Here is a 243793-nt window from a genome sequence, read left to right as displayed (position 1 = left end):
CTTATGACTGTCCCATCAGAGCTGTAGTCACTTGTAAGTTCTGCAGTGATGATGGGGAAAACTGTGTCCAATCTGTGTCTCTTCAGCTGTTACAAAACTACAACTCCCATTGCCAGAGGCTCTTCAGACATGATGGGAGTTTTAGCTTTCCAACAGCTGGAGAACCACTTCAACTGAGGTGATCGGTGGGGGTCTCAGGCCTTGAGTTGTGTAAGGGGCCCCGGAATTTCTGATGGCAGCCATGCCAGTGCACATATGACAGGGAAACCAGTCTTGCCCAGTCACTAAACTGCTACTTACATCTGCCCATGGGGACTTCCTGGCTGAGGTGCGTGCGGTGAGTGACGTCATCGCAAGCACCTGGACGCTGACGTCCAGCGCAGAGCGTTTGATAACGTCACTTATAGCGCGCACCTCTGCCAGGAAGTCCTCTCAGGCAGATGTAAGTAGTGCAGGCAAGGTAAGAGTGTGTGGGTGAGTGTGTGGGTGAGTGAGAGAGTGTGTGTGTGTTTGTTTGTTGGGGTTATCCTACACTACCTTATGTGGGGAATCTATGCTACCTAATGTGGGGAATATATGCTATGCTACCTAATGTGGGGAATATATGCTACGCTACCTAATGTGGGGAAATTATGCAATGCTACCTAATGTGGGGAATATATGCTACATAATGTGAGGAAACTATGCTACCTAATGTGGGGGAACTGCTGCCTACCTAATGCAGATTAATGTGAGTTGCAGTGCAATTTTATGGCATATTACTTTTTTTTGGGGGGGGGGGGGGGGGGCAGGCACATTCTTTGCACAGGGGCCCTCTGTTGTCTGTGTCCGCCCCTGGGTATACCAGTCAGCAGGCACAGTGCAGGAAACCTGATGCCCCACCAGCCTTGTCCCTTATCGTCAGTCCCATCTGCCCTTGAGGCAATCTGTGTGTGCTGGAGATAAGACTATCTGCACGGATCTGTACAGTCGCCAGTCACAGCGCCTGGCAACCTGAGCCACAAGTCTCAACTGCATTCACTACTCCCTAACGGACTGAGCCCAGCCCCCTCCAGCTGTGAGCAAAGCGTCTCTCCCATTGGTCAGATCCAGTGCCTGCACCCGCCCCGCATCACTCCCCCCGTCCAATCACCTCACGGCTCCATTGACAACTATACGGTACTGACCGCTACGTAGTGCTCCTAATTTATCTGTTACGGAAGCGTCCATTACTTCTAATCAGGTCCACGTTTCCATTCCCACTGTCCCCTTTCCTAAACAATCAAGTGGTTTACTCCAGACAGGGGCGGGAATGCGGGGTAGTCTCCGCCATTCCCGTATAGCCACGCCCCACCGCGTGTGGGCGGGTCATCCATCGTTTTGGTGGGCGGGGCTCCGGGGACGAGCGCTGCCGCAGGGAGAGACGTGAGAGTACACGGAGGCTGGGGAAGCGCAGGAGTCGCAGACACTTCTCGGCTACAATAATGTGACTGACTGGAGGATCAGGGCGAGCGGGCACTAGCACTGGCAGCCGTCGCCTGGGAGGGACACAAGCAGCACCTCATGGACACTGGACGCCTGGTGTGAGAAACTTCGCTATGGCTGCCCAGTCCAGGTATGGGGCTAATGTTATGTGCGGGGTGTCAGAGTGGCTACGTCACTGCCAGCTGGAATAAGGAACGTTTCTTCCATGTATACCAGGGAGCTTCTAGTATGGTATATACCCTGCTAGGGGGCACATAGATTTAACCCCTCACCTCCTCTGTATGACATGACAACTATCTGGGTTTATATACTGGGGCGGGGGAGGCACTTAGAATTAACCCCTTACCTCCTCTGTATGACCTGACATGACAACTAGTTTGGAATATACTCTGGTGGGGGCACTTATGTTTAACCCCTTACCTCCTCTGTATGACATGACCTGGGGTTGTGGAGGCACTTATAATTAACCCCTTACCTCCTCTGTATGACATGACCTGGGGTTGTGGAGGCACTTATAATTAACCCCTTACCTCCTCTGTATGACATGACAACTATCTGGGTTTATATACTGTGGCAGGGGAGGCACTTATGTTTAACCCCTTACCTCCTCTGTATGACATGACAACTAGTTTGGAATATACTCTGGTGGGGGGCACTTATTTTTAACCCCTTACCTCCTCTGTATGACATGACCTGGGGTTGTGGAGGCACTTATAATTAACCCCTTACCTCCTCTGTATGACATGACCTGGGGTTGTGGAGGCACTTATAATTAACCCCTTACCTCCTCTGTATGACATGACAACTATCTGGGTTTATATACTGTGGCAGGGGAGGCACTTATGTTTAACCCCTTACCTCCTCTGTATGACATGACAACTAGTTTGGAATATACTCTGGTGGGGGCACTTATGTTTAACCCCTTACCTCCTCTGTATGACATGACACCTACTTCGCTTTATAACCTGGGGTGGGGGAGGCACTTATAATTAACCCCTTACCTCCTGCCTAGAACATGACAGCTAGTTAGGTATATACCCCAGGTTGCTGGGGGAGGCACTTTTAATTCACTCCTTATCTCCTGTGTATGAGACATGACAACTAGTTGGCTATATACCTTGATTGGGGGGGTACTTATAATTAACCATTTAACTCTTCTGTATATGACAACTAGTTAGGTTTATACACTGGGGTGGGGGAGGCACTTATCATTAACCCCTTTCCTCCCGTGTATGACACATGACTAGGTTGCTGGGGGAGGCACTTTAAATTCACTCCTTATCTCCTGTGTATGAGACGTGACAACTAGTTGGGTATATACCTTGGTGGGGGTAGACTTATTATTAACCCTTTACCCCCTCTGTATGAGACATGACTAGTCGGGTTTGTACCATGATGCGGGGAGGCATGTCTAATTTACCCCTGACCTCCTTTGTATGACATGACAACTAGTTAGGTATATACCCTGGTGAGGGCACTTCTAATTAACCCCTTACCTCTCTGTATGAGATATGATATAAACCCTGGTGGAGGGAGGCACTTCTAATTTACCCCTTACCTCCTGCGGATGACATGCTAGTTTGGTATATACCCTGTTGGGAGGTACTTCTAATTAACCCCTTACCTCATCTGTATGAAACATGACAGCTGATTGGGTATATACCCTGTTGGGGGAGCACTTATAAAATAACCCCCTACATCCTGTGTACATGACAGCTAGTCGGGTATGTAGCATGTTGGTGGGGGTAGGCACTAGTAATTAACCCCTTACCTTCTGTGTCTAAAACATGACAACTAACTAGTTTAGTTTGTGTGTGTGTGTGTATGTATGTATATGTGTATGTATATATATATATATATATATATATATATATATATATATATATATACCCTGTGGGGGGGGGGGGATGACTAGTACTTAACCCCTTATCTCCTGTGTGGTTTGCTCCAGCCACTGTAGTTAGCAGCCTTCTGTTTAGAAAACACTATATATTTCTTGTCTTATTGTGTTCTTTCCATACTCTCCTTCCTTTTCTCTTAGTACAGTGTTGCTGTAAATATTAGGACACTTACAGCACTTAATAGAGGAAACTTTCCTTGTGGCATTTGAAAGCTTCTTGTCAGACATTTTAAGTAATGGCGTGACGTTTAGAGGAAGAGCTCCCTATTTGCCATCTGACTCATGGAAGTGCCATATTGCCCTGTCCGGAGGAGCAGTGACTCCCAAAAAGGGGGAAGGGGTATATTTACTTACTTAAACTAAACAGAGTGAAATCGCTTGTGAAGAGTTGGTTTGTTAGGAAATAGCTACCATATGGATACAAAGTATTACGTAGAAATGTCACTTGTGCACAGTTGTATGATCATATAGCCCAGTGGTCTTCAATCTGCGGACCTCCAGATGTTGCAAAACTACAACTCCCAGCATGCCCGGACAGCCGTTGGCTGTCCGGGCATGCTGGGAGTTGTAGTTTTGCAACATCTGGAGGTCCGCAGGTTGTAGACCACTAATATAGCCTGTACAGTCACCCACATCTAAAGATTAGGGAGTTAGAGAAAGTTTGTAGGTTTTTACAGCATTTTATTTCTGAAATGCAGTAGACGTCACCAAAGAGCTGATATAGAGAACTTTATGGTATAGCTTCAATGTCTGTGAATTTAAAGGCCCCATGACAGCTGGGGAGTGGGGTAGTGGTTCCCTGTGATTCCAGGCTGTGGGGAGGGAGAGGTTTGCTGACCCAGCAGTTACCTGTTTGCTGCCTTTTATAGAGCTAGCAGCTCTCAGCCTTTTCTAATGTCACTTGTGACCTCCCCTCCCCCCATCCAATGACCTAGAAACTTTACTGGCCAGTTGAGGTTACCAGAAAAGTTAGACAGATGGCTTATTACCATGGACAGTCATGGGCCTATCCTTCAGTGCCAAAAACTGCTTGCGTACTGATAAGTGTGTGTGTGTGTAAAATATATCTATCTATCTATCTATATAGTTATATTTGAAGAAAAAATTATATACATATATTTATGTTCCAGCACAATTCAACTGTCAGATGGCTGTAGATATTTTGATGACACTTGGTAGACATGTTACTTTTATGTCAAATAAAAATATAGTAGAGTTAAATCCCCTCTAACCCACCCCCTTATACAAGGGTGTGGTTTTGCTCTGTAGTCCCATGCAAGTCTATGGTACTTTCTGTACATCTCCTGATGGCAGTACTCCTGGGCTGCAGAGATTGCCCGGGACTTTTAGGGTACGTTCCCACACGGCGTATTTTGCTGCGTATTTGGTGCTGCGTATTTTCCTACCCATTGACTTCAACAGAGAAAATAAAATACGCAGCAGCAAATACGCAGCAAATACGCCGTGGGGGAATGTACCCTTAAACATCCTGCCAACTGTCCAGCAGGCAAGTCAGAGAATAGTTAGTATGGGGCACAAGATGAGTGTCATTGTTGCTTTTCCTCTTCCAAAAGGTTTAGGTGGAAAGACAAGGTAATGCTGGATACTCAGCTAGTTGTTAATAGAAATATTCACGTTTCCATTTACGGTAAATCCACATTCTCAACCTGTGCATCTCCAGCTGTTTGCAAAACTACAACTCCCAGCTGGAGGATGGATTTGAATGATAGACTATTTGATCTTAGAAAAATTGTTTATTTTTTTCTTTAAAGGGGTACTTCACCCCTAGACATCTTATCCCCTATAAGGCCCCTTTCACACTACAAAAATCCTCCGTTTTTAAACATCCTCACGAAGTTCCGTCTGAAAACCAGCTGAAAACGGCAGTAACAAAATCCTATACGTCTGTTATTTTGTGATGGAAGATAGTACGGAAGAAAATAGTTCATGAACTGTTTTCTTCCGTACTATATTCCGTCACAAAATAACGGTTGTTATCTATAACGGGTTAAAGCGGCTATTAGAAAAATCCCATAGACTATAATGGGATTTTCTAACGGACGTATAGGATTTTGTTACTGCCGTTTTCAGCTGGTTTTCAGACGGAACTTCATACGGATGTTTAAAAACGGAGAATTTTTGTAGTGCGAAACAAGCCTAAGGGATAAGATGACCCCCCGCGATCTCCGGCCTGGCAAAGCATTGTTCGTAACACGAAACACGGATCTTCTGTGTTAGTGACTCCACACTCCCTCCATTCAGGTCTATGGGAGGTGGCATGATGGCATTTAAAATAGAACATTCCTCTCATAGACAGGAATTGAGGGGGTGTGACGGCTGTGGTCGCCCGTCATCCGTCACGGAGCAGAGTGTGCTCTGGGCACTGGATAACTGGGGTGCCGCGCCGGAGATCGCGCGGGTCCCAGCGGCCGGACCCCTGCAGTCAGACATCTTATCCCCTATCCTTTGGATAGGGGGATAAGATGTTTAGGGGCTTAGTACCCCTTTAAGAAGAATGGTAACTGAAAGGCCCTTTTGTCCTGATCCAATGTGTAAAATTGTTGTTTTCTTTTAACCAGTATCAGATAATGATGACTGTTTGCATACAGGGTTTGCTGTGTCTGAACACTCTGCTTACCATTCATGATTTAATCCAATAGAGAGTCAGAGCTTCAACTATTGCGTTTTCCAAATCTGTATAACATTTGTCAGACTACACTGTAGTTCTGGTATTCTATTTATAACCAGGAAGATCAGGCTGAACAGTTACAAACATTAGAATTTAAAATAAATATCTAATAAAAAGGAATTGGAGTAAAGTTCATACACACCGCCATTCATAACACTAAGACTACTAGGAGGTAAAATTACTATCACCCGCACAATACCCAACATACTGGGTTATAATGCGGGTGAACAGCATTAAAAAGTCTATACTTTAACTGCTGAAGTAGTTTCTGAGATATAGCCATTCACTGTTTTATTCCTATTGCGCTCCTGGGCTCCTCCTCGCTAAGCTTCCCTGCCTTGCCCGCTCAAGTCATGAATATGCTAATGTCAGTCTGCCAGGAGCCTCGCTACACCCGCGCGTGGGCTTTGTGTGGAAATGGAGCAGATGCGAGTTAGCAAATTCTTTTGGTCAACATGAGCGAGATGCAACTGGAGGACCCCTGGAGACCAAGCGGAGGAAGGTGCAGGAGCAAACACCTCGCACCCCCCACCCCTGCACGGTCACCTGCAGCCAGAAGTTGGAGAAGCTGTTGCGCTGTCCAGTACCCTGGAGCGACCTGCACATGCTGAGACACCCGCTTTCTCCCCCCTCCACAGTGCAGCAGAAAGTGGGTTCGGCAGGGCTCTGACCTAGAGGTGAAAGGCAAGAGATCTGCTCTGAAGAAAATTAAGCTGCCAGCCCCAGGTATCTGATTCTGAAGAGCAGAGAAAGAAGTGTTCACCCCCCCCAGCAGGATAACCCATTCCCGACCCATAACATACATGTATGTCATAGGTCGGGTGAGCAAACATGACACGGGCCAGGTCTGCATTATAACCTGCAGATGCCCACTGACATCTGCGTGTAATGATTGACATCGGAGATGGCTCTGATGTCCATCATTTAACTGGTTAAAGGGGTACTCCCGTGGAAAACGTTTTATTTTTTATTTTATTTTTTTTAAATCAACTGGTGCCAGAAAGGTAAACAGATTTGTAAATTACGTCTATTAAAAATTCTTAATCTTTCCAGTACTTATTAGCTGCTGAATACTACAGAGGAAATGGTTTTCTTTTTGGAGCACAGAGCTCTCTGCTGACATCATGACCACAGTGCTCTCTACTTACTTCTCTGTCCATTTTAGGAAATGTCCAGAGGAGGAGAAAATCCCCATAACAAACATATGCTGCTCTGGACAGTTCCTAAAATGGACAGAGATGTTAGCAGAGAGCACTGTGGTCATGATGTGAGCAGAGAGCACTGTGCTCCAAAAAGAAAATAATTTCCTCTGTAGTATTCAGCAGCTAATAAGTACTAGAAGGATTAAGATTTTTAAATAGAAGTAATTTACAAATCTACAATAAGAGAAGGATGAATGCACTCACCACTCCAAGGACGGTACAAAACAGAGCTTTATTCGGACATCAGTTTCAAAGACGCTGTGGAAAGCGTGCCGGGTAGGGGGTGCAGGACGCCGCCAGCAAACAGGTTACAGTCGTTTCACCCGCGCATGCAGGCTTCTTCAGACCGGTCTGAAGAAGCCCGCATGCACAGGTGAAACGGCTGTAACCAGTTTGCTGGCGGCGTCCTGCACCCCCTACCCGGCACGCTTTCCACAGCGTCTTTGAAACTGATGTCCGAATAAAGCTCTGTTTTGTACCGTCCTTGGAGAGGTGAGTGCATTCATCCTTCTTTTATTGTGGATATTGCAACGCGCATTGTGCTTTATTTTGGGTAGCACCGCCACATTATGGACATTTAGTCACTACTTATATTGCGGTTGCCCGTGGAGAGGACACTATTGGTGAACCCGGAGTATCCTGCGGTTGTGCCGAACGGACTCTGTTTCTATTGCTTGTAATTTACAAATCTGTTTAACTTTCTGGCACCAGTTGATTAAAACATTTTTTTTCCACCGGAGTACCCCTTTAAGGACACAGCCCATTTTAGCCTTGAGGACACATGGCCTTGAGGCATTTTCTTTTTCCATCTACAGAGCAATATAAGGGCTTGTTTTTTTTTTTTTTTTTTTTTTTTTTGTGTGACCAATTGTACTTTGTAATGACCCCTTTTAATTTTATCATAAAATGTACAGCAAAATAAAGTTGTTTTTTTGGGGGGGTGGGATTGAAGAAAGGAAAATGTAATTTAGCACCTATAACTTTTAAAGGAGTACTCCAGTCCTGAAAAACGTATCTGCTATCCTAAGGATAGGGAATAAGTTTCAGATCGCGGGGGATCCCAGCAGTCGGCCCCGGCTCGCTGGCCAGAGAGCACGCGTCGGCCACCGCACAAAGCGGTGGCCGACACGCCCCCTCAATATAGTGCTATGGCAGAGTCGGGGATTGCCAAAGGCAGCGCTCCGGCTCTGCTATAGAGTTGTATTGAGGGGGCGTGTCATATTTTTTTATATTTTTTTATTTACCATAAGGAGTGGAATAGCAAGGACTAGTTTTAATGAGTGCCCATTTAAGATAGGAGATAAGCTTTTCAAGACTGGAGATCTCCTTTAAGTGGTTTTGTTTTTATGCAGTGCAATTTAGGGTAAAAAAATTACATGTTCTCTTCTATTTGTCAATGCAATTAAAACAATACCTAAGTTATATAGTTTTTTCTATTATTGTACTACTTAAAAAAGTCAAAGTTAAACAAAAAATCAGCATGCTTAAAATTGTTCTCTTCTGAACCAAAAACCACTTTTATTTTTCCATATACAGGAAAGTATGATGGCTCATTTTTTGTCTTGTGATCTGTAGTTTACCTCTGGACCATTTTTGTTTTGATGGGACTTTAAGATCACTTTTTATTTATTTTGTTTCTGCTATTTATTTTGTTTCTGCTATATGAAGGGACCAAAAATTAGCAATTCTAGACTTTGGTATTTTTTTACGTTTATGCCATTGATCATGCGGTTTCATTAATATTATGTTTTAAAAGTTTGGTCACTTATCCATGTGGTGATACTAAATGGGTTTGTGTTTTTTTTTTTTTTTTTTTTGTTTACATCATTTTATTTGAAAAAAATTGGAAAAGGGGGAGATTCAAACTTTTATTGCATTTAACATTTTTATTTAACTTTTTATTCACTATTTTTTAGTTTATATAGGGGACTATTAATTGCAATCTTATGATTACATACAGTGAACAATTCTGTGCCATAGCATTGATCAGTGTTATCTGCGCTCCATTATTACAGGCTGTCTCCAGTGTTGGAGCACTGACCTGACAGAGAAAGATAAGTCACCTGACCGGCCTTTTGAGCATGAGCTACTGGCAAGCTAATTTCGGGACTTTTAGATGCTGCGATCAACTTTGATTGCATTGTTTAAATTGTCGCTCATAGCGACGGATGTCTACAGTGGGAAATCTGCCACTACGAGCGGACACACAGAGCTAACTGGCCGCAGCTGGGAGTTTGCTCTTCAGTTTCTCTGTGACTGCTGTCAGCACATCCGCAGCGTGAAATACTCTGTGGATGACCCCTGTGTGACCCTGTCTTTAAAATGTTAAAGGTGTCAGTACAAAGTGCAAAGGGTCCTGCACAAAACAAGTCCTTATATGGCTGTATGAATGGAAAAATCAGAGTTATGCTTTTTAAAAGGTCAGGAGAAAAAACAGAACACAAAAATGAAAATAGTCTGTGTCCTTAAAGGGGTTATCCACCATAAGGTGATACAAGTACATACCTGGCAGACAGTAATGGACATGCTTAGGAAGGATCCGCGCTTGTTTTGGTTGGAGCTAAATAACTGTTGTAAGATTTCCATAACGCTAAGGGCTATCTTTTTGTGAACTGGCTATTTCCTGTTTGGAGTTTGTTCCCTTAAACTACTAATCCCATCATTCCTTGTTTGTAAGTGTGAGGACGCTTTGCTCTCTCCCACACATCAGCCACCCCACCCATTGAAACACACCTGTGATCTTTTCAAGGCATTAGATCAGTGTTTTCTGACCAGAATGCCTCCAGCTGTTGCTGGAATGCTCTTCCTCCCACCCAGTGATCGCTCCACCCATTGAAGCAAAGACAGGCTCCCTCTGATCACCTGACTAGTGATGTAATGTCTCAAGCTGCATGGCAACCTCGGAAAACCTAAGACAGCACTAATTTTGTATGCTGTTAAAAATAAACCTTGGGGCAAAAATCACAGAAGAATTGCGAGACCACCATGAAACACAGGTAGAGACACTATATTATGAACTACACTAACTTTACAGCTCCTGTTACATTGTCAAATAAAATAAAAAAAATCCCAGAATACCCCTTCAAGGAGTTAATAGTAAAGCTGATTATTCACAGCTTTAACATAAGTATCCCCTATGCTAAGCCACAACAGGTGACAAACATGAATTGCATGGGAACATTGTAGGTAATGTCTCCTGGAAGATGTGGGATCCTAATAAAACTGAAATGGTTAACAAAGCCATGAAGCTTACTACTGTTTGTCAATACCAGCTGCATGGCAGAATTGTCTTTGCCTTACTCGGTTACACTGTATACAGGACCTTATATGCTGTTCAGTAACGGAGAGATGATATACCTCTCCTATATATAGGATGCAAGCTCATGAATGTTCCCTCAGCCTACCAAATGACTGCCTTCACCATAGAAATCTATCTTAAAGGGGAATCCCAGGATTTTTTTTATTTGACTATGCTACAGGGGCTGTAAAATTTGTGTAGTTCATAATATAGTGTCTGTACCTGTGTTTGATGGTTGGTCTCGCATTCTTTTGTGATTTTTGCCCAGATGTTTATTTTTAACAGCATACAATACATTACATCACTAGTCAGGTGTTCAGAGAGGGCCTGTCCTTGCTTCAATGGGCGGAGGGACCGCTGGGTGGAAAGGAGATCATTCTGCAGTGAATTGTAGATTTGCAACAGCTGGAGGCACCCTGATTAGAAAACACTGGTCTATTGCATGGAATGGCACACGTGTGTGTTTCAATGGGTGGGGTGGCTGATGTGTGGAAGGGAGAAAAGTGACCTACGGCAGAAACATCTGCTCCGGAAATTCCACCGTGTGAACAGTGCAGCAGAATCCTATTGAATTCAATGGGACTCTGCTGCAACAGAATGTCCATGTGGAATTCCACACAGCCACTCAGCCGTGTGAACATACCCTAAGAGCTCGTTCACACGAGCAGATTTATGTGAAGGTTTCTGGCAGGCACTCCTCATTCATTCATTCATTCTCTTCAGTTCATGGATTCATATTTCCCTCTGAGAGCTGTGATTGGCCGGATAGTGTTGGCCACTCACAGCGGCATATACGAATCTGTGATGTAAAGATAACCTCACATCACAGCGGAGTATAGTGCAGGCAGGGGACCAGACAAGTTCGGCCGGCCACCTACTTCTATAGCTTATACCAGAGGATCTCAGCGGGTGTCAGAAGTGACATCCGCTGTGATCTGACCTTAACTGCAGGTACTACTACTCCCAGCATGGAGCGCACTCTGCTCCATGCTGGGAGCTGTAGTACCTGCATTAATAGACAGATCGCAATGGGTGTCAGAAGTGACACCCGGGCCATCTGTCTATTAGTACAGATCTTACAGCTCCCAGCATGGAGCAGAGTGTGCTCCATGTTTGGAGCATTATTACCTGCAGTAAGGGACAGATCGCAGCGAGTGTCACCCTGACACCTGTTGTGATCGTCCTGATGTGAATTTCAGGACTCTACTGGGCTCACAGCTACAGAGCTGGAAGAACTGATGCTGAACAGTAGATATATGTGGTATATCTACTGCCCAGCAAGAACTTACAGTATACACATTGCTGGCTCATTTAACCCCTTGCTGAGCTGTGCGCTATGTGCCAGCCCACCAAAGAGAGTTAACTTACACTGCTGGACAGTGTAGGTTAACCCTTTGGGCGGTATACACTATATACAGCTGTTATATGTATATATATATATATCTATATATCTATATATATATATATATATATATATATCTCTATCTATCTATCTATATCTCTATTGTATACAGAAGATGAAGAAGTCCCCTTACCTCCCTCCAGTCCCTGCTGGGTCCGTGTAGCTCCACCCCTAGTGATAATGTAATTAGGGGTGGAGTTACAGACGAGAGCCAGACTGGTAAGGGTGTGAGGCTCTGTTCACATTGTACGTTTTGTATAATGTGAACAGACCCTTCTGCCAGTGTCCTCCCAGACAAGGAGACTCCAGCTGTTGCTAAACTGCAACTTCCAGTGGAGGGTGCCAAAAATGTCCTAACCAAATCTTTTTTTTCTCTCGTTTCAGATCCGTGTATGCAGAAGATTACGGCGGATTGGGAGGATTACTGTGGATGAACTGGATTTTTTTTCTTTTAATAAAATGGCTAACGAGGGCTGTGGGGGAGTGTTTTTTTTTTTTTAAATAAAATTTTTCCAGTGTGTCGTGTTTTTTTTTTTTTTTAATTAAATTTTCAGGCTTAGTAGTAGAAGCTGGAATCCATTACTAAGTCGAGGCTCACCGTTAGCCTCAAAAACAGCTAGCGCTATCCCCCAATTATTACCCCCAGTACCCACCGCCACAGGGGTGCCGGGAAGAGCCAGTACCAACAGGCCCGGAGCATCAAAAAAGGCGCTCCTGGGCCTAGGCGGTAACAGGCTGGCGTTATTTAGGCTGGGGAGGGCCAGTAACAATGGTCCTGACACACCCTGGTAACGTCAAGCTGTTGCTGCTTTTTTGGTATCTGGCTGTGAATAAAAATATGGGGAACCCTTTGAGTTTTTTTTTTGTTTTTTTTTAAATAAATAAAAACGCATAGGGTTCCTTATATTTTTATTCTGAGCCAGATACCAACCAAGCAACAACAGCCTGACGTTACCAGAGTGAGCGAGGACCATTGTTACTGACCCTCCCCAGCCTAAATAATGCCAGCCAGATCCCGCCTAGGCCCAAGAGCACCAGTTTTGACGCTTCGGGCCTGTTGGTATCGGCTCTTCCCGACAATCCCTGTGGTGGGTACCGGGGTAATAATTGGGTGTTAGCACTAGCTGTTTTTGGGGCTAACGCTAAGCCCGGCTTAGTGATGGATTCTGTCTATTAGACAGCTTCCACTACTAAGCCTGAAAATTCAATAAAAAAAACACGACACATTGGAAAAATTATTTTTATTTAAAAAAAAAAAAACACTCCCCCACAGCCCTCGTTAGCCATTTTATTAAAAGGAAAAAAATCCAGTTCATCCGCAGTAATCCTCCGAATCCGCTGTAATCCTCTGCATACACGAATCTGAAACGAGAAGAAAAGAGAAACACAAAAAATGGGTTAGGACATTTTTGGCGCTGTCCGCTGGGGAGATCACCCATAATGCAATGTCTTCCCAAACAGAAAGCCTCCAATTGTTGCAAAACTACAAAAATGCTCAGACAGCCTTTGGCTGTATGGGCATGCTGGGAGTTGTAGTTTAGCAACAGCTGGAGTCTCCCTGTCTGGGAAGACACTGGCCGAAGGGTCTGTTCACATTATACAAAACGTACAATGTGACAATGTGAACAGAGCATCATACTTACCACTCTGCCTCCTGTCTATAGCGCCGCCCCTAATGATGTCATCACTAGGGGCGGAGCTACACTGACCCGTTGGGGACAGGGAGGGAGTTAAGCGGACCTCGTCTTCTGTATACACTATATACAGCTATCTATAGATAGCTTTATATACTGTATACCACCCAAAGGGTTATAGGAGCAGGGAGTCCTGTGAGTATAGTGACAGGATTCCCGGCTCCTGTATAGTATACACGGGTACACTATGCACCCCTGTATACTATACGGCCGGGGGAGGTGAGTAGTGATGCTGTACATCACTCTTCATTTCCTTTACACTCTGTGGACCGCACACTCAGCATCCGACCCACAGAGTGGTACCTGAAGACAGTGAGAAAACTGCCACAGGGGACAAATTTGGCTGTTTCCACACACCAGGGAAAAGACCAAAAAAAAAACGCCCGAAAAATTGCTAAAATGCAGGAAAAAGCTGTGGCAGTTTTTCTGGCAGTTTTTCCTGGCATTTTTGCTGGTGGGAAAAAACCTCAGTGGAATCCTAGCCATATGTAAATGCCAGTGCCCAAAAATCTGAAGTATCCAGAAGAAACACTATGCAGCTGTTCTGGGTTGGATTTATACCCACGATGGATGTGACGGTGAATTGTATAACTCATGCTGGGAGTTGATCACAACTTTTTGCATTTACGCCTTTAAATAGACTCAACACAAAAAAAAAATAGACTCAACACAGGAAAAAAAAAAAAAAAAAAAGCTGATTTTTCAAGAGGAGCCTCTCTCTATTTTTTACTTCTGTCTGTGGTGAGAAATATGGCGTCCAAATCCGGTAATTTTGTACCGAAACTGTAAACCACATGGACTGAGCTTCCAGTTGCAAAGCCTTGGCAGACATCCTTGTATTTACAACTGTAATTTAAAGCTTGTGGTTTTAGTTTATTAAAGGGGTACTCCAGTGGGAAAACTTTTTTTTTTTTTTTTTTTTTAATCAACTGGTGCCAGAAAGTTAAACAGATTTGTAAATTACTTCTATTTAAAAATCTTAATTCTTCCAGTATTTAATAGCTGCTGTATGCTAAACCAGAATTTTTATTTCTTTCTGGAATTCTTTTCTCTCTGACCACAGTGCTCTTTGCTGACACCTCTGTCCGTGTCAGAAACTGTCCAGAGCAGGAGAGGTTTGCTGTGGGGATTTGCTCCTACTCTGGACAGTTCCTGACACAGACGGAACTGCCAGCAGAGAGCAATGTGGTCAGACTGAAAAGCATTCCAGAAAGAAATACCTGTGGAGCTATTCAGCAGCTGATAAGTACTGTAAGGATTAACATTTTTAAATAGAAGTAATATACAAATCTATTTAACTTTCTGGCACCAGTTGATTTAAAAAAAAAGTACCACTTTTGAAGGTTTTAATGTCTACCGTTTTGTGATTAAATGAAGAGTAGTCTACTTCCTAGATCCTATGAAGATTCATGCATCCAGCAATGTAAACGTTCTTCAGAAAATGATGTCCTTTCAGCTAAAAGAGTTGTCTGGGACGTTTCCAGTAAACTAGCATTGCATTGACTTTTGTCAGTGTTGTATATACAGTAACATTACAACATTTACTTACATATTATGGTGACATCCAGTGTTTAAACTGTATAGCTTTGTGTACTACCAAATAACAATAGTCATTATCCCAGTAGCTGGTTCTCAGGGTAGTGAGCCTCTGATCCCAGTAAACATTTAAATATTTGTAATAATAATAAAAATAAGAAAATTAAACACAAAAAGGTAACAATTTCAATTGCTCTGTGTGGAAATATCCATACTATTACAACATAATGTTATTGATCCGGCATAGTGAGTGGTGTGAACATAAAAAGAAAAAAAATCTAGTGCAAGGATTGCTTATTTATAGTGACACATTTAAAGGGTACCTCTCATCAAATAAACTTTTGATATATTTTGAGAATTCGGGTAGAAAAACAGACATGGTGCACATCTACAATCTTGTATAATGATCTGATTGCTTCTCAGCATAATATCAAAAACTAACAGGTTGTTAGTATACATTTTTGATCAAAAAGTACAAGCCCACTCGCCACGTCAAGGCCACCTATCCAGAGTGGGTCCCTAACGTCCCTAGCATAAAATGGCGCAGCACCGGGCGGCGACCACCACCATAAGCCATGATTTCTATAAAAAAAGGAAATACAATTTTCTTATGAAGTGTATTAGAAAGGTTAATGTTTTGCCAAGATGTACAACATATAAAAGTTTCCGTATCTGACAGTGCCCATTCACAGGAGTAGTCCAGTGTTAAAAAAAATAAATAAATAAATAAACTGTGTCATGTTGACGCCTGGCGTTCTGGCTCTATGCGTGAATGTAGTGTGTCAACCATGGCACAAAACAGCAAAGAAACAAAAAGATCCCTCTGTAGGCGCTACTTCTCCTGACGGAATCACACTTGTGGTGGAATGATGTAAAAGTAGATCTTTATTTACCAATGACACTTTTCGAGTAGAGACCTTTCTTCAGATTGGCATAACATAAGACAAATGCATTGGGTATTTATACACAAATAAAAAATGCCAAAAACTGGCAGGGAAAAAACGATCACGTGAGGTACATGAATCTTACAATTAGGGATGTCCCGATACCGATACTAGTATCGGTATCGGGCTGATACCAGGTATCTGCATGGTATCTGGGACTCTTCTAATGTCCCCGATACCAAATCCAATACCTGGTGGAGTGCTCCGCTGCCCTGTTCTCCGGTTCGCATCACTGCCGTTGCCCCATTCTGCCGTCCGCATGAGGTCGTCTTATGGAGGAACATGTGACATACACGTCACTCCACTGCGCCCCTGCGTAATGCTACAGAGGAAGCAGAGTGATGTGTATGTCACATGCTCCTCCATAAGACGCCATAATTCGTATGGCAGAACGGGGCAGAGGCAGTGATGAGAACGGGGCTGCTGAGCGGCGACACTGGATAAAGGGGGACTGCTGTCCACGGGGGGAGGGGGTCCTGCTGGCTACAAAGGGGGCTGCTGTCTACAGGGGGGTCCTGCTTGCTACAAAGGGGCATTCTGTCTCCAGGGGAGGGGTCCTGCTGGCTAAAAAAAAAGGTGGGCTGCTGTCTACAGGGGGGTCCTACTGGCTACAAAGGGGGGCTGCTGTCTACAAGGGGGGGGGTCCTGCTTGCTACACGGGGGGTCCTGCTGTCTAATGTCTGGACTGGACCACCAGGGAGCATTTACAGGGTGCTTTAGATACAGCGATCTAAAGGGTTAATAGCCGGCTGTGGTGATTGCCACGTGTCGGCTATTAACGCCAGCCCTCAGCTACAAGAATCAGCTGAGGGCCGGCCAGTATGGTTCGGGCTCGAGTCGGGAGCTCGCACCATACCCCGATAACGGCACAAGGACATGTATATACATCCTTGGTCGTTAACCAGGTAACCCCCTAGAGGACGCAGGCGTACAGGTATGCCCTGGGAGTCTGGGACTTAGCGCACCAGTACGTACATGCACGTCCTGCGTCCCCTTGCTGCTATGAAGCAAATGCAGGAGCAGAGCTCGCATAATAGATTAATCACACTGTCTGCTATTAACCCCTCAGATGCCATGATCAATATTGACCATGACATCTGGGGCCGCGCCACAAATCCTGTGGCTGATTTGATCACCTGTGGCACGACCGTGGGGATTAGATCAGCCAAGATGGTGGGCAGAGGTCTCCTTACCTGCCTCCTGCCATCATCTTGGGGTCTTCTTCTCTCGTCTACCTTCAAGCAGACTAAAGTAGATCGCAGATAATACTGATCAGTGATATTTCTATGCATAGCTCTTTTCAGTATTTGCAATCTGTAGATTGCAATAAATAGTCCCCGTGGGGAAAAAAGTGTTAATAAGAGTGACTAAGTCCCTCCCCCAATAAAAAAAACAAAAACACAGTCTTATAATTTTACAAAAAATTAAAACAATTCAACATATGGAACAATTTAATGTTTATTAAGGGGTCTGAATAAGGAAGTTTTAAACATACGGATATTTTTTTTAATTATCAGGGTATCATTTTAGTTGTATTGACCCACAGAATAAAGAGAACATATTAGTTTAACCCTAAAGTGCACTACGTAAAAACAAAAGCCCCAAAAAGTTGCAGAATTGCGGGTTTCTTATCAATTTCCCACCAGAAAAATTTTTCTGGTTGCATAGTAGATTTTATGGTACAATTGGTCCCGCAAAAAAACAAGCCTTTATTTGGGTATGTAAGGGGAAAGTAAGGGAGTTATGGCTCTTAGAAGGCGAGGAGGAAAAACCGAAAAGGCAAAAATTCCTGTGTCCTCAAGGCCAAAATGGGCTGTGCCCCTAAGGGGTTCAATAAAACTCATTGCAGAGTACTATAACTCTTTTCACGTCTCTTCTCTTGTGTCCGGACGCCATTTAAGTTGTTGTCATTTGGGTTTTTCTGCTGGAAGGAATTCCATAGATGAGGATCCAGAAAAAACAAAACATACAATCTGTTTATTTAGTTATATTTTTATACTATGGTAATATATGTATTGTAGCCATAATAGCTATCAGAGGTAGCCATCAAGGAATCCCCCAACATATATCCCCACCAGCCACAAAAACATGGGGTAAAACGAGCCTAGAAGATATTTCAACTGGGCAACTTTCAAGTAGCTTTACTAAAGAATATGGCGGCTATTGAAGGCAAATCTCTAGTGTATGCAGGGAGAATACTGTTGATCTGCATTAGCTACAAAATATATGTAATGTAACTAATGGCTTTCTTTTTCCCTCAATCTTCTCTCACCCAGTTCATCATACTATATAGTCAGACTTTGACAGATCCAGATTTTGTATACTTAAAGAGGTACTCCGGTGGAAAACTTTTTTTTTTTTTTTTTAATCATCTGGTGCCAGAAAGTTAAACAGATTTGTAAATTCTATAAAAAAAAATCTTAATCCTTCCAGGACTTATTAGCTGCTGAATACTGCAGAAGAAAATCTTTTCTTTTTGGAACACAATGCTCTCTCTGCTGACATCTCTGTCCATTTTAGGAACTGACCAGAGCAGCATATGTTTGCTATGGGGATTTTCTCCTCTGGACAGTTCTTAAAATGGACAGCGATGTCAGCAGAGAGAGAGCTCTGTGTTCCAAAAAGAAAATAATTTCTTCTGTAGTATTCAGCGGCTAATAAGTCCTGGAAGGATTAAGATTTTTTGAATAGAAGTAATTTACAAATCTGTTTAACTTTCTGGCACCAGTTGATTTAAAAAAAAAAAAAGTTTTCCACCGGTGTACCCCTTTAACTCAGCAACAACACTGTTAACTCCCAAAGAATCTAGCAGTGGCGTGGAAAATTACCAAGTGGGAAAACTTCTAAAGTGGACTGGCTATATCAGTAAAATGTGGGGCATAATAAAAATGTATTTATTTGGTAGTATCACGTGACCTCAGGGTAGAGTTGGGACGTCATCAGCGGCTGTACATCATTTATTACGATGGTCTCACAGGCACTGATGCCAAGCCCGGGTTTTATTAGTGACTGCCAAAATACTGGAGGTTGCTTGTTCAGCAGTTAACTCTCCATTGGACTAAATAAATAAACCAATAGCCCTACATAATAGTTCATTGTTTGCTGTAGGTTAGCTATTTCTGTACAAGATTAAGTATAAGCAAATATGTTTATCAAATCAGACATTGCAAAGCCTATAGTTTATTGCCTCATATAGATATTTAGTGGTCAATGTGTAACAAAATCTTTGTCTTGATCAGGACTTGATCAGCGATGACCATAACTGCACAGTGGGTGATCTGATCAGTCCTGCTGTTTGATTTAAGGGCACATTATAGCGCAACTGTCATGAGTTTTTAGCCCCCCCCCCCCCAGACTACTACAATGTTGTTACAGATGTCCATAACATGAGTGTAACCATACCTTTATCGCTTTTCCTCCCCCTTTTATAACTTATAAAATACATTTATCCAGCGGTCAGGCACAGTCAGATAGGCGTGACTTGGGGTTTGCAAAGCCCTGCTGCCGCCACGCCTATCCTCTCCTTTCAGCGCTGGGACCGCTGTGTAGTAAGATGCAGCGCATGTGCCCCTCCCTTCCTCTAGTACTGCACCTGCGCAATGAGCGCATAGGCAGCAGTAGCTGGTGCTCGCTCTGTCAATGCAGTGCAGTGGCACGCACGTCAGGAGGGGTGCATGCGCTGTGGATATGCTGTCTCTTACTACACATCGATCCCAGCGCTGAAAGGAGAGGATAGGCGTGGCGGCAGCAGGGCTTTGCAGACCCCAAGCCACGCTTATCTGACTGTGCCTGACTGCTGGATAAATGTATTTTATAAGTTATAAAAGGGGGAGGAAAAGCGATAAAGGTATGGTTATACTCATGTTATGGATATCTGTAATAACATTGTAGTAGTCTGGGGGGGCTAAAAATTTATGACAGTTGCGCTTTAAAGGGAATCTGTCATTTCTCTCTCTACCCTTGTGGCTTTGATCTATAGATCCCTTCCTTTACCTAAACAGAGAGATATCAATTAAAGAGTACCTGTCACCAAACTAAACTTTTAATATATTGTTCCTTATGTAATTATAAGACCCTTTGCTATATACTTGCTGTTAAAATTCTCAACCTTTTTTATGTGATTGAAAAAACAGCCACTAGCTGGCTCTGTTCTGTTCCCTGATGCAAGTCAGTTAGTTTGGTCTCCACCCGGACTTGCAGAAGTCCAAACTCAGGAAGTGTGTGCGGGGCATGGGGAGGCACAACTCTCACAGGCTTCAGTGACATTGTGCCTGCTGAGGAACGCCCACTTTCTTCTGACTAAGGGTATGTTCACACTACGGATTGTGAACGGAATCTCCGCTCGCGAGCGGAGATTGCATTCTGGTGGCCGCCGCCGAAATACTTCAGCGGTAGGACTGCGCGGCACTGCGCCGTCACCATTGATGGCTATATAGTGTTCGCGGACTTCCGCGCAAAGAATGAGCATGTTCTTTCTTTGCGCGGAACAATTTCAGCGGCATTGTCCGCTGCTGAAATTCCGCGGTGTGAACGGGTCTCGCAGAAACCCATTGACACTGTTTATGTTCTCAGCGCGTAATTCTGTTTGCGGAATTCCGCTCACTGAATTCCGCAGGAATTACGTTGTGTGAATATACCCTTAAGGAGAACTGTAGTGCTTTGAACTTTATCCCCTATCCGAAGGATAGGGGATAAGTTTTAGATCGTGGGGGGTCCGAGCCCTGGGGCCACATGCGATTTCCTGTACGGGGCTGCAGCAATGTACAGGAAAGGGGGCGTTCCGTCCCCTCATGACGCGGCAGCCGACGCATTCCTCCATGTATCTCATAAAGTTCCGAGCACTACAGATCTCCTTTAGTTTGACTTAGAATAGGGTGCCATTTTTGGCCAGAGTAGAGAATGGTTACAAAGAGTGTCCTTTTCTATTCTGCATTACACAGATGGTGAATATATGTCCGCACTGTTGCTTATGGTGGTGGTTATGCACAAAGAGAATTGAATTCTGCCACTCACCAGAGCTGTTGCAAAAGTGTTTATGTATTTGGCAAATAACAAGGTACAGGCTACATTTTGGTGTAAAACTTTCCTCAGCTTGACAAGCTGAAAAAATCTTTAGGCCCAAATGCACCCTGTTAGCTACCATGTGTATTAACACTTTGAAGTTTGCAACAGCATTGGTGAGTGTTGGGATTTGGTTCTCTTTCTGTGTTAAACAGCTGACCTATTAATTTCAATAGGCTTTCTGTAATGCTCAGTCTTCATTGGGATGGAGCTGCAGGGAAATGTAACACTTGTAGGCATATTTACAGCAGTTTGCTTTATAGAGCAGACTAATCTGGCCACCCCTGGAGGTGTGAATTAGGGTTACACCAATTAAAGGGTAACTCTCATTAAAATATTTGCTATTGCACTCCTTATGGTAAGTAAAAAATATTTCTAATATACTTTGTTTAAAAAAAATAAATGAAGTTTTCTATGTTTTATTTGTGCTTAAAAAACCTCAAGCACACATTTTCCCCCATCTTATACACAGACATAGGACCGAAGCCCAAACACAGGAAGTGCAGCCTGGAGTGCTGAGGGGGGTGTGTCCAGTCTCATCCAATCATAGCTCCTCTCACACTTAACTGCCATATGCTGTTGGTTGGACACACCCCCTCAGCACTCCAGGCTGCACTTCCTGTGTTTGGGCTTCGGTCCTATGTCTGTGTGTAAGATGGGGGAAAATGTGCTCTTGAGCTTTTTTAAACCAAAGTATATTAGAAATATTTTTTATTTACCATAAGGAATGCAATAGTAAAAATAAGTTTTAATTCGAGTTACCATTTAATCTTTTTCTCTTTTACTGTGAAATTGATCTGTCCGTTATAAAAGATTGAAAACTGGTTGTGCACATGAGTATTGGGTTTCTGCAGTTATCAGGTGTTTTTGCTGTTCTGTTGGTACTAATTGTATTATGTTTTAATAGCTGATTTTTCCCACTCTTGGGAATGTGTTTTGCAACATCTGCTGCTTACATAGCAGAACTGCTAAATTAAGACCTGTCCTTGAGGGAAAGGAAGCATATCCTTCTAAGTGCTTTTCTGTAGAATCCTGCAAAACCTGGAGCTTTGAGCTGATGTTTTGTGGTTTTCAGTTTGTTTAGGTAGATATACAGTTTGGTCACTATGTAGGTAGTGTCATTTCTCTTATATCAATATTTCATTAATGTTCAGTAATGTTTCTGTCGAAAGTTTGCCAAACATCTCAACTTTACAAAGCATAAAACCAAAAGAGATTTCTGCCTTTTCCTGCAATAAGTGGATCACAGGGACCTCCTGCAGCAAGTCTCCTGCTCCCCTTCAGCACTACATTTTGCTGATCCTTCCATGGTTTTAGCCTCACTATGTATCACCTATCCACTTGTAATCTTCTGCTGACACTTGATACACAAGATGCCTTGGCAGTGATAGTAGGGAAGTCGCACTTTACGGCTGAGATTTTCACTAAATGTCTCCATACTGGGAGCAAACAAACTTGTCTATCTGGTCCTTTTTCTTTTGGCAGTGGGATTTATTACAAGCGTCTGTGCCGTTTGACCAGTCTTTGTGATTAATGATGAGTCAGCTGTAGTCCATGCGGTTACCATGGCAGTATCAAGCTGCATGACTAAAGACTTCTATCCATGCACGTAAGCAAAACCCGTGTCTGACATGGGAGCAGTGCATGGTGTTCTGGGAAAATTAAAGGAGAAGCTAAAGAGAGATGGTATATGATTGTTAGAAACTAAACAGTGTATGGGTATGTTCGTATAACCTGCAGATTTTATGATGTGTTCTTTTATTTATAGTGATATAGTATAATTGAACACAGCATAAAAATAAATTAAATAAAGGGTATGTAGGTTTTTTAATATTTGGATAAAAAAATAAATAAAAGATTTTGTGCTTCATCAATATCTATTTTCTATTATCGATTATGTTTGTTAGAGTACAGAAAATATTTTAGACAGCAGAACCTTTTTGTTGGTGCTTTTTGAAAGTGCTCCAAACTGCAGTATCACATGCTCAGTGTACATGGATCACTGGAGTAGTGATGGTGCTGAAACAGCAGTGAACTAAGGGGGAGTGTAAGTTTTTTCTTTTTTTTTCTTTTTTTTTTTTAATACCCACATCAAGAGCGGTGAGTGCTGCCCATTTGTTCTCCTTTTTATGGACTTTTGCAAGCTGTTTACATTATTACATGGAGACAAGCACCTCCATTAAGTACAGTCGTCTAACCAGGAGTACTGCTTTACTAGTGAGATGGCGGTTAACCCCTGCAAGCACCCAATGAATGTTTTGAAATCTGTGTAATGCCACCCACTGTTTTCTCCGTAAACTGTATAAAATAGTGTAAATGTCCATTAATGGGGCTGAACAAAATTTAAAACTAATGGAATAACTTGTACAATGTTATTTTGGCAATTTAGGTAAACGGCAGAAAGGAAAAAAAAATCTACATTCTGCCATTATAAAACATTTAGACAACTTAAACGTTTAAAGGGTACCTCTCATCAAAAAAACTTTTGATATATTATAGATTAATGTATGCAGAATAACTTCCCAATTGCATGTTATTAAAAAAATATGCTTCTTTCTATTTAATTTTCCACTTTGAAGACATGACCACTAGGGGTCTCCCTATCAGTCCTGGCAGCAAGCATTTCAGACTCATGCTGGAGTCCTAAACACTACAAGCTGCCAGTCTGCTTTGTTCACAAAGGAGAACCACTCAGAGCTGCCAGCCTGCTTTGTTCACAGCCTGTTTGGCTGTGAACAAAGCAGGCTGGCAGCTCTGAGTGTTTAGGACTCCAGCATGAGTCAGAAATGCTTGCTGACAGGACTGATCGGGAAAAATACAATAGAAAGAAGCATATTTTTTATTAACATGCTATTGGAAAGTTATTCAACATTCATTAATCTAAAATATATCAAAAGTTTATTTGATGAGAGGTACCCTTTAAGGTATTGTATCATCAGAAAATTACCTATTGTTTAACCCCTTAAGGACTCTTTATTTTTGCATCTTCATACCCATATGAGGGCTTGATTTTTGCACGATCAATTATAATTTGTAATGACACCTTTCATTTTGCCATAAAATGTGTGACACAACCAATAAAATAATATTTTGTGGTGAAATTGAAAAGAAAAACACAATTTAGCAACTTTTGGAAGGTGTATTCTTTTACACAGTGCACATTACGGTAAAACTGATATGATTTCTTTCTTCTGTGAATCAATACAATTTAAATGATACCTATGCTTCACTATTAATGTACTACTTTAAGATGCTTGTAAGTGGAACTTCTGAGGCCATCTTAACTCATCCAGTCCCCTTGATTACGCTGCGGGTGTTCTAATGGGTCCCCCGAATGAGTCAGTATTAAACATGCCATATAAAGGGTTACTGGTGGGCGTAGGCGTGATCACCGTACATGAAGCGACCCCAATTCCTGCGGCTGCTTCAAGTACAGGATGCAAATGTATGTCCTGGTGCGTTAAGTGCCAGGGCACCAGGAGGCACATTTAACAACGGCTGGCCATGTAAGGAGCGCCCGTTGACAGGAGCGTCTGATTGACAGGCAGGGAGCTGCGCTGTGCTCTTCAGTGTCAGACTTTGCTGAGTTTTCAGACTCATGCTGCCAGGCGGGCATGAGTCCGAACTCTATGTGCCGGGACATGTAGGGAGACCCCTAGTGGTCGTTTTTTAAAAGTAAAAAAAAAAATAATATATAAAGATACATTTTTGTTGATCACATGTAATTAGAAAGTTGTTTCTAATACATTTGATTAACAAAATATAAAACTTTTTTTGGTGACGCTTTAAGAGGTTAAATCATGTTTTTAAGTTAGCCATATTTTTTAAAGTGATTGTTTTTCAAATTTTCCATGCTAATAAAAATATATATATATATATATATATATATATATATATATATATATATATATATATATTTATTTTATAATAATTCTGAAATCTTGCAGTTTTCATTCTGGACACCATGTCTAAATCTGATCTAAGACTTCCTGTTCTATACGGGTTATTTCCCAGTAGAGCTGCACAATTTGGGGGAAATGTGTGATTGCGAATTCGATATGGGATTGTGATATAATAACCAAATAGTGAAATCCCCCCATTTCATGTCCAATCCCCTCATTTCATATAGCCACCCTCCTCCCCCCGCCATTTCATGTTCATTGAACATAAAATGGGAAGATTGGATATAAAATGGGGAGAAATTGGCTTAATTCCTTCTCCGCATTTCATGTGTTTGGCCTGCTATAGTCTGCAGACACTCTGGCAGTGTGGCATTGCTCCCTCCCAAGCAGCTGCGCTGCATCATAAAGTGCTTGGAGGAAGTGACTTCCCTTAAAGGGGTGCTTCGCTGAAAACATCTTATCCCCTATCCAAAGGAGATAGTAATCGCGGTGGGTCTTGCTGCTGGGGGATGTCTAATCGCGGTGGGTCTTGCTGCTGGGGACCCCCGCGATCTCCGCTGCTCCACTCCGTGCCCGATGACTGGCGAACACAGCCGCCATACCCCATCCATTCATGTTTATGGGAGGAGTCGTGATGGCTACGTACTAGCAGTCATGCCCCCTCCCATAGACAGTAATGGAGGGGGCGTGGCGTGACGTCACAAACGTGGAAGCTCCAAGCTTGCAAGTTCCAGATACTGCCACTGCCGGCCCAGAGATCCTTTGTATAGGGGATCAGATGTTTTCACCCCTTCCCTGATAAAAGTTTGAATCACCCCCCTTTTCCCATAAAAAAAGTGTAAATAAAAATAAACATGTGGTATCACCGCGTGTGTAAATGTCCAAACTATAAAAATATATCGTTAATCCGCACGGTCAATGGCGTATGTGCCAAATAATTTAGAGTCCAAAATAGCGTATTTTTGGTCACTTTTTTTAACCTAAAAAAAAGAATAAAAAGCTATCAAAAAGTTCAAAACACGGTGAAAAAATGAGCTCTCATACCGGCCTGCACGCGGAAGAATAAAAAAGTTATAGGGGTCAGAAGATGACAATTTTAAATGTATACATTTTCCTGCATGTAGTTATGATTTTTTTCAGAAGTACGACAATATCCAACCTATATAAGTAGGGTATCATTTTAACCGTATGGACCTACAGAATAAAGATAAGGTGTTATTTTTACCGAAAAATGTACTACGTAGAAACGGAAGCCCCCAAAAGTTACAAAATGACACTTTTTCTTCAATTTTGTCGCACAATGAATTTTTTTTTTTTCCGTTTCGCCGTTGATTTTTTGGTAAAATGACTAATGTCACTGCAAAGTAGAATTGGTGGTGCAAAAAATAAGGTATCATATGGATTTTTATGTGCAAAATTGAAAGCGTTATGATTTTTACAAGGTGATGAGGAAAAAATTAAAATGCAAAAACGGAAAAACGCTGAGTCCTTAAACCTAAAAATTTGGGCTATAAAAAACCCAGTATGCTTAAAATGTCCTCTTCTGACCCCTATAACCTTCCGATTTTTCCATAAACAGGACTGTTGAGGGCTTATTTTTATTCGGTAAAATATTTATTTTGATGGGACTTTTTGATCACTTTTTATGAATTTTTATCTGTTATATGAAATGACCATAAACCAGAAATTCTGGACTTTGGTATATACCGTATATATATATATATATATATTTTTTTTTTTTTTACAGTTAAGTCATTGACCGTGCGGTTTCATTAAAGTTATAATTTAATAGTTTGGACATTTATACACAGAGTTTCCAAATGTTTGTTTTTTGTTTGCTTTATCTCATTAGAAAAATTGGGAAATTGGAAAAGGGGGGGGGGATTTAAACTTTAATTTAAGGAGAGGCTTTTTCACATTTATTGCCTTTTTTTATTTTTTCCCTTCTTTTTTTTCTCTTCCTTTTAGAGCAGTATTTTCCACACAGTGTGTCTCCAGTTGTTGTTGCAAAAATACAACTCCCAGCATGCCCAGACAGCCAAATGCTGTACGGGCATGGTGGAAGTTGTAGTCTTGCAACAGCTGGAGACACACAGATGCAATCTTGTGAATTGCAGACACTGATCAATGCTGTGCCATAGGAGCTTATAGCACAGCAATGATCAGTGTTATCGGCGCTCCATTACTACAGGCTGCTGAGGAAGGTAGGGACCCTCCACCATTCCTCTCAGTTAATCTGGACCCCGCGGGTTTTGCTGTGGGTGTCCACTGAGCTACCGGCACTTGAGTTTGGCAATTTTAGACACCGTGATCAGCTTTAATCCTGGCGTCTAAAAGGTTAATTCTGGACAGCACCTGCTGGGAGGAGAGACAGTGGCCTGCATAATGGAGAGGTCCGGCCACCGCTATATATACCGCCACTGGATCCCAGCTCCTGTGCTACAAGTAATAAATCGGTTTTTGTTTGCAGCATTTTTATAGGTGTTTTTACCTGTGAAAATAAAGTCCTGTGGCCAGATGTTTGCAGGAAGTAAATAGGGCAGTGTTTTCCGAAAAGGGTGCCTCCAGCTGTTGCAAAACTACAATTCCCAGCATGCCTGGACAGTCTAGCTTCTGGTAATAGAAGGGAGAGGGGCTCGATTAAGTGCCCAAAATTCCTGATCGTGGCCCTGAGGCAAGTACATAGTCTAACACAGACCCCTCAGAATTGGCCCAATCCTTGTGGAGTTGGTGTGGTAATGCTCTCACATGTGAAATGTTACTGTTAGTTTAACCTTTCCAAAATGCTATATAATGATATATTCTGCAGATTTTATGATCCACAGCATGCTTCAATATCTTGTTCACCAGTTGCCCATAGCAACCGGAGGCCTTTTTAAAAATTAAAGACGCAATCTGATTGGTTTCTATGGGCAACTGGCTAACTTTTTCTTAGCACATGTTTTATTAAACCTCCCCTAATGTGTATATGATATAGCACCAACAGATTCCACAACACTGTACAATTGGGAAGCTGAATTACCAACAATTGGAAACAAATAAACATTGGTAAATGAGACAAAAGAATAGAATGTACCAATAGTATAACATGCATTAGTGTATGCCACAAAACTCTCGGGTACATTTATCATCGCTGCTTTGGTAAGAGAGTTCTGGAGGCATTTTTTTTTTGCTTTAATTTTGCTTATGTATGGCACATTTATTATATTATCACAGGGGGTAGATAAATTTGTCTCACATAAGCAAAAACAAATCACTTTTGAATACCATTTTTTTTTTTTTTTTAGCCATCAAGCAAAAAACAATAAATTACTTCAGAACACCAATTTGCGGCTCTGAAAAAAATTGTGATAAGTGTGTGTGTGTGTTTACAGAGACCAGCGTTTTTTTGTTTCATGTTAATAAACTAGGGCTTTTGGGGAAGGGTTTTTTTGGAATTTTTTTTTTTTTAAATGTGGTGTTTTTTTCTCTCTTTACTTTACAGGCTTTACTTTACAAAACCAGCTGGGGCTTACCCCCAATTATTACTCCGGTACCCACCACCACAGGGGTGCCAGGAGGAGACAGTACCAACAGGCCCGAAGCGTCAAAAATGGCACTCCTGAGCCTAGGCAGTAACAGGCTGGCGTTACTTAGGCTGGGGAGGGTCAGTAACAATATTCCTCGCCCACCCTGGTAACGCTGTTGCTGCTTGGTTGGTATTTGGGTGAGAAGAAAAATAGTGGGAACCTTTTTATGCTTTTTATTTTATGCATAAATAATTATTAAAAAATTCAATAACGCATAGGGTTCCCCCTATTTTTATTTTCAGCCAAATACCAACCAAGCAGCAACAGCCTGATGTTACCAGGGTGGGCGAGGACCATTGTTACTTGCCCTCCCCAGCCTAAATAACGCCAGCCTGTTACCACCTAGGCTCAGAAACGCCATTTTTGACACTCCGGGCCTGTTGTTACCGGCTCCCTTGTTACCACCCTGGGGTGGTAATTGGGGGTTAGCGCTAGCTGTTTTTGGGGCTAGCGCTAAGCCCCGGCTTAGAAATGGATTCTTTCTATTAGACAGCTTCCACTACTAAGCCTGTCAAGTAAATAATTTTTTTTCATAAAAAACACGTTTTTTAAAAACATTCTTCCAAGAAACACTCCCCCACAAGCCCTTGTTAACCATTTTATTAACATTAAACAGAGTAAAAAAAAACAGTGGTCACCGAATCCGAAGTAGTCCACAGGATACACGGATCTGAAATTAGAAAAAAGAAAAATAGGTTGAAACATTTGTCACCCGCCTGTGCATGTCCCGTGCCACACGACTAAAACTCCCAGCATGCCCTTACAGTAAGGACATACTGGGAGTTGTAGTCATGTGGTGCGGGCGAGTGACCAGCTTGTCACCTATCCCCTGCCGCACGACTACAACTCCCAGCATGCCCTTATGGTAAGGACATGCTGGGAGTTGTAGTTGTGCGGCAGGGGGCAGGTGGCAAACTTGTCACCCGCCCCACAACTACAACTCCCAGCATGCCCTTACTGTAAGGGAATTATTGGAGTTTTAGTCGTTCAAGCCAGGGAAGCGAGCGGTAATGCGCTGCGCTTCCTGGCCGGGGGTGATCAAAAAATCACTGTAATTTCATATTTCTGAAATTTGAAATGACAGTAAAGTCTGCAGCGCTGTGGTAAGGAGCCCAGGCTGACATTACACTGCAGCCGCCTGGGACTCCTGCAGTCGGGCTGGGAGATGTGTAGGAGCCGTCCCTGCCATCTCTGTGTGTACCGCAGTGCTAAGGGATGGCAGGGACGACTCCTACACATCTCCACGCCCGGCTGCGGGGGTCCCGGGCAGCTGCAGAGTTATGTCATCCTGGGCTCCTTACCATGACGCCGCAGGGATAATATATGATGGAGTCCCGGGCAGCTGCAGTGAGGCCAGCCCAGGCTCCTTTTAACATATAATGGAACCGCAGAGTTTTTAGTCCCTACTGTAAGATCAAATTTCCCGCCGGTCCCGTGATTGGCTGCTCGAACCCGGCCAATCATGGGATGCAGTGGGAAATATGAAATTACAGTAGTGGATATAGAAACTCTGCGGCGCCGAGGAATGTTAAAAGGAGCAGAGGGATGGGGACACTGCTTTACATCCCCCCCCCCCCCTTGTCTCCCACCCGCCTGCACCGCACATCTTCAGCCTGCTACAAGACTACAACTCCCAGCATGCCCTCACTGTAAGTCTTGCGACAGGTAGCAAACAGATGGGAAATCTGCAGTGTTGGCAGGTGGGAGACAAGCGGGGGTGGGGGTGAAAAGCAGTGTCCCTATGCCCGTCATTATGTTAGGGTAGTGGGGTTAGAATCAGACAGAGCCCGGGCGGCTGCAGAGTGATCTTTGAACTGTTGTTATATCATATTTCCCGCTGGAGCTGTGATCACGGCTGCCAGCGGGAAATATAAAATCTGCTCTCCAAAGCAGTTCTGTAAGCCAGCTCCGGGCTGACTTACATTTACGCTGTTTTGGAGGGCTTGCAACTTTTTGTGCGACTTTCGCACTTGATAAATCCCCGACCACTGCAAAGTGAAAAATAAAATTAACTTTCGTAGGTTTTTGTAGCTTTTTGCTTACAGCCAAAAGTCGCACAAAAATTTGCTTAGGTGCTAATGCGATTATTTTTATTTTTTTATTTTTTTTTGTGTGCAACTTTTGTAAGCAAAAAAGAGTTCTAAATCCATTGATAAATCTCCCCCCTTGTCTTTATATAACATTGGAGACACTGAGCTGTATGGTATGGATGCTGTATTACACTTGGATCTTTAACAGGCCAGTGAACATAAGACTGGGTACATAGACCTGCATTTATTTTGCCCTGTCCTTGTATCTAAAGCAAGGAAAAGGGACAATTCTTCTGAAAACCAGATTGCCTTTGGGACTTTTCTAGAGGGTGTCCAGTGACGAGAACTTTAACCGCTTAAGAACTTAAATGGGCACTGTCAGATACAAAAACTTTTGATATGTTGTAAAGCATGTATAACCAATAGGTTTTGCAATTGCTTTCATTAGAAATTTTTCTGTATTTCATACTGAAAAAGCCAGTCAAACAACTGCCCCCCTGCCTGACACATACTAGTCCTGCTGTGTCCATGCATCATCGCTTATGTCATGGACACACTTCCTTGATTGACAGCTCTGAGTGCAGGGCTCATAGCTGGAGGAAAAATCCTCCCACTGTCAGCTTGTGTCCCGCTACTGTCAGTGAGGACAAGCTGGGAGTTGTAGTTTTGCTAATGCTAGGGGAGATGTGAGCAGACAGTAGACTGAGGGAGGGGGCGGAGACCTGCGCAGTGAGGCCACGCCCCCTCCCTTTGAGAGGAATTCAGACTAGTGAGCTAAATTAAAAGTGTAATAAAAAATAAAGGTGCTAGACACATAAAAATTAGATGTACATGGTCAGAATTAGGAACTGAGTGATATATTAAAAAAAAAAATAATTTTTGTTGGGTCTGACAGGTACGCTTTAAGGACTTAAGAACAATTTAATTTTTACGTTTTTGTTTTTTCCTCCTCGCCTTCAAAAAAAATCATAACCCTTTTTTATATTTTCATCCACAGACTAGTATGAGGGCTTGTTTTTTGCGTGACCAAAAAATGTATGGCGCAACCAAAAAAATACTATTTGTGTGGTGAAATTAAAAAGAAAAACGCAATTTAGCAAATTTTGCAAGGTTTTGTTTTCACGCTGTACAATTTACGGTAAAAAGGACATGTGTTGTTCTTTGGGTCAATACGATTAAAATTATACCCATGATGACATACTTTTCAATTACTGTTGCGCTTAAAAAAAAAAATCGCAAAATGTTTAACCAAGTTAGTACGTTTAAAATCCCCCTATTTTGACCTATAACTTTTTTCATTTTTCCGTATAAGCGGCGGTATGAGGACTCATTTTTTGCGCCGCGATCTGTACTTTTTATTGATACCATATTTGGTTATATAAAACTTTTAATACATTTTTTATTTTATATTTTTGGAATAAAAATGGACTTTTTGGACTTTTTTTTTAATTTTCACGCCGTTCATCTTACGGTATCATTAACATTTTATTTTAATAGTTCAGATATTTATGCACGTGACGATACCAAATACACTTTTTGGGGGTGAAATAGGGAAAATGGGACAATTTACGTTTTTATTGGGGGAGGGTTTTTTTTGCCAAAAAATGGTAACTTAAAAAAAAAAATGTTTTTTACTTTTATTTTTACATTTTAAAAGTCCCCATAGGGGACTATTTATAGCAATAATTCGATTGCTAATACTGTTCAGTGCTATGCACCATCGTCAATCTTCTGCTCTGGTCTGCTAGATCGCAGACCAGAGCAGAAGACCTGTGGAAGGCAGCGGAGGCAGGTGAGGGACCTCTGTCTTCCATTCTGGATGATCGGAGCGCTGCGGGCGATCATCCATTTTAGTGACCGCAATGCTGCAGATGCCGTGATCTGTATTGATCCAGGCATCTGAGGGGTTAATGGTGGACTTCCGCTCGATCGATGATGTCCGCCATTACCGGCGGGTCTCTGGTAGCTATCAGCAGTCGGGACCTGCTGCGTATAACCCGAGCACCGCTCCGATGTAAATATACGTCCTGGTGCGTTAAGTACCAGCTCACCAGGACGTACATTTACGTCCGCCGCCGTTAAGGGGTTAAACCCTTGAATGTAGTTTCTTAGACTGCCACTGCCTATGACTTTTCCTTTATAGGAATACATCATAGCAACACAGTTGTTTCTTCTTTGTATTCTTATCTACTTGCTGCAGATTAACTGTAACAAGCTTCTGGTTTTCTGATACACAAAGGCAGCAGGTTTTGATGAGCACCATTAGCTTATGATGCAGTATTTGAGTATTTGGTTGCTGTCATGGTGTCCATCTCTTTTGCATTTAGGATCTTGGTCTTTTTTAGAGGGGGGTGGGGGAGACTAGAAGATAGGGTGATGCTATTTTTTATTTTTATATCTCATACGGTATAACATCATATCCCAGAAAAAATTAAGTAAAAATATGTTCAAAAAGTCAGATCAATATTAAAATGGTACCAATACAAACAGCATATTATGTCCCAAAAATGTAGCCCTCATACAGCCCAGTATACGGAAAAATAAAAATTTTATAGAGGTCAGGAATGAAAAAAAAAAACATTATTAAAACATGACTGAAACTAAACAAATTTGGTATTGGTGTAATCAGGCCGATCTAAAGTATCAAAATAATATGTTTGACCAAAAGGTGAATGGCGAAAAAAAGAAGACCCCCAAATTAGCATTTTTTTCTATTTCACCCGTCATTACAAAGTATACTTGGCCCTGCCAAAAAGAAGGCTCATATGGGTCTGTAGAATGAAAAATAAGAGTTATGGCTATTATTGGACAAGGAGGAAAGAACGAAAGTGCAGAAACTAATAAAGACCTTATTTACATACTATTGTAGTTGAAATTATTTTATCTACCAGAACAAGTGGAATTTCTTGAGGGACAAGTAGATTGTGTTCTGCTTTTGTCCCTTGGACAAGCAGTGTTTTTTATTTATTTTTTTATTTATTTCCACACCCCCCTGATGGCTGTCCGCTCAGCCAGTCACTGACTGCAGTGGTGTCTCGCCTCAATGATTGGCAAAGGGTGCCGTCACTGCAGAGAAGAGCGTATCTTCCCAGTAGGAAGAGGAAGGTGACTGGATGACTCCACAGCAGAAGGCCCAGGGAACCAATATAGGTAAGTATGTGGTTTTTGTTTTCTTTAATTTTCATGAAAAAAAAATAGTTTAAGTATCCACATTTAGTTTTTATTATTATACAGGGTGGGCCATTTATATGGATACACCTTAATAAAATGGGAATGGTTGGTGATATTAACTTCCTGTTTGTGACACATTAGTATATGTGAGGGGGGAAACTTTTCAAGATGGGTGGTGACCATGGCGGCCATTTTGAAGTCGGCCATTTTGAATCCAACTTTTGTTTTTTCAATAGGAAGAGGGTCATGTGACACACCAAACTTATTGGGAATTTCACAAGAATTTCACAAGAAAAACGTAGTTTCAGGTGCTGCACATCTCGTATCTTCACAGCATAGACAATTGCCTTCAGATGACCCCAAAGATAAAAGTCTTAGGGGGTCAGATCGGGAGACCTTGGGGGCCATTCAACTGGCCCATGATGACCAATCCACTTTCCAGGAAACTGTTCATCTAGGAATGCTCGGACCTGACACCCATAATGTGGTGGTGCACCATCTTGATGGAAAAACTCAGGGAACGTGCCGGCTTCAGTGCATAAAGAGGGAAACACATCATCATGTAGCAATTTCACATATCCAGTGGCCTTGAGGTTTCCATTGGTGAAGAATTGCCCCCTTAGACTTTTATCTTTGGGGTCATCTGAAGGCAATTGTCTATGCTGTGAAGATACGAGATGTGCAGCACCTGAAACTACGGATACTGGAAGCCTGTGCTAGTCGGAGAAGAGGGTTATAGGAGAAGAGGATTGCATTGACAATCCAACACATGGGCAGCACATTGAACACATTTTATAAGTGGTCAGAAACTTGTAAATAACTAATGAAAGAATAAAGGTACGTTAAAACCAAGCACATCATTGTTTTTCTTGTGAAATTCCCAATAAGTTTGATGTGTCACATGACCCTCTTCCTATTGAAAAAACTAAAGTTGGATTCAAAATGTCCGACTTCAAAATGGCCGCCATGGTCACCACCCATCTTGAAAAGTCCCCCCCCCCTCACATATACTAATGTGCCACAAACAGGAAGTTAATATCACAAACCATTCCCATTTTAAGATTTATCCATATAAATGGCCCACCCTGTAGTATAGGCATCAGTGATAAAAGACTGAAATTTGTTTGTTCATTGGTTACACTGTTTTTGGGGTGAGCTTATAAAATGAATTATTAGCATGTCCGATATTGGTTTGATGTTTCAATAGAGGAAATTGTAGCAAAGATTTGTCTTTTTTTACACTTCATTACATGGAATTACTAAGGAAAACAAGTATTTTCCAACAAATTCCATGCATTTCACACCTCCTCACCTAGCTAACCATGTTGACTTAAGTGCAGTCAGTCATGCCTTTTCATATATTAACAGGCGGGGGTGTAAAGTATAACTGTAGTGTTATATACATTTACAATGTATAGAATAGGTGATGCATTTTCTTTGTCCTCTGAGGCCAATATCTTTTTGTATTGAGGTTGAGATTGAAAACAGAACAAATATATAGTACGTTAATTTTACGAAGTGATGATGTGTAGACTTTGAAAAGTGTAAAATAACTATATGCATTGTTTTTTCTCTTCTCAGCAGCTTGTACAATGAAGATAGGAATTTACTTCGCATCAGAGAACAGGAGAGAAGAAATCAGGAAGCTCTTCAAGAAAGAGACCCTTTTATTGACAATGCTCCACTTTTTCCAGAACCTTACAAGGTATGTTTACAACTACAACATTATATTGGAGAAATAAGTGATTTTTTGGGTTTATTGTAAAAATATAACCCATTGCTCCCACAGTTGCAGAGCAGCTGCAGTTTAGTTTGCTTAGATGCTTAATAGACCGGTTTGTAAGTTCCCTTGGGAAATAAGACTCCATAGGGCTGGCAAATAGGGGAAAGCAAGTATTGTTATGATCACACCAAGTCTTAAAGGCATCATTCTCCAGCCTCTGCTTTTGTCCTGTTTACAGTGCATACTTCTAAAATGTTTTACAACGGAAAATGAGAATGTATCTTATTTCGTAAACTTGTATAACATTACTATGGCATTGATACTTTGTTGTTGAGAGTACTTTTATGTCGTTATTATAATTATTAACTCCAGTTTAGCTTGCACTATGCTAAATCTTTCTATTTTGAAACAATGCCTTGGGGGAAAAAAGCTAAATGTTTTTTACAGTGTTTATTTTTTTAATAATATTTTGGCAATATTTCTCATACTTTTTGTTTAGACAAGCAAAGGAGACGAGTTATCTAGTCGTATACAGAGCATGCTTGGGAATTACGAAGAAGTAAAGGAGCTCATTGGTGCAAAATCACATCAGGACCTTATTGGCATCCCTGTTACTTCACAGGGACGATTTGTTAAACAGCACCCAATTCAAAGTAACACCAGCCGGTCTATGGGTCCTCCAAGATCATCAAGTATGTCTTTGGGTCACAGGAATAGGCCTCGTACAGCACCTGAGCTGTCCTCTGCTGAGCTTGTAAAAACCCACAATCAAAATCCTAGTCTTCAGAATACAAGAAAACAGGAGCAGCGCTCTAGAACAATGGAAAGAAGTGGAAAACAAGGTCAAGATAAACGCTCTGTGGACATTTCGTCCTCTCCAACATCTATCTTGGCACTTTCTCCACTGTTGTCGTCCTTGTCTCCTCCTGTTGAGCCCTTGTCCCCATTACATTCCAGCCATCAAATTGATTCCAAACCGCGTGGCGGTCAGAGCCATGACAAATCTTACACCAGTGACGACAAATCCCCAGAACCAGCTAACAGGGAAGGTTCTACCTCTGTTGCCAATTTAGTGCCTTCCTCTCAAACTTTTCCCACCTATTTGACTTTAAAAACACATACATTGCCTCCAAAGCCCACGGCTTATGTCCGCCCTATGGATGGTCAAGATCAAGCTCCCACACTTTCTCCAGATTTAAAGCCCCTGCAAGAGGACTATCACGAGGATTCCTACGAATGTCACACAGATCTTAAATCAGATGCCAAGGACAAGCTATCCAGAGTGGAAATGGCTTCTGGACATTTTGAGGTAGGTTGTTACAGGTTTTACAGTTATCTTTTCTTGCAAAAAATAGTTTGACATTTACAAGCAAGATACATATTTGACTTTGTAAGTAATTGTTGTATGTCTTGTTGCTGACATGTAAGGTTGGTTAGTTCACTTAGGGAGTCTGACTAAACAATAAATATGTCAGTGAAGGATTGCAATAGACTATGATGTTAGTAATTTAGTCTGTATTCTCAATTTTCGTACAGTAAGTTTGGATCTTTGTGTATGGAAGTGATGCATTAGATAATTGTCAAAAATGATGGATGTGCAGCAGCACTAAGGTATTCCTATATTAGATTTAGTATATTGTAGGAAATTATGGCTTATCACTAGGATATTACCATACATGTTTAGTTAAGTCGACCAAGGACCCCTCAAAACGGGAAGCATGACCAATGCTAGTAATAAACCAAGCATGACATATGCTAGTAATACACTATTGCTTTTAATAAATGGGAAAAACATGTTGATAGAGTAACTCTGTTTTATAGATATAAACTCCTATATTAAAGTGACTTACAATGCCTTATGATGGCATAAATCCCCCAGTAGCACTGCAAAATTGCCTAAAAATTATGGAAGCTGCTCAGGACATTACATTTGAAACAGTTATCTTTATTTCATGTCATCAGTAAAAATGCATAATAAAAAAATAATTATCTAGGAAATAGAAGGAATCGAGACCTGGCAGTACAGTGTATGCCAATCAATTATACATAACATTAAATAAACACCACTTCGAAAGACCTTTTTAATATACACATTATAAACCCACTGGTTTAACAATTGCAGAATAATAGTATTAGGGTAAAGTGCTAATATGCATGAGGTAAAAGTCCATATGAACAGAACCCAAAAAACTAGTGGGTGATACCTACCACAGAAGCCTTCCCCTGGACATAAAATAAAATAAAGATAAAGGTTATATTTGTAATGTACTGAGGTGATTTTATTATCCATGTGTCTAACAATCTATCTAGATAGCTCTATTTTTTCTCTTAGACATTACATGAACCCAGTTTAATTTCATCATAAATATTGAAGTCATTTCTTTTTATTCTTGGTTTGGTACAAATGTTGGTTATGTATTCCTCTACAATGAAATAAAATGGTGCTGGTGCTTAGAATGCATTGCACGTGTGGCTGTTGCTCCTGGAAATGTGCACTTTAGGCAGTAGAAAAATTGCACCAATGCGATTAGGATATATTTAAAGGCTAGGACTATTATTTGTCCAAAAACACATTTGTCACCTCGAGGTGATGGAAATATTACAGGTGAAGATTTTCCCACTGCAGTACTTGATACAGTGGCTGAGCCCACTCCATGTGCACTCCTGCTAGTTATGTCATACTTATGCTTAGTACACTGCTCAAAAAAATAAAGGGAACACTTAAACAACACAATGTAGCTCCAAGTCAATCACACTTCTGTGAAATTACACTGTCCATTCAGGAAGCAACACTGATTGACAATCAATTTTTACATGCTGTTGTGCAAATGGAACAGACAACAGGTGGAAATTATAGGCAATTAGCAAGACTCCCCCAATAAAGGAGTGGTTCTTCAGGTGGTGACCACAGACCACTTCTCATTTCCTATGATTCCTGGCTGATGTTTTGGTCACTTTTGAATGCTGGCGTAGCTTTCACTCTAGTGGTAGCATGAGACGGAGTCTACAACCCATACAAGTGGCTCAGGTAGTGCAGCTCATCTAGGATGGCACATCAATGCGAGCTGTGGCAAGAAGGTTTGCTGGGTCTGTCAGCGTAGTGTCCAGAGCATGGAGGCGCTACCAGGAGACAGGCCAGTACATCAGGAGACGTGGAGGAGGTTGTAGGAGGGCAACAATCCAGCAGCAGGACCACTACCTCCGCGTTTGTGCAAGGAGGAGCACTGCCAGAGCCCTGCAAAATTACTTCCAGCAGGCCACAAATGTGCATGTGTCCACTTAAACTGTCAGAAACAGACTCCACGAGGGTGGTATGAGGACCTGTCGTCCACAGGTGGAGTTGTGCTTACAGCCCAACACCATGCAGGACATTTGGCTTTTGCCAGAAAACACCAAGAATGGTAAATTCGCCACTGGCACCCTGTGCTTTTCACAGATAAAAGCAGGTTCACACTGAGCACATGTGACAGATGCGACAGTCTGGAGACGCTGTGGAGAACATTCTGCTGCGTGCAACATCCTCCAGCATGACCGATTTGGTGGTGGGTCAGTAATGGTGTGGGGTGACATTTCTTTGGGGGCCGCACAGCCCTCCATGTGCTTGCCAGAGGTAGCCTGACTGCCATTAGGTTCCAAGATGAGCTCTTCAGACCCCTTGTGAGACCATAAGCCGGTGCGGTTGGCCCTGGGTTCCTCCTAATGCAAAGCAATGCTAGACCTCATGTGGCTGGAGTGTGTCAGCAGTTCCTGCAAGAGGAAGGCATTGATGCTATGGACTGGCCCGCCCGTTCCCCAGACCTGAATCCGATTGATCACATCTGGGACATCATGTCTCGCTCCATACACCAATGCCATGTTGCACCACAGACTGTCCAGGAGTTGGCAGATGATTTAGTCCAGGTCTGGGAGGACATCCCTCAGGAGACCATCTGCCACCTCATCAGGAGAATGCCCAGGCATTGTAGGGAGGTCATACGGGCATGTGGAGGCCACACACACTACTGAGCCTCATTTTGACTTGTTTTAAGGATATTACATCAAGGTTGGATCAGCCTGTAGTGTGGTTTTCCACTTTGATTTTGAGTGTGACTCCATATCCAGATCTCCATGGGTTGATAAATTTGATTTACATTGATAATTTTTGTGTGATTTTGTTGTCAGCACATTCAACTATGTGAAGTTGAAAGTATTTCATACGATTAGTTCATTCATTCAGATCTAGGATATGTTATGTTAGTGTTCCCTTAATTTTTTGGAGCAGTGTATGTACATATATACTTCGGAAAAAGCCCTTTAATAAATGCTTCAAAGAGTTGTTGTTGGCCCACTCAGGCCTTAGTGCCTAGGTGCGTCAACCACCACTATGCTGCTTATAGTTACGCCTCTGGCTGGTCATGGATTCTTTCAGTAAAATGGATCATCTCCTACTCCCATCCATTGTTCTTGGTGACATTACCAAGTAGCTTTACTTCAGCACAGAAAGCAGTTTGTGTTGATCGGATGTTGTAGGTGAGTCACAGGGTTTAATTTGGCAACACATAATAAGCCTAATAAAAATTCCCAGAACTTTATAGCTAAAATGTTATTGTTGCACGATTTTTTTTTTTCGCTCCATGTAACTTTTCCGGTGACTAGTCTGCTTCACTTGATTTCCTCAAAACCTCAGAGATTCTGCCATAAATATGACGAGAGGAAAAAGGAAGGAACCTATGGACTGAATATTGCACACTTGTGGTTCTTGAGAAATATGTTTCCTTGTACTATTTGGCTGCAGGAATTTGTGTGTAGGTAGAGAATGTTCTTGGAGCATTTTATCAAGGAAGTCACTGATTCCATTGTTGCCTAGCTTTATATTTACATGACAGCAGTTCCTGGTGTACAAACACTGTAGAAAAGTAGTATACAAAAAAGCAGGTTGCAGCAGCACTCTTGGTCAAAAAATGGAGGATCTTAGCGCACTTTTTGATCAAAAGGTGTCCCCCATCCACCACGTGGAGGTGGCCTCATTTCAGATGGGACCTTAACATGCATAATCCACTCACCTCTGCTGGGACCTCCTGTGAAACAGGTAGGGGTGCACGGCTACAGAGGGTGCCACTCCCCCTAAATTGCACAGCAAAAACAAAAAGAAAAATAGCCAGCACAACTACCTAATACACGGGTGCATGCTGCTGTGGCAAATACAAAGTATACAAAAAAGAAGGTTGCAGCAGCACTCTTGGTCAAAAATGGAGGCTCGTAGTGTACTTTTTGATTGGCCAGTGGATGGGGGCCACGTTTTGAGTGCTGCTGCAACCTTCTTTTTTGTAGAAAAGTAGTAGATGTAAAGGCACTGTACTAACCATTTTATATTACTGCATGTAAAATAATAAAAAGAAACGTGTAAATAGCCTCCATTAACAATATGCTACCTTTTTGTGTATACAGCGGCTGTGCAGTTGCCATGCATGCAATGGTTTCACCTTATTCCACATGCCCCCTGTTGTAAGGGTATGTTCACATGTGGTGGAATGCTATGGATTTGACCTTTTTTAGATGTGCGCTGATAGAAGCCGCAGTGGTTCCAAAATTCACCAGCTGTCCAAACCAGTGAGGGGAAGGTGCTCTTAAAACGTAACCTTTAATATAATCACTAAAAAAGTACATAAAAGTGGATATTGTGATGGAGGGGTGTGGAAACTACTAAAACGGAACTCGATCTACTTGTCCCTCATGAAAATCCACTTGTCCTGGTAGACAAAATAATTTCATCCAAAATAGTACGTAAATAAGGTCTTTATTGGTTTCTGCACTTTAGTTTTTTCCTCCTTGCCCTATAATAGCCAAAACTCTAATTTTTCTATCTACAGACTCATATGAGGACTTGGTTTTTGTGGGACCAGTTATATTTTGTAATGACACCTTTCATTTTTCCTTAACTTATGCTCTGAAACAAAAAAAATATTTATGAGTTGAAATTGATAAAAAAATATATATATATATATTTTTTTCGCCATTCACCTAGTGGTCAAACTTACAATTTATTTTGATACTTTAGGTCAGCCTGATTACACCAATACCAAACTTGTTTAGTTTCCGTCATGTGTTACTAATAAAAATTTATATTTTTTATTTCAGAAAAAAAACCTGACCCCCTATAACATTTTACGTATACTGAGCTGTATGATGGCTCATTTTTTGGACCCTAATCTTTTTTATTTTTTTATTTTTTTATCCACTTTATTAGGAGGAATCATTAGATTCCTCATACAGGGCAATGCAGTTCTATTGATCTGTGCCAAATGTTGTCTGGGCATGCTGGAAATTGTAGATGTGCACCAGCTGGAGGTGGCAAAAGTACACTTAGCCTTTGTCACAATTTGATATTCAAAATTGTTACATATTGTAAAAATCTCTGAGGCTACTTTCACACTGCAGTGTGTGCCCATCAGTGTGACAGCCGTTAGAAGATAGCGGCAGAAAAATATGTGCTTGCGCTGTCTTTTTCTTCCGCTATCTTCTGGTGGAATACTGGCAGCAATAACTGACAGAGAATTCCATTCAAGTGAATGGAAAAAAAAAAAGCCCTTAGGGTCTATTTACACGTACAGTATTCTGCGCTGATTTGATGCGCAGGATTTCAATCTGTGTCCAGTTTACATTGAAACCTGCAGCAGAAAATCCTGCGCGTCAAATCTGCACAGAATACTGTGCGTGTGAATAGACCATTAATGTCCGTTGTAACGGAGCCTCCTCACTAGTGTGAAAGTAGCTTAACAAGGTAAGGCTGGGTTCCCATTGTGTTTTCCCCCATACGGGAGCGCATACGGCAGGGGAGAGCTAAAAACTTGCGCCCCCGTATGCCTTTCTATGCGCTCCCGAATGTAATTCATTTCAATGAGCCGACCACAGTGAAACGTTCGGTCCGGTCGGCTCATTTTTGCCCCGTATGCGCTTTTACAACCGGACCTAAAACTGTGGTCGACCACGGTTTTAGGTCCGGTTGTAAAAGCACATACGGGGCAAAAATGAGCCGACCGGACCGAACGTTTCACTGCGGTCGGCTCATTGAAATGAATTACTTACGGGAGCGCATAGAAAGGCATACGGGAGCGCAAGTTTTTAGCTCTCCCCTGCCGTATGCGCTCCCGTATGGGGGAAAACGTAATGGGAACCCAGCTAAACTTTGATCTACACGTGTGTGTGGTTAGCTAAAAAAAAGTGGCAAAATTTTTTGAAAATAAATATTTACCTTTTAAAATGAATGTTCAATTGTTATGGTTTGAAATCGGCAGCAGCTAATGTAACTATTAAGCATAATTCCCATTGAAAGTGAGGGGAGGCTAGGAAAAGGCTTCTGAAACATGACTGTGATGTTGTGTTACCAGTGTCCCATGCTTTTATGGTGTTTGGCACACAATGAATGTTTATTTTCTTCTAGCCTTAGTGATGTTGGATTAGGATCACCGCTCACAACAACTGATATGGGATGATATGTGGCCTCTGTGACAAGGGTATAATTGACCTGACATTTCTAAACCCAACTGGATTTCCTGGATAAAATAGGCTGGATTATTCTCTGATGCCTTGAAATCTGTTGTCCGGCTGTCCAGCTAGTTTAAAGCTGATCCAACAACCGTCAGCCATCTATACAGATGTAGTAGAGCGGAGTTTGAGATAACATAATCATTTGTGCTGCTATTGCCATTTGAAGAGATATATAACAAATGTAAAGGAAAAATGGAGCTGTTCACCTGCACTTTTTTGTATGCATTTTGTCTTTGTGTGTTAGGCTAAGTTCACTTTGCCGTTGTGTTCTGTCCGGTTAAGGGCTCGTTCGGCTCTTTATTTGCGTCAAACTCCCCTAAAACAGGTCCAAGCACAACGGAGTCCTCTCAATCCCGACAGATCCCATTAACTCGAATGAGCTCTGTTGGGGATCCGGTAACTAACTAGAGTTTAGCGAAGAAAAAAATAGGGCATACTCTATTTTTTTACTCCACTAAACTCCCTTTGTTCCGACGGACTTGCTAACAATTTTACATAGAATTATAGCTAAACTTCCTATTTAAACCTAAAAGAGTTGTAATACAGGACAAGTAGCCATCAGCTGCTTGTGTCCCCACATATCTCCTTCAAAATGTGTTACGATGCCACCCAGTGATCTGCTTGCCCAGTGAGAGAGTGCTGATCTTAATAGATGGGCACATAGGGCATTTTATCATGTGTGCAATCAACGTCACTGTTCCTGAACATGAGTAAAAAACATACAAAAATGTTTGTGCCCCTTGGAATGGTTACTCAGCTGGCCTCCCCTTAGCCAGGGCAGTATTTTTTACCGACAGCTTAAACACGCAGGTTTTCTGCCTGTAGATATAGATCTGTGAAACCTGTTTATGAAATTGGTGCTTCCTTTAAAAATTGCCACATGTTAGCCGCTGGCTAAATAACACAGTTTATAAATGTACCCCATTGTTTTTTCCACACATTTACGTACATGGAGGAAGAAGCCCAAGTGCAGGCAGATGAATTGTGAAATGTTTCACCCCGAGTACAACTACGAAAGCTATTCATGTGCCCGGAGCCACGTATAGCTAGTGTTTGAGCTCTTCAGGATCATCTCTCATTTCACTTGTTGCGTCCCCTGTCTGTGGTGTTTTTCCCCTTCTAGTCTTCATTCCTTCCACATGGCCATCCTTCTTACCCCTTGTGGCTAGAATGACATCAAGCTGAAGAGATTTCCTCTTCCACAGAGCTCCGCACTAATTACATTTCCAGGGCCTATATGTCACCTGCAGCTGCTATTTCATTGCTGGCAGCCCCTATGCTTGGCAGCTATCTCAAGCTGAGCCTTGTCTCTTGAATAGACTAGCAGCCTTTGCAGCAGAATGGAATAATCCACAATGGATAGCTGTGCAGTGACTCACGTGGACTTTAGCTGTGCAGGCAGAGCAGCTCTTTATAGACTCTCTTAGATCTTAACTAGCAGATTATTGCAGCAAGCCGGATCACGCCAGCATCAAGCCTGCCTTTCTCTAACTAGCATCAGAGCTGTATTCTTGTAAGGCTCTGATGCCCTAATACCAATTAACCCATCATGAACTTTTGTCGGCTGTAGACATGGTTCTTGCTCACCTAAATACCTATGTGTCTTATTACAGGCATGAAGTGTAATACTTACAGACTAAAGACATGCCCTAGCATTTCTATGCAGTATTCATTCCTTTAAAGAGAAAGTGACAGCTAATTCAACCGCACTAAACTTGCCTCCTCCGTATTTACTACCCGGGCCGCCCATGTTATGAATATGTAAAGTTTTTCACTAGCCTGCAGGTGAGGGTGGGGGCTCTGCTGCCCCGCTACACCCTGAAGGAAGTGGTGCCTGTCCCCAGTGGCAGGTTAGTGAAAGACTAAATATTCATTAGTGGAGGTGTGCCGTGCAGTGAATATGGAAAAGGCAGGGGAGCTCGGCGAGCCGGTTCCTTGCCTCCATTGCGCACGGCAACGCATAGCTATGAAGATATAAACGGACAGAACTCTGGAAATACTTTGTCAATAAATACGAGCAACCTTTCTTTTTAACCCCTTAACAACCTGCACCATATATATATATATACAGTGCGGCAGTGTGGCAGGTCTATGAAGTGAGCTCAGGAGCTGAGTTCACACCATATCTGGTCGGTCCCGGCTGCTATCAACAGCCAGGACCTGCGGCTAATGGTGGACATTGGCGATCAAGCTGATGCCTGGCAGTAACCATTTAGAAGCCGTGATTTCCCCACGATGATCCCAATCAGCTGAAAGGATGGCCCTTACCTGCCTCCTTGCTGTCCGATCAGTTCTCCAAGGCACCATTCCGCCTCAGCAGGCTGGAGCAATGGAGTACCGAAAACACTGATCAATGCTATACTATGGCATAGTGCTGCACCAAAGGATAGGGGATAAAATGTCTGATCGCAGGGGTCCTGCTGCTGGGGACCCCCTCGATCTCATCTGCGGCACACCAGACATCCGGGTGCATGGTGCGAACTTCGCTCCGTGCCGGATGACTGGCGATGTTATGTCACGAGCCTCTGGCAATGCACCCGATGATCTAAATGAACGCCGGGTGCAGCAGTGAGATAGCGGGGGTCCCCAACAGCGGGACCCACGCGATCAGACATCTTATCCCCTATGCTTTGGATAAAAAATAAAAATAAAAATGTAATAAAAATAAACAAACATGTGGTTTCGCCGCATGCGTAAATGCCCGAAATATAAGGTTAATTAGACCGCACGGTCTGTGGCGTAAATGTGAAAAAAATACCAATGTCCCTGTATATGGAAAAATTAAAAAGTTATAGGGGGTCAGAAGAGGACATTTTTAAACATGCTAATTTTTGGACTAAAAGTTATAATTTTTTTAAAGAAGTAAAACAAAAAAAAAAATCTAATATAAGGCCCCTTTCACACTGCCGGTATGCCCTGTTAAATTCGGCCATCAAACTCCTTTTTTTATTTGCAGTTTGACGGCCGTAATTTTGACGGGTCATAACGGCCAATGATGGGTCCCGATGGACCCCATTATAGCTAATGAGGTCCGTCGGGCACCCTAATTTTCAGAGAGAATAGTGGGAGAAAAAGTCTGTGCAAGCACCTTTTTTTTCTCCGGTTATTCTCGATCCTAATATAATGGGCTTCACACTGCCAGGGACAACCAGTAGTGTGAATGTAGCCTAAAAGAGTTTTTTCTTTCAATTTTGCACCACAAATAACCAAGTACAATTGGTGACGTAGGAAAAAAAACAAGCCCTCATATGGGTCTGTAGGTGGAAAATTGAAAGTGTTATGATATTTAGAAGATAAGGTGGAAAAAACTGAAGTACAAAAATGAAAAAATAAATCTGTGTCCTTAAGGGGTTAAAGCTGTTCACCTGCATTACAACCCAGTATATTCAGTTTAGTGCGGGTGAATTGGCTGTTAGTTTCTCTTTAATGTATGGGAACCTTTTTTTTTTTTTTTTTTTTTTTTTTTTACAAAGAAGCAAACCTACCTACCCACCCTGAGGGCCATTTTCACCTGTGGAATGTGAGCTAAGGACTTGCCACCTTCTCTGCAGTGCTTGTCCAAGTGGCCCCCACCAGTTCTCCGTTGGATCATAGAGATCCAACACTGTAATATAACATTTTCCTAGTAAATATTACAGCTGGTCTCCTGAACTTGGCTGTCCTATTCTAAGCTTGTGTGCTTTTTTTGTGTGCAGGCTAAGATGCTGTTTTTACTTCAGTGCTTTGTTGTGTTTAAGAACATCCGTCTTTTTCGGTAGAATATGATGTCCATCAGGGAACTGGACAACTGAACTATGTTTAAATTACTATGTAGCACCAGGATGTCCCCACTCATCAGCAGATGTGACAGACAGGTGATGGGAAAACAGTCCCCTGTTTTTGACCATAATGTTGGCATAAGACCGAAAATAAGTCTTAATGACCCATGGACTATATGCTAATAAGAGTCCTGGGATCTTGGCTGCAAACCCCTTCCTAGTCCCTCACCTCAATTCTTGATTGACAGCTCTGGTAGATAGGGTGTTGTATAATGCTGGAGACTGCTAGAGATGTCAACCAAGAGTAGTAGGGGAGGCTTTACAGCAGAGAGCCCAAGACTTGACTGGGGGAGGAACACCCAGTGGGTGCTTCTCACTTATTAGCATAAGGTGTGGGCAACATTAAAACTCTGTTATACTAATACTAGTATGATTGACAATTTGGGGATGAGGTATGATTTGTAAATAAAAAATAAATTGTACATTATTTTGGGGACAGTCGTTTTATAATTTTACTGTTGCCTCGTATTCTGCTTTCCTCTGTTCACAGTATTCAGATGGATTGCTTACAGCAGCCACATGCACCATAGGAAAAAATAGATTGGAGAGACATCTATGGTAAAGTGTTCTAGGCATGTCCTGTGACCTGTACAACGAGAGAGGGGGAGGGGTGAGCTGCCCCCATTCCCAATTGTAGATCCTGTTTCTATAAATTGGTGTCAACATTCACTGTAATCTTGGCTGTGATGATAAGAAGGAGGCTGCTGAAAAGTGATCTCTGTGGAACAGGAAATGAGTGGCCAGAATGAGAACTGCAAGATTTTAGGAATAGTTTATCGTATTGGAAGTTCAATGGACATTTTAAAACAACATAAATGAATAGGCCATTAGTATCAGATTGGTGGGGGTCTGACAATGTTCACTGTGGCTCGTCCCTACATTTGTTATACTTTTTAGTAGCGGCGGTGCAAGGAGCTGGAGCTTAGTCCTATTCACTTGAACAGGACATTACTGCTGCTCCTTTGATCACCTTGTAATAATATGGCGAGTGCTGGTATGAGCAGAAATAAACTTCAGAGAGTCCTTGCAGGGTGGTAGGTAGGGTGACTCTTATTGGGCTGTAGCCTCTGTGAAAGACCTACTTTATAAGTGAGCACTCGTGTGTTTAGACGCCCAACATGGCGTGGGGTCAGTTTTAGGTTACCCTGTATCTGTAGGAACCTAACTTAGATTTGTGAAGATGACGAGGCTGACAACACTGTGTTAAGAGATAGCCATGTCCTCCCTGTGTCCTGTAGAGAGTATAGTGTAGGTCACTTTAGGTCTCCTGCTTGCAGGGAAGCGCATGTACACAAGATGTGCGGAGTTTCTATTGACATCTCTGTCCCTTAAGTGTGCTGTTCCCATGGCTTCCTGGCAGGTCAGTGTCAGGTCGCTGCTAAACCAATAAACTATTGTATCGGGGAGGAGGCTACAAAAAGGGTATAAAAGGTGCTGAACACCTTGTACAGGTTCAACATCTCATACTAGAACATCCTGCACTACTTTCTCATATCTTAGGCGGAACTTGTCATGTTTTGTGCTTTACTTTTCTTTACTGCTTTTTCATATCAACATTTGTCTCCTAAAAAAAACCCACTTGTAATGTTTATTTGTGTGTCAGGCTGGTTTATTGCTTTTACAAAAGCAAAGCAAAGTTGGTAAAATCAGATGTGTACCATATATATGTGTATATATCTATGTGTGTGTGTAAAGTATGAATGTGCTGTTTTCATGTAAAGTAACTTACATCACTGTGCTGTTCGTCTCCCCCATGGATCTCCTCTTTTTCTGGTTTCCTCTCAGCAGAGCTCTCATTTTCCTACAACCCCCCCCCCTTGCTTGCATGTGCAGTGGAGACTAACTTAGCACGTACTGGACCGACCAGGAGATTGCAGATGAACTGGGCATGCCTGTCCCATCTTTATGGGTTGTAACCAAGTGCAGCAGGTTATCAAAACATAAAGGTACATGGGGTATTAGGAAGGGTATAGCTCTCAGTACATTTTAAGAAATGCTCGTACATTTGAATTCAATGCATCAGCTGAGACCTATTTACCTTTGTGAGAGAACACCTTTTAAAGCATACTTTATCACATATCATATCACAGAAAAAAAATAATGCTTATATATGTTACTCACTAGGTCATTCAGATGCTTTTTATGTCTTTTATGTGTCTACCTTCTGTATTTGAATCAGAAATCCCTTGGTACTGCTTGCTGCTCACTCATTCTGACATCCACTGCTTAGAAAAGGGCGTGTCCTAGGCAAGCACTGAACCTGCCCTTACTCATTCACTTCCTCCCTGAATCTGCTGTGCTCTGTTGGGTCTCTTCATCCAATCACTGCAGGCTGCTCTCTAACCTCCTCCTCCTCTGTTTTCAGACAGGACGGGTGGGCACAGAGGAGTTCTAGTCCCACCCTCCCTTCCTGGACCTTGTCCCAGCCTGTGCTTCTGCAGGGACAAAAATGATTCTGCAGCCGGATGGGTTTATGTTCTGGATGGTATAGGGACCCCTCGTTCTATAAAAAGAAAACATTTTCTTATAAAGTTTATAAGAATGGTTAATGTTTTTCCAAGATGTACAGCATAAAATTTTTTTTTTTTATTCTGACCGTGCCCATTTAAGGAACATCTAAACTAAAAAGTCCATAGTATAGGAAATCTTCTTATTAGGCAGTTTTTAAAAGTAAGAAGCGTGCAGTGCAGTTCAGTGTTAGTTATCCAGTGAGTTGTCAGGTTGTCAGGCTCGTTCTCTCAACTTAAATGAAAGGAACTGTTACTGTATAATGCAGAACATTCCTTATAGAATGACTTTAAAGGGGTACTCCGATGGAGAACAAATATTTTCGAATCAACTGGTGGCCGAAAGTTAAACAGATTTGTAAATTACTTCTATTTAAAAATGTTAATCCTTCCAGTACTTATCAGGTGCGGTATGATCCAGAGGAAGTTGTTTAGCCATTTCTGTCTGGCCACAGTGCTCTCTGCTGATACCTCTGTCTATGTCAGGAACTGTCCAGACCAGGAGAGGTTTGCTATGAGGATTTGTTCTTACCCTAGACAGTTCCTGACATGGACAGAGGTGTCTGAAGTATACAGCAGATAAGTACTGAAAGGATTAAGATTTTTAAATAGAAGTAATTTACAAATCTGTTAAACTTTCTGGCACCAGTTGATTTGAAAAAAATGTTTTCCACCGGAGTACCCCTTTAAGATACTTAAAGGGTTGACTTTTTGGTAATAAAAAAGATACATTTTGTTTTCCAATTACATTAAGTAGTAGTTGTTCATAGTTTCTGAACAAGGTGGTGAAAACTCTGTTCATGTGCATGGGGGTCATAGATTGATTACAGATTAGTCACAGATTTCAGCCTGTAGATCCAAAACGTGTGAAAACAGAACCCAACAGTGAAACCTGATGTTTAGACAGTCAGGCAGGAAGGATCATAAGCCCTACTTCTCAACATATGTTACTGCAATAGTGGGCCCAACTATGCCTCCCTGACTTATAGCAAAGTAACATAGTTTGTAAGGTTTAAAAGAAAAAAATCCAGCGATGGGTGCAACTGTAGGGGATAAATGCCACTCCACTCCGCTTCCACGACTAATAGCTCACAATCGCAGTGGGTATTAGGAGTGAGACCCGGTGCGATCAACAACTTTTGACTTGTCTGATTGACGTGCCAGAAGATTTTTCTAAAGACTGGGCTGCATGTTATGGGAAAAAAATCTGCTATTGCAATAAACCAATGGTGAAATCCCTGGGTGGAGGGGGTAGGCGGGGGTGGGTGGTAGGTGACGGGGGCTCTAGGTCCAGCGGTCGGACCCCCCCGGGATCAGACACTTATTCCGTGGATAGAGGTTAGGTGATAAGAAGTTAAATACCGGAATTCCCCTTTAATCCTGCTCCCGATGAATTTTTGACCATTATCACCCCTCCCGCAATGTGTGTGTCCAGTACCATCCATTCCCACAAACATTCTGAAAGGTGCCTTCTGCCTAGTTATAAAGTGATAGCGGTGCAGACAGCTTAACAATATTCCCAGCTTTTCCAGGCTCCAAAATGGCACATCTGCTTAGTACTGCAACCAACATGGCTGCCAGTAATTTACAGGGACTATTATATAAGTTGTGACATGTGTCTGTGCATAAATTGATACATTTATAAGCAAAAATGTCTTACACCTTTTTATGTTTGTGTGGTGTCCCTGTACAGGACCTGGTCCTGTCCCTTTGTCTAAAGTCCCCTCAGTCCCCTAAAGTCCCTCCATGTCAATCGGGCTCTCCTGTAGGACTAACCCCTAGTCGCCTCATATAAATGGTATTTAATGTGTGTGTGTTTATGTGTGTGTATATGTGTGTATATGTATGTATGTGTATATATATATATATATATATATATATATATATATATATACATATATATGATGTTGTATAGGAATACCTCTGTATAGGACCTTAGAGGTCACGTGCCTTTAATTAAATTTATTATGGTTTAAGGACCTTTGGGTCATGTGATACCGAGAGTTCACTGGGGCAGGACTGACAGGTTCTGCTGACCAATGAGCTTTGTCCCACCCCCTTAAGATATAAGGGGATGCAGCCACTAAATTCTCTCTCTTGAGACCTGTATATGAAAGCAAGCACATCTCATCTCATCAGCATCAATTCAAGCTAGGCCTGAAGCCTAATACCTAGCAGCCACAAAACCGTGAGTTACTCAAAACTCAAACTGCTGAATTCTGTGTGACTACTAGAAACTCAAATCTCCTAAAAATAGTAGCACAGTGGCTAGCATCAAAAGCTCATTGATCCCAGAGTCCCAGCAAACCTGTGATGAACCTGTACTACGGTTCTCTCTCTCTCAAAGACTGTTGTGTTCCATGCCGTTGCATAAAATATACAGTAAAGTTACTTCAAGTTCACTTCATAAAATCTGCTGTGGACATTCCGTTATTTCTCCCTGCCGTTTGTGGGACGGTTGGCGGTAGGAGTATTACATTGAGGAAACCTCACCCTGGCGTCACGACAATTGAGGGTTAATACCAATATACCCTACACTATCACCGCAACACTCAAGACCACCACATCTGCTTATAGCTGTATGACGTAATGCCCAGGCACACTTCACAACTCATAATAAACCCTGTGATGGTGCCAGTGCTAGTAATGGTGGGCAGATGGCCATGTGGTTGCTGTATTAAGCAAATGTGCCATTCAGGAGCCTGAAAAAGCTGTATATGATAGTCACACCCTGTAATGACTTATTTTTTCAGATGCTGACTGTTTTACACTGCTATAAGCAGATATGCCATTTAGGAGCATGGAAAAGCTTAGTGAGACAGTCTCGCCTAGCTTTTCTATGCTCCTGAATGACCTATTTGCACCCTCAGGTATTGTAGAAAAGTTCCTGGGCACTGGTGGGCACTAAGACCGCTGTGTGTACCTGGTCCTACTGATGGAAGTCTGCCTATTCCTGTCCCTTAGGGTGACTCTGACCACTGTGCCCATAATACAAATCCGATGTACACCTATGACAAGGCAGTACGGGATTAGCTTTACCTGAAAGTATAGCGTGTGACCCCCCCCCCCCCCCGCAACATACCTAATACTGCCCGCAAGTATTTCAGCTAGTCCCACGGGATGCAAAGCCTAATGCAGTCCTTTTAAGGGTATGTTCACACGGTGGAATTCTGCGAGAGGAGATTCTGTCAGGTGGCCGCCGCCAAAAATACTTCGGCGGTGGGATCGCGGGGCACTGCGCCTTCACCATTAATGGCTATGCAGTACTCGCAGAATTCCGTGCAAAGAATTGCACGGAACAATTTCAGTGGCAGAATTGTCCACCGCTGAAATTCCGCAGTGTGAATGTGTCTCACGGAAGATCCATTCACACTGATGCTAATGTTCACTGCGCTGAATTCCGTGAGTGGAGCGCGAGCATGAACATACCCTAACACAGGACAGAACTGTAAGCAGACAGCTCCATACATTGTGTAGTGGCCAAGCTGGGTTACTTCTTCCGCTCCCATTGGCTTCAATGGAAGCTGAGCTGCAGTAACCACATAGTAAAGGTGATCTACCAAGAGTGGAGTGTTGTTTTTATTGTGCAATCTTTTTCCTGACAGGTAGTTTTGCATGGTATTTACTAATTTTGCGCTTTTCCTAAGGTTTTGCTGCTTTTTACAACTGCTTTGAACATTTTTGTAAATTTGTTGAGATTTAGCAAAATGGTTTACTGAGTAAAATTTGAGAGTTGCTCTGGTCTTTTGAATTTTTTTGGTTGCAAAATCTGGTGCAGCACAATTTGGGCACAAAACCAGAGGAAAAAAAGAACTGTGATGACATGAGTAAATCACCTCGCTTCCTGTTCTCTGTATATTCAGGTGCCTAACTGATCATGATGGTCTATCCTGAGGATTGGCCATCAATAAAAATGTTTCATGAAACCCTTAAATAATAAAGACTCTTCCTATCACTTGTAAAGCTGGTTCCTAATTCACTTTATTGCTGTGTGGTTTAGTAATGAATTTCTTTACTTAAAACCCAGCACTAATTGATGATATGATTTTAGCGTTAATGTATTGGCTCCTGATTAAAATGTAGTCTGGTGTGCGTGTCGGGATAGAATGAAGAAAGTTACTTGAACTGGAGGGAGGGATAATATGGCCTATGTCCTCTGGACATGGGCCTGCGCTTAGCTGCACCATGAAATGTTCCATTACAAATGCCTAGCAGAGATTATATTTTTTCATGAGACCAGACTGTTCTAGGGTTCTAGGTTATCATGTGAGAGCCAACTAGGAGACACCCAAAAGTCTCAAGGTTGTGGGCCCCAGTAAAGTAGTGGCATACATTGATCAATCGGCCCCACAGGAAAAAAAAACAGGGCCCACATAGATGACTCTGTGGAGTTTAGTCATTGGTATCCCAGGTATATATTCTGTTCTAGGGACTGGTCTTAAAGGGGTACTCCACTGGCCAGCGTTCAGATGTAAATATTCAGAACGCAGTTTTCACGCTGTGGGGGTCGATCACGCCTCCTCAAGATGTCACAGCCACGCCCCCTCAATGCAATTCAATGGGAGGGGGTGTGACGGCCGTCACTCCCCCCTCCCAATGACTTGCATTGAGGAGGCGTGGCTGTGACATCACGAGGGGGCATGGCCGATCCCCGCAGCGCGAAAACAGTGTTCAGAACATTTACTTCTGAAAGCTGGCCAGTGGAGTACCCCTTTAAGGAGCATCTCCTTCTCACAGCCTAGTTTGTAATGTTAATAATAATAAGAAAGCAATAAACCTGTAAAACATCTGCACAGCTTTTTATTAAGAAATTCTGTAGCAGGGTTAACACTATAACTGGGAACTGCACTCTATACAACCCCCTAATACTTATTTAAAGGGTAGTCCAGTGGTGAAAAACGTACCCCCTATCCTAAGGATAGGGGATAAGTTTCAGATCGCGACGGGTCCGTCCGCTGGGGCCCCCCACGATCTCCTGTAAGGGGCCCCGGCTCGCTGTCCAGATAGCGCGTGTTGACCACTGCACAAAGCGGCGTCCGACACGCCCCTAGCATTTCTCCTGCGGTGTTGCTATCAGTGTGTGAAGAGTGGGAGAAGAGGGTTGCATTGACAATCCAACACAATGGGCAGCACATTGAACACATTTTATAAGTGGTCAGAAACTTGTAAATAACTCATGAAAGAATAAAGTTACGTTAAAACCAAGCACAATATTGTTGTTGTTTTTTTGTGAAATTCCCAATAAGTTTGATGTGTCACATGACCCTCTTCCTATTGAAAAAACAAAAGTTGGATTCAAAATGGCCAACTTCAAAATGGCTGCCATGGTCACCACCCATCTTGAAAAGTTTCCCCCCTCACATATACTAATGTGCCACAAACAGGAAGGAAATATCATCAACCATTCCAATTTTATGAAGGCGTAGCCATATAAATGGCCCATCCTGTATATTTAATAAAATTACTTTCTTCTTTATCGTTGTTCGTAATATATTTACAGAATGGAACTATTATATTAATACACTGGCTTGTCTGTTTTGGTTTTCTGCTTTATTTCCAAGTGGCAGGGAGTGTGTAGACAACACCTTCCGTAAACATACTGTACTACCACTGCAGCTGATATACTGTATAGTGTATGCTAATAAATATACACGCAATGAGCAAACTGCAATGTTAGGTTATTGTACCTAAAACCCTTCTGGTACCTGGAATAATAGACATCCTATTATGACACCAGAGTCCAAGATCTTCAAATCAGTGAAATGCAAAGTGATGGGCGCAATTTTTTGAGGTGTGTCATAGCCCTACCTTTTAGTAAGACCTATAGATACAAAGTTCATATGGTTGAAAAAAGACGATTAATCAATTGTTGGAATCGATTGGGGCAGTTTTCAGGGATAAAATCTATTACACACAGTGATAAACCACTTGTGTCGCCACCATGTACTGTTGTTATGTGACGTGATAGGCTATGGAGCATAAATGTATTATTTATATTATATTGATGTTTGTTAATTCTGGCACGTAAAGTTTGTATGGTACGGCCTATGTATTAAACTTCACATTGACAAGTTAATAAATAAAACTACATGAGATGAAGAGCAATCCGCAAAAATCTTTAACATAAATTTTTCTCCTGTGGATTTGGAAATAAAACTTCTCAACCCCCCCCCCCCCCCTTCAGGTATCCAGGCACAACATAGGCACCTCCGTATTTTTACAACCAAAGGTACCATACCAATATTTTAATCCTTCCAGTACTTATTAGCTTCTGAATACTACAGAGGAAATATTTTTTTTTTTTTGGAACACAGTGCTCTCTGCTGAATCACAAGCAAAGTGCTCTCTGCTGACATCTCTGTCCATTTTAGGAACTGACAAGAGCAGCATATGTTTGCTATGGGGATTTTCTTCTTCTCTGGAAGTTCTCAAAATGGACAGAGATGTCATCAGAGAGCTCTGTGTTCCAAAAAGAAAAGTATTTCTTATGTAGTATTTAGCAGCTAATAAGTACTGGAAGGATTAAGATTTTTTAATAAAAGTAATTTACAAATCTGTTTAACTTTCTGTCTCTCTTCACTGGAGTACCCCTTTAAGATGCGCCACAAAATCCTATGTCTCAGACTCTCACTGCCACTCCAGATTATGAAGAGGTCATCTATAAATCGTCAGTAAAACATTGTATGTGAACCAAACCAATGGGACTGTGCGATGTAAAGGGACTCAAAACGTCCCATGTACAACTTTGCATAACTTGTGGCGAATCGAGTCCCCATTGCACAGCCCCGCTACTGTCTGAATATGGTCATCAAACAAAAAAACATTGTTGCGAAGAATAAATAAAATAAAGTTAATAAGAAACTCAGATTGTATGTCACCAATGGAAGTATCCAGATCTAAAAATACTTTATTGCACGAATGCCCTTATCCTCTAAAACATTAGAATATAATGCACTGACGTCAAGACTTAAAAAAAACTAAAACCTGAGGGATAATTTACAAACTGAATCTCATGGATCAATTGTGTGGAATCACGTAAAAATGCTGGTAATTCAAGAATATACTGCTGGAGGAACAGGTCCACATAGTGAGATAAATGACTGGTTATTGCCCCTATCCCGGAAATAATCTGCCTCCCAGGGGGGTTTTCCTCATCTTTGTGGCCCTTTGTGTAGGCATTTAGTAATGTAATCTTGACGGTCTAATAAAACCTTCCCTCCTCAATCATCAGCAGGATGGATAATCAGGGAGTTATCATTTTTTAGGGTTTTTAATGCCCTTCTCTCACCTTAAGATAAATTATCTTTAAAATAGCTCACAGGACATTCATTGATTTTTCTAAAATCATTTGAAACCAGTGCATAAAAAGTTTCAAAAAAATTACCTTTATATCCTCTAAAACATTAGAATATAATGCACTGACATCAAAACGTAAAAAGCTAAAACCCTCCCGGGGGGAGTTTCCTAATCTTTGTGGCCCTTTGGAAGGTAGTAAAAAATTGGTGTCTGGAAATTGTTAATATTTAGAAATTCCCATTCTCATTTAAAATATTGTTTTCAATCGCACCCTGAATAAGATCACTATATTCTTTATAAATATAGACTGAAGGGTCCTCTTCAAGTCTTGTATAATAGTTCTTCAAAAAAGTATTTTTTAGATCTGGATACTTCCATTGGTGACATACAATCTGAGTTTCTTATTAACTTTATTTTATTTATTCTTCGCAACAATGTTTTTTCGTTTGATGACTATATTCAGACAGGAGCGGGGCTGTGCGATGGGAACTCAATTCGCCCCAAGTTATGCAAACTTGCACATCGGGCTTTTCGAGTCCCTTTACATCGCACAGTCCCATTGGTTTGGTTCACATACAATGTTTTACTGACGATTTATAGATGACCTCTTCATAATCTGGAGTGGCAGTGAGTCTGAGACATTGCATTTTGTGGCGCATTTTAATGACGATGAATGGGGTTTAGTTTTTACTCCTAATTATTCATCTGAAAGCATAGTTTTTTTGGACCGTGAGGTTTTTAAAGATCCCAATGAGATCATACAAAATCAGAACCCATTTTAAAAAGGTGGATGTTAACAGTTTTTTTTTAAATTTTTCTAGTTGCCACTATCCAAAATGGGATAAAAATATACCATACGGCCAATACCAGCGAGTAAGAAATTTTTTTTAGTTCAGACGTGGATTTTAAAATACAGTCAAATATACTACGGGAACGTTTTAATTAGAAGGGGTATCCCAAAAAAGTTTTAAAAGATGCTTTTAACAAAGTAAACTAAAGCAAAAAAAAATTTGATTATTAATAATAATAAAACTGAAAAGAGAAACACAAAAATGAAGAAAGGGACCACTTCAGAGAGGAAGTTTAATTTTATTACAAATTATACCTCCTGCACTGAGAATATTCGGAAGATCCTATCTAGACACTGGACGATTTTACTAATGGACCCTATTTTGAAAGTTATGATCCCCAAGAAACTGGCCTTAACATAAAAATTTGGAATATGGACCACCCCCTTTTGGGGGTAATCCTCCTTTGGTTGTAAAAATCCAAGGTGCCTGTGTTGTGCCTGGATACCTGAAGGGGGGGGAGAAGTTTTATTTCCAAATCCACAGGAGAAAAATTTATGTTTAAAGATTTTTGCGGATTGCTCTTCATCTCATGTAGTTTTATTTATTAACTTGTCAATGTGAAGTTTAATACATAGGCCGTACCATACAAACTTTACGTGCCAGAATTAACAAACATCAATATAATATAAATAATAAATTTATGCTCCATAGCCTATCACGTCACATAACAGTACATGGCGGCGACACAAGTGGTTTATCACTGTGTGTAATAGATTTTATCCCTGAAAACTGTCCTAATCAATTGATTAATCATGAATCCTTTCTGAATGAAATGATTGAGAGAACCACCAGGTGATTTATGTACATTTATATTTTTATATTTATATTATTATGATTATTTCTTATTGTTTGGTATTAGTTAGATTTTGTGTTATTATTGTGATATTCCACATGTATGTCTTGTTTTTATGAATGCTGAATGAGTATCCTGATGTGTATCCTGAAATGGGCGTATTTATCCGGTCGTCACTTCCGTTGTTGTGACAGCATTCTAGATCCTTATATTACCTGGTGTTTTATGTGATGTTGCACACCTGATGAAAAGCCCATTCCAGCCTTGAAACTAGTTGTGTGTGAATAAACAGTGTTTCCAGTATGCCCCTGGTCTCCTACCTGGTTCCTTGAAGCCTGGAAGCGCAGAATTACTTCCATTTCTCCAATGTGTCCGGTTTTGTAAGGTACAAAGGACCACTGTTTAGTAGTTTTAGACTATAATCTGTCACTGCTTATTTCTGAGGAAAGCAGTATGTATTGGTCTAAAATTGCACAACTTTTTGCTGAGCTATTGGTGCCTGACATCACTGAGGCAGTAGAAAGGGGGGGGGGGGGGGGAAGAGAGACCGGAAGGCGGTGCCTCGTGCGTTACCCTGGATGGAGGGAGGGGATTTTCCCTTGCGGGAAGCGGTTGCAGGCTCTATAAATTAGCCGCTCACCTTGAGCATATAGGAAATATGCATATCACCCCGTATGGGGTTATTAAAGCCGGATGGTGTCCTGTAGATAAACTGGATACAAATAAGAAAAAAACTACCTTGGCAGCAGGCGCTCAGGATCCCAAAGGAAGTGGTCACACTCAGGTCATAAAGTGGCAAAGTGCAGCAACTTTATTTGATGTACAGCAATAAAACAATGACTCGTTTCAGGGTGAAACTACCCCATCATCAGATTGACTGTAGTACATAGTACATTGACTGATGTACTACAGTCAATCTGATGAAGGGGTAGTTTCACCCTGAAACGCGTTGTTTTATTGCTGTACATCAAATAAAGTTGCTGCACTTTGCCACTTTATGACCTGAGTGTGACCACTTCCTTTGGGATCCTGAGCGCCTGCTGCCAAGGTCTTTTTTGTTATTTGTATCCAATCACTGAGGCAGGGCAGTCACTGTCAGACCTCTCCCCTCTGTGATCAGTGAACTCTCATACTGTAAATAGTGCAGCACATGGCATGCTTATATTTCAGTCCATGTGTAAATCCTGTAGTACTTGTGATATGTAGCTCTCCTGTTTGTCTTGGGGCCTATATGCAGTTTGGCTGGACCATTATCTGACTCCTAATCAGATTAGTGGGGGCACAGCAGCTGGGTTACTCGGCCTCGTAAGACTATAAGCTGGAAACTGTTGTAGACCTCCTTACACCTTTCTTGCTACTGAGTTACGTTAAAGTAAAACAGGTGGTTCTGGGCCATTCTTTATTATTAAAGGAAAAAAGTCTTGCCAACACGTCTGTGCTTTCTTTGTGCTTGTTTCTGTGCTTTTGGACCTCACATCTTTGTTGTGGGGGGAAATTTGTGTCTTTTTATCCTCATTTAATTGGCCAAATCTGCAGCAGAAATCCAGGGCATTGCCCGATTGTGTGAACATATCCCTACTGTGGATATCCAGAATTTCTTTCCTTCCTCTCCTGCTTCTATATTGTGACTTAGTAGTATTTTTATTCTAGTAGGAACTCTGTTTACCTCTGTATATATTGTTGTCACTTTACCTCGCTGGAAGCAGGCAGGTGTTTTCTTACTGCACTGTGCAGTTACTAAGGAGGTCCCGTGGGCACTGCAGCTTTCATCACCTCCTGCCCCTCCCAGACTGAGCCATAACTCAATAAAATTCGAAGAAGCTAGCTTCTGAGCTGACCTTGAGGGCATTTTCAGAAAAATGGGTGTGTTTAGGTGTGCGATCTGCACTCTCGCCATGTCGTCCTCATACTAGTCAGCGACCTGCCAGGGGGACAGATGTTGCCAATTTCAAATATACAGAGGGGAAGGCAAATATTGCTAAGCAACCATTTACTTGAGAGAGCATTTTTAGGAGCGCAGCCAAGGGAGTTATGCCTGGGAGCTCAGCGAGCCTTCTCATGGCCCTGCCTGTGCGAGGGAAGAGATTAAAAGTTCTTTCCTGTGAAAACTACCGTGGAGCCGCCAGGAGAAAGGCTAACCTGTTGACACTCATTAGGACTGACAAGTGGGCTGCTGTGGAGACATAGAAAGCTTTTGGCCATGTAGGAGGGAAGTGAGACATGTTCACAGAGGTAAGGTCTTCTTTCTGGCTGATCAGCTGTCAGCGTCTGTTACAAAGGTACATGCACAAGGATCTCTCTTCCCAGCTCTAAGTTACTGGGATCAGATGCCTGCTGCTTTTGCTTCGCTCCTATGAGTGGTGAAACATATGGTAATGAAAAGGCCCAAAAGGCAGGTTAAGATGCAGATAGGGTGCTTTGCCTGTCCCTCCACTCATGCACAGGGAACTCATTGGGTTCTTTATTACATTTGGTGGGGGAGCACAAGAAAGCTTATACCTGAGGACGTACTGTCTGTGGTTACCTTTACGTTTGTTAGTATGGAGTCCCATTCTGCACCCTGTATGTACATAGATGGTTAGATTAGGTTTCTTGTGCTTGAATGTGGTTGGGGCAGTGTATCTGCATTTATGTGTATTTATATCTTGAATGACATCTCTGCGTTTTGTAAGAAAAGCCCATAGGGAATACACAGAGTCCCTCTTATAGTAATCTCTAGAGTAGCACTGAAAGCTATTAGTAACGTGTGACTCACAATGGATTTTGCTTGCTGCTGTACAGTACCTGCAGACACCTGTATTATAGCGTATGTCCACCTTCATGGCATATTTTATGTATACACAATATGCAACAAGTGCGGTGCACAGTATACATCACAGACGTGTGTGTAAGGGGGGGGGGGGGGGGTAGGCTATATTTTGTATTCTGTTTATTACTGGCATTTTGTTTAAATAAAATAAGGTGATACATTTTCAGTAAGATGATCTTCAGGTCATATAGAGAGTAGTACTGGAACTATACAAGTTGTGTAATATGAAATTAGACCTTTCTACATAACAATGAATTGCTTTGACGTATTTGTTGCCCTTATGTTTGTATCTGTAGTGAAGGGGGTTGCTAACTTTCTTTAAAGGGGGTGCTCCTGTTGAAAACAGAGTAGGAGCATAGCAAACCTCTTCTGCTCTGAACAGTTCCTGACACAGACAGAGGTGTCAGTAGAGAGCACTGTAGTCAGACAGAAAAGAACTATACAACTTCCTGTGGAGTATACAGTAGCTGATAAGTACTAGAAGGATTAAGGTTTTTTAAATAGAACTAATTTACAGATACTTTTTGGCACCAGTTGATTTTATAAAAAAAAATAATAATAAATAAATAAATAAATAAACTTAGACCAAAGTACCCATTTAATGGATGTGTGACATTTTTACAAAACAGAAGTTTAATATTTAAAGAACTTACAAAGCGTTTTCTTTTGATAGCTTATTTAAACACTACTAATTGTACATGTTAAAAGGGATTTTAGGATGTAAGACAAAAAAGCAATTATAAAAAAAAAAAGTACAGTAAGAGTCCCTGACTGGTGTTACGGGAGAGGATTGGGTTCAAAAGAGCTTACTAGGCCAGAAATGTGTGAAGGGGATAGATCGCTTTGTATGTCACAGTTAGTACTTTAGACTGGATTTGCTGGGCAGTGGGTAGCAAGTGAAGGGACTGGTAAAGGAAGTACCAAGTGGGTTAACTGGGTAGCATGGATGGATTGGAGGAATTGTGACTAAATCGAAGACTACAGAGAAGGATGTTACACTCGGCTAGTCGGGTCATGTGGGCATGCACTAGCGTATTGATTTACTCAAGGTTGAGAAAAATGTTTTCCAGGTGAACGTGACAGGAGATAGAAAGGACTGTGTGGTTTTCACAGACATGGGAGAATAAATGGTTATTTTGATGCAGTGGACTTGAGGGACTGGGGTGTGAGTTTAAGTGGATTTAAAAAAAAAACTCTCCTAAAATAATTCCACCAAAGGATGTGCCATATTTTACCACACAGTTTGTGGTCTCTGATTGTGTTTAGCATTGTACTATGTAAAAATGGAACAATAACCCCAAATAGTTTTGCCTCTCTATCTAGCATGGACAGATGGTTGTTTCATTAAGAGTGATATGGTCCATGCACTGTGTTCCAGCTTAAAAACATAAATAAAGTAGCTGCAACAGCCTATAAAATGCGACTTGCTAGACCACATCCATATTAACAGAGGCATAACAAATGTGTTACTATGGGAAAGAGAGTTACCCAAGTGACTTCTCCGGAGACCTCTGGGACTGCTACAACAGCTATGTGGAAGAGGCCTGTACACTGACAGCTGTGTCTAATGTAGAATTGTTCTATAGATTGTCAAGCCATTGCTTATGAGATTTTTTATATTTTTTTATCCATTTCTTGAGACCACTAAAGAAAGTACTTGTCCTTCAATAGTCTGTGAGGATATTGCCAGTTATAGGATTTTATGAAGGAACATTTGAGCTTCCTGGGCAGCCTTTTTATTGGCTTCTGCTAAGCAATATCTTTTTGTTTCCTTTTCAAGTTGAAGATACTAGAAATATGCTACTCGATATGTTAAAGTTGTGAGCACTGCATATTCTTGTTATTTATAATCATATATGCGTACCGTGTAAACATGAGGTAAAAAAACATGGTAGACCTTGTGCCAATTGGAGAACTCTTAGGGCAATTTTACTTTTACAGTATGATGGCACAGAAATAAGGGTTCATTTACTTGGTGTTTTGCAGTGTCCCAGAGCATGTGTTAAATGTGCCAATCACCTCCAGTCACACAATGTAGGCCAGAAGAGATGGTATATATTCTTAATTGTGTGTGTGTGTATATATATATATATATATATATATATATATATATATATACATTTTCTCGATGGCAGTGTTTTAAAACCAGTGTGCCTCTCACTGTTGCAAAATGGCAATTCTCAGCATGTTCAGACTGCGCAATTCCCATACAAGCGCTGCATCTATAGAGCAGCAAACTGCACCATTCCCATCCCAAATTCTTTTAGTAAAATAAAACCTATCATACAGCTTACTTAAGCATAATTAAAGGAGAACTCTGGCGAAAGTAAACTTATTTCTTATCCACAGGATAGAGGATAAGCAGCTGATCGCAGGGGGTCCCGGGATGTGAGGAGCGCGTGTCGTCTACTGGTAGATGGCACACCCTCCATTCATTTCTATGAGAGCATCGATGATTCCATAGTGCTGTATTCAGGACTTTTCGGCGCTCCCATAGAAATGAATGGAGCTCCTCACTGGGCACGGGGTCCCATCCGGGAGATCACGGGGGTCCCAGTGCTCGGATCACCCGATGGATAGGGGATGAGTTAATTTTTGCTTGAGCATTCTGGCTTTATGAAAAGTTCCTCAAACAAATGAAAGTACATGAATTTAATTATTTGCATATATATTTTTTTCAGATTAAGTTGCAGGTGAAAAATGTATAGAATCACTCATTAGGCTACAGGTCAGAGGGAACGTGCTTAAAGACCTTACCTAACTGTGGGACTCGGCTTATTAAAAGGAATCATGCACCACCAATTGAAACAATGCAAAGAATAAGGACTCCTCCAAGATGGAAACCCAACACAGACAGTGACATTTATCAAAACTTCTGTAGAGGAACCAATCAGAGTGCTTCTTTCATTTTAAAAAAGGCTTCTGAAAAATGAAAGAAACAATCTGGTTGCCATAGGCAGCTACACCACTCTTCCTCTATGCTGGTTTTAATAAATCTTCCCCAGAGTGTGGAAAAACCTTTATCAGCCAAGTAGATGATATTGGAACTTCTATCTGATGTTCTCAAAAGATGTCTGACAGAAGGAAGTAATCACATTACTCCATTCATATTTTATTAGGGATTAAAAGCCTCAATGGTCATTTCAAAAGTTGTTGGACACCTTTTTTATTCCATTAATAATAAGTTTGGTGATAAAGGAATTTTTCCGGATGATAATAAATTTATGAATGAAGCCACAAAACAAAGTCTGTGTGATTGAAAGTTTATTATGGAGATTGACAAAATAATGAACCAGCAACAGTGCACTGATTGGGCTTAAAGTACTTAATTACTTCTACTTGATATGAAAAAACATATGCCATTAAAGAGGTATTCTGACATCTAGTAAAAATGCTGCAGATGCGTATAGCATTGCTCCACTGTCTATCCCAATTCTGAAACCACCAAAAACCCATTTGTTTTGTGGTTGTGTAATCCTCTTTCCTACACCTACATTCTGGTTGAGCAGTTGCTCATTACTCCAATTCCCAGATTGCATTGTTTCCTCTTAACTCTTTATCACAGCCTTACCACCCTGCCTACTCTCCTCTCTGGCTCTCCTGCCCATTTCCCCACCCAGAGCTGTTGTAAAACATTTCAGTATACAGCAGACTATTGCTCAGTACATCTACAGCACCTGCTGCATTCATTACCTGTCTGCTCCTCTGCATGTGGCAATGTTCAGCATAGGGCAGCATACTGCACACTTCATTCTTCCATAAATGCCCCAATAAAAATAAATAAATAAATAAATAAAATTTTTATATATATATATATAATATATGTGTGTGTGTGTGTGTGTAGATGACTGGGAGATGGTTTATGTAGGCTGTAGGGTCTGGTCAAAGGTGGTGACATCACTCTACAACTTCCCGTCAGGGGTGTTAAAATCAAAACATGCTGAAGCCAGTACATAAAGTTATTAGCATTATATTAGTAAGATATTTTTGAGATTATATTTTATTTAAATACAGTTTTCTGATACCAGAATACCCCTTTTGGACAGGGTCACACAGGGAAGATTTCTACAGCCAGAAATTTGCCATTATGAGCAAACACAGAGCTACTCAGCCACAGCAGGGAGCTCGATCTTCAGTCCTTCTCTGTCTGCCCCTCCACAGCGTGAAATACACTGTAGATGCCCCTTGTGTGACCCTGCCCTTAAAATAGGACACAGCCCATTTTGCCCTTAGGATGCAGCCAATTTCTTTTTTGCAGTTTTGTGTTTTTCTTCTTCTCACATTTTAAGAGCAATAACTCTTTTATTATTCCATCCACAGACCCATATTAGGGCTTCTTTTTCACGTGACCAATTGTACATTGTAATTACATACTTTCCTTTTACCATAAAATGTATGACACAACAAAAAAATATTTACGCTGTACACTTTACAGTAAAACTGATATGTAATCTTTATTCTATGGGTCAATACAATACCTATGTTTACATGCTTCTCTATGGTTGCACTGCTTTAACTCCTTGCCACAAAATGCTGTGTTTATACGGCGCTGCAGCACATGAAGGTTATGAAGCGAGCTCAGGAGCTGAGCTCGCGTCATACCCGCATGGTCCCTGCTGCTATCAGCAGCCAGGACCCGTGGCTAGTGCCAGACATCGCTGTTCCTGCAGATGTCCGGCATTAACTCTGTAGACGCGGCGATCAAAGTTGATCGCCGCGTCTAAAGTGAAAGTGAAAACTTCCCGGCTTCTCAGTCAGGCTGATCGGGACCATCGCGGTAAATTTGCGATGTCCCGATCAGCTAGAACGCAACATGAGGGTGCCTTACCTGCCTCCTGCGTGTCTGATCGGCGATTGATTGCTCCAAACCTGAAATCCAGGCTTGAGCAATCAACCACAGATAACACTGATCAATGCATTGCAATGCAAAGGCATTGATCAGTGTATTAAATTTATGTACTGCATGTTATTGTCCCCTATGGGGGCTATAACATTGCAAAAAAAAAGTGAAAAAAAAAATTAATAAAGATGATTTAACCCCTTCCCTAATAAGTTTGAATAACCCCCCTTTTCCCATAAAAATAAAACAGTGTAAATAAACATGTGGTATCGCCACGTGCGTAAATGTCCGAACTATAAAAATATATGGTTAATTAAACCTAAACCAAAACATGTACTGCGTAAAAACGAAAGCCCCCAAAAGTTACAAAATGGAGTTTTTTCTTCAATTTTTTCACACAATGATTTTTTCCCCCCTGTTTTTCCGTAGATTTTTGGGTAAAATGACTGATGTCATTACAAAGTAGAATTGGTGGCGCAAAAAATAAGCCATCATATGGATTTTTAGGTTCTAAATTTAAAGGGTTATGATTTTTAAAATGTAAGGAGGAAAAAATGAAAGTGCAAAAACTGAAAAATGTCCTAAGGGGTTAAAAAACTGTTTTTAACAAAATAAGTGTGTTTAAAATTGCACTATTTTGATGCCCTACAACTTTCTTATTTTTTCATATATGGGGCTAGATGAGGGCTCCTTCTTTGCACCATGATCTTTTTATAGTTTTTATTGGTTCCACTTACAGTCAGGGCCGTAAATGTTGGCACCCCTGTATTTTTCAAGAAAATGAAGTATTTCTCACAGAACTAAACCAAAAAAGGAGGAAAAAAAGCAAATTGGACATAATGTCACACCAAACTCCAAAAATGGACTGGGCAAAATTATTGGCACCCTTTCAAAATTGGGGAAAAATAACATTGTTTCAAGCATGTGATGCTCTCTTACACTCACCTGGGGCAAGTAACAGATGTGGGCAATATAAAAATCACACCCTAAAGCAGATAAAAAGGAGAGAAGTTCACTTAGTCTTTTATTGTGTGTCTGTATGTGCAAGAGATCTAGATTTGCCTTTGTCCACAATGCGCAACAGTATCAAGAAATTTGCAACCCATGGCACTGTAGCTAATCTCCCTGGGGTTGGACGGAAGAGAAAAATTGATGAAAGGTGTCAACGCAGGATAGTCCGGATGGTTGACACAAATTCCAAACAAATTCCAAAGATTTTCAAGCTGTCCTGCAGGCTCAGGGAGCATCAGTGTCAGCTCGAACTATCCGTCGACATTTAAATGAGACCCAGGATGACCCCACTGCTGACACAGAGACATAAAAAAGCAAGACTACGTGTTGCCAAAATTAACTTGAGTAAGCCAAAATCCTTCTCTGAAAATTTCTTGTGGACAGATGAGACCAAGATAGAGCTCTTTGGTAAAGCACATCATTCTACTGTTTACCGAAAATGGAATGAGGCCTACAAAGAAAAGAACACAGTACCTACAGTGAAATATGGTGGAGGTTCAATGATGTTTTGGGGTTGTTATGCTGCCTCTGGCACTGGTTGCCTTGAATGTGTGAAATCTGAGGATTACCAACGGATTTTGGGTAGCACTGTACAGCCTAGTGTCAGAAAACTGGGTCTGCGTCCGAGATCTTGGGTCTTCCAGCAGGACAATGACCTCAAACATACATCAAAAAGCACCTAGAAACGGATGGCAACAAAGCCCTGGAGAGTTCTGAAGTGGCCAGCAATGAGTCCAGATCTAAATCCCATTGAACACCTGTGGAGAGATCTTAAAATTGCTCTTGCTAAAAGGCGCCCTTCCAATAAGAGAGACCTGAAGCAGTTTGCAAAGGAAGAGTGGTCCAACATTCCGGCTGAGAGGTATAAGAAGCTTATTGATGGTTATAGGAAGCGACTGATTTCAGTAATTTTTTCCAAAGGGTGTGCGACCAAATATTAAGTTAAGGGTGCCAATAATTTTGTCCACACCATTTTTGGAGTTTTGTGTGACATTATGTCCAATTAGCTTTTTTTTTCCCTCCCTTTTTTGGTTAATTTCCAATACACACAAAGGGTATAAACACGTGTATAGCAAAACATGTGTTACTGCAATCCTTTTCTGTGAGAAATACTTCATTTTCTCGAAAAATTTCAGGGGTGCCAACATTTACAGCCATGACTGTATATGTCACTTTTTGATCGCTTTTTATTCCATTTTTTTTTTTCTTGGATGCAATGTGACCCAAATATATATATATATATATATATAATCTTGTAAAATGAGAAGGGTGATTTTCATTTTTATTGGGGGAGGTGCTTATTCACATAATTTTTTTTTTTTTAAATACTATTTATTTTAAATTGATCAATCTTTGGATTGATATTACTGTTCAGTGTAAGGCATTTAAGTGATCAGTAATATCTGCTATCTACTTGTACAGCCTGCCTCTATGGGCAGACTAAACAAGGTCCTCAGAGCAGATAAGCTGAACTCCAACTGCTTTTTTTTCACTCATCGAACCCCCAGGATCGTGCTTCAAGTTATCCAATGAGTGAATACAAGCATCTCAATTGCTTTAGATGCCATGATGTATTGATCATGGCATCTGAATGGGTGATCACTGAAGTCCACCATTAACAGATGGCCTTTTAGGGTGGGGTCACACATACTGTATTTTGCTGCATATTAACTTTAGTGGGTAGGAAAATGTGCAGCAAAATAAGGCACGTGTGACCCTTCCATTTAAGATGTAAATGTACCAGGGCACTAGGACGTACATGTACTTCCAGTGTTGTTAATGGGTTAACACTCTGGCTATTTTTACCATACATTTTTATCAGACATATGCAGGGACAATATGATGAGGCTTCAGAAGCTGAGCCTACTCCCTTATGTGGCAGGTGCTGGCTGTGAATACAGCTTACACCCTCCTGCAGCAGTTGAGGTTGGTAATAAGGGGATATACAACCCCCAGCATGTCCTGACACAACCTATGTCTATGCAGCTATCACAAAACTGCAACTCCCAGCATGTTGAGCAAAATAGGGCAGTGATCTGCAACCTGTGGCTCTGCATCTAGTGCAGAATTACAACTCCCAACATGTCCTGCCTATCAGGGCATGCTCGGAGTTATATTTTTACACCAGCTGCAGAAACACTGGGTGCAAATCACTGCTATAAGTACCTTATGGCTTTTGAAGAGCTGAGACACGGAAAGCCCAGAGTAACATACACCACCAGCTATTTTGACTACAAATATTGTTGCACAGGGGCAAACAAAGTCCAGGAAGCCCTATAGCAAAACCAGCCCCCCACTAGTGCTCACAATAACTACTAAAATCAGATGAATTTTGCTTGTTGGTAAATAGCTCAGATGGGGTAAGGTGGTGCCTAGTTGGGAAAAGCCTTAATAGACAACATGATATGAGGTGGAGAGCCTCTGAGGGAGAGGGAGGAGTTTACTGAAGTGCTTCACCTTGCATGATTCTAGTCATCCACAAACCACGCCCCCTACGGAAAGCCACACCCTTTCATTTTTGGCCCGTTTTAACCCTATTTTCGTTTGATCATTTTCAACTTCTGACATTTTGGAACATTCCTAAATACAATTCATCCCAAGAAGAACAGGCTCTATGGTTGACAGGAGAAAATAAAAAAATTCAAAAAATGACTGTATTCTAAATATCTATCCACTGGATCCCCCATGATCTTTAGAATACCAGAGTACCGTACTCTGGTATTTCCGTCACTTCCATTATTATAGCAATAATACCTGTATCTATAATAATGAATAATGATTACATATTTCTTTGGATAGGCCATCATTGTCAGATCAGTAAGGGGTTAACACCTGCCTAATTGGTGGGATCCAATGGTAGAATGCGGGTCCCCTGACCTAAGTTGGCCAATGTATGAAAAAAGGTAATTTGCTTGGTAGCAGTTCAGTTGAAGGAGTCAACTTAACATGGCAACACTGGGAATGGGGGTCATGAGAATCCTGTTATTCTCATTGATGAGGGTCCCAGTGGTGAGATATTTGCCTGTGATATTTATAACACTGTAGCAGAAGTTGGCCCCTTAGAAAAAAAAAGGGATATGTTACATTTGGATTCTTATTTAGAGACCATTTTCTTAAGTATACAAAATATATATATTTGCTACAGTTTATCCCTAATTAGTAATGATATGAACCTTGTGCAAGAGTAAACACACACTATGGGGAGATTTATCAAAACCTGTGCAAAGGAAGAGTGGTGCAGTTACCAATAGCAACCAATCGGCTTGCATTTTTTCCTTTTTAAAAGGCCTCTGAAAATGGAAAGAAGCAATCTGGTTGCAATGGGCAACTGCGCCTCTCCTCCGCTACACAGGTTTTGATAAATCCCCCCCCCCTCCCCCCATGGCCTAGATTTATCAATCTACCGAAAGCCAAAGCTGCCTTGTTTTGCCATGACAACCAATCAAAGCTCAGCTTTCATATCTTAATGAGGTCTGGTGAAATGGAAGCTGAGCTGTGATTGGTTGTTATAGGCAAATCCAGACAGTTTGGGTTTTCGGCAGATTAATAGAAAGCAGTTTGGCCGAGTTATCAATCATGTACTGCGGAATAATTTCTGTACCACTCACATGGTTGCTGTGTTCCTGAATGCATTGATGTCATGAACCCCCTTAAAGGGGTACTCCGGTGCTTAGACATCTTATCCCCTATCCAAAGGATAGGGGAAAAGATGCCTGATCGCCGGAGTCCTGCTGCTGGGGACCCTCGTGATCTTGCACGCGGCAACCCGTTTATATTCAGTCCCCGGAGCGTGTCACGCCCCCTCCCATAGGCTTGCATTGAGGGGCGGAGCGTGATGTCACACGGGGGCGGAGGCATGACGTCACGCACCGTCGGCCCTGTGGTCGCCGGTAATCAGACCCGGAGCGAACATGCTCCGGGGACTGATTATAAACGGGGTGCCACGTGCAAGATCACGGGGGTCCCCAGCGGCGGGACTCCCACGATCAGGCATCTTATCCCCTATCCTTTGGACAGGGGATAAGATGTCTAAGCACCGGAGAACCCCTTTAAGGACACAGACCATTTGGCTTGTTATTTTTTATTTTTCTCACATTTTTAGAACCATAACTCTTTTATTTTTCCATCCACAGACCCACTTGTTTTTTGCGCAGCCATTTGTTCTTTGTAATCACACCTTTCTAGTTTACCATACAATGTACACTGCAATAAAAATATTTTTTCCAAAATCGAAAAGAAAACAGCAGTTTTGCAAACTTGGAGGGTTTTGTTTTTATCCAGTGCACTTTACAATAAAGCAGACATGTTCTCTTTATTCTGTGGGTCAATATGGTTAACACAATATCCATGTTTACATGTTTTTCAGTTATTGTACTGCTTTTAAAAATGTCAAACTTATTTTGTTAAGTTTGATGTTTGTTACAGCATACCCGTCAGATTCAACAAAAAAACATATATCACTTAGTACCTAATCCTGACCATGTACATCAAATTTTTATGTGTCTAGCACCTTTATTTATTTTTTATTACACTTTTAAGTTAGCTCACTAGTCTAAATTCCTCTCAAAGGGAGGGGCGGGGCCTCACTGTGCAGGTCTCCGCCCCCTCCCGCAGTATGCTGTCTGCTCACATCTACCCTAGCATTAGCAAAACTACAACTCCCAGCTTGTCCTCACTGACAGTAGCGGGACACAAGCTGTTAGTGGGAGGATTTTTCTTCCAGCTGTGAGCCCTGCACTTACAGCTGTCAATCAAGGAAGTGTGTCCATGACATAGGTGATGACTCATGGACACAGCAGTACTAGTATGTGTCCAAGCAGGCAGGGGGGCAGTTGTTTGACTGGCTTTTTCAGTATAAAATACTGAAAATTTGCTAAGGAAAGCAATTGCAAAACCTATTGGATATACATGCTTTACAACATATCAAAAGTTTTTGCATCTGACAGTGCCCATTTAAAGTATGAGGGCTCATTTTTTGTAGCTTGATCTGTAGTTTTCACCTATGCCACTTTTGCATATATGTGACTTTTTGGCCTTTTTTAATTACATTTTTCTGCAAATCAGCAATTTTGATGCTCATGTTGTTTACAGTGCAGTTTTATTGAAAATATATTTTAATAGTTTGGATATTTCCTTTATATTACTTTTTTGTATTACCTTCCACACTTTTTAAGTCCCCACAGGGGGCTATTTAACGCAGTTTATAGTATTAGCACTGATCAGTGATATCTGCAATGTATTTGTACAGCCTGCCAGAAGGCAGACCATACAGATGGATGAAGACAGGGAGGTAAGGAGACCTCCGGCTTCCATCTTTACTCAAAGGATCCCTGCAATTGCACTGCGGCTGGTCTGATAAGGCGCCCCCCAAGCCAGCAGATGCTTTAGATGCTGTGATCAGTATTGAACATGGCATCTAAAGGGTTAATGTTGGCCATCAGAGTGATCGCTAATGTCCATGACGTTTTTGCATTAGTCCACTTTATAGAACAGAGTAATTCTGAGCACACCATTTCATACGGCAGATCTATAAACTGGTAACAGTTCTAGAGATAAGATTCCGTATCAGTGATAGGAAGTTTCTATTCTATTTTTCAACAGAAAAAATAAAAGCAATTTTTTTTGGCAGATCCCGTTCCTTACCATTTGGAACACTGGCAGTCATTCTTACTGTTTAACACTGGAGTAGCTTACTGATAAGCAAAATGAAAAAACTAAATTCTACAACCCCATGAAGGTTTGCATTTTTTTCATGATGGAAATGTAAATACAACCTTGTGTATTATGGAAACGGCCCAAAAAAGATCATTTTGCACTTTGCCCTGAAGGTGAATCAACAGGACTTGGAACAGAGCAAACCAGTTTCTTACCTCTCCTGCAGTGTAAACATCATAAAGGGCCAGACATTTTAAAACAAGGATGTCCTCCATTAATAACTGTGTAAAGTGATATACAATTAAACAAGTTTACAATGATTTATTAAGGAGCACATCCTTGTTTACAAGAAAGTGGTTGGGGCTTTATCTTAGACCAATTTATCTAGATCACATGTTTTATGAATGCATGGTAGTTTCTAGGTGGCAACACACCCTACAGCTAGCCATACACATTAGTTATGTGTCGGCAGAATCGGCCATTTGTCTAATGTGGACAGTGGCCTCTCATAGATAGTGTCAGAGAAAAGAAGGATTTGGCAGGCTGGAATTTCAACTGCCCGATGTTTGGTGCAGCCAGGAGTCTGGCAGCAGCTTTCCCCCATCTCTCTGTTAGGAACACATGCCCAGCCAACAGCCATCTTATATGTATTATACTAGTCCACAATTGTAAAAACCATAGTTTTTTGTTTTTTTTTGTCGCCCCCCTGCCAAGATTTTGCTGTGATTTAAAAAAAAAAATAAAATCCCTATACAAAGGTCTGAAGACTATGGATGTGATTTTGAATCTCCTGATTTTGGAATGTCTACCGTGATATGGGAATTGTACATGTTGAAACTGCTCAGCAGCTATCTGTCTCCTGCTTCAGGCATTCCTGAGTCTTAGCAGCCTCCTCTACTAGACTTTGCTGGAACTATTTATGTTAAGTGATAAATTACTCCTGCAACGTTTAGGTGTAGCCCAAGCCCTAAAGGAATATATATTCAGAAACTTTTTTTATTAGGGCCCAAGTTTCTTATGAAAGGTCACAGAACATGCCATAGAAGTCAATGGCCCTCATTTACTATTGCAAACCCGACATGTTTTGTTGGGTTGTTCGCCAGATTCTGTCGCATTGCGCCCCTCCCACTTACCATTGAGTGACAGCCAATATGTAAACAGGTAGATTTACACTTGCCATCAGTCACTTAGCAGGGATTTCTGTCCACCTAAATACAACTACCTTCTATCTCTTAATCTCCTGTATTCTGTCATAGTGGCCATTAAAGGGGTAGTCTAGCTTACAACACTTATTCCTCATCCACATGGAGCAGCCCAAGATAACGGATGAGCTATTGCTGGCAGTGCTATAGACAATGAATGGTACAGTGGTGCTTTATTCTCTAGTGCGACTAAGGTGCCCATTTTCGAAATTCCAGTGGGTCCCAGTGAATCAGACACAGTGTTTAAAGCTAGTGTTTTAACCATACTGTTTTAGGGGATCTGATGTAAAATACCTAACCGTTCTGTTAATTGGGTAGAATATTATGATTACAGATCCACTTTATCACAGATGTGCTGATGTATTGATCGGCAGTGAGATTGTTAGACAGAAGGACCAAAAAGAACCTAATTTGTATGGGACTGATTGAAATTTCCAGGGTGTATTCACACATACTGTATCTTGCACAGGATTTGAAGCTGCAGATTTGATGCTGTGTTCAGTCATTTAGTTTACATTGAAATCTGCAGCATAAAAGCTGTAGCTTTAAACCTTGCTCATTGAATATGCGCAGGATACTGAACATATGAATAGACCCTTTAATGGTTTATTGTTTGACATGTAAAATGATTGAACTTAATACTTAAGGTCTATATTAGTGTCTAGTTCCAGCACTCTCTTCCTGGTCTTAGCTTCTTTGCTTTAATGTTCATTCTGAAACAGGCAGAGAACCCCTTTCCTCGGTGTGTTGGCTCAGGTATCTAGCTAATCTGCTGCCTTCTCTATTAGCTGTGACAGAGAAAAGGGCAGCTAGTGAACTGAGCCACACAGCCAGCCCAAACCAACTCACCGCAGAAGGGAGGGAGCTCTCTGCCTGTGTCAGGAAAATGAGCCTGGAACTAGGATTTTGGTGCAAAGTTCAGCTATAAAGTATGTCGTTAGCAATATGACATGTTTTACTGTGTGTAGTCAGCCCCATCAGAAATTAAAGGATTAAATTTAGTTCTTGGGATGGAGTTTGTTGTTTACTCATTTTCTTCCTTTAGTTTTTTTTTTTTTAAAGTAGTTATCAATATGTAAAAATCAGGATGTCTTCTAAGTAGGGAGGTGTTTTTAATGAGAAACTAGATTAACAAAAACGCCCGGAGTGGGGAGGAGTTGATAAACAACTAATAACCAAACCCCAATCACCAAAAGGTGACGGGGTATAAACCCCAAACAAATTCCCCTTCTAATAGAATTGGTGTTTTTATTAAAACTTTACTTTTATTAGTTATAATTAAAAGATCCAAAGAAGTGAATTAAAACTACCAGCACTGTCCCTGCAATCATAGGTTCCGGTTCTCCTATATGGAGTAACTAATGATATACTAACGTCTGCAGTACGTTTTATAAAGGGACCTAGGCTGACATAAAACCACAACAATATGTCTCCCCTACATGTTTCGTGGTACCAACCACGTCTTCAGGGGCTATGAGACATGAGAAACTAAACACAAGAACAAGGAGGCACAATCTGAGGTTAAATTGGAGGGGGGGGGATCAAAAGCTATGTGAGAAAATGTTATTTTACTGAAAGAATAATAAATTCTTAAAACAGACTTCCAACACATGCGCTTGGTAAATACAAAGTAAGTGGATGTAAGCATGCCTAGGATACACACATCTATCCTACAATCATATCTATCCTGTGGTACAAAATGGAAATGTGGTTAGAGGTATAAAGTGAATGACTTTTACTGTTCTACTATAAGGCTTTTCTACTCAATATTAAGCGCCTATACTGGGCTAGTCGTGTTTTTATTCTCTTGTATCTGCTTTTGCACTCTTCAGCCGTTCACATCTGTGTACATGTATTGGAGCAGAGAATGGAGTAAACCATCCGTAATTACATGCTATTATCTGCAGATGTTCACTAGATCCCCATGGGGTTCATTTCAGGTGGAAAACATCGCCACCATAGAAGAATAATAGTGAGATAAATGGGCTACTGCACTGTATTTTACCTGACACCAAAGATCATAAAGAAACATCTAGTCAAGGATCCATTTGATAAAACAAACTTGTGCTTTGTAAAGACAGTATACAAATATCCACATTCTAGACCAGTAGTAAGATTCTACAAAGAGATCAGCTAGTGAGTATTTTGTCAGAATAAAGCTTGAAAGAAAATCTAAGGGGTCATGGAGTTTTGTATCTCTGAGCAAGCAGGAAATCAGTCTACAAGACAGATGTGGCACGATTATAGAGAGAAATACACACCCAATTGGAAAGACTCTGACAACTGTCACTTCTCCAGAAAGACACATCTCATGCAACATTTTTCAGTTAGAAACTACATTGCAGCCTCTGGGCTGTAAAATAACAAATGCAGCATACTGACCTTGCCTGGTCCAGCATCGGCACTCCATTCCACTCTAGTTCACGTGTTACTTACCCTCATGGAACACTCTCCCTCCTCTGCTGTGGAAATTTGAAACATCATTATTGGGGTAAATAAACAGATGAACCAGGGTGGAACAGGGTGCCAGTGCTGGGCTGGGAAAGATCAGTATCCTGCAGTATTTTACCACGCGAGCAGGCTGCTAAGTTTTTTAATAAATTTTTAGCCAAGTGTCAAGAAGGTGAGGTTTTGTTGCCAGTGCCACAGCCTTGCTTGCCCTCACCTCTCAGACCCTCCTTGGGTGATGTACAGAGCTCTGTATATCAATTAAGTATGGCTGCGAGGGTGCGCAAGGAGGTGTACCAGCCCCCCTCCTTGACACTTGGTTGCAAAATTAAAAAGGCAATTTTATTTGTTTGGCAACCGCCATCAGCTCCAGGAAAAGTAACGTTTGCCTTTATACCATAACCGCACTAGATACTGCCCTTCTCTCTGTCAATAGTCTACAGGTCTCAAGTGTTTCTAGTAACCACATTAGTCATTGACATTAGTGAGACCGTGTTGGGCTATGTTGCCACATGGATTTGGCTAGAAATACTGACCAAAATACTAAGAGTGGAACTATAATGAAAAGTTTTGTGCCTTTTCCCATGTTTTGGACCCATTCCTGAATTTGGCTACAAATACTAACCAAAATAGGAGTAGGGTGATTTTACACACGTGTGTAAATTTTTTTTATTTTATTTATATAGTGGTATTATTGGCATTTTATTGCCATTTTTGCCTGTAAAACTGCTGTGGCCAGAAGTTAGCTGAAAGTCCATCTTTTTTGCGCATTTCTTTGCTCTTGGAATTGCATTTTGTTACTGCCATTTTCCACACTTGTTTTCCTGGATTTTAGAAGCTGAGGGAGAACATAAGCTGGTAGTCAACCTTATTACCTATTTCTGAACAAGAAACAATGCCCACATCCCTAGGGAATATAGGTGCAGTCTAGGTGTATGGCAGATAATGGGTGGTGATGCTTGATAGTCCATTTGTATGTAGGGACAGTGAATGTTGTGTGTTCCATTTCCACATGAAATGTAGTGTAGAAAATGTTTCTGTACTTAACCCCTTAAGGACGCAGGACGTAAATGTACGTCCTGGTGAGGTGGTACTTAACGCACCAGGACGTACATTTACGTCCTGTGCATAACCGCGGGCATCGGAGCGATGCCCGTGTCATGCGCGGCTGATCCCGGCTGCTGATCGCAGCCAGGGACCCGTCTGCAATGGCCAATGCCCGCGATCTCGCGGGCGTCCGCCATTAACCCCTCAGGTGCCGGGATCAATACAGATCCCGGCATCTGCGGCAGTGCTCGATTTGAATGAATGATCGGATCGCTCGCAACGCTGCTGCGGGGATCCGATCATTCATAACGCCGCACGGAGGTCCCCTCTCCTTCCTCCGTCCGGCTCCCGGCGTCTCCTGCTCTGGTCTGTGATCGAGCAGACCAGAGCAGAAGATCACCGAAAACACTGATCTGTTCTATGTCCTATACATAGAACAGATAAGTATTAGCAATCATGGTATTGCTATGAATAGTCCCCTCAAGTGTAAAAACAAAAGTAAAAAAATGTAAAAGTAAAAGTTAAAAAAAAGTGAAAAATCCCCTCCCCCAATAAAAAAGTAAAACGTCCGTTTTTTCCTATTTTACCCCCAAAAAGCGTAAAAAACATTTTTATAGATATATTTGGTATCGCCGCGTGCGTAAATGTCCGAACTATTAAAATAAAATGTTAATGATCCCGTACGGTGAATGGCGTGAAGGAAAAAAAAAAAGTCCCAAATTCCTACTTTTTTAAAAACATTTTATAAAAAAAAAAAATTATGAAAAATGTAAAGTTTTTTATATGCAAATGTGGTATCAAAAAAAAGTACAGATCATGGCGCAAAAAATGAGCCCCCATACCGCCGCTTATACGGGAAAATAAAAAAGTTAGAGGTCATCAAAATAAAGGGATTATAAACGTACTAATTTGGTTAAAAAGTTTGTGATTTTTTTTAAGCGCAACAATAATATAAAAGTATGTAATAATGGGTATCATTTTAATCGTATTGACCCTTAAGAATAAAGAACACACGTAATTTTTACCATAAATTGTACGGCGTGAAAACGAAACCTTCCAAAATTAGCAAAATTGCGTTTTTCGTTTTAATTTCCCCACAAAAATAGTGTTTTTTGGTTGCGCCATACATTTTATGATATAATGAGTGATGTCATTACAAAGGACAACTGGTCGCGCAAAAAACAAGCCCTCATACTAGTCTGTGGATGAAAATATAAAAGAGTTATGATTTTTAGAAGGCGAGGAGGAAAAAATGAAAACGTAAAAATTAAATTGTCTGAGTCCTTAAGGCCAAAATGGGCTGAGTCCTTAAGGGGTTAAATGGCTTGCCCTGATATGGCAGAGTTTTGTAACACTGCTTCCTTTGTTTACATTGCGCCTCCAAGCTTCTTGGTAGATTGGCATCAGAAGCAGTTTAGAAGTTGAAATGACTGCAGGAAATAAAAGCCACACACTGCAGATGCCACAGAAGCTGTTAATGCAGATGGCATCTCTCACATCACCAACCTTTGTACAGATCACAGCCAGGAACATATTGCCACTGCTTACTACTACACATTTGTTTTCAATGTTATTTTTGAGAGAAACCAGATAAGATTATATTGACAAAATTAAGGTCTGTTTTATGTAATAATTTTTCCTTTAAAGTATATCTTACAGTCTATGATCCAAAGCGGTTTCTTAATGTTCTCTTCTTGTCTTTTTTTTACAGACCTTCACTAATGAAGCCCATTGTGTTGAAGACATTTTGAAGGTTTGTGCATTACAAATACCTGGAATGTAATTGTTTTGCTGTTATCCAGCATTATTCTGAGAGACTTGGTCTTGTTGAGAGGGAAGGACCAGAACGAAATACCCATATACCAATAACCATATGCATACAGTGATTGTATGTAATTACATGTGCTTGGGTATGATGACATGGTTGTGTGTGTGTGTGTGTATGTGGTGAGTTGCAGTGCTCACTGTTGTAGCGACTATGTGTAGGAGAGTGAGAAAGAGGAGATATGGCACTTGCAGGTGCATATAGTAAATCCAGCACACTGGCAAACACTGTATTTTCTATCATAAGTATTATTATTTGACAGAGTTTGTTTGTAGGGCATGAATTTAATAGAAATACAGAAGTTCAGATTGGCTGAATATGCATAGGGATATTAAAAATTGTCATCCAGAAAAATAGTGAGGATGATATACGTATTAGATTGCAACAGGGATCACCCAGCAACACATGTAATGGGTAAATACAGTCACTAGCAATATCTGTTGACATGCTGGCAAGTAATGGTTATACCCATCAAAAGTGTTAGGCAGATGCTCTATTTCTCTATCATTTTGAGCATACTAGTCATGTTGCATCACACAGTGCCACTGTGCTTGTGTGACCAGGAGTGGATCAGCAGCTCCATCAATGCTGATCACAGCTTGCGAAGACAGAGTTCAATGGGATCCCTCTTATATAATTCACAGGAATTCACAATGAAATTGGGCCCTTAACTTGTATGGGCAGACAGTTCAGGGTTAAGGGGTTATGCAGGAATAAAAAAAAAAAGGGCCAGTTTCTTTAAAAACAGCTTCCCGTCTGTCTCCAGGTTGGGTGAGGTTCTGCAGCTCCGTTCCATTGAAGTGAGTGGAGCTAAGTTTTAATACCATACCCAACCTGGAGACAGCAAGGGAAATTATCTGTTTTTCAATTCCTGTATAACCCCTTTAATTAAAGAGATCTATGGTACACATTTTTTTATAATCCCCTGTGCTCGTGTTGCAAAAAGTAACAAAACAAACTTTAACTCTCCTTCCGATGTTCCCCCGTTGCACAGCTATCGGTGTCTCGGTCCTCCGGTGATGGGCTTCTTCCTGGGGATGGTGACTCATACTGCGCTCAGCGTATCGCCGGCCGCAGCGATGTCCCGCTTTGGCCGGTGATGGGCTGAGTGCACTGTCATGTAAGGGGCCTGGGCCCCGCCTTCTCCCTGCTGCCCGGGCTCCTTACATGACAGTCTGCTCAGCCTATCACCGGCCGAGGCAGGACATCGCTGCGGCCGGCGATACGCTGAGCGCTTTGAGTGACCGTCCCCAGGAAGCAGGAAGAAGCCGATTACCGGAGGACAGAGACACCGATAATGGCGCAAAGGGGGAAAGTTGGAAGGTGAGTTAGTTTGTTTTGTTACTCTTTGCTGCCCGGACACGGGATTATGAAAAATGTGTACCACAGATCTCCGTTAAAGGACCTTGGGGATGTCTGACAATATTTCTTGTTTTCATGGCATACTTAGATATGCCCTATCAACTGCATGTCGAGTACACGGTCTATTGTATGAACATGTAAATCATAGTTATAAATATAAAAAAAACAACTTTGGTATTAAAAAAGTAATAAACAAAAAAAGACATAAAGTACAACAAAGCAAAAAAAAAAAGTACAGCTACTTGGAATCAAAACTAAAAATATTATTTCATTATAATGAAAATGCAAATTCCATAATCTGTTAATGTTTTTTAAAGTCCAAAATTGTCCCAGTCCACAAGGGTTTATAGAGCTAGAGAGTGTTTCAAATCTACTGAAATATATGCACCTAGGCAAGGTTAGTTATCAGGGAATGGTAGAATGGTAGACATGTCCCTTCAATAGAGTTGCATACCTTGGAACATAACACATCGCTGCTACTAGTTCTATTTTAAATACTTGAAATTCCCTATATGCTAAAGGATTGATTTGAACTCTCACATTTCTGAGAGTTTTATGTGTCTGGTAAACATGGAAGTTGTATTGCGAATTTATGATCCAGCACCACACTTTTTATGTGGAATTTATCATAAATTCATGTTGTATGACAGGGAGAGATTCCCACTATTGTAGGTAAAAAGTATAGTAATTTTTATTTCTATTTGGATACTAGCATTTCTTTGTCCTTTTAGGAAATGACACATTCATGGCCTCCACCATTAACAGGTATCCACACACCAAGCACTGCTGAGCCCTCCAAATTTGCATTTCCCAATAAGGTTTGTCTATTGTTAATTGTAATTTTATTTTTATTATTTTGATATGGTATTTTCATTGTATAAGAAATGGGGATTTAAATGGGCACTGTCAGATACAAAAACTTTTGATATGTTGTAAAGCATGCAAATCCTATAGGTTTTGCAATTGCTTTCATTATATATTTCCAGTATTTCCTACTGAAAAAGCCTGTCAAACAACTGCCCCCTGCCTGCTTGGACACATACAAGTCCTGCTGTGTCCATGCGTCATCACCCATGTCATGGACACACTTCCTTGATTGACAGCTATGAATCCTTCCACTGTCAGCTTGTGTCCCGCTACTGTCAGTGAGAACAAGCTGGGAGTTGTAGTTTTTGTTAATGCTAGGGGAGATGTGAGCAGACAGTAGACTGAGGGAGGGGGCGGAGACCTGCACAGTGAGGCCCCGTCCCCTCCCTTTGAGAGGAATTCAGAATAGTGAGCTAAATTAAAAGTGTAATACAAAATAAATAAAGGTGCTAGACAAATACAAATGTACATGATCAGGATTAGGTACTGAGTGATATATTTAAAAAAAAACATAAAAATGTGTTGGATCTGACGGGTACACTTTAAGATAGTCACTGCCACATCTTCAATATTATAGGCAAGGCAGCAAAGTGAACATGCAGCAACCAGCAGCAATATATATTGGAAGACAGACACAGAGCAGATGTAATTGTGATGTTGTGTATGTGCAAAAAGTCACTCAGACACTCTCTAGTTAATATGACAACACACACTTTCATCGTGTCTACACTGACAGTTGTAAATACCAAGTTTGTGTCCCATTGGATATGTTCTTAAAATGACTACAATATATGTACTATTCATCATATGTCTATCATATAATTCTGATGTCTTTATATACTTAGTGGCCCTGATTTACTAAGAGTGTTGGGTAGTTTTCTTTGTGGGTTTCAATTCCCTACAATTTTTTCCACGGTATTTACGATGGTTTCCCTACATTTTCCACTTTTCCCTACACTTTGCTTTTTTACACATGTTCTGATCTGTAGGGTTTTCCTCTCAGCTCAAATCCACCACATTTTATGTGGAACCTTAGTAAATATGTTGGGTTTTTGTGAAAATGTCGAGAACACATGCACTTCTTGTAACCACGCCCCTTACCCCAACCCAGTGGGTTTTCTTAGTAAAATGGAAAGTTGGTCAGGTTTTTTTCAATTCTGGTGCACACAGAATTTCTGGGGCAATGGTTTACAATAGTAGATCAGGGCCAGTGTGTATTTGTTCATACAAAATATGGCTTTTCAGAGACCATGAGAATTTGCAGTGAGTTGCCCATTCAATATACTTTTGAGTGAGTACTGTATGTCAAATAACATTACAATAAAATAGCAAGAGCAAATGTATGTTTCTGCCCTTGTGAGCATTGTAAGCCAAGCTGCTAATGTAGCTCTAAAATTTATATAAACAAAAAATAATAATTGGGATGAATGCCCTGGAATACTACCACCAACACGATGGGAAGATTTATCAAAATCTGTCCAGAGGAAAAGTTGCTGAGTTGCCCATAGCAACCAATCAGATTGCCTCTTTCATTTTTGAAAAGGCCTGTGAGAAATGAAAGAAGCGATCTGATTGGTTGCTATGGACAACTCAGCAACTTTTCCTCTGGACAGGTTTTGATAAATCTCCCTCAATAACTTGTCTGTGGCCAGTGCTTTGTTCCATGTCTACTCTGTGCACCGGTAAGAATGTTACTGGTAGAAAAAGTATCTAAATGTGATTGTACCTAAACCAAGGAATCTAAGCTTTTCTAAACTGTTTGGCTTCAGGTTCTAGTGAAATACCTTAGGCCTAAGCAATAAGGCAGTGTTTTGTATTCTAACATGTACATGGTTATATAATGTTAATAAAAGACACATGGCCAAGTGGGATGTAAATGTATCAGTATCCTTAGTGTGCTTTTCTTTACAGTTCTACATGAAGGCCATATATTTTATGAGAATCCAATCTTATTCTGCCTGAAACATGACATATCAGGGCGGTCCATGGTGGCTTCTAGCTTTGAGTAACAGCTCTCTATATACCCAAGGTTGTGGGGCAAGAAGAAGCCCCGAGGGAACACCTCAGTGACTTGTTCAGGCAGCATAAAAATGATGACACATTCCATTTAACCCTGTAGATCATAATTTTTAGTTTTGCTTAAGTTTTGCTTAATTTCAGCTATGCGGTAACTAATACAACTTTTTTTAATTTATTAATTTCTTTTCTGTTGCTGCACCTCAGGAAAGTCAACAAGTTTCGTCTGTCAATGTGAATCAAAGTGAGTGATATTCCTAAATGAATTTGGCCTCCTTAGCCATATATAACTCCCATAATAGGGTTTGAATGAGTTTTGAATGGTTTTCTCTTTGGTCTCTTACAAAGAAGTTTACTTATTATTTATTTTCCTTACAGGACACCATGACAACTTTTCAAAAGTTTTTCCAAGCCCACAAAAGGGATCATCGTAAGTCAATATGAGTAATGCCTTTATAATGATAGTAGTTTTCCCAATGTGTAGGTGTGAGGGTTGGGGACAGCAAACCTCTGATACAGCCTCCTGTTTTTACTAAAGAAATAATATACTGTACAAATACTAGACTTGCAGGAAGTATAAATCTTTTCACCTGGAAATCATCACTTGTAGGTTTATGTGTTCGGTAGCTATTTCTACTGTCTTGCAGGGGTGTGGAAATTTAATAAAAAAAACTCCAAAGATGAAGAAAAAGAAGGGATACACTCACCCGGAAAACTTGAAGATAGCAGACTTTATTAAATCATCGGCATAACTCAGGCGGGTAGGCGCAGAGGAGAGACCTCACAGCGAGGTCGCTGTGAGGTCTCTCCTCTGCGCCTACCCGCCTGAGTTATGCCGTTGATTTAATAAAGTCTGCTATCTTCAAGTTTTCCGGGTGAGTGTATCCCTTCTTTTTCTTCATCTTTGGACTGTATTTGCTTTGCCATTAGTTGGATTGCACCCCCGGCATCACAGCTGTGTGTGAATCGTGATTCTGGGATCGGTCTGTATAGAAGACAGCAGTGCCGGACTTTCTTGCTTGTATTGTACTACTTTAATAAAAAACTACTTGTCCACGGGACTAAAACAGAGCAAAATCTACTCGTCCCTCATGACGATCCACTTGTCCAGGCCAATTTTCACTCCTCGCCCTATAATAGCCATAACTAACTACTATAATGATACCTTTTAATTTTAATATGCTCCGAAACAACTAAAAAAAACAAATATTGGTGAAATTAAATTGAAATAGTAAAAGATAATTTAGCAAATTTGGTGGTCTTCTTTTCTACGCCATTTACTTTGTGGTTGAGCTAACATGTTATTTTGATACTTTAGGCCGCCTGATTACAGCAATACCGGTATAACATATTTCCATTATGTTATACTAATTTAAAAAAAATTCTGAACGTTTTAGAATTCAACCCACTAGCCTACCAGGGAGCATTTACATGTCCCTTTAGACGCTGCTGTCAGCTTTGACAGCGGTGATCTAAAGGGTTAATAGCCAGCTGTGGTGATCGCCGCATGCTGGCTATTAGCGGCGGCCCCCAGTTACTGAAAACAGCCGGGGGCTGCAGAGTACGGAGCGGGCATGAGATCAGAGCCCACTCCATACCCCCCTCTGAGCGCCACCGTGCTTTTCTCGGGGGCTTTTAGGTCCAGCCCTGCTTGCTTGAAGCCGGGCTAGAGGCCTGAACAATTCACCTGCCTGGAACTGCATGTCCCGGGTGATAGGAATTCCACATCCCTGTTAATTTCTTGACATTATTTTGGCCTCACGTCTGGGTAATAGGGGTCTAAGAATATGTTTGCCTTATGCTGGGTATTTTGCTGGCACATATGGTAAAACAAACATGGCTAACAGTTTAGTCAGCATATATAAAATGTTTAATCTTGTCAAATATTGAAATAACTCATGCAATTGATACTTTAAACATGCAAACAGATAGAGAACATTCAGCTCACTTCTTGTCCTATGGGACACGGACTAGTGTGGACCACACTGATAACTTGAAATTGGTAAAAGATAGAGTAGTCCAGCACAGCAGCTCTTAGGATGTCTTACATTATTTAGCTCAACACGGAATCACGTAGTACACAACTGCAGAGTGATACATTTAGATTGAAGAATCAATCTTATTCATACTAATCTGCACAATGGAGTGAACGTGCTTATATGGGGAGGGACTTTCCACCAAGGTGCATCTTTTATGCAAGGGGCATACTTTTAAAGTTGTTTGGAAACTGTTAGCAAGTGGCCTTGCTACTGTTGATACAGATAGCTTGTAAAAAAAATGTCTACTCTGTTCCAGGAAGGGATCAGATCTAGGGCAGAAGATCAGTACAGTGATCTAGATAATTTTACCTAATAACACATTTTGTTCTCCTTTACATATGTATGTGGCACTCATCTGACCTTACCAACTTTGCTTTATGGGAAAACCCCTTGAACACAATGCTCTCCATTGCTGATATCCACACTGAGGGTAGTTGCATGGGAATTTAGGAAGTTATCTGGGCTTTAACAATTGATGGCCTATCCTGAGGATAGATCATTGGCTCCTGGCACCCACACTGATCAGCTGATTGAAGAGGCAGCGGCCGCAACTTCAGTATTTACATGTGCCCTGTACCTGCAGACGATGTAGCATTTGTAGCTGCAGTGCAGGGTACAGGAACGTTGTCTTGTTAACCTGAATAACTACTTTGTAATACTGCTAATAATTGTATTGGAATGGCCACTTTTAAACATTAATTTATGTGGTGCTTGCGTGACACTGAAACCTTTTCAGTCAACTAATATTGATAGCATTATCCTTAGTATTTAAATGACAGCCCATGCAGAACAGGAAACTGCACTCCAAGAGGCATATAACAAGAATAGACTATTGGTCAACTGTAATTTATTGAAATTCCAATAAAGAAAAAAATTCAATTTAAGATAATCCCAAAAATGTGAGAACAGCAGAATGAAGAAATATATTACCTGTTTTGTCTATGTTGACAATATAAGTTAGTGAAAGTTGAAGCTGCACTTAAATTTATGGAAAAAAGGAAGTGCCAATGTATAAGTCAGCAGCTCTTTTTGTGTCAAATACATCCTATTACATATTCCATTTAAAGCTTACCACCACCCACCCCCAAGCCTTCCTCTCAGTATGCAGATCACTTATAAGACTTGTAGTCTATCTTGATTCTTTGAAACTACAAGTGTGCAAGATACAGTGGAAAACAGTGATAGTTCATCTCATTGCAACTTTATATATCAGTGTGTTATAGCACGTATAATTCGTGACCAAGTCAGCACATGTACTTCTATGGTAGCCACCTAAACAAGATGTCAGGAAATTGATATGCAGGGTACCACATCCTCTAAAATGAAGTCTGCAGTTCTTACGTTCTTTTTCAAGGGCCCTTTACCAAAACAGAAGTATAAAATGTGTACATTGTTTAGCACTTATCAATATATGCTTATAAGAGGGGCTTATTAACCTACATTAACTTTTCCTCTTGGGTTTAGCATGTTGGAAAATGACCTCCAGATCAGTGACAGTGAGGACAGTGATGACGATAATGATGGTGATAATGATGGCGATGAAGAAGAGGAGGAGGTAAGTTACTGACAGCAAATTTTCTAATAGTTATAGCGCAAAAGGGGTTAGTATTGAAATGTTGGCTTTATTTGAAAATATGTGGTACAAAGTAAAAAATACTTAATATGTAGAAACTGGGCTAAAATGTAATGTTAACAACTCACCACTTAGGGTAACGACCTGTAGTTTATCTTCAGTTTGGTTGCAGATGCTTAGTTGCAGCAATGGAAATTTTAGGAAGTTGAGCAGTTTGTCTATAAAATAGCTGAAGATCTGTGCAAGGAACTAATGTGAGAGGTTCAGCAGTGAGGGAACACAATATGAACTGCACAAGTGGGTGGGGACTCGCTATTTAGCTGCCAGGGGAATACAGTTGAGGTGAAGAGCCTACTTTAACATACTGTATAACAGACACTTAAGTGCTGCATCTACCTGCTCATTCTAATGATCAGTGGGGGAGTCAGAACTGAGGCCCTGATATGTCTCTGTGACATGTCAAAAGTTTTATTTGAAAGCAGTGACACTTAATTGTATGTTTAGGATGCAGTATTAGTGTTACATTGTTGCTTTCTGGGTAATGTACTGTACCTGCAACCTTATTTCAGGTATTTGTACCTGAACTCCATAATACCCTTTTCTTTTAAAGGGGTGGTCTCACCTTTCAAAATTCAGATTTTGCTTGGGGAGAAAGCTGATGTTATTCAGGAATTTCCCCTGAAACAGCTTCTGCAGGGGAATAGTACTATTACTTGCTACCTTTAATATGAATGGCTGTCCTTGCACTCAAAGTGCAACTCGAGTCTGCAGAACAGGAGCCACTCCTACAGAGGCATGCAGACATATATGTATGGTTGTCTTCATTAAACAACTCCTTTAAGACCAAATTTAGACTGGCCCTATATTAGACAGGACTCCATATTCATGTAGAAATTAATTCAGGTGAACAATTTTTAACATTTTCAGTGCTTTCTACCGTTCTCTGTAAAGGCCTTGTACAGTAATGGCCGTAAATGTTGGCACCCCTGAAATTTTTCAAGAAAATGAAGTATTTCTCACAGAAAAGGATTGCAGTTACACATGTTTTGATATACACATGTTTATTCCTTTTGTGTGTATTGGAACTAAACCAAAAAAGGAGGAAAAAAAAAGCTAATTGGACATAACATCACACCAAACTCCAAAAATGGTCTGGACAAAATTATTGGCACCCTTATCTTAATATTTGGTTGCACACCCTGTGGAAAAAATAACTGAAATCAGTCACTTCCTATAACCATCAATAAGCTTCTTACACCTCTCAGCCGGAATGTTGGACCACTCTTCCTTTGCAAACTGCTCCAGGTCTCTTTTATTGGAAGGGCGCCAACACAATTTTAATCTCTCCACAGGTGTTCAATGGGATTTAGATCTGGACTCATTGCTGGCCACTTCAGAACTCTCCAGCGCTTTGTTGCCATCCATTTCTGGGTGATTGTTGATGTATGTTTGGGGTCATTGTCCTGCTGGAAGACCCAAGATCTCAGAAGCAAAGCCAGCTTTCTGACACTGGGCTGTACAGTGCGACCCAAAATCTGTTGGTAATCCTCAGATTTTATGATCCCTTGCACACATTCAAGGCACCCAGTGCCAGAGGCAGCAAAACAACCCCAAAACATCATTGAACCTCCACCATTTTTCACTGTAGGTACCGTGTTCTTTTCTTTGTAGGCCTCATTCCGTTTTTGGTAAACAGTAGAATCATGTACTTTACCAAAAAGCTCTATCTTGGTCTCATCTGCCCACAAGATGTTTTCCCAGATGGGTTTGGCTTACTCAAGTTCATTTTGGCAAAATGTAGTCTTACTTTTTTATGTCTCTGTGTCAGAGGGGTCCTCCTGGGTCTCCTGCCATAGCGTTTAATTTCATTTAAATATCGACTGATAGTTCGCACTGACACTGATGCTCCCTGAGCCTGCAGGACAGCTTGAATATCTTTGGAATTTGTTTGGGGCTTTTTGCCCACCATCTGGACTATCCTGTGTTCACACTTTTCATCAATTTTTCTCTTCCGTCCACGCCCAGGGAGATTAGCTACAGTGCCATGGGTTGCAAACTTCTTGATAATGTTGCGCACTGTGGACAGAGGCAAATCTAGATCTCTGGAGACTGACTTGTAACCGTGAGATTGTTGATATTTTTCCACAATTTTGGTTCTTAAGTCATCAGACAGTTCTCTTCTCCTCTTTCTGTTTCCCATGCTTAGTGTGGTACACACAGACACACAATGCAAAGACTAAGTGAACTTCTCTCCTTTTTATCTGCTTGTTACTCGCTCCAGGTGAGTTTAAAGGAGCATCACATGCTTGAAACAATCTTATTTTTCCACAATTTTGAAAGGTTGCCAATAATTTTGTCCAGCCCATTTTTGGAGTTTGGTGTGACATGATGTCCAATTTGGTTTTTTTCCTCCCTTTTTTGGTTTAGTTCCAATGCACACAAAGGGAATAAAAATGTGTATAGCAAAACATGTGTTACTGCAATGCTTTTCTGTGAGAAATACTTCCATTTTCTAGAAATATTTTACGGGGTTCCAACATTTCCGGCTATGACTATATGTGGTATTGCATGTTTCTGTAAAAACATTTTATAAGCTTTTTTTCCCTATTTGTTGCAGATCACTGAAAAACCGCTTTCTTCTGCTCCTTCAAGGTACTGCTTGTGTTTCCTACTGCATATATATATCCATGTATAGACTGATGATAATGTTACTTTTCTTAAAATGTGGTGACAAAACCAGAATTTTTGTTTCTTATATTGGTAGTTTGGTTCTGTATTAGGTTCCTGTTTTAATTTGGAATATTTAGGTATAGCAGATGTTACAAATTGATTGCCATAGGGGGAAATTTATCATTAGTTTCACACACACACACGTGTAAACACCAAAAAGTTGTAAATACACACCTGCCCAGATATGGCTTAGCTTTTTGTTGTATGTGGAAAAGTCTCACATTTTTGCGCAACGGGATAAAAATTCCCCAAATTTTGCACAACGAGAATATGGTGTACTGAAAAAAAGTGTACCTGCGCAAAATTTATGAAATGTCCTGTGACTATTTATTAAATTTGGCACAGCTACACATTGCCCCCCCCCCCCCCCAGAGGCCTTAAATTCAGAGGATTAATGGCTGTTGTCATAAAGGTTTTCCTTGTTTTTAAATATAAGATATTGTTTTTGAGATGTGTACTAGTACAAATCATTCTTGGTTATATACCATAGCAGTATACAAGAAGACAAATGTGTATGGCATCCTATAATAATCATATATTTGTTTATTAGTGTTGTGCAATCTCATGTGGACAGTGTTGGTTTGGCACATTCCAGCTGCATGGAAACAGAAGGAAGTGAGACCGACAGCTCTTCAGACTCCGAAAGTGACAGCGGCTCAACTGACAGTGAGGTGCCACCAATACGGAGATCTCCTAGTCCAGTGGTAATACGTTAGGTTTATTTATCTATCAAATAATGCACCTTCTTCTTAAAAAGCAGCAGATTACCCTGGATGTGGCTTCTCCAACTCCCAACATTTAGTTATCTATATTATTTAGTTACTGGAGAAAGCTATGACGTCCCTTAAAAGCTTCTCTGCGCGTTCAGATAACTCTTCCCTGCAGCCCCTTTAAAGTTTGACAGAACCTGTATAGCAGTACACAAAGGCTGAACAACTCTATACCAATGGAGACATACAGGCTGAATGCCAACTTTTATGAACCCTGCCTGCAGTTAAAGGAGACATGCGGCCCAAAACTTTTAAGTTCCCCTGTGCCCGGGCTGCAAAAAATTTAAAAAAACTTTAACTCAACTTCCTACGTTCCCCTGTTGCACCAGTATTGGCTTCCCATTCCTCCGGTGCTGCTCTGCTCCGTGCTTCTTAGACTCAAAACGTCACACTGCCGTCAGCTTATCGCCGGCCGCAGCGATTTCCCGCCTCGGCCGGTGATAGGCTGAGCACTCTCATGTACTCTCATGCTGACTGCAGTGTGACGTTCCAAGGATAAGAAGCAGGGAGTCGAGCAGCGCCAGAGGAATGGGACACAGATACTGGCGCAATGGGTGAAAGTAGGAAGGGGAGTTATATATATATATATTTTTTTTTTTTAGGTTTTATCAGCCTGGGCACAGGGAAACTTACGTTTTGGGCTGCATATCTCCTTTAACCCCTTAAGGACGCAGGACGTAAATGTACGTCCTGGTGAGGTGGTACTTAACGCACCAGGACGTACATTTACGTCCTGTGCATAACCGCGGGCATCGGAGCGATGCCCGTGTCATGCGCGGCTGATCCCGGCTGCTGATCGCAGCCAGGGACCCGCCGGCAATGGCCGACGCCCGCGATCTCGCGGGCGTCCGCCATTAACCCCTCAGGTGCCGGGATCAATACAGATCCCGGCATCTGCGGCAGTGCGCGATTTGAATGAATGATCGGATCACCCGCAGCGCTGCTGCGGGGATCCGATCATTCGTAACTCCGTCCAGCTCCCGGCGTCTCCTGCTCTGGTCTGTGATCGAGCAGACCAGAGCAGAAGATCGCCGATAACACTGATCTGTTCTATGTCCTATACATAGAACAGATCAGTATTAGCAATCATGGTATTGCTATGAATAGTCCCCTATGGGGACTATTCAAGTGTAAAAAAAAAATGTAAAAAAATGTAAAAGTAAAAAAAAAGTGAAAAATCCCCTCCCCCTATTTTACCCCCAAAAAGCGTAAATTTTTTTTTTTTTATACACTTATTTGGTATCGCCGCGTGCGTAAATGTCCGAACTATTAAAATAAATTGTTAATGATCCCGTACGGTGAACGGCGTGAACGAAAAAAAAAGTCCAAAATTCCTACTTTTTTTAATACATTTTATTTAAAAAAAAATGATAAAAAATTTATTAAAAGTTTTTTATATGCAAATGTGGTATCAAAAAAAAGTACAGATCATGGCGCAAAAAATGAGCCCCCATACCGCCGCTTATACGGAAAAATAAAAAAGTTAGAGGACATCAAAATAAAGGGATTATAAACGTACTAATTTGGTTAAAAAGTTTGTGATTTTTTTTTTAAGCGCAACAATAATATAAAAGTATGTAATAATGGGTATCATTTTAATCGTATTGACCCTCAGAATAAAGAGCACACGTCATTTTTACCATAAATTGTACGGCGTGAAAACAAAACCTTCCAAAATTACCAAAATTGCGTTTTTCGTTTTAATTTCCCCACAAAAATTGTGTTTTTGGGTTGCGCCATACATTTTATGATATAATGAGTGATTTCATTACCAAGGACAACTGGTCGCGCAAAAAACAAGCCCTCATACTAGTCTGTGGATGAAAATATAAAAGAGTTATGATTTTTAGAAGGCGAGGAGGAAAAAATGAAAACGTAAAAATTAAATTGTCTGAGTCCTTAAGGCCAAAATGGGCTGAGTCCTTAAGGGGTTAAAGCAATTTCAATTCTAACTTTAAATATTAAACTTAACCTACAACTGAACTTATTTGGCTATTTTACTTTTTTTTATTGAAAATCTCTTTAAGGCTGGGTTCACACCACGTTTTTGCAATACAGTTTCTGTATATGTTTTCAATTTGAAAACCGTACGGAACAGTATTGAAACCCGTATGCATTGACTCTCCATTGAAAACAGTATGCATCAGGTTGTGTCCATTTTGCATCCTGTACGGTTTTCAGTTTTTTTCCCGTACCCAAAACCGTGGCCTACCACGGTTTTTGGTCCGGGTGAAAAGCTGTATTGAAACATACACATTTTTATTTTTTTTAACACGAAAGTCAATAGGAACAGTATAGAAACGTATATGTGTACGGATTCATACAGTGTTCACCATAGTTCACCATAGGTTTTTTTTTACTTTGCACAGTTTTTTTTTTCTTGGAATTTCAATCAAACATGTAAAACTTTATTCATAATGGAGTGGAAAGTTATAAACGTATACTTTTTTTTCTTAAAAACGGTATACGGGTTAACATTTGTACACACGTTTTGATACAGTGAAGTCTGGTTTTGAGGAATCCATTTTTCATCAAAATCCTGATATGGAAACTGTATTGCAAAAACGTGATGTGAACCCAGCCTAACAAAAATCATTCTTGGATATACTGCTGATGTATACTTGAGAATAACGTTATTTTTACAGAAATTTTATACATAGATTTTCCCCTCAAAAGGTAGAAAGAGAAGGAAAAATACTGAAATTGCTACTGGGTCAAAGTCTTCCCCAAATCTCTATATATGTAACGAAATGACGTCTAATGGCCGATGTTGAAAACAAAGTCTGTGTTTTATAATTTGCTTTTATATCCTAACAACTATCCAGTGGTGTTGACAGCAAATCATTTTGACGGATTCCTTTTTAAGGAATCTCCTATTTTTATTATTTTGAATATTATTTACATTTTCTCTTACTATATTGCAGCACGACACTTCATCTACAGGCATGTGGCAGTTGGGGAACTTTTTTGTCAAGCCTGCACCTCTAGCTGAGAGCCATAATAATGTTGAAGATCATGAACAAGAAAGCCATTGGGAGAGTAAAGAACATGACTGTCTTTCACCTCCCCCCCATGAATCCCCAAAGACTGAACTTCAGCATGAAACTACTCTTTGGACTTCTCAGGAAGACATTCAGAACAAACCCACCTTTCCAGATTCTCCCATAGCCAATGAAACTGTTACTTCCAGGCAAACTGTTGGTATAAAACATCCCAGAAGGCCTGTGAAGGCATCCTTTCAAGAGGAGCCAAAGGGTGGTCTTACAGTGGAAAGTGAACCTGCTCCATACAGGCCAAGAGACCAGCCCTCCAAAGAAAAGCCAACTGTGAAAACGAAAATTAAAACCAAATCAAGTGAATACAAGGAACCAAATGCAAATGTTGCACATCCAAATCAAAAAAAGAAGCACAGGAGCTCTCACCACAGTAGTAGCACCAAAAAGTGTCCCAGTACTCAAATAGACAAACACCAGAGTGTCCCTTCCCACCTACAATCCCTCCCTAGTTCAAAGGTGCACATTGAAAGCAAAACCAAACATAGGACTAACCCATCTCATCCTGCTGTTGTTGTGCGTGAGGACTGTCACAGGGACAAAGTGTTATTACCCATAGGGGAGAACAAATTGCTGCCACCAGTGAAGAGGAGTCATAAACCTATAGCTCTTGTAGTCAAAATAGAATTATCACTGCTTTCTAAGATCCCAGGAGTATATAGTAAAATAAGCGAGTCAAAGAGTAAGAAAGTGAGCAGTCACAATGCCCACCAAAAGGAGAGGTCTGAAAAGACCCACAATCATCACAAAGAGCACACAAAGAGAAAGGTAATGCTGCTATGTGAACACAGTGCTTGTTTAATTTATACATTACTATTATTGAGTAATATAAGGCAATTACAGTGACCTCATGCTTTGAAAACTATCCCAGGAAAGTCAGAAGGATCCGCTTCAATCTATTGTTCTCATGTCCATGGGGATTGCTGTAAAGTATATTTCTAAAAAGTCTTAAAAGCAAGATGGCTGCCCCAATAATAACTACTAAAAAAATTACGGTACATTTAGAATGTAGAAACGGTATCTGGTTCTAACCAGTAATAAAAATGTAAGTTCAGACTGACTTGACAATCATTGGTATAGTTCTTGCTTCTACCATATTTTACCAGGGTGGGATATATAGTTTTGGGGCTTAAGAAAGTTTCAGTTTTAGTATTTTGTGATAAGGAGGAATTTCCCAAAAGTTTGGTGTAATATTCGCTGTTTGCACATTTAGGCATCATCTGGACAACATATTTACAGGGAGCTTTTTGTCTTTGTGGTTTCTCTTTCTATCTTATGAGTTGTGGCTTTATATGAAAGTTCAAAATAATAAAGACACACTGTGCTGCTTTATTCAAAAAATAAATACTACAGACTACAAGTAAATGCTGAAAATAGAAGTAGTAGTATGCATAGATACACACTGTAACTGAGAATTGAGGTAAATGCAAGTAAAGAGGAACTTAAGAGTTGGTCTCCTGGATTGCAAACGTAATAGCAGTACACAAGTTCAACTTACAGGCCCAAATTTATCAAACTGTGTGAGAGAAAAGGGGAGAGGTTTTTCCATAGCAACCAATTACAGCTCAGCTAACGAGCTCTGGTAAAGTGAAAGTCGAGCTGTGATTGGTTGCTGTGGGGAAATCACTCCAGTTTTACTCACACAGTTTGATAAACCCCCCATAGTTTGTACTAGGGCTGCTGATTTGGAGAAAATGTGTGATTGCGATTATGGGAGTAAATATTGTGATATGCGATTGCAATATAATAAACGGTGAAATCCTCCTACCCCCATTTTATGTCCAATCCCCTTATTTTATATAGCCCCCCCCGAACATAAAATGGGGGAATTGGATGGGGAGAAATTAGCCTTCCTCCTCTGCATTTCATGTGCCTGGTACAGTATAGTCTGCACACTCTCAGGCGCTGTTGTGTTGCTCTTTGGTGCAACGCAGTCACGTGGGATGGAGTACTGGGAGTAAGTGAATTTTTTTCCCTCCTCTCTTTCTAATGGCCATAATGTTTTACATTTTCCACCAACAGATCCATATTAGGCTGGTTTTGTTGCACCACCAAATCTACAGTGAAACAAAAAATTAATTTTTTGGTCGGGGGGATTTGATTCTGCGCAGTGCACTTTTCAGTAAAAATGACAAATTATCTTTATTTTTTATTCTGTTTTAATTTACTACCTAAATTTTTTTATCTTTTTGTAAAAAAGTATTGGCCTCTTCTGACCCCTATAACTTTAGTTTTCTATATACAGGACTATATGAGGGCTCAATCTTTGCGCTGTGATTACTTTTTTTTAATTTTTTTTATGGTATATGAAGTGACCAAAAATTTGCAATCCTGGTATTTTTACGTTTTTTTATGCCATTGACCGTGCGGTTTTATTAAAGGATAACGATGCAGGAAGAGACAGAGGCTGGCAACTGCCGCCTAGGGCACGTATATCCCCAGTGCATACACTAGCAACACCAGCAGGAGTCACTTTCGGAACCACTGTCATGAAATATTCCTGTGCTTGACCCCTTATAGATAAAAATACAGTTCTACTACGCAATTGAAGGAAGAAACAGAGGAAGCACTCACGATTAGGAAGTAATTTCAAGTGGTTTCTTTATTCTTGGACATCGGTCAGAAGAAGCACTGCTTGATCAGTGCGAAAGCAGCTGTTCACCAAGTCCGTTCGCGGGTTCCTGGCGTCCCGCTCTATGAAGTGTATGCACCGCACCGATGTCCAAGAATATAGACACCGCTTGAAATTACTTCCCAATCGTGAGTGCTCCCTCTGTTTCTTCCTTCAATTGCGTGTTATTAAAGGGTAACCTTTCATCAAAAATGTTTTTGATATATAATAGATTTATGTATGCAGAATAACTTTCCAATTGCATGTTATTAAAAAATATGCTTCTTTCTATTTAATTTTCCACTTTGAAAAAATGATCACTAGGGGTCTCCCTACCAGTCCTGGCCACAAGCCCTTTTTATAGATTTCAGACTCATGCTGGAGTCCTAAATCTTAGACCGCAGCCGGGACACAGACAAGCTCAGCACTGCTCCCTGCCTGTCAATCAGCACTGTGCTCATAGCACAGCAGGGTATACTCCTGACTCTGCCTTACTGCATGCCCTCATTCATTTTACTATCTGAGCTCCCATCTTTCTTCTCTCTGCACGTGCAGTTGTAAAAAGAGAGGAGAAGATTCAGAGCTGCCGGCTGCCTCTATGCTTCCTCCCTCACACTAGGACGGCTGAATGAGCAGCCAAGAAGACAATAAATCAGGTAGAAATAGGGGCTTTTGAATGAAAAGAAACACACAGATAGTGTCAGTGAGAGTCAGGGACAGATGGGGGGGGGGTGAATTAATGAGTTTAGATCCTGATAGGTACTCTTTAATGTTATATTTTTATAGTTAGGATATTTATGTATGCAGCAATACCACACAAGTTTGTTTATTTTTATTTACATTTTTATTTTTAAAAATGGAGAGAAAAGGGAGGTTGATTTAAACTTTCATTAGGGGAGGGGTTATTTACATTTATTACCTTTTTATTTACTTTTTCTTTTTTTTTTACAGTTTTTTTTAGTCCCTTTAGGGCAGTGTTTTCCAATGGGTCTACAGTTGTTGCAAAACTAAAACTCCCAGCATACCTGGACAGCCTTCGCTGCTGGGAGTTGTAGTTTTGCAACAGCTGTAGGCACACTGGAGAACACTGCCATTGGGGACTACTACATGCAATCTTTTGAATCCAGACAATAATCAATGCTGTGCATCGCACATGATCGATCAGTGTTATCAGCGCTCTATTGCTACATACTGCTAAATCTGCCTGCATTATTGGAGCACCAATCGGACGAGCTGGAAGCACGTACTGAGCCTCCGCCTGTCCGCTCAGCCGATCAGGACCCCGCAGGTTTTGCCACGGATGTCCCGATCAACTCAATTGAGTTACCGACACTTGTTTTTGGCTTTTAAGACGCTGCAATCAACTTTGATTGTGCCGTCTGAATGATTAATGCTGTATCCCCTGGATCTGTGATGTCTGGCATTAGCCAGTATAAAGCGACCGCAGTTTTCCCTGATTCTTGTATATGTTGATGGAAATTTAAAGTTTTTCTGCTAAAAGCCTACTTGTCATTTCAAATTATATAATTTGCATATGCATTCTTAAGTAGATGGCTGCTTTGCAGGCTTTATCTTTAATTTGCAATTCTCTCAAAGCTCATTCCCTCTCTCCCTACACTAGTATTGTCTTGTCTTGGAGACTCAGGACAAAGCTTAGCTGATTTTCTGAATGGAATACGGTCTCACATTAGAGGGGAGAGGTAGGGGGCTTGATAATAGAAGAAAGTGTTTTTGTCTTATAAGATATATTGCAAGGTTTCTTATATTCACTTGTACTATTGATCTATGCAAAGTTTGTTCAAATGACAGTGCCTATTTAAGCTTATTAGATAATCTCTTCACAAATTAGCATGTTGGAGTCAGTATAGATACTTGCGTTTTATAATTTCTAATTCCTGATTTTCAAATGATGTTCTTTCCAAAATAATGTCAGCTACTCAGGACAGGGAAATTGGAAAATGTTCTACCATAAAGTTTAATGTGCAGGCTTTAGTTAAAATGATAGTTAACCTACAGTTTTGCCAAACATTTTAACACAAAAAATACAACAAAAATTATTCCGCCCTTAAAACACAAACATATGGGACACTTTAAAAACATGGCAGTGGGGGAACTCCATAATAATACATACAGTACACACAATAATACATATACACATATGTGTTAATATGTGTGACAATGTGCAACCTAATGCAAAACAATCTGAGAAAGGTGAGCACTCAGGGAAACAAAAAAATAATGAATACTGATACTTAATTTAATTTAAATGGGGAATTAACCTCTAAACAGAACATATAGTATAAAGTATGCAGCCAACTTGGAAAAATATACAGCAGTAGAATCACAGATTCCAACCATTTGCACTTGCAGCAATTGCTCTGGTGTTCCCCCGAAACTCCTGGATAAAGCGGGGCAAAATGAGTCTGAGCGTGAGGAAGGGGGGGGAACACCGGAGCAAGGTTTGTGTATGTATAATTTTCTTTATGTAGGTTGGGGTATAGATGAAATGAATATGTTGCCGTAGGAAGTGCCATATGTGAGTTACCTACCTCTTCTAGTGGTTTCATCCGGGTCTCTGGGAGTGGACCCTGTATAGACCTCTATGGGAGTCTGTCTAATTTTGTTCTTCAGAATCTCTACAGAAATACAGAAAGGATATACATTTTTGTGTTGGGGCATTATTGTCAAGTGTGGCAATGAAATTCTTCATATTATTCAGAATGATTCTGATTGGGGTACAATATGATTTTTTTTACACTTAGCCAAACTGGGGGAGCTTTATCAAACCCTGTGTACAGGAAGAGTTGTGCAGTTGCCCATAGCAACCAATCGGATTGCTTCTTTAATTTTTCACAGGCCTCTTTAAGCATGAAAGAAGTGATCTGATTGGTTGCTATGGGCAGCTGCTCCACAAATCCTCTACATCGGTTTTGATAAATCTCCTCAACTGGTCCTGAGAATAGCTAATCTTAAAAATGTTAAGATTACAGAACTTTTCTACAAAGTTTTTGTGCAAATTCTGAGAAAAATTAGGGATAAGATACTTTAACCACACACAGCCCCATAGTGGAGACATTTGGATTCTTTTACTGACCATATATATATATTTGTTTGTGTATTTCTAGGTGGAGGACAGTGAGAAAAGTGCAACACACAAAAAATTGAAGCCATCAAATGACAACAAGCCTTCTACTGTTCACAAAGAGTTATCCACAAAAAAGTGAGTTTGTAACTAAAAGGCCCCCTTCACTGCACCAAAATCTACACTCATAGTATATTTTGTTTTCCAAACTTCATTTTCCCACAAAGTTGGTAGGAAAGTTGCGAAATAAAGATGTGTTATATTTACACACATATATATATATGTATATACTCATCAACATTGAAATTGCAACACCAAAAAGGATGAAAAGACATGTTCATGATATGCAAATAGTAAGAAAATGGAAACAGAATATTGAAAACATCTTGATTTATTCAGTATCGCGTATGAGCGCCATGTACAGAAATAAACACTTACATAACTTGGAATGCTATCCCTGAGGTTATTAATGTTTGTTTGTGGAATGTTTTGCCTCTCTGAATGCACTTGGGCACACAAATTACCAAGATCTATATCTGGCAGCTCCCTTTACAATAGCTGACCAATGACGTCCCAGATGTGCTCGATGGGAGACCAGTCCAGACATGCTGCAGGCAGCGGTAGCACACTGCAGGAAATGCGGACTGCTCACAATAGCTTGAGCAACATGTGGCCTAGCATTGTTGCATTGAAAAACAACTTCTCAAATTTTTCAGAGAAATGACCAGACCACTGGTTCCATGACCAAGTCAGTGCAATGCTGAGCTGGTAGTGTGCCTGGAATGAGGACTGATGGCCCAAATTTATCAAACTGTGCGAAAGAAAAAGTGAAATATTTCCCATAGCAGCCAATCACACCTCAGCTTTCACCTTCCCAGAGCTGTTAGCTGAGCTGTGATTGGTTGCTGTGGAAAAATAACTCCACCTTTTCTCTCACGCAGTTTGATAAATCTGGGCCTAAAGAGTTCGACTACCATACATTATGCCATCCTACAGCATAATCCTGGGAGTAGGATTGATGTGATGCTCTCTTGTGGAAGACCTCTTTGTGATGTTACCCCCAGACCAATTTCCAGCGATCATTGTGTCCGACACAAAAGCAGGACTCTATTGCTCTTACGCTGCACATTGACAACCTTTTTGAGATCTGTGGCATGAGTTCAGTAGATAACCTGTAGCCCAATGCCTTGCAAGTGCCTTTTGATGGTTTATGTAGGCTTTGTTCGATGCCCTAGGCTTGGTATGTGACATTAAATTTCACTTTCAGTACAGAATAGATCGCAGTGCACAATTCTTCTACTCTGTTAATCTGTCCATGCAGAGGTTCACCTCTGTGCACCTCTTGCTGGCATTTCAGTGTGTTGTTAGTCTCACAACCATTGGGACATGCAATATTAACAGTGCTGACATCTCGGCCTACGCATGTAGCAGTCTGCTGGAGTGACAAACAAAGTGGTGATAACTGGCATATTGACGAACAGGAGACCTCGCACAATCATACTTACTGACTTGATCAGATTTGCAGATCATAGTGACACCTGCTACAGAATTTCCTTATCGATTGTCATTCTTGGTGTAAAATTTCAGTGTTAAGGGGTGTGTAAAAATGTGTGTGTATGTATGTATATTATAATATATCAAACTGTATATTTTTTTTAGAAATGTTTGTACATTTGAAAAATGTTTAATGTCAACTAATTCATCCGTTTACACCTATTTATAATAGGTAAAACCCCATTTAGTAAATTGCAGCTAAGGCTTAAACTTTTTTATATTTAAATTCTCTGAGGAAACCACTCAGAAAAACTCCCCTGAAAACATCACAGGAAAATAAGGGGGAAACATGGCCTGTGTATTATGGACTTCATATTTACCTACATATATCATTTTGGATGCAAGGTTTTTAGTCAATGCCAGGAGTGGATTGCAAGAGGATAACTTATATTTATTCTTGTAATTCATGTATAAAGAAAAGACTTGTATGTCTGCCCTTTTATTTACACATGTATGTTTGCTTTGTAGACAATGTTGAAATTCCAGACTAGGAAGGTTGTCTCTGGATTTGCTTCCCCCAGCACAGTAGGTCCATGTAAAATGAAAAATACAGGGGAATCTTCTGAGACTTACGTTTCCCATGCTGGTTTTAAAGGGGTATTCCGGCCAAATACATCTTATCCCCTATCCAAAGGATAGGGGATAAGATGTCTGATCTCTGGGACCGCCCGCCTGTAAAAAAAAAAAAAAAAAAAAAGCTGTAAAAACTCCAAACTTTTTGTGCAAAATGGGGCTTGCGCAACCAATTGTGACTTTATGAATATTATTTAATAAATTTACCTCTAAATATCCATTGATAAAATCCAGATTTTCATTTAATAAATCCTATTTCTCTGAAAATAGCAAAAGTAATAGTAACCCAGAAATCTAAAATAATCTTCCTCTTTTGGAGTATTAATTGTAGAAGACAAAATACAAGGTTGTCTCTGTTTCCACAGGGTGCCTAAAACCTCTTCTGAGGACATCCGTAAGGAACATCGGCAGCAGAAAGCCTCCTCTCCCACACATCAAACTCACAAGAAACCTGAGAAAGTGGCACAGAAAAGGCGGCCCAATGAGAGTAGCGCTTGTAGTCAACAGTCTACTATAAGCAGCAGTAAAAGTAGTAAAGAACATTCTACTCCTAAACAAAGAAAGGTGGAGGAAAATAATATGGAAATGTCAAAGATCACCAAGGTATGTTCAATGACAGTCATCTTCCCAGTGGGACTTTACAGAATTGAATACCATCTGGTACATTTCTCTGATGTCTGTTGCGTAAATGTACATATGTAAGGCAGCAACACTGTTATGCTCTGCTGTCTCTATAAATGATTACAAATGGTTGAATTGGCAGATGAGTGCATGATCTGTACTGCTTAGCAAAGCTATTATTACTAGTGTCTTATGTATATAAATAGTATACCTGACTAAATACACAAAATGCTAAGAAATGAATATGTAAGGTTCATGTGTTTTTGGGATAGGTAAATGCTGTAAGAAAAAATAAAAAAGTACAAAAAATTGTACTAAGCTTACAACAATATATCCAGCCTGTATACCTTTCTCCTATCATAACTATATAGGAGCTGCTCATGTATAACTGTCATAGTGTATTACTACAGTTTGACTAAAACTAAAATTATTTTAAGAAAAAATAGTAGTGTGTGAACTATACAATGGGAAAACTTGGTTTTTTTTTCAGAATCAGTAACTATAAGCCTGTATATGTCTACATAAAATAGGCATAGTTATCCTTTGCTATGGTACATGACCCTCAAACTGTGTTACCATTCAGTAAATGTTAGTATCAGTGGAACAGTCACGGCCATAAATGTTGGCACTCCTAAAAATTTTCAAGAAAATGAAGTATTTCTCACAGAAAAGGATTGCAGTAACACATGTTTTGCTATACACATGTTTATTCCCTTTGTGTGTATTGAAACTAAATAAAAAAAGGGAAGAAATAAAGCAAATTGGACATAATGTCACACCAAACTCCAAAAATGAGCTGGACTAAATTATTGGCTCCCTTTCAAAATTGTGGATAAATAAGATTGTTTCAAACATGCAATGCTCCTTTAAACTCACCTGGGGCAAGTAACAGGTGTGGGCAGCAGGCCCGTCGCTAAAGGACAGGCAAACCAAGCAATTGCTTGGGGGCCCCGAGCTGGCCCGGGGCCCCAAGCAGAGAGCCGATGCTTGTTGTGCTTCCTATAAGGCTGCAGCCGCCTGAGCGCTCTATAGAGAGCCTCAGGCGGCTGCAGCACTCCTGGTCACCTCACGAGTTCCTCCCCTTCCCTGTAGTGTGGCCGAGCTCCTCTTCCTCCTGGCTGTCAGTCTGGCCGGGTACTGCACGGTACAGGAACAGGAGATTCAGTTTCCTGTTCCCGGCCAGACTGACAGGAAGTGTACACTGAGTGCTCACTTCCTTTCAGTCCGGCCGGGAAACAGAAACTGAATCTCCTGGACCATGCAGTACCCAGACTGAGTGACAGCCAGGAGGTAGAGGAGCTCGGCCACGCTACAGGGTCCAGGGAAGGAGCCGGAGGAGGTAACTGAGAACATAAGTAGGGTAGGGAGGGGAAAAAAACAGGGGGGAGGGGGACGAGTAAAAAAAATATATAGGGGAGGGGGGAGTAAGAAGGACACGGGCAGGGGGGAGTAAGAAGGAAACGGGGAGGGGGGAGTAAGAAGGACACGGGGAGGGGGGAGTAAGAAGGACACGGGGAGGGGGGAGTAAGAAGGACACGGGGAGGGGGGAGTAAGAAGGACACGGGGAGGGGGGGAGTAGTAAGAAGGACACGGGGAGGGGGGGAGTAGTAAGAAGGACACGGGGAGGGGGGGAGTAGTAAGAAGGACACGGGGAGGGGGGGAGTAGTAAGAAGGACACGGGGAGGGGGGGAGTAGTAAGAAGGACACGGGGAGGGGGGGAGTAGTAAGAAGGACACGGGGAGGGGGGGAGTAGTAAGAAGGACACGGGGAGGGGGGGGAGTAGTAAGAAGGACACGGGGAGGGGGGGGAGTAGTAAGAAGGACACGGGGAGGGGGGGAGTAGTAAGAAGGACACGGGGAGGGGGGGAGTAGTAAGAAGGACACGGGGAGGGGGGGAGTAGTAAGAAGGACACGGGGAGGGGGGGGAGTAGTAAGAAGGACACGGGGAGGGGGGGGAGTAGTAAGAAGGACACGGGGAGGGGGGAGTAGTAAGAAGGACACGGGGAGGGGGGGAGTAGTAAGAAGGACACGGGGAGGGGGGGAGTAGTAAGAAGGACACGGGGAGGGGGGGAGTAGTAAGAAGGACACGGGGAGGGGGGGAGTAGTAAGAAGGACACGGGGAGGGGAAGAGTAGTAAGAGGGACAGGGGAGGGGAAGAGTAGTAAGAGGGACAGGGGAGGGGAAGAGTAGTAAGAGGGACAGGGGAGGGGAAGAGTAGTAAGAAGGACGGGAGGGGAAGAGTAGTAAGAAGGACACGGGGAGGGGAAGAGTAGTAAGAAGGACACGGGGAGGGGGGGAGTAGTAAGAGGGACAGGGGGAGGGGAATAAGAAGAACACAGGGAGGGGGAAGTAGTAAGAAGAACATAGGGAGGGGGCAGTAGTAAGAAGGAGGACACAGGGAGGGTGGGGAGCAGTAAGAAGAATATAGAGAGGGTGTGCGTAGAAAGAAGGAGGACACAGGAAGGGTGGGGAGGAGTAAGAAGAACATGGGGGCAGTAAGAAGAACACAGGGAGGGGGCCGGGCAGAGCTCTAAGGGATGAAAGAGAGATCTCTATAGGACAGGGGACAGGACAAGGAGCTCTTTCACACTACGCTGCCGCACGCACACACATAATGCATCAGTAAAAAAATTTATGTATATTGGATTGTATGGTACATTGGTGTTTTTTGCAAATGTTCAATTGTTGAAAATGTTCAAATTTCATGCACATTAAATGCAACAGCAGTATTTGCACTGTAAACCTCCTTTTTTTATTAATATAAAGTGTGGGTGAACTTAAACTGTATGGCTATACTGTTGTTCCTGTAGGCTGTGGTTCATGGGGGCCTCCATGTCTATTTTGCTTGAGGACCCCAAATTCCTTCAAATGGCCTTGGTGGGCAGTATAAAAATCACACCTGAAAGCAGATAAAAAGGAGAGAAGTTCACTTAGTCTCTGCATTGTGTGTCTGTGTGTGCCACACTAAGCATGGACAACAGAAAGAGGAGTAGAGAACTGCATGAGGACTTGAGAACCAAAATTGTGGAAAATATCAACAATCTCAAGGTTATAAGTCCATCTCCAGATATTTGGATTTGCCTTTGTCCACAGTGCGCAACATTATCAAGAAGTTTTCAACCCATGGCACTGTAGCTAATCTCCCTTGGCATGGACGGAAGAGAAAAATTGATGAAAGGTGTCAACGCAGGAGAGTCTGGATGGTGGATAAGCAGCGCCAAACAAGTTCCAAAGATATTCAAGCTGTCTGGCAGGCTCAACGAGCATCGGTGTTGGCGTGAACTATCTCTCGACATTTAAATGAAATGAAATGCTATGGCAGGAGACCCTGGAGGACCCCACTGCTGACACAGAGACAAAAAAAGTAAGACTACATTTTGCCAAAATGAACTTGAGTAAGCCAAAATCCATCTGGGAAAACGTCTTGTGGGCAGATGAGACCAAGATAGAGCTTTTTGGTAAAACACATCATTCTACTGTTTACCGAAAACGGAATGAGGCCTACAAAGAAAAGAACACAGTACCTACAGTGAAATATGGTGGAGGTCAGTGATGTTTTGGGGTTGTTTTGTTGCCTCTGGCACTGGGTGCCTTGAATGTGTACAAGGCATCATGAAATCTGAGGATTACCAACAGATTTTGGGTCACACTGTACAGCCCAGTGTCAGAAAGCTGGGTTTGCGTCTTGAGATCTTGGGTCTTCCAGTAGGACAATGACCCCAAACATACGTCAAAAATCACCCAGAAATGGATGGCAACAAAGCGCTGGAGAGTTCTGAAGGGGCCAGCAATGAGTCCAGATCTAAATCCCATTGAACACCTGTGGGGAGATCTTAAAATTCCTGTTGGGAAAAGGCGCCCTTCCAATAAGAGAGACCTGGAGCAGTTTGCAAAGGAAGAGTGGTCCAACATTCCGGCTGAGAGGTGTAAGAAGCTTATTGATGGTTATAGGAAGTGACTGATTTTAGTTATTTTATCCAAAGGGTGCGCAACCAAATATTAAGTTAAGGGCGCAAATAATTTTGTCCAGCCCATTTTTGGAGTTTTGTGTGACATTATGTCCAATTAGCTTTTTTTCCTCCCTTTTTTGGTTTAGTTCCAATACTCACAAAGGGAATAAACGTGTGTATAGCAAAATATGTGTTACTGCAATCCTTTTCTGTGAGAAATACTTAATTTTCTTGAAAAATTTCAAGGGTGCCAACATTTACAGCCATGACTGTATATCTGTGACCGTTGCTCTTGGTGGTTGTCACTGAGGAACCTGAAAAAAGAGCAGAGTTAATGTAAAAGTGAGCATGGTGGATTTCATGAATACTTAAGTTTTAAAAAAAATTAAACCACATAAACAATGACTGGGAGTTATGGATTTTAAGATCAGATTTTTTATTTTTTGCATAGATATTTAGTGTGTGTGTGTGTGTGTGTGTGTGTGTATGTGTATGTATATGTATATATATATATATAGATAGATAGATAGATATAGATATACTGCAAAATCTCTTCCTGAGAACTGTCTAAAATGCTACACATTAAAGACATTAAAATATGTCGTGTACTGGAGGTACACTGTTTAATTTGAAGAGTTCCAGATATGAGAATAAAGTTGTGAGAAAGCTGACATGGGAAGTTAAAGAGCTTTGCCAGTTAAGAGATTTAGTTTCTAGATGCACCTCAATACTTTCACAAAATCTTTTGGATCTATATATGAAGCCCAGTACTTATCTGAAATAGTTATATTCCTTATAGTGCGAGTACTTTAAATATAACAGCTATGGACTAAATTTTTTATAAAAATTTCCAGGGTTCTGCAGAAAATAACACACATCCTTTCCCAGTGCCTTCTTTGCCAAATGGTAATGCCAAGCCAACAAGACCTCAGCTGAAGTTTGAAGAAAAGTACGTGTGTTGTATTCCTACTTGGTTAAACATCCCTGAGAACAGCAATGTTCCCTGAAAACTGCATGGTAAATAATGCTTCTCTAACATTCTTCTCTTTTCTTCAGGTTACATTCACCAGAACATTATATGAAGGAGGCCAAGAAACTCAAGCATAAAGCTGATGCCATGGTAAGTTTGTTGCACGTTTAGACTCATGGTAGGAGTCCTTGGTTCTATATTTGAGGCTACATGTGGTGCCACTAATGTAATGGCATCATAGTAGCAAGGACAATTTTGGTAGGAGAGAGTGTGCCTACTGAAGGAATGGGAAAAAATGGAAAGGGGAAGAAGGGGGGGGTTAAGAGGTGTCCTGAAATGTTATTCGGTAATGCCAGGTTTTGAGGCACTGAGCACCAGTTACCCGATCTTGAAGAATTTCTCTTCCTACATATTGAATTAAATCAGCCACTCAGATTTGGACAGGGGCGGAGTAGACTTTCAATATCTTGGCACAACCCTTTGTTGCAGCCTTAATGAAAAGGAAAAAGCCCTTCTTCTAGGAAGAACTTGATTTAGAGTATGTGCAAAATAGCGCTATGGGTGGGTTCACACCACGATTTGTGTTTGAGGCACAAACATGTTGGGAAACAGTCAAAATGACATACTGAGGTATCCATGCCCGGACAGTCACAGGACCCATTCATTTTAATGGCCTGAGTGTAGTCAGCTAGTGACGAAGTTCGGGTCATTTTCTGAACATTTCGGAGTTTTGTCTGAAAAGTACTGCAAATCAAATTGAAATGAATAGTGCCCATGCCTGTCTGGGCATGGATATGTCAGCTTTTAAAAAAAAAACATTTTTTATACAGTTTCCTGGTATATCCGTGTCTAAGAGGCACAAATTGAGGTGTGAACAAGCCTTATGTCTGACAAGCACATTATTTTCACTAAGCAGTATTGGTTGTGCAGATCAATGATTGCTGACTGAAGTGGCACAATGTGTCTCCAATCCCACTAGATTTGGGTTAGAGTAACCAACTTCTCAAGTTATTTGCAACATGGATCTAAAATGTCTGGATAGGAGTTGTGAACTCTGATTAATATTGTTAGCAATTATTCTTATGAAGAAACACAACTATGTTTTAAAGGGGTATTACCATGTGAAGAAGGAAAAGGTATAACAAGCTGTTTGGTGGGGGGCTGCCGAACATTTGAGTTGTGTTTTTATAGACTGACATTTAAAATAAATATAAAGACACCAGGGGGTTGCGTGCATTCTGGGCTTAAAGTTTGAAGCTGCTGGTTTCTTACATGACTAATCCAGACAGAATGTCCCTCTCACAAGCTGTTTTGTGTGATATAGGTGCTGTTTGCCATATGTTTCCTGGCAGCCTGCCCGCTTCACTGTTTACATTCCTGTGAGGAAGATTAGCCAATCCCCTACAGGAGCTTTCAGCTGTAAAAGTATAGAACCAAAGTCCTATTAACTGCTTCAGTGACGTGCATAATAAATATGTGCTGCTGTTGGGAACCATGGCATGACTACAAGACCCAAAAGGGAGCCCACCTTTGGAACCTAGGAATGTAAACATTTGTTTCCATAGAGGCATGCATATCTGAACAGCGACCTGGCCCGCTTGAGTGACAGCATCCCTATACACCAGTGATGGCGAACCAATGGCACGCGTGCCACAGGTTGCACGCCGAGCCCCCTCTGTGGGCACGTGGCCATAGTTCGCCATGGATACCTTTTGATGCGCTCTGCCAGTGCCGGACTTCTGCTATGCTACCCGGAAGACTGGAGGAGGAATCGGAAAAGATCCCTCCTCCTGCGAGCAGGCTGTGTGGAGTGTCGCTGTGCCACACAGCATACTCTGCTTTCTACCGGAAAGGCAGGAGGAGGGATCTAAAAAGATCCGTCCTCCTGTGAGCAGGCTGTGTGGAGCGTCACTGTGCCACACAGCATTCTGCGCAGAAGAAACCATACCACTGGACCGCTAGGGCTGACTGTGTCCTCCCCCCTCCTTCTCCAAAGGTAAGAAGAGAGGAGGGGGGGGGGGGATAACTGTTAATAAATAAATGAGCATTTTTAAATGTATTAAAAATATTCTGCAGCACCCCTAACCCCCCCCACACACACACACACACACACACACACGGCACCCCTACTCCCCCACACACATAGAACCTACCCCACACCGCACCCTATCCCCGACACACCCACATACACATCAAACCCCCCACACACAGCACCCCTCAAACTCACACCACCCCCGCACAGCACCTCACACACACAGTGCACCCCTCAAACGCACAGCACCGCTCAAACACACACAGCACCCCCACACACAGCACCTTTAGACACACAACACCCCTCAAACACAGCACCTCACACACAGCACCTCACACATACACAGAACCCCTCAAACACACACCACCCCCATACACAGCACCTCACAAATAGAGCACCCCTCACACACGAGCACCCTTCACACACACACACACAGCACCTCACACACAGCACCCCTCAAACACACGTACAGCACCCCTCAAACACGCACAGCACCCCTCAAACACTGCACCTCACACACACAGCACCCCTCAAACACACAATTTAATTAGTTAAAACAAAAGATGTTAATTATGGCAACTGTATGAGTTGTTTTCTCTAAACTTAAACCTCAGTATTCTGATTCAATTGCTGTGCTGGCACATTGAGGGGAAAAAAAGGTTGGCGTGCATTACGGTTTGGGCACTCGGGCTGAAAAAGGTTTGCCATCACTGCTATACACTGTCCTAGCAGTGTATAAAAAGAAACGCATGGAGCAGCTGCCAGGACCAGACTAATTACTCGGGTCCTGGCGGCAATTTTAAACTATGTTTACTCTGAGATGCCTGAGCATATTGGAGTGATTCATAGTGTCCCAGACTGGCGATAACTGCACCAGTTTTATACGGTTTGGGCAGCACGAAACTGGTGACAGGTTCCCTTTTAAGTGCAAATATTTTTGTTGGAAGACTCGTATAATGGAGACTGATAGGTCATTGCATGCAGTGCTGCATGGGTCTGTGCCAAGATGTATTTGGCACTTGCTCTTCATGTCAACAAATTTTCAGCCTAATCTTTCATCTCTCATGGGTCTGTGTAAGTTTTTTTGTATAAATTATTCCCAGTTTAACAACTTTATCTGTAGGCCTTATAACAGCATAAACTCACAAATAATGTGTATAGCTGCCAGCCACACTGTACTCTTAAAACTCCTGTCATTGGCCTCTGTTTCCCCATTTCATAATCCAGAATGAAATCTGTGGTCTTTTTTAAAGGTGCTGGATTTAAAGTTGTTTTTTTTTTCCCCCCAATTGTCATTTGTAGTCCGACAAGATTGGAAAATCTTTAAACTACCTGGATGCTGCCATGTTTTTTATTGAGTGTGGTATCGCAATGGAAGCAGATGTACAGGCGCCAAAGTCTGCCTACACTATGTTTGCTGAAACTGTTGATCTCATAAAGTAAGTAAATTAGTCTCATGTATGAACTTATAAACAATCGATGCATCGGTCATGTACTCTACATGTGGAAATTGTAATACACTTGTACAATGCTAAATTCTTCTGTGTAGGTAGATATGAAGGCAGAAAAGGCGTATATAATATTTTATTTACCCCTACCATTGTATTTCTAGAAAACCAGGCAATTGTGTTAACCAAATTTAGCTATATTTGTATCTTATTGCAATAACCCCTTCTCCCCTGAGTGATTTTTTTTTCTTTTCCATGTTTATAACTCATCATCTTCCAAGAACCACAACTCTTATTTTTCCACATACAGAGCCACATAAGGGCTTGTTTTTTGAAGGACCAATTGTACTTTGTAAAGATGCTTCATTTTACTATACAATATACTTGAAAACAGAAAAGTTGTTTGTGGGGTGAAGTTTAGGGATTTAGTTTGCACAATTTATTTACAGTAAGACTGATTTGTTATCTTTATTCTACAGATCAGCACAATTAGACTATCGTTTTGTTATCTTTTGCTACATTTTTTTTTCGCCGTGACCTGTACATGTGCTTTTTTATTACATTTTTTTTCTGGGATGTGACCAAAAATGAGTAATTCTTCCATTTGGTATTTATTTTTAATTGTTTACACCATTTAACTTGTGGGATCAGTGACGCTTTATAGTTTAGGCATTTCTACATGCTGTGATACAAAATATGTTGTGTTTTTTTATTTTTTTAATCCAGAAAGTTTTATTTGAAAATGGGAAAATAGGGGTAACATAGTTTATGAGGTTGAAAAAAGACCAGAGTCCATCAAGTTCAACCTATATCCCTAATGAGTCCCTACTGAGTTGATCCAGAGGAAGGCAAAAACCCTCATACTAGAGGTAAAAATTAATTCCCGACTCCAAATATGGAATCAGAATAATTCCTTGGATCAACATTCTGTCCATATAGATCTAGAATCCATATCCTGTAATGTTGTTATTCTCCAAAAATGCATCCAGACCCCTTTTAAATTCTTTTACAGAGTTCACCATGACCACCTCCTCAGGCAGAGAATTCCACAGTCTCACTGCTCTTACAGTAAATAACCCCCGTCTGTGCTGGTGTAGAAACCTTCTTTCCTCTAGACATAGAGGATGCCCCCTTGTTATAGATACAGTCCTAGGTATAAATAGATCATGGCAGAGATCTCTGTACGGTCCCCTGATATATTTATACATACCGTATATACTCGAGTATAAGCCGAGTTTTTTAGCACGATTTTTCGTGCTGAAAACACCCCCCTCGGCTTATACTCGAGTGAACTCTCCACCCGCAGTGGTCTTCAACCTGCGGACCTCCAGAGGTTTCAAAACTACAACTTCCAGCAAGCCCGGGCAGCCATCGGCTGTCCGGGCTTGCTGGGAGTTGTAGTTTTGAAACCTCCGGAGGTCCGCAGGTTGAAGACCACTGCGGCCTTCGACATCATCCAGCCCCCTCTCACCCCCCTTTAGTTCTGTACAGTACTCACCTCCGCTCGGCGCTGGTCCGGTGCTGCAGGACTGTCTGGAGAGGGGGTGGTCCGGTGGGATAGTGGTTCCGGGCTGCTATCTTCACCGGGGAGGCTTCTTCTAAGCGCTTCGGGCCCGGCCCCAGAATAGTCACGTTGCCTTGACAACGACACAGAGGTACGTTCATTGCCAACGTACTTCTGCGTCATTGTCAAGGCAACGCCTCTATTCCGGGCCCGCAGCGCGGAGAAGAGGCGCCCCCAGTGAAGATAGCAGCCCGGAACCACTATCCCACCGGACCACCTCCTCTCCGGACAGTCCTGCAGCACCGGACCAGCGCCGAGCGGAGGTGAGTACTGTACAGAACTAAAGGGGGGTGAGAGGGGGCTGGATGATGTCGAAGGCCGCAGTGGTCTTCAACCTGCGGACCTGGCTGCCCGGGCTTGCTGGGAGTTGTAGTTTTGAAACCTCTGGAGGTCCGCAGGTTGAAGACCACTGAGGGCGGATGATGACAAGAGGATGATGAAGGGGCTGTGTGGGATGATGACAAGAGGATGATGAAGGGGGGGTGTGGGATGATGAAGGGGGGTGGGGATGATGACAAGGGGATGATGAAGGGGGGGTGTGGGATGATTACAAGGGGATGATGAAGGGGGGGTGGGGATGATGACAAGGGGATGATGAAGGGGGGATGTGTGGGATGATGACAAGGGGATGATGACAGGTGATGATGATGAGGGTCTGGATGATGACAGGCAGTGATGATGATGATGATGATGAGGATGTTAAGGACGGGTCTGGATGATTACAGGGGGGGATGATGTATTTCCCACCCTAGGCTTATACTCGAGTCAATAACTTTTCCTGGGATTTTGGGTTGAAATTAGGGGTCTCGGCTTATACTCAGGTCGGCTTATACTCGAGTATATACGGTAGTTATTAGGTCTCCCCTAAGTCTTCTTTTTATTAAACTAAATAACCCTAATTCTGATAATCTTTCTGGGTACTGTAGTCCTCCCATTCCCCGTATTACCCTGGTAGCCAGTCTTTGAACCCTCTCCAGCTGGTCACTACTGCGAAATTTTAAAATTTTCTTCAAATATATATTTTTAAAAACATTTTGGGATTTTTTCACCCTTTTTTGTCCCCCAATCTTTAGCTTGTTTTTACAGTTCACTGCCACACTACTGCAATCTCCTAGTGCAGACTGTACAAGACTATCTCCCTATGGCAGACACTGAGGCCTTCCGAAGGCCTCTGGCTGCCACAGTGAGTGAGCAGTGCCAATTGAACCTTTGATGGGTTTACTATTGATCGCAGCATGCAGTGGGTTAATCTTCCCGAATCAGACTAATACTCATTGACTGTCAAGCGCCATTAAGAAGTTAATGTACAAAAAAACGTCCGTATGGTTAGTGTGACAAGAGCCTTGTGGATAAAATGTAGCGCTACTGTCTAAGCTTAATTTTTCACATCTTTTTCTATCTCAGGTTTATTATGAAGCTGAAGAACTTCTCTGATAGTTTGGCACCTCCGTATGAAAAATCATTTGCAGTTTTATGGTAAGTATATAATGGAATGTATGTCGTTCATGGTTTTGCATTGTGTGGGCTTGATCTGCTTACATGATACCAATATTAATGTATTTTTTCCTTTGTGAATTTTAGTATGCGTTGCCAGTCCGTTCTCTACATGGCAATGTTTCGCTACAAAAAAGACACTGCATTAAAGTATTCCCGCAGTCTTGGGGAACACTTCAAGGTAAAAAAAATCTAACTTTCTGAATAAATTATTACTATATTTGCGTACATAATAAATGTTTTTGTAATCTTGTAAGCATTATTGTTTTCATGAATATTATCATGTATTATTATCCTAGAGTTCATCCAGGGCTGCACAGGCACCTTCCCCATGTGTTGCTAGGTAAGCTTAACTTATTTATTAAGTATCTAGGTAAGCAGGTGGTCTTCCTGGTGGACGAATGAAATGTAACCAATTGTATCATTACTTTGTAAATCGCTGAAAGATGGAAGGGTACATTTGTTTACAATAGCACCTACATTATCATTGACACCGAGTGAAGGACAGATTTCAAACCCAGCCGTCTTCTTTCCAGGCAATGTCGGTCTGTTATTGGTCAGCTAAAATGGTCGATCATTCTTACATTCCACCTAAGAAATATTGGTTTTGGTTTAAACTGCCTGCTTTCACTAACCTTAAAGGGGTACGCCGCCCCTAGATATCTTATCCCCTATCCAAAGGATAGGGGATAAGATGTCAGATCGCCGGGGTCCCGCTGCTGGGGACCCCTGGGATCGCCGCTGCGGCACTGCGCTATCATTACTGCACAGAGTGAGTTCGCTCTGCACGTAAAGACGGGCGATACAGGGGACGGAGCATCGTTACTCCGCCCCTCGTAGTGTCACGGCCCGCCCCCCTCAATACAAGTCTATGGGAGGGGGCGTGGTGGTCGTCACACCCCCTGCCATAGACTTGCATTAAGGGGACGGGCCGTGATGTCACGAGGGGCGGAGACATGACGTCACGCTGCTCCGTCCCCTGTATCGCCCGTCATTACGCACAGAGCGGACTCGCTCTGTACTGTAATGATAGCGCAGTGCCGCTGCGGCGATCCCGGGGCTCCCCAGCAACGGCACCGCGGCGATCTGACATCTTATCTCCTATCCTTTGGATAGGGGATAAGATGTCTAGGGGCTGAGTACTCCTTTAATACAGAGCATCTATGTTACGCAGTTCCATGTAATATCTGTCCATTGATGCCATTATAGATACAAATAACTTTACTGTCTTTACATATAGTGCTTCTAAATGAGGCGGTCAGCTTTAGACAACCCTTGTGATAAATTGAGAGGGACCTTCTATATTCAATACGTACTCCTCTATGCTAAAGCTAACCACGTTCTGAAATGTTTGCTTTTTAGCACCAGTAAAAGGAGTGGAAACACCTTGATTGTAATAGATTTAGAAGAAAGGATGCCTCTTCCTTTTAAGAACCTACTAATTACTATGGATCGCAACAATGAGCTGTCAACTTCACTTACAGGAGAACTCCAGGAGTTCTCCTTTAACTTTTATCCAGTGTAAAATGTGAACGTGCCATGCCTAGTGTCATAGTAACTGCCCTTAAGGGGCTAAAAAAAAAATCAATTTTAAAAATCAAAGTTTAATTTCTGTAATAATATAGATTGTCTAAGGTGGCTTATCTCTTTTCTTGTAGAAGTACTGGTACGCCTTCTCCCATTTCCCCAACACCTTCACCTGCCAGCTCTGCAGGATCTCAGCCAGGCTCAAATGCCAGCAACAGTGGAGGACCGAATCCTTCAGTCACCATCCCCCAGATGATACACCACATAGCATCATCTTACGTAAATATCACTTCCTACATCCTCTATGCCTATGACATATGGGAACAAGCGGATATGATCGCAAAGAAAAATAAAGGTATGCTCTAGTTTTAATAGTATATGTGGCCTGTATGGCAAATCTAGTAGGTGCAAGTTAAGTGTACGTTTTGATCATCCTAGGATTTCTATGCATATTTTGGAAATGAAGTCTTTGTAGCCATGCATGTTGACACGCTAAAAGACTTGCGTTTGCTGGCGGATCTACTTTGTTTGTCTATTGCTAGCACATCCTAGCAATAGTAAGGCTTGTGACTTACATAAATCTATCTAAACATTTACTTTCACACAGTCCTAGAATAATGATGTTATCAGATGGTGTATGCTGTACAGTTTCTATGCACCGATTTTATCATCACTGTTTTCTCTCTGCTTCAGATTTCTTTGCAGATCTCAGTTCAATGGTCTGTCCCCTCGCCCTAAACAGCACTATGACTGACCTGGTACACTACACTAGACAGGCTTTACATTGGCTGAGGCTGGAATTAAGTATGACTTAACTGTGCTGGAGGGCACTTACCCTCTGAACTATTTTGCACTTTGAAAAGTCTGGAGTTTGCGATTGGATTCATGAATTCTAGCAATATAAAGATAATATATCTATATATCTATATGGCTTCTGAGTTCTGGTATGACTGGAAGCCGGTTGAACATTGCCTGAAATGAAGGCATCATGTCATGTGAAGATGAAAAGAAGACGATGAGAAAATAATACATTTTATTTTTTTGATCACAAGAAAAGTGCAATGTGGTATTGAATAGGTCAGACACATCAGTGGTCTTTAAACATTTCTTATGAAAACCAGCATGAAAAGAGATGTCTTCTGGAAGATCTTCATCCTCCACATTTAGGCCAATGCAGAACAACAACTGGAACTTGCCAAACAAGCTGGCTCCCTCCTGCCCTAAAATCTTACTACATGAATAAGTGGTTGTACTTTGATTTGTACAGAATATATTGCTATAGAGCTGGGAATAACATATGACAGTGCATAGCCTGCATTTCTAAATTCAAAGCTTTGTGCCTTAATCCAATTTCCAAGTGTCCTACTGGTTCTGTCATATCTTATTCTCAAGCTACAAACTAAACTGCACATTCTTGCACATTATTATTTATCATTTATCTCTGCTGGTTCTAGCACAGTTCTCTAAGCGGTCAGGACTATGAATCAAATGACTGAACTGCATGTTAGGGTTCATGTAAACACTGCCATCAGCACTAGAATTTCTGCCATGCTTTTAAATAGTAGTCATTGGTCTTCTGGACGTACTCCAGTAAAACCAGTCAACAGGGCAGATCCCCATCATCGTTGCTAAGTGCTGTCAAAGCGGGAGTAGTCTGTACAATTACCTCCGCTAAATAGCCAATTGCAGGCTCGGGGAACCTGCTGAGACAATGCAAATAAGCTGACACTGCCTGAAGCCCTGACCCTTAAAAGAAGAATGTTTCTTCCTGCCCCTTCATTGGTACTTAAAGGGGCCATTTATTGATTTTAAGTGCACCTGCCGATTTTAGCTTGGACACATAATCCCCTTCTGATCAGTAGGGATCCCAGCTAACAGGCTTGCTTCATGATCAATCCCCTGAGCTGGTCTTAAACCAAAGCTTGTTCAGTCAACAGGCGTGAGCAATTGGTTTGTGACATATCTGTTAGGCTGTGTTCTCACTGTGAACTCATAGATAGATATGGCAGTTTACCAATCAAAACAGAAAGTGCTTGGACAGAAAGACCATAGCAACCAGTCACGGCTTAATTTTTATTTTACCAGAGCAGTTTAGCTGAGCTGTGATTAGTTGCTATGGGCTAATAAGACCGTTTTTGTCTGACAGGTTGATAAATCTGCTCCCAGTGTGCGTTCTTGTAATTCTTATGATGGAAGAGATATTTCTACAAGGGTTGCTGCTTATCATGTAAGCAGCAATGTAACGGACACAGTATCCAAGCACTGTTTCACTATAGCCATTATATCCAAGCACCGTTTTACTACAGCCATTATATCCAAGCACCGTTTTACTACCGCCAAGCTGTGTCTATGGCCAGGGAATTGAACATCTTGTGTCTATGGTCGATTTAATCATGTACAATACCCCTTGGTAAATGAATGATGCATCTTACTAATGGCAGCCTTCACCAATAAAGTTTTTACATTGAGGCCAGTGGGCTTACCCTTTTTATAGGGTTTTGCATAGCTCCTTGAAGAAATAAATGGCGTTCCTTACCTGCTGCTAAAGGATAAAGAACACTAGCATTCAAGTACAGCAAAAATGCCTATATACTTTGCCTCCTCTATAATTTTAGATCTGTATCTCTGCAGGCATGTACTATATACCAAACTAAGAGCACTTAACCAGTTAGATAGTACATGGTCGGTTCACTTTGCTGTATTTCTATGTATTTTTATTTTGGCTGATTGTGTCATATACTAAACATTGCTGTATAGTGTTTATACGCAGTGTGGCTTCTTCACTTCTATTAGAGGTTAACCCAATAGTACTTAAGTGTAATCATAAGCGACGAAATCTCAGAGGTCTGCTTTGTTCTACAGAGTTAACTGTTAGCGTGCTTGATACCCTTGGAAGTGTTAACTAGGAGAAGAAGATAAGGTACTAAAAATGGTACTGACTTGTAACGCTATTAAGTATCGTGGTACTGTGATGGTCCCATATAGGTAGAGCATCCTTGTTGTTGTTTTTAGCTATTGCAGGGTTAATTTGCCATACATCCTCAGCTGCATACAGGGACCATTCTCAAATTACAGCTCTTTAGATGCCTCAACCAGAAGGTTAATCTCCTGTATTATGATGGTGCCTGCAATTAAATGGAAGACGTTGCTCGCATTACACTCCTCTTGCATTGTTCTCGGGAATAAAACCACATTCTTATTAAATATCCGTAGACAGCTTGAGTTTCAACAGGAAAATAATGATCCTGAAAGTATTCCAAGCTGCATTCAGGTTTATCAGGGCAAATTTGAATTAAACACTTCATACCTAAAATAATTCAAGGGCCTTTAGATGAATATTCTTATAAGAGAGCGCTCCAAAATAACCTTTTATTCTCAGGTTAGTTTTTAGCCTGTAGCTCATCTGGATAGTATTTTTCCGACACATACTGTGTAGTAGTGATGGTACTTGTTGACTCAACAACAACAGTAGTTCTACAGCATTTTGCTGAGAAGGCTATACTTATTTTAAATAGCAGTTTCCTAAAATCTACTACTAGAATTTTATGGAGAAATGGACCAGTTCTCACAATACATGTTTATCAGGGAATTGCTGTTATAGTGCTGGGGCTGTAAAAAAATAAATAAATAAATAAATAATAAATAAAAAAAGAGAGAATACTTACCTACCCCTGGTTCCCTGCAGGTCCAGCTACAGCTCTCATTTTGTCCTCCACCACTCCTCAGTTCTGCCTTCTTCAGAGATGAGAGCTTGAAGCAGGACCTGGATGCTTAGCCAATCACTGGCCTATACAAGACACCAATGTAGCCAGGGAGGACCTGAGCGGGCACATCCTGTTCAAGCCTCTCTTTTTTTTTTATTTTTTATTACAGTCTCAGCACTTTGACAATTATTTAAAAATTCTGAAATGCTCCTTTAAGGATTAAAGTGACCCTGTAATTCCTAATAGGACTCCTAGCAGAGACAGAGTCCTGCTGACCTCACCCACAAAGGCTTATTGACAACCTTCTATGTAAGCATATTGATATAAGGGAAACTTGTCAATAAACATGGATGGGGTAAGAAGGACTCCCTTTTGCTCCTATGAGTCTTGTCAGGAATTACTCTTTGTCTGAGAAATCCTTCTCCAGATCATACAACATATCTATCCCAGAGCTCACCTTCTCTCCCTCTGTCTTATACACCTCGATAGGGCGGTATATAAAACCTGACAGGTTTACTTTAAAGGGGTACTCCGGTGAAAACCTTTTTTTCTTTTAAATCAACTGGTGGCAGAAAGTTAAACATATTTGTAAATTACTTCTATTAAAAATTCTTAATCCTTCCAGTACTTATTAGCTGCTGAATGCTACAGAGGAAATTCCTTTCTTTTTGGAACACTGATGACATCACGAGCACAGTGCTCTCTGCTGACATCTCTGTCCATTTTAGCAACTATGCATAACAGATGTATGCTAAGGGCAGCATGGTGGCTCAGTGGTTAGCACTGCTGTCTTGCAGTGCTGGGGACTTGGGTTCAAATCCCACTAAGGACAACAAAAAATAAAGCAATATTATTATAATAACGTGAGCAGAGAGAACTGTGCTCGTGATGTCATCAGAGAGCATTCCAAAAAGAAAATGATTTCCTCTGTAGTATTCAGCAGCTAATAAGTACTGGAAGGATTAAGATTTTTTAATAGAAGTAATTTACAAATATGTTTAACTTTCTGCCACCAGTTGATTTAAAAGAAAAAATGTTTTCACCGGAGTACGCCTTTAAGTGTAGGTTCTTCAAAAATTGCAAGGGTGGAAATGTGTTCAGGTGGAACTGCGGAAACTTACCATATGACTCTGCTAGCTAACTTTGTATATGAGGTGTAACTTAATAACCTATGTTACTTAGTGGCCATCTGAACTGTATGGGACCAGTTTCAACTGGTTATGTGTGAGCATATTGTTCATCGTATTACAAGCTTTCACTGTAAGCACTCTTTACTCACCTGGATTAGTATAGACATATGATCTTTATATTGATCTAAGTGCCATGTGATCTGCACTTTGTTTTTGGCAAGCTACAGTGCAAAGCCCCATCTCCTATATCCACGGTGCTCGTGTTGTTGCTGATGAACTATAGTAGTTCTGATTAAAATATTTCCGGTATTGGAAATAGAATAGTTGCCTAGGCCAATATGGGTCATCAACAGTGCTAAAACTTTATATTTAGTCTTCATGTACAATACACATTGAAGAAAGAGATTGTAATTTAGGAAAAGCAGTCTACGTTGCTGAACAATTGTGTATTCCATATAATGTATAAACTTTATTGGTGATTTGTAATGTTTGTTTCTAACCTTTTGATACATATTGGACAAAACAAGTTGCTCTTCATTTCCGTCATTTAAATAAGCTTCTATATAACGTAAGTAAAGCTGTTCTTGGATGCATCATTCATTTTTTCTTCTTATGTGTAATTTATTTTGTTTCCTGCAGGTGGCAGTGTTGCTTTTGAACACTCCGCTGTAGGGATTGTTCTAAGTCGATGGCAACAATGACACCTGCAGGTAACACAGTGGTACTGCCATCCCAAAAATTTTTGATCATTAGCACAGCAACATGAATTGGGGATTTTCTAGTGACTTCCTTTAAAAGCTTGGGACCATGGGCACACACTCTTAGTTTCTTATGAGTTTCATTATACATTTTCTTTTAATTTTTTAAGCTGAATGCTTAACGTATGGACAGTCTTCCACACTACAGCGGACATCATGTGATGCCCATAAGACTGCTGCAGTGACATCATGACTGGCACTGGATTATGCTACTTGGCAGACTGACTGACTCTTTTGCTTTGAGACTGTGTGCATTCATTATAACATTGCTGCCTGTCTTCAGTTGACAATGACATTGCTCGGTCAACCTTAGATAAAATAATGGACTTGACATGAATTTGTGTTAGGCAACTTTCTTTATTTCCTAAGGAAATTGTGAAAAAAAATATTTAAAAAAAAATCAAGGTTTATTGAAGTTGCCGCAACAAATAACATGTAGTGACCTCTCATGTAAGCCAGTCATGTTATCAGAGCCACGCTACATTTCAATAATTGTATGTAACCCAGTGGCATCTGTTAAGTGATTGATGTCCTTACAGGAGGGACACGGTTGACCTGGCCCTTTATTTCAAATAACATTATGTGCAATGGGAAGATGTGCAAAGAACCATTGGCAGAGGTAACTGGTGTCTTTTAACTACTTCTGAAATAAACATTCTGGGGCTTCTGTGAATACTCTAAAGCTGCCTTGTACAGTTCCTTAGTGCAAGAGACTGAACAGATCTGTGATTTTGTTTGTATCTTTTATTTAAAGAAGAAAGTCTATGCGTAATCTCTTTCCAAAGAAGCTGTGCCACTCCTATTTTGTTAATTATATTGTGACAATGAGGATAATTTGCTGTAAAGACAGAGACAAATGATTTATTCTTTCTTTTTGGCAAAAGCGATGTCAGGAATGAAGCTGTAAATAAAATATCAAATACATTCTTATGAATGGTTTCTTTTCTTTCCTTTATGAACAACTCTCTCCTACCCAAGTAATATGCACATATCTGCATCAGGATTGTGGATTCCGCAGAGTGAACTGGCCTACAACTAGTGCAGGTAAAGAGGAATCTTGTTTCCTTGCTTCCATTGCCCTGATAGTAATGTTTCTTCTCCGGGAGCTCCATTCTCTCATGTACATAGCAACTGTAGGTTACAACTGCACTATCTGTTTTCCATAGCGGTATGAGCACACTGCTCAGAATTCCACTTACAGCAGATTCCCATGGTTTTTAATGGGATTCTGCTGCACTGTGCACAAAGTGGTAGAAAATTTTGCTGTGGCAATTCCGGATTCTGGACCCGCCAAAAGAAAAAAAACATGTTTATTCTTGCGGCAGAATAACTTGTTCCCCTTCATCCTCAGGGCAACACAGATGGGATATCCTGTCCCCCCAGATTCCACCCTAGGACCGCCCACCTAGCAAGAAATAAACATTAATAAGTACCCTTTCCTACAGCTCACACGTGTTTAATATTGTCCTCATTCCACCAGCAGGAGAGTATAACCTCCGCTCATCCACCTTTTTTTTTTTGCTTTGATAATTCTCATAAAAATAAAATTTCACTGCGCTGATATTATATGTAGTCTTCTCCTGTGTGTTCGCAGATCCAGACTTGGAGGAAGAAAGTTAAGATTGTTCTAGAGAGGAGCGAACTTACAGTAAATTCGATTCGTCACAAACTTCTCGGCTCGGCAGTTGATGACTTTTCCTGCATAAATTAGTTCAGCTTTCAGGTGCTCCCGTGGGCTGGAAAAGGTGGATACAGTCCTAGGAGACTCTTTCCTAGGAACGTATCCACCTTTTCCAGCCCACTGGAGCACCTGAAAGCTGAGCTAATTTATGCAGGAAAAGTCATCAACTGCCGAGCCGAGAAGTTTGTGACGAATCGAATTTACTTTAAGTTCGCTCATCTCTAATTGTTACCATAAAATCTGTCATCTCCGGCATATTGCCAAATATTTATACCTCAGGAGCCCAAGGATCAGTTTATTGTCCTCTACCACAATTCCGAGCTCTTCCTTGTTTTGTCTCTGGTCCAAAGGACCCTTATGAAGTGACTATTGTGGCAGTAGCAGCTCTCTGTCTCCAGATCATTCATGTGGTGCTGTTTTTGATGACTGGCTGTTTACAAGCAGATTCTCCTTCAGCAGGAACGTTTCATGGTTTAGACCAGAATGATCACGTCTGTTGGCTGCCAAGTCGTTCACTGAAAACTACGAATTAAAGGGGGAGAGTTATCAAAACCTGTCTAGAGGAAATGTTGCAGAGTTGCCCATAGCAACCAATCAGATCGCTTCTTTCATTTTAGAAATTAAAGAAGCAATTGGACTGGTTACTACGGGACACTCAGCAACTTTCCCTCTGGCCAGGTTTTGATGAATCTCCCTGAGTGCCTATTCTACCATCTCGTGTCTGCTGCAGATATTGGCTCAAATTTATGAAAACCTGTGTAGGGGAAGAGTGGTGCAGTTGCCCATTGCAAACTGTTTTCTTTATTTTCACAGGGCTTTTAAAAAAACACTAACGAAGCAATCTGGTTGCTATGGGCAACTGTACCACTTTATCTACACTGGTGTTGATAAATCTAAAAAATGAAATACCTGCGCTATGGGGATAGTACTTTTGTCTTTATTGAGAGTTAGATAAATAGGTACAAAATGAGATTTGTCTCAATGACCGATGTAGTAGAGAAAATTCGGGACTTCAGTGGTGTTTCTCAAGGTTAAAGGGCTAGACAACAATAAAAATGTTTAAAAAAAAAAAAAAAAAGCATGAGAATCAACCTAAATTAGGCCAAGAGTCTGTAGATAAAAAGAATCTGTATTTACATACCTATTTGGACGACTGATTGTTATTATTCAAATGCTGCCCCAACTGAAGTGGCTGTGTGCAGGGAAAAGTGCAGTAGTGCAAACCTGTATGGGTAAATAATCACAGTATGGTACATACGGTAAACACTTAATCTCGCATACTGTGATTATTTAGCCATACAGGTTTGCACTACTGCACTTTTCCCTGCACACAGCCACTTCAGTTGGGGCAGCATTTGAATAATAACAATCAGTCGTCCAAATAGGTATGTAAATACAGATTCTTTTTATCTACAGACTCACAGCAAAATTTGTAATGCAATTTCTCCTGAGTACGTAAATACCCCATAGGTGGATGTAAAATGCTCTGCGGGGACACAACAAGGCTCAGGAGTGAGAGTGCACAGGTACATTTGAAGTCTAAATTGGTGATTTGCACAGGGGCGGGTGATTTAACAGCGGTTCTAACATAAACACAAAAAAAATTAAATACCCACATGACCCAATTTTGGAAACTACACCCCTCACAGAACATAACAAGGGGTATAGTGAGCCTTAACACCCCACAGGTGTTTGATGAATTTTCATTAAAGTTGGATGTGAAGATGAAGAAAAAAAACTCACTAAAATGCTGGTGTTACCCTACATTTTTTTTATTTTCCCAAGGAAAAATAGTATAAAAAAAAAAAAAGCCCCCCAAACTTAGTAACTCCATTTGTTCTGCGTATGGAAACACCCCATATGTGGATGTAAAGTGCTCTGCAGGCAAACTACTATGCTCAGAAGAGAAGGAGCACCATTGGGCTTTTGGAGAATGTGTCCGAAATTGAAGGCCATGTGTGTTTACAAAGCCCTCATGGTGCCAGAACAGAGGAACCCCCCCACATGTGACCTTATTTTGGAAACTACACCCCTCATGGAATGTAATAACGGTGCAGTGAGCATTTACACCCCACATTTTTCATTTGCACAGCCCACTGTTCCAAAGATCTGTCAAACGCTAGTGAGGTGTAAATGTTCACTGCACCCCTTATTAAATTCTGTGAGGGTTATAGCTTCCAAATTGGGGTCACATGGGGGGGGTGTCCACTGTTCTGGTAGCACGGGGCTTTGTAAACACACATAGCCACCAACTTCCATTCCAAACAAATTCTCTCTCCAAAAGCTCAATGGCTCTCTTCCTCTGAGCATTGTAGTTTGCCAGCAGAGCACTTTAAATCCACATATGGGGTATTTCCATACTCAGAAGAAATGGTATTACATATTTTGGGAGTCTTTTTCTCCTATTACCTCTTGTGAAATGAAAAACTTGTAGTAACACCAGCATTTTAGTGAAAAAATCTAATTTTTCATGTCCAAATTTAGCGGAAATTTCTCAAACACCAGTGGTGTGTAGAGGTTCACTGTACCCCATGTTACATTCCTTGAGGGGTGGTGTTTCACAGTGTGCCATGTTGTTTTTTTTGCTTTTCTGGCACCATAGGGGCTTCCTAAATGCAACATGCCCCCCAAAAACTTTCAGCAAAATTTGCTTTCAAAAAGCCAAATGTGGCTCCTCCTGAGCATTGTAGTGCGCCCGCAGAGCACTTTGTCTACACATGGGGTATTTCCATACTCAAAAGAAATGGGGTTACAAGTTTTGGTTGGCATTTTCTCCTATTACCTCTTGTAAAAATTGTAAATGTGGGGGGGAACAGCATTTTAGTGGAAAAAAATGTACACATCTGACTTTAACGAAAAGTCAAACACCTGTAGGGTGTTAAGGAACGTAACAAGGGGTACAGTGAGCCTTGAGGTATTTTTTTTGTCTGTTCTGGTGCCATAGGGGATTCCTAAATGTGACATGACCCCCCAAAACCCATTTCAGCAAAATTCACTTTCCAAAATCCCAATGTCGCTCCTTCCCTTCTGAGCCCTCAAGTGCACCCACAGAGCACTTAACATCCACATTTGAGGCATTTCCTTACTCGAGAGAAATTGGGTAACAAATTTTGGGGGGCTTTTTCTCCTTTTTACCCCGTGTAAAAATTAAAAAAACTGGGTTTACAAGAACATGCGAGTGTAAAAAAAAAAAATTAAGATTTAGAATTTTCTCCACGTTGCTGCTATTCCTGTGAAACACCTAAAAGGGTTAAACTTTCTGAATGTCATTTCGAATACTTTGAGGGGTGCAGTTTTTATAATGGGGTCATATATGGGTATTTCTAATATGAAAGGCCCATCAAAACCACTTCAAAACTGAACTGGCCACTGAAAAATTCTGATTTTGAAAATCGTGAGAAATTGGAAAATTGCTGCTGAACTTTGAGGTCTTCCAAAAGTAAAAAAATGTCAACTTTATGATGCAAACAAAAGTAGACATATTGTATGTGTGAATATAATTTATTTGGTATGTCTATTTTCCTTTCAAGCAGAGCTTTAAAGTTCGAAAAGCTAAATTGTCATAAAATTTTGGAATTTTTCAACATGAAATGATGTAAGTATAGACGAAAATTTACCACTATGTGAAAGTAGGATATGTATCTCTGAATCAAATTCATAAGTAAAAGCATCCCAGAGTTATTAATGCTTAAAGTGACAGTGGTAAGATGTGCAAAAAATGCTCTGGTCCTTAAGGTCATAATGGGTTAAAGCAATTATAAAAATTAAAATCTCTTAGGGAATTTCCTTGTCTTAGGAAGATTGTCTGAGGTTCCCTTGAATAAATGAATATGAAGTGGATTTCAGATCCACAAGAAAGGTGACAGAAATGGTAGACTTCTTTCATAGATCCTAGGCAACTGCCAGAGGGTGGAGTTCTAAGACTTTTACTGTACTGCAATGAAGAGACTTTAGGTACACCGGAGGGTCAAAGAATATTCATTTCTCAGATGTCAAGAGAGTTCTCTAGTTTTGTCCAAAACAAAGATCTTTACGATTAAGAATTCAGCCTGTGACACTGTGGTTAGAGATGAGCGAAGTTACAGTGATCCAAGTCGTCATGAACTTCTTGGCGGTTGCTGACTTTAGCCTGCATAAATTAGTTCAGCTTTCAGGTGCTCCGGTGGGCTGGAGACTCTCTCCTAGGACTGTATCCACCTTTTGCAGCCCACCAGAGCACCTGAAATCTGAACTAATTTATGCAGGCTTAAGTCAGCAAACGCCGAGCCGCAAGGTTCGTGCAGAATCGATTACTGTAACTTCGCTCATTAACTGTGGTCCTTTAAAGGAATAATCCGGCACGCACTTTTTTCCTTTTATCCCGTCCGGGCTGCAAAATAAGAGAAACAACACACTTTTTCTTACCTGCCAACGAGCCCCCAGAGCTCCGGTACACTCCGGTACAGGTGTTCGGTCCCCGGGCTGTATTCTTCTTACTTCCTGTTAGCCCGGAACGTCACACGGAACTTCAGCCTATCACCGGCCGCAGCGATGTGCCGCCTCGGCTGGTGATAGGCTGAAGCTCCGTGTGACGTGCCGGGCTAACAGGAAGTAAGAAGAATACAGCCCGGGGACCGAACATCTGTACCGGAGCTCCGGGGGCTCGTTGGCAAGTAAGAGAAAGTGTGTTTTCTTTTATTTTGCAGCCCGGACGGGATAAAAGGAAAAGTGCGCGCCCGAGTACTCATTTAAAATGTACCCTCCCCTTAAGATCTGTGGCAACTAAGGAAGAAAGCAAAATTACAGGAAAGACACATTTAGTCATTTCTCCTCTTCAAGTCTGACAGCAGCACACATATACCCTCTCAATAAAGTATACTTTTCTGTAATTAGTCTGTTTACTACACGTGTGAGCTGTGGGAGAAGATTCTTATTAGGCCAGCAAATAACTATGCTAATTTCTTGCTAGGTGGGCAGTCCTATAGTGGAGTCCGGGGGGGGAAGAGCACCCTACTTTGGCATTCTATCACTCCACATGTGCTGTATCATTACATTCAGGGGGAAAAGATATTGAATACAATGGGAGAGTTGTAGTACCAAAATAAAAATAACATAATCCGGGCACCTGAGTCTACAAAGTGCTGAAGATATTATAAATGGAATTGAGACGCAACATCAAATACCTGGATGTAAGCAGCCGTTTTTCTAATTCTGGACAACCCATTAAAACAAATCATCTTCTGATAACTGATTTTATGTATAAAGTGGTTTTTGCAAGTCCCTTGTAAATAGGTTTTAGTTTTGTCACACAAATTGAGGCGAAAACATTTGGAAACCCCTTTTTTAATGTAAATTTTCAAAACTAAACTGTCATACATTAGTCAACAACAAAATATCTCAATAAATATACTTCTATATATACACACACACAAAAAGGTCAAAACAATGCAGACTATATACAGAGACCGCATAACCCATGAAGTCTATGCAAAAGACATTTGGCACTTTAATAAATTAACAGTTATAATCCCTTAGGCTACAGTTTTGTAAAAGATAACAGAAAAATAGACTTCTAGTAATGCCCAGTGGTTACACATCACAGCATAGGTGAAGGTATTGTACTAGTGCAACCTTCATATAAATCACTAGATATTTAACACTATATACACCGAGGAAGTTCCTAGCACACAAGTTAGACATTAGGAGGTGATGCCAACACCAAGTTTTATTAGGAGTGAAGAAGAATCCAGTTGTGTTGGTTACATGCAGTCCACCACGTTGCTTGAGCCTTGGCCAATATCTCGGATTTGGCTACTCAGACAAGCACAGACAGCAACTCCTGCTCCAGCCCGGCAGTGAGCCACAGACCCAACAAGCTCCCATCTGTAAAATGAAGGGGAAAAAAAATTGAACACCTTATTGATGCAGGGTGTACGGCTATGTTTACACAATATCTCCATGAATTTATAGCCAATACACTTCAATGGGATTCCGCCATCCCATTCACACAGCAGTTTTGCTGCTACAGGAGTACCATTAATGGGCAATTCATTTGTGTGGAATTTACTGCAGAATTCTGTGCAGAAATTCTGCCGTGTGAACTAGAGATGAGCGAATTTACAGTAAATTCGATTCATCACGAACTTCTCGGCTCGGCAGTTGATGACTTATCCTGCATAAATGAGTTCAGCTTTCAGGTGCTTCTGTGGGCTGGAAAAGGTGGATACAGTCCTAGGAGACTCTTTCCTAGGACTGTATCCACCTTTTCCAGCCCACCGTAGCACCTGAAAGCTGAACTAATTTACGCAGGATAAGCCATCAACTGCAGAGCCGAGAAGTACGTGACGAATCAAATTTACTGTAAATTCGCTCATCTCTAGTGTGAACATAACCTAAATATACACCCTGCACGCACTCCAGAGCATAGTGGGATAGCAGCCAGGACCCGTAGATTATTCCTGACATCACAGTTCACGGTGATGTCCAGAATTAACACAGACTCCACAATCATAATTTATTAATTAGCATCCCAATTAGCTGAGAGGACCCTTAACTGCCTTGTCACAGTCCGATTGGTCCTCCAGGAAGCCATGACAGCCTGGAACGCTGATAACACTGATCAATGCTGTGCTATGACATAGCATTAACCAGTGTATGCTATCTAAAGATTGCATGCAATAATGTTATATGGGGACTAAACTGTTAATAAATGTGAATTAACCTTTCCCTAATAAAAGTTTGTGTCACCCCCTTTTCCCATTTTTTTTAAATTAAATTATGTTAACAAAAATGAAAACGTGGTATTGCCGTGTGTGTAAATGTCCGGTTTAATTAACATTATGTTTAATAGTTTGCACACTCAATGGCATATGCATAATACCACAGTTGAGAATTGTATATTTTTGGTCACTTCCTACCATAAAAATGTATTTTAAAAAGTCCAATCCAAACATGATAAAAACTAAAAAACATTACAGATCACAGCGCAAAAACTTAGCCCTCACACATCCCCATATACAGAAGAAAAGAAAAAAAAAGTTTTAAGCCTATAAATTTTCAGAGAAAAAAGTTATAATTTTTTTTAAAGTCATAAAATGAAACCAATATAAATTGGTATCACCAAAGTCGTGGGGACCTGCATAATAAAGATAATGTGTCATTTCTACCGAAAAGTGCACTGTGTAGAAACTTACAAAAATTATTTTTTTCTTCAATTTCACCCCAGACATAGATTTTGTAGTACAATTAGGTCATTACAATGTACAACTGGTGGCGTGCAGTTCTGTGTTCGCACCTCCCATCAGCTGTTCTGAAATTTCCGAACATACAGCCAGGGGAGGGGAAGGCAGAGCTGTTCAGGACGTAACTGTGCACTTCCCTCCTTGCACCTCCCTCAGGAGAGAAGGAGGGACGTAGATTTTTTACAGCTCTGCTCGAACGGGGCTGCGAAAATCTACGTCCCTGAGTAGGGCTGAGGTGAAAGGAGGGGGGCTGTGAAAATCTATATTCCTCTCCTCCTGAGGGAGGTCCTGCCCAGCTCTGCCTTCACCACCCTTGGCTGCATGTTCGGAAATCTCCAAACAGCTGAGGGGAGGGGCGAACGCAGAACTGCATAGGAGGCAGTTCTGCACCTCACAGTGGCACAAAAAAAAAATATAGAAAGCCTATGTCTGTAGGTGGAAGATTTAAAGTGTTGTGATTATTGAAAGGTGAGGAGGAAAAAACAAAAATGCTAAAATGAAACATTTCTGCATCCTCAGGGCGTTGAAGGTAAACTGAGAGCAGGGTCTTCTGCACTTATCAGAATATACAGGTAGATAGTGCGGGTGATGCTGATTTAAACGCTTCTTACAGGGTGAAAATCAGTGCAGCCATTCAGGAGATATTCATCTTGATGCTAATATAGTTTTTACTAAACTGCTGGGAGGAGTCGGCTGCTGTATGTGTAGCGCTTACCCCTGCCCACGCTGGCGTGTGAATCTGCATCACCCCCACTATCTACCTGTATATTCAGCATAGTGCAGATGGCCCTGCTGTCAGTTTCCCTTTAAAAGGTAACTTGCCATCACTTATGTTGCCCGTATGTTTACGCAGTCTATGATGGCTTCTCTGCCTCATTATTGATTGATAGATCTCTACCTATACTTAGTCAGGGCTGACAAGGCAGAGAGTAGCCCCCAGAGTAGACCCTGATGACTAGTGGTTCAGGCAGAGTGAAGACCAGTTCAATACTTTACCTATACTATACAGCCTTCTTTATTATAAGAAATGTTATGTAGGTATTAAAGGACAGATGTCTCCACTAATATTCTGTAACTGGAGCCCAAATAATATATTGTATCAGGGATATAGTATGTAGATTATGTAGATTATGGTATAATGAAAACATACACAAAAAAGCTATTCAGTATTAGAAAAGCACACCTGCTTTCTTTTAGAAATAGCAACATTACTGTCTATGGTTCTTGCTGAAGTGAATGGGGCCGAGCTAGAGACATATGAATTTTCTGTTTCTGAAAGAATAAGCCATGTTTTCTCAGTCCTGGATGGCCCCATATGAAAAAATACATTCCCATCACAAACAATTACCTGTTCATTATAGGGTCATAAGACTCCACTGTATTTAAATATGCATTTCCATTATGACCACCAACTGCATATATTTTGCCCATTAAAGTTGCTATGCCAACTCCACCCCTTGGGGTAGTTAGCTCTGCAACGTATTCCCACTTGTTGGTGCGGGGATCATATCTTTCTACTGAACTCAGGGGAGAATTGTCATCAAATCCACCTGGAAGGATAAGCAAAACAGAAGCATGTCACCAAAGCAGCAGCAACTAGATCAAAGTAAAATATACAGACAAGTCTAAGGAAGGGGATACCAGACTTCATTTTTGTTACCAAAAACCTCTTATGTAAACCTATTGCCTCAAGATATATGAATTGCTGTTTGATTCAGCATGTTTTAGCATGATTTACAGGAAGACAACGTTGTGTGGTCTTGTCTCCAGCTTCCCAGCTTCTCCCGCGGTCTCCCAGAACAAGGCACTATCATCTGCTGTTTCAGGAGGCTTGGCTGCATCTTGTCTCTGAGCTCAAGCCCTGCCCAGTTATATCACCATGTCTGACCAACCCCTACAGCCTACTTCACCCTCCTTTCATATACATTTTTATTGGGGCATGTAAGGAAGAATGAGGTGTTTATATATGCCACAGGCAGAGAAGCAGACAGAGAATGAATGCAGCAGGTGCTGAAGATTTACTAAAGCTAAATAGATATAGCAAATGGCATAGTCATCACACTTTCAGAAAAACATGGATATTAAGCTTTCATGGAAACAGAGGAATATTCAACTGATCCCAAGCAGTGCTCAATCCCCAGGAAACTGAGTTCCAGTAAAGCAGTCCAAGTAAAACAACAGGAGGCACTCACAGAGGGTCATGCAGAACATTTATTTTTATTTTTGGTGCAGATACATCAACACAGCAGGAACAACATTAGACAGTGCTAAACACAGGAAAGTGACAGCTGTTTTATGTCCGTTCAGTACTCAGACCACCAGATGCAGATTTACTAACAGCAAAGTAATAGTCTGCTGCGTACTGATATGTTCTGCGGCAGCTCTGGGTGGGGAAATGGCAGGAGTACAGTCGGATGAGGGTGGGAGGGTTGTAATGAAGCACTGAGGGAAAGCAATACATTGCAATACTGAGAGAACATGGTAGAGGGGAGTATTACACACCCACAAAGCAAATAGATGTTTGATCATTTTAGAACTGGGGCAGACAAATAAGCAAAGCTACAAAATATAAGTCTGCAGAGGTTTTTTCCTACTTTGTCGGAGTACCTCTTTAACAGACTGAGTAACGCTAAAATTAAAAACTGTTAAGATTATCAAAATCCTCATAGCCCCACTTAATGGTTAGGATTCTCCTACATTCATGCACATGGTTACTTTATATTGTCACCAAGAACACAGACCTATTAAATTGTAAGATTATTAAAGTGTACCTGTCTTTTGAAATTATATTATAAAACCCCGCATGGTTTTGTTAGATTAACTCCTCATAGTGGTGAAAAGGTGATTTTAATTACTGCCACTGCTGTTATTGAGCCCCTTCCATAGTACACAGCTATTTTTTATTCATTCCATTTCAAGGAATCGCACCAGAACTCAGCCGTTTGCTAGTATTACACATACATGTACTTCTTTCCCCTTACTTCTCTGGCCAAAGCAAAGCAAAATACTCCTCTTTGCTATGCCAGAATGTACTTTGCTGGGGGATGATTTACACAGTACATATATACTATAGATGACATGTGGAGTGAAGAATCATTGTGGACTCACAGTAGTAGGTACACTCCTATTTACACAAGGGACAACAGCCCTGAGCTGCCCTTTATGGGTGGTCAGAGATGAGAAGGAAGCCTTGAACTATCTTTGAGGAACAGTGTGGATAATTTTTTTTAAGCAGTCAGCCTGGCTACGCTTACAGGTACACAGCCCTGGTTATCTTAGGATTTCTCTCTCCTGTACATAGCACATGCTAAGCCCTGCTTTTACTTCCTGTAATTTATCCCGATAAAACTGTTACTAGAGAAAGATATCCTGTGGTATGCAATGCACTGCAGACTGCAAAGAAGCAAGACACCATGCGGGCAATACTTTAGAGCAGTTTTTCTGAGATTAAGTTATGCTTAATGAAACGATGTACAAACAGTTTAGGAATGACACTGGTTATCAAATGGAGGCAAGTTGAAAAGGCAGTGCCAATGTAAAGCATTCCTGTCATTTATAAAAACTTGTCTCAATTTTGAGATCTTCTGTGATCGTGAATTATAACTGGGTGAAGCGCACTTCACTGCTCTACAGCCGTGCATTTAAAAGAATACTATGGCACTTTTTTATATTAACCTTCCATGCCTGGGCTGCAAAATGAAACAAAACAAACTTTAACTCACCTGCCTACTTTCACTCGTTGCTCCGGTGTCTGTGTCCCATTCTCCGGTCCCTGTTTTCTTCTGCTTCCTGCGGGTCGGTGAGTCACACTGCTCTCAGCGTACTCACCGGCCGCAGAGGGACATGACCGCATTGACTAGTGTGATCTAAACTTTTTGCATGTCTATTCGATGGCCATAGGTACCAAGAAGTGGGTGCTGCAAACATCTAAAAAAATTTGGGTATGACAAAGTGTTCCAATTTCAGTAAACACATGTAAATTTTTGTAGAATAAAAAAAAAAAAAAGGCTTCCAGGAGATCTGTCCTGGTCCTGTATTGGATGCACAGGCCCATGATTTGATTACAAGACACCACTCTGAAAAGTCAGGGTTTTTAGCCATTAGAAATAAAAAAAAATTCCATACTAGAAAATACTGGCAGATATCTTGAAAACTATGGAGGTATAATGGTACATTTTAGGGATGCACCAAAAGGGAAATTTTGGGCAAAAAACTAAAATTTAGGCTGTGCTTGGCCGGAAACCGAAACCGAAAATGCAGTGCCCCGCCCACTTTTTTTAAATCTAGTTTTTTGTAAAATTGTATTATCAGAATTTTTTAGTTCCCGATTTACTTAAAGGGGTGCGTGGTGGCTATAGAAGGTACTGGTGGAGCTTGCAGCCACAGCACTGCCACTCACCATACATTGACTCCAGGACACACTAGAGAGTCAGGTGTAAGGGTACACACCTATTTGATTGGTTGCTATGGGCAACTACTCCATTTTTACTCAGCATGTTTTGATACTGCCGATTGTGAACGCTGTAGATTAACTGTTGCTTGCGAGATACAGAATAATCAGAGTTCCCTCCCACGGCACAAGGAGGATAAGGCAGTGTTGTGCCGGTGTGCAGTTCTGCACCTCACACCAGAGAGAGTATAAGTTGAAAGCCACGTCCCTATTTTAGGCCACACCCACCAAAATTAATTTGCAGTAAATTCCCTTAGCCAAAAAGGCTGAAAGGGGCATTTTTTTGACGATAATTTTCGGCGGCCAAAATTTCGGTGCATCCCTAGTACATTTCAGTATACAAAGAGTGCAGGCTTGTGAGTAGTGTCAGGTAATGCACATGGGGAAGAAAAATTATGTATTAAATGGGAGAACACTTGGTATGACTGACCTGGAAAAGGATTTAGAAGTCTTAGTTGACAATAAATTTAGCTGTAGTGACCAGTGTCGGGCAACTGTTGCCAAGGCAAATAAAATCATGGGGTGCATCAATAGGGGCATAGATGCCCACGACAAGGAAATAATTCTACCACTATACAAATCACTAGTCAGACCACACATAGAATACTGTGTACAGTACTGGGCACCAGTGTACAAGAAAGATATAGTGGAGCTGGAGAGGGTTCAAAGAAAAGCAACCAGGGTAATACGGGGAATGGGAGGACTACAGCACCGAGAAAGATTATCAGAATTAGGGTTATTTAGTTTGGTAAAAAGAAGGCTTAGGGGAGACCTAATAACTATGTATAAATATATCAGGGGACCATACAGAGATCTCTCCCATGATCTATTTATACCCAGGACTGTATCTATAACAAGGGGCATCCTCTACGTCTAGAGGAAAGAAGGTTTCTTCACCAGCATCAGAGCAGTGAGACTGTGGAATTCTCTGCCTGAGAAGGTGGTCATGGGGAACTCTGTAAAAGAGTTCAAAAGGGGTCTGGATGCATTTTTGGAAAATAATAACATTACAGGATATGGATTCTAGATCTATATCAACTCAGTAGGGACTCATTAGGGTTATAGGTTGAACTTGATGTCCTTATGAACTATGTTATTATGTTATCCCCTTATCATTTTTCAAATATAACACTGTAAAAAATAAAATAAACATACTTTATTACATTACAATCATGATGCAACACGTCCAACAGTGTAAACGCCAAAAAATTCCTAGTTGCTAAAGTAAAGATTTATAAAAAAAAAAAAAAAATCAAAAAAAATCAAAAGTTGCTGATTTTTGGTCACATCACATACCATAATTTTTTTTTTTTTTTTTTTTTTTTTTTTTTTAAAGTGATCAAAAAGCCAGAACTACTCAAAAGTGGTAGAGTTTAAAAACTACAGACCATGGCACACAAAAAATAAACCCTAACAGCTTTGTAGGTAGAGAAACTAGTTCTAGGGGTCAGGAGTCTGGCTTTGTAATACATTATATGAGAAAATAAAGTGCACCAATGAAAACTACAACTCTTCCCACATAAAATAAGCCCTAATACAACTTTGTCAGTATAAAAAGAAAAACATTTTGAAGCAGCTGCAGCATAACATGATTTTACAAGATACGGCTAACATGCACAGAGGAAATACTAGCATACAAGCTGCTCACGCTTGAGAATATTTTCGAGTGTTCCCATAGACAAAACGAAAGGCACTTACCTACAACATATAAGCAGCCATGAAGTTCACTAACTCCGTTACCAGCCCTTCGCTGGCCCATCTCCTTCACATCGATCCATTTGTCCAGATGTGGATCGTATCTTTCCACACTTGAGAGTGAAGCGACACCATCATTTCCTCCCACAGCATAGACATGATTCTAAACACACCAGTCAAGGACAGTTTGCTTTATTACTACATAATTGCTTTATTATTATTGATCTTATCTCTATGGAATTCATGGTTTTTTAAAAATAACTCAAATTCTGAATAGGAGGATATTCGCAAACCTAGAATGAATGTATATAACAGTGCTTCCCAACTAGGGTGCCTCCAGCTGTTGCTAAACTACAACTCCCAGCATGCCCGGACAGCCAAATGCTGTATGGCCACTGTAATTTTTGCCAGTACATCAAAAAAGTAAGGAGGTGGTAAACCCTGTGGATCAACGGAGATCTGATATACGACAGTTCATTAACGGTAATCCACGTAATGTCATTTATATTGCCGAGTGCACCTGTCTCTAGTGGTACGTTGGCAAGACAATACAAGAGCGTATATCACAACACCTAAGTACGGTCAGAACCAGGGGTGATACCCCGGTCTCCTGACACATGCATGTGGCACATGGAGGCAGATTAAACAAACTACGGTTTATGGGGCTTTGCCAACTTCAATTGGGACCTAGGAAAGACGACATAGATAACCTCCTTCTACGGGAGGAGGCTCAGTGGATATGGAGACTTCGCAGCCAAGCACCTTTAGGCTTGAATGAAGGGTTCTCATTTGCAGTGTTTCTTTGATTATTTTAATTACTCTTGTACATCCCAGAGTATTAATATGGCGGACGACCAATGGCGAGCTAGATAGAGATATATGTATAAGTACATGTTGTAAAACTGAGACTAGTAAGGTCCCCATTTATTTGTTACTCCTAGTCCATTGGTAATAGTCCTTTTAGGGTGATGTTGTGTTAATAATGGATATTTGGGCTGCTTCCATTCGCACTCTTGTTTTTTCCTCTCAGTTCTTTATAGGACAGCTATGGTACCCCCTAATGAGCAGTTTCAGCAATGGGGGGAGTACAATAAATAATGAAAAAAAACAATAGAGAATTCAGAGATATGATTGCACTTCATTTTAGATATTTAACCTTATTTATTGCCATCAATATGAATACAAATACCCATTGGTGATAGTAATACATGTGCCGAGTGTTGTTCACCACATGTTGAGGAGTGCATTTGCAGTAATGGTTCTTCATAGATATTTCTTTCTAAGTCCTATCGCATGCGCACAGCGTTATCTGGTGATTTACTCTAAGTCCTCACACATGCGCATACTGATGAACGTGTTGCGATAGTGGAGAAGTCTCCTGTGCACAGTATGGGGCATGCGCTGGTGCACGGAAGTGACGGGGATGCCGTCACGAGATCGCTGGTGGAGAGGACGACGATCACTGATGTGAGTATCTGTTAGTGTTGCTTATCGGAAGATTGAGCCCTATGACACAGGAAGGGATTGTCTGTACACTATTCTCATTGGCACTAGTTGTTACAACCGTTTGTATTGGTGCCTTATTGTGGTCCAACACTGATGAGGTCATAAGAGTGTCTATAAATAGCCCCCTCCACCATTTAGTCGCTGCTATTGCCACTATTTGCCTCTTGAGAACACCATTGTAACGGCGAAACATGTTGGGGCTGGCAATTGTGTCACATTTTAAGCAATATCCAGTGGGACATTAGGTATCCGTTATCGTTTATTGGAGTGATATCTCCAAAACATATACAGTTCACTGTCTTCACTGGAATAGGTTTTACTATTTCTTTCTGTGTATGATTTTATCCTGGTGCACAATAAAAGTGAATTTTTAAAGGGTATACTAATAGGGGTGTGATGCTACGGCCCTGGGGTTTAGTTGATTATAGTTTAGTGGGCCTCTAATGGCCTTTGGGTTATGGATATAGAGTTGTAGTTTAGCAACAGCTGGAGGCACCCTGGTATATAAGAACACACACCACTACCATCAGGACATCACAGAGGACCCTCCTCTATAAGCTCTATTACAATGCTCACTATTTGATGGATCTCTGCTGCCAGGGGAGTATATAAATTCCATATTAATATGGCTGATCACTGGAGTTTATCGAAGCCATATCTACAGCCATCAGCTGCTCCTCAAGGCTGGACTGTCCTAATGTATTATGAGTGCTGAGATACCAAACAAGAGAAGGAAGAACAGTGGTATCATTAGAACCTATAATGGGGCACACTCCTATCTACAACCAGAAAGGTTGTATGGATGCATGACGGAATAAAATATTGATGTGCAAATGCATTTATGGTAGAATACAATGCACAATGTCATGTAGACCATACCATTGATTGCACATATGAATCCTCTAAAGGCCTGTTAACACATTATTGTTAGAGATTTTTTTTATTTTTTTATTACAAGAATACAGCTTTTCTGTGCACAGCAACATTCCTTCCTTACACAGGAATATTAGGCCTCTCTATATGGAGGAATGTTTTACCCACATGGAGTATAATCAGCAAGTAGTGTAGATGTGGCATTGTGCGCACTCCCAATTCTCAGAGGAAAACTGGACATATTTCATACACCCACGTGAGCGTGAAACAGATGATGGCTTTTCCAGTTGCATGTCTGGGCACAACAGCTCAGAGGCGGAAAACAGAATTTAGACTAAAAAACAATGTTACACTTGGAATGACTAAATACAGAAGGAAAACTGCACATCTTCAGGTTACAAATGAAAATAGGTCATGGAATATAAGGAAAGCTTTATATACTACCTATGCTCCAATAAACACAACACTGAATAAATGTGTAAAATACATTCAGGCGTTGTACAGTCATTTAAAGGGGTACTCCGGTGGAAAACTTACACAGATTTGTAAATTACTTGTATTAAAAAATCTTTACCCGTTCAGTACTTTTTAGCAGCTGAATGCTCCAGAGGAAATTCTTTTTGAATTTTTTTGAGTTGTCCACACTGCTCTCTGCTGACACCTGATGCCCATATCAGGAACTGTCCAGAGCAGGAGAAAATCCCCATAGCAAACCTATGCTGCTCATGGCAGAGGTGTTAGCAGAGAACACTGTGGTCAGACAGACAAAAACAAAAAGAATTTACTCTGGAGCATACAGCTGCTAAAAAGTACTTGAAGAGTAAATATTTTTTAATAGAAGTAATTTACAAATCTGTTTAACTTTCTGGCTGTCACACCCCCTCCATAGGCTTGCATTGAGTGGGCAGAGCGTAACGTCACACGGGGGCGGGGCCGTGTTGTCACTATGCTCCGTCCCCGTGATCGCCAGTAATCAGACCCAGAGCAAGCACGCTCCAGGGGCTGATTCTAACGGGGTGCAGCATGGAAGATCACGGGGTCCCCAGCAGCGGGACCCCTGCGATCAGGCATCTTATCCCCTATCCTTTGGATAGGGGATAAGATGTCTTAGCGTCTGAGTACCTCTTTAAAGGGGTATTCCATGCCCAAAAAAATTTATATAGCAACTGGCTCCGGAAAGTTAAACAGATTTGTAAATGACTTCTATTAAAAAATCTTAATCCTTCCAATAGTTATTTGCTTCTGAAGTGGAGTTGTTGTTTTCTGTCTAACTGCTCTCTGATGACTCACGTCCCGGGAGCTGTGCAGTTCCTATGGGGATATTCTCCCTTCATGCTCCCGGGACGTGACATCATCATTGAGCAGTTAGACAGAAAACTTCAGAAGGTAATAACTATTGGAAGGATTAAGATTTTTTAATAGAAGTAATTTACAAATCTGTTTAACTTTCCGGAGCCAGTTGATATATAAAAAAAAGTTTTTGCCTGGAATACCCCTTTAAGCTAAGAGTTTACTATGCTATTAAAATCCACTGGTTGTCTGATGTAAATATAGACAAATTTCACAGCATTGACTAGAATCAGCAATACAACACTATGAACCTTTTTGAAATTTTTTGTTCATAAGATACTAAACGTGTACCTACACTGTAGTGTATCTTTTCATCAGGTATTCGGTTATATACATACCACCAGAGCAACAGATCCAACACCTCCGCGAGGGGTGATCATTGGAGCCACAGCTGTCCAGCAGTCAGATTCCACATCATACCTCTCCACATCATTAAAGCAAGTATTGTCATCCAGTCCTCCAATAGCATATATTGGGCCACCAAGGGAGGACAGGGCAATGCCTCTCCTATAATGAAAAAAAATAAAATAGATGAGTATTAGGCTGTTGCAATACAGTTCCCGTATCAGGTTTTTGACCAAACACGGATTCCTTAAAACCTGACTAAACTGTATCAAAACGTGTGTACAAATTTTAACCCATATACGGTTGAAAACCGTAAATGGTTTGAAAAATTATGTCCGGTTGCATCCATTTTTGTTTTTTTTAAGTTGTATCTGTTTTTTTTTTTTTAACTTTTCACTCCATTATGAATAAAGTTTCACTTGTTTGATTAAAATTCCAAGAAAAAAAAATGTGCAAAGTCAAAAAACATATGGTGAAAACCAGATGGAACCGTACGCTTCTGTACGGTACGGTTCCCATTGACTCCCATGTTAAAAAATAAAAATACGTTTCAATACGGTTTTTCACCCCGACCAAAAACTGTGGTAGGCTACATTTTTGGGTACAGGGGAAAAAAACTGACAAAACCGTACAGGATGCAAAATGGACTCAACCTGATGCATCGTTTGGCATATGGTTTTCAAATTGAAAACGTATACGGGAACTGTATTGCAAAAACGTGCCCGCAAGGACTCTGGGGGAGATTTATGAAAACCTGTCCAGAGGAAAAGTTGCTGTGTTGCCCATAGCAACCAATCAGATCACTTATTTTTCAGAGGCCTTTTCAAAAATGAAAGACGCAATCTGATTGGTTGCATTGGGCAAGTCAGCCACTTTTCCTCAGGACAGTTTTTGATAAGTCTCCCCCTCTGTGCTAATTAAAGAGCTGTTAAAGCTTTACTGTTATTTAACCAAACGTTTGACAAACGCTGCACAGATAAGTCAAAATTTAGATTGGTCAGGGTCTCAGTACTAAAACCTTTACGATCATTAGATATAGCCAGACGAAACGTGCAGCAGAGCAATTCACTCCCTGGTCCAACTGATGTCAGGAGATGATTTGCACTATAGTCTATGGCAATGTTTCCCAACCAGGGTGCCTCCAGATGTTGCAAAACAAACTCCCAGCATGCCTTTGTCTGTGCAGGCATTCTGGGAGTTGTAGTTTTTCAACACCTGGAGGCACCCTGGTTGGGAAACACTGATCTATGGAGCTGCTCTCCTGCAATCAGTCGGCTGAGCTGGGGAGTGAGGTGTACCGCCAAGCACTTACATGGTTAGATATAGCTGGATGGATGGGGTCTCAGAAGTTTATTGTTAGTAATAAGTACTGGAAATATACAATGAAATACATAGCACTATATAGCAATATACACATGTAACATAGGATCCTCCTGCAGGGAGATACCGTCCATTGGTACAAGAAAAAAAAAAAAACTCTTTAGATAAATGTTTGCCGAGAAGGTATTGAAGAGAGAAGGTTCAGCCCAACTTTGACCTTTAAAATTAGATATTAAGGAGTTCCTGTCATTATTAAACTTTTGACATGTCCTAGCGAAATGTCAAAAGTTTTGATCAGCAGAGGTCTCCACCCATTAGGAGAAGTCTGTGCTGCCTTGCACTCCTCTCCCTGCCTACATCACATGATTGAGACTAGGGATGTCCCGATACCATTTTTTTTTTAAGACCGAGTACGAGTACCCATACTTTAATTCTAGTACTCGCCGATACACAGTATGAGTACTTATATTTTAAAGGGAATCTGACACCAGGGTGACCCGGTTTCTGGCGCTGTTTACCGTATGATATGTGGGTTCCCTGTTGTGTACAATGGAGGCGGCTGCTGTAGTATGAGCCAAGATTTCTCTCTTCTCCATTGGACAGAACAGGGAATTTGCATTGGCGGTGAGACCAATGACCACATGGTGAGCAGCGATAGAAACCGGGTCACCTGCACTATCTACCTATAAATTCAAGTTAGTGCAGGTGACTCTGCTGTAAGATTGTCTTTAATAGTAGGTAGTATCCCCTTACAGACATTAGCAGCAGCCCCCCCCCCCCCTATAGACTGCAGGCCCCCTGTAGACAGCAGCCCCCCTATAGACAGGGGCTTCCCGTTTAGACATTAGCAGCAGCAGGGCCCCCCTTTAGACATTAGCAGCAGCAGGGCCCCCCTTTAGACATTAGCAGCAGCAGGGCCCCCCTTTAGACATTAGCAGCAGCAGGGCCCCCCTCCCCCTTTAGACATTAGCAGCAGCAGGGCCCCCCTCCCCCTTTAGACATTAGCAGCAGCAGGGCCCCCCTCCCCCTTTAGACATTAGCAGCAGCAGGGCCCCCCTTTAGACATTAACAGCAGCAGGGCTGTCCTCCGTCAGGTGCTACCGCTCCACTGCCCCGTTCTTCGGTCCTCCCGGTCCGCATTATGGCTTCCTATGCAGGAACATGTGACATACACGTCACTCCGCTTCCTCCGTAGCGATACGCTGGGCGCAGGGGAGGAGGCGGAGTGACGTTGTGTCACATGCTCCTCCATGGAAGACTATGAAGCGGACGGGAGGACGGGGCAGCGGAGCGGCAGCAGGTATCGGACATGGTATCGGGGACATTAAACGAGTCCCCGATACCATGTAAATGGCTAGTATCGGTACAATCTCATAGGGCGAGATATATCACAACCTGTCCAGATTGCTTATTTCATTTTTGCAGAGGCCTTTTCAAAAATGAAAGCAGCCATTGATTGGTTGCTATGGGCAACTCAGCAACTTTTCATCTACACAGGTTTTGATAAATTTCTCCCATTGCCTCCATGAGGCTAGGATTCCATTGAGTTTTTTCTACCAGCAAAAAATGCCAGTAAAACTGCCACAGCTTTTTCCAGCTTTTCCTGGTGTGTTGCAGTTTTCTCACTGTCTTCAGGTACCACTCTGTGGGTCGGATGCTGAGTGCGCGGTCCACAGAGTGTAAAGGAAATGAAGAGTGATGTATAACATCACTACTCACCTCCCCCGGCCGTATAGTATACAGGGGGCATAGTGTACCCGTGTATACTATACAGGAGCCGGAATCCAGTCTCTATACTGACAGGGCTCCCTGCTCCTTTAGCACCTTTGGGCGGTATACAGAAATCTATAGATCACTGTATTTAGTGTATACAGAAGAGGAGATCCCCTTACCTCCCTCGCTCCCCATCAGGTCTGTGTAGCTCCGCCCCTAGTTATGACATCATTAGGGGGTGGAGCTACAAACAGGAGGCAGAGTGGTAAGTATGCGGCTCTGTTCACATTGTACGTTTTGTATAATGTGAACAGACCCTTCTGCCAGTGTCTTCCCAGACAGGGAGATTCCAGCTGTTGCTAAACTACAACTCCCAGCATGCCCAGACAGCCAGAGGCTGTCTGGGGATGCTGGGAGTTGTAGTTTTGCAACAATTGGGGGCTCTGTTTGGGAAGGCTTTGCATTTTGGGCATTCTCCATTTTTTGTGTCTCTTTTCTTCTCGTTTCAGATCCATGTATGCAGAGGATTGCGGCGAATTCGGTGGATTACTGCGATGAACTAGATTTTTTTTTCTTTTAATAAAATGGTTAACGAGGGCTGTGAGGAGTGTTTTTTAAAATAATTTTTCCAATTTTTTTTTTTTTTTTTTAAATAGAATTTTCGTGCTTAGTATTGGAAGCCGGTCTTATTGATAGAATCCACTACCAAGCCGGGGCTCAGCGTTAGCCCCAAAAACAGCTAGTGCTAACCCCCAATTATTACCCCGGTACCCACTGCCAGAGGGGTGCAAGGAGGAGCCGATACCAATAGGCCCAGAGGGTCAAATTCGGCGCTCCTGGGCCTCGGCCAGACAGGCTGCCGTTATTTAGGGTGGGGAAGGCCAATAACGCATAGGGTTCCCAGTATTTTTATTCTCAGCCAGATACCAACCAAGCAGCAACAGCCTGACGTTACCAGGGTGGACAAGGACCATTGATACTGACCTTCCACCAGCCTAAATAACGCCAGCCTGTTACTGCCTAGGCCCAGGAGCGCCATTTTTGACACTCCGGACCTGTTAGTACTGACTCTTCCCGGCACCCATGCGGCAGTGGGTACCGGGGAAATAATTGGGGGTTAGCACTAGTTTTTGGGGCTGACGCTAAGCCCCGGCCTAGTAATGGATTACGTCAATAAGACTGAGTCCACTAAGCCTGAAAATTCAATTAAAAAAATAAATAAATAAACAAACATTGGGAAAAGTATTTTATTTTAAAAAACACTCCCCCACAGCCCTCAATAGCCATTTTGTTAAAAGAAAAAAAATCCAGTTCGTTGTAATCCACCCAATCCGCTGCAATACTCTGCATACATGGATCTGAAACGAGAAAAAAAAAAAAAGGGTTAGGACATTTTTGGAGCTCTTCCCAAACAGAGAGCCTCCAATTGTTGCAAAACCACAACTCCCGGCATGCCCAGACAATCTTTGACTGTAAAAGGCATGCTGGGAGTTGTAGTTTAGCAACAGCTGGAGTCTCCCTGTCTGGAAAGACCGTGACAGAATACTGTATATACATTGCAGGCTCACTATAAGTTCTTGCTGGGCAGTAGCTATACGACATACATCTACTGCTCAGCATCAGCTGTTAGCACAGCTGAGTCCCGAAATTCATATCAGGAGGATCACTTGCTGCGATCTGTTCCTTACTGCAGGTACTACTGCTCCCAACATGGAGCGCACACTGCTGTAGAATCTGTACTAATAGACAGAAGTTACACTCAGGCCATCTGTCTATTAATGCAGGTACTACAGTTCCCAGCATGGAGCAGAGTGTGCTCCATGTTGGGAGCAGTAGTACCTGCAGTAAGGGACAGATCGCAGCAAGTGTCACTCTTGACACCAGCTGCGATCGTCCCGTATTATGTATAGCCAAGGCCGGGCAGATCATCTCTGGTCCCCTGCACTGCCGTATATATACCTATTCATATTTGAGGGAAATATGAATCTGTGATGTGAATAACTTCACATCGCAGAATACAGTGCAGGGGACCAAAGAAGAGCGGCCGTGCCACCCACTTCTATGTATTATATAGAAGGATCGCAACGGGTGTCAGAGGTTACACCTGGGGCAGTCTGTCCATTAGTACAGGTACTACTAGTCCCATCATGGAACAGTCTGTTCCATGCTGGGAGTAGTAATATTACCTTAAAAAAAAAAAAAAAAAAAAAAAAAAAAAAGTGAATAGTTAAACAAAAAAAAAATATATACACATATATATTTTCTTTCTGGTTTTGCCGTAGATTTTGTGGTGAAATGATTAATGGTATTAAAAAGTAAAATTGGTGGCGCAAAAAAGAAGCCCTTCATATGCATCTGATTTTTAGAAGCTGAGGAGGAAAAAAAAAAAAGTGCAAAAAGGAAAAATGGCCCAAGGGGGGAAGGGGTTAAGGTAGTATTAGAAACAACATTTTTCCATTAAACAACAGTAATGCTTTAAAGGGGTACTCCACCCCCAGACATCTTCTCCCCTATCCAAATGATAAGGTGATAAGATGTCTGATGGTGGGGAGTCCGGCTGCTGGCATTCTGAACATGGAAGCTTGGATGAAGGGGTCCTGACGACTGTAGTCGGCTGTCACCTGACATGAAGCGGAGCTCGCTCCGTGCACTGTATGACTGGGGTGCCGCACCGGAGATCGTGGGGGTCCCAGCGGCTGACCTCCCACAATCAGACATCTTATCCCCTATCTTTTGGATAGGGGATAAGATGTCTAGGGGCAGAGTAGCCCTTTAAAAGGGGTACCCCACCCCAGGACATCTTATCCCCTATCCAAAGGCTCCGCCCCCTCGTGACATCATGGCCCGCCCCCTCAATACAAGTCCCATAGACTTGTATTGAGGGGTGGGCTGTAACATCACAAGGGAGCGGAGCCATGACGTCACGAAGCTCCGGCCCCTGTATTGCCCGTCATTACACACAAAGCGAGCTTACTCTGTGCAGTAATGACAGCGGGGTGCTGCAGCCGAGATCCCGGGGATAGGGGATCCTTTGGATAGGGGATAAGATGTCCTGTGGCGGAGTGCCCCTTTAAGGCTTTTTAAATTCCAGTTTGCTACAGTAGCAAAATGAGCAAGTTGTCCAGGGGGTGAATAAAGTACATGAAGCCACAACTAATTTTATTATGTGCCCTCTGGGCTTAAAGACAGTGAGGCAATGACATTTTACCACTGCATTCATTTCCATATCACTATAAATGATCTCTTATCTGTTCCTTGTAATTTCTATTTTATTATAACCAGGTATACGGTGCAAAACCAGATCCATATGCAGATAAACTACAACAACAAACTAAGGGCCAGATTTCCCTCTCAGGCAACCTTACACATGTACAGTACATAGACACTATTAGAACAATGGCTTTAGATCTCGGCTGTATGCAATAACCTACTTTTACTCCATGGCTTACTGTGATGAGCAATTAGCTGAGGGCACAAAACATGCCGTCCATGCTGTGCAAATTGTGAACGAAGCTAAGAACGCTTCTGTTCTGCCACTTGACTAATCCGTCTGTAAGAGGTCTCCGAAGGGCAGAGTAAATAGCGCCTTTGTGCAGATTGCCAGTGCTGAACAATGAGCATACACAATTGTTGTTGCCCTTAAAGTCCTATATTCAAGCAATGATTGGGATTCATTTCTGGGCTTCTCTAAACAGAATTTAATGGAAACCTTCTCTTGTACTGTTCACGAGTTACAACCCATTCTAGTTCACAGTTCTGATGGTAGCCTAGCTATAAACTCCCAGCATCCCCTGCTTGTTTTGTATCTGCACAGTATTTACCCCTGGGCTGCACACAATAACCTGACCTAGATGACCTACCTCTTCTAGAAGGTGTTAGGATAGGATAGGATCTCATCTACACTACATTTTCTGACTGTTTCCAACATCCACCTGTAGGACTGCAGATGTAGCTCCAGGTTATTATGCTGGTTGCTACTAAGGATCATTACAAGACAAGTAATGCAATGTTAGACTGTTTCGAAGTAAAAGGTTAACTTTGTATAAAAAGTGGTGTAATAGGGTAAATGGTCATAGATTAATCATCATTTCCATATGACGATACCTTTTTGTATTCATTGATGCCTTCACAATCCATTTATTTGTTAAAGGGTCAAATACCTCCATGCTACCCAAATGTTCATTTCCATCATGCCCACCGACCGCATACACCTTCCCTGCAAGACACGCAAATATATTTAATTCTGTCAAAGCCGTACATTTCTTTTTCAATTTTATTTTAGCGCACAACTAAAGGGGTATCCCAAGATTAAATGTAATCCCCTATCCGTAGCACAGCTGAAAACTAGCATGTTGGTTAAGGTCCAAGTACTGTGATCCCTACCGAACATAAGGACTAATAAGTGTCTGAAAGTATAAACATACATTCTCATACAATTCTCTATTGGAATTGCAGTCCCTGACTTCTGGTTTAAAAGGGGTACTCCGCTGCCCCAGCGTTTGGAACATTTTGTGATGTCACAACCACGCCCCTCGTGACGCCACACCCAGTCAATGTAAGTCTATGGGAGGGGGTGTGGCGGCTGCCACGCCCCCTCCCATAGACTTGCATTGAGGGAGGTGTGGCGTGACCGTGACCCCCACCGATCAGACATCTGATCCCCTATCCTTTGGATAGGGGATAAGAGGTCTAGGGGCAGAGTACCCCATTAAGGGGTACCAATTTGGTGTACCCATCATTATCCAGCAAAAATAAAAATTAAAACCTATGACGGTAAATCATAGGGGAAGAAAAAATAAATAAAAAATAAAAATAAGGGTTACAGCTCATGGAATGAGATGATGAAAATTTGAACAACAGTATAACAAAAAATAAAAATAAATAGTAACATATGAACCCCAAATAACTCATAGGTTGTTTTTTTTCTTCTAAATTTAGGTGTTCCTTTTCCTGTCCAGCAAGATTACCCTTGAAACCTGTATATCGAGCTTCCAAATCGCTACATTACTATACAAGTAGCCTTTGATCCCAACCATTACACTTCTCATATACTCAATAATTGCCAAGCTTGCTAGTGACTATTATGGAGCATAAGCAGCAACACAGTACAAGGATAGCTAAGGTTTTACTGACCTCCAACAGAGATAACACCCACATGTCTCCTTCGACTGTTCATTTCGGGCCCAAAGAACCAGTTGTTTTTGCTTACAGAGTAGCATTCAATACTGCGAAATGGGTCACCTGAACCTCCACGTCCTCCCACACAAAACAGAACACCTGGGACAGGGTACAAAGAGGAGAGTATAGATTAAAAAGGGGTTAACCTGAATTGGAAAAAATAGAGCTGTCCTCTATATTACAGCCCAGTTTCATTTAAGTGAATGGAGCCAAGTTATTATACCACACACACACAACCCAAGGACAGGTGTGGCACTGTTTTTAGAAATTGCACTGTTTAGAAGAAATTAGCTTTGTTCTTTTACTCGTAGATAACCTTTTTAAAGTTTTTCCTGGAGCACTCACCATGTGAGTATTTGCTTTTGACATCTGCAGAAATCATGTATTCATACACCGGTTAAATCCTAAAACTACGGCCACACATGACATCTATGCTGTGGAAAAGCCACAGCTTTTATAGTAACAGCAAAATGGATGAGATTTTAATAAGTCTTATCTGGATAATTCAAAGAAAACATGCACCTTATCTGTGCAGATGTGTATTTGTTGTGGATTTTCCATAGGTACCGTAAGTCTACAATGTTACAGTCATGGCCGTAAATGTTGGCACCTACTAACATTTTTCAAGAAAATGAAGTTTGCAGTAACACGTTTATTCCCTTTGTGTGTTTTGGAACTTAAAAAAAAAAATTTGACATAATGTCACACCAAACTCCAAAAATGGGCTGGACAAAATTATTGGCTCCCTTTCAAAATTGTGGAAAAATAAGATTGTGTCAAGCATGTGATGCTCCTTTAAACTCACCAGGGGCAAGTAACAGGTGTAAGCAATATAAAAATCACACCTGAAAGCAGATAAAAAGGAGAGAAGTTCACTTAGTCTTTGCATTGTGTGTGTGCGTGCCACACTAAACATGGACAACAGAAAGAGGAGAAGAGAACTGTCTGAGAACTTGAGAACCAAAATTGTGGAAAAATATCAACAAACAATCTCAAGGTTACAAGTCCATCTCCAGAGATCTAGATTTGCCTTTGTTCACAGTGCGCAATATCAAGACGTTTGCAACCCACGGCACTGTAGCTAATCTCCCTGGGCGTGGACAGAAGAGAAAAATTGATGAAAGGTGTCAACGCAGGATAGTCCGGATGGTGGATAAGCAGCCCCAAACAAGTTCCAAAGATATTCAAGCTGTCCTGCAGGCTCAGGGAGCATCAGTGTCAGTGCGAACTATCCGTAGACATTTAAATGAAATGAAACACTATGGCAGAAGACCCAGGAGGACCCCACTGCTGACACAGACATAAAAAAAAAAGTAAGACTATTTTGCCAAAATGAACTTGAGTAAGCCAAAATCCTTCTGGGAAAACGTCTTGTGGACAGATGAGACCAAGATAGAGCTTTTTGGTAAAGCACATCATTCTACTGTTTACCGAAAACGGAATGAGGCCTATAAAGAAATGAACACAGTACCTACAGTGAAATATGGTGGCAGTTCAATGATGTTTTGGGGTTGTTATGCTGCCTCTGGCACTGGGTGCTTTGAATGTGTGCAAGGCATCATGAAATCTGAGGATTACCAATGGATTTTGGGTCGCACTGTACAGCCCAATGTCAGAAACAATGACCCCAAACAATGACCCCAAACATACGTGAAAAAGCTTCCAGAAATGGATGGTAAAGCGCTGGAGAGTTCTGAAGTGGCCAGCAATGAGTCCAGATCTAAATCCCATTGAACACCTGTGGAGAGATCTTAAAATTCCTGTTGGGAAAAGGTGCCCTTCCAGTAAGAGAGACCTGGAGCAGTTTGCAAAGGAAGAGTGGTCCAACATTCCGGCTGAGAGGTGTAAGAAGCTTATTGATGGTTATAGGAAGCGACTGATTTCAGTTATTTTTTCCAAAGGGTGTGCAACTAATTATTAAAGTTAAGGGTGCCAATAATTTTGTCCAGCCCATTTTTGGAGTTTGGTGTGACATTATGTCCGATTAGCTTTTTTCCTCCCTTTTTTGGTTTAGTTCCAATACACACAAAAGGAATAAACATGTGTATAGCAAAACATGTGTTACTGCAATCCTTTTCTGTGAGAAATACTTCATTTTCTTGAAAAATTTCAGGGGTGCCAACATTTACAGCCATGACTGTATGTAATTCAAATATATTAATTCATTGTATTGTTTTTCTTTTTTAAACTCCTTTTATTGACACTGAAACTGTACTAGACAAATGCAATGCAGCAAAATAGGCATAAGTAGTATAATATACAATAAAAACAGTATCAGCATTTTAAACAAAGTTATAAGGCACTTGGAGATCTCGCAAAAATTCCCAAATATAGTGGTACCGAATAGTGTCACCCATAACAGATAACAATACTGTACACAATCTGTAAGGAACATAATTCAACAAATTTCAGAACAGTCATCACCCAAACAGCAAGGATTTCTTTAAATTATCCTAAAGCAGAACACATCATTCCTAAGAAAATGATGAATGACTAACGTATGATGTTCAACTGTTTAATTTTATTATATTCTGGAGAAACCATATGGTGTGATTCCATGGCTTCCTCCCTGTTCTCCACACTAAGTGAGGGAATGAGAGAATGTGGCAGAATCTGCATAGAGCCCGGCTGGATTCAGTGTTAGCAATGGCAATACCGGAAACTGAGGAAGGGATCTTAATGGTCAGGGGCTCAATGGTCAGAGCAAACAAGGCTGAAGACAATGGGCAGTCGAGTACCTCTATGAAGAGAGAAAAAAGAAAAATAAAAAAAGTTGTTCACTTGTACCCTGGCAGTTGGGAACTCACCCATTGACAAAATTAGGGACCAGATGAGTAGTTGCCCAGACATTAAAAAGAGGAATGGGCATTGAATTGAGTTATATGCTTTGGTGGCATCTAGTAGAGTAAGGCCCAATCATTGTCATGTAATGTGCTGTATTAAACAACCGCCTAAACCCATCTGATGTTAATCGAGGTTCTCTTTCCCAACATAAAGCCATTCTAAACTGGGTGAATCAGATAAAGAATAATAAGCCTCATGATATGTTCACACTACTTATTTTGAACACTTGTACAATTCTGCGAGCGGAGATTCCATTCTGGCTGCCGCCGCTGAACATGTTCCTTCTTTGCGCTGAACAATTTCTCAGCGGAAATTGCTCAGTGTGAACCGGTCTCATGGAAACCCATTCACACTGATCCTAATGTTCAATGCGCATAATTGCTATCGTGGAATTTTGCGGGAATTACGTAGTGTGAACATACCCTTAGCCAAGATCTTAGTTATTGGGCCTCATTTACTAAGAGAGTGTTGGGTTTTTACTAGTGTGAAATGTTTCAGATTTGTAGGATTCCTCTCTATTTACTATGGGGATCACAGATTTACAAGTCGAGAAAATTTTCTGACCAGCTTTTTATAGGTAGAAATTTCCAGCCACTTATACACAGGATTTTTTTGTGTATTCAATAGTAAAAAGGTCGGGTTGTGAAACCACGCATTTTTTGGGCCAGCCATAACCTCTTTTTGGCTTTTCACAATGCAATGTCGGGTTAGTTGGATTTTCCTGGTGCACACTGTCATACAGTAGTCTCAGGACATGTCTCATACACTCTCCAACAAAATAACATGGAAAAACCCAACAAAAACTGGTAGGATTTAGCTTCGTAAATGAGGGACAATATATTGTAGTTAACATTGACTAAAGAAATAGGCCTGTGTGAGACACAATCCTGAGGGTCTTTCCCAGATTTAAGGAGAACCACTATGGTGGCCTCATTAAAGGAAGAATCCCCTTTCTGAAGAGCAGGTTAAAAAGACCATCGGCAGGTGAGGCACTAGAATATCATGGTATCTACAATAAGTTTCAATAGAAAGCCCATCTGGGCCTGGAGATTTACCCTTTGCCTTGTTCTGTATGGCAGCACTAATCTCTTCTAAGGTGATATCAGCATCAAAAAATCCTGATGTTATTACGATGGAGACAGTTCTCTAAGTCATCCGCCTTTTTGTTGCCAGAAGACTACCTTGCAAGATACTGCTAAGATGCTGCTGTTTGGTAGCTTTAGCAGCGTCTCTGGGTGTCGCATGTGGGGGGGGGGGGGGGGGGGGGGGTTCGCTTGTTGGGGCTTACTTGTCACAGATGTGGCCACTACATAAATCTTAACCCCTTAAGAACTGAGGGTTTTTCCGTTTTTGCATTTTAGTTTTTTCCTCCTTACCTTATTTCAATTTTGCACCTAAAAATCCATATGATGGCTTATTTTTTGCACCACCAATTCTACTTTGTAATGACATCAGTCATTTTATCCAATAATCTACAGTGAAAAGGGGGAAAAAAAAAATCATTGTGTGACAAAATTGATGAAAACGGGGGCTTCCGTTTTTTCTACACTGTACATTTTTCGGTAAAAATGACACCTCTTTATTCTGTAGGTCCATACGATTAAAATGATACCCTACTTATATAGGTTTGATTTTGTCGCACTTCTGGAAAAAAAAACAACTACATGCATGAAAATGTATACGTTTAAAATTGTCATCTTCTGATCCCTATACCTTTTTATTTTTCCGTGTATACCATTTTTGTATTGATCGGACTTTTTGATCACTTTTTATTCATTTTTTTTCTTCTATTATTTTCATTTTAATATAAACAAGTTACCCAAAAATACACTATTTTGGACTTTGGAATTTTTTTGCACGTACGCCATTGACCATGCAGTTTAATTAAAGATATATTTTTATAATTCTGACATTTCCGCACATGGCGATATACATGTTTATTTTTAATTACACTTTTATTTAAATGGGAAAAGGGGGGTGATTCAAACTTTTATTAGGGAAGGGGTTAAATGATCTGAATTAACTTTTTTTTTTGCAGTGTTATAGCCCCCATAGGGGACTATAATACTGCACACACTGATCTTTTACATCAATCTTTGTTATCTCATAGGATAACATTGATCGATGATTCTGCCCCATGACTGGGAGGCAGGCAAGGCACCCTCCTTGTGTCTGCCAGCTGTTCGGGTTGCCACGATTTCGCTGCGACGATCCCGAACAGCCCGCTGAGCTAGCCGGGAACAGTTTAATTTCACTTTAGACGCGGCGATCAACTTTGAACGCCACGTCTAAAGGGTTAATAGCACGCGGCACGCACTATTAGCCACTGGTCCCGGCTGGGCCCGACTCGCTATGACGCGGGGCCACGCCGTAGCCCCGCGTTACAGAAAGGGAGCTAACTAAGGGCGTACAGTTTTTACTGGGTCCTTAAGGAGTTAAAGGGGTACTCCGCTGCTCAGCATTTGGAACAAACTGTTCTGAACGCTGGATCTGGTGCCGGGATTGAGGGGGCAGGGCTATGACATCACAAGCTTCCGGATCCAACGTTCGGAACAGTTTGTTCCAAACACTGAGCAGCGGAGTACCCCTTTAAGTAACCCTTCTGATCTGCAGTCCATGGGGTCCTGAAATTGGGAGGCATCTCAGTTTTCAGAGGCCTTTTCGAAAGAAGCAATCTGATTGGTTGCTATGGGCAACTCAACAACTTTTTCTCTGGACATGTTTTGAAAAATCTCCCCCAGTGACCATAAATTCTCTTGAAAAAGAAAACCTTTTATTAACATCCATTCCTTCATGGAGAAGACTTCTCCTTCATGGGGATTTTTATGTTTTCTGTAGATTACTGTGACATTGCAGATATGAATACCCACTACCCATCTGTTCCCTAAAACTACTGAGATAATCAGTTTTACTGGCATTAGACTTTATTGGCAGCTGTACATGTATTCTGCAGAACTTCACAGCTCGGAATAGTCTACTGCTAATACATACAAAGGTTTTAAATCTCATAATCCTGCCGAGACCTGGGTCAATACTACATTATTTGTCGACCATACTGACAGTCATGCAGGTGTCCAAAACATAAAATCATGAAATATCTAAGAACAGAAGAGCACGATTTAATGACTTAGAAGTATGTGATGGCTAAATATGGCGGCCATGTACTCCTCCATATTCTGGATATAGGTGCTCTCTGTTCCCCACTACTCATTTGTGGTGCAAGGTTTGGCGCAAAGCCAAGGCTGTGCAAGGAATGAACAATTGTACTAAATTTATGCCTTTGGGGTGTAACCCCGGTCTGCCTGATTTCCTCTCTTTTGCTAAGTTTTTGGAGCAGAGGAGGATGTGTAGACTGGGGCAGTTGGGTGCATTTTAATCATTAGGAGGTCTCCAGGTGGAGCTCAAGCTGACACGTTCCTCCTTTTTTGGTATCTGCAACTCAGACACATATTCAAAGTGCAGGGTAAGTAGAGGTCGCTGGAGATTCACTCCAACACCATATCCGAATCCGATGTCTCCTCCTTGGATTCTGTACGTATTATCTCTTCGCTCTATAAAGAGATTTTGCATTCCTATCATGAGAAATTTCCCTTGTCGGTTCGCAGCAGATGGGTGGCTGACTTAGGGCCTTTGTCTTATGAGCAGTGGTCTACTGCTTGTCATATACTCTTTATTTATCCCTTTCTAAAGCTGGTCCTATCACAGCTGTTCCCTCTGCACAGAGTATATATACGAGACCCCGGTGCTTCTTTCCAGGCTTGGCTTGCACCCCAATTCTACATGTACCAGATGTGGCCACCTTGGTGCACACCTATGTCATATGGTGTGGGAGCATCCTCATCTGGTTCCCTATTAGAGGGAAGTAATTGTGCAGATTCATACAGTATGGCTTTACACTACCATTGAAGCCAAAGCATTGTCTTCTAGGCCTTACAAGATGCCAGGAAGAGCCATATGGGATGGAAATAGCTATCCTCCAAGTTTTATACCAGCCAGAAAAAACCTTGCCCAATATTGGATTAAAGCTTGTCCTCCTACTGTGGAGGATCTGATTACTAGGATCTGTGTGATCTCGGGGTGTGTGCTTACCTGATGGGTACTGATAGGTCTTAATGGGCTTTTTTGCTCTTGGTGGGGCCTGGATTGGAGGAGGGGTGTGAGCTGTTTGTAATAGTACTTTCTCCTCCTTTTAATGTGACTATGGTTAATCTCAGTTCTTGTGGTGGAAAATCACTAGTTACCTGCTATGGTTTCTGTTCTCTAAATTCTTTTTCTGTGCCAATTTGTATACTTACTGAAGCGCCTATGACATTGTAATATTGTCTGGAATATTTTAACCTGACTTGGACTTCTGGTGGACTGGGGGTGGTGCTATTCTTGGGTTGGCGGTAGGGGTTCTGTCGATTATTAAAGCTAATTAAAACCTAATAAAAATCTGATAAAAAAAAAAAAAAAAATGTATGTGATGGGATAATGCTCAAAGACTAATCCTACAGAAACCAAGATTCCAGTTACCAGCAGTCTGTTTCCTGGGGGTTGTGCGGATGGTATATTCAAACTCCGGAACGGCTCGACTGCTCAGGTGCAGGTGATAGTTCCTTGCTTCGTCCAGCAGATCTCTGCATTTTAAGTCCTGTCTAATGATGTCTTCTTTGGCCACAACTGACATAAGGAAGTCAATGGGCAACAGAGGAAGTCGAACCTAGGACAGTAAAACATTTTATAAAGTAATTTTCATGGTTGAAGGTATGTAGGGGAAGATTTATCAAAGCCTGTGCAGAGAAAAAGTTGACCAGTTGCCCATAGCAACCAGATCGCTTCTATTTTTCAGAGGCCTTTTTAGAAACTAAAGAAACAATCTGTCTGATTGGTATGGGAAACTGGTCAACTTTTTTTTCTTCCATTTTACCTTAAATGTTTAAGACTAACTTTTAAAGGGGTACTTCGCCCCTAGACATCTTATCCCCTTTCCAAAAGATGTCCAATGGCGGGATCCCCGTGATCTCCCTGCTGCACCTAGAGTTTGTTTAGAGCATCGGGTGCAGTGTCAGAGGCTCGTGGCGTCACACCCCACTCGCGACGTCACAGTCACGCCCCCTCAATGCAAGTGTATGGGAGCGGCCGTCACGCCCCCACCATAGACTTGCATTGAGGGGGCGTGACCTTGACGCCACAAGCCTCTGCCCCGCATCGCCAGTCACCTGGCACGAAGCGGAGTTCACTCCATGCACCGTATGTCTGGGGTGCCGCAGCCGAGATCAGACATCTTATCCCCTATGCTTTGAATAGGGGATAAGATGTCTAGAGGCAGAGTACCCCTTTAAAGCAACTCAAGTGACCTGTTTCAAAGTATCAGATCCTATAGATGGCTACTTAAAGTGTTACTATTATTTAATAGACATTCTATAGAATCCATTTCCTATATCTAGGAGATGGTGGGAAGAGAAAGTGCTTCCTGCTTATTCTAACGAAAAGTGTGTGTGTGTGTGTGACTGTTAACATGTCAGAGAAGTGTCAAAAGTTTAAAATTAATGGTGGTGGTCTGGATGCTGAGACCCCCTCTCAGCATCCAGACCACCACCATTAATTTTAAACTTTTGACACTTCTCTGACATGTTAACAGTCTAGCCTTTTAAAGGAAATGAGCTGTCACTGTCATTTAAAAAACACCAACCTAAGCCTAAAAGCAGCAATCTAATAGGTTTTTTGTACATGATAATCATATACGTAAAGAGTACACAAAAGATACAAAGATGTAGTACATGTAAAATATAAGATATAATACCTGAGACAGGATCTCATGAAGCCACACTTCATAGTGCTGTGGATTAGCACGGAGCCACTTTATAGCTGCATTGTAGACCTGCTTCTCACTTTCAATGTTTAGATCGCCAGAAGACAGCAGTTTGTAAAGGTGCTGAGGGGACATACTGACAAAATCCTCACACTCCACCACCTCGGGGAAGTGGTCACAAGCATAGCGATCAGCCATGTCCATCAAATCCACACGATTGTGGCTTTCTGCAAAAGCCCTAACAGCTAGGCAGTTAGAGGGGTGAAAATGTAACTTCATATATTCACAACAAGCCTTGGCAACCAGTTCTACTTGAAGGATGCAGGCGGCATACAGAAGAGGCTGAACGTTATCAACAGTGAGGGTGACTCGTGACGAATAGGCAAACTTTACCAAGTCTTCAATGGCATCACCATCAAAGTCACGTATCTCAATGAGTGTCTGTTTCGCCTCTGCCATATCAGACAGGAACATGGCACGGAAATAGGGTATCACACAGGCCAACACAAGTTTGTGGCATGGGATCAGCTTAGATCCAACCTACGGAAACAAAGATTGACCAATAAAACCATATATGCACCAATGCAGCACAACTGAATTTGCTGTTTTCTATGTACAGCCAAGCATGCATGCGTTCTTAATAGGGAGGGAGTAAAAAGCCTATGCCAGACTCCTCTAGCAGAGGCTTATCTCCCTAAGAACAAAAGGATAAGGGATGTTAAAAACTAACAATCTGTCCCCCACAATCAGTTACTGTTGAAGAGTTGGAAGACCCCACATGCATTAGATGGTTGCCTGATTCTGGTGAAGTATTCAAGTTCCACAGACAAGGTATATGGCCAGCTTTAGAACTATCATTCCAGATAGCAGTTTATTCCTCACTAATAGATGTGCATACAGAATCCTTACAGACAATGGTAGATCCCCCGGTAGATAACCTGTCTTAAAAGGGGTATTCCGGCCAAAGACATCTAAAGGGGATAAGATTTTGGATCAGGGGGAGGCAGCCGCTGGGACCCCTGTGATTTCCATGCAGCACCCGCGAGGCTGCTGCTCCAGTCTTGGCAAACTGTGTTTCTGGGACGGGAGACGTCATGTCACGTCCTATCCATTCATGTCTATGGGAGTGAGCATGTGTGGAAAAAGAAGGTCCCAGCACTCACCAAATGATGCAATAAATCAAATTTATTTGTTGTAGTTCATCTTAACAGGACTCGTTTCGGCGATGTATGCCTTCCTCTGCTGTATAACCTGTTAGACAGCAGAGGAAGGCGTACATCGCCGAAACGCGTCCTGTTAAGATCAACTACAACAAATAAATTTGATTTATTGCATCATTTGGTGAGTGCTGGGACCTTCTTTTTCCACACCTGGTTACCTCATCCACGCGCACCACCCGTTGACGAAGTTCCGACAACTATCTACATTATGGGAGTGAGCATGACAGCCATCTTGCCCCCTCCTATACCTATGAATGAAAGGGGTGTGACATCACGTCTCCAGCCCCAGTAACAGAGGTTTCCGAGACTGGAGCAGCGGACCCCCATAGAATGGGGGGGGGGTCCCAGCGGTGCCCCCCACACGATTAGATATCTTATCCCCTTTTGGAAAGTGGATAAGATTTATTTGGCCGAAATACCCCTTTAAATTAAATATGAAGCAAGTTCTTCATCTGATTTGCCAAAAAATGGTCACTGTCCTGACAAACACAAATCAACCATAATAAAAGTGTGACATAATTGATGCATTGGGAGCAGTTAAAGCAATGGTAATATTTTTAAAGCAAAACCTATCAGCATTTTAACCTGCTGATAGATGCGAATAGGGGTAATTTCCATGAGTATTGTCGTACCTTTACTATGGCTCGCAATTTATCTGTAATATCAGTTTTACCGATATGCAAATACGGCAGTTCAGTGCATTGGGGCAGTTCAAGGCTCCTCTAATAATGCCTCCTACATGTGAGCTCCCCTATTAGGGTCTATCAGCAGGTTACAATGCCCTAACCTGCAGTCAGTTTCCCTTCAACGTTTAAACAAGTTGTATTATAAAAAGGTTTAACAGTTCACTGAGCAGGAATGTTCACAGATAACTAAGCTTGGAAGGGTTTCTATCCAGAAAATGGGCTCACAATGTCCTACTATGTAAATTGATCTATTCCAAAAATATCCTGTCCTAGGTGCTATGTGGTCTTAAATGGGACACTGGACAATGACTAAGTAAATAACATGTTTTCTTACTGGTTATACAGGGAGCATGACTGCTGTTCACCAGCAATTACAGTTCAAAAGAAATCTGTGGGTTACCATAGCAGTGGACCTTTACAACAGAATGATTATTAGCTGAATGAAGGTTTGTTCCCAATAACTGCTCCGTGTAAAAGGGTAGTCGATCAGCTGACAGACAAGAAAAAGCTTCACCATCAGCTAATCGTATCATTTATACAAAAATAAGACTTACGCAGCCTACAATGTAAGAGTGAAGGGCTGCTGTACCTCTGATGATTGAGCCAAGTAAAGGAATTATCCAAGAAAAGATACATAGGGGGAGATTTATCAAATTTGTCCATTTCCCACATCAATATAGACCAACCTACAGAGCGTTGGACCGGTCTATTGTGCGCCTAATTTATCAAAAGTCGCACGGCTCTTGATAAAATTCTGCGCACGGACTTCGGGATCTACAGTTGTCTGTATTTAAACATTTCAGCGTATTTTCGCCCGATGCTAATTTTCGCTGAAAAGTCGCAATTGATAAATTCAGGATCAATGCATTTTTCCATCTAAAAACAGCCTAGAACGCATCATGTTCTAAAAATCCTCTAAAGAAAGTCGCAAAAGTGTCACACGTATTTAGACTGACTTTCTGTGCGACAATAAAATCACTTTGGAATACCATTTTGTTAGCACACATAAGCAAAAAAAATTATTTGTGTGTGTTTTACATTTTTTTTTTCCGTTTCATTTCAGATCTGTCTATCCTGTGGGCCACTTCAGATATGGTGGACTACGATAACCAGCGTTTTTTTTGTTTAATAGTAACAACGTTTTGTAACAAGGGCTTGTGTGTGTGTCTTCTAGATGGAATCCATTACTAAGCTGGGGCTTAGCGTTAGCCCCAAAAACAGCTAGCACTAACCCCCCCGATCATCAGCCGGTACCCACCACCACAGGGGTGTCGGGAAGAGCTGGTAGCAACGGGCCCGGAGCGTCAAAAATGGTGCTCCTGTGCCTAGGTGGTATCAGGCAGGTGTTATTTAGGCTGGGGAGGGCCAGCAACAATGGTCCTCGCCCACCCTGATAACGTTAGGCTGTTGCTGTTGGGTTGGTATTTGGCTGAAAATAAAAATACATGGAACCCTATGCGTTTTTTATTTTGTAAAAAACAAAACAACGCATAGGGTTCCCCACATTTTCATTCTCAGCCAGATACCAACCAAACAGCAACATCCTGATGTTACCAGGGTGAGCGATGATCATTGTTACTGGCCCTCCCTAGCCTAAATAACACCAGCCTGTTACTGCCTAGGCGCGCCATTTTTGACGCTCCGGGCCTGTTTTTAGTGGCTCTTCAAGGCACCCCTGTGGCGGTGGGTACCAGGGTAATCGGGGGCTAGCACTAGCTGTTTTTGGTGCCAACGCTAAGCCCCGGCTTAGTAATGGATTCTGTCCATAAGACAACTTCCACTACCAAGCCTGTCAAGTAAATAAATAAATAAATAAAAATTTAAAACACTGGTCATTATCGTAGTCCACAGGATACACGGATCTGAAAGGAGAAGGGGGGGGGGGGAAATCAAGAAAAATAGGTTACTACATTTCCCGCCCGCAAGACAACTCCCAGCATGTCCTTACAGTAAGCACATAATGGGAGTTGTAGTCATACAGCAGGGCTGGGGGAGCAGATGTGCAAGCGGGTGACAAGCTTGTCACCTGCCCCCACTGCATGACTTACAGTAAGGACACGCTGGGAGTTGTAGTCTTGCGGCGTGGGCGGGAGACAAACTTGTCATCCGCCAGACGATCTAACACACTCCCCCCGTGCCGCACAACTACAATTCCCAGCATGTCCTTACAGTAAGGACATGGGAGTTGTAGTAGTGTTGTAGTAGTGTTGCGTGGGCGGGAGATGTGCGGGCGGGTGACAAGCTTGTTACCCTCCTGTACATCTACCCGCTCGTCCCAACATGCCTGTGAAAAAGTTTAAAAAAAAGTCAAACAAAAAGTCTCACCTGCAACTTTTTGCACAGCTTCGCTCCCCGACCACCCGCCCACAACTACCACCCACCTGCTAGCTATTGCCGGGCTACAACTCCAAGCATGCCCTTACAGTGAGGACATGCTGGGAGTTGTAGTCCCAACACCTTGTAGGCAGGTGGTAGATGGGAGTGGGTGCCGGGGAGCGGAGCTGTGCAAAAAGTTGCACAAAAAGTCTCACGTGCGACTTTTAGAAAATGCTTTCAGGCAAGTTTATAAGCCAGGTCTGACCTTGCTTACACTTGCGACTTTCTGAAAGGGATTTGCGACTTATTTGCTTACGTGCGACTTTTGCAATGATAAATCCTGGACCACTGCAAAGTAAAAACTGAAAATTGCTTAGGTAAAGCAGATTGGTATTTTTTGCTTACCCACAAAAGTCGCAAAAAAATTGCTTAGGCGCACGGGAGACTTTTTGTGCGACTTTTGTAAACAAAAAGCGGCTTAAATCCCTTGATAAATCTCCCTCTTTGTCAACAGAGGAACTGACACACAAATTCCTCTTCCGTCCCCCGGTATTTGCTGTTGGGGGAGCTGTCCGGCTGATACCCTACAGATGGTGATCATACAGATGGTAATTGGTGGCATGCGTGGCCTAGGATTGTTCTTTTTAAACACTTCACAATAGATTGACAACAAGCATACTTAGTAACACCATCACTTATGTGACCCAGATTCCAACAGTAGTAAGAAAGGAGGTTACCTTAAGTGTGATGTCACATAGCTCTCCCACTTCATAGAAATGGAGGAGCGAGCTGTGGAAATCCTTCCAGGCTTCATTAGCTTCAAAGACAAAAGTGCCATCACCCTCAGTGTCACTGGTGAAGGACTTGTCCTTCCGGAGCTTCCTTCTCCCCTTGGTTTGTGGTTGCTTGGGTTGTCCAGGGAGCATAGATTCCGATGCCATCAGAAGTGTAAAAGACTCGGCCACCACAGATACTTCATATCAATGAGCATGGTGGCCTAATGAAGCCATCTTGATCACTAAAGAAATAAAACCATGCGATTATTATTATTATTACACCTGAACAAATAGAGTGCTGCGTTACTGTTCAAGTTTAACCAGGTGACTAGAAGGGTGAGGTTAGAAGCAGTAACCAATCAGAATCCAAGTTTCATTTCTCCAGTACAGGGCTTTTATATCATTTGTATACATTAAGCCTATTATGTAGGGGTTTCTTCTATTCCAAGACTAACAAAAAACAAAAGACTCTTTTGCAGAATAACATACAATGACTTTCTCGCATGCTGACACATTTAGGGTAAGTTCACACGAGCGGATTTCCTTTCAAACTCGTAGCACTTTTTCCGCTCTTTCTCTAGGGGAGAAGATATCTGATACCGGGGGTACCACTGCTGGGGACCCCCGCGATCTCCTTGCTGCACCCGGCTTTCGTTTACAGTGACGGGTGCATCGCGAGAGGCTTGTGACGTCACAGCCACACACCCTCAATGCAAGTCCATGGGAGTGGGCGTGACGGCTTTCACGGCCCCTCCCATAGACTTGCATTGAGGGGGCATGGCAGGGACTTCACTAGCGGGGCATGGACGTGACGTCACGAGCCTTCGCATAGCCAGTCATCCGGTATGGAGCGAAGTTCGCTCCATGCACCAGATATCTGGGGTGCAGCAGCCAAGATCAGGTCCAGGTCTAGCCAAAACCAGCCCATCCCAGATCTCATCAGCCTTTCTTCTACCTGACAGGTTCTTTGTGTATGGAACAGGCCAGCAGAAAACATGTGTGAACATTCTACCAGCGGGCAGAGAAGACTGGCAGAAGACAGACCTGTGTCGGGCTTATTACAGGGGAATATTGAATTATAAAGATTACAGACACAGATTGTGTCTTTTCATCCACCTGCCAGTACAGAAGTCTGGATGGTTTCCATGATAATCTAAGAGGGTTTTACACACAGCTTTTATTATTATTATTTTTTTATGCCAATTCAGTTTCTTGAACCAAATGCAGAAGTGGATCCAGCAAGAAGGAGATATATAAACCACATATCCAGACCCTTACCACCTCCTGACACCTTCACCTTAAAAACATTTCTTGAATCTGCTCATTCCTCAACTAAACTGCTGGTATATGTCCTCATCATCTCTTGCTAGGACTACAGCAACATCCTCCTCTGTGGCCTTCCATCAAACACTATTGCTCTGCCGCAATCCATCCTCCGCTCTGCTGCCTGACTAATCTATCCCTCTTCTCCTCTGCCAATCCCCTCACTGCTATCCATTGCCCAACAAATTCAGTTTTAACTGCCCTAAGACATACAAGGCTGTTCACAACCTGTCCTCACTGTACAGCCCTGACCTGATCTCCAGATATCAGTCGTTATGTAATCTCCGATCCTCAAGACCTTTATCTGTGCCATACCCTCGCCCGCACCGCACAAACCCATCTCCAACACTTCTCCTGTGCTTCCCCCATACAATGGAGCTTGCTACCCCAACTCATCTGGCTCTTGCCCATCATCAAAAACTTCAAAAGCAACCTGAAGCACCTCTCTACAAGCAAGCCTATGCTCTACAGTAGCCCTGCAGCCAGTGCCCTAGTCAGGGCTACTTCCCATAGCCGACCAGCTGCCCCCCCCCCCCCCCCCCACCTACTGTTTCCCTTCCTTGCAGATTGTAATCCCTTTGCAGACAGGGTCCATCTTTCCCTCTATATCAGTGTGCCACTTATTTTGTGTCACATTAATTGTACCTCCATTTGTTTTATGTATTTTAACCCTTATATGTACAGTGCCCTGGAACCAAGGATGCTATAAAAATAAATATCATAAAGTCCTTCTTTATATTGCCCATTACTCTGAATCCACTTTTTGCTTTGGCTCAAATAATTGAACAATCAAATTGCCACAAAAAAGCTGCATGTGTAAAATCCCCCTATTTTGCTGCAGATTATACACTGAACTTTGCTTCCCATTGGCTTCACTGGACAGCAAATTCAGCTGCAGAGAATCTGCAGCAAAATATTCACACGTTAACGTACCCTAAAGCAGTTTCCGGTTATATCCATCCTTGACTGCTGTACCGGTCTTTATGCTATATGCCTGAATGCCCTTTTGTATGGGACAATTATCGACCAAGGCTATCGTATCATTTGTGCGCCGATTAACTTTCAGTAGAGGATCCCTGCAATGAGCACAGATTACCATAGTTTGTATTTAGTCCAAGGGTGTACAGTGGAGAACAAGGGTTTTTCAGCATGACATCAACCTGAAACACAGCCTGGGCAACTAAAGAGTGGCTCTGTAAGAAGCATCTCAAGGTCCTGGAGTGGCCTAGCTAATCTCCAGACATGAACCCAATTGAAAATCTTTGGAGGGAGCTGAAAGTCTGTATAGCCCAGCAACAGCCTCAAAACCTGAAGGATCTGGAGAAGGTCTGTATGGAGGAGGAGGCAAGAATCCCTGCTGTAGCGTGTTCCAACCTGGTCAATAACTACTGGAAACGTTTGATCTCTGTAATTGCAAGCAAAGGCTTCTGTACCGAATATTAAGTTATGCTTTCTGATGTATCAAATACTTATCATGCAATAAAATGCTAATTCATTTTTAAAAATCATAAAATGTGATTTTCTGGATTTTTGTTTAAGATTCTGTCTCACAGTTGAAGAGTACCTATGATAAAAATGACAGACCTCTACATGCTTTGTAAGTAGGAAAACCTGCAAAATCGGCAGTGTATGAAAGACTTGTTCTCCCCACTGTATGAGGCAGCCTCTCCCCCATGTAAGAGGAGCCTTAGGCTATGTTCACAAGACGAAGTGTCAGCATGGAGTCTCAGACGGCTATGCATTCCCTGCGGAGTCTGCAGAAAGAATGGACGTGTTCATTCTTTCTGCGGACACGGAAATTCTACCGCGTGCACTGTGCAGCAGAATCCCGTTTAATTCAAACAGGACTCTGCTGCAGAGAAATCTCCAAGGCAGAAATTCTGGCGTGTGAACTTGGCCTAAGAAGGGCGCCGCTTGTTGTCCAAATCTTACAGCAGTAGTCATGACAGATTAGTAAACTAGGCGGCTAATAAGAGGAGCAGACAGGAAAAACTCGCTCTCCTACTTCTTGCCATTGAAATGATAGCAGGAGAACAATTATCCAGTTACCCTCCTTAAGGCGATGGACGCATAGAAACCATAGGCCTCCTGCTTATACTGGTGAATATATAATTACCAGAACATGTACATCACATACTAGTGACATTCCACGGCTGCCATCATGGTGATGTAGTAAAGATACCTCAGGTGTTTAGATGAAGAGTGGTCACACTACAGACTCTCCAGACGGAAAAATTAGGAGATTCCAAGTGCGGCCAGCGCCAAATGATTCAGAAGGACTGTGAACACATGACCTTCCCCATAGACAGGTATTCTAGGCAGATTCCACCAATCCTTTCTACACCGGAATATCAGCAATGGGATTCTGCTTCACCAAAATGACAAAGCGGAATTCGACTCGGAAATTCCGTAGTGTGAACTTAGCCTTATGGTCGTCTGTTCTATATAGATGGGCTAAGAGAAGTTATTTTATCCTAAGGTTGTCCCCTGGAGTAGAGAATTGTAGGGAGCTCAGCTGCACCCCTTTATCTGCTATCATTGGGGGGGGGGGGGGGGGACTTTGCCACTGTAACAGTAACTAGGGGTGTGAATCGGCAAGATACGTATGACGATACAATATATCCAGATTCTGTTTACGAGATGATATATCGCGATATATCCCGATTCAGTTTCAAAAACGATATAGTGGTATTTTTACGCACGCAGTGATTCCAAATATGTTTACATGTTTTTCTATAGGAATAGGGGGTGATCTGAACTTTTATTAGACTTTTAGGAGACAGATGAATAGAATTCTATTGAACTCCATTGATCTGTGATTAGTCAAGCCAGGATCTATCAATGACAGAGCCACGGACAGCAGGGAACAGAGGTAAGCCCTCCGGCTACCTGCACAGTGGATCGCCCTCCCGCGATCGCACTGCGCGGGGGAGGGGGGGACAATCCACCCCACTAGCCCACCAGGGATCATTCACAGGTCCCTTATCAGGTGCGGCCCTGCTTGCACGAGACGGAAAAATTCACCTGCCCGGCGCCCGGAACTGCATGTCCCGGGCGTCGGAAGATATGAATTCCACATCCCTAAAAGGATAGATTCAAAAATATTTTGAATCGATACAGTATCGCCAAATGAAAAATCACGATAATCGAGTGAATCGATTTTTTCTTACACCCCTAACAGTAACCACAAAAAAAAAAAAATAACCCAGCAACCCCCTAAAATCCCCCAAATACAACTCCAAGCACTGATATCAGGGATTTGTGTCCGGCTTATAGGAGGGTCTGATTTGGGACTCCTTCCTCCAGTTGCAGGATCCCAAATGAATACACAAGTATCAGCAAACACAGTCATGGTGAGGGTCTACGATCACCCAATAATATACATTACTGTACATTCATGTCTGCTCCAGAGATACTATTACATTTCCAGAACCAGAAAAGGGGGGGTACCTTAATTGTCAATCCCCAATAAGAGGGTCTTCATGAGCGCTGCTAATGATATTCTATACTGCAGGGTGGAGGCGGCGATGCCCTTTATATCTTTATGAGAACAGCTTGAGCTAATGATATTCTACTAGAGCAGTGTTTCTCAACCAAGGTGCCTCCAGCTGTTTCAAACCTGCAACCCCCAGCATGGCTGGACAGCCGAAAGTTGTAGTTTTTCCAACATTTGAAAGCCCCCTTGTTGGAAACACTGTACCAGGGGCTCGGCTGTCCGGGAGTTGTTTCCCACAATGGTTAGGAAACCCCATACTAGGGGCTTGGCTGGATGTGGAAGCGGTGTTCTCCTTTATATAGCGCACTGATCTTTATGTAGGACCATAACCTTCGGCTGTCTGGGCATGCTGGGAGTTGTAGTTTTGCAACAGCTGAAGGCACCCTGGTTGGGAAACACTGTGCTGCAGGGTGGAGGTGGGGTTCTCCTTTATATAGTACACTCATCTTTGTGTAGGACACTGTTCACCAATCTGTGGCTCTCTAGCGGTTGCTAAACTACAACTCCCAGCATGCCCAGACAGCAAACAATAAGTACAGTGGTTTTACAACAGCAGGTTGGGGTACTGTGGTGTACAGTCTTGAAAGGGAACAGTTGGCCACCATTAGCAGACATTTAACCATTTCTTACTCACCTTCCTGAAGCATCTCCAGGTGGCACAGGTGAGGGGGCGCTGACATGTTATTCCTATTTGCCACCCACACAGGCAGTGACCCAGTTTATGGGCTGTCTGGCACTTACTTACTGTGATATTGTAAGGCAGGGCATGGAAAGTTGACCATACCAGGGAGGCACCAACAAGCGTGCCTCCAGTTGTTGCAAAACTACAACTCCCAGCATGCCCGGACAGCCATTGGCTGTCCGGGCATGCTGGGAGTTGTAGTTTTGCACCCTCTGAAGGTCCACATTTTGGAGACCACTGAACTAGGTCTTTCATATACAGTACTGAATCCTAGCCAAGCTGCACATAATGTAGACCCCCCTCAGGCCATACATGTAACAGGGCAGGATGGGTACATACACATGATGACCCAGACACCACCAGGTACACAGCGACCATCCCGCCGGGGCACACTCACATCACGGAGCCGGTCTATCACACCCTCCGCACAGCCGAGCTCTCCTCTCCAGGTATCAGCAGTAGCTTCTACTTTCAGAAGCCTCCTTCCCCTTGTACAACCTCAGTACGCATGCGCAGCCATCCCGTCCTGCCCACCACAGCGTTAGTAGGCGTCCATCTTTGTTGTGGGCGAAGGCCAGTACGCTAGCCGTAAAGGAAGTAGCTGTAGTGCGACGATAGAAGAAGAAAGTAACTGAGGTTGTCGGTGTATCAGTGTTACTGTACACCTACTAAAACTATTAGAAAGATTTAAGATATTTAAAGGCTTTAAGATAAAGATTTAGGATAACATAGCTTTCATGGAAAACCGGGCCACCTCTGTCTGCAGGTTTTGTGTGGTACTGCAGGTCAGCCTTTACTGAAGCATAGTTGCAATACCATACACTACCCAGCAGCCGTGTTATTCTAATGCTGAACAACTCCTGTGAGTAACCAATCACGGGTCAGCATTTAATGTGATTTAACCCCTTAAGGATGCAGGGTTTTTCCGTTTTTGCATTTTCATTTTTTCCTCATCACCTAAAAATCATAAGGCTTTCAATTTTGCACATAAAATTCCATATGAGGGCTTATTTTTTGCGCCACCAATTCTACTTTGCAGTGACATTAGTGTCATTTTGTAACTTTTGGGGGCTTCTGTTTCTATGCAGTACATTTTTTGGTAAAAATGACACCTTATCTTTATTCTGTAGGTCCATACGATTAAAAGGATACCCTACTTATATAGGTTTGATTTTGTCGTACTTCGGAAAAAAATCATAACTACATGCAGGAAAATGTATATGTTAAAAATTCTCATCTTCTGACCCCTATAACTTTTTTTATTTTTCCGCGTACGAGCCGGTTGGAGGGTTAATTTTTTGTGCCGTGTTCTGAAGTTTTTATCGGTCCAATTTTTGTATTGATCGGACTTTTTGATCGCTTTTTATTCATTTTTTCATTAAATAAAAAGTGACCAAAAATACACTATTTTGGAATTTTTTTTTGCGCGCACGCCATTGACCGTGCGATTTAATTAACGATATATTTTTATAGTTCTCACATTTCTGCTCACGGCAATACCACATACGTTTATTTACAAAGTTTTTTTTTTTCATGGGAAAAGGGGGGTGATTCAAACTTTTATTAGGGAAGGGGTTAAATGACCTTTGTTCATTTTGTTTTAACTTTTTTTTTTTGCAGTGTTATAGCTCCCATAGGGACCTATAACACTGCACACACTGATCTCCTATGCTGATCCCTGCAAAGCCATAGCTTTGCACGGATCAGTCAGATAGGGGCTCGATTGCTCAAGCCTGTAGTTCAGGCTTGGAGCAATCAATCGACGATCGGACGCTGCAGAGACAGGTAAGGAGACCTCCGCCTGCGTCACAGCTGATCGGGCCCAACTGAGCTGCTGGGAAGCGTTTTACTTTCGCTTTCAGACGTGGCGGTCAACTTTGATCGCCGTGTCTGAAGGGTTAACAGCGTGCCGCACAACGATCGATGCCGCGCGCTGTTAGCCCAAGGTCCAGGCTATGATTAGCAGCCGGGACCGACCCGATGTGATGCGGGGTCACGGCGTGACCCCGTTTTAAACACCGGGCCTAGGGCGTACAGGTACACCCTACATCCTTAAGAGGTTAAATGAACACTATTAATAATTGTGAAAATAGGTGCCTTAAAACTTAGCTTTTAATATATATTAATAAAACAACACCATATAAGTCAGTGTATGTGTTTATTATCACCATTGATAAAATCAATATAATTAGAGTTCCCACGGTCGGACTCTGACAATGACTGTAATCTTAAACTACAAATTGAATGTAGGTATTAACCCCTACTACTTATAGAGCAACCCAACACGTTTCTGTCTAGTTAGTAAAATACGCAAACCAGACTTCATCAGGGGTAAATATAAAGCAAATATAGTTCAGTTTGATTAAATTCAGTACAACATACAGTAACCAGCAGCCTGATGGCCACATCAGGAATAATTGAGTCAACAGACAATAAAGCGGTGGTTGCCCTTAGCAACCAAACTTCTTCCACGAAATAGAGTCAGCATACTATTGGTGCAAGCCCTGCATGCCTATGCACCAAGAGATGTTCCAAAATAACTGAAATTTTGGCCGTAACCCATAGCAACCATCATGTCGCCCATGGCGTTAAACACAGCCCTTTGATACTATACAATTATGCACATAAACCCCGCAGGTATAATAACCAGCTCAACGGACAATGCCTAATATATAGGGGTGGCAGAATGCAAACAAATGTTGACTCTTCCTGATCCTCCACTGTTAATAGGGTCCAACCTGTAAAAAAATATAACAGAATTGACCCTTAGGATGCAGAGCTAGGAGACTTACCCCTTCCTGATGTAAATGTATACAAGTACTTACAGTGGATAGGATAGTGCCAAGATACAGTGCTGCCTACAACAAGAAGACCAGGGAATAGTCACTTAACATTGAATTAATATTCATACCTAGTCAGACAGAAGGAGCATAAAACACTGTCTGACAAACCAAAAGTAAGGTACTCACTGATGTATAGTAGTTTGCGTCTTAAATACAGGCAGGCTTCCGGGTTACCGCCACTTGGGCGCATCCCACATGACGCCCATTGTGGGCACGTCTCACAGTCGGAGCCTGAGGCTCCGAGAATGCATAGCGGTGATGGGGAGCTCCGCCTGTACGTTGTCAAAGGGGCTAGTACCAGCTGATTTATAGGCTGGAAGCACAGACTGGGACTTAGAAACGCTACCTATTCATTCCGATTCCTGAGTGGGTATAAGGGCAGATTTCTCGAAATTGATGAGAAAACCGAGATTGGATAAGAATGAAAGGGTCCAGTCCATATGAAGTTTGGCAAGATCGGCAGAAGGAGCCATGATAAGGAGGTCGTCTAGATAAATTATGAGACGGACATGGCGAGATCTTAGAGCAGCTACCACTGGTTTCATCAACTTTGTGAAGCACCATGGAGCTGAAGAAAGGCTGAAAGGAAGGCAAGTAAATTGCCATTTTTGATGTTTCCTGATGAATTAAAGAAAGGTCTGAGAAGATGGACGAATGGGAATTGTTAGGTAAGCATCCTTGAGATCTATTTTTATCAGCCAATCTTCTTGAACTAAAAGATCTCTCAATAGATGGATACCTTCCATCATGACATGTTGATATCTCACAAAATTGTTTAGCAGTTTAGATTGATAACAGGTCTGAAACCTCCGTCTTTCTTCCTTACTAAGAAGAGATTGCTTGTGAAGCCGGGGGAATGAATGAGAACTGGAATAATGGCATTTTTTAACTGGAGTTCCAAGACTTCCAAATCTATTAAAATCTGATCTGTCTCTGAAAACAGAATAGGATGAGGGCAGGGAGTTTGAAGTGGAGGGTAAGTAAATTCTATGAGATAACCCATCACAGTGTTTAGGATCCATTGGTCAGAAGATATCAGACTCCAACTATGGAAAAAATTAATAGGTCTTCCACCCACTGAAATGAGGGAAGAAGACAGACATGAATGACTCACCTGAAGGGGGTCTGGAACAGGGAGCGCCTCAAATCCCTCTGGGTCTCCAGGGACGACCACAGTAAGGGAAAAAGGGAGGTGGTTGGGTGGGAGGGACTGGGTAGGTAGGTCTGGCATACTGGTAGGAACCTCTTGATTGTGATCTATATTGGGGACCTCGGCTGGGGAAGTGGCTCCGTCCTTTCCCAGCCCGACCAAAAACTCTGCCAGGGAACACTCTCCTGAGAGAAGTTTGGGCCTTATCCAGACTGGAAAAAGGGCGACATATTTATTTATCTCCTTGATAAAATTTTCACCAAAGAGAAGACCATCTGAAGGAGTGGAGACTTCAGAAGAGACCAGATTAGAAAGTTGGGGGTGAAGTTTCATGAGCACTGAACAGCGTCGCTCAGTGCACATGGCAGCATTCGTATTACCGAACATACATATTGCCCATTGGGCCCAGCCCCGGAGGACATTATCATCAACTGGTTCGCCTTAGATAATAGACTCTTCGGACATGTCCAGGATTTTAGTTAATGGACCTAGAAGGTCCAAAAATTTGTCTTTGCAATTTTTCAAAGAGCGGTCAATACCCCTCTTGGGATTTTTTCCCGATTTTTGTAAATATTTAAAAATGATCGGGTCAATATCTGGGGTCTGATTGCAATTCTGTAAGGCTGCTTTCACCCTGAAAATTGGCCATTAAATGTCCATTAGAAAATCCCATACGTCCGTTAGAAAATCCCATTATAGTCTATGGGATTTTTACATTATCCGTTTTAATCCGTTATAGTCCGTTATTAATAACGGACGTTATTTTGTGACGGAAGATAGTAACGGGAGAAATAGTGCATGCACTATTTCTTCCGTTCATTCTCCCGTCACAAAATAACGTCCGTTATTAATAACGGACTATAAGGGATTAAAACGGCTAATGTAAAAATCCCATAGATTATAATGGGATTTTCTAACGGACATATGGGATTTTCTAACGGACGTTTAATGGCCAATTTTCAGGGTTTTCATAACGGAACATCAAACGGATCTTTAAAACAGATGAATTTTATAGTGTGAAAGCAGCCTAAAAGAAAAAATAGATGGATGTAATAAACAATATGGACACCAGGTGTCAGCACAGGGCAACAACTGATAAGGAGGAGCCGAATTTGATGAGGAAAAGCTGGGTAGCTGTAAGCAGACAAACAGAGCTCACTGACAGGACTGTCTATGACAGGGACGCATGTGAGGTGAATGAAGAGTGGGAACGGAGCGGGACGCTGGTCACCAACACCCCGAAGTCACGTGAGAGCAGGGAAATTGAAGCTGTGTCATCAAGCAGGAATGGACCTGCAGAGCAGAGATGGCACAGGTAGAAAAATAAGATAGAAAGGTAAATAAATAAAGAGAGAAAATGAGCAAAATAGATGAAAATGAAGATAAAATGAATCGGAAAGGCAATATTTTAATATGGAATGTAATAAATAAAAAAAATTAAGGTAATCAGAAAAAGGGGGAAATAAATTTTGGTGGCCCAGTACGGGAGGTGTTACCCTGTACCCTTGCTGCCCTGTCCGGCAGCCTCCCTTCAGTGTCCCCTGGGCCCCCTTGTACTTGTTTCCCCCCTGTATATATGTTTTACTATGTATTATAATATATAATGTGTTGTTGCTTTAAGAAATGTACCATGTGATTGTTACCCAGAAGCAGGGCCGGGCTGGCAGTTGGGTACGCCGGGCGTTTGCCCAGTGGGCCGTGCCTCGGGGTAGACAGACTGTTCAGGCAGTTAAGCACTGCCTAAGCAGAGAGTCGGCCGGTGTTTTTTCACCTCACACTGGCTGCTGTAACGTAATTTTTTTATTACTGGGGCTGCTCTGGCCTTGAATGGGGGGCGGGGCTGGAGGCGTGGCCGTGGCCGCGATTCAGTTAGTGTTACAGCACTGGCTGCTAGTATGAGACGTGCCTGTGCGTTGCACGTCAATAACCAGCAGCCAGTGTGAGAAGACGTCGGCCAATGACGTCGGCCGTCGTGTCCGTCCCTCTCCCTGCTTGGCACCTCAATGGAGGAGCTGCAGCCGCCATCTGTGTTTATAAATGAGGTATTAACTCATGGGGATGGGGTTTGTGTGCATGGAGGGCTGTGTGTATGAAGAGCTGTCTATGTATGTATATGGAGGGCTGTCTATGTGTGTATATGGAGGGCTGTCTATGTGTGTATATGTAGGGCTGTCTATGTGTGTGCATGGAGGGCTGTGTGTATGGAGGGCTGTCTATGTGTGTGCATGGAGGTCTGTCTATGTGTGTGTGAATGGAGGGCTGTCTATGTGTGTGCATGGAGGTCTGTCTATGTGTGTGTGAATGGAGGGCTGTCTATGTGTGTGCATGGAGGGCTGTGTGTATGGAGGGCTGTCTATGTGAGTGTATGCAGGGCTGTGTGTATGGAGGGCTGTCTATGTGTGTGTATGGAGGGCTGTGTGTATGAAGAGCTGTCTATGTATGTATATGGAGGGCTGTTTATGTGTGTATATGGAGGGCTGTCTATGTGTGTATATGGAGGGCTGTCTATGTGTGTGCATGGAGGGCTGTGTGTATGGAGGGCTGTCTATGTGTGTGCATGGAGGTCTGTCTATGTGTGTGCATGGAGGTCTGTCTATGTGTGTGCATGGAGGTCTGTCTATGTGTGTGTGCATGGAGGGCAGTCTATGGTATGTGTATGGAGGGCTGTCTATGTGTGTGTGCATAGAGGGCTGTGTGTATGGAGGGCTGTCTATGTGTGTGTATGGAGGGCTGTGTGTATGAAGAGCTGTTTATGTGTGTATATGGAGGGCTGTCTATGTGTGTGCATGGAGGGCTGTGTGTATGGAGGGCTGTCTATGTGTGTGCATGGAGGGCTGTCTATGTGTGTGCATGGAGGTCTGTCTATGTGTGTGCATGGAGGGCTGTCTATGTGTGTGTATGGAGGGCTGTCTATGTGTGTGTATGGAGGGCTGTCTATGTGTGTGTATGGAGGGCTGTCTATGTGTGTGTGCATGGAGGGCTGTCTATGTGTGTGCATGGAGGGCTGTCTATGTGTGTGTATGGAGGGCTGTGTGTATGGAGGGCTGTCTATGTGTGTGCATGGAGGGCTGTTTATGTGTGTGCATGGAGGGCTGTCTATGTGTGTGCATGGAGGGCTGTCTATGTGTGTGTATGGAGGGCTGTGTGTATGGAGGGCTGTCTATGTGTGTGCATGGAGGGCTGTTTATGTGTGTGCATGGAAGGCTGTTTATGTGTGTGCATAGAGGGCTGTGTGCATGGAGGGCTGGGTATGAGTGTGTATATGGGGGCTGTGTATGGGAACAGTGTATATGTGTGTATAGGACAGCTGAAGGCTTTCCGGGCATGCTGGGAGTTGTGGTTTTGCAACAGCTGGAGGCACCCTGGTTGGGAAACACTGGTATAGGGGATGTGTATGTGTATACGGGGCTGTGTATGTGTATTACCTTACCCCCCCCCCCAATCTCCTGTACAGCACCGCGGCAGTATGCTGGAAGGGGGCGTGTCTGTCCCCGCATGACGCATTGGCTGACACACCCCCTCCACGTATCCCATCAAAATACATTGAGGGGGTGTGTCTGCCACAGCTTTCTACTGGGAACGACACAGCGCTTTCTGTAGACTGCCGCGGCCCTGTACAGGAGATCGCAGAGGGCCCCAGCAGTCGGATTCCCCAAGATCTATAACTTATCCCCTATCCTTCAGGTAGGGGATAAGCTATATAGCACTACAGTTCTCCTTTAAGCCCTTTCCTCCTCCCCTTCTAAAAATCATAACACTTTGCACCTACAGATCATATAAGGGCTTGTTTTTTGCATCACCAATTGTACTTTGTATTGACATCACTTATTTTATAACGTAATCTGTTGCAAAGCAAAAAAAACACCATTTTGTAAATTTTGGGGGTTTGGTTTCTACACAGTACACTTTTCGGTAAAAATGACACCATATCTTTATTCTGTAGGTCCATACGGTTACAAGGATACCCAATTCATATAAGTTTTATTTTATTTTACTACTTGAAAAAAAATTATAACTACATGCACCAAAATTTGTATGTTTAAAACTGTCATCTTCTGACCCCTATAACTTTTTTATTTTTTGGGCATACAGGGCTATATGAGGACAAATTTTTTGCGCCATGGTCTGTAGTTTTTATCAGTACCATTTTTATTTTGATGGGACTTTTTGATCGCTTTTTCCCCCAAAAATTTTTTAGTACATGAAGTGACCAAAAATACACAATTTTGGACTTTGGTACGCCATCGACCATGTGGTTTAGCTTACCTTACATAGTTTGGACATTTACGCATGCTGCGGCACCACGTGATTATTATAAAAAAAATTTAACATTATTTTACTTAAAAATAAGAAAAGGGGGGATTCAAAATTTTATTAGGAAGGGGTTAATTCACTTTTATTAACTTTTTTTTCAACACTTTTTTTTTTGCCCCCCTAGGGGGCTATAACATGCAATCTTTTGATTGCATATACCCATCAGTGCCATGCTACAGCATAGCATTGCAGAGCCTGGCTGGAGCATCAGGGGACCGATCGGACGACGAGGAGGCAGGAAAGGGCCCTCCAGTCGTCCACACAGCTGATTGGGATATCGCGGTTTCACCGCAATGGTCCTGATCGGCTCCACTGAGCTGCCGGTATCATTTTACTTTAATTTTAGACTCAGCAATCAACTTTGATGCCTGGCTTCAAGGGTTGATGCCTGGCATCAACTGTTCGGCGGTGCCTGGCATTAACCATGGGTCCTGGCTGCAGATAGCAGTCAGGACCCACTGGGCTTGAAGCGAGCTCAGCTTGTGAGCACGCTTCAAATCCTGGTAATGGGACTAGGGCGTACAGGTACGTCCTGCATCCTTAAAGGAGAACGATCAACCAATATAATGGGTTATAGTGCGGTTGAACAGAAGACAGATGTGGGGTCTCATACTTATATACATACCTGCAGTCTGGCACCCAGTCCCTCTGAAGATCTTCTACTGTCTTCTCTAAATTGCGCGCTGAAGGTGGGCCCGCCAGCTGGATTTGAACATTCATCATAGCTGGTCACTTGAGCGCTCAGTAGGCACATGCGCTCACATGACCAGCAACCATGAATATTCAAATCCAGCCAGCGGGCCCGCCTTTAGAGAAGACAGTAGAAGATCTTCAGAGGGACCGGGCGCCGGACTGCAGATATGTATATAAGTCAGAGACCCCGCATCGATCTTGCATAAATGTCCAAACTATTAATATATAACGTTAATTAAACTGCATGGTCAATGGCGTACATGTTAAAAAAGAAAAACTAATTCCAGAATTGGGCATTTTTGGTCACTTCATATACCAGAAAAAATTCATCAGAAAGTCCCTCAAAAAAAATAAAATAAATGGTACCGATAAAAACTACAGATCACACAATGAATTAGCCCCTATGCATTCCTGTATACGGAAAATAATTCTTTTTGTAAAAACAAAAATAGTAAAGTAGGTTAGTAAATTAAAACAAAACTTTTATGAACTGGGTATCACTTTAATTGTACAGACCTACAGAATAAGGGTAATGGTGTCATTGCTACCAAAAAGTGCTCTGTGTAGAAACAGAAGCCTCCAAAATTACAAAATCATTTTTTATTTTCATTTCACCCCCAAATATTTTTTTGTTTCACCGTAGATTTGTTGGTGAAATGATTGATGTCATTACAAAGTACAATTGGTGGTGTAAAAAACAAGCCTCAGATGGGTCTGTAGGTGAAAAAAATTTAAAGCGTTGTGGCTTTTAGAAGGTGAGGAGGAAAAAAATAACGTTAGGTGAGGAGGAAAAAAAAAACGTTCAAAAATAAAAAAAAACCTGAGTCCTTTACCCCCACTTCATTTTTGTTTTTCTGAACTTGTCTTGCTGAAGTTGCTGAACTCTTTTATATAGCGCTGATGTCTGCCATTAACCCCTCAGGTGCCGTGATCAATACAGATCACGGCATCTGGGGCAGTGCTGCACTTATAATGGCTGTGCTTATCGCCCGCGGCACTGCCGTGGGGATCAGATCAGCCTAGATGGCGGACGGAGGTCTCCTCACCTGCCTCCGTCTGCCTCCCAGGGTCTTCTGCACTGATCTGCCTTCCAGCAGACCAGAGCAGAAGATTGCTGATAATGCTGATCTTTGCTATGCCCTATGCATGGCACTGAACAGTATTAGCAATCTGATGATTGCTATAGATCCCTAAGGGGCCTAAAAAAAGTGTAAAATAAATGTAAAAAAAGATTAAAAAACAAAAGTAAAAAAAATTTTGATAATCCCCTCCCCCAATAAAGTTTTTAATCACCCTTTTCTCCCATATTAATACATAAGGGTACGTTCCCACACGGCGTATTTTGCTGCGTATTTGCTGCGTATTTGGTGCTGCGTATTTTCCTACCCATTGACTTCAACAGAGAAAATAAAATACGCAGCAGCAAATACGCAGCAAATACGCAGTGTGGGAATGTACCCTAAAAGCGTTAAAAAAAAACGATAACTAATAAACATATTTGGTATTGTTGCATGTGGAAATGTCCAGACTATAAAAATATAATGTTAATGATCCCCTACGGCAAACGACGTAAACGTAAAAAAATTTATAAAAAAAAAAGTAAAAAATTTCAGCTTTTTGTAAAAAAATTTCATAAAAAACCACCAATAAGTCACATATACGCAAATCTGGTACCAAAACAAACTACAGATCATGGCGCAAAAAATGAGCCCTCACAAATCCCTGAATACAGTAAAATAAGAAAGTTAGAGGTGGTAAAAATAGGGCAATTTTAAACATACTGATTTTGTAAAAAAAAGTTTGAGATTTTGGGTTTACCATACATTTTAGGGTAAAATCAGTGATGTCATTACAAAGTACAACTGGTTACGCAAAAAACAAACCCTCATATGGGTCAGGGAATGGAAATATAAAAGAGTTATAAATTATAGAAGGCGAGGAGGAAAAAACAAAAACGCAAAAATGAAATTGGCTGCATCCTTAAAGGGGTACTACCGTGGAAAAAAAAATGTTTAATCAACTGGTGCCAGAAAGTTAAACAGATTTGTAAATCACTTCTATTAAAAAATCTTAATCCTTCCAGTACTTTTTATGGGCTGTATACTAAAGAGAAATCCAAAAAGAAATGCATTTCCTGTGATTTCCTGTGATGTGCTGACCTCTGCTGTCCATTTTAGGAACTGTCCAGAGAAGCATATGTTTGCTATAGGGGTTTTCTCCATTTCCTAAAATGGACAGCAGAGGTCAGCAGAGAGGACTGTGGTCAGGACATCAAAGGAAATGCATTTCTTTTTGGATTTCTCTTTAGTATACAGCCCCTAAAAAGTACTGGAAGGATTAAGATTTTTTTAATAGAAGTAATTTACAAATATGTTTAACTTTCTGGCACCAGTTGATTTAAAAAAAAAAAAATTTCCACGGTAGTACCCCTTTAACCCCTTAAGGACTCAGCCCATTTTGGCCTTAAGGACTCAGACAATTAAATTTTTACGTTTTCATTTTTTCCTCTTCGCCTTGTAAAAATCATAACTCTTTTATATTTTGTTCCACAGACTAGTATGAGGGCTTGTTTTTTGCGCGACCAGTTGTCCATTGTAATGACATCACTCATTATATCATAAAATGTATGGCGCAACCAAAAAACACTATTTTTGTGGGGAAATTAAAATGAAAAACGCAATTTTGCTAATTTTGGAAGGTTTTGTTTTCACGCCGTACAATTTCTGGTAAAAATGACATGTGTTCTTTATTCTGAGGGTCAATACGATTAAAATGATACCCATTATTACATACTTTTATATTATTGTTGCGCTTAAAAAAAATCACAAACTTTTTAACCAAATTAGTACGTTTATAATCCCTTTATTTTGATGACCTCTAACTTTTTTATTTTTCCGTATAAGTGGCGGTATGGGGGCTCATTTTTTGCGCCATGATCTGTTCTTTTTTTTGATACCACATTTGCATATAAAAAACTTTTAATACATTTTTTATAATTTTTTTTTTAATAAAATGTATTAAAAAAGTAGGAATTTTGGAATTTTTTTATTTTTTTTCGTTCACGCCGTTCACCGTACGGGATCATTAACATTTTATTTTAATAGTTCGGACATTTACGCACGCGGCGATACCAAATATGTCTATAAAAAAAGTTTTTTACGCTTTTTGGGGGTAAAATAGGAAAAAACGGACGTTTTACTTTTTTATTGGGGGAGGGGATTTTTCACATTTTTTTTACTTTTACTTTTACATTTTTTTACATTTTTTTTTACACTTGAATAGTCCCCATAGGGGACTATTCATAGCAATACCATGATTGCTAATACTGATCTGTTCTATGTATAGGACATAGAACAGATCAGTATTATCGGTCATCTCCTGCTCTGGTCTGCTCGATCACAGACCAGAGCAGGAGACGCCGGGAGCCACACGGAGGAAGGAGAGGGGACCTCCGTGCGGCGTTATGAATGATCGGATCCCCGCAGCAGCGCTGCGGGCGATCCGATCGTTCATTTAAATGGCGAACTGCCGCAGATGCTGGGATCTGTATTGATCCCGGCACCTGAGGGGTTAATGGCGGACGCCCGCGAGATCGCGGGCGTCGGCCATTGCCGGCAGGTCCCTGGCTGCGATCAGCAGCCGGGATCAGCCGCTCATGACACGGGCATCGCTCCGATGCCCGCGGTTATGCTTAGGACGTAAATGTACGTCCTGGTGCGTTAAGTACCACCTCACCAGGACGTACATTTACGTCCTGCGTCCTTAAGGGGTTAAGGTGAAAATGGGCTGAGTCCTTAAGGGGTTAAAGCCAGCGCAGGGGCGGCAGCCGTGCTGACTTTCTGTCAGGAGAGCAGAGAGGGATGCTCCTCCTCCTCTTCCCCCCTCCTCAAGCTACTGTGCTGTTGCTGCTCCACCAGACCGTGACTCCCGCCCGTATTGCTGGAAACAGGAGAACTTCTCCTGCCCACCACTGATTCAGCCCATCTATTAGGGGAGGGAGTGGTTGCAGTTTGGGAGGCAGTGGAAGACATTATCTCAGTGTTTGTTAATCAGGGTGCCTTCTGCTGTTCTGGCTGTGTGGGCATGCTGGGAGTTGTAGTTTTTCAATAGCTGGAGTCATCCTGGCAGAGAAACACTAATCTATCTCGTATCTATTTATCTATTTGCTATCTATTTATCTTTCTATCTCATACAGGGGTAAACTGACCAGCCGATCCAATCGGACGTCATCTGAGGGCCTGGCCGGGTTAAGGGCCCACCGCCGTCACTACTGAGGATCCGGGATACTCGTCCTAGATCCCAGCGTACAGCGCTGCCTTCTCCAGTATGTGCGATACACGCACATACAGGAGAAGGCGTCCTCTCTGTCTGAGCTGTATCTGCAGCTTACCCAAAGGAGACGTGACCTCCGCCCCCACGCAGCACACAGTACAGGCACCGATTGCATCACTATGGGGAAGAGGGGGGGGGGGAACTCTGCCTATACTTAAGGGGAAGAAGGGGGGGGGGGTAACTCTGCCTATACCTATGGGGAAGAGGGGGTGGGTAACTCTGCCTATACTTATGGGGAAAGGGGGAGGGGAGGGGGGTAACTCTGCCTATACCTATGGGGAAGGGGGGGGTAACTCTGCCTATACCTATGGGGAAAGGGGGGTGTAACTACCTATGGGGAAGAGGGGGGGGGTAACTCTACCTATACCTATGGGGAAAAGGGGGGGTAATTCTACCTATACCTATGGGGAAGAGTGGGGTAACTCTGCCTATACTTATGGGGAAAGGGGGAGGGGGTAACTCTGCCTATACCTATGGGGAAAGGGGAGGAAAAGGGCGATAACTACTTATGGGGAAGAGGGGGAGTAACTCTACCTATACCTATGAGGAAGAGGGGGGGGGGGGTAATTCTGCCTATACCTATGGGGAAGAGGGGGGTAACTCTGCCAATACTTATGAGGAAAGGGGGATCGGGTAACTCTGCCTATACCTATGGGGAAAGGGTGGGATAACTCTGCCTATACCTATGGGGAAGAGGGGGTGGTAACTCTACCTATACCAGTGGGGAAGACGGGGGAGCGGTAACTCTGCCTATACCTATGTGGAAGAGGTCAGGGGGGTAACTCTGCCTATACCTATGGGGAAAAGGGGGTTTAACTCTGCCTATACCTATGGGGAATGGGGGGTTAACTCTGCCTATACCTAAGGAGAAAGGGGGGTTAACTCTGTTCCTATACCTATTGGGAAGAGGAGTTAACTCTGCTGCCTATACATATGGGGAAGGGGGGGTTAAGTCTGCTGCCTATACCTATGGGGAAGGGTGGGGGCTAACTCTGCTGCCTATACCTTTGGGGAAGGGGGGTTAACTCTGCTGCCTATACCTACAGGGAAGGGGTGGGGGTAACTCTTCTGCCTAAACCTACGGAGAAGGGGGGTGGCTACCTAACTTTATACCTGGATGCCTAACTACTTACCTACATACCAGGCTATCTAACTACCTACATACCCAGCTACCTAAGTATGTACATACCTGGCCTGGCCTTCATACATGGCTGCCTAACTATCTAGCTAGCCCTCTATCTACCTGGCTTGTCACCTACCTACATATATGGTTTCCTGATCTACCTACCTAGTTACCTATTTACCTGGCTACCTACCTACCTGCCCTTTTACTGTGCAGGACACCAAGGAGGGCATTATTACAGTTTGCGAGCTTATAGATGGAAAAATTGTGTAGAGGAGGGGAGGGCACTGGAAAAATGCATGTTTGTCCTGCAGATGTTAAGAGATCCACATGGCTGTCTTATCCGGATGGAGAAGAAAAGGAAAGAGGATGCCGCCGATCAGAAAATACATAATTGTGAGTCCCAAAATGTAACAGTAATCACTTATATGGTACAGATCCTGTGTACAGCGAAATTGTGGCGTCCCGAACAGCTGTAGTGTTACGCCGAGCGCTCCGGGTCCCCGCTCCTCCCCGGAGCGCTCGCAACATCCTCGCTACTGCAGCGCCCCGGTCAGATCTACTGACCGGGTGCGCTGCGATACCGCCCCCAGCCGGGATGCGATTCGCGATGCGGGTGGCGCCCGCTCGCGATGCGCACCCCGGCTCCCGTACCTGACTCGCTCTCCGTCGGTCCTGTCCCGGCGCGCGCGGCCCCGCTCCCTAGGGCGCGCGCGCGCCGGGTCTCTGCGATTTAAAGGGCCACTGCGCCACTGATTGGCGCAGTTGGTCTAATTAGTGTGTTCACCTGTGCACTCCCTATGTATACCTCACTTCCCCTGCACTCCCTCGCCGGATCTTGTTGCCATTGTGCCAGTGAAAGCGTTTCCTTGTGTGTTCCTAGCCTGTGTTCCAGACCTCCTGCCGTTGCCCCTGACTACGATCCTTGCTGCCTGCCCCGACCTTCTGCTACGTCCGACCTTGCTCTTGTCTACTCCCTTGTACCGCGCCTATCTTCAGCAGTCAGAGAGGTTGAGCCGTTGCTAGTGGATACGACCTGGTTACTACCGCCGCTGCAAGACCATCCCGCTTTGCGGCGGGCTCTGGTGAATACCAGAAGTAACTTAGAACCGGTCCACTAGCACGGTCCACGCCAATCCCTCTCTGGCACAGAGGATCCACCTCCTGCCAGCCGATTCGTGACATGTAGGACACGAGGAGGGTCTCCTACCTTGCCTCCTCGCTGTCCGATCGCCGAATGACTACTCAGTGCCTGAGATACAGGCATGAGCAGTCAAGCGGCAGAATCATTGATCACTGGTTTCCTATGAGAAACCACTGATCAATGTAAAAGATCAGTGTGTGCAGTGTTATAACCCCCTATGGGAGCTATAACATTGCAAAAAAAAAAAGCGAAAAAAATGAATAAAAAAAAGTGAATAAAGATCATTTAAAGTGGTATTCCAGGAAAAAACTTTTTTTTATATATCAACTGGCTCCAGAAAGTTAAACAGATTTGTAAATTACTTCTATTAAAAAAAATCTTAATCCTTTCAGTACTTATGAGCTTCTGAAGTTAAGGTTGTTCTTTTCTGTCTAAGTGCTCTCTGATGACATGTGTCTCGGGAACCGCCCAGTTTAGAAGCAAATCCCCATAGTAAACCTCTTCTAAACTGGGCAGTTCCCGAGACACGTGTCATCAGAGAGCACTTAGACAGAAAAGAACAACCTTAACTTCAGAAGCTCATAATTACTGAAAGGATTAAGATTTTTTAATAGAAGTAATTTACAAATCTGTTTATCTTTCTGGAGCCAGTTGATATATATAAAAAAGTTTTTCCTGGATAACCCCTTTAACCCCTTCCCGACCTATGACATACCTGTACGTCATGGGTGGCAAGGTGTTCCCGACCGATGACATACAGGTACGTCATGGACATTACTGCCGCTACTCGCGGCATCCCGCAGCGCCCGGAAAGATGGTGGCTATCACTGATAGCCAGCCATCTTACCATGCGACCACGGGGGGTTTCGTCCCCCACCCCCCCCCAGCGATCGCTGCTATCAGCTGGTCAAATCTGACTAGCTGATAGCAGCGTTTCGCTATGAAAATACTTAGCAGCGCGGTGTGTGAGTCCCGATCACGGGGATCAGGACACACACCGCTCTGCTAAGTGTCCCTGACCCGTCCCCCGGCGTCACTTACCCGTCCGAGCGGTGTCCCGAGCGGTCCCGGCGTCCTCCGTGCGGTCCCGACGTCCTCCAGGCGGTCCCGGCGGCGCTGCGTCCCGGAGGTGAGTTTCCGGCAGCAGTGCAGCATCTTCATTGGCAGCAGTGAGATCGCCGTAAAGCGATCTCTCTGCTGCCTCTGAGAGTTTCAAAACTGCAACTCCCAGCATGCCCAGACAGCCTTTGGCTTTCTGGGCATGCTGGGAGTTGTAGTTTTGCAACATCTGGAGGTCCACAGTTTGGAGACCACTGTATAATGGTCTCCAATCTGTGCTCTTCCAGATGTTGCAAAACTACAAATCTCAGCATGCTCAGTCTGTCCAGGCATGCTGGGAGTTGTAGTTCTCTAACATCTGGAAGAGCACAGATTGGAGACCATTATACAGTGGTCTCCAAACTGTGGACCTCCAGATGTTGCAAAACTACAACTCCCAGCATGCCCAGACTGCCCAAGCATGCTGGAAGTTGTAGTTCGGCAACATCTGATCCTTCAGATATTGCCGAACTACAACTTCCAGCATGCCTTGGCAGTCTGGGCATGCTGGGAGTTGTAGTTTTGCAACATCTGGAGGCACACTAGTTGGGAAACATTGTCCGTTTCCTACCTCAGTGCCTCCAGCTGTTGCAATTGTTGCAAAACTATAACTCCCAGCATGCACTGACAGACCATGCATGCTGGGAGTTGTAGTTTTGCAACAGCTGGAGGCACACTGGTTTGGAAACACTAAGTTTGGTTGCAAAACACTTGAAAGTTTATTACTTAACTTAGTGTTTCCAAACCAGTGTTCCTCCAGCTGTTGCAAAACTACAACTCCCAGCATGCACGGACAGCCAAAGGGCATGCTCGGAGTTTGCAACAGCTGGATGTTTGCCCCCTCCCCCCAATGTGAATGTACAGGGTACACTCACATGGGCGGAGGTTTACAGTGAGTGCTGGAAGTTTGAGATGGCGCAAATTTTGCGCTGCAGCTCAAACTTCCAGCGGCAAACTTGCTGTGAACCTCTGCCCATGTGACTGTACCCTAAAAACACTACACTACACTAACACTAACCTAAAATAAAAAGTAAAAAACACTACATATACACATACCCCTACACAGCCCCCCTCCCCCCAAAAAATGAAAAACGTCTGGTACGCTACTGTTTCCAAAACGGAGCCTCCAGCTGTTGCAAAATAATAACTCCCAGTATTGCCGGACAGCCATTGACTGTCCAGGCATGCTGGGAGTTTTGCAACAGCTGGAGGCACCCTGTTTGGGAATCACTGGCGTAGAATACCCCTATGTCCACCCCTATGCAAATCCCTAATTCAGGCCTCAAATGCGCATGGCGCTCTCTCACTTTGGAGCCCTGTCGTATTTCAGGGCAACAGTTTTGGGACACATATGGGGTATCGCCGTACTCGGGAGAAATTGCCTTACAAATTTTGGGGGGCTTTTTCTTCTTTAACCCCTTATGAAAAGGTGAAGTTGGGGTCTACACCAGCATGTTAGTGTAAAAAAATAATTTTTTTACACTGACATGCTGGTGTTGCCCTATACTTTTCATTTTCACAAGAGGTAAAAGGGAAAAAAGACCCTCTAAATTTGTAACGCAATTTCTCCTGAGTACGGAGATACCCCATATGTGGGTGCAAAGTGCTCTGAGGGCGCACAACAAGGCCCAGAAGGGAGAGTGCACCATGTACATTTGAGGCGATTTGCACAGGGGTGGCTGATTGTTACAGCAGTTCTGACAAACGCAAAACAATAAATATCCATATGTGACCCCATTTTGGAAACTACACCCCTCACGGAATGTAATAAGGGGTGCAGTGAGCATTTACACCCCACTGGTGTATGACAGATTTTTGGAACAGTGGTCTGTGAAAATGAAAAATAAAATTTTTGATTTGCACAGTCCACCGTTTCAAATATCTGTCAAACGCCAGTGGGGTGTAAATACTCACTGCACCCCTTATTACATTCCATGAGGGGTATAGTTTCCAAAATGGGGTCACATGTGGGGGGGTCCACTGTTCTGGCACCATAGGGGCTTCCTAAATGGGACATGCCCCCCAAAAACCCTTTCAGAAAAACTCACTCTCCAAAATCCCATTGTCGCTCCTTCCCTTCTGAGCCCTCTACTGCGCCCACCGAACATTTTACATACGCATATGAGGTATTTCCTTACTCGAGAGAAATTGGGTTACAAATTTTAGGGTGATTTCTCTCCTTTTACCCCTTGTAAAAATTAAAAAATTGGGTCTACAAGAAAATGCGAGTGTAAAAAATGAAGATTTAGAATTTTCTCCTTCACTTTGCTGCTATTCCTGTGAAACACCTAAAGGGTTAAAACACTTACTGAATGTCATTTTGAATACTTTGGGGGGTGCAGTTTTTATAATGGGGTCATTTATGGGGTATTTCTAATATGAAGATCCTTAAAATCCACTTCCAACCTGAACTGGGCCCTGAAAAATTACGATTTTGAAAATCTTGAGAAAAATTTGAAAATTGCTGCGGAACTTTGAAGCCCTCTGATGTCTTCCAAAAGTAAAAACTTGTCAATTTTTTAATGCAAACACAAAGTAGACATATTGTATATGTGAATCAATATGTAATTTATTTGGAATATCCATTTTCCTTTCAAGCAGAGACTTTCAAAGTTAGAAAAATACTAAATTTTCAAAATTTTCATGAAATTTTTAGATTTTTTACCAAGAAAGGATGCAAATATCAGTGAAATTTTACCGATAAAATAAAGTAGAATATGTCACGAAAAAACAATCTCGGAATCAGAATGATAAGTAAAAGCATTCCAAAGTTATTAATGTTTAAAGTGACAGTGGTCAGATTTTCAAAAAATGCCCAGGTCATGAAGGTGAAAATGGGCTGGGTCATGAAGGGGTTAACCTCCCTGGCGGTATGATTCTTTCTGGAAATTTGTACCAAAAGCGGTACAATTTTTTGCACTGAATTTCACATCTCCCCCATCACATTCCCCTCCCTTGTCACATTCCCCCTCTCCCTTGTCACATCCCCCCGTCACATTCTCCCCCTCCTTGTCACATTCTTCCCCCCTTGTCACATTGCCCCCTTGTCACATTCCCCCCCCCCTTGTCACATTCCCCCTTTTGTCACATTCCCCCCCTTCTCACATTCTCCCCCTTCATGTTACATTCCCCTCCCCCTGTCACATCCCCCTTTTGTCACATCCCCCCCTTCATGTCACATTCCCCCTCCCCTGTCACATTCCCCCCCCCCCCCTTGTCACATTCCCCCCCTGTCACATTTCCCCCCCCCCCCTTCATGTCACATCCCCCCCTGTCACATCCCCCCCCTTGTCACATCCCCCCCTCTGTCACATTCCCCCCTTTGTCCCATTCTTCCTATTCCCCCCCCCCCCACCCCCCCTTGTCACCTTGTTCTGCAGCAGGATACACTGGGTTTGCCGGGCAGTTTTCAAACCTAGTGTATTTGCTGCAGAACAAGCCCTTTCCCTTCAGCCAATCACAGGCTTTACACCACTGCGGCCTGTGATTGGCTGAAAAGTGAAAGGTCCTGTAAGATGAATAGAGCAGGGACCAGAGCGCACAGAGGGGAACAACATCTTCAGGGACCGGGATTAGGTGAGCAAAAGTTTTTTTTATTTTACTACTTTTTCCTTTTACATTTATCTCAGTGTTTTTCTAACAGGGTGCCTCCAGCTGTTGTGAAACTACTACTCCCAGCATGCCCGGACAGCCTTTGGCTGTTGAGAGTTGTAGTTTTGCAACAGCTGGAGGCCCCCTGGTAGGGAAACACTGACTTTTAGTATTTTTCTTTACCTGCTCTGGCCGGCCCCCGCAACGGGAGCCGACCAAAGCAGATAATCGCATGTTTTCCCGGGGGCCGCATCGCTATATCGCATTGCTTTTGCGATATACCGTGCAGCCTGGCCAGGAACTCTGTAATTCTACCCCGAGCGTGACTCGGGGTTACCGATCCTGGCAGGGAAAATTAACCCCGAGTCACGCTCGGGAATACCGCTCAGGAGGTTAACACCTCCTCTAATAAAAGTTTGAATCACCCCCCTTTTCCCATTTAAAAAAAAAAACTGTGTAAATAAAAATAAACATGTGGCATTGCCGCGTGCGGAAATGTCCAAATTATAAAAATATATCATTAACTAAACCGCGCAGTCAATGGTGTACGCGCAAAAAAATTCCAAAGTCCAAAATTGTGTATTTTTGGTCACTTTTTATATAATGAAAAAATGAATAAAAAGTGATCAAGTACAATCAATACAAAAATGGTGCCACTAAAAATTTCAGATCACGGTGCAAAAAATAAAAAAGTGTGCAGATACGAGATGTGCAGCCCCTGAAACTACGGACACTGGAAGCCTGTGCTAGCATTTCTTCTGCGGTGTATATAGTAGTATATAGCAGTGTATACAGATACTGGAAGCCTGTGCTAGCATTTCTCCTGCGGTGTATATAGTAGTATATAGCAGTGTATACAGATACTGGAAGCCTGTGCTAGCATTTCTCCTGCGGTGTATATAGTAGTATATAGCAGTGTATACAGATACTGGAAGCCTGTGCTAGCATTTCTCCTGCGGTGTATATAGTAGTATATAGCAGTGTATACAGATACTGGAAGCCTGTGCTAGCATTTCTCCTGCGGTGTATATAGTAGTATATAGCAGTGTATACAGATACTGGAAGCCTGTGCTAGCATTTCTCCTGCGGTGTATATAGTAGTATATAGCAGTGTATACAGATACTGGAAGCCTGTGCTAGCATTTCTCCTGCGGTGTATATAGTAGTATATAGCAGTGTATACAGATACTGGAAGCCTGTGCTAGCATTTCTCCTGCGGTGTATATAGTAGTATATAGCAGTGTATACGGATACTGGAAGCCTGTGCTAGCATTTCTCCTGCGGTGTTGCTATCAGTGTGTGAACAGTGGGAGAAGAGGGTCGCATTGACAATCCAACACAATGGGCAGCACATTGAACACATGTTATAAGTGGTCAGAAACTTGTAAATAACTCATGAAAGAATAAAGTTAAGTTAAAACCAAGCACATCATTGTTTTTCTTGTGAAATTCCCAATTAGTTTGATGTGTCACATGAAAAAACAAAAGTTGAATTCAAAATGGCCGACTTCAAAATGGCCACCATGGTCACCACCCATCTTGAAAAGTTTCCCCCCTCACATATACTCATGTGCCACAAACAGGAAGTTAATATCACCAGCCATTCCCATTTTATTAAGGTGTATGTACGTAATATTTTGGGCTGTTTGATCTAAAATGCACGGGCCTATTTTTGGTCCCAGTTCGACCCTGGCTCACACGGACATCACCGATTCCAGACCTGATGCAGGGCAACATTTTTTTACTGACAAATTAGACAATAACAGCTCCATCCCCCACCATCTTTGCACTTTCAGCAACCTTCCTTTTACTAGGGGTCACAATATCCCCACTTACAGCAAGCCATTTTCTGCTTATATGGTTGCCCCAGCAGCCCCTATAGTTTTCACAGCAGACTTCCTTTCCCTAGTTGCCTCCTCTCACACAGGAGTCCCAGTAAGGGCTAAACTGGACAATTTTACAACTGTGTGTGTATACCCGCCCCGGGTTCCACTCACAAGGGGGGGTCCATGATGGAGTCACCTCCCCATCCACTGCTGCACCGCGACCGCAACGCTTTTCCGCCCGGCCGCCTGCATCTCTGGAGTCAGCCGTCCTGTGAGCCGGGTTTATAGGAGCTCTGCTAGAAGAGAGTGTCTGTGATGGGAAGGATCAGCGGCTGTGCCCCATGAGCTGTGCAGGCCCCCCCCCCCCCCCCCCCCAGAGTTTGGTAAGTGACTGTCCATGTGCAGCAGTGACAGCAGGGGGGCTGGACTTGTGTCAGGATAGTCCAGGATGAGTAAAGAGCGGGCACCTGCCCCTGCCCCTCTACAGCTCGGGGGACCCCTACCTATACAGCATGTTACTCACAGAGCATTGCTCACTGATGGATTACACATTGATAAGCATGTACAGTAGAACCTGTGAGGCGAAATGGCGATACAAGTAACTTCTATGCTTCCTATGAACAGTAGCAGATATTGGGGATGAATTAGTATAGCAATGGAATAGATACAGTAGAGAGATTTGCATGTGCTCTGGCAGATATAGGGTTAAGCTGGCTACACATGTTGCAGTTGTGTAGAAACAAAGTATTAGACTTGTGGTTTAGTATCTAGTTCATATATAGTTTATTATAGTCCTAGTGATTGTACAAGATCTTGTACTTAGATCAGTGTTTCCCAAACAGGGTGCCTCCAGCTGTAGCAAAACTACAACTTCCAGCATGCCTGGACAGCCTTTGGCTGTCCGGGCATGCTGGGAGTTGTAGTTTTGCAACAGCTGGAGGCACCCTAGGTGGGAAACACTGCCTTAGATAGTGTGGCTGGGGCACTGCAGACAATCAATGTCTGGGACATAGAGACATAGAGACATGTGACATGTGCAGAAGATGTGACATATTCTATAGTTAGTTTCATCATCCTAGGAACCATAGGAAACAGTTGTGTCACTAATGTAGTAAATAAAATGATGCGTTATAGCAGTGGTCACCAAACTGTGGACCTCCAGATGTTGCAAAACTGAAACTTCCAGCATGCCCAAATACCCAGCTGTCTGGGCATGATGGGAGTAGTAGTTTAGCAACATCTGGAAGTCCAGAGTTTGGAGCCAGTTGGGTTGTAGCATAGAAAGCTATGGAATTGTGTATTATATGAGTTCTGTAGTTTCAGCCGGTAGGTCTCGGCTATATACTTTCGTTATCAAAATGAGATTTTGGATCTTTATTTTGTCTTGCGGCAGCGCCCAACGTGACGTCACGATGCTGACGCCGCCTTCACGGATCTTTTAAAGGAGCGGAAGGATCCATCACCAGCGGTCAGAAGGAGGCATCATCAAAATGTAAGTAAATAATTCTATGTGAAGGGAGAGGTGTAATTAAGGGGGGGAGGAGGGGGGTGTAATTAAGGGGGGTGGCAGGGGTGTAATTAAGGGGAGGAGGGAGGGGGTGTAATTAAGGGGGGTGGCAGGGGTGTAATTAAGGGGAGGAGGGAGGGGGTGTAATTAAGGGGGGTGGCAGGGGTGTAATTAAGGCGGGAAGGAGGGAATGTAATTAAGGGGGGGAGGGGCTGTAATGAAGGGTGGGTGCGGGTGGGGTGCCAAACAAAGGGTCTGCCCCGGGTGCCAAATGCTGTAGGTACACCCCTGCCCTGGAGTATCTGAGATTGAAAATGAACTGTATGGGAACAAAGTAAGCCAAAATATACAGCCAAGTTAAGTACAGATAAGGTGAAAGTAGAATATTTTCAGCCCAGTAATACAGAAGATAAATTAACAGCCAGTAAAGACATGCGGTTTAAGTATTATAATAATTATATTTAATAAATTAAAAACATTTCACAATCAATATATTTCTATACATCAGTGAGATAAATAAAAATAAGTATGTACAAAAATATGTTTTTATAAGGTACTGTTCATACAACCCTTTTTTCTTTCCGGTAAGCCTATGTTCACACGCCAGAATTTCCATGCGGAATTCCGTATTGGAATCCTGTACGGAGATTTCACAATTTAATGGGATTCAGCTGCGTTGTTCACATAACAAAATTTCCGCATCGGAAACATCTGGCACAGAAATTCTAATTCCGGTGTCCGCTGAGAGAATAAACACGTCTTTTCTTTCTCCACACAGAATGTATTGCTGTCTATGAGATGGAGCATTCCAGAGTGGTCCTAGTGTCGGCATGTCATGCCGGTGCCTGCAGTCTACAAAATGTCTCCAGATTTCCCGTGCAGACATCCTGACATGTAAACATAGCCTAAGAGCAGTATAGGATGCTGCACTATTCTATGCCATAATATTACAATAAAAACATGATAAGCATTACAATTCAAGGGGATCTGTCCCTTACAAAAATCTCAGTTCTCATGGTAAAAAAAGAATCACATTCTGCTTTATGAAAGTGAACCGTGGGCATGAAATGCAGTGTAAAATAAAGACCTGCCTTATGGTATTTAAAGGGGTACTCCAAAGGATAGGGGATAAGATGCCTTATCGCGGGCGTCCTGCCGCTGGGGACCCCCGTGATCTTGCACGCAGCACCCCAGTTAAAATCAGTCCCCGGAGCATGTTTGCTCCGGTTTGATTACCGGCGACCACGGGGCCGGCGGCGTGTGACGTCACGCCTCCGCCCCTGTGTGATATCACGCTCCGCCCCTCAATGCAAGCCTATGGGAGGGGGCGTGTCACGCCCCCTCCCATAGGCTTGCATTGAGGGGCGGAGCGTGCAAGATCACGGGGGTCCCCAGCGGCGGGACCCCCGCAATCAGGCATCTTATCCCCTATCCTTTGGATAGGGGATAAGATGTCTAAGCACCGGAGTACCCCTTTAAAGGCAAATTCTTCCATTGGGGGAAATTAGTCAGCTGAGCCTCTGGACTGCTGTCTGTACTGAAACATCTGTACACAGTATAATAATACATTGTTCATTTCATCTCACATTGGAAGATTTACACACCAGACTTCTGTGCTATCCAGCTGCGAAAATATGTGACCTTCGTATACACACCAGGCTTCATAGGCAAAGCACATTTATCACCAAAACTAACAACTCCTATGAGCGACCATCTTTTACTAGACTGTAGTGCAACCAGAGGACCTCCTGAGTCACCCTAGAATAAAATGGAAGAACATTATTAATATTATTAGAACTGTTATTTGGATTGGGTCTCCAGCAAACTATTTTAGGTATTTTTCCTCATGGTTCATCGTATAGGGTGCTGGCCCCCAGACTACTTTAGGGGCACTCTACTGCACAGCCCTGCATACATCTGTGTATGTGGAGACTGAACTGCCAGGTAGAGCTACCCCTACATACACAGTTATATGCCAGAGCCTCTGCTCACTGGCTGCTTCTTTCTGTGAAGAAAGGCCCCTTGGAGCATCACATGACCACATCACGTGATCAAAGGAATCTGTGTGCGCTATATAAATAAAGAAAGAGTTATTAAAGGTCCTTAAGTTACAACAAGTAGCTCCAGACAGGAAGAGAAGGAGGAAGGTAAGTGAAAATGTGTTTTGTATACTGAGCCAATGAAAATGGGGTCTTTTAGTCTGGGGTTCTGATATTGGGGTCTGATATACTGGGGCTCTTATACTGGATTCTGGTTTACGGGGGTCTATTATTCTGGGGCTTTGATACTTGGGTCTGTTATACTGTGGTTTGTTTTACTGGGTTCTAATATACTGGAGCTGTTATACAGAGGTCTATTATACTGGGGCAATAATAAAGGGGTCTATTATACTCAGGCTCTGATATAGGGGTCTGTTATGCTGGGTCGATGATACTAGGGTCTGTTAAACTGAGGTTTTGATATTGGGGTCTGTTATACTGGGGCTCTTATATTGGGGTCTGTTATTCTGGGGCTCTGATACTGGGGTCTGTTATGCTGGGTCGATGATACTAGGGTATGTTATACTGGGGCTTTGGTATTTGGGTCTGGTATACTGGGGCTCTTATACTGAGTTCTATTATTCTGGGGCTCCGATACTGGGGTCTGTTATGCTGAGTCTATGATACTAGGGTATGTTATACTGGGGCTTTGATATTTGGGTCTGGTATAATGGGGCTCTTATACTGAGTTCTATTGTTCTGGGGCTCTGATACTGGGATCTGTTATGCTGAGTCTATGATACTAGGGTATGTTATACTGGGGCTTTGATATTTGGGTCTGGTATACTGGGGCTCTTATACTGAGTTCTATTATTCTGGGGCTCTGATACTGGGATCTGTTATGCTGAGTCTATGATACTAGGGTATGTTATACTGGGGCTTTGGTATTTGGGTCTGGTATACTGGGGCTCTTATACTGAGTTCTATTATTCTGGGGCTCTGATACTGGGATCTGTTATGCTGAGTCTATGATACTAAGGTATGTTATACTGGGGCTTTGGTATTTGGGTCTGGTATACTGGGGCTCTTATACTGAGTTCTATTATTCTGGGGCTCTGATACTGGGATCTGTTATGCTGAGTCTATGATACTAAGGTATGTTATACTGGGGCTTTGGTATTTGGGTCTGGTATACTGGGGCTCTTATACTGAGTTCTATTATTCTGGGGCTCCGATACTGGGGTCTGTTATGCTGAGTCTATGATACTAGGGTATGTTATACTGGGGCTTTGATATTTGGGTCTGGTATACTGGGGCTCTTATACTGAGTTCTATTATTCTGGGGCTCCGATACTGGGGTCTGTTATGCTGAGTCTATGATACTAGGGTATGTTATACTGGGGCTTTGATATTTGGGTCTGGTATACTGGGGCTCTTATACTGAGTTCTATTATTCTGGGGCTCTGATACTGGGATCTGTTATGCTGAGTCTATGATACTAGGGTATGTTATACTGGGGCTTTGGTATTTGGGTCTGGTATACTGGGGCTCTTATACTGAGTTCTATTATTCTGGGGCTCTGATACTGGGATCTGTTATGCTGAGTCTATGATACTAGGGTATGTTATACTGGGGCTTTGGTATTTGGGTCTGGTATACTGGGGCTCTTATACTGAGTTCTATTATTCTGGGGCTCCGATACTGGGGTCTGTTATGCTGAGTCTATGATACTAGGGTATGTTATACTGGGGCTTTGGTATTTGGGTCTGGTATACTGGGGCTCTTATACTGAGTTCTATTATTCTGGGGCTCTGATACTGGGATCTGTTATGCTGAGTCTATGATACTAGGGTATGTTATACTGGGGCTTTGGTATTTGGGTCTGGTATACTGGGGCTCTTATACTGAGTTCTATTATTCTGGGGCTCTGATACTGGGATCTGTTATGCTGAGTCTATGATACTAGGGTATGTTATACTGGGGCTTTGATATTTGGGTCTGGTATACTGGGGCTCTTATACTGAGTTCTATTATTCTGGGGCTCCGATACTGGGATCTGTTATGCTGAGTCTATGATACTAGGGTATGTTATACTGGGGCTTTGATATTTGGGTCTGGTATACTGGGGCTCTTATACTGAGTTCTATTATTCTGGGGCTCTGATACTGGGATCTGTTATGCTGAGTCTATGATACTAGGGTATGTTATACTGGGGCTTTGATATTTGGGTCTGGTATACTGGGGCTCTTATACTGAGTTCTATTATTCTGGGGCTCTGATACTGGGATCTGTTATGCTGAGTCTATGATACTAGGGTATGTTATACTGGGGCTTTGGTATTTGGGTCTGGTATACTGGGGCTCTTATACTGAGTTCTATTATTCTGGGGCTCTGATACTGGGATCTGTTATGCTGAGTCTATGATACTAGGGTATGTTATACTGGGGCTTTGATATTTGGGTCTGGTATACTGGGGCTCTTATACTGAGTTCTATTATTCTGGGGCTCTGATACTGGGATCTGTTATGCTGAGTCTATGATACTAGGGTATGTTATACTGGGGCTTTGGTATTTGGGTCTGGTATACTGGGGCTCTTATACTGAGTTCTATTATTCTGGGGCTCCGATACTGGGGTCTGTTATGCTGAGTCTATGATACTAGGGTATGTTATACTGGGGCTTTGATATTTGGGTCTGGTATACTGGGGCTCTTATACTGAGTTCTATTATTCTGGGGCTCTGATACTGGGATCTGTTATGCTGAGTCTATGATACTAGGGTATGTTATACTGGGGCTTTGATATTTGGGTCTGGTATACTGGGGCTCTTATACTGAGTTCTATTATTCTGGGGCTCTGATACTGGGATCTGTTATGCTGAGTCTATGATACTAGGGTATGTTATACTGGGGCTTTGGTATTTGGGTCTGGTATACTGGGGCTCTTATACTGAGTTCTATTATTCTGGGGCTCCGATACTGGGGTCTGTTATGCTGAGTCTATGATACTAGGGTATGTTATACTGGGGCTTTGATATTTGGGTCTGGTATACTGGGGCTCTTATACTGAGTTCTATTATTCTGGGGCTCCGATACTGGGGTCTGTTATGCTGAGTCTATGATACTAGGGTATGTTATACTGGGGCTTTGATATTTGGGTCTGGTATACTGGGGCTCTTATACTGAGTTCTATTATTCTGGGGCTCTGATACTGTGGTCTGTTGCACTGGAGCTCTGATATCAAGGTCTGTTATACCAGGGATCTCATACTGGGGTCTATTACACTGGAGCTGTTATACTGGGGTTTATTATACTGGGGTTCTGATATTGAGGTCTGTTATATTGGGGCTTTGATATTGGGGTCTTATAATTTGGGTCTTTGGTATTGGGGTCTGTTATACTGGGGATCTGATACTGGGGTTTATTATACTGGAGCTCTGATATTGTGGTCAGATATACTGGGGTCTTTTATTGTGGGGCTCTGATATTGTGTCAGTAATACTGGAGCTCTGATACTGGGGTCTGGTTTATGGGGTCTATAATTCTGGGGCTCTGATACTGGGGTCTGGTTTATGGGGTCTATTATTCTGGAGCTCTGATACTGGGGTCTGGTTTATGGGGTCTATAATTCTGGGGCTCTGATACTGGGGTCTGGTTTAGGGGGTTTATTATTCTGGGACTGATATGGGGTCTGTTGTACTGGAGCTCTCATACTGGGGTCTGGTTTATGGGGTCTATTATTCTGGGGCTCTGATACTGGGGTCTGGCTTATGGGGTCTATTATTCTGGGGCTCTGATACTGGGGTCTGGTTTAGGGGATTTATTATTTTGGGACTGATAGGGGGTCTGTTGTACTGGAGCTCTGATACTTGGGTCTGGTTCCTGGGGTCTATTATTCTGGGGCTCTGATACTGGGGTCTGGTTTAGGGAGGTCTATTATTCTGGGGCTCTGATATGGGGTCTTTTGTACTGGAGCTCTGATATTAGGGTTAGTAATACTGGGGGTATGACACTGGGGTATATTATACTGGAGCTCTGATATGGGTGTCTGTTATACTGGGGTCTATTATTCTGGGGCTCTGATTCTAGGGTCTGTTATACTGGGGTTCACATTCATGTGGTACATTGTTCTCAGACTTGGCATTGGCTTCAGGATTATAATAAACGCACCTGACATGAATCTATTTTTCCTTCTGTGTAACCAGCACATATCATCGAAGGCTTTATAAGGTATCCATACATCTGGTAACTGCTGCATAAAATTGAATTAATAATTTTTAATTCAGCCTGTTGTAGAACAGATGCTAGGCTCCCTGTAAAAAAAAAACAAATATCATGAATATTTTTATCATATGTTTTATTTCCTCTGAAATTGTCAAGATTACTTATATTTTAATATGCAGAATGGAGGAACTATCCAGCTGGTCATCCCTCACCCATGACAAGTTTGAAATGTTATGGGGACCCTGGCTCTCGTATAAGCGCCTTTGCATGACACAGTCCCTCTCTACGCCATTGCCCTCTTATTAAACAGATTCAAAGTATCCGGACCTCACGAATAGACCACCGCAATGTACAACCTCTAGGAGTGCTACGCCACACAGGACTTCCTGGTATATCCCTCCCACCCCCCTCCACACTGATATACTTATCTAGCTTTCATCCTCCTAGAGATCATATTTTAACTGATGAACCTTTAGCTGTTCTAGCTAGCTCACCACTCTATTTCACTGAAGGGTAACAATTCTTGACCGGCTCGATTCACGTGACTTGTTTTGTTTGTTGATATTTGTGTTTTAATAATGGGATCTTTCCAGGATTACATATCTATACATGTCTCTTTTCTGTGTAAAAGGCTATATATACAGTGCACATGTACCATTCCGATTGCTTATTGCTCTATCCAGCAAAGAGAATACATTGTGTAGATCCCATTCATTGTTATCATTGTATTTTGATTACTGTTATGTAAAAAATAAAAAAACAGACTTGTTAAAAAAAAGATTACTTATATTTTCTCTAACCTCCTTCTGTTAGTGCTCCCCATCCAGATACATGACACGAAGAGTTGTCCGGAAAGGAATCCAGTGTATCGGGTAAACATACGGATCGAATATATGGTGTAAAGGTCACTGGACTTGATAACTGGAGAAGAGTAATGTCATTGGCATATGACCCCTTTGTGTAATTCTCATGGATAATGATATTTTGGAGCTTCAACCCAGATCCGGTACTTAAAGAAACTGTTCCTAAGATGACTGTCCAAGCATTCACATCTGTGCTCCTGTAGAAACATAATGGTATATATTTTTTATCATGGCACTTTTACCTGCTTCCAAAAAAAAAAAAAAATTATACTAATAGAAGATAAAAAAAATTAAGAAATCCCATCTGTATATTTTAACCATATATAGTAAAATGATCCATCAAGAATCTATAGCCCTCATGTATTAAACGTGCACCCACAGCAATCCACCTGATCACTTTTATTTTTAGGTCACTTTAAAAAAATAAATGCAGAATTTAATTTCCTATTACCAACATATTTCCTAATGAGATCTGGGTGAATTCCTCAAAATCTTTAGGCTTTGTTCACACTGAGTATTTTGACATAGATTCAAAGTACACTTGAATTTTACATCAAATTATCACATGTATTTTAAATCAGAATTTTTTTTTTAACATTAGGAAATGATGTCTAGTCTTGAAGGGATTATTTCCATTGCAGTCAAAATGACTTTAAATATTAAACAATTTACAAACTTGTGTATAAAATCTATGTGTTTCCACATTTCATTTAGATGTCTCAAACTTCACTCTTTAAAAAAAGTTCAGATGGTTCAAATGGTTTTGGAAAGAAAATCAAATTTAAATTTCCCCGTGGAAATGTATAAATTTAAAAAACTATTTTTAGAAATGATGCGGTTATGTTGCATCACATTGTATGCAGTCCCTTTGATATGAAAAACCACATCAAGATTTGATATGTCAATTACTTACTGTATATACAAAAGAAAGAAAAAAAACAAAAACACAACTTCTTACAGTTTTAAGAGACTTCAAAATGTTTGCCAGTCCTCCAGGTTGGGACATCACATCCATAGAGACATCCCATGACTATGGAATTGAATTATGGCACAATATAGGTCAAAAGAATCCCGGCTGATGAAGAATATCTTTATTCAACATAGACTACATACAATTCAGCAGCAGGCGTTCCGGCATTAAATGCCTTTATCGATATGGTATTATGGGAAATTGTATCTAAGTTGTGCCAGGATCTTGATTTCATTATACGTTAACTTTGACGCTACCACGAGAACCACCATTGAAGCAGTGCTGACACTTCTATACTGGCATATACCCCTTGTGACATGCGTGCTGCAATGGATGACTTTATCTGCAGATTATATCAGCCCCTTGTTTTCTTATATCATAGAGATTTTCAGCTATATACACATGTAGCAGGATTGCTGTGGACATTTCTGCAACTGTCCTATACATCCGAATGTATTTGATTGTTTTTCAGTGGCAGAAATTTGTACAACTAATTTGCCTTATGTGACTTTAACCTTTAAGTGTACCATCAGTATCATTTGAACAAATTTCTGACATATCAAAAGTTTGTATCGGTGGGGGTCCAGGTGCTGAGACCCCCCACCAATCGCTAGAATGAAGTGGCAGAAGAGTGCGGATGCACAGCTGAACCCCTTTATCTCTGTTATGCACAGCATATAAAGCAAGCTGTATATCTAATTGCAATAGAAGTCTATAGGACTTTTGACAATTCAGTATACAACTGACTTTAGCTGTGCAGACCTAAAAGGGGTACAGTTTGTCCAGCCGTGCACTTGGGCCGCTTCACTCTAATGATCTGTGGGGGTCTCAGCACACAGACTTCTACTAATACAAACTTCTCACATGTCGATAAAACTTTTTAGAACTTTGTTTACATGATACTTCATTCATAAAATAGTACAGCTGGTAGACGCAGAGGAGCAGCCTCGCAGCGACAGACTGTTTCCTGTGCTCCAAGCGCACTTCCTCGGGCAGCCCGAGGAAGTGCGCGTGGAGCGCAGGAAACAGTCTGTCGCTGTGAGGCTGCTCCTCTGCGTCTACCAGCTGTACTATTTTATGCAAGTGAATAAAGATTCCGGCAAGCAAATTATCCGGGTGAGTGCATCCACCTTTTTCTTGAACTGTGTGCCATTGCTTGTCTTATTTGGAGTACACCCCAGAAGATAACCTCCCAGGCGTTAGTGCTGGTGTCTCATATCCCCGAGTGGGCTAATCATGGACAGCAGTGCCGTGCTCCTTTCCCTCTGCAAGTCTTGGATTTGTTTACATGATAGTTGCACTTTAAACTTCTTCTATGTGACTTGAAATGACTATCCAGACAATGACATTAGCTAGGTACTGTAAACCCTGTTATAGGCAAGTAATGATTGACAGTGTATTCACAGTAAAGGTACACAACTTACGAAGAAAAACAATGAGCCGCCGTGACAAGCCAGGAATTGCTAATGAGAGAGGCTCCACATTTATGATTTCCATTGTACCGTAGACTAGCCTGCCAGGGCCATGAACCCAACGCAGCTGATGTTCCTCCTACTATTCTGCTTAATGCTGATGGACCTCCAACACCACAAGCTGTTGAAATAGTAAAACAACAAAGATATTTTATATTCTACGAGCAAACAATTTAAATAATAAATCATATACAAGAGAATTCTGAATCCATAATATATAATGATTTCACAAAGACCAACAAAAGACCATTGATTCACTTTACAGTCAGTGCCAAGCATCACCAGAAAGGCGCTTCAGTATCTAGAGCTAAACAATGAATATTTCAATGCACCGACAGCAAGTCGCGATCTTGAGTTACGTGCATAATGTTTATTTATGTACAGTAAAACTGTGTGCTGCAGAATATGTTGGACCTATATAAATAAATTATTATCATTCTTATTATTATTGTAAACATAACAAAAATATACGATGATAATCTTTAGTACATGCAAAAATGATAAACCTAGAAAGAAAAGAATTGTCCCAGTCTTAAAATCAAGGGTACATTTTGGAGTTCTCACAACTACATACAGTAACATAAAGCTATTAAAGTGGTTGTCTTATGAATACAGCCTATGTCCATATGTCCTTATATGAGCCTCTATGAGAGCAGCCCCCATTTTGGTGAACTCAGGCTCTCCTTTTGTTACAAGGCTGATCATTCATGTGAATGGTCACCATGTAATACAACATTTCCCCTAGCACTATAGCTGCAGTGTGCCAGGAATGGAACCTGTGAAAATTGGCGGCTCATAGCTTTCTGTTTTTACATAAACAATACAGTGCCTAGTCCAATTCACTGAAATAAATTGGAATTTTTGAAAATAAAATGCTTGCGTATGAATACCACCATAGATGATCACCATTTACCTATGGTACATTAGCTTTCAGCATGTTCTCTACCAGAGAAGCAATAATAGATATCCAAAACCAAGCAGATCAAAAGTATAATCCATAGGGGTTAATACATTCTAATAAATTCTGAATTAACACAGTACAAAACCTATAGGAAATGAATCATCACTAAAGTTTTTTTTACATTGTGCTTGGGCTCTACAGATGTGGAATCCATGGGGACATTCTCTTGACATATATGCAGATGTACTCAGAGTTGGTAACATATAATCAAAAGAAAGAGCTAAAAGATTGTACATGGTACTTTTCCTTGCTTTCTGTATTTGCTTTTAATATTAGTCCCTTTACTGGAAAGGGCAACACTATAAAGGTTCCTCCACTCCAGTGCGCTAGTTCTCAATGATCAAAGCCGCCACGTCTTCCATTCACAAGGAAGGGAACCTGGTGGTTTTAAGTCATGCTCACTGTACTTTCCAGCCACCAATCAGACTTCATTGACAGCCCGAGTGCAGGGTGCCCGTTTAAAAAAATGTTGAGCTCTATGCGGAAACGAATAAAGCCGAGAAGTACAGTGTTGGAACATGGTTCTCTTCACCTGTAAAGTCCCAAGGCTGGTGCGTGAGGCCACTAAGACTAAAAGGTTCTCATTAAGCTTCAGTTCCACTGCTATAGCAAAAGCAATACTTTTATTCAATATTTATGTATGTACTACCATAAGATAATAGTAAAATACAGAAGCTGAAAGGCACGCTAGCCACCTACCAACGTATTTACCTACTGAGAAAGGGAAGGGGGGGCATCTACATACCAAAGGATGTATTTATCTATGGGGGGGCTACCTACCTAAAGTCATACCTGCCTTTGTCAGGACTTCCTAATATGGGAACTGTCTAACTACTGTTGGACATACCTAACTAATGGGGAAACTACATTCCTAATGTAGGGAATATACCTACATAATGGGGGACCTACTAACCTACCCACTTTTACTGTGCAGGACACCAAGGAGGCATTATTATAGTTTGTGAGCCTATAGATGGGGAGATTGTGTAGAGGTGAGTCTAACATGTTTGTCCTGCGGATGCTGAAGAAGTCAATATTGCGGTCTGAGCCAGATGGAGAAGAGAAGGAAAGAGGACGACTGCATTCAGAGAAGGCGTCAATTGTGAGTCATTTAATTTTACTGTATGTATATCATTGGTAGGGAGTGGGTGGGCGTCGTTTATACCGCACCTCGCCAGGAGCACAAGGGGCACTAGGTAAGCCTCTGCACCCAGCTAAGACTCATATATGGTATGATTGGGAGAAAAAGCTGTCTACCAACAACTATTTAGACCATGGGGCCAAGTAAATACTTAATCACAAATCAAACTGCATTTGGAACTACAGGCTTTTCCAGTAGTTTTTAAGAAATGTCCTACAGGCCTGTATCAGGGTTAAGAATAAAATAAAGTATACTTCCCTCTTAATTTGTTGTTGCTTCAGTGACCCCAGACGGAAATGGTGCAATGACATAATGTCCATTATGCACTTGAATGTGCAGCCAGTTACCGTCCTTAGCAGTCTCTTCTTGCATATATGGCACATGACTGCTGAGGCCAGTGACTGGCTGTAGCCCCACTTAAAGGAGTACTCCGGGATATGAAAACGTATCCCCTATCCTTAGGATAGGGAATAAGTTTTAGATTGCAGGGGGCTGACCACTGGAACCCCCCTGCAATCTCCCATACAGGGCCCTGGCTCTCCATCCAAATAGCGTATGTCAACCAGCGCACAAAGCAGTGGCCTACATGCCCTGCCAATGCAGCGGTATAGGAGAGGCGGAGATTGCCGAATGCAGCGCTCCTGCTCTCCCATACAGTTGTATTGAGGGGCCGTGTCAGCCGCCTCTTTGTGCAGTGGTGGAACACGCCCTCTTCTTGCGGACTGCCAGGGCCCCGTATGGGAGATGGCGGGGGCCCCAGCGGTCAGACATCCCACGAGATCTGAAACTTATACCCTATCCCTTAGGATAGGGGGTAAGTTTACATATCCCGGAGTACCCTTTTTAAATAATGTACATTATGTAATTGCAATATTTCCAGGTATTAGAGCAGTGGCAAATGTAGGGGTTAGTAATGTTTGCTTTTTATTTATTTTTTGTTTGTTTTTTTTCCAACCTACAGGATTTTTTTTTTTACCAACTGGAAAGTTTAACTTAAACACCTATTGTATTTTTGTTCTTTTTTTATTGTGTATTTTTCATACTGACCTGTGTCATTTCCTGCATTGATCCTAACAGTTGTGCTACTAGTAGTTGCCGTGTAGAGAACTGCAAATTTGAAATATAAGAACACCAGTATAAGTTTTCAAGCTTTCAGTCTATGGGCTGTAACCCATATCCAATGAATACACACCTGTTGTGTTTCCTACATAAGTTGGAATATTGGTGCTATTGTTTGTAGCTGAAAATAAGAACAGATGGAAAAAGTTTTGTTATACAACTACAGGAGAGGCATGTTCTGTTCCAGATGTAGCTCTGCTATCCATTATACAGTATGGAGACATACATAGTCTCTATTAGACTACATTTATGTAAAATGGGAAATGTATCCATGTAGTAGGTCGAAGCATTTGCTATAGAACCATGTATCTCAAGGGTCTGCTGGTGAAGCAACCAACAAAGAGGCTTAGTCCTAATGTTAGAAATTGTCTTCCATCAAGTGTCATTTTTTTTTTATTTTCGTATTAGCTTAGTATTAGTGGTAAGAGAATGTGAGATATGGTTATCATATAATTACTCAACATTGTGGAAAATAAATTTGATATGGGTTAATAGTGACTTGTAATGCGCTATTAGTACTTAGAGTATTGCATCACACACCTGTAAAAGCGATCTGAATAGTTGCACTAGGTGCAACACTGCTTGACACTAGAAGGACAAAGGAACGAGAAGACATTATGCTTAATTTGTGGCCAAAAATAACATCTAATTGTCATTGTCACATTTTATACTAGTTGGATTTATGACAGCAAATATAGAATATAGAATTAAGAAATGTGTAAGCACTGGTACAAAATATGTACATGCAGTACGTGATTGCACCAATTGGATGTATACATTTATGCAACCATTTTTGTGTGGCGTCAAGAATGGATCTAAAATGAAGCCAAAATAAAGAAGAAACGTTGCAAATAGTGGACATTAAAGTATTCTGAAGAACTATGTACCTCCATGATGCAGTCTAAAGAGTGCAGGTTATAAGTAATTTAAGAAGTTATATATATGTTATGTTATGTTGTTGATACAGAGTATTGCATCACACACCTGTAAAGTTCTGAAAAGTGATCTGAATAGTTGCACTAGGTGCAACATTGCTGGACACTAGAAGAACAAAAGAAGGAGAAGACATTATGCTTAATTTGCGGCCAGAATAACATCTAATTGTCATTGTCACGTGGGAACTGATTTCCTGCACTTTCTTTTTACAGCAAGAACACCGTTCCCATTAGCAGAAGTCCTGCAGGACTGGCCCTTTAGTGGAAGAGTTCCCACACTTTTTTCCCAGGACTTGACCCCTGTTCAGAACGACAATAAATGATGTGGACATGTGCATGGTGATGCCCGGTGGAGCTATTTAAAGAAAATGGTTTGGCAACAAGAGAAATTAAGAATAGTGGGCCTGGATTGTCTGGGTGTAGAAAGGGACAAATTGCAGCCTAAGGAGTTAGTTTTGGAAAATCTGATTTAAGTTGTGAGAGATCTTAGCTTGGAGGGTCGCCAAGATGGCTTTGGATGTGGAAAGCCTCAACAGTGGAGGCAGGATATAGTGGGCACTAAGATTAGCTTGTCTTAAAAGGAAAGTTTAAAGTCAAAGGGACTGCTTTAAAAGTGAGGACTACAGAAAAGACATTGGCCCTCATTTACTATTCTAAACCCGACCTCTTTTGTCGGGTTTTTTTTGTCACATCTTTGTCTGCGCCATGTCGCAGACATCGTGCGCCAGTCTGCGACACCATGCGACATTTTTTCCCGAGGGACCCGATGTGGATTCTCCCAAACCCGAAAAAGGGGCGTAACCAGACATTTCTGAGCTTTCCCACGTATTTATAAAGGTTTCCAACCCGAATTTGTTGTATTGTTGTGGATTTTTTCCCGACAGCTCAGAGGAGTTGGAAACCACAACCAACAAAACCCAGTGCGACAAACAGGACGCGACATAATAATAAATATCAGGTGAAAAAGGCAGTCGGGTAAGAAAGCAAGATAGACTTACAACCCGATCATTCTGTGAGTTGATGTGCTAAGCCAGGCTTTTTTCCTGCAGCCATAGTGGCAAGGGAAATGAAGTATTACATGGCGACCATTCACATGAATGATCAGCCATGTGCTACAAGGACAGCTTGAGTTAACCAGAGGCTCTTCCACTGCACATCTCTTTGGTGCTCTGAAGTGCCATTCCGCCATATTCTTGGCCAGTGATATGATGCCACCTCTATGTTCTGTTCTGTATTGTTGGCTGATTGAAAGCTGTGGGTTCACTAAGGGAGCGCGTGTCACATTTTCAATGCTCCTCTCTCATTTCTCCATGTCTTTGCCGGCTTACACTTTCATAATAATCGCTTGGTAGTCTATAAACAGGAGCAGGCGCTATCATTTTCACAAGAGTCCTTGCTCCTAAGCAGGCATGAAACAAGACAGGGAGGAAGGAGATTTTGCAGTCACATGGCCCTGGGGTACACTGACCACAGGAGCCTCTGATATGGTGGTTGTTACCACTGACACGAAGGGGCAGAACTGCTGACCACATGACTGACCACCAGCAAATTAAGTTTTTGTTCCTGCTTCTAGACTTAATTAAAGAGTACCTATCATCAACTACACTTTCCCTATCCCCGCTCCATCTGTCCCTGACTCTAACTATCTCTATCCCTGTCTTTTTTTTTTTATTCCAAACTCCCTGTAAATACCTCTTTTCTTCTATCTTCGGTAGCTCAGGGAAGGAAGTGGGCATTGCCCGGCAGGCGCAATGTCATCTGATGTCTGCCAGGGCTGGCTTCCGCCCTTCTTCTTGTATGCAGTGCTCCCTCTCAGGAACGCGCATACAGGCTCAGCACACTGCAGGGAAGGCAGCTTCTAAGTCTCCTCCTCTCTGGCTTTACACGTGCCAGACAGAGAGGAGGAACGTCGGAGGACAGAGCTGCTGCTCCCAGCACTGGTGCAAGCGCAGCGCTCACTCCCGCCTGTCTGATTGACAGGCGGGGAGCTGCGCTGAGCACGTCACGTGCTCAAGCAGCATCTGTGATTTCAGACTCACTGGCAGCCCAGTGTGAGTCCAAAATCACTGAAAACGCTTGCAGCCAGGGACTGCTAGGGAGACCCCTAGTGGCGACAGTTTCAAAGTGAAAATAGACAAAGAATAAAGCATTTTTTTTATATAAATCCAATAAGAAAGTTGTTTTATATTTAATAAACTGTAACATATAAAATTTAACCCAAGTAGCTAATAATCCATGACACTGTATCTAACCAGTCATTCAATACCACTTGTCTTGGAAGCTGGCTCTTGAGCTATCGAGGATTGGGGACCTGTATTGTTAAACAATACAATAAATATATATAGTGTGTAATTAAACAGACCTATACATATATGCATAAGATATATCTATTACAATAATAAAGTCTCAGCAGTAATGATTTTTTTCCTTAGTGTGCGGTATAAGAACACATTTGAAGATATAAATTTGATGTTCAGTACTGTTTTTAATTATCTTTTATATCTGTACTCTGTATCTTCTATATCTGGATTTCTCCAGGCATACTGTATGTCTATTAAAGGGGTACTCCGGTGAAAAACAGTTTGTTTTTTTAAATCAACTGGTTCCAGCAAGTTAAATAGATTTGTAAATGACTTCTATTAAAACAATCTTAAACCTTCCAGTACTTTTCACCTGCTGTATACTAAAGAGGAAGTTGAGATATTCTTTCTGTCTGACCACAGTGCTCTCTGCTGACATCTCTGTCCATGTCAGGAACTTTCCAGTGTAGGAGCAAATCCCCAAAGGAAACCTCTCCTGCTCTGGACAGTTCCTGACATGGACAGAGGTGTCAGCAGAGCGCACTGTGGTCAGACTGAAAAGAGGGGAGCGTCCCTGACCACTGATTGGACTGCCCTTCCTGTCGCTTTGAAGAGCAGCTCTGCGCCAAGCAGCACCAAGTGGAGATCGGAAGCACCGCAGAAGCGAGTATCTGACAATATGTCACACCTGTACTAAGTCATGTCTCCAAACTGGTTTGTTAAGGTAGGATTTGCATTTAAGATGATCAGTCTTTACTATGGTTTTGAGAGGAGGTATGAGGATTATGGCAACATTTTATCTATGCAAGCAAAACAAGACTCTGTTCAGACTGGCGTAATGGCTTCCATTTTTTTCAGGAACCATAATAGATAGGACAAGCTTGCTAAGATCTGTCATGATCAATTACCATACTTCTTGCAGATCCAATATGATTAGTCAGGGTCAGTTTTTACTGTCACTGACTAATAATGGGAAAATCCGTTTTTTTTACAGGACAGAGTAGTGCAGCATGCTAAACAATGTTGGCAGTAAAAGAGCAACAAAAAGCTAATGTAAAAGAAAGCTATGCTTGTTATTGTTTCTAGAAACCCTACTCTAACACATACTCCCAACACTATGATCACACGTTCTGCTGCCCATTAAAAGCACAGCACGAGTACCCTGTAGAAACATACAAGTACTACTGGAAATGGCTACAGACGGACCAAGACCAGTATATCTTTGTTTTTATACCATATGTACAATGTCATTCTTACTGTTATTATTAGCACTAATTCTAACATATATCATGAATGTGTTAGGGACAGTTATGTATAAGTGTCTAATGAGATTGTACTGATACAGCATACTGCTAAGGCTAGGTTCACATTAACTGTGTGCCTTCTAAACCATGTATACAATGGCATCTTGCCGATATGGGATGCTGATGCACACGGGCACAGACGGGTACGTTCAGGTCATTTTCTGAGGTTACACATGTTGGGACTTGGACCTCAAAGAAATTTAAATGACATATAAAATTTAAATTTATATCAACATACAGGTATATGTGTCTCGGGCACATATTGGTATTGTGAATGAGCCCTTTAAGGCAGAACAGTAATAGCCTTGTTTAATTCTTGTATAAAATTTTTATTCTAATTTTAGTTTTTTAGGGTATGATAACACGTTGATAATGTTTCCTACTGAGGAAGATCTGCTGTAAGTTTTAGTGATGTTCATTTTCAATACCATTCATTTCAATGGATCCACAGTCACCCTGTAAATGTGCCACTAATTCTGATTGTCCACGGACCCATTCAAATATACCCTTAAAGGGGTACCCCAGGGAAATATATATCTATATATATTTATATATGTATATATCCATCTCCCAGCAATCATTGCAGCTCTGCTCTGCCAGCCCCCACCGTCCTGTTCTGAGCAGCAGAGAGAGACTCAGTGTGTGATTGCCTGAGGCTGCACAGACCTCCCAGTTCTCAGCACTAAAGGGAGTATGAAACCACATGGTCTGTGTCTTTTAGGAGGGTGGGGGGAGAGGTTCTTTCAGAGAGAGCCTTAGACAGGGACAGAATGGACGGCTGGAAGATGTAATTCTCTCACTTCATGCATGTTAGTGACAACTAAAGAGGGGCTTGGATATATAAGCTGCAAACCTTGATGCCCTCAGGTCTAAATTAACTAATCGAATGTTTCTTATAAGTGACTCTGCCTCCGTGTGCTCCGAATTCCAATACCGCATCACATCATTAGCCCTTGTACCCTTCCCTTCCGTTCCCGTCGCAGTACCTTTATTACATCCATTCAATATTTGACTGCCATAACAATACTTGTAAGCATATTCTAGCTTCATCTTTTTAACTATAATTATAATTTATTATTGGCAGAATCTTCATACCACAATTCTAATTATGATATTCATCCTCTTATTTATTCATTTAGGTGTTTTATATATATATATATATATATATATATATATATATATATATGCATATACATATTTTATGTCATAAGTTATACCCCCTCTTACATATTGTATTTTTTATATTTCTATACCACTTTGGGAAGTATTTAATATTTTTAATTACCGTATTTAACTATTTATTCCTCATAATTATCTATGGGACCCAATTAATTATTTATTCCTCAGATCAATATATCTATTTTATACATATATTTTTTTCCTCCAATTTACATATATATATATATATATATATATTTTATATTATATATATATTTATAGTATTCATCCTTATGCACACAGAAGAGCTGCAGACACGAGTAATTATGCCCACGATCCGAGCGCTTCTCACAGTGACTCTGTCTCGCCCCGCCCCCTTCAGCATAATTGGGGAAATCCTACCGTGTGGCCAGGATGCCTGGCAACGCGTCACTGGTTACCGGAGCTCCGCAGTGGGCTCTGACTTATGCGTCTACAGCGCTGCTGAGTGGTAGTCAGCACATCCAGTTATCATCCTCCTGAAGATCTATTGCTGTGAAATACTTTGTTTGATCAATTAATTCTTATATGCTTTTAGTACAACAGTTTATTTATAATATAAGAAGTATGTGTGATTTATTTACATTTATACTTGGTGACCTTTGAACTTAGGCCACTCCCATGTATTTTTGGCACCTTTTTCACTGTATTTAAACCTGTAACATCTGTATGTCTTGTATTTTCATCTGAAGAAGAGGGGGTTACCCTCAAAATGCGTAATTCTGTATTTTATCTGCTAATTTGAATTAAATCACCACCTATAAGGGACATCTGCGTCCCAGAAACAGTTCTTTATACTATACATCCCAGGGGTAAAGCACGAGGCGCCATACGTGGTCTGTCTTCTTTCCCTCTACTTTACCTCAACCAAAATGGGGGAACTGCTCTATATAGCTAATGAATGATATTTGCATAATCCACTACAGACAATATATTGGTGTCAGTGAACCCCCGATGTTAGGTCTGATTGTATGTGGACTATACTTAATGTCAAGCGTATGAGGGAACATCAATTGCCAGCATTTGGATTTTTTGGCCTGTTTATTGGACCTAATCTTTTGTGGGAGTATAAAATCTATCTTATTAGGAAAATGAGGGATGTTTGCTGCTAGTTTAACAACTTATGGCTGACAGTTATATGATGTGTAAGTCCAACCCTGCAGAATTATTTTACGCAGTGTGAGGGTGGATTTTTTGTGCAGAAGGCTTTCTGCAGATCTACAGCAAAATCTGCAAGTACGGTTTGTAATACATAGATTTTTTTTTTCTGTTCACATATTGCACCAAAATGGACTAAATTGGCAACAATTTAATATGACACACAATTTGATATGGACTTGCCATTGTGAATTTACTTGCAAAAATGCTGTGGAATTTCTACTGCGTAAAATCTGCAGCATTTTGTCCTGTGAAAACGTACCTTAAGGGTCACACATGCCGTATTTTGATGCGTATTTGCTGCGGTGTATTTTCCTTACCATTTATGTCAGTGGGTAGCAAAATATGCAGCTGATTTTGCTATCCATTGACTTCAATGGCTAGGAAAATATGCAGCAAAATATGGCATGTGTGACCCTACCTTTAGGGCTTGTGCACACTGTTTAATTTCATTGCGTGTTAGCCCCCTTTCACACTGCCGTTGCTCCCCGTTTTTTTTTTTGTGTAACTTTAACGGCCGTTCTCGTGATGGGGCACAATGGGCAACAACGGGTCCTGACGGCTCCCTTTTATTATTATGGGACCGCCGGGAACTGTGTTATTTTGATGGGAATAGCGGGAGAAAAAGACGGCGCAAGCACACTGCCGTGCCGTAACAACAATGTGAAAGAAGCCTAAGCAGTGAGTTTCCTGCTGCAAGTTTGAATGGGTGCAGGCTCTCTGCGGCAGAACCCTTTGAAGTTGCTAACTGGCAATGAAATCCGCCCATATGAACAAGCCCTAAAACAGCACTTTCACATAAATAAGACTAATTTCAGCTTATCTGCATCACATTTGAGTATGGAAAATCTGCAGAATTTCACAGTACAGCATTGTGTATGAGATTTTAAGAAAACTGTTTTACACACTAAAAATGCCAAAATAGAATCTGTCCGGAAATTGACTTGTGGAAACATTGCAGACTTTTTGCAGATTTTTCCTATTAACGTCAATGCGGAATTAAGGATGTCAAATACATTCATTTATTCTAAAGCATTAACATAATCTGCTCCCACCGAGCTCTGGAGAGAATGGTTCAGCCAAGTTCTTCTCCCAGCTTGTTCTAATGATTGGTGGGGGTCTGAATACCCAACCCTGACCAAAACTTTTGACATAAAATGTCAATTTTATTGTATTTATTTTATTTACTGTCTTTATGGAGGGTGTTTTTTTTTTTTGTTTTTTTTTTACTATTTATGTGTTTTGTATCGTTTTCCAAGACTATCTCATAATGTGAAATATTGATAATACTGAACATACGCAGAAAATTAATTGTACATAATTTCCAATCAAATTATTGGACCATGTAGTATACACATAAGGTTTAAAATCCAAGATGTGACTTACAGTTGTGAAGAAGATTCTGTGCCACATCACCAGTGATTTCTGAAATTAAAAATGACAACATGTAAAGTACAGAAAAAGTTTTAAGGTTTTCAAAATGGATCTAGAATCTACTTTCTAATCTGTTTGTTTTTTCATTGTGTTTGTTTATTCATTTTATGCTTGAAATGTTTTATATGTTGCTGGGACCGCAATAGCAATGAAACAAAAAAACATATTCTTACCTACCTCGCTCTCTTGGGGATCCTGTGATGTCTTCCGGTCCCCAGCTAAACGCTCTGGTGCTTCTTTCAGCCAATCATTGACTAAGTCGGGACAAGGCTGCAGTTGGTGATTGGATGAGGAGGTTGTCACTACCGAGATGAGTTTGCCTCAGAAGTAGCAGCCATAGCATTCAGTGGGAGATCAGAAGACTTCAGAGGGGGATCCCCGAGGGAGCGAGGTAGGTAAGTACATGTTTTTATTTTAATTGTCGTAATAGCAACACATAAAATGTCTAGGATCCAGAATATGTATTCAACTCTCTTTTTGAAATCTTCTTCTTTTATCCAATGTATAAAAATAATAATTTTAATAATATTTATTAATACAGTGCCAACAAATTCCGCAGCACTTTACAATTTTGAAGGTACAAATAAAGACAAATATCAGACATTACAATATTACACACTAAAGGACCTTGCTTGCAAGAGCTTACAATCTATGTGATTTATGGTGTTCATTTTATTAAATTATAACTTACCTGTTAGATGAAGTGAACTCTTTTCAATGTAAAAATTTGCCACAGAGGTGTTTTTCATGTTTTTGGAGAATTCACTCTCAACTGATATATTTTGCTTTCCAGCATTAGTGAAATTGAAAAGCAGAACAAATCCAGGTATTACACTTCCAGGGCTGTAAAGGAACAGAAAGATCAACGTGAGTATGTGGGCATAAAAGTGTGCACTATGAAGTGCAACTGAAAGTGCCAAAGGGATTTCTTATCACAAAGGTGAGTAAATGACTAGTCTGTCCATATCTGTGTTGTCCACTACTTGTATGTCAAAGGAGATGATATCTCTTCTGATGATCATCTGAAAACTCCACTGTAGCCTGTTATGCTGGATGTACACATTAGGTAATAGTCACATAAGTGAGTCCTCCCCTCCCATTTTTTGTAAATATTTTATATTATATTTTTAGATGACAACACTGAAGAAATGTAAAGCAGACCCTGTTTAATAGTGTTAATATTATGTCCCCTCAAAACAAGGTCTTAGGTGTAAATGTGGAACAGGTGTCTTCGATTTGATGTGATCACTCTCACACTCTTTAATACTGGTTACTGGAAGTTTAACATTGCACCTTATGGCAACGATCTCTCTGAGGATCTGAAAAAAAAGAACTGTTGCTTTACATAAAGATGACTTAGGCTATAAGAAGATAGCCACGGCTCTGAAACTGAGCTGCAGCATTGTGGCCAAGACCATACAGTGGTATCACAGGACAGGTTGCACTCATAACAGGCCTCACCGTGGTTGACCAAAGGAGTTGAGTGCACATGCTCAGCGTTATAGCTAGAGGTTGTCTATAGGAAATAGACGTATGAGTGCTGCCACCATTGCTGCAGAGGTTGAAGGGGTGGGGGCTCAGTTTGTCAGTGTTCAGACGATACACAGCATTCTGCATCAAATTGGTCTGCATGGCTGTCATCCCAGAAGCACAAGAAAGCCTGCAAACAGATTGCTTGAGACAAGCAAATTATTGGAACCATTTTCTGTAGTCTTATAAGACCAACATAAACTTATTTGGATTATATGGTGTCAAGTGTGTGTGGCGGAAGCCAGGTAAGGAGTACAAAGACAAATGTGTCTTGCCCACAGTCAAGCATGGTGGTGGGAGTATTACGGTCTGGGACTGCATGAGTGCAGCGAGCACGACAGCCCTACTTGTACAAAGGGCTGCCGTCAGGGGGGTACACAAATACTGCAGTAAAGGGCCCAGACTTGCATGGGGCCCTGGCACCTGTTGCACCTCCCTGCAGCTGCCCCAGCACAGAAGTCGAAGGCTGCTGTTTAAACAGTGGTCTCCTGTTTCTGTATGTCTGCCAACCACATCATTCACCCCCTGTGCCACTTTATTCCCCCTGTGCCAAATCATCCCCCCCCCTTTTTTTTTACCTCCCATGTCACATAATTTCCCTGTGATCCCCCTGTGCTAATTAATTCCCTCTTTATTACCCTTTGTGCAAATTCCTTCCCCCCTCTTTACCACCCTCTGTGCCATTTCTTTCCCACTTTATTCCACCTGTGCCCTTTTATCCCACTTTATCCCCATGTGCCACTTTACTCGCCCTGTGCAAAATCTCCCCCCCACCCTCACCCCTTGTGCCACATCCCTTTTCCCCTTCCCTTCTTCCCCTGCTGTTCTTCTTACCTGGCCAGCAGGCTCAGGTGCAGGGGCTCTCAGTGGGTTTGATGCTCTCCTGCCATCCTCTGTGCTACACTCACTGAAAGGCTGTGAGCAGCGTTGGCTGCTGGCACTGATGAGTGAAGCTCCTGACGTCACTCGTCAGTGCCCACAGCCGCCGTTGCTGCTCTCAGTAAGTGCAGCGCAGAGGACCTTAGGAAAACATCAAACCTGCTAAGAGCCCCTGCACCTGAGCCTGCTGGCCAGTTAAGAAGAACAACAGGGGGAGGAGGAAAGGGGAAAAGTGATGTGGCACAAGGGGTAAGAGGGGATGAAATGGGCCAGTGGGTGGTAAAGAGGGGGGTGATGGTGATGAATTTGCAAAGAGGATAATGAAATGGCATGGAGGGATCAAGGGACAATGATGTGGCACAGGGGGTAAGGGGGGGGGTAATTTGGCACAAGGCACAAGGGGAATAAAGTGGCACAGGGTATAAAGGGGGGATAAGGGAGCACATTACAGTATTTAGAAAGATTTTTGAGCCTTTTTCCCAATAAGGGATATCTCTCAATAGTGGACACTTTTTTATTCCCTGTGAGTGTCTGCTATTGGGAGATTCTACTGTATAAAGTTATAAAGCAGTAACAATGCATGCTGTACCTTAGGCTAACAACTTGCGATCTGATGTACTGGCTTTTGAGCCCTGAGCTATTCATTGCTGCATTAACCTGTAAACAATACAAGTGAATGACAATATTATTGTCAATATCAGTTTTGAAAATAATTAAAATATTACACCATCATCATTATCACACAAGATATATATAGGTTATGCTTATGCCATGCTGTAAAATTGGATTTTTATGCCATTTCATTAAATTAATGTGTCAATTAACACAAATCTCTCAGTTTAACATGAGTGTACATTAGGGCATAATATGTAGGCAAAAATGGCTTTGCATTGCACTCATCTGAAATTGGCCATAGGCTGGAGCTACACAGCAACAGTCACCAGAAGTCCAAACCTGCTTAATTTCTGGTGACTGTTGGAGATCCAGGAGGTTTGGATTTCTGGTAACTGTCAGATTACAGTCACGACAACTTGCATAATATAATCCACCTTCATTAGCTGCAATGCATCCAGAGCATCAGTACGAGCTTTGGTTGTGATGCTTAGGCCTCTTACACACTACCGTTGCTACCCGTCGGGAACGGCCATCAAAGCCTCTTTCCCCCCCCCCAGACTTTAACAGCCATTTTCATGACGGGGAGCAACGGCAAATAATGGGTCCTGGCGGCTCCCACTCACTATTGGAGGCCGCCAGGCGCTGTTATGAATAGCGGGAGAAAAAGACGGCACATGAAGTCATTTTTCTCCCGCTATTCTGCTCGGCTCTCCTGGTGGAGAAGTGAAAGAAGCCTTACATAGACAAAATTGTATGCAATGTAGCATGGCAAAAAAGACTTACAAATTCTTCAATCTGAGCAGCCAGTGACTGGAAGGCAATGCTGTTACTGTAGCGATACCGATCTGTATAGTTTAAATTTAGGATCCTAAAAGAACCATTGTAGTAAACAGTGGTGCTACTTGCTAATCCATTAGTTAACCCTATGAAAGAAAATATGATTACATGATTAATTACATGATTATGTTTAATTAAAGGCTTTTTAGCACTCAGTGCTTGTCAAAAATAGAGTGAAATGAGGGTTTGGAGCCAATTAATAGTATCAGGTTTTATTATTATTAGTAGTATTATTATTACTACCACCATGCATAGCTACAGTGAACATGTCAAGATTTCTTTAAGTATTATGATTATTCTACTATTCTATTCTACAGCTGTGTAAACTCATATTTGCACCCTGTTTAGTAATCGTATATAATATATTATGAAATGGCATTTGTAATGTATTACACTACACTGCACATGTAACACTTTGTTTATCCGAAAACATTTATTGTAAAATAAAATGAACACAGGGTTCTGGTTCTGCTTTTACATGTTTTTTTTTTTTTTTTTTACAAGATGCCATGTATTCCTATAATTTATTGTACACTTTTGTTGAATATATCATGAACAAAAATTAATAAACTCCCAAAAACTCATTACACACAGATATAACCAACAGAAATGTTAAGAACCCTAAGGTTAGGTTCACACCATGTTTTTACAGTCTATTGTAACTGTTTGTGTCTGTTTCAAAACGCATTTTTTTTTTCAGGTGCTAATGCAAGTTTCATTTTAACAGGTGTCAAATGGATTGGTGCAACAGGAAGCCTATCCTGTAGCAACCTGTTGTCATAGGCTTCCTTTACATATACATTTAGCATAGACGTTGCTTTTTCAGAAAATAAAATAACATAAAAACTGCACTTCCAAGAGACAGTTTTTGTGCCATTTCCCCCAAAATTGTATCTACTAGTACATGCATTTTTGTGGCATATTTTCAGCTCATAACAAGACATGTGATTCTTTGATCATATAATAGGATTTGTATTGAAGTTTGTAATAAAAAAGAGACAAAAAATGCAAAAAATTTACACGTGTTTTTAAACATTTTTTGTAAATTTATATTGGCCCAATGGGGGGGGGGGGGGGGGGGGGGGGGATGTGGGAATGCCACAAACTGGATGAAAAAAAACACCATGGTGTGTTTTGAAAAAACTGCCCTTGACCCCCCCCCCTCCAAAAAATAAAAATAAAAACACTACTCATAGGTAGGAGTCATTAGAACATATGCAAGAAGCAAAAGAGCATTGGAGGTATAGAATTATATATTTCACTATTGGCTACCAGCTAACATCTGAACGTAGCATTTTATTTCTTAAATGTGTCTTCCTTGGCATTTCTTCCTTGGTATTCCTTGGTACAACAAGCTTGCAGATCAACTTAACTTAAAGGGGTACTCCACCCCTAGACATCTTATCCAATGTCTAAAGGATAGAGGATAAGATGTCTGATCACGGGGGTCCCACCGCTGGGGACCCCCTGGATCTCTCCTGCAGCACCCCTTTTCATGAGCTGCAGGGAGCGAAGATCGCTCCGTGGCTGATGACGGGCGATACAGGGGATGGGGTATCATGATGACACGGCTCCGCCCCCTCTTGATGTCACACCCCACCCCCTCAGTGCAAGCCTATGAGAAGAGGCGCCCGTCATCAGCCACGGAGCGATTTTCGCTCTGTGCAGCTCATGAACTGGGATGCTGCAGGAGAGATTGCGGGGGTCCCCAGTGGTGGGACCCCTGCAATCAGATATCTTATCCCCTATCCTTTAGATATGAGGTAAGATGTCTAGGGGCGGAGTACCCCTTTAATGTCTATAATAGTTTGTTTCTCCTACGTCAGGTCAATGGACAGAGCCTGGTGTAAAGTATACAGTTCCCAACATGCTAGTCTCCAGTATGCTTTGGGCAGACATTGACCCAAGAAATGTAGGTAAATGGAGGACAGGAGATAAGGACAGAATATGATGATGACAGTGTAATTGTTGTTTTTCCTCTCTTAGGCTGGGTTCACATATATTGGGCGTCCGGCATAGTTTCTCTCCGGCATGCATCGGAGGGAAACTCATGCTAGAACTGATCCCATTCATTTGAATAGGACAGTTCACAATCATCCATCATCTCAATCTTAATGCCGGATGGTTGGACACGCTAGAAGGCACCAGACAAGTGAATGCAGCTTGCTGCGTTTCCCTGTCTGCCGTCCAGCAACAATGGACACCGGATGCCATACAACTGATCACAACTTGTCATCAGTTGTGGCATCAGTTGCGTCCAGATCTAGACTGAGTTCCTCTATGGCCAATACCGGACATATGTAAACCCAGCCTTACAAGATTTAGGTAGAAAGAACAGGTACCTCTGTTTACTCTGCTAGTACTATATATAAACTGTATTTATACAACTTATATGCTTTGTGTTTCAATTCCTCGCCGTGTCAATATTTGTGCTTGCTGCGAGTGAAAGGAGACATTTGTATTCACATTCAGGGGCTGAAAAATTATTAGTATTTATGAAGTCTGGCTTGCGTGGATCATGGACATGTTTTTGTGAAGGTAGGAAACATTAGCCTGGTTTTAGGACATGGCAGTATAATGGATCTGTACACCCTCGGCTTTATACAAAGCCATAAAGCAGTGCACATATAAATCTATGAGGCCCTAATGTACCTTTTGTATGACTTTCATACTGAGACCGCGAGGGGTAAAAGTCATGGTGTGCTACATCAGTTGTCATATTATTGAGCTATTCTCCCCAGTTGTATTGTTATTAAATCACCATTTTCTTCTGAAACATTATACTGGATATATCATAGCAAACTCTCAGGTGTTTGACATCCTCTGAAAAATGTTTCCTAATTGACAGTAAGAAGAAAGCTTGAAAACTGTGAAGAACTGGAACACAGAAACTTACCAAAATGTTCATTCTACGGTGATTAAACCATATTAACCAAAGAGTGGAACAGCCATATAATGTTATATTGATCAAATCAGGAATGAACTAGATGTGTGCTACTAATACATCATCCATAGTCTATGACCCACACTCTTTTTAATACAAAAGTTATGGTATTATAAGAAAACCAAACCTTACTTATAAAACTATAGTGATATTTCTTACCACGCGTCACAATTACAACTGCAGCAACCACAGCTGCAATGATGGCCAATAGTACTATAATGCTGACAACAGCTATTACTGTCATCGTCCGCTGTCCAGGCAATTTCATTGGTAGACCAGATTTCTGGTATCTAAATAAAAACAAAAATGTCATTGTAAAGTAAAAAAATCATAGTAGGTTAATACATTATAGAGTCTTCTGTGAATGGGAAGGATTCACCCTCCAACAGCAGGAAACTGTAAGGTATTTGCAGCAATGTACAGGAAATGCCCAATTTTTTCTTGAGTTTTAACAGAGGGGAACCTATATTTTCGGCACTTGCCAATAGTTTTGTCTGTGATATGTTCTTACGCCATCTCTGACTTATCACTCCAAGCACACCATTCCCATTCTGCTCCTGGCCAGGTAAACTGAATAGCCATCAGGTATGCAACTGTGTTGGGGAAGGGCAGGGAAGAGAAGAAAGTTGAATATGGTACATATGCTAATATTAGGGTACCATCAAGCACTATGCCAAGATGTAATTACAGTGTGGTGTTGTTGTATTGACAAACACCACTAAGCTATAACAGTAGAAAAATGAGACTCTTGTGAGATGGACATGTATCATTTAAAAAAGGTTATAATCAGTTCAGCAAGGAACCAGTTATTCTATGATCACCCACATTCATTGTTCTGTGCAGCATTTCAAGAAAGTCAAGATTGTTGTGTAGGTCATGAGGTGTCAGATTACTTAACTGTTTATTGGCACTTGAAATAATTAAAGTGTACCTGCCATTTGCAAAAACTTTTTAGTAGATAGCAGATGTAGATGATAACATTATATGTAAATCTGTATTATACGTTGGTTAAAAATGTGTATATTTATGGGTGTAATATGCTGTGAGGACAAGCAGGGCTCTGTGCACTGAGGACAAGCAGGGCTCTGTGCACTCAGGACAAGCAGGATTCTGTGCACTGAGGACAAGCAGGGCTCTGTGCACTGAGGACAAGCAGGGCTCTGTGCACTGAGGACAAGCAGGGCTCTGTGCACTGAGGACAAGCAGGGCTCTGTGCACTGAGGACAAGCAGGGGTCTGTACACTGAGGACAAGCAGGGTTCTATGCACTGAGGACAAGCAGGGCTCTATGCACTGAGGACAAGCAGGGCTCTGTGTACTGAGGACAAGCAGGGCTCTGTGCACTGAGGACAAGCAGGGCTCTGTACAGTGAGGACAAGCAGGGCTCTGTACAGTGAGGACAAGCAGGATTCTGTACACTGAGGACAAGCAGGGCTCTGTACAGTGAGGACAAGCAGGGCTCTGTACAGTGAGGACAAGCAGGGCTCTGTACACTGAGGACAAGCAGAGCTCTGTACACTGAGGGCAAGCAGGGCTCTGTACTGAGGACAAGCAGGGCTCTGTGTACTGAGGACAAGCAGGGCTCTGTTTACTGAGGACAAGCAGGGCTCTGTTTACTGAGGACAAGCAGGGCTCTGTTTACTGAGGACAAGCAGGGCTCTGTGCAGTGAGGACAAGCAGGGCTCTGTACACTGAGGACAAGCAGGGCTCTGTGTACCGAGGACAAGCAGGGCTCTGTGCACTGAGGAAAAGCAGGGCTCTGTGCAGTGAGGACAAGCAGGGATTTGTGTACTGAGGACAAGCAGGGCTCTGTGCAGTGAGGACAAGCCGGGTTCTGTGCACTGAGAACAAGCAGGGCTCTTTGCACTGAGAACAAGCAGGGCTCATGTACATTGAGGACAAGCAGGGCTCTTTGCACTGAAGCTCTATGACATGCCCCAGGCTCACACAGCAGGCTGACTGATAAGCCAGGAGCCTGCACAGAGCCCTACTTGTCCTGTCTACACTTCCTGTATTTTGTCTCTGCACAGAGACACACAAGCAATAGCTGCATGAACACCCGAAAATATACATTTTTTTATCCAATATATTACAAATAAACATATAATATTATTACCTATGTTTTTGCAAACAACAGGTACACTGTCATATTGTAAATGTTAAAGGGGTATTCCTATGTCAACTAATATAGTTAATCACCACCCCGACCTACCCTTCTAGAGTGGAGTGGTGGTCTGTCGCTTAGTCAACAAACTGTCAACAAGAAGAGAAAAGGAGTAGGAATGTCAGGAGGAGGTAAATTTGCTAAATTAATGTATTTGCAAAAATATTTAACTTTCCATGCAAGTTTAACTATGTTAGTTGACATGGGAATACCCCTTTAATACAGAATAATAAAAGACTAAGGAAAGATACTTCCAATTAGTGTTGGTTTGGCTCTCAACTCTGACCTACAGGTGATGAGGGTCTTACTATGAAACCCTAGGGCTATGTTCACATTCAGCAGGAACGTCAGAAACCTGTCCTTTAGTTTGGCATTCTCAGAACAAATTAAGCTATTTTGTTGCATGTAATAACAACCTTAAATGGGCACTGTTAGATCCAAAACCTTTGATATGTTGTTACTGATGAAAATTAAAGTCCTTTTGTAATATGGTTGTTTAAAATGTTTTGAATATTTAATAAAGAAAACTTCTGAAATTCCCCCCACTAGGGGTTCCCATACCTACTGGGACACCAACCAGTCTTGTAGCAGCTGTCTTGTCCATGAGTCATGGACAAGAGATGACTCATGGGACACGTCCCCTTCCCCTGAGAGGATTTCTAACACTGTGAGCTAATGAAAATAGGTATTTTTATAATAAATATAGGTAATAGAGGCATAAACATTAGATGTACATGGTCAGGATTAGGTACTGAGTAACATTTTTTTTTTTTTAAGTGGGATCTGACAAACACACCTTAAGGTGGACATGCACATGAGATGGATGTTGGCAAAAGCAGGTACGGCCAACATTCTAATGTTAATGGGGAGAGACAATATCAGGGGTGAGAAGGTTCAGACAGTTTAATTTAAACAGGCCTGATCCTTTTGTTCTGAAGCGACATAAAATGTCTCCAGAGGTGTCTGGCAGTGCCCTATTCTCCTCCCACTATTGAGAAGACATGCACATTCAGCCAAGCAAAAAGCTTTCAGATATATGTATGGCCAACTGTAAATGGCTACATTCTATAATAGTGCTCATGAAAAGACATAAGGAGAGATTTATCAAAACGAGTAGAGGAGAAGTGGTGCAACCAATCAGTTTGCTTCTTTTATTTTTAAAAAGACCTCTGAAAAATAAAATTAGTGATCTCATTGGTTGCTATGGGCAAGTGCACCACTCTTCCTCTACACAGGTTTTAATAAATGTCTCCCATATTTCTGATGGGGCAATCCTTTTAAGGTGTTAAACGGTTATTCTCATCCGGTTATTCCTCAGGATATGCCATAAATGTCTGATAGATACAGGCCCCATCTTGAGATGGAGGCCCCCCTTGGCTCGTTCTGGCCTGCTTGCGGCCAGAATACACAAAAGAGAAAGTGACCAACTACGATCAGAGAAGACATTACCTGTGAAGGACTGGATGTAACTTTCTGACTTATATGGTCTTTACAAACTGTGTAGGGCTTGTATCTAATATTGTAGGGGAAGATACGACTCCCCCATGAGAAATTCCTGCGTATGCCCATGTGTTTGTTAGTGTATTAACCTATGGTCAATGAACAACTAAACTGGGGGGTGCCAGCAGAACAAGTGATACTATTTCTGAGGAAATAGAAACCATGTTGATGCAAAACAATGGTGTAGGTTTCTACACAGTCCACTTCATGGTTAAAATAACAAATTTTCTTTATTCTGCATGTCCATACAATTACAATTATACCCAGTTTATATAGATGTTGTTTTAGTTTACTACTTTAATAAAAAATTATAACTTTTTGTGAAAAAATAAGTATGCTTACACTTATTTTTTTCTGATCCTATAACACTTTTTTTCTCAATTTTTTTTGCGTCATGATCTGTAGTTTTTATCAGTACAATTTTTGTTTTGCTGGGACTTTTTTTTTGCTTTTATCTTAATTAATTAATGAATTAATTAATATGATCATATCATATTGATATGTAGTAACAAAAAATCAGCAATTCTGGACTTTTTTTTTACATTTACACCATTGACTGTGCGGTTTCATTAACTTTATATTTTAATGGTTCTGACATTTACACACCAGACGATACCACATATGTTTATTTTAATTAACATTATCCTATTTGGGGAAAAAAGGGGGTGATTCACATTTTTTACTTTTTTTAAATTTTTACATTTTTTTTTACATTTTATCACTTATTTTTTAGTCCCTGCAGGGGACTATTACATGCAATCTTTACAAACACTGAACAATGCTGTGCCATAGCACAGCATTGTTCATGTTATCGTCCCTCTGTTTCTATAGCCAGCAGAGGCAGGCTAGAGAAGCAGGGTACTATCAGGATGGCATGGAGGCAGGTGGGGACCCTTTGGCTATCATACTGGCTGATTGACACTCCGGTTCAGGTAAGCTTCCTCAACTTTGATTATGGCATCTGAAAGATTAATTTCACACATCGGTGAGGTGATAGCCACCGGAACTTACCAGGTATGAATCATGTTCAGCTTGTAAGCGCTATGTACATCATGACCCCAACCAGAGCGTACATGTACCTTCTGTGTCTTCTAAGGGTTAAATTATGCTTGGAGCTTATAGAAAGTGAATGGGAGAGATTTATCAAACCTTGTGAAAAGGATCAGTAGATCAGATTTCAGCCTTTTATTTTTGAGAAGGGAATCTGGAAACTGGTTGCTATAGGCTTCTGCTTCCCTGTTTCTTTGCACAAGATTTGATAAGTCTCTCCTGCAGAATCCTATTTCGAAAGACTTCTACATTACATCATTCCATAGACACATTAACATCGGTCATATTATACAGTGTAACAATATACACTTGGAAAAACAAGATAAACTACATTGAGAAAACCATACAGTTGATTATGAAACCTGTATGTTTCTCTACCAAACATCCAACTATCACCTAGAGATAACATAGATAGTATTGTGTCCAAACAAGGCAACTTGGTAGAAAATGTGATCAGTTGTGACACAATAAAGCCAATGTCACATAAGAGAGCTTGTGTAATTCCTCTAAACTCCCCCAATACTCATCCACACTCAGCTCTGCTGGGAATATATGTGTTCTCAATACGAAGAGGGTAATAAACCATTACAAAACATCCCCGGTCAATCAAAGGAAACAGGATTATCCCACAACCTGGTATGTATCAAAGGAAGTTTCATTTGGACCAGCATGTAACGTGCATTTCACGGCATGAATTGCAGCTTTTAACAGGAATGTTGTATTCCAACATGCCCAATCCTACCTTTGTGGATGTTTGGCATTAGAGGAAACTCAGGGCATCCACATACCCATTAGAGGGTCGGCTGGTCCTGAAGAAATCAGCGTATTCAAGCTACATTCATCTCATGTATGACCACCTTACTATTCTCTATGAAAGGTTATTCTGGTCACTTTAACGTTCAACAATAGTCTAAGCAACCTCAACAACAGAAGCACACAGTCACAGACAACCTTGTTTAGATACAACATATAACTAAAGCTTCTGCACAGGGGTTCATTATATAAGGGGACAAGTGACACATTAAAAACAGCCTGTCTATTGGATACTGCTCTTGGGCCCTCTGCTGTCGGTATTAGCTTCTGGTAACACAATAAAATACAATATAATAAAAAGAAATCATATCAACATAAACAGACTAAAGGTTAACATTCCAACCTATAGAAATAAAATACAGAAAATAGCTGCTGCATGTGCTGCGTATGTTATGACCACAATATTACTATGTGTTATTACTGGCCTTTAATAGAACTGCAGGTAAAAACCACCTACTGTCAAATTAAAAGAGTCAACAAACTGACTCCAACTTACAAAGATAACATATAAAAAGAATGCTGAAATCTTTTCAACCAATGCATAGCTACGCAGTACACAGTATCACCCCGGTTCGATAACCCCATGAGATGAAAGTATTTATTTTCAAGACGTGCAAAATCTCGTAGATCAGTACATGGACTAGCGAAGATACGCCTAAACTTGTTAAGTTACTCATAAGAGAATGTAGTCTTGTTCATTGAGTACTTACCTAGGAGTCTGTTCCTTGTCAACTGTGCTGGTGGCTCAGGCACTGAATAGGTAATCCTAGGTGCCTGGGGATGTGACAGTAGCTAAAAAAACATGTGATTTCAATAAAACTTGTCTAACAAGGTCTTTAAGTGAGGACTTAGACCGCAATGAACAAGAAAAGGAAGTCACACATAGTCACATAAAGAAGAGTGTTATATTGGGGATCGCTGTTGTAGGTAACTTACTTCCTGAAGTAAATCAGCTGTGGACAAGAACAATGCATATGACTATCACATGGTCTATACACCACCTACAATGCATATCACTATCACATGGTCTATACACCACCTACAATGCTTATCACTATCACATGGTCTATACACCACCTACAATGCTTATCACTATCACATGGTCTATACACCACCTACAATGCTTATCACTATCACATGGTCTATACACCACCTACAATGCTTATCACTATCACATGGTCTATACACCACCTACAATGCATATCACTATCACATGGTCTATACACCACCTACAATGCTTATCACTATCACATGGTCTATACACCACCTACAATGCTTATCACTATCACATGGTCTATACACCACCTACAATGCATACCACTATCACCTCATTTCAATATAATGCACCATAGGTTGCAATGGGATTTGTAGGTCTATACATCTCTTGAGGGTACAAACCATATCTGTAAAGATCATTGGGAAAAGTGGGACATTTTTTTTCTCGAGTTGCAATTTCTTTATCGTGTTTTCTTTAAATTCTTTCATATCATTTTGGTTTTAAAATTAACAATAGTCGAAGCATAAACATGCTAAAGTAAGGATATGGAGATTCTATGATCTTTTTGGTAAATGAACTATATGCTTCAGCCTAGAAATATAAATGAGCACTATATGTATATTATATGTAGAGTGAGCTTGATCCTCATGACAATACACAGATTAAATGGGTTTTACAAACTCTTTATACTGATGGCCAAACAGTTGTCAATTGCTATCCCAGAGACACAGTAAAATAAGGCCTTTATATTATCCCGCAAAAGGTCACTAGCACTTAGGAAAAGAATTAAAAGCTGCTGACTAGATATTATAGGTGTCCCTATATCCTACCAGAGGAGTGCTGGTTCTGTAGATTTAGGGGGGGAACTATATTACCTGTGTGGTCAGAGTGTCCAGGACTGCAACAACTTTGGTAATATTAACAGTAGTAGAGTGTCAGGGTCCGGATTAGCGGCTGATGAGGACACTGGTGGTGGATCCTCTGTTCCAGAGAGGCGATGATGCGGGTCGTACTGGGGAATCAGTTCTAAGCAGTTACTGGTGTTCACAGAGCCCGCCGCAAAGCGGGATGGACTTGCTGCGGCGGTAACTACCAGGTCGTGTTCCCCAGTAGCGACTCGACCTCTCTGGCAGCCGAGACTGGCGCGGTACACAAGGATAAGACAGAGGCGAGGTCAGACGTAGCAGAAGGTCAGGGCAGGCAGCGAGATTCGTAGTCAGGGGCAACAGCAGAAGGTCTGGGTACACAGGCTTGGAAACACACTATAACGCTTTCACTGGGCACAAGACAACAAGATCCGGCAAGGAGAGGAAGGGGAAGTGGGTTTTATAGGAATGGGAGTGATTGGGAGCGATTGGGCCAGGCACCAATTAGTGGTGCACTGGCCCTTTAAATTTTAGCAAGCCGGCGCGCGCGCGCCCTAGGGAGCGGGGCCGTGTGCGCCGGGAGGAAGCAGACGGAGGCATGAGGTGAGTGACATGGAGCGTGATCCGAGGGCGGGCACGACCAGTGCCTCGGATCGCATCCCCTCCGGTGACAAGGGAGCAGCGCTTGCGGTCAGCGGTGCCGACCGGAGCACTGCAAGCAGAAGCATGCCGTGAGCGCTCCGGGGAGGCAGCGGGACCTGGAGCGCTCGGCGTGACATAGAGTTATAAATATGAAGAAACTTTACACTTAGAAGGTCTTATTTATCCATCCTTTTTTAAATAGGATTTGCAAAACAAAGCAAACCAGGAACAAAAAGGAAGAAGGAACAGACCTCTCCTGACAAGGATAAAAATGACCTGCACAGAACATTTGCTGCATCTGTATAGCTCGTTTCTTAAATGGGCACTGTCAGATCCAAAAACGTTTTATATGTTGTTACTAATGAAAATAAAATACCTTTTGTAATATGGTTGTTTAAAAAATGTTTGAATACTTAATAAAGAAAATGGCTCCTGAAAATCCCACCACTAGGGGTCCCCATACCTACTGGGACACTAACCAGTCCTGCAGCAGCATCAGGCTAATCCATGAGTCATGGACAAGAGATGACTCATGGGCAACGATGCATGAGCAGACACACCAATCAAACCCCCTTCCCCTGAGAGGATTTCTAACACTATGAGCTAATGAAAAGAGGTATTTTTATAATAAAAATAGGGGATAGAGACATAAAACATTACATGTACTTGATCAGGATTAGGTACTGAGTAACATATACATTTTTTTGTGGGATCTGACAGATATGCTTTAACCGGTTGCCAACGAAGGACGAGCCGGCTCGTCCTGAGACGTCAACCATTGTATGACGCGGGCTCCTGACTCGAGCCCACGTCATACCGCACGGCCCCCAGCTGATTACTATAGATGGGGGCCTGGGTTAATAGCTGACATGTGGCGATTGCCGCGGCCGGCTATAAACCCTTTAGATCGCCGCTGTCAAAGTTGACAGTGGCGTCTAAAGGGATATTTAAAAACTCCCTGATGGTCCAGTGGGGTGGATCGCCCCCCGCAGGGTGATTGCGGGGGAGCAATCCACTTCTGCGGCGGCTTCTACGCTCTGAATGATAAAGCCTGGCAGGACCAGGCTTTATCAATCGAGCGCAGAGCACACAGATCAATGGGATTGTATGAAACCACATTGATCTGTATGAGGAATCTGGTCATTCCTCCTAAAAGTCCCCTAAGGGAACTAAAAGTGTAAAAAAAAAATTTAAAACACACACATTAACCCCTTCCTTATTAAAAGTTTAAATCACCCCCCTTTTCCCAAATTCCATATAACAAATATGTAACCATAATAAAAATAAACATATGTGGTATCGCTGCGTGCATAAATGTCCGAACTATAAAAATATATCATTAACCCCTTAAGGACCAGGCCATTTTACACCTTAGGACCGGAGCGTTTTTTGAACATCTGACCACTGTCACTTTAAACATTAAAACATTAATAACTCTGGAATGCTTTTACCTATCATTCTGATTCCGAGATAGTTTTTTCGTGACATATTCTACTTTATGTTATTGGTAAAATTTTGTCGATACTTGCATCGTTTCTTAGTGAAAAATTTCAAAATTTGCTAAAAAAATTGAAAATTTTGCATTTTTCCAACTTTGAAGCTCTCTGCTTGTAAGGAAAATGGATATTCCAAATAAAAAAAATTTTTATTCACAAATACAATATGTCTACTTTATGTTTGCATCATAAAATTGATGTGTTTTTACTTTTGGAAGACATCAGAGGGCTTCAAAGTTCAGCAGCAATTTTCCAATTTTTCACAAAATTTTCACACTCACTATTTTTCAGGGACCAGTTCAGGTTTGAAGTGGATTTGAAGGGTCTTCATATTAGAAATACCCCACAAATGACCCCATTATAAAAACTGCACCCCCCAAAGTATTAAAAATGACATTCAGTCAGCGTTTTAACCCTTTAGGTGTTTCACAGGAATAGCAGCAAAGTGAAGGAGAAAATTCACCATCTTCATTTTTTACACTCGCATGTTCTTGTAGATCCAATTTTTGAATTTTTACAAGGAGTAAAAAGAGAAAATGTATACTTATATTTGTAGCCCAATTTCTCTCGAGTAAGGACATACCTCATATGTCCATGAAAAGTGTTCGGCGGGCGCAGTAGAGGGCTCAGAAGCGAAGGAGCGACAAGGGGATTTTGGAGAGTACGTTTTTCTGAAATGGTTTTTGGGGGGCATGTTGCATTTAGGAAGCCCCTATGGTACCAGAACAGCAAAAAATCCCCACATGGCATACCATTTTGGAAACTAGACCCCTTGGGGAACGTAACAAGGGGTAAAGTGAACCTTAGTACCCCACAGGTGTTTCACGACTTTTGCATATGTAAAAAAATAAAAATAAATTTTCACTAAAATGTGTGTTCCCCCCCAAATTTCACATTTTTGCAAGGGTTAATAGCAGAAAATACCCCCCAAAATTTGTAACCCCATCTCTTCTGAGTATGAAGGTACCCCATAAGTGGACCTGAAGTGCACTACGGGCGAACTACAATGCTCAGAAGAGAAGGAGTCATATTTGGCTTTTGGAGAGCAAATTTTGGTCGGGGGGCATGTCGCATTTAGTAAGCCCCTATGGTGCCAGGACAGCAAAATAACCCCAACATGGCATACCATTTTGGAAACTAGACCCCTTGAGGAACGTAACAAGGGGTACAGTGAGCATTTACCCCCCACTGGTGTCTGTCAGAACTTTGGAACAGTGGGCTGTACAAAATTTTTAATTTGCACAGCCCACTGTCAGACACCAGTGAGGTGTAAATTCTCACTGCACCCCTCATTACATTCCGTGAGGGGTGTAGTTTCCGAAATGGGGTCACATGTGTTTTTTTTTTTTTTTTGCGTTTGTCAAAACCGCTGTAACAATCAGCCACCCCTGTGCAAATCACCTCAAATGTACATGGTGCACTCTCCCTTCTGGGCCTTGTTGTGCGCCCCCAGAGAACTTTGCGCCCACTTATGGGGTATCTCCGTAGTCGGGAGAAATTGCATTACAAATTTTGGGGGACGTTTTTCCCTTTTACCTCTTGTCAAAATGAACAGTATAGGGCAACACCAGCGTGTTAGTGTAAAAAATTTATTTTTTTACACTAACATGCTGTTGTAGACCCCAACTTCACCTTTTCATAAGGGGTTAAAGGAGAAAAAGCCCCCCAAAATTTGTAACACAATTTCTCCCAAATACGGCGATACCCCATATGTGACCCTAAACTGTTGCCTTGAAATACGACAGGGCTCCAAAGTAAGAGCGCCATGCGCATTTGAGGCCTGAATTAGGGATTTGCATAGGGGTGGACATAGGGGTATTCTACGCCAGTGATTCCCAAACAGGGTGCCTCCAGCTGTTGCAAAACTCCCAGCATGCTTGGACAGTCAACGGCTGTCCGGCAATACTGGGAGTTGTTGTTTTGCAACAGCTGGAGGCTCCATTTTGGAAACAGTGGCGTACTGGACGTTTTTCATTTTTATTGAGAGGGGAGGGGGGCTGTGTAGGGGTGTGTATATGTAGTGTTTTTTTACTTTTTATTTTATTTTGTGTTAGTGTAGTGTAGTGTGGTGTTTTTAGGGTACAGTCACACGGGCGGGAGATTACAGCGAGTTCCCGCTGCGAGTTTGAGCTGCAGCGCAAAATTTGCTGCATCGCAAACTTGCAGCCTGATACTCACTGTAAGCCCCCTGCCCATGTGAATGTACCCTGTACATTCACAGGGGGGGGGGGGGGGCCTCCAGCTGTTACAAAACTACAACTCCCAGCATGCACAGTTTATCAGTGCATGCTGGTAGTTATAGTTTTGCAACAGCTGGAGGCACACGGTTGGGAAACACTGAGTTAGGAAACAGACAATGTTTCCCAACCAGTGTTCCTCCAGTTGTTGCAAAACCACAACTCCCAGCATTCTCAGGCATGCTGGGAGTAGTAGTTTGGCAACATCTTTAGAGCCAGATGTTGCCGAACTACAACTCCCAGCATGCTGGGAGTTGTAGTTTTGCAACATCTGGAGGACTACAGTTTGCAGACCACTAATACAGTGGTTCCCAATCTGTGCCCTTCCAGATGTTGCAAAACTACAACTCCCAGTATGCCAAAACTGTCCAGGCATGCTGGGAGTTGTAGTTCTGCAACATCTGAAGGGCCAGATGTTACAGAACTATAACTCCCAGCATGCCTGGACAGTAAGGGCATGCTGAGGATGTGTAGTTTTGCAACATCTGGAAGGGCACAGTGGTCTCCAAACTGTGGACCTCCAGATGTTGCAAAACTGCAACTCCCAGCATGCCCAGACGCCAAGGGCTGTCTGGGCATGCTGGGAGTTGTAGTTTACAGGGTCCCATTACAGCAATGCATGTCGCTTTACGGCGACGTGAATTGCTGTAAAGGGCCCGACCGCGGCTGAAGATCTACTCACCTGTCGCCGCCGCCGCCATCTTCCTCGCCGGGATCCGGGTCTTCAAGGACGAGGTAAGTACCGGGGCTGGTCCCCAGCACTCCCCCGTCCCCCGCCGCGTCCTCCGGTCTTCCTCCCGTCCTCTCCGGACTTCAAGGGGCCGGGCAGGATGGTAGGAAGTAACCGCCCCCCCCCCCTTGCGATTGGTCGGTTAGTTAACCGACGGATCGCAGGGGATCGGAGGAGGTGGCAGGCTTGCCACCTCGCTCCTATACTTTAGCATGGTCCTGGCTGTCTGTGACAGCCGGGATCATGCGAAATTACCGGGCGGTCGGGTCCCAGAGACCCGATCAGCCCGGTATCGCCGCAGATCGCAAGGGCGATTTCCCTTGCGATTTGCCATGATCGCCGACATGGGGGGCCTACATGGCCCCCCTCGGCGTTTGCCCTGGATGCCTCCTGAAGGATTTCAGCAGGCATCCAGTTCCGGTCTCTTTCCGGCGAGCGGCAGAGACTGGAAATACAACAGGACGTTCTCTAATGTCCTTGGGCATTAACCCCTTAAGGACTCAGGGTTTTTCCGTTTTTGCACTTTCGTTTTTTCCTCCTTACCTTTTAAAAATCATAACCCTTTCAATTTTACACCTAAAAATCCATATTATGGCTTATTTTTTGCATCGCCAATTCTACTTTGCAGTGACGTTAGTCATTTTACCCAAAAATGCACGGCGAAATGGAAAAAAAATCATTGTGCGACAAAATCGAAAAAAAAACGCCATTTTGTAACTTTTGGGGGCTTCCGTTTCTACGCAGTGCATATTTCGGTAAAACCTTATCATTATTCTGTAGGTCCATACGGTTAAAATGATACCCTACTTATATAGGTTTGATTTTGTCGCACTTCTGGAAAAAATCATAACTACATGCAGGAAAATTTATACATTTAAAAATGTCATATTCTGAACCCTATAACTTTTTTATTTTTCCATGTACAGGGCGGTATGAGGGCTAATTTTTTGCGCCGTGATCTGAAGTTTTTATCGGTATGATTTTTGTTTTGATCGGACTTTTTGATCACTTTTTATTCATTTTTTTTAATGGTATAAAAAGTGACCAAAATACGTTTTTTGGGACTTTGGAATTTTTTTGCGCGTACGCCATTGACCATGCGGTTTAATTAATGCTATATTTTTATAGTTCGGACATTTACGCACGCGGCGATATCACATATGTTTATTTATTTATTTTTTTTACACTGTTTTATTTTTTTTATGGGAAAAGGGGGGTGATTCAAACTTTTATTAGGGAAGGGGTTAAATGACCTTTATTAACACTTTTTTTGTAACTTTTTTTTGCAGTGTTATAGGTCCCATAGGGACCTATAACACTGCACACACTGATCTCCTATGCTGATCACTGGCGTGTATTAACACGCCTGTGATCAGCATTATCGGCGCTTGACTGCTCCTGCCTGGATCTCAGGCACGGAGCAGTCATTCGTCGATCGGACACCGAGGAGGCAGGTAAGGGCCCTCCCGGTGTCCGATCAGCTGTTCGGGACGCCGCGATTTCACCGCGGCGGTCCCGAACAGCCCGACTGAGCAGCCGGGATACTTTCAGTTTCACTTTAGAAGCGGCGGTCAGCTTTGACCGCCGCTTCTAAAGGGTTAATACCGCACATCGCCGCGATCGGCGATGTGTGGTATTAGCCGCGGGTCCCAGCCGTTGATGAGCGCCGGGACCGAAGCGATATGATGCAGGATCGCGGCGCGATCCCGCTTCATATCGCGGGAGCCGGCGCAGGACGTAAATATAGGTTAAAGCCCAGGTAGTGGGGACGTTAGAGAACGTCCTATGTCCTTAACAGGTTAATTAAACTGCACGGTCAATGGTGTATGCGCAAAAAGATTCCAAAGTCCAAAACAGCGTATTTTTGGTCACTTTTTAGATCATGATAAAATGAATAAAAAGCAATCAAAAAGTCCGATCAATACAAAAATGGTAACGCTAAAAACTTCAGATCACGGCGCAATTTAGTCGCACAATGATTTTTTTTTGTTTCGCTGTAGATTTTTGGGTAAAATGACTGATGTCATCACAAAGTAGAATTGGTGGCGCAAAAAATAAGCCATCATATGGATTTTTAGGTGGAAAATTGAAAGGGTTATGATTTTTAAAAGTAAGGAGGAAAAAAGTGCAAAAATGGAAAAACTCTGCGTCCTTAAGGGGTTAAAGGAGAACTGAAGTGCCATATCCTTTGGATAGGAGATAAGTTATAGATTGTGGGGGTCCGACTGCTGGGGCCCCCCTGTGATCTCCTGTACGGGGCAGCAGCAGTATGCTGGAAAGAGGCGTTCTGCCCCTGTATGATGTGGCGGCCGACATCGCACAGAGATACATGGAGGGGGCGTGTCTGCAGAAACTTCCTGCTGGGGAAGACATGGCGCTTCCGGCAGACTGCCTTGGCCCCGTACGGGAGATCACGGGAGGCCCCAGTGGTCAGTCCCCCCGCAATCTCTAACTTATCCCCTATTCTTCTGATAGGGGTTAAGTTATATTGACGTACATTGACGTACATTTATGCGTCACCATGATTGCGAGCACCGGAGAAGTGCTCGCGTCATGCCCGGCAGGTCCCAGCTGCTATCAGCAGCCAGGGACCCGCTGGTAATAACGGACAACCGCAATCGCGCAGATGTCCGCCATTAACCCCTCCGATGCCGTGATCAATACAGATAATGGCATCTGCAGCAGTGCGGTACTTTCAATGGATGATCGGATCGCCCGCAGCTCTAACGCGGGCATCCAATCATCCAGCATGGCGGCTGGAGGTCCCCTCACCTTGCTCCGGCCGTCTCCCGGGGTCTTCTGCTCTGGTCTGAGATCGAGCAGACCAGAGCAGAAGATGACCGATAATACTTAGCAGTGCTATGTCCTACAAATAGCAGTGAACAGTATTAGCAATCAACTGATTGCAATGAATAGTCCCCTATGGGAACATAAAAAGTGTAAAAAAAAAAAAAAAAAAGTAAAAAAAATTAAAATAAAAAAGTAAAAAAATTTGAAAAATCCCCTCCCCCAATAAAAAGTAAAATGTCTCTTTTTCCCATTTTACCCCCCAAAAAGCGTAAAAAAAATATTAATATACCTATTTGGTATCGCCGGGTGCATAAAAGTCTGAACTATTAAAATATATTGTTAATTATTCCGTACGGGGAATGCCGTAAACGTAAAAAAATTTAAAAAGTCCAAAATTGCTGCTTTTTTGTCACATTTTATTCCCAAAAAATGTATAAAAAATTTATAAAAAGTAAAACCTAAGCAAAAGTGGTACTGATAAAAACTACAGATCATGGCACAAAAAATGAGCCCTCATATCGCCCCATATACGGAAAAATTAGAACGTTATAGGTGGTCAAAATAGGGCAATTTCAAACATACTAATTTTGTTAAAATGGTTTGAGATTTTTTTTAAGCAGTACAATTATAGAGAAGCATATAACATGGGTATCATTTTAATCATATTGACCTACAGAATTATTACCAGAAAGTACCTAAATTGCGGTTTTCTTTTCAATTTTCCCACATAAATAATATTTGTTTGGTTGCGCCGTACATTTTATGGTAAAATAAGTGATTATTACAAAGTACAATTGGTGACGCAAAAAACAAGCCCTCACATGGGTCTGTGGATAGAAATATAAGAGAGTTATGATTTTTAGAAGGCGAGGAGTAAAAAGCGAAAATGCAAATGACACTAGACAACTCTCAATAGGCTCTCTGCTTCTGTGGAAGGTGGTGGTGGGGGGACATGTTATGGTCTTATTGGAACACTGTTTTGTGTTATGTTTCCGTTGTTGGAAGCACAATCACTGACCTTGGAGAATCAAAAGTGGCACGTGTCCTATGACTTAATATTTTGTGTATATTACTTGAACTGTGCTTTGTTATATTTGAAATTCATAAGAAATTTTTTTTTTAAAGTATATAAATAAATAATGAGTATATATACATAAATCTATTGCCCATTGGTCTAAGTCTTCACTGCGAAAGTAAATTTTCACCATGCATTTTATCTACACAGTTGTACTTACTACACCGAGATTTAGACCATCGTAGGTTTGGCATTTGTACAGTATAAAATGAAATGCATGTAGCAGTTTTAGTTTCATAGCCTCCAGGAGGTAAATTGGTCATGGTGGACATTTATCTACATAACAAAGGATTACTTGGCAGGATACACACAAAATCACTGAAAGTGTTACGTGCGACTTGACCTGTGAATTAGACATCACCAGCCAGAGAAAATACAAAGTAGCACATACTGTCACAGAAGAAATGACATCAGCTTACCTGGTAATACACAAAATGTTTTTATTGTAACATTTCCTTGTCTGAGACCTGTAGTCATTGAATTCAGACCAGAAATCATTTCAATGCATCCTGTCCACAATTCACAAGGCTTTCTTTACACGTACTTTTTGCATAGCGTTTTTTTGCCATGAAAAAAAAATCTGAAAACAGTGTCTTTTCAGGAAAAAAAACACAATGCACTGTCCATGGCAGTTTTCTGGGAAAATGCCTTATGTGGAGCCCCTCTATATGTTAAGGAGATTTTTTTTTCTTAACTCCTTAAGGACTAATTTTTACCTTAAGGACCAGAGCATTTTTTGCACATCTGACTCTGGGATGCTTTCATTTATGAATTTGATTCCGAGATTCTTTTTTCGTGACATATTCTACTTTAACATAGTGGTAAATGTTCGTCGATACTTGGATGATTTCTTGGTGAAAAATTCCAAAATTTCATGAAAAATTTAAAAATTTAGCATTTTTCTAACTTCAAAGCTCTCTGCTTGTAAGGAAAATAGACATCCCAAATAAATTATATATTGATTCACATATACAATATGTCTTCTTTATGTTGGATTCATAAAGTTGATATGTTTTTACTTTTGGAAGACATCAGAGGGCTTCAAAGTTCAGCTTCAATTTTCAAATTTTTTACAACATTTTCAAAATCAGAATTTTTCAGGGACCAGTTCAGTTTTGAAGTGGATTTGAAGGGCCTTCATATTAGAAATACCCCATAAATTACCCCATTATAAAAACTGCACCCCTCAAAGTATTCAAAATGACATTCAGAGAGTTTGTTAACCCTTTAGGTGTTTCACAGGAATAGCAACAATATGAAGGAGAAAATTCAAAATCTTAATTTTTTACATTCGCATGTTCTTATAAACCCAGTTTTTGAATTTTTACAAGGGGTAAAAGGAGAAAAAGCCCCCCAAAATTTGTAACCCCATTTCTCTCAATAGAGTAAGGAAATACCTCATATGTGATTGTAAAGTGTTCGGCGGGCGCAGTAGAGGGCTCAGAAGGGAAGGAGCGACAATGTGATTTTGGAGAGTAAATTTTGCTGAAATAGTTTTTGGGGGGCATGTCACATTTAGGAAGCCCCTATGGTGCCATAAAAGCCAAAAAAGCACATGGCATACTATTTTGGAAACTACACCCCTCAAGGCACGTAACAAGGGGACCAGTAAACCTTAACACCGCACAGGTGTTTGACAACTTTTCGGTAAAGTCGGATGTGTAAATGAAAAAAAAATGCTGTTTTTCCCCAAATTTTACATTTTTACAAGGGGTAATAGGGGAAAATGCCCCCCAAAATTTGTAACCCCATTTCTTCTGAGTATGGAAACACCCCATATGTAGACATCAAGTGCTCTGCTCTCGCACTACAATGCTCAGGAAAGAAGGAGCGCCATTGAGCTTTTGGAGAGAGAATTTGTTTGGAATGGAAGTCGGGGGCCATGTGTGTTTACAAGGTCCCCGTGGTGCCAGAACAGGGGTGCAGTGAGCATTTACACCCCACTGGCGTTTAACAGATTTTTGGAACAGTGGGCTGTGCAAATGAAAAATTACATTTTTCATTTTCACTGATCACTGTTACAAAAATCTGTCAGACACCTGTGGGGTGTAAATGCTCACTGTACCCCTTATTACATTCCGTGAGGGGTGTCATTTCCAAAATGGGGTCACATGTGTGTGTGGGGGGTGCATTGTTCTGGCACTATGGGGCCTTTGTAAATACATGTGGCCTTCAATTCCAGACAAATTTTCTCTCCAACAGCCCAATGGCGCTCCTTCTCTTCTGAGCATTGTAGTTCGCCCGCAGAGCACTTTACATCCACATATGGAATATGTTCCTACTCAGAAGAAATAGGGTTACAAATTTTGGGGGGCTTTTTTCCTATTTTCCCTTGTGAAAATGAAAAATTTAGGGTAACACCAGCATTTTAATTAAAAACTTTTTTTTTCATTTTCCCATCCAACTTTAACGTGTAGTTTCCGAAATGGGGTCACACGTGGGTATTAATTTTTTTGCGTTTATGTCAAAACCGCTGTAAAATCAGCCACCCCTGTGCAAATCACCAATTTCGGCCTCAAATGTACATGGTGCACTCTCACTCCTGAGCCTTGTTTTGCGTCCGCAGAGCATTTTCCGTCCACATATAGGATATTTCCGTACTCAGGAGAAATTGCGTTACAAGTTTTGGGGGTCTTTTTTTCCTTTTATCTCTTGTGAAAATAAAAAGTATGGGGCAACACCAGCATGTTAGTGAATTTATTTTTTATTTTTTTACACTAACAGGCTGGTGTAGACTCCAACTTTTCCTTTTCATAAGGGGTAAAAGGAGAAAAAGCCCCCCAAAATTAGTAATGCAATTGCTCCCAAGTACGGAGATACCCCATATGTGGCACTAAACTGTTTCCTTGAAATACGACAGGGCTACGAAGTGAGAGAGCACCATGCGCATTTGAGGACTAAGGCTGGGTTCACACTACGTTTTGTCCCATACGGGAGCACATACGGCAGGGGGGAGCTAAAAGCTCGCGCTCCCGTATGTCACCGTATGCGCTCCCGTATGTCATTCATTTCAATGAGCCGACCGGAGTGAAACGTTCGGTCCGGTCGGCTCATTTTTGCGCCGTATGCGCTTTTACAACCGGACCTAAAACTGTGGTCAACCACGGTTTTAGGTCCGGTTGTAAAAGCGCATACGGCGCAAAAATGAGCCGACCGGACCGAACGTTTCACTCCGGTCGGCTCATTGAAATGAATGACATACGGGAGCGCATACGGTCACATACGGGAGCGCGAGCTTTTAGCTCCCCCCTGCCGTATGCGCTCCCGTATGGGACAAAACGTAGTGTGAACCCAGCCTAACTTAGGGATTGCATAGGGGTGGACATAGGGTTATTCTACACCAGTGATTCCCAAACAGAGTGCCTCCAGCTGTTGCTAAACTCCCAGCATGGCTGGACAGTCAGTGGCTGTCCGGAAATGCTGGGAGTTGTTGTTTTGCAACAGCTGGAGGCTCCATTTTGGAAACATTGCCGTATGATACATTTTTCATTTTTATTTGGTGGGGGGGGGGGGACAGTGTAAGGGGGGTGTATATGTAGTGTTTTACCCTTTATTTTGTGTTAGTGTAGTGTTTTTAGTGTACATTCACACTGGCGGGTTTACAGTGAGTTTCCCGCTAGGAGTTTGCGCTGCAGTGGAAAATTTGCCGCAGCTTAAACTTGAAGCAGGAAACTCACTGTAAACCTGCCCGTGTGAATGTACCCTGTACATTCACATGGGGGAGGGGGGCAAACCTCCAGCGGTTGCAAAACTACAACTCCCAGCATGCACTGACATAAGTTGTACTTTCAACAGCTGGAGGCACACTGGTTGGAAAACCTTCAGTTAGGCTCTGTTACCTAACTCAGTATTTTTTATCCAGTGTGTCTCTTGCTGTTGCAAAGCTACAACTTTCAGCATGCACTGACAGACCGTGCATGCTGGGACTTGTACTTTACAACAGCTGGAGGCACACTGGTTCGAAAACCTTCAGTTAGGTTCTGTTACCTAACTCAGTATTTTTTAACCAGTGTGCCTCCAGCTGTTGCAAAACTACTACTCACAGCATGTACTGATGGCCGAAGGGCATGCTGAGAGATGTAGTTATGCAACTGCTGGACGTTTGCTGTTCGTGCATGCTGGGAGTTGTAGTATTGCAAGATTTTGAGGGCCATCATTTAAAAACCACCGCACAGTGATCTCCAAACTGTGGCCCTCCAGATGTTGCAAAACTACAAATTCCAGCATGCCAAGACAGTAAACTGCTGTGTAGGCATGCTGGGAGTTGTAGTTTTGCAAGATCTAGAAGGCCACAGTTTAGAGATCACTGCACAGTGATGTCCAAATTGTACCAATCTAAATCATGCAAAACTACAAATCCCAGCATGCCCAAACAGATGTTTGGGCATGCTGGGAGTTGTAGTTTTTCAACATCTGGAGGGCTACAGTTTAGAGACCACTGTATAGTGGTCTCCAAACTGTAGCCCTCCAGATATTTCTAGGCAACAATTCACCGGCTTCCGTAGGATCGCCGCACCAGGGAGCCGCATCACTGCCGGTAAGTGATTTCCTGTGCTACCGTGGGTGGGCAGAGTGGCGAAACCAAACTTTAACACCCCCAATCTGCTATTGGTTGGTCGCTTCTGACCAACCAATAGCAGGGATAGGAGGGGTGGCACTCCTGCTACCACAATCCTATCCCTTCAGGGGGATTGGGGGTGTCTTGGACACCCCCAATCCCCCTTATTTTCCAGGTCACCGCAGGAATCGCTGCAGATCGCCGGTCTGAATTGACCGGGGGTTTGCACGGGATGCCTGCTGAATGATTTCAGCAGGCATCCCCGCATTCCCACGGGTGTAAAGGTACGCCCTGTGTCCTTAAGTGGTTAATAATACTTGTTTTGTCTACTGAAAGAGATAAAACATTGGAACAATAGTTTCACATTTACAACCCAACTATCAACCCAACCAGCTTCAAAAAGTTCTAGGTGGTAGCAATAAATGCTACATTTATTTACATCACCAGAGAAGATACAGATGAATGATATTTCTCATGATATAAACATTAGATGACTGGAAAAATGTATTTATTTGTGGCCGCATAAAAATAAAATGTTTGTTGGACAATGGATTGTTCTTTCTATGACCAGCCTAAAAGGAAATGTGGGCTTATTGGGGGAGATTTATTAAAACCTGTCCAGAGGAACAGTTGCTGAGTTGCCCATAGCAACCAATCAGATCGCTTCTTTCATTTTTTTAAAAGGCCTGTGAAAAGCAATCTGATTGGTTGCTATGGACAACTCAGCAACTTTTCCTCTGGACAGTTTTGATAAATCTCCCCCATTGTGCACAGCAATGATCACCTACTGTATTTACACTGCTCAACTGCTGTGAATGCAGGGAAAGATCAACAATAAAACTGCCTTATAGTAAGAGTCTCTTTGTTACCCATAACAACCAATCACAGCTCAGATTTCATTTTACCAAAGTTTATTAATATATGAAAGTTGAGCTGTGATTGGTTGTTATGGGCACAAAGAAAACATTTTTATAACCACAATAAATCTACATAGTTTTTGTGACAGTAATAATTAAAGGGTACCTCTCATCAAATAAACTTTTGATATATTTTAGATTAATGAATGTTGAATAACTTTCCAATAGCATGTTAATGAAAAATATGCTTCTTTCTATTGTATTTTTCCCGATCAGTCCTGTCAGCAAGCATTTCTGACTCATGCTGGAGTCCTAAACACTCAGAGTTGCCAGCCTGCTTTGTTCACAGCCAAACAGGGTGTGAACAAAGCAGGCTTGCAGCTCTGAGTGTTTTCCTTTGTGAACAAAGCAGACTGGCAGCTCGTAGTGTTTAGGACTCCAGCATGAGTCTGAAATGTTTGCTGCCAGGACTGGTAGGGAGACCCCTAGTGGTCATTTCTTCAAAGTGGAAAATTAAATAGAAAGAAGCATATTTTTAATAACATGCAATTGTAAAGTTATTCTGCATATATTAATCTATAATATATCAACATTTTTTTTGATGAGAGGTACCCTTTAAGTCCTGTTGGCAGTGAGGACTCTCAGCAACAAACTTTGTAATCACGGATTGGATGTATTGTTAAATTGAAAACCTATTACATATCATGCGGCTTTTAGATCATTCGTTCGGTAGCAGAATTTCAGCAGTGGAAGCTTTGCTGCCAAAATTCAGTAGTGTGGTCTGTGGAGCAGAATCTTATAGACAGCAATGGGATTCCGCTGCACTGGAATTTCCAAGCATAATTTCTAAGAAGAATTACGCTCAGAAATTCCTTAGCATGAACCCTGCCTTTTTGGGCACCTTATTAATGGCTCAGCGCTTAGCATAACTAAATGAAAGCTTTCAGCTATTATTTACAGTGTGATTTCCCAGAAAATGTATCTCTTTGGTCCTGATTATCTTAATTCAATATATATGATGTGCCCCAAGCTATGAAACAAGAATACGAAGCATGAAATCCCACAAAGTTTCATATCCCCTAAGGGTGACAATGTTCTTTTCTGTTTTCTATCTTTAGACTCTGCTTTCACCAGGGGGTTTGGGTCACATATGATGTATGGGGACTAGGCTGTGGTCCTCATGACTTTTCATTACCCCGTGATGTCACAATACTCCGGCCACATGGTCGTCACGCTACACACTCGGAGCCTCCAGCACTGCGGAGAGCTCACAAAGGTGGGTGCGCAATGACAGATTGCTGGGGTCCCTAGTGGTGGGACCCCTGCGATCATACAACTTATCCCCTATCCTTTGGATAGGGATAAAATGTGTTAGGGACGGAGAACCCCTTTGAAGGATAAGTATCATGAAAAAAACGTATAACTTTTAGATCGCAGGGGATCTGAGCACTGGGGCCCCCATTCGGGCAGGGGTCATGATGCGCCACTCTATAGGAGAGCCGGGGGTCTAAGCAGGAGATCGCGGGGGCCCAGCGATCTAAAACTTAGGGGATACGTTTTTTTTTCATGATACTTTAAAGTATCCTAAGACCATTGAAGTATGGGGTTGCTTTTTATTCAAGGCAGTGGGTTCACTCACAATTGTGCCTAAAAACACCTTTATAAATGAAGAATTATATCTGAACATCCTCCAACAGTAGGAACAATGCTTTTCCGGCATATCAGAGCTAGTGTTGAGCGGCATAGGCCATATTCGAATTCGCAATATTTCGTGAATATATGGACGAATATTAGTCATATATTCGCAACATTTGCATATTCGTAATATTTGCATTTTATTTTCGTATATGTGAAAATTTGCACGCCAGTGTCACACAGTAGAATTAGAGCCTTCTTTACACCACACAAGCTGGAAGCAGAGAGGGATGATCACTGTGATGTGTACTGTGAATAAAAATAAAAATGAATATTCGTAATTGCGAATATATATTGCTATATTCACAATATTCGCAAATTCGCGAATATGCGATATTCGCGAATAAAATTCGCATTGCGAATATTCGCGAGCAACACTAATCAGAGCACCATGTCACAAGGCAAAAGGGATGACTAAGTGATTCAATAAACAAAAAATTTTAGGGTGCATGGCCAGGAAACTCTCCAGATCTTAATCCACTGAGAACCTGTGATCAATCCTTAACCCCTTAAGGACCCAGGGCGTATGGGTACCTGTACGCCTGTTGGAATTCCGGTCCCCGCCACTCGCCGGGCGGGGACCGGACCGAGATGCCTGCTGAAATCGTTCAGCAGGCACCCGTGTAAACCCCTGGGCAATTCAGACCGGCGATCTGCGGCGATTCCGGGTCATACGGGTCTCCGGTGACCCGGAAAATAAGGGGGATCGGGGATGTCCAAGACACCCCTGATCCCCCTGAAGGGATAGGAGTGAGGTGGCAGGGGTGCCACCCCTCCTATCCCTGCTATTGGTCGGTCAGAAGCGATGACCAATAGCAGGTCGGGGGCAGGGGGGGTTAAAGTTTGCTTCCCCCGTTCTGCCCACCCATGGTAGTCAGGGCAGAACGGGGGAACTGTAGTGTGACCGGGAGCAACGATGAAGGTCCCTTACCAACGGCAACGGGCGGCGATCCTCTCCCTGGTGGGGCATGCTGCATACTACGGGAGCCGGTGAGTTGTTGCCTAGCAACATGGAGGGCTACAGTTTGCTGTGTGGGCATGCTGGGATTTGTAGTTTTGCCACATCTGGAGGGCCACAGTTTGAAGATCACTGTGCGGTGGTTTCTAAATTGTGGCCCTCTAAATCTAGCAAAACTACAACTCCTAGCATGCATGAACAGCAAACGGCTGTCTCGCCATGCTGGGAGTTGTAGTTGCGTACCTCCAGCTGTTGCATAACTACATCTCCCAGCATGCCCTTCGCTGATCAGTACATGATGGGAGTTGTAGTTTTGCAACAACTGAAGGTACACTGGTTGGAAAATACGGAGTTAGGTAACAGGACCTAACTGAAGGTTTTCCCACCAGAGTGCCTCCAGCTGTTGCAAAAGTACAACTCCCAGCATGCACGGTCTGTCAGTGCATGCTGGGAGTTGCAGTTTTGCAACAGCTGGAGGCTTGTTCCCCATGTGAATGTACAGGGTACATTCGCACAGGTGGGTTTCCAGTGAGTTTATTGCTTCAAGTTTGAGCTGCTGCAAATTTTCTGCCACATAGCAAACTCCTAGCGGGAAACTCACCGTAAACCCGCCCGTGTGAACGTATACTAAAAACACTACACTAACACATGATAAAGGGTAAAACACTACATATACACCCCCTTACACTGTCCCCCCCCCCAATAAAAATGAAAACGTATCATACGGCAGTGTTTCCAAAACACAGCCTCCAGCTGTTGCAAAACAGCAACTCCCA

At 42.0% G+C, this 243793-nt stretch overlaps 4 protein-coding genes across 8 annotated transcripts; 1 reads left to right on the top strand and 3 right to left on the bottom strand.

Moving 5' to 3' along the window:
- Positions 1-1233: 1233 nt before the first annotated feature.
- Positions 1234-162626, top strand: AFF1 (ALF transcription elongation factor 1). 4 transcript variants are annotated; one of them, XM_056568736.1, is made up of 22 exons: positions 1234-1594; positions 35444-35567; positions 36085-36894; positions 79101-79142; positions 81308-81394; positions 83667-83703; positions 83838-83889; positions 86963-87053; positions 89689-89723; positions 90352-90505; positions 93496-94392; positions 99361-99455; positions 101810-102047; positions 106869-106963; positions 107071-107134; positions 110319-110455; positions 113433-113504; positions 113610-113703; positions 113822-113865; positions 115181-115404; positions 121620-121685; positions 162571-162626. In XM_056568736.1, the coding sequence occupies exons 1-22, from the start codon at positions 1578-1580 to the stop codon at positions 162609-162611; spliced, it is 3516 nt and encodes a 1171-aa protein (XP_056424711.1). In that variant the 5' UTR covers positions 1234-1577; the 3' UTR covers positions 162612-162626. The 4 variants fall into 4 exon arrangements, with proteins under 4 accessions (XP_056424711.1, XP_056424710.1, XP_056424712.1 ...); XM_056568735.1 differs by lacking the exon at positions 162571-162626 and adding an exon at positions 121993-122176; XM_056568737.1 differs by lacking the exons at positions 121620-121685; positions 162571-162626 and adding an exon at positions 147733-147820.
- On the bottom strand, positions 127627-167655 carry KLHL8 (kelch like family member 8). Of its 2 annotated transcripts, none has more exons than XM_056568738.1 (10): positions 167507-167655; positions 161570-161850; positions 156602-157150; positions 155332-155518; positions 147928-148071; positions 146899-147010; positions 139755-139923; positions 135691-135850; positions 130891-131092; positions 127627-128184 (listed from the first exon to the last, which is right to left on the bottom strand). In XM_056568738.1, exons 2-10 carry the CDS (start codon positions 161771-161773, stop codon positions 128061-128063), a joined length of 1851 nt encoding a protein of 616 aa, XP_056424713.1. In that variant the 5' UTR covers positions 161774-161850; positions 167507-167655; the 3' UTR covers positions 127627-128060. The 2 variants fall into 2 exon arrangements, with proteins under 2 accessions (XP_056424713.1, XP_056424714.1); XM_056568739.1 differs by lacking the exon at positions 167507-167655 and adding an exon at positions 167449-167465.
- A 23350-nt stretch (positions 167656-191005) lies between these two features.
- Positions 191006-209046, bottom strand: LOC130356710 (transmembrane protease serine 11C-like). Its single transcript, XM_056558635.1, has 9 exons — positions 208983-209046; positions 204442-204498; positions 203531-203578; positions 203386-203445; positions 200189-200357; positions 197732-197991; positions 196878-197020; positions 192335-192488; positions 191006-191367 (listed from the first exon to the last, which is right to left on the bottom strand). Exons 1-9 carry the CDS (start codon positions 209044-209046, stop codon positions 191327-191329), a joined length of 996 nt encoding a protein of 331 aa, XP_056414610.1. The 3' UTR covers positions 191006-191326.
- A 2668-nt stretch (positions 209047-211714) lies between these two features.
- Positions 211715-243028, bottom strand: LOC130356655 (transmembrane protease serine 11B-like protein). Its single transcript, XM_056558507.1, has 6 exons — positions 242991-243028; positions 218750-218880; positions 215593-215732; positions 214784-214851; positions 212477-212628; positions 211715-211776 (listed from the first exon to the last, which is right to left on the bottom strand). The coding sequence occupies exons 2-6, from the start codon at positions 218856-218858 to the stop codon at positions 211715-211717; spliced, it is 531 nt and encodes a 176-aa protein (XP_056414482.1). The 5' UTR covers positions 218859-218880; positions 242991-243028.
- Between the last annotated feature and the right edge of the window lie 765 nt (positions 243029-243793).

This window comes from Hyla sarda, chromosome 1 (assembly GCF_029499605.1).
Source record: "Hyla sarda isolate aHylSar1 chromosome 1, aHylSar1.hap1, whole genome shotgun sequence".
Classification (NCBI taxonomy): domain Eukaryota; kingdom Metazoa; phylum Chordata; class Amphibia; order Anura; family Hylidae; genus Hyla; species Hyla sarda.
The sequence above is the reverse complement of the archived record's forward strand: the minus strand, read 5'-3'. Positions and strand labels throughout refer to the sequence as shown.

What these genes read in the sequence shown, in the direction of transcription:
- AFF1 (XM_056568734.1), top strand. An exon ending in GTCTGTCAATGTGAATCAAA is followed by an intron (nt 83,704 to 83,837) that starts GTGAGTGATATT and finishes TTTTCCTTACAG; the next exon opens with GACACCATGACAACTTTTCA. An exon ending in AAGAGCACACAAAGAGAAAG is followed by an intron (nt 94,393 to 99,360) that starts GTAATGCTGCTA and finishes GTGTATTTCTAG; the next exon opens with GTGGAGGACAGTGAGAAAAG.
- KLHL8 (XM_056568738.1), bottom strand. Translation starts at nt 161,773, where the DNA reads ATGGCATCGGAATCTATGCTCCCTGGACAACCCAAGCAACCACAAACC. An exon ending in TTCATGAGATCCTGTCTCAG is followed by an intron (nt 155,519 to 156,601) that starts GTATTATATCTT and finishes TTACTGTCCTAG; the next exon opens with GTTCGACTTCCTCTGTTGCC. An exon ending in TATGACCCTATAATGAACAG is followed by an intron (nt 128,185 to 130,890) that starts GTAATTGTTTGT and finishes TTCATTTTACAG; the next exon opens with ATGGGAGCTTGTTGGGTCTG.
- LOC130356710 (XM_056558635.1), bottom strand. Translation starts at nt 209,046, where the DNA reads ATGAAGCTAGAATATGCTTACAAGTATTGTTATGGCAGTCAAATATTG. An exon ending in ATTGAATGGATGTAATAAAG is followed by an intron (nt 204,499 to 208,982) that starts GTACTGCGACGG and finishes TTGTTCTTCTAG; the next exon opens with TGTCCAGCAATGTTGCACCT. An exon ending in GGGAGCACTAACAGAAGGAG is followed by an intron (nt 197,021 to 197,731) that starts GTTAGAGAAAAT and finishes TTTTTTTTACAG; the next exon opens with GGAGCCTAGCATCTGTTCTA.
- LOC130356655 (XM_056558507.1), bottom strand. Translation starts at nt 218,858, where the DNA reads ATGAAATTGCCTGGACAGCGGACGATGACAGTAATAGCTGTTGTCAGC. An exon ending in AGTTGTAATTGTGACGCGTG is followed by an intron (nt 215,733 to 218,749) that starts GTAAGAAATATC and finishes TTTCTTTCATAG; the next exon opens with GGTTAACTAATGGATTAGCA. An exon ending in GAGTTCACTTCATCTAACAG is followed by an intron (nt 211,777 to 212,476) that starts GTAAGTTATAAT and finishes TTTTAATTTCAG; the next exon opens with AAATCACTGGTGATGTGGCA.